The 288,358-nt window shown below is 38.2% G+C and overlaps 1 protein-coding gene and 3 long non-coding RNA genes across 9 annotated transcripts; 3 read left to right on the top strand and 1 right to left on the bottom strand.

The window, feature by feature from the left end:
• The first annotated feature begins 70,218 nt into the window (after positions 1 to 70,218).
• Positions 70,219 to 76,901, top strand: LOC138066784 (uncharacterized). Its single transcript, XR_011140283.1, has 2 exons — positions 70,219 to 73,177; positions 75,180 to 76,901. It is a non-coding gene; the product is annotated as an uncharacterized lncRNA (long non-coding RNA).
• Positions 76,902 to 78,233: 1,332 nt separating this feature from the next.
• On the bottom strand, positions 78,234 to 250,331 carry QKI (QKI, KH domain containing RNA binding). Of its 6 annotated transcripts, none has more exons than XR_011140282.1 (8): positions 249,506 to 250,330; positions 208,019 to 208,161; positions 180,521 to 180,637; positions 130,652 to 130,795; positions 91,151 to 91,238; positions 88,738 to 89,031; positions 86,012 to 86,853; positions 78,234 to 81,360 (listed from the first exon to the last, which is right to left on the bottom strand). XR_011140282.1 is itself a non-coding variant. In XM_068938926.1 (8 exons), exons 1-8 carry the CDS (start codon positions 249,645 to 249,647, stop codon positions 81,344 to 81,346), a joined length of 1,020 nt encoding a protein of 339 aa, XP_068795027.1. In that variant the 5' UTR covers positions 249,648 to 250,331; the 3' UTR covers positions 78,234 to 81,343. The 6 variants fall into 6 exon arrangements, 4 of the variants coding, with proteins under 4 accessions (XP_068795027.1, XP_068795028.1, XP_068795025.1 ...); XR_011140281.1 differs by having other exon boundaries at positions 88,738 to 89,034; positions 249,506 to 250,325; XM_068938926.1 differs by having other exon boundaries at positions 86,012 to 86,086; positions 249,506 to 250,331.
• On the top strand, positions 91,843 to 103,934 carry LOC138066785 (uncharacterized). The gene is made up of 3 exons (XR_011140284.1): positions 91,843 to 92,178; positions 98,822 to 99,001; positions 102,373 to 103,934. It is a non-coding gene; the product is annotated as an uncharacterized lncRNA (long non-coding RNA).
• Positions 250,332 to 256,047: 5,716 nt separating the features above from the next.
• LOC138066782 (uncharacterized) lies at positions 256,048 to 259,218 on the top strand. The gene is made up of 2 exons (XR_011140279.1): positions 256,048 to 256,129; positions 258,482 to 259,218. It is a non-coding gene; the product is annotated as an uncharacterized lncRNA (long non-coding RNA).
• The last annotated feature ends 29,140 nt before the right edge of the window (positions 259,219 to 288,358 follow it).

Below are 288,358 nucleotides of genomic sequence, written 5' to 3'. Positions count from 1 at the left end.
GAGTAGCTCCACGTCCAGCCCCATGGCGGGGACAGCTGGCGAGGCCGCAGCTCTGCATCAAGGCGCTGGGCAGAGAGGTACAACAGCTCTCAGGCACAGCACAGGCCAATAACGCCACGCTGCTGCAGAGGAGAGATAAATGTTGTTGTGAGATGAAAGGTAGGCTATATCAGAAATAAGCAAGAAACAGTCCTGCGGAGCCAGATCCAGTCATGGTGTCCTCTCTGAAGGAATAGGGTGTCCATTTCTGGGTCCCATAAGGACATGTGCCAAATGAAAGGCGAGTAGCACAGACGCTCAGAGATCTAGAAATCACGGCCCTTGAGACAAGAGTGAAGGGTGGTGGTTGTTTAGTCTGGAGAAGAGAGGGCTGAGGGAGGACATGATAACACTCTACTAAAAGGCTGCTGCAAAGAACAAGCAAATAAACGTTCTTCATCTCCACTGAGGATAGGATAAGAAATAATGAGCTTAGACTCCAGCAAGAGAGGTTTCGTTTAGACATTAGAAAAACTTTCTAGTGATAAGGATAGTTAAGCACTGAAATAGATTATCTAGAGAAGCTGCAGAAACTCTGTCTCTGGAGGAGGTTTAAGGCCAGGTTAGACAAATGACACAGGAATCCTATTTCAGAAAGGAGGATGAGGTCCTCTCCAGACCTACTTTTTGCTGATTCTCTATGCTAAGCATAAAAGCCAGCTGTGATTCTTTGGAACAGTCCGTATGAAGTACAGCATGCTTAGATCCTTCCTAAATGAGTTTTCTGAAAACACAACAAAACAAACCAAAAGAAGTCATCCCAGTGCTGCCAGCTCTTATGATTTTCTCTTCAGTATCAACATACTTGACCCATTTCTTAAAACCCTGACTGCTGGAGTCAAGCAGATTCGTAATATCTAAACTTAGACAAGCAAAAAACTGTCTAAGTTTATCAAGCCAGGAAAAAATAAGATAAAATAGATTAAAAGCATGACAGAGAAAATACTTCCAGCGATTATATATCCACAAGAGAAGTAAAATACATTATTTAGCTTAAAAATAAAAAAAGTAAGTCATTAAAAAAATATATTTTAACCAGGACTGACTCCATTTTTTAATGTTTGGGGTTACTCATTGTCTATCCTAAATGTCAAGGCTAGGCCTGAAGACAGTAAAGGAAGTAAATTAGGTTGCTGAATGAAAGGTTCAAAGACCAAAAGTCCCTCTCAGTGAGTGGCATAGTGAGAGGGACATAAGTACCGTTATTTGTCTCCTTTCCAGTCCAAAACTTGGGGGCACCAAAAATGCAGTGAAAATGTGGAACTCCTTGCCACGGGATGCTGTGATCCTAAGTGTGTGCCTAGAGTCATGAGCAGCTGAGCAGAGGCGTAGAAGGAAAAGCCCTTCTGCAGGCATGTAAGCGCAAAACATGCCCTCCAGTCCAGGAAGTCTCTTGGCTGCAAATTGTTGGTGACAAGGTGAATGTCTGGGGGAAAGTATCAGTATGTGTTTCCTCTCGTTGCATGTTCCTTGCCCTAGGCAGCTGTTTTAGGTCACTGTCAGACACAGGCTACTGGGCTAGACTTTTAGTCTGACCTCAAAAAGCCGCTGTCGTGTTCTTTCATTCTTCTGTCGTAGTCTCGAAGAGCTGAGGCATACTGGCAGGGCAACATGGGGAAATTTTATATCTCTTCTCTGAATAGCAGACTTCTGTTTCCAAGGCTGTCAATCACACCCAGCCAATAAATTCATTAAATAAAAACTTTTAAAATAAACAAAACCCACACATAAAAGTGAGAGTGAAGAATTAGTTTAGCGCATGAATATAATGATACTTATCATAAAAATCTGTGCAGTGTGAGTTGTCATCTGACCCCGTCACTACTCTGCAGCCTCTTCCATTATCATAAATCAAAAGACATTGTTTGGTTTAAATCACTTGCTGTTAAAGACGAATCACCTTTGATTTCCTGAGTTTTGCTTATGGGGAAGAAAAAAATTCAAAACTGTACATCAGTAAAAATTCTTGATCTCACTTTGCATCACAAAAAAAAAATTCAGAGAGCTGTAAAACTTAATCTAGCAAGCAACATAAAAATGAAACAGAACGGCAATTTAAGAAAAAAAAATATTTCTCCATCCGCGGAGCTATTAATCTACTGTTTGGTCCAGGGAGTGCATATACAGCACTCCCTGAAAAAGGACCCCAAGCTCTAATGGCTTGAAGAAGATAGGTCCTCAAATATTTAATCTAACTACAGGTGCATATCTAAGCTTCTCTGTAACATCTGTCCCTGTGGATAAGAAACCACTAAGCATCCTGCACCGAACTGTGCAAACACCAGCTATGTCATCTAAAATGTATCCTATATAGAGGTGATTGATATGCAAATCCAGCAAGCCACTCCAACAGATTTGCCCACTGAGCTCTTCCCGTTCTCAGAAGCAGTGCCCTCCCCTGAAAAACGCAGACGACTGCTGGCTTTCCCCCTCTCCCCTTCCTCCCTCCCTCAGCCTTGACATTACACCCCATACCCACAAGTCCAATTAGATTCTTGCCACTTTTTCCAAAGTCAGGAAAAATGAGTCCGTTTAAAAAGTCAGTTGAATAAACTGATGAGCCCAATGGGCTGGAACAGCAAAGCAGATCACAACTTGGTATAAGTCATCCCCGGGGGGAAATGCAGAAGAAATATGTTGCATGCAGTTGTATCTAGGTTTGTTCTATGAACAAAACTCTCATAAGAAAAGAAACAAGCAAAAATAAAACAGGCTTCATTCTTTATGCCTCCCATTAGCTAGAACCCTCGTGGCAATTTCCATCAATTTAACTTTTGGATGTCTGGATGCTAGCCAGGGAGCACTCAGCTTCCATATGCTCTGCAAAGAGAACAACAGCAACGATGCAAAGCTGTTGTCAGGCGAGGCAGGTAAATCACGGCATATTTCTTCACAAGCCCAGTTTTCTGAAACTTGCTGCCCAACTTTAGGAACTTGAAATTAGCCAAGTTTGGTAATGAGCCCTTACTGTTCCACGAGCAACTTTAAATCTCAGAACCTGCCTGATGGAGCTGGCTGGGTTTGTCCACTAAGCCATATTTTTTGACCCTCCTTTACGACCATGAGGAGAGTTGAAAATAGCTTTCTGCACACAGACTAATTATTCACTGTCTTTGGGAGGCAGTATAATCAGAAAGAATAAGAAGGGGGCTGGAGTCAGATGTGTTTACACTGTAATCTCAGCTCTGTTGCTGACTGTCTTTGGAAAAGTGACTTGATCTCAGCCTCACTTTCCTCTCCTCTGTAAAATAGAGACATTATATACAATTGTAGGGAAAATGTGCAGTTTGTTAAACATACGAAACATTGAAAAAGCAATTCATCTTAATAATTTTAGCTGTCTATAAGTTAGTCTCTGGTCTAACTAGGCTCCCTCTACAGCCCAGGGAGATAGAGAGCGGTTGGATAAATCACCTCCTTTTTCCCTACTGATTTTGGAAGAAGTCCAGACATCTGGCTTTTATACAACTTTTAGGCAAAATTAATCCCATCCTACATGTCAAGTGTCGTAGTAAAGGCCAGGAGACCTGTGCTGTTGTCACATCCCAGGATCCTCTACTACAAAGCTGAAGGATGGTGTGCAGACTTTTGCATTTTCTTTCCAGAACCTGTGCAAATACAGAGATTGTATTTTTCTTTACTTAGTCCTTGAGTATTTATCTGAGACATTAGGAAAACATTACTCTCTGGCTTTGATCTACCACTGCTGCTAACTTGCCAGCTTGTTCCCTTCTGGCAGCAAATCAGGCCCTGTCAAGTACGCAGGCAGGTATTTCAACTGGGGGGTAGGATTTTGTGCATGAGCATCTCTCTTCTGCAGACTCAGATAAGATTATTGAGGTAATGTGCCCATATAATTTAACAAATACCTCTTCCTGTCACTGTACTGACAACCAGTACGGGAGACTGATGGTTGGATCCTACTTCTCACAATCTTTAACCAAAAACTGAATATGTCTTTTGGAAGGGGAACGAGGGAGAAGGAAAGAGAGGGATGGGCTGTGTACGCCTAAGGTCTCTCCTTGGGAGAGAAGACCTCTAAATCCTACACATCTACAGCAATAATGCAGGACACCCACAAATTTCACATATGCCAAATGAACATCAAAGAAGAAGGTCTTGTGGTCACTACTGCCTGGAATTGAATTCACATGCAAGTCACAAGGGACTTGTAGGTTTTGAAGTCTGACCCGTGTAGTCACAGGATCATAATCTTTGCTTCACTTTTGAGTGGTATCTTTGCCTTAAAGCTTCTCTTTCTACGAATCTCTCTACTTCAAAAAACAGCTTCTGGTGTGTCTGTGGTACCCTTCTCCTTCTGAGTCCCTTCACTGAGCTAAAATTTTCTAATGTATTATATTGCCACCATTAATGGTAACAAACAAGCTTTTCTATAGCAATTTCCATAATTAAAGTTCTCCACTCAAGAGTTCCTCTGGAACTATCAGCTGACTTTGCAGGAAGGAAACCAAGGCAAAAGAATTATGCAAAATGCTCAAAGCCACAAAGTGGGTTAGAATCCAAAGGGGGGAAAAAAAAAAACAAAAAACCCCAAACCTTTGGTTCCCCTATCTGTGCTTACACCCCAAGGCAATCTCTGTCTTTCACAGCTAGGGACCAATTCAGATCCCATTTACACAAAGATAATTCAACCGACACTTTCAGAGTTAGCCCTGATTTACAGCACCATCTGTGAGATCAGCATGCAGCACAAGGCACTCTCATAACTGGAAAATTCCTTACTGACAAGGAAAATATATACATATATTCCTCCTTGCTCTCTGTTGCTAATCTTTAATGGACACCTTTCTTCAAATGCTTGCATGCATATTCTGACTGAATCAAGAAGTTTTCGAATGTAGAAACGCTCGTTAATTGGGTTGGATGCAATGAGTCATACCGGACACACAAGTCATTTGGCATGCAGTTTGACCTGGTCACTTGTCTTAGTACTTCTTCTTTCCACTTGATACTATTCCCTGATTGTTTGTATCATAGCGATCATCCAGATTTTGCCATTTGCATAGTATCTCCCTTCTGTTCAGCAGTAATAACAACCTGCCTGTGGAAAAACATCCTGAAAACAAAACCCTGTATCCTCTGTCTACTGATTCGATTACGAGGAAGTGCCCAACTTAATGTCAAGAATTTTAACGAACCACTCACGCCTTGCACAACCATCGAGTGCTGTTCCTCTCTGGAAAGTGGGTGTGTACAGACAGCACCATCTAAGTGTTTAAGAAGATATAAAGCTGAACACTTTAAAACTGAAATAAAATATTTACTAACATACAAATAAAAAGAAGTAGTCTATGACTGTAGCATATTTCAAGTCCTTATCCACCTTAATAGTGTCATTCTCAAGGTACTCTTGCAAAGTCTTTGGAAGAAAGAAAGACTAACAGATTCTAACTAACAACATGAAATGAAGCCACTGAAATGAAATTGCTGCAGAGACTCTATAAAAGAATCAGTTATGCAGGCAAACCTACTCGCTGAGTTACAATTTAGATGAATTCACCATATCACAGTCTGCCAAAACTTCCAAGCCATCGCTGTTTTTCATCCCTTTGGCTCAGGTACCCAACTGCGATGTCCCTATTTCTGACGCTTCCCATGTTGCAAACTCTAAAGTAAAAAGAGAAAAAGGCCAAAACAAAAAAAAACACGCTTGCGCTGTTTTAAGTAACAACAAGCTGCGTCCTTTCACTCTGCTTTTCAGACAACAAAGGGAGTAAAATATTAACCATTTCACATGTGCTCTTCCTTAAGCTTTTGAAGTAACTTTGCAGCAGAAAACAGTCTCTGCGTCTCGTTCAGGCTGCTGCCCCCACCCTCAGTGCAGGAAGATAAGACTTTTTCGCCCCACAGAGAGCTGTGCAATGACAGCGGTTGTGTCGGGACTGTCAGTGCTGCCAATGGAGTCAGTCAGTACAGGTGTTGTCACAGCCGCATCTGGGTCTAAGACCCAAAGCATCTGTGTTGTCCTGTGTTGTTGGTTACTGACGTCAGTATCTGACTTAAACTAAAAATACGTGGCTATGGATATTTGTAACTATATCACATATAATTTGTTCACATAGGCATGAAACACTAAAAACACTGATTCTCATCTCAGGTGCTTTTGAGCACTAAAAGGACAGTGCTCAGAAACATTTAATTTGGGTAGTAAATTTAGGATAGTTGCTCAGATTTCTATGGTGTGGAACTGGTAGTGAGAACTGTGGTTTCTAAGAAGTGCAGTACGTTGTACTATGTATGCTAAGGCAGTCATTTTCCGGAGAAACGTCAGTTATGTTTCACACAGCATCTCCTTCTGCCTTGAGTGTGGCACCTGTGGTGTAAGGTCGGAAAACAAATCTCTTCTATCAGTCAGTCTGGGCAATTTATAAATTCTTGATAGTACCTAGATTTTTTACTAAGTACGGAATGATGTTAAAGGTATATATCTGGCATATAAGAAAAGCTTAAACATTGTAGGGTTCCTCAGTTTGAAAAAGGAGACGCTTGATTGAGGAAAATCATGAAGGATGTCAAGAATGGTTATCAGAAGTGCTTTTTAGAAAGACAGCAGGGAATATTACTCACTGTTCTTTGCAATGCGAAAAGTGGAGGTTGTCACAGAAATCAGTCTGCAGGTTAAAAAGGAGTAAAAGCAAGTACATTTTCACACTGTACAAAGATAAGCTGTGGAACTCATTACCATTGGATATTGCAAAGACCATAAGTCTAAGTAGATTCAGAAGCTAACTATAAAAATTAATAAGAAAGAGCCACAAATCAAGCTTAAACATCATGGATCTAACTTTAAGTTCAGGAAATTCCTAAGCTGCAGGTTGCTGGAAGCTGAGCGATATCCTGGGAGAAGAACAGATACAATCACTGAGCACACCTCCATCTATATGTGCTAACAACATATTTATCCTTCTCACTGGATGTGGCTGGAATGAAATGGTCAGGGCTAGGGGCAGATAGCAAAAGAGAGGTAGAGTCCTGACTGGGTTGCAATTCAGCTCCAGGTGCATTATCGCTCATTCAGGTAAGGAACTAGCCACCTGAGCAAATGATTACTTGGCATAAATTCTCAAATCAAAATCTGAAGTCTGCTTTAGCAGCCTTGGCTAATCTCCCCACCAAGAAAACAGGGACTGTCAAACTTTCTTCCGAGATAGGTTTTGAGAACTAACCAAATCAGCTCCCTGAATTGCTTCTAATTCTAGCAGCAGTCTCAACAAGCCAGTTGACACTTTCATGCCACCTTTGACCTCCACCTTAAGAAGAGAAACTATTAACAGTAAATCTATAAACCACGAGGTGGCCACTCTCGGTCAGGCTCCCAAAACATCCCCTACTTTATCAGCCCAGAGATAAAAGAAGTAGCAAGGGAGCTATTTCAGCCAGTGATATCCCATTTCTTATGAACGCAGAATGTCAAATTTTGTCTTGGATTTTAGAGTGAAAATAAAAAAACTCTAAAAAAATAGAAGACAAAGACAATCCCAGGCACATGTAGGAGAGGTTGCTGTAGGTACAAAAATATCAACTCTTTCAGGTTAAGTATAAAGGAAATCTGAAACTCGTACTTAATTATCCACCCTAATTACTGCCATTACTTGAATTAAGCTGTATCTTGATGGAGTGGAACCCTAGAAAGACATGACATCTACCTCCTGCCTCCCCCTTTCCCTCTCTGATTCTCGTCACCATACTACAGTCACACATGAAGACTACAGAAAGTAACTCTACTCATCTTTCAGTGTTTGTAGCTTTGACGTTTCTCCTACATTCTCATCTGCAAATGTACCAGCACTGGCAGATTTTATGAATATCTATATATTCCTTTTAACAGAAATGGTATTTAGATTGGTGTCACATCTGTCTCAGAAGTTTGAAGAAAACAATCCATTCACTTTTTAAGGAGAAGTCAAGAACACCAGAGTGCAATCATTTTTTCAAAAGCATCCACCCCAAACATGCTGCTTATTGCACATGCCACAGGAGCCCCTACACACTGGACCTGGTGCTAGTGTCCTAGTCTTGGTGCTCTCCTTCCCTGGGAGACAGAATAGCTACCTGCTACTTGGTACCACAAACATCAGCTCCTGGTGCCCATCCCACACTGCAAGCCCCAGCACTGGGGAACACAGGGAAGACTTCAAAACCTCCAGTGCACCTCAGGCAAGGTACAAGGAATGATGGGGGGACGTTATTGCTATGATTCACCATCAGTGAATACTTGTGCAATACTTAACTTTCTTTATTGCACTTTTACAGTGCAATACTTCACTTTCCTCTGCTGTTTTACTAAGTATTTTGGATTTTGAAATATGACTAATTGTTACTACAGGTCTACATGTAATGCTTAGCAACAGGGTCCAGAAGGCTCTTCTGTACCAGTGCCTGTACGAACCAGGTCTTTTTTGTGCGACTGTTACCACAAAAGACAACATGCAGCTGTGCAAGGGATTTTAATTAGTAAACTTTAGATTTAAAGTATTCTATGGACTATGGCTTTTTTATGCTAGATGCTCTATGAAAGGAGGCTAACCTTTTTTGGACAAGGAGAGTCATATCAGCTAGAATAGGGATTTATTGTCTTGGGTCACAGCATCTCCAGCAGGCTTATTGATGCCCAGGACAGTATTGTTTTTCCACTTTTGAACCAGCTTCTCCTCTTGCAGACATGCAAGAGGAAATGTTGAAATTAAGAGATGAAATTGACCTAAGCAAAGTAGACAAGACACAAAGGATCTCATGATACTCGGCCTGTCCCAAAATATTCTAGCATGTTACACACTAGGTGATGCTCACTTTCAACTTTGAAGTGGCTGGATTTGGACAGTACCCCCAAATATTTTCTAGCAGGATCCAATATCCTGCAACATGCCCACGTAGAAGCCTGGTCCCTTAGGAAGTGAGGTCTCAGCACTCATGTGCTTTTCATTTGACACAAGGCGAAGGTAGAGCCTGCAGGACAGCCTCACTGCTGAAAGCTGGAAAGGAGGCGAGTCACCGTGTTCATCTCCTGGCAGTATTTTCCAGTTTTCATTCTTTCCTCCTGTTCAGCCATTCCCGCGGGTGCATAGTCAGAGCTGGCATGCAAACTGAGCTTCCCACTGGCCCAGCCTCTATCGTTATACCCTTCAACGTACAAAGTTTGATGCGTTTTCCACTCTTCAGTAAGAGATGCAAGGGCTGGAAAAACTGGCAGCGGAAGCTGCATGTTCCCATTACCCTTGGCAGTTCCCCAAGTGACTACATTTACTGTCTCACATGGACGCAGGATGTTAACTAAACGGACAAGGAGTAGACATCAGAGAGAGGAAGGAAGGAAAACATGTGCCTTTCCAATCCAATGACTGCAGATAAAGTTTCTTTACTTTTAGGAGTCTCTGAAGCACAGCATATACAGAGTTTTGAGAAGCTAGGGGCTCCTGATAAAAGTGCTGTTCTGCTATTTTCAGTGCCATAGCCAGGGAGGGATTGAGTTTTGGTCCTCCAAGAACAGGAAAGCTGGTTACCATGTCTACTTGTGCTCTTCTGCAAGACTCTCAGTGCAGCTTCACTGTAAGGAATCACTGAGAGTTTACAAAGAGGGCAAAGGAGGATTGCTGCCACCTGAAAAACAGTTACTATCATCTCCTGCACAATTCATCCATGGCATTCATAAAGTCCTAAAAGACCCACACATCCTACCAGTGCAAAGCAACAGATAAAGAACTTTTATTTAAACTGTAAAACCAGTTTTTTTTAACCCTGTGAAAAGAGGCATATAGCAGCAGCCTGCTGTTAGCATGTCACGCGGTAATGAATCAGTGAGTGAGGAGATTTTGATGGCATTTTTTGTTCATGACTCAAAAACAGAAACTGGGTCTTGTACAGCACCTTCTGACATGCCAATATACCTGTCCCTTACCAGCTCATTTTGAAGCACTTCTCACAGGACCACTCTTCCACCTCAGGTTTCAGCAGCTGGTTGAACACAGCATCATTTTGTTGATTTCAGGGGCGTTGCACCACACAAGTGAATTTGTAGAGTGATTGGAAATCCCTTGAAATCGAAGGACTTGTGCACAAGAAGAATTTGTTCCACATTACTTCCTTTTAGCTGAAGTTTGGATTTGTAAATCCATCATTTCTCCACTTGACTCCACACTGTGGAAACGCACACTGTGACACAGAGGGATTTTGGCTGCAGAGAAGAAAAGGCTTCAAAAGCACTTCACTGAGCCCCGAAACATGCTAAAATACTGCGAAAACCTGCCTGAGAGAAGCATCTCCCTCCCAGGGAGGCTGTGCTCCCCGAAGAGGGAGCGGAGGAGCTCAGCTCGGAGGATGCCCCCAGCCTGCTCAGTGGAGCACATGACGGGTGTCTGTCGCAGGAGGCCGTGTTGCCCTTTCCACACCATGCAGCTCTTCCTCTGGCTTCCCAGTCTCCCAGCAGTGTTTGCAGTAGAAAGATAGCAGATCTTTTTCATTTCTGTGATAATATACAATTGTGGTAGTTTTCCTATCACACTGCATAATCGCTATAACAGGTTTTCATTATTCCTCAGTGTGGTATCCCATGCCTGTCCTCTTTTATTCACCTAGAGCCACAGGAAATGTTGAAGCTTGTCATTGTATCCCTCACTTTGCCCACACGATTGCTCACACACCTCCCATACTTTGTCTCTGTTTGTCTCACTCTCCTTTGCCCATTCCCTGCATCCTGGCTAAGGCTTTCATTTTTCCCTGACTAACACTGTTTTCTTTTGCACTGTTTTAAAATCCTGTGTCCTGGCTTCCCCAAAACTCCAGTACAAGATTAAGGCCTCCTTCCAGGCTTGCAAATGTGAGTTCCTCCTGACAAAGCTGGGCCCTGCTTTGGGGCTTGTGGTTATGCATCTAAAACTCCTCAAAGCTGACAAACACCCAGAGCACTGCTTAACGCAGAATTTCTCCTTACCTAACGCTACAATGCAAACGGCCAGTCGGCACATTTTGTAATCAAACTAAAATGAAGGGATAAAGCCGCCACGGAGGGCTTCAGAGGAGGTGGCAAGAAGGGAGACACTAACTACAGCTCTACTGGAGCAGCCATGTGGGGAGAAGAGGATAGTTTGAGGAAGGACAGGGCAGAGCTAAGAAGAGATGCCCTGACCTGACTTGGAGGATCTGTGTGTGCTGCCCCTTGGCACGTGCAGCCACCCTCCAAGCACGTAGCCTCAGCTATTTTTAATTCCACCCACTAGCACCACTGCACTCAAAGCAACTGTTTTGCTGACAGTACTTCCAGCACTGTACCTTAAATAGTCTTTGGGCTAAAAGTGTAATTTAGATTAAGCAGGAAAGTCTTTATAGGTTAATTAAATACCAATTGCTAAACCTTAGCCTACCAATCATTGTCTATGTTTTGATATGGACTTATTACATAACTGCTAAACTTGGTATTTAGCAGATAACTTCCTTATTAGAAAGATTAAACATCTACTTGAGAGGCTTCATTTTTCAAATGTCACCATTTCGGTTTACTAGACTTCTTGCTGTGCTTAACACAAACAGTGTGTATTTAAAGTAATAACAAATAAGCTGTCAGCTGGGAGCGTTGAGCAGCAGGTAGGACCTGCCCCTTGACAGCCTCTGCCTGTGCTGCTGGGGGGCCACCCCAGGCAAGGGTCGCAGGCCCTCCCGCGCTGCTCCGAACCTGCAGGTTGACAGGGGAGAAATATCGCCGCTTCCTTTGAAAAGCCATTTCTCAACTCCGGCAGCATCAACCTAATTCTACTGATCTGTCCCTGGCTTTGTCCTCTCCCTGGCAGCGTTTCGCTAGCAAGACAGAGGAGCAGGAACCACCGACTGGTATCGCAGCATAACAGATGTGGGGGTACGTCCGCACCTCCAGCCCAGCAATTCACGTGTGTGACAAACATCGGCCCCTCGGGGAAGAAATATGCCCGTGATACTTTGTGCGCAAAAACAAAGGCAATCCCCAACTGCACCTCAGTGAGACATCTGCAAAAATTACCCGGGCGGAGGGAGGTTTTGCTGCTGCCCAACTTCTGCTTTCATAATTCTCACATTAACAAGTCAGAAACACTGAAATAACAACCAGTCCAAATAATAGTGGTTTGGAAAGGGAAGGCGCAAAGAGGGAGGACCGTTGGCAAAAGTTCGTCCTGGAGCCTGAAGACAGGATTTCAGTGGAAACAGGGCATCGGATGCTCACCGGTACCCAGCGGAGGAAACACCTGCGACTTAGCTGACGCACCTGTAGTAGTGGCAGTGAAACAATGTCACGCTGGAGGACGACTGCAGGAGTGTTTTGAAAGCTGGGTCTCGGTTACAAAGCCATGGTCCAGTTTTCTCCCCGGGCTGTGGCTCTGAATCCAGTTTCTCTGAAAATCAGCATTTAAGAGCCAGAGTTGAGTCACCCACCAATCTGGATGCTGGTACCTACACAGGGCCCAGGTCTGGTGCCAGGGCATTACAGCTACGCAGCCCCACGGCCAAACTAAGTCCCCCCTCATCCAACTTTCTGTAAAGGTGCTTTTATCACGTTCAGAAACATGGATGTCCAACTTCTCCAGCAAGCCCTCAGGAGGAGTGGTTGGCCAGGTGCTGGCAGTCACCTCGGAAAACATGGGCTTATGCCTTCAGCAAGAGCTGGCAGTGAAGTGGTTAAACATTAGCGAGCCTAAAAGGCCATTTTTTGAGGGGGTGGGATTGGGGGAACCTGACGAACAATATAAGAAAAGGAAGTGCTGGTCGTTGGTTTGTTTGTTTATTGTTTCAGCAGTTTGTACCGTGTGTCTCGTGTGCTATCTTCATTCCTCAGTCTCGCAGCCGGTTAATTATCCAAGGGAAGCGGCGCTTCCTGCCAGCGCCCTCCCGGGTCCCCTCCCATTGTTAGCGGGGCCGACACAGAGCGCCGGGGACTGCGAAAAGGGCTGCTCATTTGTGAGCCTGTGAGAAACACTCCAGAGACTGCAGTTAGTTAATAAAACAGATGGTTTTATTGGCACAGGCAAATTTCAGCACTAGTGATGCGTTTAATAGGGTTCATCCAAAGAAAATCCCGATAAAAATAGATCAAGGAGTTCGGATCGCTGGGCACAGGGGGATAAGTGCAGGTGAGACGATGAGGTTATCGGTACCTTCTGCACGCTGGGGGCACTGCCCGTGTCTCCACGGCCCCCAGGGGTCTGTGCAGGGGTTGCTCCGTGTCTCCCTCCTCATTACTCAGCACCAGAAGAGGTCCCTGCCGCTGACGGCCAAACTCAGCTGGCCCAAATCTCACCTAAATCCCCATGCCAGGTGGGGTCTTTAAGTTCACTTATTCAGGACATCTGAATGCTCCTCAATGGCCTATCTCACTCGCTACTTTTGGTACAGGGGCTTACACAGAAATGAGGCTAAGGCCAGGCCCATAATACTGCAAAAGTCTTTTTTCCGAGACTCCAGTGCCCTACACACCCTCAGGTTTCCTTTCCGTGCTCCTGTAACACTAAGGCTGTAACACCTTACAGCAGGAACGCCCAGTGTGGGTCTCTCAGAGGCTCTGTAGATACTTCAATATTTATTTTGTAAAAGGAACACTTTGTACAATCCCTGGAGCAACGCAAACAATAGCAACCAGCAGCGGACTGGCGCTATGGAGCTGGGGTCCAGATGTGCCTGTGAGCTTTCCTAGAGTTTGGGGGTGTTTAAGTCTGGCATGGGTTAATCTCCATGGAAAATCAAAAATGAGGAGGGAGAAGAAAAAAAGCATAAGCAGAACTTAGTCAAAAAAAACCTCAGAGGGACAGGTCTGCATCTCTGTGTTTTTAATAAAGTTAATTTCTTGAAAGATGTGCCCCACCCTCTGAAGAGCCAGTAACAGTGATTAGCTGAGAGCAAAAAGGATCTTTGCTCATTGACACCCACAGAGGTAAAACAAGCTGTTTTGAAGAACTGTTTTAAAGCATGTAACATCACTCTGCTTAGGAAGATCTCGGGGGAAAGTGGACTTTGCTTTAAGTCACATTTGTTCATTTTCTCTCTATATTTTTACTCTCATGCGAACGTCATCCTATTTAAGGCCAGTGCCACACATGCCTTAAAAATCCTCTCAGTAATTCTGCCCCACGTGTGCCACTCTGATGGCATTTGGGGATCAAAATTCACTCAACCGAAATTTTAGAGGAAAAATATCACACAGTTCCTAGGTTTTCTCCTCAGAAGGAGATGCTGTTTCCAGGGAAAAGCTGATCCCTCCCCTCTGAGACAGGAAGTGGCCAGAAGAGTGCTGTCATCACTGGAAGTTTTCTGTCATGAGGAAATATTATTTACACATGCCGCATCCAAATGACAACAGAGGCAAAGAGGACTGGCAATTGATCCTGCTTTAGGTAATTATTTTCTAATGCAGGGAGGAGCGTTTTTCGTGGCCGTTTCCGTAACAAAATGTTCCACTCGCTGCTGGCCTAGCTATGCAGCATCTTGCTCTTGCATTCCTGATAGCAGCTTCTCTTCCCTGCCCGCCTTTTGTCAACAAATATGTAAGAAAGAATTTCACCGTGTCAGGAGTTTTATGCTTTTGAAACAGAGCTCGTACACTTGACACGACCCAGCCCCAGGACAGAGCTGACCTGTTGCCCAGATGGGAGGTCAGTCGTGATTTTTTACAGATGTGTTGGATCAAATCATGCTGCTTAAAAGAAATAGACTCTCCAGACAGTTCAGAGCCATGATAAAAAATTTAGAGAGTGATTAGACAAATCATGTGAAAGAGCTTTAAGACTGGATCTTTTGGTTCCCTGATGGGCATACATTTAAATTAAACAGCCAGTAAATAACAAGCCAAAGACCATCTTGCCACCGGACTACAAAAGCATTTAAAGAGCTGGATTGAGAAGATGAGTGGATATTGAGTGCCTGCAGTCTTTTCCCTCCTCCATCTTTTGGTGATGAGGAAAAAAAGGAGAAAAGTAGAGTGAGCGTTGTTCATCTCCTCTTTCCCAGTGAAGAAACGAGCAGAGATGAAGAAACAAAAGGAAAGCAGAAATTATTCATTCTCTCCCACGAAAAAGACGGAGTAACACAGTCACACAGACAGGATGCAAGTCTCTACCTTGGGGAATGCAAAGCTGGTCTGTTAGAGTAAGAACCTGCATGAGTAGAGGGACAGCAGAGGGGCATCCCCCCTCACCCATAAATTATGTATTTTGCCTTGTTTCTGTTAGTTTGCATTATTTAATACTTTAAATTATTACAAAAAGCCCTAACACCAACTCTTTCAAATGTGTTGTGGCAAATGAACAGCTTAAAGACCTGTTGCTCCTCCAAAATTCCTCTGCGGCAGAAATTAAGGCACTGCAAATTTTCAAATACTCTCCTTCCACGCCAAGACTAGGGAGGGGGAAGAGGCCACTCATTCTCTAAAGAACTAAGGAAAGGGATCTCCAGCTTATGCGGAGTAAATTAAAAGCTGAAAGCAACCTAGATTTAATGGATGGGAAGGCTAATCGACAAACACTCTGAACTCATTAATATTACCTACCTTGGCAACATTTCTAGTACTGCTATTTAAATTTCAGCCCTGTGTATAATTGCCTGTACACTTTTGACATCCGACAGGCAGATAAGTGGCAGAGGAGTGTATTCCCCACCCTCTTTCAGGGAGGGAAGAAGACAATCTGCTTCTTGAGGGACACATTACTACTCTGCCCCATGAAGCAAATCTGCTGCTAAAATCAGCAGGAAGTGTGCGTGATTAAAGACACTGGGTTCTGCTCAATGTGTTAGAAATTTCCTGCTGCCGCTGCAAAGATGAATGCACACTGATAAGGGTAGGTGATGTTCAATAACGGCGAAAAACTCGGTCTCTGTGACTATGTAGAAGTTATTGAGTGGTGACTCAATACAATGGCTCGTACCTGGGCCACCAGCTGCCTGCTGGTGGCTACAGCTAATTTTGGCAATGGGGCAGGAGAGCCCTGTCTGTGGAACTTGAGCCAGGATATAGATTATAAACACTGTTTCCCTCAGATCTTGCTGTGCATTGCTCAAATTGTTTTCAAAGACAGCTCAAACTAATCATCCACCCACTCTCCAAGGAGGTTAGATCCAGCGATGTTTAACATAAAAATAACAGTCTTTCTTTGTACTAGAGACCAGGGCCCAGACTCCTCTCCCTGACTCCATGATTATTTCTTTAACTACATAACTATGCTGGGGCCTTTCCCAGGCCAAAGTGTAATAACCACACTTTTATAATGCCCATTGGCTGTGTACATCTGTCACACAGGACAGAATCTGGTTAATTAAGAAATGCTCTCAGACTGTCTGTTACACCAGGTAAGCAGCCAGCAAATAAAGAAAAGCAACGTCCATTCAACCCCTGCCAGTTCACGTGCTCCTAACTTTGATTGCTTGTGATTGCTTTGGGGGCTAGAAGGGAACATATCAGATCTCTGCCAATGGCAATTCTAAGTTATTTGCAGACGGAGAGCTGCACTTTTTCTCCTTTGATAACAGCTAGTAACACCAGCAGCAGCAGAAGCTGTAAAGCTTTGTTTCCTATGAACTGTGTCCCACAACTGAGCTCCCACGTGGAGTCTCTAATTAAGGGTGAACTTGCAGTCCAGCCTCTTCCTTACAGAAGCGTGAAAAAGGTCTCTCGCTGCCTATTTTCACAGAACCAGTGAATTGCACTGTCTTTGAGACCTGTACCTTTCTGCCACGTTGGGAGGAAATTAGCTCGTGGGGACAAACTGGAAGGGGGTCTGACGCACACAGAGACCACTTGCATAAGACTCATTTTGAAGGAAAACAGAGCAGAAAGTTCTGACTACTTTCTTTTTGCCACGACTAATTGCAAGACTGGAGGATTCAAATCACAGACTACAGAGATCGGAAAACCTCAGCACCTTTTGAGCATTTCAATAGCGTCTATGCTCCCAGTGCTGCTTTGCTTCAGGAAATTACACTCATTTTATACATAGGGAAACTGAGGCACAACTTTTCCAAGAGACTTTTCACATCATGCAGGAGGCCTGAGTCACAGCCCAAAATAAAACTGCTGCAAACACGCTCCTCCTCCAGTGTGTAAAGCACAGCTTGTTGACAAACCGAAGGCTTACCTAACCATGCGTCACGTCACAGAGCTGGGGAGAGAGCACAGCATGGGGCACTGGCGCACCCGACACGTGGTGCTGGGCAGCCAGCTGTGGGGAGCTTTCTGCTCTGCATGCAACACTTGTCAGGGCTGGATCAAGTCCTGATGCAGCAGCTTACCAGACAACCTCTCCTCTCTGCCCAGACGAGCCGTATGGCCTGTGCTAATGCTGAAACAATTGTTTTTGCAGCGCCAAAGTTAGTTACGTTTAAAAGGGTACCACTGAGCAAAGCGAAGGATGTCATTAGGCTGCTAGCTGGGCACTGGAAGATGGATGAGTTGTTCACTTCCGTGCAGGCAGTTAACTGTGCAGCTATTTGGTTGCATGAATTTACAAGCTTAGATGCCAAATAAAGGAGACTATAGGTTAACAGCGAGAGGTGAAGGTGCTTGTAAAGGTGCAAGCAGAGCCCTGAACCGAGGTGATTACAGCACACTGGTAGCTCCTGAAGCCCATTAGTGCCAGAGCAAGGAACTGTCAAGATTCACAGATGAGCAGCAAAGTCTGCAGGCTAGGAGAGCGGTGCGTGCAGGAAGGGAATTTGCTTTGCTCTCACATAGTCTTTCTCTTGTCGCTCTCCCTCGCCAAACAGCCACCTGCAAATCAGCCCTTAGCCTCCCCCTGCTAGGGACGAGGGACTCACAGCCTGTCCCCCTCTTGAATGCCACATTTCTTCCCCAGCTCCCGGCGGCTCTCCGGCTCTGTAAGCAGTGTCTGATTATTGGCCAGCAGCTCTAGGGAGTCCTCTCACCGGAAAGTACTGCTGGCCCCTTTGACTTGGACCAAGTCCTGCGTACATGCGTGCAGTGCCTCTACGCGCATCTGAAAGCAACAGAAAATAGTTTTTCCTAATAGGCATCTTATTTCCTCACACTGTCCTCTGCCCCAGAATAAATAAAGGTACTTCAAGGTGTCAGGCAAGCAGTCGCACTTTAATTTCTCCCTTTGGCAAGCCTAGGCACTAATTCAGTCTTGTTATGGTTTTCCCACTAGGGACAAAATATATACTGAGCTTTGAAAACCCATTGTGTAGCAGCAATTGTTGCTGTAAGCCAGTGGCTGTTTTGCTTTGTTCAGCACTGTGTGCTTGTGTCTCTTGTGAGATATTGTTTTGTTAAGACCTGTTATTGATTAACAGAGAGAGGAATTGAATTCCAAATGGAAGTAACTGAAACGTTCCAAAACGCTGCATTAAAAATGTGAACATTTGAAATCATCACAAAGACAGGTAGCTCTGTTAAACCAGATCCATTTTTCCCTCAAGCTGTACCAACAGCAGCGTTTTGCCTAAGGGGAGCCTTGCAATTCAGGTTCAGGATAAGGGCCTCACCCTCGCACTCAACTTTGGGGCTGATCAACCTGGTAAGCAAATTAGGGGACTGAATCGTGGTGGATGGAGCTCTCCTGGAGCTGGAGGTGACATGAGGCTCATGAGAGCTCCATGGGGAGAGGCGCAGAAGAGGCTCCTACCAGCCCCAGCCACACACATCCTGGTGGCACCGCAGCTGAGCGCGTGCAGCAAGTGGCTTCAGGACTCCAGGCTTCTGCCCTGACTCCTAATACCAGTTCAGAAGCCCCACAGTGCCCTGTGTGGAGCAAGTAATAGTGGGTAAAAGTGTCCTAGGCCCTACAGTCTCATCTTCTACCCTATACCAAGAGACAGAGTATTCCCTACCTGAGCACCAAATAGATTATTTGCAACAACAGAGGCTTTCTATTGCTGTAACTACCCAGCTACCATGAGAGCAACACAAAGCGGGTGAACAGAGACAGTTCATGCAGAGCAGGCAGCCCTGAGCGCTGCTGTCCCAGGAATGGGGGGCTAAGCCCAAACACTGCCAGATCCACAATGAGGGAAGAGGTGAGAGAAGGGCACCGCCAGCGCAACGCAGAACTCGCTGTTCCTGGGGGCTGCAAGGGTCCAGCGCCCAAACCGTGGACACTTACTGCTGACATGGTTTGACCCTTCTTCTGATGGCACCAGCAGGACATTCAGCTTCAGCACTGGCAGGCTCATGGTGATTTTACAATTCTGTGAGAGGTCTTCTGCCCTAGGCACTTGCATATATTTTGTTTCAGCCCTGCCTGTGCGGAAACCTGCAGGAAGCGGGAGATGCTGTGACACTGCTTTTCATCTGTCTGGGCAAAATTTATTTCACGGACCTGTGAAGTAGTTTGTGGGGAGCAGGGGGAACTGAGGAGAGGCAGAGTAGGTTTCTCAATCTTCTTCAAGCAGTTTCAGGATTTGCACAAGAGTAGTAATTGTAGAGTTGCAACGTCTCTTGCACAACCAGCTGGGGTACTGAATCTGCTGCTTGGAAAAGTTTGATGTTGTTGAATAGGAGGGCAATGTGTGTAGGAGACAGCCAAAGAGAATTTGATAGGAAACGATATAATTCCTATAGTATTTTCTAACTACGCCATGGAAATAATACAGAAGACTGGAAAAACCCTGAATCAAGTTCACTGTAAGGTTTAATAGAAACCAAGTTCTTTATTACAGCTGACATGCAGTCTGCTGCTGCCAGTCTTCAGTCACAAAAAGTCTATTTGTGCCACTGTGTTGGAGGCAACTTCTGAGAAGATGCAGCTGTAGAGGCACCGTGGAGGAAGCAAATCTCTTCTCCAATCTGCTGCTGAAAGAATGGCCACAAGTAAATGGAACAGAGAAGCACAAGGTGATGCAGCTCACACCTCCATCACTGATTCACATCCACTTTACCTTATAACCAATTAGCCTTTGTCCTCAAGTTTCGGCTCATTTTGTACGTTACCATGTCAACATTTAAGTATAAATGAAAGTAGTAAAACTGTAGGAACTAGCGTTCACCTCAAGAGTTCTAAATAAGCCACTAAGCCCAGCACTAAAATCCCTATTAAAAGAATATGGAGCTAAAATACCACCCTAAAGCAGGGGTTCTGGAGGATATGCTTCCACAAGTAAGATCCTAGAAGTGCTCTTGCATGAACAGCACCGTCCCAAGCTCACTTCGGCTGGCAGGGGAGCAGCTCTCGAGCAGCCTCTTCAGAAAGACATGAACTCTGTGCCCTGCTTAGCACTATTTTACCTGCAGTCTTAGATTTCAGCATCAAATAGAAATGCACCTGGAAAAAGTAGAATAATTGTTGTGAAATGTAGGTACACATGTCCTAAATGTTGTCGTCAGACAGATTTCTGGAAAAGGGAGCTATGTTTGCAAGTGACAGTTCAGTGTTTCAGCTGAAGGAGTATAAGCAGAGATGACCCCCCCCACCCCCAATGACGTGCAGCAGTGTTTATGGAAATAAGTGTACAGGGTGGATCAGGAGTGTACAACAGCCTCCACCCATGTATATATCCCTGGACCAAGCCCAGACTACCATGTCAGCGTGCACTGGACAATGATCAAAGGGTTCAGGGCAACTGAGAAGGTCATTCGGGGAGCAGAGGCTGCAGCAATTTCCAGCTTCCAGCCTGGTCTTTGTTAAGTTCATTTGCCAGCTTCTCCGTTATGTCTGAACTCCTGTCTCACACTCACCAGCATTTAGCCACTGCCAGTGGTTTCAGGGAGAAGAGCAATCAACCTTGACTTCACATTAACTTCATCCGAATTACATTCAAGTCATTTCCAGAAGAGCATTTTAAAGCTTTTTTGTTCAAGCGAGGGTGTAGACAGGCGAGAAAAAAGAGAAAAAGAGACTGCAAATATGGGGGAGGGAATTAGATTTAAAAAGAGCCCTTTGGAGTTATTTCAATTAATCTGGGTACCAGAGACCTCTGGAGAAAGGCTTCTCTTGAAATTACTGAAGTAGAACAGAGCATTTCAGGGTCTCACTTTCATATTAAAATAGCAGCAGCACAGCAAAAGTGCTTTTCCTCCTGATTCATTTATCTTCACAAATGCATAGCGCTGCACTTGATGCCTTGCAGCTCTCAACAGCAGCTTAAATCTGACAAGTTTTATAGAAACGTATGCCCATGCCCTGGCAGAGAGGACACACACAGGCGCAGCGTCGATTTGAACTCTCAGGCACAGCAGTTCAAGCTGCCGAAACAAACGTTTAATCTTAGTGCTAGTGAAGAGGTGCTCTGTTAATCATTCTTCGCCTTGTTGGTTGTTGGTGCTAGCTGGGTGGTCAATACTTTGAAGCTTATGGGTATGAAATATCATTTGAGTCATAGGATCAGTTCGCACAAGCAGAGCTTTCATAAGGTGATTTCTTGATAAGGTAAGCCTCTTTACCCTGCTGTAATAGTGGTATATTTGCTTTCAGTATTCCAAACCCTGGAAAAAAAAAACAAAAAAGAACCTAAAAGCCAACCACAGGGAAGGTCCTCGCTCAAAAGTCTCACTGCATCAGTGGTGATCTAAGAGGATCCAGCCTAAGCAGCGTTGTCTCTCAGCTATAAATTTTCCAGGCTTTCCTCAATCTTGACAATGACAAGTAGATCCCTAAACCATCAGGCCAAGACTCAGAGAAACTCACCAACTGGTTTGCTTAACAAGTCTCTTGCCAGTTTTGTCTCAGGTACTTTGATCATTTTAGCAGGAGAAACTGACTAATTGTGTGCTTTGCCCTAAATATTTATTCACAAGAGCAAAAACAAAGTAGAGAAGTAAGAGCAACAAGGCAGGCTAGGCTGAAAAGTGTTTCATAGAGGAGGTTGTAGAGGTAATTCTTTGAACGTGCCTGTCCCTGTGCTCTCTTTGCTGCAAGCTAAGAGGCCAGCTTTTTTGAGCAGAAGTCCCTAATTGACAAGAGTATGTCCTGAAAGTTGGAAACAGATTGATTACTGACAAAAAGCCCATTTCCTTTTGGCTCACAAAAGTTTGGCACTGTTGCTTATACCACAAATGTCTGAGCCCAGTATCAGTGCATATGTAGTAGAGCGAGTACCGGTTAGAAACAGCCTAAATTATTCATGGAGGCTTAACAATCTTGAATCCTTTAATTCCTTCATGTCTCGAGTACAAAAGGAAAAAATAGTGTTCCTTGGTTATAGATTTTGTAAAGCAAAATTGGCCAGCAAAACTTGACAGATGAAACAAAAAAAAGAAGATCATTAAGCATTAGTTACTGTATCCCCTTGCATAAATTAACAGAGCCACCACCCGAAACAAAAGCTGAGACAGAACTTTCAAGAAAGCAGTGCAGGTCACTTGTAATCATCTATTCCAGCAATATTTGCATCTTCCTCCAAGTACTCATACTCTGAAGACAAGTTTCAAGGCCAGATGGGCTACAGGTTGGATCTAGTTACTTGGCAATTCCCATCAATGCATCTTTGTTTTCCAGCTATTCATTCCAGACAAGGAATCTGAGGCAAATACTTGTTGTAACAATACTTGTTCAGAAAGAGAGATTTGAGTCCTATTGAGTTCTGCTTTTCAGACTCCAAGTTCAGTATCAAAATACTTCACAATTACTAATCAAGCAGTGTCTATGCAGATCCTGCAGCCGTGGAGTTTGCAGTAGGATCTCAGACAAATCGTTGAATGTTAGAATGAGCTTTATCACAGGCGAGACAATTCACTGCCAGGCTGCTGGAGTTGTGCTTTATCTTCTCAGGGTGTTGTAGGAACTTTAAGCTGGACAATTGGCACACAGAGCAAGGAAATCTTACTTTGGACCCAAACGCCCTCCGCCTGAAAACCCCTCTCATGTCTTTCTTTAGAATGCAACAGGCTACAGGAAGAAAATGTGTCCTTTGTCAAGAGCAATGTTTAGGGCTTTCACCCCGCACTGAATCTTACTGCTGATTTTTGCATATTATTTTTCATTCTTCTGTTTGGACAATTCCCTCTCTGTCTCCTGTCCCCAAAGGGGAACTGACTGCCTGGTAAGAGAGGGTCACACAAATGCACTATGTGAAATGTTGTCCAGTACGCAGAGCAAACAAAGGGAAGAAGGAAAAATTTCTCCAGTGACAAGTAATCTTATGTATTCCTTGTAACAATAGAGAGTAAACAATATTCAGGCAGAAACCTGATTCTTCAAGCTGACAGAATTCCTTTCAAGCTTAGTGCATAGCAAGCTCCCATCCAAGCACACAATGGGTGCTTGCGAGGCCTTTTCACTTACAGGAGAATAGATCAAGCCAGACAGTCTGGCAGTCTCACAAAGGTACAATGAGCGGGAACCCTCCTTCTCTGTATGCGTATAAACACTCACACTCTACAATCTTTCACAGCAATGTGCCAAAGCAAACACCAAATTGACTGTAGTATTTCGGAGAGATAGCCAAAGCTCACAGAACTCGGTAGAACATTTTCCATACTATCCCCTGGAACAATCTGGTATTTTCACTAACAGAAAAGTGGAAATATGCATAGTAAAGAAAAAAATAGTTTTAGAAAGGAACATCAACAGAAGTTGGTATTGGATTGGCCAGGACTTACTTTGATCCTACCAGACTCAATGGCAAGGCTGAGGTCTAAGGCGCAGGATCAGGCCCATCTCATACAAGGCATCACACATCGTTTCCAGGCGAGGTTAGTTAACAGGTGCAGTTCCTCAAAATCTTGTCCTTTCAGGCTCAAACAGCCTTTCTTGAAAGTGAGCGGCCGATACAGTCACTTCCTTCTATTCAGACATGTTCTCCAGTTATAAAATGGTGACTAGGCTAAGGCATTCAGATGACAGGATGTCCATCTGGCTAATCAGTCTATATGCAGTTGATGTAAAATAGGAGCAGAAATTGAAGAGCTACAAGTTCCCATTCAGAGCAGGTCAGAAAACATTGATGATCTTGTAGGTTTAAAATGAATCTCAGTATCTTGCAGCAATGTGTGATAGGGCTAATTAACAGGTTGTTTGATTGCAACCTAAAAAATGGCAAAACAGCATAAGTGAAGTACAACGTATCGGCGTGTAGTTTGGTTTTCTTGTTCTTTGTTAGTCCTTCTTCGCCAAAAACTTGGCAAACAGTCCGGTTTCCTAAATAGTCATCTTCCTCTGGCGACTCATGGAACCCAAGAGTCTGGGAGCTATTTCTAGAGGGCCCTCAAAAACTGACTGCAAAGCCACAGTGTGAAAAGCATCTCTTGGAAAAAACAGCAAGGACTGCTTCACCTGATGTTGTATTTCATACTATTGCACGATGCTTCAGTTGCACCTGGATGAATTTTCATGGAATGACACAAAGAATCAGTTTAAAAACAGGTAAAAACAAAAGGAAAAAAAGGTTACTTTTAATCTGAACTGGTTTCCCTAATGATTTGCAGTGCAGCTATACCAGACCTTTACTGGCCCAAATGAGGGGAAAATACAGGAAGGCAAGGCTGTCACTGCCACAACAGAAATGCTCATCAAATTGCATCCTAAAGAAACTAAGGCTGCTGTCAACAGTCTGCTGTTGTTCCTTTTCCCTTGGGAAGTGTCTGCCAGCTAATTCTGTGGTTTAAAACATCCAAGCCATTCAGCACACTGAAACTAGTGATATTCAAGCTAAGTGAAGGGCTTCAGCATTGCCATGAATCTGGAAACTTCATACTAATACAAGCCATTTTGTTACCGGTGCAAATACTTACTTAAATCTCTCTTCCAGAGTTACAAGGCATGGAAATTTCTTACTGAAGAAATAGATCATAGGATCACAAGAAAATTCAGGTTGGAAAGAACCTCAGGGGATCTCTAATCCAACCTCCTGCTCAAAGTATGGTTAGCTATGAGATTAGATCAGGTTGCTCAGGGCTTTTCCAGTTGGGTCTTGAAAATCTCGAAGGACGGAAGCTGCACAGACTCTCTGGGCAACCTGTTCCAGTGCTTGACCATCTTGAGGAAGCTTGCATGTTAGACCTTCCCAAAGCTTCCTCTTCTCCAGGATCAACAAGCCCAGGTCTCCCAGGCTCTTCTCACAGGGCAAGTCCTCCAGCCCTGACCATCTGTACAGGATCTGAAGATTTCCTAACTGAAATTTTATTTACTGATCTAAACTCTAACTGAAAAACCTGCATTCACAAGACTCACAAGACTCTCATACCATTATAATGTGAAATTCTGGACAAGCTTCCCAGAAGACTTGTGACTCTCACATGAATCTCACATAAAGAAGATTTAAAGGCTGTTGCAATAGGAATCTTACATAACAAGGAAAACTGCACCAGGCTCTGCCTCCAGCACACTAGAGCCATGGATAGATAGCATTTCACATGAAGGTCATGGGAAGTGTCAAATATTCCAAAGTTTCAGAAGAGATATCACAAGAGAGAAGCAAAACCACAGGCATTTTGCATGTGCCTCTTAATTCAAAGAAATCTGACATCCAGGTACAGATTCATTCAGCAAAATCTAAGCACACAACATCATCTTTTTGAAGGCCTCTTACATTGAAAGCGGGGTAAAAGCAAGACAGACTGGGAAACAGAAGGCAGGAGGCATGCCGTTCACTCTCACTTTCCCAAAGTTAGTTCCAAAAGTTATCTCGAAAAAGATCATCTCCAGCAACGTTCAGCATTTTGGGCTGACTAGCAAACCACACCTGACCAGAGGGATTCAATGCAAATCATCTTCTCCCCAAAGGAATCAAAATGCAGAAGAGCAATGTCATTTTTAAATTAACATAGGTAGAAAAGTGCCTCTGATATCCTGTTAATGCTATTCTACTTTATCTGCACCAATATTTAATGACCTAATTCATTTGTCATTATGTAGGTTCCGTTTACTTTTGGTGTTTCTCCCCAGCTGAGTAATTAAGATCAGATGAGTCATTTAAACTTTATTTTTCACTTTCTGATTTTGAGAGATCATTCAACTATGGCCAACGGAAGTCAGTCTTGCTCTCTATTCCATGGGGAAACACTGAAGAAACCATTTAGAGAACTGACGCTAGCCACCTGCAGCCGAAGTTAGCTTTTGTAAACACCTCCGATTTTAGGCTTAAGTGTCCCGAGTCCTTTGTGGAAGATATGACAGAGGGAAGTTTTTTGTTGTTGTTGTTGTTTAATAAACATATTTATTAATTTATTTTCCTAATAATTTTTAGAGGAAAAAGTCGTACTATGTTTATGGAGTTTCCACTTTTATATTTTAAATCAACTTCAGACAAATTTTTGACCTAACAATATTTCACATAGCTCTAATTTTTTAAAATTCTTTCTTTATTTGTATCCCTGTCTTCAGAATTGCATGAATCCACGGTGCTTCTAATGTGGGTAATAAGTATAAAAGGAAAGGAAGATGATCTTCCTAAAAAAGGAAGATGTAATAGGCATGTAGAAGCTCCCATCTTATCGTACTGTATGAAAAATTCTGGTTACTCCATCTCAAAAAGCACAAGCGGAATGAGGATGGGGACAGAGTCAGAGATGACAAGGATGGTAAGAGCCTGGGTCTCGGTCAACTTCAGAAAAGGGAGAGACTAATTAAACAAAGTCTTGGAAAACACAGAGGCAGTTGAACAGGATGAGGCAGAGGTCTCTATGTTACGAATGGTACAGAAAAGATGAGGGCTGTAACACAAGAACAAGAAGGTGCTAAAACACCATCAGGCAGAAAGTTTAAAAACAAGAACAAATAAAGTTCTATTTTACAAAGCCACATGACAGAACTGTGTGATGCGCTGCCACAGGATGTTTTGAAGGCCAAGACTATACAAAAGTTCAAGAGGTGATTAAACAAAGTAATGGAAAAAAGGTCCATCTAGAGGTATTAGACACAAAAAGGCATGGATATATCCTACAGTTCAGAATGTCCTGAAAGCAGAGATGGCCAGAAGCAGAAAGGATGGTAATTTGGCCACCATCATTATATCTTTGCTGTGTTTCTTGGACTCCTTCTGCAAGCACTTGCTATCGGCCACAGCTAGATAGTGGAAAGAGAAGACACCTGCAAGCTCTTAGGGTTTTCCCTTCAGGATTACGCTGCCTGAGCTGGCACACTCTGTCACTTTGCCATGCTCCCAAAGTGACAGCATCAGGAAGGCTGAAAAGAAGTACCGCAACACTTCTAAGCGCTTCCAAGAAAAACGACTTTATTATGCTATAGCTTGTCATATAATAGCAATAATCACAATTGCTTTGTAATATACTCACAGCAGCTTTTGAGATTGATTAAATGCTTCTGCTTCCCTTCAGCTTTAATCAAACCCAGCAGCTGTTTATCGCTCTGAATACTATAGATCAATACAGCTTATGCTTTACATATACCTTTAAAATAGTGTGCTCTATACCACCTCCCTTGAAGCTGCAAGCAGCAATTACAACACATGATCGTACTCTGCAGAGCTAAAAGTAAGTAGTTATTATAAAATTGATAAAATCACTGCAGTCAGTAGCTGAAGATACTTGTGAAAGGTGACCTTCCTAGTTGCAAATTTGTCAAAAGTTCTTTGATAAAGAAGGGACTAGACTGTTGTTATTTTATATGTGCAAAGAACATCAAATTCTGGGCTCCTTGAAACATTGTGAATTTTGCTATTGACTTCAGTAGGGTAAGGTATTCACTAGAAAAGCCGTGAGCAAAATTCTGCTCAAACTCCGCCATCAACTTGAGCATAAAGACCATTGAAGGACAGACCATTGTCAGAGAAGGACATCTGTCCCATCAGCCACTTCCTATCCTCCAGGAGCCCAGTAGCAGAGGAAAAGTGAGACTTCTCACATTGGATAAGGTATCCAGGAATTCCTAAATACTAATTAGGATATACCAACTGAAACAGTAAACTAATTTAAAATATCTAATTTTATTAATTCTCTGAGATACACTTATGTCTTACGGTCAAGTTCCACCAACAGTTTAGTTCAATTAAACTAAGAGTGTGTTTTGGTTAGGTAAAAATAAGCCAAGTCAGTGTGAAAACTTCTACAGACTTCCACGAGTCCAGGATTTCACTCCTTGTGTTAACCGTGGCAAGTTCAGTGAATGAAACTTGAACTCCAGGCAAAAAATCATCAGATCTGGATGAAACATACTGGAAAAGTCCATTTCATCATGCTGCTAGACAAGGCAAGACAAACTCTTGGCTGGTGCCTTGAAAAGACAAATATTTGCATAAGAAAAGAAAGAGCAAGTAAAGTCACTGCTTCTAAAATGATATGTTATGGAAAATCATTGCCTCACTTTTACTAGCAGTTCACCATTACTCATTAATTTTGCAAAATTGCATCAGCTGCTACTCTCTGAGGTCTTCAAGAGCAGCAGAGTTTCTTGACTGTTCATAAGGGGACAAAAAGCTATACTCAAGTGTACAGCCACATGAAAAATAATGTTTACATGGAAGGTGACAAGAGTCAGTTCACTGTATACACAGTCAGGGCATGTGTTTGAAAGATACAACATTAGAACTGTTTTTTTCAGCCACAAATACACAACAATATCAGTAATTTTCTGCAGCAAGAAAGACTGGGCAAAGTGGTATTAATGTCATTTTGTGTCAACAGATATATAGCAAATAGCAGTTACCAGGACAGGTGGGCTAACCTTAGAAATATAATCAAATTGCTGCATATAAAAAGGGGAGTGAGAAAACTATCAAATCACTTACAGAAGCACTGAAAAATATGACACATACTACATTTGCTTTGTTAGACATTGAGGCATGTTAAGTTAAAGATCATTAAAATCCAATTAAGAACAGGAAAAAAAAAAATGTCTGAATGTTTAAAAAGTCCCAACCTTTCAGTCAATCAGCCAAGATAAGGAGAAAGTAGATAAAACGAGATAAAGACAGACTGCCACCATTATTACCATTCAGGGAGGAAGAATGCTAGATAATCTAGAGCTTTGTCACTTTATTTTGTTTTGCTGTTTTTCTTAGACCTGTCTGGGATTTCGACTGTTAAAAGGGAGCTGAGGGAAAGAGAGGCTCTTCACGTTATTTTATGAATCCAGCTAACGCTTTATACTTTGCAATTTCTGCCACTGTGTGTTCCTTTTCACAGTGCTAACCACTTGAAAGCATCTTGCAGGGGAGAAGCTACCAGGGAAGATAGTTTTGGATGCTCTTTGTTTATTATATGCAGATCAAGCAGTTCTTATTAACTCAGTTTCTGTTCTTCCTTCATAGGTAGCAGTGCTGTGATATTATTTGCAAGCAGCCAAGGTAATTACCATCCAGCAGGGTCCAATTGTTTTCAATTAAAAGCTTGACTGAAGTCTTTAGTTTTTAATACCATTGTGACCATCTGCTTTCACTGAAGTTCATCAGCAAAAGCACAGGCCTCATTCTAATGCTGCGTAATTAGATGGAAGTACTTTTTTTTTTTTTGGTCAGAGATTCATTTTTTCCTGCTAAAGAAATGGCCAGCAAAGGGGCTATGGGGCTTCACTAACAGCCCACAGCAAGATGGAGTTTCCAGGAAGATCATTTCCTTCCCAGGAGATCCAGCTGTTATTGCACTGACTAGGAGATCCAGGGGACCAACAGGAGAAAACAGTTAACCTTAGCTGCCCTCCTCTCCATTCATTCGCTTGCCTACTCTTTCTTCCAGCACATCTGAAAAGGCCACAAGGAAGAGGAGTTCATCTACAAACACGCAGTACAAACCTCCCCTGCTGATTACACTTTCAAATGTTTTTCCAGGCCAGGAATGCCTTCAGAGTTGCACATGTGGGCACACGCTCGCTCCCGCTTTCTTGCACGCATGATGAATACTTTGCAGTCCTCTGTCTTCTCAGATCTGAGGATCTCCAAATCCCTTACAGGCATTCATTAAGCCCTGCACAATCCCCAGGAGAAGTGAGTAAATATAATTTTTCTGGACAGGGAAATTAGGGCTGCAAGAGGTTAAGTGACTAGCCTGAGGCCAAACAATAAATAAGTGGCAGAGCCAGTGTGAGGATCTAAGAAATCCCAAGTTTAATGCAAGTCTCTTGAGTGCTCAGCTCCAGAAAAGGAAAAATAACGCTCCCCCACCCCTAAATGCTCGAAGTACTTAGCTCATCTATTGCAGCTCTGTTTATACCTGCCAATGCTGTTATATATGGCTCTTAACATTTCCAACCGTACTGTGCCAAGAAAGGGGTGCTGTAGATTTAACATGGGAGATGCTGTCTCAGGGCTGGGAAGCACACTTGGTACTGCTTCATGCCATCGGCCCAGCCAGGCACGCAGCTTCCTTGCAGGTGTCTGCTGCCACTTTGGCTACGCACAGCCATTTCCAAGGATCAGCCCCCTCAGATACTGGTATTTTGCCAAGTACTAGTTAAAGAGGAAGAATATGTGGCACTACGTCATAATACAGCAGCGAGAGCTGGGGGGGGGGGGATGAACAACGCTGCTTTAGTGGTAGTTCAAATCCCTAAAAAAAGAAGCCAGAGACCTCTCCATGTTCTTGGCCACCATATAGGCAAGGCACACCCTTCTCTCAGATAAATCCCACAGCAATTCATCCCTGTCTAATATCTCTGCTCCTCACTAATCCTGGAACATCATATAGGAGCCCTAAATCGATGTCAACGCTTCTATACAGTCAAGCTTCAGGCTTTCATGCTGTATTGAGACCTGTATGGCTCCTTTTTTCTTTTTCTTTGCTAAATAGCAAAAGCATTGAAGTAGGAATCCGAGGCATGGGAGATAATTGCTCCAGAAAATGGTCTAACTGACTTCAGTATTTTGAAAGGCTTGAGGTGTTGCTGTTCAACACATTTTCAGCAATTGCAAATGTAATGCCATTTGTTTCCATACAGATTTTTTTTAAAACAGCATGTAGCATGTGTCCTAAATACATAATTACATGCCAGAATATAATGGCTCATTCAGGTTTATTTTGTAACCAATATGCATTTTAAAAACAAATTCCAAAGGAATATTTAACAAACACCCATTACACAGTTTCCAGAAGATGATTTTGTTACACTTTCACTCCTAAGAAGCTCCCAAAGATCTGTTCCTGCCCGAGAAACAGACAAGAAGAAGTGGGAAGAAATAAACCCTTTCTTTAAGAATTACCTTGAAGGAAACAGAATGACCCTGTTAAGAAAATAGTCCAGTAAACACACTTTTGACCTGTGTGTCCTGTGAATTGGATGGCCTAGGAAATTGATAATAAGATTTTGAATCTTTTCTGTGTTTAAAACTAATCTGTGCTCAGAGCAAGTCAGCTATTTCAGAGAGTTTTTCAGTTACCTCTGCAAAATAATTTGGCACTGTCAGTTTGGGCAGCTCCTATGCCTGCACTGCAAGAATTACATAGAAATTTCTGTTCTTTTCCAAAATACTCTCTATAATCCCCCAAAAAGCCAGTCTCTGGTGAAAAATCCTGCAGTGACAAGGGCAATACATCAACACCTGCAGCTGAAAGATTTAAACAACACTAGGACTGTTGGGACTCACCTGGGGTTGATCTCAAAGAATATTCCAGACAACCACTCTCACTAAAGTTGTTAGGAGTTCAGCATGCTTCCCTATTCACAGTTTCTAGCCAAAAATACTTGGACTGTTTTCCTTCTGTTGTAGCTACGTGAGTTGCCACAAAATAAGGAGCTCCCCATTTTGACAGGCCTGCGTGACCAGCAGTACCTTCTCTAGCATCTCCTTGGCAAGCTCCTGACACTGTGAGGAGTAGTTGGTTCATCCTTCTTAACCGGAAACATTTAAAATGGTGAGATGCTCAAATCGGGAACTGCCTGCATCTGGAAACAGGCACTCCCAAAGGGCAGCTGAGGTCTAAATCTCTATTCAGAAGCCCTTCTCTCTCTCCCTCTCTCCCTCTCTCCCTCTCTCCCTCTCTCCCTCTCTCCCTCTCTCCCTCTCAAGTATAAAGGCAATTTAGCACAACCAGTCCTAATTTTGGTACTGCAGTTAATTGCTTAAAGATAAATAAAAATTAATCAGTTCTGCCTCTAGATAAATAAAAATTAATCAGTTCTGCCTCTTTGAAACTGCCTCTTTAGCTATATTTAAGCGAAGGAGCTACTGCATGTGAGAAGATCCCTATTTTGAAGATGAAGGGAAGGGAATTACTTTGCCTTTGCCCTCACGGTCATTGTGTGTGTGAGGATGTGAGGAGGTGAGGCAATGCAGGGACAATATTTCAGGGACTAGGATTCTGACGCTTTAAGTTTTAATGGGAGCTGTGGTTTTAGGCCATGACCATGGGTCTGGAACCAGTGAGCAGAGCCAGTGGTGTCATCCATGGGAATCTAGTTAGGCAAGGGGTAGGGAGCTGTAGGTCAAGTCACATATCAGAGCTTGTGAGAATGATGAGGGCTTGTTCATCTCTGGCATCTGCCAACACCCCTGCAGCGTTCTACATGGCAATAAATAAATTCTCCCTGTGAAGGGAGATTTTGCCCGTCTTTGTAGAGGGGGTTAGGACAAGGCACACAGACAAGTTTCACAGAGGCAGAAGGAAGACCTTGAATTGCGTTCTGGCCTAAGAGTGACACTAAAATACCAAATTTCACAGACTAAATCTATGGCTCATCCCATTTACTCCTTCTTTATTGGCTTATAGCCTATGCATCAGTACTGCACAGAAATGCTATTTCCTGCTATTTCCTCATTTACACCCCTATTTTTCCTACTATTTTTCAGTCATCTAATACGGTTAATGTCAAAAATCCAAATGTCATATTCTATCTTTTCACTATTTTGCTTAGTTCAATAAAAAATAGTAGAGAATTTCTATGTTAAAGTATACGGAAAGATATACATGTCCAGAACGTCAGCAGCATTTGCCTGGATCCTGGAGCGCTTCACTTATTTTCCTCCTTCCAAGTTTCACATTCATTTGAATCCAGTGGGTTCTGAATATTCAATGTCTGTATTGAGGTCAAAGATCTGTAACATTAGTGTTCAGATTTTCCTTACATTTTCAGATTTTTGGGGGAAAAAGAGATCTGCAAGAACATCTGCATCATAACAACTGTAGTGTAGCTTGTAGTCTATTTTTTTTTAGAAAGTTGGAGATAGACTGCTTCAGCCTCCCCTTCTCATATGACACAAGTTGTGTGCCACACCATTCAGTGCTAAGAGGAAGGTTGATTGCTGCTTTGGGTCTTCCCGGATGATCTCTACATTTTTGTTTGCGGAGCTACAGACTTCTCCTTCTTCCATCCATCCGGGATCCCCCCTGCACACTTCTTTAGAAATATGTATGGGGAGGCAAAATGCTTCAGACTCGGCTGAGGGCAGAGGGAAAGGAAACTAGTATCTCTCACTTTGTACATTTTCTTCTGCATAAAAGGAAAATCTCCTTCCTTTTCTCCACTGCCCTTATCTTATCTTAAAGCACCCAATAGCTTCAAATCGAGGCATAGAGTCTCAGTATTAAGAATCTATGTGAAAAACAGTATCATCAGAGGATCACAATGAACACTTCTGTTTCAGTGAGCTTTGTGTCTTTTCCTGAATAACACCCTCAGATCTCATGTACTGTCTTATAATTACAAAAAATATAACTTGATATAGCATGCACTATGTCAGCTTAGATTATACCAGCAGAGAAAGACATGGGATAGAGAGAGAGAATAAAAGAAGAATGATAGCTGTCTACTGGCTTATCAATTTACATCTCTCTACAGTAAATTTAAATCCTTTGTGCTGTCAGTCATGTACTCCTACAGTAGTGATTGCAGGGATACAAAAATCATGTCTTTGAGATTCATTTGTACATTCACATATTCATACAGCCTTTCTGGGTTCATTACTTCAGCAGCTGCAACGTCCCCCATCAGAAGGGGACCCATGATTTCAGCCTTGACATTTTTTCCCTACTATGCAGCGTATGTTCAACAGTTCATACTAACGCTCTCTTAATCACCACTTTGCTGGTTAAAATTATGAAGGGAAACGGAAAAAACCCTCAGGAAATAGTAATCGTAACAAACGATCGTGTGTTAGATGCCATATTTCAAGCCTATAAATCCCCATAATATATTATGACTATGGCTAAAAATAACACCCCTCATAATCAAATATTTACTGTGACATAAATAGCCATCTAGCCAGCATCACCCTTTTGAATACATTAACAGCAACTACATATTTTCAGCTGAAATGACACACTGGAAATTAATAAAGACAACAAGACAAGGAAAAAAAAAAACAATCTCAGTGCTATGATCGCCTCTGTAGCAACCGTCAGCAGCAGAGAGCAGCTTCCTGGAAATTTAAGAGGTGTGGCATTCAGAAAACAAAATCATACTTGCTACCTGCACAACACACGGATATACACACATATCCTACAATTAACCTTCCTATGAGCTGAGCGGTTACTTAGGACTTCATCTTTCCTTTCCCAAACTTTCTCCTACCAGGGCCCACAGCCAGGAGAGGGTCAGTGAGGCTTCTTCCTCTTGTAAAAATAAATAGGGACAGAACGAGTTTTTAAGAACTTTTATGCATCCAATAAGGGCAAACACTACACTGCACAAAATTTCCCACTGAACCTCAGGTAACCAACACAGAGAGAAAGAATAGTCAAAAACCATCCTGGCCCTAAGAACTGCACTCAGCTATTCCTCTAATACAAAGTAATCATTAAACTCCATATCAGAGTCCCACCTTCATTTAAATATTTGAATACAATTGAGTTAAGAATTGTGATGCAAAGAAAACGTTGCAAAATATGGCAGAATAATAAATTATTGCTGGTTTCTTGAACTTATGTAAGTTGATCAGAATCCCTTAGAAAACTTGCCAAACAATGTTTCTGTCTTAAAATTCTCTGCATTAAAAAGCAAAAAACTGTCATATTCACGCACTCAGCTTTTGAACTTCATTCTGTAGGGCAAGTGCAATTCTTCCAGATCAGCAAATCTGTACAATATGGCAGTGTTTGGTTCCCACACTGAATAAAACATGGCCTGTCCTATTTGATCCATTTATTAGACTCACAATTATTTTCTCACTCTAAACATTCCTGATACCTTTGAACCATTTTTATCATGAGGAGCCCAAAATCACTTCTGTCTTTAACATAAACATATACCTTTTGTTTTATTTTGTTTTGTTTTCCTTCTGTGTTGAGGCTGAAGTTTCCTAATGCTTCTGATCTTCTATTTGCTTTGCAAAAGCAAATTGTGGGGCTTTTACTGAAGAATGTGATATCTTCCTTGCCATCACTTAACCCCCCTCAAATTCCTGAGTCCGAGAGGTGAGGAAGTTACAAGCAAATGAACGACAACAGAGATTGCAGAAGATTATATTTTCAGAATTTTCCCCTTATTTTAGCTGGAAAGGAGATCTGAGACTTGGAGTTTAATTTGAAGCAGTAAGGACCTTCATTTGGGCGGCACAAAGTTGCCAGCTAGAAATACCCCAAAAGGATGTTGCTGTTATTGCAGCTCCTTAGACATCCCCATTACCTCCCCTCAAAGTGAGTCACCTGCATGGCAAGCCCCCTCCCTACCTTCTGCACCATCTGGAAGAACAGCACTGCGATTAACCTGAGGCCATCTAAGTAAGTGGCCACAGAGGATGCCCAGGAAAGAGTGTAAGAACAAAGCCCACAGTGAGCCACATGTTATATCATCATGTTTCTCTTCGTCTCCATTTGTCATTTGAAGCAGCCTGAATTTTAATTTTAAGCTGCTGCCTACTAATACTGCCCTAGTGAGTCAGAGACAGCTCAGAACATAACAGGGAGTCTGAATGTCCAGTCCTGAGTTTTAACTACCAGGTCCTGACAATCTTGTCAAAAACCTGAAAATATATCTATTCCCATAACAGCAAACACCAGAGAATCCACTAAAATATTATTCAGCCTTTCACTTACCCCGTGTTCTTTCACCCTTGAGACACATTTTGGTGTTAGAAGTAGCTGAATGACAGCCCTAGCGTGGCCCATCACACTAGAATAATAAAGGATTAATTACCTCCATCACCAGCGCTCTATTATTATTTGTAGCATCACACACTTGCTCTTTTTCATGAGCTACAAATGCCTGAAAAGAAGACACTGTACATTAATTCAATAAGTCTTCTAGCCTGCACCTGTGTTTAATTAGCTACTCTCAAATCAACCCTGCAGAGCCAGAAGCTGCAAGTGAGAATACTGCTGACTGCTGGACTGGCTGGGCTGCAGAGGTAATTAGTTGCATTCTTACCGAGGCACTTGTCTGCACTCAAGCAAAAGTTAAACATTGATGGGGAAAGTCTGAGCGGATGCTTCGCAGCTGTTTGAGCCAGAGCATGCAACATTTCAATAACATCATCCCCCTTCCTATTGCTTGCCTCCCAAAAGGGCATGTCGGCCAGTTCAGCATTGCTGGGGGCCTACTGCTCAGAGGTGGCAGGGGAAAAGGTAGAAAGGAAGAGAAAATCTGAGCTATAGAAGAGGTGAAAACAGAAAGCCAACACACAGCAACTATCCAGAAAAAAAAGCTTACTTGGGCAAAGGACTGGCAAAATGACAGTTAATAACCTGACTGCATTGGTGTTTCTCTAGCCCTCATCATTAAGTCTTCAAGCTATTTATAAGTATTAATGACTGCATCTTCAAAACACCCATTTGGAAGGAGGAAAGCATCATCACTGCTATTTAATATATGACAAACAGCGTGGTTAATGGTCTTGTCCAAAGTTTCCACGGAAATCGGCAGAAAGCAAGGTGTACTTAGTCTTGGTGTGGTCACAGTCTTCACCACAAGAAGACCCTCCTGTGTCAGGCGACCACAGGCCACCCTGAGAAGCAGTGCTACTGGGAGACACCTCACCAGAGGGCTATCAGGCAGACAATGGAGAAACAGAGATTTAGGCATGGAGCAATTGTATTACATGGACTGAGAGGTACCTGTGGAGTATGTCTGAACAAAAAGGACGGGCTAGAGGCATGAACAGGAACCTTGTACTTTCACTGTCTGCAGGCTGCAAAGAAGTGGGTAGGTTATTGCTCGCAGCTCTGTATCTTCTGCTCCTTCCCCCAAGGAAGCTCAGCATGCCTGTATTTATGTGGCTGGAGCAAGGATCGAAAAGAGAGGGGTGGCAAAACTCAGCAAGCCTGGGAACAGGGCTCAGTTTCCTTTCCCTGCTTGCTGGAATGACCCTCTGGGATAATGTGAACTTTCTTCCATATGAATAAGCTGCGAGCGGACTGTTTGTTTGTGAAGGGGGGAGAGGGAATCAACCACCAACAACCTTCAAAGCTTTTGAAATGGGCAGCTTAGAAATTACGGACTTTTTTTTTTTATTTTTTTTTATTTCACTTTTTGAGAGCAGGCTGGTACATACATCTCTTTTTAAAATTAATGGCGTCTACTTGATCAAAAATGCTTAAAATGCTGGTTCCAGCAAATTACACAGATAATTAAGCCTAATTTCAATAATGCTCTGAAACACTGCTAATAAATCTTTGAGCTCTTGCATTCCTTGTATATACATACACAAGCTACTTCAAGAACACAAGTTTTGCCCTCACAGCTCCTTTTCTATCAAGCTTTGGCAACCCAGAACTAAATTCCTCTGTCAGTTATATCCCTGTAAGTCCGGGGCAATTCCTTGTTCTCAGTGGCATAACTCAAGATTACAGCTGTGCAAATGAGCACAGAACGTAGCTTGAAACATTGTAAATCTGATCTTCAGCTTACTTCCACGAAAGGGAAAAAGCCAGGAATTTGTTTTCACAACCAGTATGTTTCTTGAAAAACCACCCTGCATAAATATCATGATTTCAGTCATAGATACAACAGTATTAAAAAGAAGTTTAAAACGCACACTATTTAGGTCTACTGGGAGGGTGGAAGATGCTAAGATGTTATATTTATGAGCTACCACAAGCAGTGCCTCCTTTCTAATCACTGACTTGCACTCTGACCCCCTACTAAGGCAAATCAAGACCTTCAGCTTGTTCTTAGTTGATAGATGACTGTCTGGCTGCAAGATACTGTAGCATTTCACTGCCTGCAGCGCTTGACTGTTGGTCATCCAACAGTCCGTAGGTGGACTCGGTCCATTATTCTGGAGGGGGTTCAAGGAGGGTGCATGCCTCTCAGACCCCTGCTTCCAGCATCTGAGACCCCATGGACTTGCTTGTCACCGCTGGGGGGGATGTGGAGCTCACAGTCCTCCTGAAAAGCTGACCCAAGGCAGCGCTGGTGAAACAACCAAAAACTACCTCCCAAATCAACAGCCGCGTCTTCCCGTGGGATGGACAGATTCAGTCCGACTGCCTCTGCATGCAGTGGGAGTTTTGCACTGGCTCAGCAGCACTTCTTCCATCTGCAGCTTCAAAATATACGTAAGCAGAAGAGGACCAGGGAAGTGAAACGTCCTTTGTTTCCCTGACTCCTAGTGATAAACAGGCCGAGTGAATTCCAAAAATACTCTCACAGCCCTGATTACATTCCCAGCCTCCTTTTAGCCACCATTTCTTTGAAGGGTATTGTAAAACACTTATCAAACTGGGTGAGAAGGAAGAATATTACAAACAAAACAGCCTTTTAAACAAAACAACACCAAGAAAAAGAGAAAATCCTAATTTCAATGATGTCTTTTGTTTGTAGAAATACAAGTTAAATAATTCATGATTTTTCTAAACAACTGTTTTTGGAGAAAACATAATTTGTCAAAAGTGCAGTACAGTCCATACATGGTTGCAATTTGCAGTTATGAAGGCAAATCTTAGTTATTACTTATTTACACTTCTGAAATATTAGCTAGACTCAGGGTGGAAAAAATCCAAAATGCTGCTCATGAAGTGCACCTATACGTGCTGATTTTGTTCATCAGACTATCCGAACTTTTGCCTTGTCCTGATACGTAAATGTAACACTCAGATAACTGTATCGGGTCACTAAGTATGATAAGTTATTGGCCTATACATTCAGGACCTTCATCTGCCTAAAACGCAGAATTGCACTGTTCTACAGCACACATCTGGACAAAGCTGGACAAAGATGCACATTTTTGTGGTAGCGAGGATATTTATTAACAAAAGGAAAGCTTGCAGAGGATATACCAACATTTGATTTCCTTCTAGACTGCTTTATCAATCTCTGGCATTACCCCAAATTAAAAGGCACTGCATTTATGCAAAATACTTTTAAATAAGCAGCATCTCTTGTCTTCATCTCTAACGTTCTTAAAGCATGATTTGATGCATTACCATAAATGAACGGAAGAGCGATGAAATCTCATCAAAATGCAAAGAGAGACTGCATCCAAGTATGAAGGTCCATAATTTACCTGCCATTGGGGAACTGCTAGTTTTAAAAAATGGACCAAACTCAGTTTGTGCTAATTGCTATTTTAACCTCTTTAACTGTTTTAAAGTAACATTTCCATGTTTCTTTCTGTATTAAAGAGTGAATGTGCTTTCCATTTCAATTCCCAGACCGAAAAAATAATAAAATAATGTCTGAAGAAGCCGTTTCACATACATGTCAAAACACACATGTACCTGGAGATATAAGGGGAAGGGAATACTCTTGACAAGTGCCATCATCAGAGCAACAGACCTCTGAGAAGTTATGCCAGCTAAGGACCTGTATCAATGATGAGAAATAGGGGAGATTTTCTTCCTTTATTCAAATGTGAAAACAGTTTCCACAATAAAATCTTCCTAGTACCTGTTTCATTTTGGAAAATCTGTGCGATCCGGAAATCTTTCTGCAAAAGGGTGCTACTTCTACAGAATCAAAGAAAATTATCCACAGGTTTTTATATTAAAAATCATTTAAAACTTACCTAGATTTAACTTATTCTTTTATATCTTTTACATTCTTTGTATGTGCCTGCTTTCTACCAGCTCAGAAATGCTTATAATTTCTTCAGAGTTTGTCTTGAGCTAAATGTCACTGCAAACTGATGTGACGGGGACAGAATAATAAATTTCACCCAAGATCTTTTGAGTTGCAGGTCATTTAATATAGTAACTGTGGGCAACTGGGCCCCCATTGTGCTCCCACTAATGTCAATGAGCATTTCTTGCCAGTGAGTTCAGAACTGGATACCACCCCAGCTGTGACAGATTGCTCTTAATCTAAATTTGTCACAGACTGCCACTGCCTGTACCTCATTTTCTGGGTTCCTATCTTCAGGCATCCAAAGATTAATTTGCAGAATAGCCAAGTGCTATTGGAGCTGAAGGCAAGAGGATCCCCACTCTGAGCGCGGTCTCGCTCACCGTTCAGCCACAAACCGTTCAGTCCTTCAAACACAGCTCTTGTGACGAACTTCCCAGTGGAAGAGCTTGCGTCTCAAATGCAGGCATGTGTCACACTTAAGTAAATGGAGGTGGAAAGGTGCAGAGCTTATTAGGTTATTGCTTTGTGGCTGCAGCAGAGCGGTGATAATCTAGGGAAAGAGAGAGCGAAAAAGAGAAATAAAACTGGGAAATATTCCCAGGACAAACAAAGCAAGCCATTTTGTGTTAGTGCTAGCTGAAAGATGGGTGCAAAGGCACTGTCGCTTGCTGTTTGCTTCCAGCTGTGGTCAGGATTTGTTTGTTTTGTAAATAAATCCATCCTGCATTCTCCTCCCCCCCACAAAGCATTTTCTCCTTTCAGTAAAACCTAACCATGACCTCCTGTATCTGACTAACTTATCAGGTGGAAAAGATTAACATTATGAAGAGCCAAGCAGTTTTAACAAAAACAAGGTCCTTGAGTTCCCGCATGGAGACGCCCTGTTAGCTGACCGCCTTTTCTGATTTTTGTCTCTATAGCTAAGTTTTTCAAGAAATAGAAGGAATAAGAATGCACCCGGCCAGCTGTGGATAGGCACAGGATGAAGATGCTCTGCCGAGAACACAGGCAGAAAATGACTGATCCTGTGCAGAGCCTGGGAAACCTGAAACCCCCCACTGAATAGTCAGAGTGAAAAATAAAGAGATAAAATAAACCCAAGTCAACCACAAAGGATGTTTATTCAGTCAGGGAACACCATCCATCCGTAGCCCGATGTTTCACTTCACAATCCTGATATGTTTTTAATACTTTTTTTTTTTTGAGATGTAACATATCATTCATTAGATATATGCATTCATATATATTAGTCCTAAAAGAATGAACGGTTTCCCTTTACCAGGTCTTCCATATCAGATTTTCCCCTGTTTATAATATATTTCTCTCTGTTGCTGTAAGCTAGACCTATACAAACAAAAAGCAATCCCTGCCTGACTGCACAGGGGGAACACTGACCCTGAATAACCACCATGTGCAAACAGTGTGGACAGCCTAGATTTCACTCCTTTAACCTGTTCAACTATTGGAAGTGAAAAGCAGCTCAGTATTTTTGCAATTGAACTTTGATTTTTCAGCAGACTCTTTCTCCCAAGGTCTTCACAGCACTGTTGGACGACAGGAATTGATGGCTGAAAACAAGAACCCCTGGCATATCACGAGTCAGTAAGATGTAGACGCTGCAGACACTTAGGTTTGTGTTTATGGTAGGTGAAATTCTGTCTCCAACGACATCCACGGCAGTTTTGCTGTCAACATCAGCAGGAGCAAGATTTTATCCAGTGGGATTAATTTATGAGATTAATGTTAAGGATCAGGACTTAAATTGTTCTTTACTTGTCAGAAATGAGTAATACCAAATTTGAAGTAATGCCAGCTAACCAAATTACATATGCAAATAAACATAAACACATTATGATGGGCTGCAGCAGGGTAAGTGAAAACTATAATTCACCTTCCAGGAGAAAAGAAATAGTTTTTAAATGAACCTTTAATTCTATCCCTTTAGAATATTAGTTTAAGAGAAAAACTTATTACCCTTTAGAAAATATACACTTAATGAAGGCATCCCAGGCTGCTTTCATGAAAATATTCAAAATAGATGTAAACATACACTCTACGTTTCAATAAATGTCAGCATTAATTTCAGGTAAATATCGTCCTTTGCTTTATGCCTGCCAATGGTATCCCCTCAGACCGATAAATCTATACAGGAGTCCATACCTACTTATTACTCTCACTGGATTAATAATGATTATAATTGACTACGACATAGATGCACCACTGAATGGAGTCTGAACTCATCCCTTGTGGGACACAGATCTCACACCACTGACCTGCGGTAGAGATTTTCCTGTGCCCAGGTGACAAGGGCTTCTACTACTGGAGCGGAAAAAAATGAGTTCTGTCCCTGCACTCAGGTCTAAGTGACCATCGAGCATTTGTTAATGATTACTTGTCACACAGCTAGCCCAGCTAAAGAAGTGCTATCTCAGTCTCGTATACTGTTTGCTACATAAATCCATCAGGTTCACATGCAGTATTCACATATGCTAATCATAGAGATCAGAGGTCAAGATAATTAATGGTGTTTTCCTTCAGAAAACCTCTGTGAGACATGAAAGAATCATCATGCCCAGTTTCCAAATGAGAAACAGTCTATACGTACCAACACAGGCCTTCAGCTACAATTGTGGCAAACTACGACGGTAGCCAAAAAAAGTGGGACAGCATGGAGAAAAGACTGTGCTAAAAAGGAAAGGACTTAATTCACTCCTGGACTGAGCTAAGCATACAGGGTCCTGAAAAGCAGATAATACAAGTGCAGAGAAGCAGAGGGTAATGCAAAGCAATTCTCTGGTTTCCCAAAGAAGACAATACTGGCTGTGGAGGGCTCGTGGCCAAGATAAATAGAGATGTGCTGATTGTACATCTGCCCACAGGCTAATTTTGTTGTGGGATAAGGGAGCCTCGGAAACCTTGAACTTTTTCCCTTTACAGGAAGCTCTTGGTGATCATGGGAATGTACAAATTGCCCATTCTTTCCTTGGGAGTGAATTCTCCCCGGATTGCAACAGGTGTGAAAAGGTCTGCTGGCTTGAGGTCAGTTTGAACGATGACCAAAAACACAAGGGAGGCAGGAGGAAAAAATGGATGCAGGAACAACTTAGCAGGAATGTGGAGAAAGGCCTTTAGTCTTTAGCTAAAGGCAAAAGAGGAACAAAAACCACTGGACATGATCTCCAGTGTGCCTGAATGAAAACTCATCCTTACCTCAGGAGGCTGATAAATCAAGCGATGAAAAAGTAGCTGTGACAACATATAGCAGTCAGAATCAGTGTGTACTTTTATTTTATTGACCATAAGCAAGAAACACTCAAGGGAATCCAAGGGAATCCAAGGGAATCCAAGGGAAATACATCTGGTGCTACTGATGAAGAACAAATAATTTTTCTATGGTAAAGTAGCAACTTGGAAACAAAAGAAATAATGAGAAGCCACTGTGGTAACTGAGCCTAAATAGCAATTGCAATGACATGGCTGGGAACTATGCCTAATTACAAGTAACAATATGTTCAGTGCTCCTGAAGTTGTTCTTAGAACACGCTCCAAGAGTGATGTATTTGTCCTGTTTCAGATTTGCGGCTGTTAATTCATATAGATGGAGAACGCCAGATGCGTGGCTTGACCTTGGAATTTGGCCTGGAAGGTATTCTTAGACTGAGCAAGAAAAGTGCCATTCATTTTGGATAGCAAAGCCTGAGAAGAGAGCATGAGAAACCCAGGGGTGTGCTAGTGACCTACTTGGGTTCTCTGTTCACCTCAGGCTTTGAATGGAATTGTTTCTCAATTTGCTAAAAAAAACATTCCCTAAGCCCCACAGGGGCATGACAGCTGACCCTGTGTTCTTTCCAACAAGTTGCTGTACAGACCAAGAGGTCAACAAAGATGGAACAAGCTTCAGGTCAAACCTTCTTTCCTGGTTTGGTGGTGGCTAAGACTGAGCCGTGCAGAACCCTCCCACCCCAAGGCCCTTTCACCTCCAGGAAAGCTCACCTGGAGCAAGGAGCACCTGTCCTCATATGCCAGCAAAACCTGCTCATTCCTTCCTCCAGGGTGCAGCATTCCCTGCAGTGCAGCTCGTGTGTCCACAATAACAATAGCAGGCTTGTCTTATGAAAGCTGGGAAGTAGCTGTCATCTAGATTACTGTTACTGCAGCTACCCCCACAGAGGGTGCTGACATAGATATGCAAGATATCAAGGGGCAATGATTCCTTGTCTTTCACTTTGTACGCTTGTTTGTTGAATAACCTGCTTCAGTCTATAAAGTTAAGCCTAAACTGAGACACCAGGTAGATATCTTCACTACAGCTAGCCACATTCAGATGCTGCCTTGAACTCTTTTTCACACCCACACAAAATCCTCAGATTTGAACTTGGGTGGCTTTTTATTTATAAGTGGTGCTTTAAATGCTGATGCTGGAACGCCTCTATCTCTTGGTTGTCAGCCTATTTGCTTTCCAGCAAGGATTCAGGTTAAATCCCTGGAGCGCTGTGGTCTTGTATGCTAGGGTAGCCAAGCTCTCCAAAGTGAAATGGAAAAGAGGCACCAGGCACCTCAACATACTGCAGCATAAAAGTTGCTGTGGGAAGTCTGAGCAAAATCGCAGGAATGTGGCACCAGCAGCAGTTTTGTGATGTGGCAGCTCGCACAGGCTACGCTAATGCTTTCTCAATCCTCACTGCTTTGCTGCCCCATCCGGGGGTGATGGAGTCATTCTCATCTGCTGGAGACCCACCTCCTCCCTGGGGCGCTCCTGTGTCCGCTCCCTCTCAGGGTGAGAGCGACTGATCCCAGAGCTAGGGCTGACTCCCAGAGGATACACACCTGTGCCATGGTGGATGGCTCAAGAGGAGAACCACTCCAGGTGGACATCAGCTGAACTCATGTCCACCCCAAGCAACAGTCCTGCGGCCTGATGATAAATGAAGCGCAGGTAAGAGCAGGCACCTTCTGCTGCCGCCTTCCCCCCGCCAACCCAGTATGCATCATAAAAAAAGGTAGAAGCCAATTAGTTTTTCACCCTTGCTCACTCACTCACACCTCTGCCTGGGTCCCTCACCAGGACAGGAAGCCGCAGCTTCAAAAGACACGGAGAGCTGCCCTTCAGTTTCTTCCAGCCTGACTGGAGGCAGAAGGTCCCAATGCAAGTGCCATGAGATCTGGTCTTGTGAGAGCTCATCCTGGAAGTGCAAATAGAGAGTTTGAGACCTGGTTTGAATTTGGCAGCTCTCCTCCACATTTCATTTCCTGGGCATGACAATGAGCTGTGACATGTCAGAGCTGGGGCTAGGGATCCACTCACCTGATCGCATGGCCCTGAAAACAAAGTGGCAGAGCTGAAGTTTCAGAAAGCCTCCTCCTGATGTCTCCGAGAGTCAAAAAAAACCTAGTTCATTGGAAATATAAGCCCAAATATTTTTTTCAGATTTCCATGCTATGCCATATACCCTCCCTAAGTGCATTTTAACAATGTCTCTGTTGATCCTGCCTTGTGCCTGCTCTGGTTTTTATTTGACTTTCTAGAGCAGACCAGACTCAGCTTTTGGCACAATAAAACAAATAGCTTCCTTGTGTTGTTTCCTTTTTATCTGTGCATGTCATTAATGCTAAACACATGATGTTGCAATGACAATGGAATTGATGGCTTAATGGGATGAATTTTAATTTAAGTAATATTTCCATTAATCTAAAAGCTCCCCCTTAAAACTCTGTAAAATTTATTTATTGGAAAAATTCCAGCATAATTCTACTGAAAAATCCTCCTCCAAATGATAATATGTCACACTTTTAAGGCTCTTTCCTGGCAGGTTTTCTTTTTTTTTCTTTTCCCCTTTGAATGTTACTGACACAAGAATGCATTTCTCACAAGTCTTTTGTGTAACCAAAAAAAAAAAAAAAAACTGCTGCAGAACTGCAGAATCCGCAACAAGTGTAAAATACCACAGCCCCAATAAGGATGTGTCTGTCCCCTTGGCCGGACAAGCGCATCCCAGATTTGTTACTGGTTTATTTTAAGTTATGGAAAATGCAGAGGATTAAAAAGGCAGAGGGAAGCAGATGCCATGCAGACAGAGGTAGCTACAGCAAATCTCCATCAGAGCAAGCAGAGGCACTACACCCAGCACAGGAATGTGTTTGGAGGCAAAGCTAAGCTGTGGCAGCTGGGGCTGGGACAGAAAGGTGCAGCTGCGCTGGTGGACGTGAATGAGCAGAGAGCGTTCCTGCCCTCAGAATCCAGCAAAACCCACTGTGCAAACAAAATAAAAGCTGGCCCACGCCTGGTGTCCTCTCAGCCCCCGTGTCTGTGCTCTCAGGCTGCAGAACACACACGAGGAGCAGAAAAATCTTCACAGAAGTGGGATGGGGATGGAGCTTCCTCGGAACATGTGGCACAATGGGGACCGTTCTGATTTTGCCTCTTTTAAGTGTGTGTTGTCAAGGGTACATGTACACCTGTCTGCCCGTGTCTTTCTGTGGGACAAGAACCTCAGGTACTCTTCTGTCCAGACTTCTCCTTTTGGGGAGAAAAGGAAAGAACAAAGGCATGTGACAGTTGTTTGTCATGTCACTTAATGCTCTGCTGGAAGACACATGCAATCCACAGCAGTGACCGTGATGGAAAGTGCCTAAATAGGACAGCACAGAGCAACTCCACTGGGAACACAGCCCTGAGGCCTGGATGTCATAGCTCAGCCCAGGCATATTTGGCCAGCCTTCACCTTCCTCAGACTGGAGAGGACGCAGTTCTGCAAACATCAGGGCGGTGCGGGAAGCATGAGGATGACTATCTCTCCCCTAAATGGCAGCAGACTCCTCGCCAGATGTCCGAAGGCTGCTGAGAGACAGCCTTCAGTGCAAGTGAGAAGCCCATTCAGGCAGACTCCCTGAGCTTCCTCTTCTCCCTACTTCTCACATAAAACCTAGCCAGCCTGGAGGCACAGCCGAGCCTTTGTGCGCAAGAAAAAGAGGAGCAGCAGCCGAGCACTGCCCCAGCATCAGGCCAGTGCAGCCAGATCCTCCACACCATTGTGGCTGCTTGGAAGAGTTTCAATCCAACACCAACGCGCAGAGAAGCCGCCACACCTGCTCCTCCCCATTCTGGTGGGTGTCCACAGGCCCTGGCAAGTCCTTGCCTCCCAGACAGACTCCTGGGATGCAGAGGGGCTGGAGCCACGGCACTCTGGCTCAAGGGGGCCCTCCTTCTGAGACCCCAAGGGCATTCACAGTGGTGCTCATGGCCAGCAAGTCCCACCTTCCTTCCTGCTGCAGTGGTGAAAACAGCATGAGTCAGGCCAGCGCTCAGGACATAACATCTCTCTCCCTTCCTCCCCACCATCCACCACTAAAGCACCCTTAGCTGTACTGAGCAACAACTGTACAACTGTACTTAGCTTGTTTCAGCCAGTGGCCTATTTATTTTCATTTCGGATATTTGCCAATGAGAGCTCAGAAATTAATCATTAAAAAGCAGCAACACTGCAGCACAGCAGAAGCTGCTTACATTTTAGAAGCACTTTCAGCCCACAAGAGACCACTTGTACCTGTGGGAGGTACCTCAGAGATGTATTGGTTTCTTGAAAACAGGTGGCAGAAATGCTCCAACAGTTCATTTCATGTGGCTGTGAGACTTTGCACCCCTGCCCCTGCCTCCTGTAGGATGATTTGGCTCAGCAGTAGGAACATGGCAACTTGGGTATCCACTTCTCTGCCTTGCCAACAAGAGATATCTTCTGGAAGAGGTCAACAACCCCATAGTTTAACGATACTAGCACATGCATATGAGAGGAAGATCATGCTGCCTTCCAGCCGAGCACTTTCCAAGGTCTGTCTTTCTCCACGGTTAAAGAGAGTCAGCAAGGGCAGCCCTTCGTGTGTAGCCTGAGCATGTTCAGCATCTTTCACTCTTCATCACTCAGCCATGCCTCCTACTTACACTAGCTATGGCCGTATTTCTTTCTCCCTTCCTTTCCCTACTTCTGCTTGCATAGACAGATTTTATGATACATCCAAAAAAGAGAATAAATAATAGATTAATATTAATTCCTAACTGGCCACTACATAATGTTCCCACTTCTATCCACCCAAATGGCTAGGTAAATCCTCCTGCTTTCTATTATACAAAGCATACTAATGCTGAACTTCTCTCTGCGGTCTTGTGCTATCACTGGGATACACATCACTAAAGTATAACCACACCAAAAACCTGATAAAGAATGCATTAAAGGACGTTGCACTTGCTAATAGTCATTCACTTAGAGGTCAAAAGGCCTCTGGAGACAGATTAAGACTTTGCCTTCGCCTGCCACATTCTTTTCCTTCATGAATTTCCTTCTTCCTTCATCCCTTGTCTCCCCACCCCGCTCCTAGCACTGTCCCAGGCTCCCTCCAGATTTCAGCAGGGGTCTAGTGGACTGAGCACAGGGCTGGCTGGCTGCTGTTATACCTGGGGAGCCAACTCACATCTCTGCCCCTAGCTTGCTGCAGGACTCAGCCCACTGAAGCCCTCAGTGGCTCGTTTTCCCCACCTACAACATGGGGAGCAATTATGCTTATTTCCTTTGGGAAATATACTACTTCTACTTAATATACCTAAGTGCATGGAGTGTTGCTAAACTGGCAATCTAAGGTGAGAGAGCATGCGTACAGACCACATTGCACAACCATCCACAGCTTGAGGAGAGCTATCCAGGATCCAGAGTCTGTGTGTCCCCTGGGGCTGAACTAAAACAAAAAAGGGCACCAAGATGGCATCTGGAGGAGCCCATTCATCTTCCTCCCGGCAGGGAATTAAGCAGATACACTAACAGCAGTTGACAGTGGGAGAGTTAATGGGTGCGTGCATTAACCTACATGTGCATGTTCAAGACTGGAGAACTGTGCAGAAATCAAATGGGTTGAACCTTCTGCTCCTGAGATCATGAAACTAGCTCTAAGGATTTGAGTTCTGCCCTATGACGGTAGAAAAGCAACTTTACATGATCACATCTTTTACCTCAGACTCATCAGTGCAAACCTCTGTGTTTGTGTGCATGTGTCTGTGTATGCTGCTCAAACTGATTTTTTTAAATTTCTCCCCACTGCCCCTCAGTTTAACACTGGATTTATTAAACATCAGAGAAAGCGGGGGCGGGGGAGGAGGAGGGCGAGGGGAAGTAATTTGACTTGGAAATCTTCAAATTTAAATGTATCCCTGCTGCGTTCACTGGTCCAGGTGAGAGCCAGCAGGCTGCTCACCACGGCTTGCACCAGGCACCAGCCACCTAATAGATCTGTACCATAGCACCAAAAGGTTATGTTAAAATTTTATTTCCTTGGCATAAACAATAGACATTATTGTTGGTCTTAACAGCAGATGCAGAGCCTAGAAGTAAATATTTCATGACAAACAAGAAACCTGTGTAAACACTGAGTACAGATATATAATTGATGATTGTTGCACTTGGGACCAGAGCAAGATCTAGAGCACTTGACTTTAGCCAGCATGTCCAGAGAAGTTATTCTCCCTCCAGGTCTGACCCCTGACATGTCCTACAGGGCCTCCTTGGTCGCTCCCAGTCCTGCTTCACGTAGGAGCACAAGCTGCCCTAGAAAACTTCAGCCACACAGGCTGATAAGAAAATAGGAACGAAGCCAGATTTGGCGAGCGAAAATCTCTCCCATAAAAGCTTCCTAGACCTTTAAGGATCATCATAATGGCTTTTTGTGGTTGTAGTTGCAGGGCTCATTTTTAAAAACAAAGAGATAACATTTCATTCATTTCTTTCATTTTGGAAAAGGGCAGTTCTTAAGCCCTTATCGTTAAGAAATAAGAGCAGTGTTACATGTTCAAACAATTTATGTGAGGATCCTGCCGTTCGTTATGGGAACAGCAAGTACAACTGCAAGTCCATTATCATCTCTCCCTGCCTCTGCATGCACAGCATGAGCAAGTGAGGAAGATCAGGGGAAAGAGCAATGAAGCCTGCAAAGTCAGTGACAAATATGCTGTACTTAAAACCCATTCTGAAGCTTCCCACACCAAAGTGAGGCTTTGATTTGGTCAGCAGCCAGACAGGGACCCACCGATTTTTCTCCAGTTTATTCCAAGTCTCAAAAAATAGCAGCTTCTATTCCTGATCTGATGGCTGAGAAACAAGCAACCCGCAACAGCTGCAGCACTGTCCTAATGCCCTGATGAGCAGCGATGATGAGAAGTGGGTGGCAGAGCTGATACAGATAAGTTACTAGTGTTGGAAGTAGTTTCTGGACACTTGCCCATGTTAAAACCTGCCAGTTTTATCTGCCTTTTTACTTTAAAAAAAAAAACCCACCGAGAAAGAGCATTACATTCGGATGTTGTTTTCAAACTCACGCTTCCTCTGACCTCCACTCCCCATATCTTCACCCTCCCACTCACAGCTAATCTCTCCCTGCCTCCCATCGCTTCTCTGTTGTTTCTGCAGACAACACGTTTATGTTGCTGCGAGTCTGCAGCAGCCGACAGACCATTTCTCATAATAAAACACTCCGAGCTGCACAGCCAATCCAGGGCCCCACAATGTGAGCAGTTGTGAGTTTATGGGTTTTGAAAAGAAGGAGCTTTGAACAAAAGGAAAAAAACATCTCTCCTGTAGCAACAGGCCATGCCAGTGCAAGCACAGCAGGCAGGAGGAGAACAGGGACCAGGAGATTTTGTTACAGCCCATTGTGGCATTCTGCATATTAAGTTCTTGGCACAGAGCGCATCACAGAAAGGGAAAAAAGAAAGTTAGTTACGAACACGTAGCAAGGAATTGCAAGGCACCCGCTGGATTTATTTAACGAAAGCTTAACTCCCATTAAACAAAGGGAAGGTTTCTGAGGAGTGATAGAGATCAAAATAGCAATTTAAGCAGCTTTCAGAGAGCACAGTCTAGCTGTTCAGATACATTCTTCTGTTCTGCAGCTCTGCCTGCAGACTTAATTAAGCACAGGTGCAAACGGAGGACCCCAGGAAAAAAGGCGGCTGCATTCTCTGCTGGGGTACGTACTTGTGCAGAGAGCTGTGACATTCCTGTCACAGTGACCTTTCAGTGCAAGTTTCAATGCAGGGCCTCGTCTGGGGGGCAATTTACAGTGGTAGGTATCCATAAATAAAAGGTTAAGTCATATGCAGGAGTAGATTGAACCAGGAGAGGTGACTGATGACGCTGTGCCTTTCTGCCTCCTCCCTCCCACAGACCCTGCTGTGGCCCCAGCAAAGGCACTGGGCAGGGGCAGTCACAGCCAGCGCACCCAAATCCCCTCAGGAGATGCCAGCTTCTTCCAAGCTGTGAAGCGCTGCTGCTCCAGTGCAGGCTCACCCAGCCCCGAAGGGCCGTGGCTGGAGGTGATATCGATCTCCATGGCCATGGCCGTCACCACTGGAGGTGCCGCCAGACCGGTCAGCACCTTACGTCGCTGCAGTGCCACTCCTGGCCATCAGCACTTTTGCTTTATCACAAATTAAAATTGGAAAAGGGGGGGAAAAGCCTTCCCCGGGCAGAAGACTAAATAAAGCAATGAGACTCAGAGCTAATGAGGTGCCAGGGAACTGACAGGGCCCCTCAAACTAAGGGCATCCCACCCTTGTAGACTTAATGCTTTTGGAAAGATTGGAGTGTCAAAGGAAGTCAAGCTGGGGAAAAGCCATGCAGTGAACAGAGTGCCTATCCAGGGGAGGAGAGGAAGAAGCAGAGGATGTCACCATAATTGTTTCACCCTAATTGCAATCGTGTTCTCCTCAGCCTCTCAAGCAGCGCTCCTATACCTATTGAGTCTTCCTTTCCCTTCAGAGGGAAACAGATTTACAGACTCTCCTGACATTATTCATTTCACCGGAAATTTGAGAGGGAGCCACTTGTAAAAGTCTGTGTAAAACAACAGAAGAAAAATGGCAGAGGGACCGGGCTGTTAGATATTGACAGTTACAGATGTCTTTATCTGCCTAAAACAGAAGAGCAGCACAAAATGCTCAAGACACCTGCACTAGCAAACAGGAAAGGGGAAAAAAAAAAAAAACCCACAGTTAAAGGATGAATGGACCCCCTGGGCCTGGAGAAACCTGTGTGTTCCTATACCAGGGCCAAACTGATCAGCTGCAAGTTTGTGCAACCAGCCCCTGTGCCAGAACAGACCTATCATAAGGGGGTCAATAAAGCTGCTGTTCTGAGTCCAAAGTACTACACTGCCATTTCTTAAGAAGTTAAGTAGATAGAAAGAAGGGAATGACAACCTTGCTCTCACCTAGATCTGTTGGAGCCTCAGATGCTTTGCACTGTGATCAATGGAAGAAAAAAAATAGAATTCTCTGCCTGTACTTTTGTGAACAGACACACTGGCACAAGCAGCTACTGTAACCAGGGCATCCCACTGGCATCCTCTGCCCATGAATCTGTGCCTGGAACATGATAACTCCTACTACAGAGTCTTGGAAAATGCATATGGTTATTGAATAAGAGGTTTTATACCAATGAGAGAAGAATCAAACTGCTGCTCCCAGGAAAAAACACTTTTAGTATCAAAACTCTGGTGTCAAAGCATGAAGAGTAGGCTGCCAAAGGGCACAGCCAAATGTGATAAAGCAGTGAGGATTCAAGTAAAAGATTCAAGGCCAGATACCCAGAGAGCCCAAAAGCCCTGGCTCTCAGAGCAAAAGGATTCACACCTCAAAGTGAAGCTACCAAAGCTTTCTGGAACAAAAGAGCCAATGTAGAGGTGGTAGATCATCATCTTATGGGAGCAAGCAGCAAATCAAGACCTTGAAACAGAGGTCAAAATGCAGATGTGAGCCCTTGGGAACAGAGATCCATGAGATGCAGGGGTGCAGAAGAGGGCGTGAGGTTTAACTTCCTTGCCCACTTGGGTCCTGAAGAGACCCAGCAGTGTGAATGGTACTTGCTACCCAGTAACTGAAATAATAACCTAATTTTAAGCTGTGCTGAGTACCTAGCGGGTTGCCGCTGAAAACTGAGTCTGTGTTTCAGTTCTAAAAAAAAATGGCCTAAAACCTTCACTTTAAGTGGCTCTTCTAGAGCATGTTCACCCCAATAAGCACACCGAAAGCTTTTCTTGTGCAAAATATACAAGGAGGTGATGACTTTAATTGTAAAGCACAAATTAGTAAGGGAGCACTGTATTACTAGGGAGCATTCCAGGCAGCAGTCTCCACATTTTTCTTCTAAGGTTGTTCACTATTATCAGGTATCCTAGCAGGATCACACATGCTACTGCCCCCTCAGAGTGCTCCAACTCACCCAGTCATGGCTCCTGTATTTCTACAGTCCCAAAGCACATGAAAGCAGAGAAGAGGAAAATAGCAATGGTCTCATCTCAGTTCTCTGCAGATCCAAAACATTATGGAGAGCTGGGAGGGAGGAGGAGGGATTCACTAGTCCTACACTAATAAAGCTTGTAGGCCTTTTACTTTATTTTCATAATGCAAATTCAGCAGGAACGTACAGCTCACCCATCAGCAGCAAGAGCTGCTTTATCTTATTCCCCAGATTACGAATCGTGGCAGAGACTGCACTTTCCCTGCATGATGAGAGAAGATTGTGCCAACCTACTTGGCCACCTCAGGACCCACACAGAAACAGAGACACTCTGAAACTCCCCTTTCTGGCGTCTCAGCCCACAAAATTCACGCACATGCACCAAGTACAGCCTCACCTTCAGCCTTTCCTCTCCTAGGTAAACCTGGTCCCTGAGCACATCATCTTCTCCCTGTTATCTCTCTCTCAACCTTTACTCCTCTGACACCATACAAAGTCTTTACAACAAGGCTCGGTGCAGCTGGGCGGGTTGTGCTCAGAGCACTGCTGCCTGGCTCCTGAGCGCAGGATGTGACTTATCAGGGACTGGTTTCTTTAAGACTTGTTTCCCTTCTGCTGCCTCTGGCTCATTTTCATGAGCGCTAACAGTGGTTTCCAACGTGTGTTGGCAGGGATGAGTCTCCCAGGAGCAGGTAGCAAAGGAGGGGGAGAACTGGCCCTTCAGTAACAGAGGCTGGATGAAAGTGTGAGCGTAAGAGCAAGAAGAATTGTGTTGGCGTGAAATCATTCCTCTGCTGAACACTAGGCCCAGTGGAGAAGCATATGTCTCCATTCACCCGAGTGCTGGGGCTGCTGCAGGAGGGTTGACACTGTTTTGGTAATGTTTGCACCCAGAGCTGCAGTGAAGCCAGCACTAGCAACACAGATCTGCTCTTTGGGGATCTGTGCCCAGGCCCCTGCCTCCACCGCTCAGCACTGCAGGCGCTTGACTGTGTCACTGCCATTTGTGAAATGTGGCCTTTAGACTGTGGCAGGTGCAGATGCTTGGTGTGTTCATCACTAGCTCCCCCAGGTGCCTTACCAAACAGATCTTGCAAATACTCCCTCAGAAGGGGTGTCTGCAGTTCCTGCCGTGTATGTACGCTCTTTCCTCCTGGTTACTAATCACACTAACGATGCAGGGGTCCCTTCGTGGCTCACCGTCATGGCTCTCCACTGACCCATATCTGTTCTCTTTTTCTAGTCCATGGTCCCCACGGCTGGGGGATCTCTGCCCACAGGGTCTGAAATGTATCAACTCATTCAGGATCCTGGTAGCAGCATGCAGGGAAACCACAAGCTTTAGCACCATCCCTATGGACAAGAACCCAGTACTCCGCTATCTCACAATGCTCCCTGACCAGCTGTCCCTCGCACAGAATTTAATGCATAGAAGTCTTAATTCTAACGAGGGAAACCGGCCTGTGTTAGCTCAGAAGAAAGAAGGGCTAAGAGAGTGCCTTTCTTAGAATTCACCATAATTCCCCAATTTCTGGAGTCCTGTAATTGAATGGAGAGGAATATCAGCATAATTTTTTATCGCTTGTGGTTACGGAGGACAAAAGATTTAAAAGTTTACCCCGAGTGATCTCTGAAGACTCAAAAAACAAACCAATAAAATACAAGGTAGAGAAGAAGAAGATCCAGTTTGTTTGGCTTTTTCATGAGCATTTTTCATCTAGCCTTATAATTCAGGAGATGGGGAGATCTGACTCACAATTTTGGATGGTTTGGGGTTGGCAAAAGCTGCCCTGTGTGTGTTTGTACCTCACTGTCTTTGAAAAGGTCAACAATACTCATTAAGTGGTGTGTCAATGTTCTCACAGATAAAGCACCCGTGCAACTGGACAAGAGATGCACAGTGAAGTTGTGCTGTGTATTATGTTTTATAGGGTAGGATGCTATTTCATCGAGGGGCTGACCTGAATAGGCAGCTTGGCCTCCTTCTGTCCTTGTAATTTCCTGAGATCCTGTGATGTCAGACAAAGTTTGTGGATAAAAGCAAAGAAAATCTTACAATATCCAGAATATTCATGCATCCAGCAGACAGTAGAGCTGTAAATATACAAGATTTATTTCAGTGCAATTCACCTTCACCTCTCTATTCTAGTCTGTAACATCCTTTTGCACAGCTCAGGCGAATTTCTGCATCAAGCTAGAGAGTTCACCAAATGAGCAGATTTTGTTACAATTTAATCTTTGGGATTAAAATCCCTAGTTACTGTTCATCTGTTTCTAAACAGTCATGGAACATATAGACGAGCAAACCTGCAAAAGAAAAATACAAGAAAAACCCCATGCACACACACATACTCTTGGTATTGTAATACCAAGACTTCCTACAAAATGAAAGCTTTATCTTTGCTCTTCTTAAAAATAAATATTTAACTCAAATAATGAGAATATAAAGATGGATTTGTTTCTATTTCATACCAAGTAGGATGCAGCCCACACTACGGAAAGGTAGTGGCTATTCAAAGCTATTCAGGCCTAAAAGAGTTTATCTCAGAAACATGTGTGAAAATAAATACTGTGCTATACAAATCTGGGGTGGTTTGCTATGCCCCAGTCTTATTATCTAAGCAAATGATGTTACCATGTCACAGCAAGATACCCATGCCAGCCGGCTTTGTAGCAGTACTATTTCACCACCTCAAAGCTGATGCAGAGCAACTTGGCCTCAACGGGGCTGCCTGGGGGTGCTGGCAGGTGCCATTTCTTACCTGGGGAGGTGGATTGGACCTGGGTAGGCAGCCAGGGTGGTGGTGGTGGATGCCTGGCAACCTCGATCACAGCTCTGGTGGCCAGAGAGGCGGGAGGGGAAGGGCGAAGCAGCTTAAATGTGATGAGCACCGAGAAGGGCAACTCGTTTCTCCCAGCAGCAGCCACCACTCTGCATGCCCCATGCCCTCTGTTGGCAGTGACTCCCGGGTTGGCTTTTCAGGGCTGTAGTATGGGCAAAGTAAACAATGGGACCATGGCCATCTTTCTGCCACAGACTTACTTTGTCTCTACCTAGAACCAGCCTTGAATGCTAGACTCCCTGTTTGGTTATAGCTTTGTGATTTTATTTTAAGCATAAATCCCAGGTTAAGACCCTACATTGACTGAAGTTCCATGCATGGATCAGAGATATCTAAGAAAACAGTTAGCTTGGTAATAACAACCCTTGTTTTCTAGCTATTGATAGAAGTTGTGCCTTTTAACATAAATTTGGATTTTCTGTTGTGTCATACATCTAAAGACTGTTTAAGTCAGTGACGACTTGGTCGTCATTACACTACTTTTACCAGGTACAGTTTTTGGAAATTCATCATCTCCTTTCTGGATCTACATCACCCATTTTCCCATCTCCTCCCTGGATTCTGTGCCTGTTGACAGAGCAAGAGAGAAGAGGAGTTTACAGTCAGCTCTCGGGACCCTGGTATGGCAGATGAGAGCTTAGGACTCAACTCACAGGACCTGGCTTGGCACCGCTTTCAGTTTTTCTCTGTATGTGGCACCAATTTGTAGGCGCAGGTTCAACAAAATCACAGCAGCGTAAAGCTAGTGTCACCTTGCAATGTATCAGACCACTGATGTCCAGGTGAAAGTTTCTGAGCGTCAAATACATGTTTCTTCTTCTGCTAAGGGCTGCCGATGAAGAAAGGCTTTTCTGCATGAATTTCAAAGGGGTTTTCTCCTCTAATTTCCTCAAGAGAACCCGAAAGCAGAAAGCAAGACCAGGATTGCACTGGTATATTGGCTGATGGGTACAAAATCTTGCGACAAGTCATTTGCTCGGCCCTGATTGGAAAATATCTTTAATTAAAACACCACATCAGAATCCTGAACCAATTTCATCCCAGCTCTGCTAAGTGCTTTGTACAAAACATTAACTCTAAAATCTCATTACACATTAGCAATCCCTGTGACAAACATAAATGATAATTTAGCTCTAATGCATTCTGGAGCAAGCCGTTTTTAAGAGAGGCACATGGTATCAGCTTGCTAGGAGAAGGGGAAGAATTGACTCTATCTGTCTCTTTATTTTTTAAATAAATGACTCTAGCTGGTTCAGCAATGGGCTACACAAATCATTGTAGTGTGTAGATCTGACAGTACACAGCAGCTGTTTAGCTAGAATCTGGCACTTGCACTTAGGCTGGGTTTTGAAATCCCACCAGAAGTGCTAAGTTCCCAGGTCTTTAAGCATTCAGAGGGAAACGGGGATGGGGAAGGTGGGGATGTTTGTTGATTTTACAGGACAGCAGGGAAGGAGATATATCTGAAGATTCCTGGCAATCTGAGCTTGCTCCAAAACATAGAAAGAGCCAGGGACGGGGAATGAGAAAGGGGGCCTGGCTGTGCATGCAGTCATTTCAGCTGGCTTCATAAACAAGAAGTGTGAGTGAAAAAAGGCAAGACTTACTTAAAGCAGTGTTGTGGAAATTTTGTACTGCTAACCACGGCACAACCCACCCAAGAAAACAGAAAATAGTACAGTGGACAATATTTATATTAAGCAGAAGTGGTATCTTAACAATGCTTCTCAGCTACAGGGATGACAGCAGAATTAATGTTATTTGTATTGTTTATTATCAGGAAGATGTTAAATACCCTTTCTGCAATTAACAGCAACACCCTTAACCTCTCCCCAGTCTGAAAATGATCTTTCTAAACTCCACAGGCTGTCGGAATCCCAACTGTACCTGGGTCCATTTTTCTGTATGCAAGTGGGCATGTGGGCATTTAACTTTGTGAAATGGGAAAATTACGGTATTTACTGTGGGACTATGAAGCATATACATGAAGAATATTACACGTGGATTTTAGAAACAGGCCAAACCCAACTCCCCTGTGTTCCCTCACATTTCCTCCAGATATCACCTACCAGATTTGACCATAGTCTTGAAATCCAGAACTGGAATTAGTTTTTATACTGACTGATCTAAAGCCACTTTGAGTTTGCCCCTCCTCTGCCACTTTCTGGCTGCGCCTAGGAATCAGTCAGAATATTTCTGACCAAATGTTGCTTGGGGTTTGTTCTTGGGTGGGAGGAGGAGGACAGATTGCCTTTATTCACTGTTTTGTTAAAGCTGAAACATTTCCCAGTGTCTTTAAGGCATGTGACCACATTTCCAACAGAGAGATGTCCAAGATTGACTCTCTGTTGCACCTAGAGAAAAAAAAAAAGGTACAAATAGAAAAAACTTTGACTTTGCCAATGCATATCTCTCTCCCATAGAAGTTCTTGAAAACATTTATACTTGCTCAAGAAAGAAACAAGCCCCCTTACAACTTGATGCAAGATGGATGCAATTTGCAACCAACTCTCATTCCACTACTTATGACTGCACTGAAAACCCTTGACTCAAGCTGGTGAGTGCAGATTCTCATAGCTGGTCTCCGTGTGCGGCTTGACATCGCAGCAAGACCAATCCAGTGCCTAGATAACCCCAAGGGGAGCCTCTGCTCTCCCCTAGGTCGTGGCTGCCCATCTTCTCTCCGTCTTTTATGTCAGACCTAGCAACAGTGCAGCCACAGGATGAGCTGGTTCAGCAGGACACTACTTCTTGGTTTTCTCACAGTTAGTTTTCTGTCAGGACAGCCAGCCAAATAAGCTTGCCTGGCAGCCAGTGGAGCACTGGCTGTGGTTGTGGGCGGGGGGGGAAGCACACAGCCACCACCAATACCATGCATTTACCTTGGCTGTTCCGCACACGTGGTGGCATGGTGTGCTACAGCTACGCCAAATCACAGGCAGGCTTCCTTGCTCCCCTGGGAATACAGGAGCTGTGTAAGTGAGCCACTGCTTGCAGAAGAAGGAAAGCCAGCCAGCAGCAAGTCTTGACACTGTCATTGCTGAATCTTCCTGCAGTTCAACTGCATGCCTGCACGGGGTCACAGCTGAGAGAGACCCCGGGGAGCTACTGTCCTCCCCTGCCCATCGGTTCCTCCCACAGCCTTGCTCCCCTCAGCCCTAGGCAGGGTGCAGAACGCATCTGGGGACTTTCAGCATACCTGTCCTTGGGGCTTGGAGGGTAGAGAAGGTCTCTCTCTATTTGTAAATCTACTGTGACATTGCCACAGAAAAGATGTTGAAGGCAACCAGCAGAACTAGACGCTTATGGAGTGGACCTGCTCTGCCACATGAAGTTGTGCAGTTTTGACCTGAGCAAACACCTCTTGAAAACAGACTAAGATATAAAACTGATGAGTATAACGTTTCAAAATACAAAGAGATGGGAATAAACTGGAAGAAAGTATAGGAAGAACTCATTAAGTGCATCGTTATTCACACAGTATGAAAATAGGAAACAAATTTCTCAGTAAAAAAAGGCAAAAATCATACTTGTATAAGTTTGCTTAATCAAATACAGTTTTATAAAAGAGAAGAAAAAGAAAAGATTAGCTCTCCACTAGAAACTTACGCTCATTCAATAATATTAAGTAAAGAGGTTACTAGTCTAGTAACATTCTCATATTGATTAAGTGAAAATAAAAAGAAATAAATTAAGCAGTATGAATAAAATTACACATTTCTGTGCAGTCAGCAGGTCAGGAACTCTTTAGGTAGTATGAACTACATCATCAATACTCAGTCTACCAGCTGGAGCAGCAAGCTTAGTGCATCAAACCCCTTCTAGTACAATTAGAGCCTCAGATGCTTTCAGAAGCAGCTATGCTCTAGCTAGATATGCTCCACAGAAGTCAAGCGGTGTTTACCACCAGCTTCAGTGAATGCCAAGGTAGGTTAGTTCTAAGTGCTTTTGAAATCCTTTTCTTCTACACAAGGAGGAAAATGACTACTTTAGACTGAAAAGTGCTTCATTTTTTTTTCTTCCAGCTGAAATGTCATTCTGTGTTTTTCCATAACTCCAGTCCTGGAGATGCTGTCTGCTTATAATGAGGCAACAGAGCTCTGAACTGGGAAAGGGGACTACTTCCTGCCCTCTCCTAGAGTTCTGCATCTGGTGTGAAATTTAGAAGACTTCATATAGGGATCTACTAAATAAGTGTGGTTTTACTTATACCTCCATCCATAACATTTAAGAACTATATCACAGGATCAGACAAGAAATCTCTGCTTGAGATTCAGGAAATAATGAGAAGCTCCATGAGACTTTTGCAAAAAGGCAATAAGCTTTCCTGTAGGTAGGCTAACGGCATTCACATGCCAGCTGGGTTTTGCCCTGGAGGATCTATCTATTATCTTGTTACCTCAAGCCCCATAGTTCCTCAGTTTTTACTGCTTGAAAATAGTAGCTTAGGATTATATCTCTCTCTGACTTAGTCTGCAGTGAAGACCAACACCCTGAAATCAATCAGCTTCTTGAGAAGACCTTTTCTTCAAGGGTTCTCCTTTTCTACCCTGGCCACTCAACAGATCCACTGCTTCTCATGAAAGCTTCTCCCCTACACAGTTTCCTGTTATCTACTGTTACCTCTTCACCTATTAGCCCTTCAAAGTCTCGCAAAAATCAAGGGGTAAGGCGACTGCTGTTTTACCTGCTGTAGTTAATTTTCCTTCCTCTTAGCCTCACTAAGCTCAGATTTCTGTTTTTTTGAAAAAGACACAAGATTTGCTCAAATAATCTTTGCTACTTGATTATGTTGGGTTTTTCTCTTGCCTTGCTGCTTAGAGCTGCAAATGCTTTCTCTGGCTTACATTCAGATATGATCACTGGCAGCCTCTCTGGCGAGCCCACAAATCTTCATTTCTCAAATTAGAATAAAGCTTTTCTGAATAACTTCCTCTCTTCTAGAGGATTTGTCTTCCAAAATACCCTACCATACTGCTAGATTTCATCATGTTTCGCTTTCTCCCTCATTGCCACATTTGTCGAGATATTGAACGGCTCTATCATATACTATTAAAAATCTTATTTAGTAAAAATTTCTGTAACAAGTAACATGATGTGAAGGTATCTCTACTGCCATACCTGCATCTGTGTTACTGTTTCTATCCTTCAGGTTGAGCCTCAGTCCTTTAAACACAGTTAATTCATAAACCACTGTGCATTACCTGTATTAGGGGCAGGGATTAATTTGGGCTGATACTATTCTTCCCTCCTCTGCATGCCCTTTGCCTAATTGCTAAGTCATGCGTACTGGCTCTGCAGAGGTGAGCCCATTTTGGAGGGGACCATCATGATAAACACTGCAGAGTAGAAAGGGAAACTGTGCTTAAATTTGTCTTTGGCAGTGATGATCAGCATTATTGACTCATGCTTCATTAGTAATGTGAAGGACTGGATTATGCTAAGTTCATTTATTTTACCTAGCCTTCTGCCTCCCAGTTCCAAATTCATATCCTGTCCCTGGCCCATATAACTCAACCCATAACATTGTCCTGCTATGGCATATCTAACAAATAGTCATTATGATCACTCTTGACTTCCGTCACAGCTCTGCCCACATCCCTGTATAGCTGTATACCACACCTGCCCAGGACCTATCCTGCCATTGTACAAAGGTAACGACCTAGCCAATGAAGCTTAAAAAAAATGGTTCCACTTGCCCCAGTCCATAGTTTAGGTCATCCTTGCAGAAAGTCACTCTCTATATACCTCGGGGCAATCATAAGGTCAACAATTACATTCCATTCACATCAGGAGGAATCTACTTCTCAAGACCATGCTCTAGCAGAAAGTGCAAGTTTCACTCTCTCAGTGGGATACAAACACACTGCATCACTCCAAAAATAGTGTGATACCTCTTCAGCTTTTAAGAACAACTGAGCTACCTGTCGGAGAGAAGGAAGGAAGCATGCAGGAGCAAGGCAGAAGACAGGTTGGCTCCTGGGGGGACAGACTCGTGCAAAACAGCAGCAGGAGAAGCAGGGGAAAATAAATCAGAATGGGAAGTCTGGAGAACAGAAGTCGAACGGACGTAATGAAGGATGAGAGAGAAGCACTGGATGGCGCCTATGTTTCCAGACACTGTGAATCAGGTATGCCTGGATGTGAATCAATTTGTTAGAAGGGTCAAATACAAATAAGCCTGGGTTTGCGAAAGATGAGTCAATCTTAAACTGAAAATGCTGCCATAATGACAGCCAATTCAGATCTGTATCTAAGATTAGATGCTCTTGTTTCCCCTAGCTATTAGTTCACTCTGGCAGCAGCCCAAAGGAAATCATCACCTTACACTCTCTACCCATGTTGACCTGCAGCTCTTTGTGCTACCAACGTGGCTCACCTGCAGTTTTCCTACAAGAAGCACATCAATAGACCTACTGCCTTCTCCTGGCAAAGTACCCAATGCTGTTTGCTCAGTCTTCATAGACACTTTCTCTTGAGGCACCTGTACCACTTCAGCACTTCCTCTGCACCATGGCCTGTCCTGTTAGGCTGTAGCTTCTCCAATTTGACAGCGCCTGGGGAAAGAAAGAGCAAGACATGGGCCCATTGCAATCTGCCGATGGCCATGCCTCCTCTCCCAGGACTAGCCCACTCAGGCCACCTCCCCCACCACCCAGACAGCAGCTTCCCTCAGCCCCGCTGAGTCTCTTTATGTTGCACTGAATGAGCGAGGCTTGAACGCATCAGCCTTTGCTACTTTGGCAGAAATCATCCACTGAGAACAGGATAACCATTCCCGTTCTGTGTCATTTGCTAACTCTGTAGCCCTCATCATTACTGTGGCAACCTTACGTAGTCTCTTGTTCCTGGTTCTGCTACAAGGAATAAATTCCCCATCCCATCATACCAGCTATATCCACATAGCACCTCTTCTTGGGAGCTCCTGCTCCAGAGCCCCAGCTCTTGGTGGTCATGATGTCCTTTTAGGTAACCTGTTTGCCTGATGTTGATGCTGTAAGGGAGGCTGGGACGAAAGGAAGATGCACTGTACACTCTGTCACTTGTCAGGGTCCTAAAGCACAGAGTGTAGCCATCTAGAAAAGTATCACCTAGGCTGGTTCACAGCAGAGTATCCAGGTTGATCTCCAAGCCCAGCAGGCAAGCAGTATAATAGGTTTTGCTTACACAGCACAGTAAAGGTACAGCCAAACGAATGCAGACTGACTATTTTATACAGGCTGAGAGGATGACAAACATAAGGGGTGTATACCAGCTCCTGGTGGGATCAGAAGCAGTGCTCTTTCCACATAGATTTTACTTAGCATAAAGGCTCTTCTGATTTTCACAGCTATCAAAGGCTTTGAAGTTCACTTGTAGGAAGGCAGAAGTTCATCTGAAATGAGAAAAAGATTACATCTTCCCTCCCACCAGGTTTCCAGCTTCCCAAGTATTTTCCTTTGAAGACTTCACTGCTCCCAGAAACATCTTTATGACGTTTCTTAAATCACATTCCATACAGGATCTGTGCTGCACAGAATAAGCAAACAGTAGATATTCAAAAAAACAAAGTACAGAGGTAAGAAGTGAGGCTGTTAGTGAACTTTAGTTTCTAAACAAAACCAAAATATCCCACTAAGTAGTAGAGTAGTTAGGAAGCAAGCCTGCCAGTTATCTGATCTTGGAGAGAAAGTTTCTAAAGGCTGAGTTTGACAGAGTAGTGTCTTACAGCCTTGAGGCTGACTGGAGAAAGAATGCAGATTTGTGCCAAGGGAAAAGTTCTACTTTTCAAACTTTTTCCTCAAATCGGTGTATGGGCAACTCCCATGCTGGGGAAAGGAAGTACCAGTAAACCTCTCTCAGGGAGGAGGAAGGGACAGGGGTATCGTAGTGAGACATTTTGCTTTCCAGCCCCTGGAAGAGGAACTCCACTAATTGGTCTGCTCTGGTATCTGGCCACCAGGGAGTAGATAACCGTGGGGCAGACTGCAGAAACTATGAGATGAAACTGCTCTTTTCCCTCTGATAAGGGGAAGCTGGTGTTGAACTTATTACTCAGATTATGGTGGATCTGAGTTGGCTTCCCCTTGAGCTGCTACAGAGACAGATCAGTCGGATTAAATTTCAGTTTCTCATGTAAAACAGCTTAACTGGGGTAGATAAAACTTGATATATTTGTGAAGCCTCATGTGTTTCCCTGAGACTTGATCACAATAATGACTTATGAATGCCTTGCTGATCGTTCAATGAATTTTTTTCTCTCTCTCAAGCTGTTAATAATAAATTTTAAGTACAGGGAATGTACAGATCGCTTGAAATAGTTCCACTAATGTGTGTTCAACCTCAGAACTCATACTATATTGCCTCCTGCTACCTCTGCGCAACCGCTTTTTGATGAGGATCTCTGGGCAGAGGAGTTCCCTCTGTTCTTGCAAGAACAGGAAACCCCAGGGCTCTGAAGGACAATGAGGGAGGTGCACTGGGAGAGATCAGCCTCACAGATACATGTGGTGGGCTCCAGAGGTTTCAGTGGAAATCAGCTAGCTTTGTGGGCTCACAGCTCTTCCAGATTGGCTTCTGTTCTTCAAAGCAGATGCAAAAGGGAGACAGAACTGCCTAAAACAGACGGTCTTGTTTCAAGACTGAGGTACGGAAAAAATATTTGAGAGATCTTGCCCTCTACCTTGCCTGCTGGGAACTTTGCATGAGGTTCTGTACGAGTCACATTCATCTCATGTAGATTTTGTTATCTGAAAGGTTCGTTTCCAGCTAAGCTAACCAGAGAGAGCTTGGGTGGGTAACAGAGACAGGCACCTCTAGAGGACAATTCCTTCTGTTCATATTAGGCATTTCTCCTAATCTAGGATGAACTGCCCTTAGAGCTGCCCATGTCTCTCAGCTGAAAAGAGAGGGAGCGTAGGTGAGAAGCCCAGACCAGAACTAGAATTCGGTAGCCTGCTGCTGGGTGCCAACGATACCCACCCACATAGGAGTGCTATGTGTATGGATCTCTATTCAGGGTTACAAAGCTCTAGAAAAGTGTCAGAAATCATTTTCAATAAAATCCATAGACTATGAAGAGTTCCGCCTTAGCAGGGTTCACTGTGTATGCTTCATGTATCACTTCACTTGCAAGTTTAGAACAGCAGCCCATATTGTACCCAGAGATATGTAAACTAACCAAACTCAGCTACCCCCATTATTCTCAGCATGCTCTATGCTTTTACGTAAACTAACCAAACTCAGCTACCCCCATTATTCTCAGCATGCTCTATGCTTTACAGAGGAAGAAAAACAAGAAAGAACTGAAAGAGAAAGAGAAGGAGTAAGGAGAGTAAATGAAGGATGGCATGAAAGACGCTATGTACTAGAATGCCAGCTGCATTTACAACCTTCCATTATTAGCCTTCACTTTCACCCTTTTAACTTCCAAACCAAGTGCTTTCACTTTAAACAGAGTGCCATGCACGCAAGGGAAGCTGCTGAAAACACGCACTGCATGTTTTCTGCATGCTGCCAACCCAGTCCCCAGCTTGCATTCAAACCAGAGCCAGACAGTTTCCATAACTCCTGAAGGGCCACAGGTAGAGCTTAAACACATCGGAGGACATAGTGCTCAGAGGGGTGGAAGGCGGCAGAACGGCCTATAGACTGGAAGGAGGAGAATCGACTGTTCATGCAACATGGGCATAGCCGAGAGCAGAGAGGACAGCGGAGGCTGGCGTGTTTCGTACCGTCCTCCAGAAACATGGGGCTGTTGACTTACCACTGTCCCAGGGTCTTCTCTGCCTAAGACTTTGTACTGAGACACATAAAGGTTAACCTGGAGTCTCAAGAAAGCATGAGATGGGTAGTTTGGATTTTTTGGTCTTGCTCATTAGAAATGAATCCCAGCTCAGAGCTACAAAGCCAGGTAGATGGGGATTACTCACTGCTCCTTTCAGCTGATCAGAGCTTGTCTCTTTTCAAAAACAGAGCTAGTAATTGTCACCTTTGCGAGCTAAGGGAGGGCTGCATCTGCAGCCGCACTCATTAACGTTGTTTACACACATATAAGTCATCCTATGCAGCGAGACACCCCGACATCACGCTGGTGCGAGATAACACGAAGAGGGAAGTATCGCCTTTTTCTAGAAGGATTCCTCCAGTCTTTTGCCTTGTGGCTCATATAGCACTGATTGGGCCAGCTTTCCATTGCACAGTTAAGGGTCTCTTTTCTCTGCAAAGGGCGCAGGGGGTCCTCAGAGGTCAGAGGCTGTTAGTTTTTAATCATTGATTAGCTTTCCTTCATAGCTATCATTTGTGTGAGTCAAGCTGTGAGTCAGCCTTTTTCACAGGCCAGAAAGTCAGTGAGGTCATTTAAAAAGAAAAAAACTCCAAGAAAAGTGTGAAAGAAAGAAAATGGTAAAGAACAGGTTTGGGCAGGTAGAAAGGAAATAGAGGCAAGTACTGGAAAAAATGACACCAGAAGTCCAAAAAGTGCTTGCTGGCAGACACATATGTCCTTAAAGACGTGTAGGCACCTAACTCTAGACTGAGATCAAGGGTAGGTCGATTTCATCACACCTTTAAAATTCAGGGTGAGCATTCCTCCTAGCTTGACACCTGATTCTTAGAAATGGCATATATTGAGCAAATAACGAAAAGTAGAGGCTGAGATAGGTGCTTCTGTATCATCCTAGATATCACAGAGTGGGCGTCTGAAACTTTCTAGTTTTTTTTTCTCTGCTTAATAATGAATGTTTTAACCTTTGCTAGTCTCTCCCACCTCCCTATTTATATGAAACTGTAATTTAAAAAAGTGTTGATTTTGGTGCTGCACTGCTGATTTCCATACTTTGGCAAAATTGCTCTAGAAATCAGAAATCATTTTTGTAGGTCAATATTTAATAACCTTGTATTAAACTGTCCAGTCACTCTTGTCCTTGTTACACTATACTTTTGGCAGTCACTAAACACTCACTTTTTAAAATACCTGCTCATGACTATACTTTCATCATGCTGACTTACTAAAATAGCTCCCATATGGCAAATACTCTTCCATAGTTACTTCTCTTTCTCTAGCCATATTACCTGGACAGCTGATTCTCCTTTGGTTGTCAGATCTGCATGCATCATATCACTGCCCTCTCCTATGTTTGGCAGGGAGCTGGGAAGCACTTAACATACTTCCCCACAACGGTAACACCATTGTATTTAGTGTTTGGAATGTTAGAGAATGGACAGACAAAGGAAGGGAGGTTTATGCCAAAAATATATGCCTCACTTCTTAAAGAACTTCATGTTTCAGGCATTAATTCAGCCTCTAATTATGAGGAAGAAGGGCAAGTTAGCCCTAGAACCAATATGCACTGCAGCTGCTTACTGGAGGCTTTTTGGACCTTCCTGCAACAAACTGCAGTCAAACTTCCAGTGGATGGAACTGTAGCTTATTTATAAGGATACCCTATGAAAAATTAGTAGAGGAGGGAGAGGAGGAGAGAAAACATCTGATTAGAAATCGTATCTATGGAGGAGAAGATGATGACTTAAGAGATGCAAAAATGCTGATTTTAAAGTCATCAAAGAAACAGTAAGAAGTAGCAGAGTAGATCTGCATTCAGGCCACCAAAAGAAAAATCTTGGGAAGCAGGCAAGGGGGATTGATTTCAGTGCAAGGAGGAAGTCTCTCTCTTAAGTTATCCATTTTCTTTTCAAAAAGATTCTTGCAGCAGGCAGGGATCAAGTAATTACTTTGCCCCTATTCACAAGATATCTCAGAATAGTAACAGACCACACACCTAGGAGATGATTAAAGGAAGTCAGGGGTCAGGAACACAGCGGAGCTTGTGATATAGAAGAACAGATTTGCACGGCCATTAATATTTCATGACTTACCAGCCATGTGGTTCAGACCAAGTATGCGCACAATGAAGTAGAATTGTCTGCCATCAGGTTGCATATTGAAATACATACCTAAGTCATAAAGCTATTATTTATATGTCTTTACCCATGAATGGAATGTAAAAATCCCTGGATTCTTATACCTATCAGAAGGGAATCTGGAAGGCCCACACAAGGGCTTAGCAGGATTTAAGTGGCCTCTGTCTTGTGCTGAACCTCTGTACAGGGCTTACGCTTTCAGCCTAAAAGCAAAGCATAAGCGGCATTTTTCTTACTGTAGGCATATTAGATCTGATCCAAGGGAAAAGAATTACTGCACTATTGGTATGTCTATTCAGCCATTATCCCAACCCAAGAAATGAAAGTGCTATTTATATGCAGGTGTATAGGTAACCGTATGGACAGAATACCTTGCATTCTCTGCCCATTTTAGGCACATCAAAGCTGGTACTTATATTCGAAATAAGTGTAAATGATGAGTTTTCCCTCAGTGAAAAGAGCAAGATACCTCAGGAATCAAATGAAATGTTTTCGTCCCAGGATTTTGGCAATTACACTAAGATTTTTATTCCAAGCAAACAGAGTTTACTGTTACAGCATAAGCAAGTCCTTTTCCCACAAAAATCACAAAGCTAGGAATTTCCTTTGCCTGCACAGGGTTCCATATGGCTGGAATAAGCAAATGGAGCATGTGGTACAGCTGACTCACTGGCAATCAGACTCTGCTGCTGCTGCCAGTCACTGATGTAACTTTCCTCCTGCCTTCGCAAGTGCGCTCTCCTTTCCAAACCTGCTAGCAAGTGTTGAGACTCCTGACTCAAGAGAAACCTTGAGAACCAAAATGACATTGCTAAATGGCCAAAAGGAGTCCCTTACAAGAGCAAAGCGTGTTAGTATCGCTTGTCAGAAGCTGCCACTACTGTTACTCTCTTAGTAGCAAGTGCATGAGTACAAAGGTGAGAAAAATGAGGAGAAGGAGCTGTAGAAAGGCAGAGAAAATAGTACAGCACTGTAAGTGCCCCTCACATTTTACTGGCAAGGAAAATAAGAAGTCCTTCCGCAGAGAAGTTACAGCTTAAATGAGTTTAATAGCACCAGGCCTGATTGCCCAGTCTGTGTGCATTGCAGATTACTCACATGAGCAGTCCGATTGACTCCATCTGAAGGATTCTTAGAAGTGCACAGTCTGGCCCGTGGTCAGTAGTGACAGCAAACTGTAAGGCGAAAAGGGAGGACAAGGGAGAAATTGCTCTAAGGCAACATTATTTCATCCTTCCCTCCCTCCCTCTTAAAGAGAGTTAGATGTTCGACTTTATTTCATTCACTGATTTCACTTTTGCTTTAGATCGGCCCCTCGCCAGTGTGGAAATCCTTTATTTCAAGGTTCCCTGGCACAGGGAAGTCACAAAATGAGTCTAGAGCAGGTGAAAGTCCTAATCCTATACATTATTGTGACTGTGATGTACATGATAACTAACAAAAAGCAGATGTTTAGTTTAATAAGTTAAAATCTTAAATAGAAAAAAGAGACTTGGCTGAGGAACTAAACCCCCACTTCTCCACCTACCACTATGTTGGGGCTGGCCAAAAGGAAGAGCGCTTGGTTGCTAGCTGGCTTGTTGTGGAATGTGACCAAGGATAAATCAGCTAATAGGGGGCTTTGCTGGGTAGACCTGGGACTAGTAGTATTACTGCTTAGATGATTTTGCTTTTGCTTTATACCTACTTGCTAATGCTAACTCTTCTTCAAAGACTCCAAAGTTCTGTCTCTCACAAACAGTGTATTTTTCCTTCGGAAGCAAATAGAAAGCTCACTGCAAAACTGGCATCCCAGATGTAACCATTCACAGCTCTAAGCCTGAGGCTACAAGTATGGTTGTTCTTGCATCAAAGTTAATTATTTTAAGGCATTTCAGTTTCAAGAATCATATAGTAGTCTGAGAGTTGATCAGGACCTCTCCTAACTGTATAGGAGATCAGGTGTTTTTTTGCCAACTTTCGTCTCCAAACACAGCCAAGGAAGCCCAGTACTAACAAATAAAATACAATATCCAGCACCTAAATGTGAATTTTAAAAAGTCATCTTTTTAATTTACAGTCTCAAAGGGAGATGGTGTACATAATGAATGTCCTCTCCTACACAATACTTGCACATCTTTGTTAAACAGTAACATAGGATGCTGCCTCACTCCATCTTTTTCTTGCCCCCTACATTTATTATAAATTATAATAAATCTATAGATTTACAAAGTCCATCAAACCATTACGGTATTATAACTGTACTGGGCTAGCTACAGTTAGCCAAAAGCTCAAAGCTGTACAACCTCAGCACAAAAAAAATCAGTGGGAAAATCTATGTGCTGTACTCTTCAACAGACTCTGTGAAGAACAGAGTTTTTGGAGCAGCCATACATTTTCCTGAAAAGCAGTAGAAAATTTAAGTAATCTTGGTATTTTTCTTTTTGATGAGATTAACAGTTCTGCAGGTAAAAAGCAGTGCATTATCTACTCTAGTGCTATCATGGCTGTCACTTCGGTGGTACTACAAAATTCTGGCTCCACCAACAAGGTTTGCACTACAACCCAATTTTCCCTATCTTGCTGGTTCTCACAAGTGCAGCTGCTGCTCACTGCTTTTACGTTCCACTGGTTAAGAGATACAAAGAAATGCTGCTCCCTGCAGCTGCATTTCCTCTGTCCCTTCACCTCTCCTCAAACGTGCTGACTGTGAAAAACTGAAACGCAGCTCAGTCCATCTATAATGAGCCTGCAGTATGGAGGTTATAAACATAAATGAAGCTAAAGCAAGAGACAGCCATCTCTGGCTCTGCTGATGCCCACCGAGGTAATTTGATCTGAGATAAGGACTGAGCTGGCCTAGAAAAATTGTACCATGGATTTGACTATGCAAGAATTCAAAGGTATTTTGTTTTACTTATATGCTTTTTAAAAATACATTCAAGATCATAAGATACTTTGACACTGCAATGATACTAGAGAGCACTCATCACTGTACCATCTGAGCACTTCAGTCCTGAATGTAGTTATCCACACCTGCCACTCTGCTAGGGCATTCCTGTTAACCTTATTTCACAGGTGGGTAACTGAAGCACAAAGATTCAGAGCAAGGTCCACAAAGGTCCTTCAGTGAAACAGTAGTGAGCTTCTTCATGGATAACTGTGGAGGGAAACTGAAAAGGCTAAGTTAGGCCCATTCACACAATACACATGACATGGGGAGAGAGCTGAGCAGCTAAACTAGCTAATACAGGTGCATTTCAGAGACAGGGATTTATTAACCAGCACTTCCTCTTCCGCACTGGAGCAGGTAAATTGTCTTTTTGTGGATCAGGGATTTTCTTTTTTGTTGCTGTTGTTGCTACATACCGGCAAAAAAAGATAAGGTGATTGTGTCTTCTTTTATGGAATAACATTAAAGAACTTTGCTTTTGAAAACCTAGGTAATTACACTTTCCTTATTGATACTTGAATAATGTCTAATTTCAACTATGTATTTTTGTGGATTTGGCTGTAAGGGACTTGCGTAAAATTGCACAAACCATCAGTAAGGAAAGAAGCATTTCAAATTCAGGTGTTCCAAGTGTTAGATACAGGCCCTAATCATTGAGACATTCCTCTTCCTTCTGTTTGGACAGAGTCACATACGCTTAAAACAGGCTTTCTAAATAGTCTCACGTGTACATATTCTAATTTAGACCTGAAGTCCTGCTGTAGCCGTTCTACACTAAGAATGAATTGTACTGCCTGGCCATCCAAATGAAGGTAAACTTTGCCCAGCAAATGTAAGATGCTACAGAAGGGGGCAGGGCAGAACTTTAAAAGAAGAAAACATGATATTCGGAGTAGACTAAAGAGGGGAAAGATGTACAATAGAGAAATTATCAACAAATTTGACTAAGATAACCAGGAGATATTGCAAACCAACTCTTTAGGGATCGATATATTTGAATTTTCTTCACTTAAAATCCCAACACACAGTCTCTGATAAACTTGTCAATGTAGTATGGGCTTCTTGACAATACTGCTCTTGTTTAGATTTGTCTCCTCCTCTTGCCATATATAAAGTTCAAATCAAATTTATTCATCTGTTTAGGACAGGATTCAAAGTTCTGACATTATTATTTTTTTATCTTCCTTTAATTCATGTAAGTACACATTTCTCATTTTCTCAGAAATAAAGCACAGTGCCACAGAAGATCTGCCTCATTCATTGACTTTCAGGGAAAGAATCAAAGTTGTCTCATCATTGAGAATAAGGTTACCTGGGAAAAGTCATATAAGAGCATGCAAGTAACAGCCCTGTGACCTCCTTTACTCTGTAGTACTAGATCCACTCTCTAAGAAACAATCCAGAGAGTTACTAGAGTAGTAGGCATGCACAGGTTTTCAGATTAAACCTATGTTAGAAATAAGACATGGATTTTGCCACATTGGTTAACATCTCAGAATTGCTAAGGGATGTTTTAATTCTTGGAGATTAACAGGTTGGTCTAACCATTAAACTATGTTACCTGCATCCGGATTTTACCATATATTAGCTAACATCTGAGGCCAAGATGACAAAACATTCACTTTGTCTTCCTTTGAAAAAACATACATATAATAGTGATTTGCAATATGTTGTTACAGAATCACAGAATCGTTTAGGTTGGAAGGGACCTCTGGAGATCATCTAGTCCAACCCTCCTGCTTAAGCAGGGTCATAAGTTGTTCTCTAAGTATCTATGAACAAAGGGGCATTCTTCTTCCCAAGATTTCCTGACCCATTATTAGAAGTTATTGAACAACAGAAATTCTGGAAACAATAGACAAAAGGTGACTGCTAACAAGATTTACGTTACACTCTTACTACTTTGTATATTCCTAATGCACCTAATACAATGAGACTCCAAAATTAAGTGATCCTAATATCTTTATTGTACTGTAATAAATTTCCCATAATACACTTGTTCATTCAACCTGCCTTTTTATTGCAATAACTTCAATTAAAAAAATACCTCTTTAAAACACTACCCTTCAAGGCAGAGATTGAAATATCTTTCATGATACAAACATTCTTGTATACAAAAGACAGGGTTTCATTTTCATAATTTAAGAGACTATAAAAACAAACCAGAAGCCATAAGACAGAGTCAATTGCTTGTTAAACGACTGACCTATGGTAAGAGGAAGTGGGATCTTCTTAGCTTCAGGAAGAGGAAGTACCACCTATTTCAGAAAGGCCACCCTCAGTGAACTGAAAAATCAACAGAATTTGTTCTAAAAAGATCCAGTAGCAAAAGCCATTGCTCTGCTCAGTTTCTTGTCTGCATAGGAGATTTACATATATATAAAATTTAGAGAAAGCATCTTCACTTATTGATGAGCTGCTGAGGTGACACCGTGTTGAGAGGTATGTCATAATTTTTTTTCCCTCGAGCTTCACCTCTGAGCTATCCAGCTTGCTGCTCACAGTAGTCAACATTGTTTGTCATTAAACACTGAAAATGCAATGACACAAATTCAAGACGACAAATATAAACTGTATTGTTTTATAACAATATTTATTTCTAATCTATATTGCTTTTATAACAATATTTATTTCTAATCTATATTGCTTTAAAGACTTAGTTTATAAGAAAGATGTATCATTTGGGGAGTGACTGGCTTATCGTGGTTGATTATTTTTAGGAGAAATCGGTTCAACAGGAATTGGCTGTCAATAGTCTATCTTTGACTGTCTGAGATCTTGATAGGCTAAGTGTGGTGTATTTCTTCAGGGGAAGTACAGTAACTGTATTAAAAGTATGGGCCATCAGCTATAAACATACCAAAACCACTCATGCAGAAAGCATTGGTATAAACAACAGTAAAGTCTGTAGATAGAAAATTTCCAGTCATTAATTTCCACATCTACCTCTAATTTGTAGAATAATAAATTCAATACCTAGCACAAATATAACTACATATAGATATTACTAAGTAAATTCTCTTTCTGTAAGAGAAGAGGAAAATGGTCATAATTCTATTTGCTAAGGATCTGAATGGAGTAAGGAGTGGGTATGCACAGTGCACGTATGCTAGACAGCCTGAAAAAGTGCAGCTAGTTTGCTAGTGCAGCTGAAAAAGTACACCAGGTTTGACTGCAGTGTGCAGGCATACTTGAGTTTGCATCCAGAGTAACAGAGATGTCGAGGGCTGTTTTACTTCCTCGAGTAGCACACCCTCAGTAATGGCTCTATGTTTTTACTGCTATGAACTACCAAGATTAAAGCTAGCTCAGATATGGCTAGCTGGCACACTCTGCAGAGATTGATCATGAAAGAAAACTTCAAATCCTAATTTTTCTTTCCTTCCCAGAACAATGCAGAAAAAGAAGGGTACCCAAACACTGCTATTTAGCCTCCCCTCTCATATTTTCCCAGGTTTCTACAGATACCTCATTCAACCTTATGTACTGTGTTCTTACTTGTGAAGCTCACAAATTTTCATTTAAAGAATGAGGGGTTTTTTTAAGCAAAAAAGAACGTTTCTAAATAAATTTCCTCAAACTACAAGCAGATGTTATCACATAAATATTACATCAATTGAAATGTTAAAACACAGTAATCTATTTCCTCTCTGATGTGTGTTTCTCACTAAATTCATACTAGCTAGGGTGGCAAATTACTACCTTCGTTTTCTATAGTAAACAGAAAAAAACACAGTATGTTAGCTCTACTGTATTTTTTCCCCTCATTTGCTCTAACAATAGTAACAGTGATGCTTACAGAACTATAACAACATCGTAATCACTTGGTCATCTCCAAGAACTTTATAAAATAAATTTGTGCATCTACATATCTATATACAAAATTTGCATTGCATGTTTATGGCATGTAATGCATACTTGATTCATTTCCAATTATAGACAACACAGCATAGGCAATAAGCAACTGTTAAGGAAAAAAAAAAAAATCCTAGCAATTAGCTGACTATAAAAATTTAAATCTCTTAAACAAGTAAAAACTTTCATAACAGTGCTAAAAGCATTAATAAAAGTTGAAGGGTGAAAAACATACAGTCTTTATTCTGTTGTTTCTATACAGAATAAAATTTAACTTTTCAGAAAATAACACTATAGCTGCAGCATTGAGAGGTGTCAATTGGCTTTTGAGGATAAAGTACATGCACTTTTTCCAGTTATTTTATTGCACATAATGTACAGTCAATTGGTGTTCTATTTACATGTGTTTTGGCAATGTCCATGTTTTTTTCCTCAGAATACATTATTTTGCACAAACAAAACCTTAAATGTTTCAAACAAACTGCCATAATACAAGTCAAAGGATATATATGTGTGTGCGTGTGTGTGTGTGTGTATATATATATGTATATATATATATATTTTTTTTTCTTCTATTAATTCTTCTAAGAGTTTCAGATCTCAGTTCAACTTTGCTTTGGGAGTCAAGATTCCCCCCAAGTTAGTCTGCTGTCAAAGATGGACATCAGAACTGCTGGCATCAGGACGTTATTACTGCAAGTAACCATCTGCTGTGCTTAACACCCACCTCCTATTCAGAATCATACCACCTGCAATTAGTGAGCAGGCACATAGAAAGAGGAGCACTGTACTTTTCTTAACCAGTTTGATTCAACATTGATTACCATGTGCTAATGTTATAATACATATGTTGTATGAGCAGTATTTGATTAACAGTTTTAGAAAAATATATAACATATATTAAAAACAAAATAGAAATTCCAATAATGACAATTATGTACTTGCACCCTACAGCTGTGTTGCTTGGACTTCATTTTGTACAACGTACTACTTATGATGTTATTTTGTTATCCAGATACAAAGGAAAGTTTCATATATTTTTAAGTATCTTTCCCTCAAGTTAAAATAATTACTTAGTGGATAGCAACACATTTCAATGTTTCCCTGCATGTTCAAATATAGAAAACCTTTTAGTGGTCCCCATTAATTACTGAGTACAATCCGGGAATAAATTATTAGTTATATGCAGATTTTTTACATACTTTTAAAATATCTGTTCAAATAGAATGCCAATATAGTAAGTACACACTGAACACAAGTTCACTAAAAATATTTCAAAACCCTCCCTGAACACTCTTTGTGAGATATACCCCAGAGTGATACACAGAAAAACTGCTCTCTGAGAAACCATATTCATTGTATTCATTTGGTACAATCGTTTACTTTTAAGAACTGAATAGCGTTGCTCAGATTTTATTTGAAAAGCTCTGTGGTGTTTCTGTTTATATTCTGACCTACTAGAAAAAAAAAAAAAAAAAAGGTTTACCTAAGATAGGAACAGCAACTCTTTAGTTGACTTGAATGTTTGATCTTTCAAACATTAAGATAATTAAATCCCGTAAAAGTAATAAAGAACAACCTATCTTTAATGATGCAGCAATGTTTAAGCCACCCTCAAATTGAGTTGTAAAAATAGGCTGTTTCTTTACTATAAGCAAAGTAGGAAATAGTCAAATATTCAGATAGCTGCTTAGGTAAACTGAGAAATACATTTAATAGTCAACAGTAATCAGTATAAAATTTTGATGTTAGGGTTTTCAGTTTTTTTGCTTTCCTTTAGCTTTAAAGTATTTCAAAGTTTAGGGCAACTTTCACTACTTTAAATGAAGAATGAGATGAAAATGCACTGTGGACAAAGTATGACAGTAGTTCATGCTTAATAAAAATGTAACAAATAAAAATATTATAAAAATATTACAAAAAGGAGTAGTTCTGGGAATAGAAGTGTTTTTTTCAATATAAAAACACTAACAATTTCTGTCCCATCCAGAAAGTCTCACTTAGAGTACCTCACAGAGCTTAAACACATGCCTCTTCAAAAAATATTCTACGCATTAAATTATTAGCTCTAAAATAATGATTGTGCCTTAATCTAATCAAAAGGTCCTGATGTTATCCATTTTAACTCATGTAATATTTTTTATCACCTACCCACCATTGACTTTTAGAATAGTAACACTTTCGTTATATAAGTGTTAAATTAAAAAATATTTCTGTAAATCGAAGCCATTCTAAATGGATATTTCAACTGTACCTATACATTTTTGTAAAACAAACTAATATGCAAATATTATTAAAAAACTAACAAATATTTTCATCACTGATAGCCTATTTTTCTTCCATAAAATAAAGATGTGTTTTACTGTAATTACTATCAATATTGTGAGAACTTTTTTAAAATTAAAATTTTATATTACAAGTTATTTCAAGGTACGTACTTTGAAACATTATAAATTAAAGAAGGGCTTTGAACAGATGCAAAGACTCCTTATCTGAATTTTTAATACCTAGGAGAAAAAATTAGGGTTTCACAAAAAGTTAATCATTGATATCTGAAAAAGTGATATACATCATGGATCTCCCTGGACGTTAGCTGTACCTATCGTCCACTTAAGATCATAAATCTAGGGGGACAAACCAGCCTACGTACAGAAGCCTCAGAAAAGAGAAGCTTTAAGAAACAGAAGTGTTTCTGTAAAAATAATTTGTGTAGATGTACACTCAAAACATACCTAATGTATTCCAGCATTTTCACCATTTTGATTCCCTGCATTCATGTTGATCCACAAGGATAATTCAAGGATGATTTAGTGGTTCACAAGGATAAAGATCTCACAAAGGCAGCCCTGGAATTTGAAATGGCTACTGCTTGGTAATTTAGTGAAAGGTGTATTTTTTTTAATTTCCACAGTCATTAGGAAATGATCCAGTTTGACCTTTGGCTTGCAAAAACTGTACTCCCCTGAACTAGGCAATACTGGTAGTACAGTATAGCAGAAGTACAAAAAAATGACATAGGAATAGCATTGCATGAAGGAAATAGGGCATTTAGCAGGGCAAAAAACCCCCAGATTTTGTATTTCAAATATACTGTAATTATATCTAGAAGTATTTTGTGCTTAAAAATGTCACATGATGCAACAGTGAATCAGGTGCCAAAATCAACAAATCATAAATTACTATGAGATTAACTGCAACCTCTAAATGGTTCAACAAAGAATCAAACTGGTTTTTTCTGTACACCATCACATGATTTACCAATACACTGGCATCTTTGCTCTTTTGCTGTGAGCCGACAGTAATTATTTCAGAGAAAGAAAAAGAAAGTGTGGAATTAGTAATGCAGATGCTGAAAAGGCAAGTGGCAAGACTGTACAAGAAGAATGCCTCAAAAAATGCTATTTTGTTCCCATTTCTACTGGCACCTACTCCCCAAGGTAAAAGGCCAGAATGACCAAAGCCATCTTAATAGTAGTGTGCAGAATGTCAGCCGACAAACAACATAAAAACAAGTCACGTTATGTTATCTGTGGTCACGTTCTTCAGGGTTAGTCCAGTAACTCAAGACTACATTCTTCTGTCTTTATTTGTTTGTTTTAATTAAACATGTAATGGTTAATAAACAGACATAGTCCAGAGTTAGTAGGTTGGTATTATAACATTTATTAAAATAATGCTATGGGTTAATAGAAACAGCAAAGAACCAAAGAATTAAAATGCAAGCTATGTAAAAACCCAACTAAAACCCAAATATGTCTAATGTATTCATCCAGTAGCTAACTAAAAGCCCAAGAAAGACAACACTCCCAATATAATAAAGTACTGCAAAACAATTGGCAATTTTTCAGTTATCAAAATTGTGGGTTTTGCATTTTTGTATCCTTTTTTCTCAATCAGGAAAAAAATTCTTTTGAATGTTATATAACATACATATAAAACAAGATAGAAAAATACATTATAAACTTGTAACAATGGCTGTAAATACATTATCTTACATGTTTCTCATAGGCAATAGGTTGGTTATGGTACATACATAGCATGAAACTACTAAGATAATAAAGAATAGACAAATACATGTCATCTGTACGGTTACATACAAGCGACACTCCCATCTACCCACTCTAAAAAAATTACATAATACTGTCAGAAAGAAGTCTTAAAACTACTTATTTTAATAAAGAAAAAGTCATTAAAGAATGATAATACTGAGAACCAAGGCATTCAGAGATTTCAAAAGTCATGCTTTTTTTTCAGTTGATCCAAAATTTTGTCAACTAAGTTTTCAGAAGTTTGTTCAGAGCAAACATTACTTTCACATGTCACACATCTATTTCATACACTTCCCCCCCCCCCCCAATAAAAGACCTTTGATAAACATCTAAAATGTCCAGGTTTTATCATAGCTGAGATGAAACTGGATCAAATACTGGTATTGTTTTAGCAAATCTCTCTTCAAATGTTCGAGTGTCGCAAGTTTATTAAACCAACCAACCAAAAAAAATTCAAAATGGCACAGCATATACGCTAAGTAAAATCAACACAACTGTATGTGTAACAGGAAGACAAAGCCGGTGGCACAATAAACAAAAAGCTAGCTGAATATGAAAGGATGAATGTCTATTGCATAGTAAATAAACTGATAATTATTTCCAGGTGAGACAAGATGTTAGATGAGGTCACCATGCAGGTGCTTAAAATGTAAGCCCTCTTAGCCTACTGTTGACCTTTCATTTGGAAGCTGTGAAGATCTGCAGGAGGAGAGTAAGTTGACAAGAAGGGGAATAAAATTATCACCTGATATTTGCCAAGTTTAGTAGAGCCCCACACAAACTAATACTTAATGTTCTTGGAATTAAACACTGTGCGTTCAACAGCTTCAACTCTTGCAACTACCCAGCTGTATGAAGATCATGTGGAAATAAAGATTTAAAATCTCCATATAGCTGGACCTCAAACAATTAACTGATACGCGCCTCCTGCTTATATAATTGTGAAGCAAAAGCCAGTAGGCAGATCTAACAAGAGCTGAAAAACAAATAACCTGCATATTGTCTGACACTGCAGGAGCTGCTTATGAAAACTCGGGGGGGACATGCTCAGACTGCAACTGAAAACCAGATAAGCGCTTTCAGTTTCATTTTTATGGGCTATTTTTGTGGGCGCCTCTGAAGTCTACTCGATGTAAACCTATTCCAACCAAAGTCAAGAAAATTCCCCTCCATCCCTGAACAGCAACGAAATACTTCCATCTCGACAAACGTTTCCCAGCCAAAACTCTATTTTAGAATGAGCCAGTCGGTATCACAGAACCCTTTGGTTTACGTTGCGCAAGTACTGTATTAGCTATGACGTAAAAGTAGAATTGTTGAAATAGCGATGGGCTGGTTTTGACCGAAAGTATAAAATGTTTTACATAGTAAGATTTTGGCAAAGTCACGTCACACTAATATGGCAAAAATCAGGTAATTAATATGGTCAACTCATCATCTGTCTTTCCTCACAGCTTCTTTTCACATACTGGGCGACTGAGTGGCATGCAGTAACTTGTCTGAGGGAGAAGCTGATTATACAAGACATTTGACTAAATGACCATGAAGAAAATAAGGCACTTCCTTTTCTTTAGACTTATTCCAATACTTAAAAAATAAAAAAGAAAGACTAAAAGGCTCTTTTGGTCTTTTGTTTCTTGACAACCACCAGAAAAAATCATTTAATGAAATAAAGGGTTTCTTTGTTCTTTTTTTCTTTTTTTTTTTATAACACTTCAAAGTATAAAATGCTACATTTCCAAAAATATATTTTTTCTGCACCAGCACCCTTGTATAGTAAAAGTATCTACTTTTTTGTTCATTTTGTTTCAATGCACTACACTTTATCTACAATTTCATTACATGTATACAGCAAATAGGCAAGCATGGCTTTTACATCCTTAATGAAATTTTTCTATACAGGGAGGTTTAAAAAAAATATTTGAACAGTTTGCCCAGTAATGTGACACATAATGCATGTACCTTGTTCTCATGTAATCTTCCGAGGAGATTAAAATATGGTTAAAATAATTTAAACTCAGATTTTGCTTTAATAGTGTTGCTGTTTTGTTCTCTGCATTAACATAGTTCTGAAAAGTCATTGCAATCTATATTTCATGGCACACACTCTTTTAAAACATCCAATTTGGCAGGCAATAGAAAAAAGGCTGCAACTTCTGCCCTTTGAGGGCACTGGTAGTGACTAAACAGCGTATCAAATTTTGAATACTTTTTGGAATCCCTTCACCAGTGACATCCCTGACCAAAGGTTCATGCATGATGCATCATCACACAGTACATTCAGAGAGAGCTTTGACTTCTTTTTGAGAAGAAAAATATTCCTAGAAGTCTCTCACAGTAACTGCCTCTGTCATCGGGTAGCTAAGGGACATCTGTCTCCGTCTCTCGCGAGGCCTTCTTACCGTTCGTTTCGGGTGGGACACTAAAGGATGGTCAGTGCTGAGGGATGAATTGGACCTTATTGCTTTACTACTATTCAGTGCAGGTTCTAGAACCACTTTCACCCAAACAGGAGAAAAAAAAAGCGGAGTTGGAGGACAACAATTTCTTTGTCTTTTTGTTAGATGGTAAGACGAACGGACAAGTGCCCCAGCTCGCTGCACTGAAGACAGGCAAGCAAAGGCGATTACCAGTTAACTGATCAGCAGGCAGGCATGGTCAGGTCATCATTGGGTGAAGAGTTCAGAGGTCAGAAGGTCATAGGTTAGTTGCCGGTGGCGGCTGGGTGGTTAGAAACAAAAAAAAAAACAAAACAAAAAAAAGAAAGAAAAGATAGAGAAGAGATTAGTTCCAGCTAGTGACGGCTTAATGACAACATGAAAACTAATCACAACTAATAAAAAACAAGCATGTTTAATTCTGACATACTGATCGACACCATCTACAGAATGCAATAAAATCATGACAGCCCTCTATCATGATTTGAACACGTGAAGGAGAAGCCCACTCCCACAAAACTGGTTAACAGGAGAAATAGAGATAAAATACAACTAACGACTAATGGTTAGTAGCAGTCGATGAAGGAAATTGGAAAACAAAAACAATGAACAGTTTTGGAACTCGGTAAAAAGAATTTGGAAACAACAGTCAGTGCACAGGATCAGTATCTGACTGCTATTAAGCATTAGTACTCTCCCAGGTGCAAGCATTAAAGCAACTATTAATGATGGATGTGATTATTAATAACTGGTTGTTAAAAGAAATGAACCTAAGGAATTCTGAACTTACAGAAACAATTTGGTTCAACAAACTATGGGCCAAACAAAGTTTTTTTGTTCAATAAATTTTTTATTGCCTTTCATTTATTCTATTTACAAACAACATGGAATTTCTTGGCCTCATGATACAAAGCAATACTAAACTGTAGTCTAGCAGTGTAGGCATCATCATGGGAACCAGGAAAACGCTACGCCTACTACTCGAGCCAGCATTTTCCTGTTCAAAATACTATTTTACACATATAGGACACTTATAAAATGCACTTGCATGTAAACACTGTAAAAGTCCTGCCATTTTAAATTCTATACTTAAAAAGCTCTAAGTACATCAAAAAATAGAGAAAATATCTAATTGATACTAATAAGGCATTTTAAAACTACAAACAGCTCTCTTTATTCATTTTCAAAGCTAATACTCTGCAAATACAATAAAATCTGACATTTCATATACATTCCTGCTTTATATTTTTATATTTTAAAAGAAGCCACCTGTAAATACTATTTTCTTTTGCAAAAAACAAAAACAAAACAAAAACAAAAAACAAAACCCAAAAACACAAACAAATTACAGTAAAACATAAAAAAGTTCTCAAGTGGAAAGTTATCATTCCCAATGTTCTTGAGCTGTTCCTTCTTTAATCATTCTCTCACATTCTCCTTCACCAAACTTGGTCCACTTAACAGTAGTATGTTTTTTATTTTCTTTTTTAAGACTCATTCAACAGCTTAATTATAGCTAATAAATTCTGAGGTTGATAAAGTTTTTGTACTGTTGCCATTTTGACTAAGGCAGAGGAGATGAAAGTGAGAAAGGTATTCAGTGCAAAGTCAGATTTGTGCCATTTCATAAAATGAAGTCCAGTAGCTGTAATACTCACAGATAGATTTAGCAATCTTTCTCATGGGTTGATTTACTTTCACATAATAAAAACGGCCTATCATTTAGGATACAGTTTATAAACACTCAAAAAAAAAAAAAATTACTACCGTAGCGTAAATGAGACCACATGTTCCCTGAATTTCTCCAAAATCATGCTAAAGTGGGATTTCTTTAAATTAAAACGGCTGTTTCAAAAATAAGCAAAAATAAAAATAAATATTTAATGTGGCACAATCTCACCACTTTACAGGTATACTAGAAACACAGACTCTTAAAGCATTTTTGATAGTGATTACAATTTTGATTAAATGGTATTAAAATTTATATATAAATTATGTGACAGTTGGTTTTGATAAAACATTCAAGAAAATCTTCAGCATTAATATTTCTTGTGGAGTTTATAATCAAAGCAAGCTACCTTTTAAAAATACCAGTACACCTGTGATACATCCTCTGCCAAGTCTCTGGCCTTCTACAGTACACACAGGTTTGTCAACTGTGCAACACCATTTACAGTTTATTACAAGTAAATCAGTCAGTCTCTCTGTTATATGAATCAAATTCAACTTTGTATTATTTATAAACTGGGGTTTTATTCTTAGTTAAAATGAGCTATATTTGTCAGCCCTTCACCAATTCTAAATGCTTAGTTGTAAGAGTAAAACATTTACACATCTGGGGATTCTTGCTTTAAATGCAGTGCTTATCTCTAAAAAAAAAACAAAAAAAACAAAAAAAAACCACCTATGCGAAGAATAAAAACCTACTTAAAAAGTGAATGCAGTAGTACTACAAAGTCATCTGAAAGTTAACTTAGAAGTTTTTTTTTAAACTTTAGACCCAATGAATGCATATATATATTTTTGTGACATTTAACTATACAAAAAAAGCCTTTTCCACATTGAAAAAAAATAGTATTTCGGTTTGCTGACATTGTCCTTCATGGCTATAGCATAGAAGTATCATTGACAAAATAACCCGATAGGTGAATATGGTAAATATTGATAGTATTTTAATTCTACAACAAAATTTTAACACATTAAAAAATCTGTTTTATTGCTGAACAATATTCTCTTTAAAACCTTTCATAAAACTGTTAAATATGTGCAGTGATAATCTAGGCTTTCAAAATTCAAAATATAATGAAGTACAATCTTAAAATTAACTCTGTGTAAGTTTCTTAATACACTCTGGTATAATTTAGATGATACTGTAAAATAATGTTCACCAGAAATAACTGGTGTGGTTTTCATGCAAAGAGAGAGAGAGTAATGCATGATTCATTCCTTAGGAGATAATTTATGTGCATTTTTTCTTGTTTTAAATACAGTGGACTTCTAGTATCGCTAGAGATGAACACTGTATCATCAGAAGATGGGAATGTTTTAAAAGAAGGTGAAATGGTACCAATAATTATTTTTCAGCGACTTGTAAGTCACAACCCCAGAAGAAACATCTAGGCCCTTTATAAAAAATAAAATAAAATAAAATGTGTTAAGTAAGTAAACATTACAATGATGATATGAAGCAAGAAATAAGTAAAACCCCTGTGCTTCATCACTGTATTTACTAGTCTCAGGCAAATATCTAACTAAAGAAATAGGTATTTTTACCTGCCCCCTGAAGCCTACTACACGCAGATCAAGAAAGATCGTTAACAAAAACTGAATTTGGCAACATGAGGTCAAACTTTTAAAGATAAACAAATCCTTAACATCCATTGCTGTTGACAAAAAACAGTTTTTATCTTTTGGAGGGGGGGCAGATATGGGCTATGAGCTTATTCTGATTATTCCCTGCTGCCCACTGAAGAGTTTTCAAGAAACAGGAACAAGCCTATGGGCTGTAATAGTGTGAGGCAATATAAAAGAAGCAAATTTCTAGAAAACTTAAGTAGTGTCTGTACATCAGCTTTACATTTTTTGTAAAGCATGAGATCCTTACATAGGAAAGGTAAAAGTGTTATATAAATACTGCAAGTATCCAGGAGGGCCATTTTTACTGTATTGACTAAAATCTGTACTGTTTCTCTTAGTTAATTTATATGAGGTTGGGAGAAGTGAAGTGAAGTCTATATTAGGAGATGTCAGATGTGTCACCTGAATTTGGTTTTTGAATACCACAATATCATGGAAGCCTGCACAACACTGAATCTGATGATAGCAGAATAATAATACTTGGCATTTACATTACGCTTCGCATCCTGAAAGCCCTATACAGACAAGAACCCCCACAACACCCCTGTGAGGTAGGGAAGTATTATTATCCTTATTTTACAGATGGGAAAACATACACAGAGAGATTAAATGACTTGCCAAAACCCACATAGAGAGTCAGCAGCAGAGCTGGGATAAGAATTCAGGAGTTCCTGTGCTCAGCTCCCACAGCTTCCTAGCCAATGTCAATAAACCGAAAATCACTTTTCTCAATAAGCTTAAATACTTCATTCAGGGGTCCAAAGGCTTGCATTTGAGGAACAGGAGAAAAATGAAGATTTATTTTCCATTCAACAGTTAGAGAGAGATGCCCAAATATTGGATGTCATCTCACCAACAGGACTTCAAAAGTTGCTTCTCCTTCAGGTTACACATTTTAGCAGCAAAAGACAAATACCAAGAAATCCATTTTGACAAAAAGCCAAAACACCCCCCCACCACTGCCCTTATTAATTCAAACTCAAACAACTTTTGAAGTATTATCTTCACAGCCCTTACCTTTCTGAATTCAGTCAGGTATCTGAGAACATGCATCCTCCTCAAAATATACAGTACAGTGGCTCAAAAGTTTATTGGAAAAAAGGAAAATCTAAATCTTCAGATTTCTCCAGACACAGACAGGAGGCATTTATTCCTTTACTTCTTTCTCATTAAGCAACCATCCATTCATTTTATTTTGCAACACCAATCTGATATTTCCACACCAATTAAAAGACTAAATTTTGGGGGGAAACAAATTAATTATTGCAGCATTGAATTCATAGTGTTTCCTGAAGCAGATGGATCTTTAAATAGTTTTAAAGAGGGACTTGGTTATAGCATTTATATTAAATATATCACAAAGTTTATATATCTTATTTAGCTGGGAAAGCTAAGTTTACAAAATGTTTATAAAACTGCAAGCATTCCCAAAGCTCTAAGTTATTAACTATTTAGATTTTTGAGGAAAAAATAACGAATGGGTCAAATATGGTATTTGGTTAACCAGCTGTGGTGTTGCAAATCTCATGTACACTCAAAGCATTTCTTACAAACAAGAACTGCAGAACTAAACTAACCTCGGTCTGCGGTCACAATCCTTTGGTAAGGATGGACACGCATATCGTGCCTTCGAACTTTAGTAGCCACCGCACCTAGTTAAATTGCAATTACCAAGACAAAGTTAGAAAACATTCAAAGAAAACATTAACAGCAGGTTTATCAAAATGGATTTAAATGATCATTAACTACAAAAGTTCATTTTAAGAAAAGCAACAAGTTAAGGCACAGTAGTTTCAAATCTTAACCTTAAGAAGTTTTTCTGTGCAGATTAATATTGCATTTATTTTAAACATCCTGGCCTTAACCTGTTTAATCCATTCATTTACAATCCCAAAATTACAGTATTTCATGAAATCTATTAGACCCAAGCACATTTAAGCTTTACTAGTCACATATTCACTGAAGTGCCTTTCTTGCAGCAGGACTATTTTAAATAATGCCATTTTTTTAATACTGACAATTATTTGCTAATTTTAAGATCACTTCCAGTTCTACCACAAATAAAGTTTTAAAGCAATTCTTCAAGCCTACAGATTGTGATTTTAAATTTTAAGTCAATAAGTATGAACTGCAATGAATTAGGTGATTAGTAAAGCAAACACTATATAAAACACTTAGCAGTCAGTATACTACTATACACTCATAAATTACAGCTACTCTGTAATAACAGGGGCTAATCCAAATTAATAGCACTAATTTATTTTATATCTATGTGCAAAAAAGTGCAAGTAAGTCACTGACTGCTAGGCCAAGCTTTTTTCAAGGCTGCTGAAACTAAGCATTTGTTAAAATTCAGATCTGATGAAGGATCGGTTTAGACCGTTCTTGAATTCTTAGCCTTTCGTTGGGAAAGCCATACCTAAAGATAAAAGGAAGGGAATTAAAAGTTAGTCACCAACTAAAATTTGATCTCAACACCAATATCCCAAAAGTACTAACAGGGACACATTGCTCTTATTTTTAATGGAATTATTTTAAGACATTGTAATAGTCCACCACCAAGTGGACCGAATTAAGTATATTATTAATGAGAATGAGTACATTACAAATTAAAACTCCGTGAAAGACTCATTTAATTCAATTAACTGCATACGATTGCTCAGATGATAGAGCAAGTGTATTAGAATAAATGATCCTATACTACCTAAATGGCAGGGTTTTTTGTGTGTAAGATTCTTTGGTGAAATCTACTCTGTGCAATTCACCTGTGCTCTCAGCTATGCCCTAAAGTACGTAACAGTAATTTTAGGAGCCATTCTCCCTCTTCTCCTTCTATATAAAATTTTGCAAGAGATCAGTGAAAGTTCCCTGCATCGTACTATGTTATTACTATACAATGAGGTATTTCTCTAATAGGTATCAAATGAATTGGGGGAGGGGGAAGGGGGGCTGCCACTAAGCAGCAACTGACAACTCTTGTTGACACCTGTAACTGCAACTTCATCACAGAAGGTGTTGTAGGTGCCACAGTGAGGACTCACAAGTCGGGCAGGTGGGGAAGCTGGGGAGAGCACGTATATGTTTGTGAGAGATTAATAAATGATGACGTTATCATACTGTCATTGAATTTTGGGTATGGCATAATGGACAACAACCTTAAGCTGCTCAAAGATAGCCCTGCTACATACTTCTGCCCTACTAAATTTTTATTAATGACTCTCACTAATCCTGAAAGGGAGAAGTCCGAAGGACATTTAATGCAGTAAAAAGGAAAACGTAACATGGAAACATGCACACATAAAAATAACACAGAACAACTATTCATCGCCGAAGTGAAACACTGGCTTTTTACATTTCTTTCAACAAAATACTGGCTTTGAAGCTCATTTTCTGATGTTCATCAGAGATGTTTAGAATTTGTGTAAATCAATAACTGCCACTGAACAAACTAAGAACAAAGTCCTATAAAATCAACAACATTATGCAGGACCAAGGTCATATGCAATTGCGAGCAAACTAAAGAGACAAGATTATTTATATTCTGTAAAGAGTAGGGATGGAAGAAACTCTATTGGAACAGCTTGTTCCATATTGATCAGCTAACTGAATTGTACCAGATGCTATATTATTCTCGCCTTGCTGTATCAAGTCAGTGGTCTGAAATATTACGAATGATGGACATTTCAATCCACTGTATATAAAAGAAGCCATCAGTAAAGTTGCTGAGTGTATCATCCTTTGGTCAGAACTTACGTTCTTTTATATTTATTCACTGAAAATATTTTCTGCTTACAAAATGATTTACAGCTTTGTGACGCTAGGGAGATTTATCCATTATGCACCATATAAAGCAGCAAAAAACAAACTGGGGGAGGGGGGACACACTTTTCAATTCTCTCCAATTTTGCTACCAAAAAGTTTTAGCAAAATCAAAAGTTACCTCTTTAAAGACTGCCGGAAATTAATTTATGTTTAAGAGAGCAACAAACAAATGTGGCATTTATGACAGTACAAATGATTTGTTTTTCTTTTTGTCTATGTATCCATCAACTAGCACCACACAAATGTCAAATGTTTTCTTTTCAGTAATCTTATTAATGTATTAAATGCACCTATTTAACAATGCAAACATATTAACAATGTTTAAGAGTTGCACCATTTGAGCAGTCTTCCTAGGCAATTTATTTTTATTTTTCAATACCTGAGGAAAGATTGGTGTCTCAAAGGTTTTTTTGAGCCCCACGATCTCTATCTTTAAAATACCAAAAAACCAGATACAGTCATCTGCATATGAAAATCTTACCTAATACACCACTAGGTTCAATAGGATACTCAAGGATTGACGTAGCTGGTGCCAGCGTGTAGGGGTATTCGTATGGTGTGTAAATTAAACCAGCTTCGGGTCCTGGTGGAACTATTGCAGCGGTCGGATGAGGAGTTCCGTTTGGCATGACAGCGGTTTGTATTTGTCTGATCAAAGGCATTATGGTAGGGCCAGCTGGCGTAGGGGTACGCAGGGCAGCTGGTGGGAGAACAGGCGCAGGCCCAGTAATAATCCTTGGAGCCTGGGCTGTTGCTGCAAGAGAAAAGGCAAGGGCTGCTACAGTAAGCAAAGAAATTCAGGAGAAAGTATAGAGACAGCAGTACAAAATGTGGAAAGAATGGGAAAAAAGGGGAAAAGTAGGAAAGAAGAAAAATAAAAGGAAATCATTAGTACATGCGCTGATCACACAGTGCCAAAGCACACCATTCAAATGCAAACAGCTTTCCATTTTCCAGTGTGATTAAGTATGAACATGCAAAATAAAAAAGCCATTGTAAAACAGTGAGGTAGATTTCTCAAACAGGTTACATAGCACAAAAGCTCCATTTAGACCACATTTCTTCACTTATGCTATCAAGACTGCATGAGACCGAGATGCATGCAGGAGATACAAGGAAAACACTGTCATAATCAAATACAGAGTACAAAATGTAGTGCAACTACAGAGTCCACAGATACTCAGTTATGCAGAGCTGCCATAAGAGTTCTACAGCTTTTGTGTGTCTTAAAATTGTATTTAAACATATCTACAACTCCAGTTTCTAGGATCAGTGAAGTTAAAGACCTGGAAACAGAATGCCTCTCCTCTCCCACTGTAGGATGAATAAAGCCATCTCCATACCAAATTCCCCCCCCCCAAAACATTTCCTTGCATATTAGAAATTCACTATGGCCTTGTTTATGTTAAAGGGAACAGGTCCTTTTCTTTTCTTTTGTTCTTGCTGTCTTATTTTGTGTTGTTCTACATTGATTTAACAGGTGGTCAGAAAATAGGAATGTGTGGAGGAAGACGTTCAGACTTGGACTTTTTTTTAAGTTCACGTCTAGTGTAGAGTTAAACCCCAAAACAATTTGTTCTTTTCCTTTTTTAAAGTGAAATAAACCACTACGGCTTCTGTATCTTTAGGTTTTCAGTTAAGTCAAAACATTAAAAGTGTTCTTTATCAAAAAGTGAGTATTAGTATGAAAACCTCTGGTTAAAAAGTGAAAAAATTCCCATCATCCCTACTTCTACTGATGCAATAGACCAGTGGAAATAAATCAGACAAAGAAATTGCTCAGATTGATATAAAAGTTTCTGTGCAACAGTTAGTTTCAAATTAGCTTAATAGGTGCAATTTTACTTATAAATTTGCATTAAATTAGGGACTAAAATAGGTTTGAACCTGATTTAGCTTTAAACACTATGGTGTTGATTAGCGGTGAAAGACAAAACCAACCATTGTAGTGACAAAAGCCCTTGCTTATTTCTCTTTTCAAATCAGAATAATTACACTAGTGTAAGCACTCTCAAATTGACATAACTGCATTCCAACCTTTAAACTTATCCAACATTGAAACAGTGACTATGTAGAGAAACAATTTTGTAAATACCAGTAGGCCCTTAGTGAAAAGACTGATTTAACTGTGCTTACATTTGACATCTGTATCATAGCTACAGTAAAAATTTACTTTGGAACAGTATCAGCAATTACATTTTCAGGAATAAAATTTAGGTTTAAAATCAGAGAAAAAATGTTTATCACATATAGCAGGCATACGCTGTCATTAACAGGTGAACATAATTAACTTTCAAGTGTAAAACTGTGCATACATGTGTTTGCAAAAGCATTCACACACCAAACTAATGGAAGAAATGGTAAAAACGGCTCATTACATCACTGATCTCTGTGAACTCATGTGTGAAATCAGTTGATGAATCATTGGAAAAACATATCATTGGGGTGACACATGCAAGTAAGATGAAAGGAAGGAATATAATACAGAAAAATGTATTCACAGTATCCTGAACATCTGTAACATTCTCAAATTAATCTCTAAAAAGTAAAATTGTAAAGGAGTCCATTGTCTTACACATATATATTAAGAAAAATATCATAAAATAGAAAAATCTGGCTTAAGGGTTGAATTTTGATTAAACTGCATGTTTGTAAATATTTCAACCCATACATACTGTTTGGGGGAAAAAAAAAAAAAAAAAAAAAAGAGAGTGGGGGAGTTACAGCCCATCTCCAGGAGATCCTCTGCAACTGTAAACTACTGTTCCGCGCTGGCTGTTTACTGCCTTCCAATCGTCAACGTTACTACTGTACGTTTGCCAAAAGGTAGCTTTGGAAAACAAAACATGTAAATACTACTGTTGCACTGACCCTCAAGATTATGACATGCTTACGTGATTTGATGTTGGCATCTCTGTAGGTGCCATTCAGAATTGCAAGCTCCATCAGCTGCATCTTTTTAAGGCTGTCTTCTCCTTCTGCCTGCATATGAAAAGATGGGAAGAAAGTTAGGCTTACTATTTCACTAGCACACAAGGTCTGAGGGACCTAGAATAAGCGTCTTCAAGTTTTAACCCCAGAAAATACCTGTTCACCATTAGTCACAAAAGCAGTAGGTCTTGTTAATGTTTCCTTAAAATGAAGTGCGAGTTGTCTGTTGTCTATCACAAACTGGTATTGATAAAACATTTTAGACGGGAAAGTGACCCATGCCATAAATTATAAAAATAGTGTTAAATATAATTGTGCTTGATAAAAGCTATATAAGTAAACTTTCTCTCTAAAGTTTTAGTAAAATAAATAAATGCATACATACTCCTAAAGGTTTTTTTTTGTTTTAATTGCTGTTATTAGCGGATTAGAAGAAGAATAAACACCATTAATTTCATGTCATTACAATCTGCTGTGACATGATCCACTGCAGTGGATACTGACTACTTTAGAAAAAAGTCGCTTTCCACACATGACTTTAAAAACTGCTTTCAGGTAAAATTCATAATTTTGGTACATGTGCTCTGATTAGGATACAACTATTATCTATAAAATATACACTACTATTAGTTTTTCATTCAATATAAATGGCCTCCTTGGAGCTATCTACTCTTTCAGTATCCTGCAGCTAGTATAAATATTATGCAATAATATTCAGTATTATGCAATTCAGAATATGCAGAATATTATATTCAGAACATTCAGAATATGCAATTCAGTAATAAAAAAAATTCCCCAAGAACTCAGTTACTAACCAAAAAAAATTTTATTTTGCACAACTTTCCAGTATTAAGACTAGATATTTTCTGAACTGCTTTTCCAGAAATACTGCCATTTGCTTAGTCTATATTCTATGAACAAGATAACAATACGAGATTCAGTAAAGATGTACGTATCATCCAATTGAAGGTCATCAGCGTCTACTTTAATGGTAAGTTACCATCTTGTATTCTCAGATTCTATGCCGTTACTGAAACTCTCACTTAGATGGAAAGGGGAGCAGCTTAAGTGTCAGCTTCATTGTATTTTTTTTCCCTTCCCTAATTAAAAATTTAAGAAATCTAGCTTATCTTATCTATTATTATAATATTTTCCAGATATTTCAAATAGGATTTTCCAAGGTAATGGGTGAACCTGGGTAATAAGATAGCGTGAAAATACTAGAAAGTCTGGCATCAAGGAGAGTTGTTCACCTGTCTTAAACTACAACTCCTGTAGATGGTTTGAATTAGGACTTCCAAGAGCACTAGTAATTATGAAAAATAGAATTAAAAGCCACAAAGAACAGTAATCACTACCAGTAAATACCCAAGTTTGCTTCTGTGACAGCATTGCAACAGTGAAACATGTCTCACAAATCACTTCAGTTGATAGGAATATCTACATCTAGTTGTTATGAAAGTTTAGGGAAATATTTTTTCAGACCAGTTTAAGGCAAAGAATTGTTATACAAACTTTATTCTCGAAACTTGAAGAAGTAATTTACTAAGTTACAAAATAAAAAGACACAAAAAAGTTTTAAACTATTTAAAAATACATCTAAGCAAATATACCGCACACCTAGTGTGAGGTATGTTCCAGTATTCCTCCCCTCCCCCCAACTGCTGGACACTTTCAACATCTTTTTTTTTTTTATTCCGCCTTTATCAAGCAGCAGGGAATGAACACCATAAGATCGGTCAAGATTGAATTACTTTCAGATGCGAGAGATGAATATCCTAACTGTAATACCGAGACGTTACATAACAGAGATTACACACTGTAACAATTCAGGCAATTCTGAAACGTGAGGTAGCAGACTGATTCCACACAATGACTTTAACATAAATAGTTAAAAAGTAAATACATATTCAATGATCATCTTAACTATAAACTAATTATACAATTAAGTTCTGTACTATCCACAGACCTCAAACTCTATAGTCTTTAAAATCAGACACTCTGGAATATAAAACGCACCGATTATAGCATGCTTAATATGGCATACTCAGAACAGACTTGCAATCTACACCCATAAGTTGCTTCGTTTTAGAAATGAACATTCCATTGCATCACTGCTGGCAAATTAGGCTATGAAGTCAATCATGAAGCAATAAACAAATTCCAAATCTATCTTTCTATCCAGAGCTCTCAAATTCTTGTCACTCTGTATATTAACTTCATTTCTCTAATTTATTTTAGTAATAAAGGTTTTTTTTTTTTTTTTTTTTTTTTTAAGACATAGATTTCCTTTTCCCTTCGTAACAGTTACACTTTTGCTACTGGCTTTTGCCCTCCTCCGCTCCCACTTCTTTTTCTTTTTTTAAACTGAAACAACGAAACAAAAACCTCTCAGTGTCAGCTGCATCTCCCATAAAGCTCCATTAATGTTACTAAACTTGTTCAGTCTCTCCCAAAAGAGTTCAGATGACTGATCTGACAGCCATTAATGAGTCTCAGTAAATGCTGAATCTTGCATTCCATTTGCTAGGATAATTTTAGTAACTCTGTAATCTCAGATTTCGGACCACAGTGAATATTTTGCAAACGGAATTATTTATAGGATAATAATTTTAAGATAGAAAAGATTCTTCCTTTCTGACATCCTCCAAAGGAAGAGCTATACAAACTTAAAAGCAACGGAAGACAAAGTAATTATCCTTACTCTGGATCTTTAACATTTTCCTATAGGTCACTACGCTTCCTGTGAGAAAAGGCGAGGCAATTATCTAGGCTTCACAAAGTACATTTATAACTATAACAGTGGACTTCAGCATCCAAAGCAGATTAAGGCCTTTATTATTTTGGAGATTTACTTGTCTGGAATACTACTCAGAGGTTGATAAACTTTCATTCTTTTAGAAAAGCTCCAAAGCATACTTTTTAAAAAGACTTCTGCAGAGTTAGTAACAGTGATACTTCACAGATATAAGAGGTGGATTTGCATAACCAGGCACATTAGCACCGTCTTTCAATTTTTGGCATTTTTTTTTTCAAGGTGTATATTGAAAGTGTGTGTGGAGGTGGGGGGGGGGGGCACGACGACACTTTACCACTTCTTTGCTGCTGCTCCCAAGGGCATGGTCCCGACTCCTCCCAGAAGATGGCACTGTTTGTTACACAATACTATCACCTCAGCACATGGGTGCTGCACACTCTTTGCACTCGCTCGGCTAGTGCTGCTGGTTCTGCTCCCCCGCTGCACCCTACACGCTTGCAGGAGCTGCTTGCCACCTCTTGTCAAGCTGTTAGTCACAGAAGTGGTGAGGACCCTTTTGCATATCCCATCACGTACGACGTGATACCAAGTTCTCTACTTGAGCATCATTTACCAACAGCCAAAACCTCATGACGCAGGAAAGAGAAATGGGCCCATGCTTTTGTCTGACCTAGCCTCTCTCTCTTCAAAACTGACAGATGATCAAATGAGGCACATGGATGCAATCTAGCTTCGCTTCAGGCGTTTCTGCAGGCACTCTGTTAAAGCAAAGAGAGGTTGCACCAGGGATACAAAGGCAGTCTCTAAAGGGACAATACATTACCTGTACAGTATCTACAAAAAAGCTCAGTCATTTGTACCAAGAGGAAGCTACTTTCAGCAAACATCAATAAGGTCACTGAGAGCCAGATTTGCATTGCTTAGCTGAAGCTTAAGCGATTGACTCAAACCTATCATCTTCTTAATTCTTCAGTGCTTTCCCTTGTATTTCTCATGTACAATATAACATGCAGATTAAGGGAAAAACCTTAAATGGTTATCTTGAAGTGTAACTCTGTAAATGTGAGCACTTGCAGCTGCTCACTGAATACAAACACGGAAGAGCTGTAAGGAAGAACTGCTATCAAAGCAGACTCTGCACAGGCAGCAGCAATTACCGCTTGCGAAGCAGCGGTCACTGTTCCTCGCAGTAGTTCAGCTATGCTTCTGCTAGCAATGAAGAGACCTGAAGGAGACCGAATGCCAGTGCCCACCCACGTTTCAAGTACCTGGTTTTTCAGTCATCATCAGAGTAGGATTAACAGCCACAAGGTTTAAAACGCTAGTAATAATTGGTAGCTCCATCAAGTCTCAGTGTTGTTAGTATAGCTGTATATGTTTATACTTACTTAGTATTAGAACTGATGGAGAATTTTTTGTTGTCATTATTTAGTTGCAATTACCCTATTTCTGAAAGAATCGGATGTCATGATGTTTTAAATCTTCCCGTTTCGCTTTTTTAATCCTTCCTAGAAAGATACAGAAACATCAAAAAGCGACCAACTTTGCCATCCTTTCCTGGAAAAGGCAGAAGACTAGTTTAAACCCCTGGGGTAGAGGGGAAATACCTGCTGTCTGCTTCTGAAAGCAGGTTTGAGGCACAGAAAGTGGAATAACAAGAGATCTAGGGAACACTTCCCAAAATAAATCAAAATAAAATGCTCAGTGCTGACCATACTGACACCCAAATAAAACCATGATTCTCTCTCCTATATTGGATAATACTAGCTGTTTCAAAGAAAGTTGAAGCTATTAAAAGTTATGCAATAAACTGCTATTAGCAAGAGCTCGTTTCACGTGCGGGAATAGGGAGCTTGGATAAAGCACTCCATTTCATCTCTTTTTCCCCCCAATGACTTCTTTTCAATATCAGTGTCCAAGCTTGTCTTGAATCCTGCTAAACTTCAGCTGTCCCCAGATCCTCAGAGGTATACTTGCACTTAACTAATACTTCTGAAATCATTATATTTTAGTCACCTAAATGCCTCAGATTTCCGGCTGTGGCATTAATTATACCTTGCTATGCAGCTAGCCTACGGAACTCACTCTCTCTCCTTATTTTAATATCTCCACTGCTAGTTTTCAAAAACTGTATCATTTGCTCATTTTATCAAAAAGTGTAAACAGCAGTAGTCAAGCTACCTTCTCTATGGAGTTTTATTTTATATTATGTTGTTTTGCAATGTGAATTTACTTTTTGCACTTACAGAATAAAGAAAGGATAGAAGATATTTTGTAAAATATAAAAATTCATTTGGGGTATATACCAGTCCTGAGAAATTCAACACAAAACAATTTTTTGAGAAAATTATGAAGGAGTGAAAATTATTGAAGTTATACGTAATACCATTAATAAGAGTAAAATAATATTATGATTCTCCTCTACTCCTTTTAATATTTCAAATAAAAAAAGAAAAAATACAATAATCGAGCTTCTTGTTTGGGCTATGGATACGTCTACCTATTTAAAACAGTAGCTTCAGCACCTGATTACCTAGGAACCATTCAAATAAAAGTAGCATCCAGTTTTGAGAAATAAGCTAAGTTTTACAAAATTTCATACACATATAATGCACAGATAGGAGTGCCAAACTTTATTTTTTATTTGTATATAACTATACACACACTTTTTAGAGAGATACATATAGTATCAAACTGGATGTGGCAAGCACACAGATTCCAAACAGAAGTACACGAAGTGTGTACTATTTCACTGAAGGACTTAAAAACAGGACAACCACATAGTATTGTAAATAAAAACATACCACTGTTTGAATTATATCAGCGAAACTAACTCACATATCTAATGTAAAGGCTTTCAAAATATATTTACTTCAAACGTATTTCATACGGGCTCCTGGAAGAGCTATATGCTCTGCCCTTTCTTGGTTCATGCAACACTATACTTTCCAAACCAATTTGCTAAAGGACAGAATTAACCCTTGGGAAGCTAGTGAGTGAGAAAGATCAAATAAATGCTTTTTGTATTATATTATTTTTAAGATATTGTACAGATATTTTAGAAAGCACATCATTTAAAATATTTTTAAAAATTATTCCAACCGTGGGATATTGGATGCCCTATCCTTCCCATGACATAGTAGATTTATAGTCCAAACCATTTCATATTTGCGACACAAGTCAAATAACATGAGAACTAATAAACTATCATTTTAAGGAACCTGAAGGAAAGACAGTATCATGAGGAAACCAAGTTTCAGACTTAAGTATCTGCTAACATAAACAAATCATTTTTTATACATACATACATACACACACACACGCACTTACGTGCTGTTTAATGTGTGTTTTCTAGTTAGATTCTCTATACAGTCAGCTCTGAAGAAAGTGGAGTAATGGGATGAGAAGTATACAATAAATTATAGCAGAGAAGGACAGAAAGGTGCCATCATGGAGAGAACGAAAGAAAAGGAGCTAGCAGTGATGTTTATTACGGAGCAGAGATCCACGAGCTAGCAAGCACACATGCTGCACTGCCATACTGCTCCTGGATCCAAACTGACCCACCGGACACTAGTTAGGTGACTGTAGCTCAGTTAATTCACAGACCTAACAATCCACACTCACCAATAGCATGACTACCTTATCCTGGTAAAATTCCTTTGACCTTGTGACTCTCAGCCAGTTAAGTCTCAAAATGTATTTTAATTCTCATTATCGCTAACTCTGTGAACAAAAATTGCTTTGAGCATTTGTATACATACACACACACACACTTTCCCCATACTATGTTCATTTTCCCTTTAAAGTAACCGCTTTGAAAAATGACAAATGTAATTTTTTCTACATTCGTAATAATACAGAAGCGCTTATTTAGGTGACACCAGGGACACTGACTGAGACAGTCACGCTTCCAAACGCCATCCATTTTGCATGACGTTTTTGCAACCCTGTCACACATGCCTGCACTTATCTGGATTCTCAGGAACTGAACTGACCCCAACCCTAACAAAGGCTGCAGGCACTTGTCTGCAGTTTTAGCTTATACCAAATGCAGCTGCTCTGGCTTCAGTTAAGCAAGCAGTCCGGTACCAGTTCTTTCATGGCTATCCTTTCAGGATCAGACAAGCAACAGCAGGTAGGAGTGCAAGTGATGGTGGAGCCATAAACGGTGGAGGCATAAATCAAGCTGCAAACATAGAGGCCAAACTCGATCTTGATCTTTCTCAGCCAAATGTAGTAGGCCTATTCCACCAGGCGCATGGAAACAATAACCAAGAGCGTCCAGTGACACAAGAGCACCAAAAAGCAGCACTTCCCTTTCAAGCGCCTCAGCAATTTCCCATGTGGACTGCTGCCTGCCCCAAACCACCTCTGCTTAAACAGAAATACTCAATGGCAGCGTGGTGCCTTTCCTGCCACCTGCAGAGAGACAAGAGCTACCTCTTCCAGCTAACATATTTTGTCAAAGCCCATATGCTTTTCTCTGCATCTACTTCAGGTTGAGAGTTTTGCCAATAACACAACGTATTTTTAAGTACACAGTTAAGACATTATTTTAAACACACTCCAAACAGAACTGAAGAAAACTTGGCAGTTACAGAAACAATGCTATGCTAATGAACAAATATACTTAAAACCTTTGCTCAAATAGAAAAAGCATTTACAGTTCACACACAAAATAAAAAACTTTTTTACCATCATATCTCTGGCAAGACATATACATGAAATAGGAGGACGTTCATTATTCTTCAAACCGCATATCGGCATCGTAGAAAACATCTGCAGCTTAGTAGTTTAAAATGAGATTTGGTAAAACGTAACAGCACCATGGAAGTATTTCACTGTTACTGATCTTATCTTTCTTATCCAATAGGCACTGCTGCCCCGAGGGGTCTGTCACCCTGCCTTCCTGCAGTCCCCAACTGCGGTGGCAGGCTCCCAGCAGCAGCTCCATAGGCTGGCACTGCAAAACCCTTTTTGACTCAACATGCTGTGGAATGCTTTTATCTCACGGACAAAGAGAAACGGTCCACTGCAATTCACTTGTAGATCAGTAAGTATTCCAAACATACTATGCGCCAGTCAAACATCCTTTACACATGAATGTCTCCATTCAGCGACAAAAGCCTTCCATTCATAATTTATAAAGAAAAAAATCTCACACAATATAGTACAGATTCCTAGACTTGCACATATTAAAAATAAAACACAGATACCAGAAGTAAAATATATAGAAAAAGATCATAAGCTAAAACAAATTGGAATCCTTGAAGCTAAAGGTATACGTGCTTCAAATCTATTCTGTCTGGAAGGTCTTCTCTTATATCCAAGTTGTCCTTATACTACCTAAACTAAGGCAATGAAATCCTACGAAAAGAGACAAGATGACAGTAACCAGATCTAAAAAAAGGAAAGAAAAAAAGCCTTTTTGAAGGATCTGAATTTGAGTAACCGAACTACTAACCAATTACTTTGTGTAAGACACTAGATTTCTCTTTTGAAAAGGCTTTTACTTCTGGCAAGCTACCCTATTACTTGATGTTAAAAGGATAAACATTCTGTCAACCCTTCCCCTCAAAAAACTTAGCAAAACTTTCAAAAAAAAAAAAAAAGCCCAGAACATAAACACTGATAGTTAAAATATTTAACAACTTTTATATAGAGTTTCACAGCCTTGATTCTTCTACGATTCTGATGGTGATGGAGCAGAAAGCCTAAAACATATCTTTGTATTAACGACAATTTACCAAGGAGCTCTAGTCTGGCATAAGTTAGCAGCTATTCTTATATTAGAGGAAGCTTCTCCAAACACTTTTGAGACAAAGTAAAATAAATCACTACCTGAAGACTGGTCATATTTCTAAGAAGTTTATATGCCATTAATGATATTGTGGTGTTGAATAGGTGGCAACCTATGGCTCAGTTATTTCTCTATTTTCTTTTCAACGCTGATGCACGCTGCTAGGTCTAAGTGGACAGGCAAAGATAAATTAGCACCATTATTTCTTCTGGGCAACACAGTCTGCTTATCTTCTTCAAAGCAGGCTCTCAGTTCAAGTGATATGCAAACAAGTCTGTGTTGTTTCACTTGACAAATTCATGGGTCATAATGTTAAAGACACACTGTGGGGAAAAGGCAGCATATCTTCTTACACTTCTCATCACCTTATCTGACATATTCTTGTTTAATCACGATACTTGGCTTACCAGCAATATTTTTGAGAATCCTTACACCCCCCCTCCTCCGCTTCGCATTTCAACAACAAGAAAATACAGATAAGGTACAGAAAAATACCATGAAGCACATTTTTATAAGCTAGACTGAAACACAGTCTCAGCGGAACCTACTGTTTCACCATATACCCTCTGGATACTAGGTGTTAATGTGCTGAAAAGAAACAAAAAAAAAAAATCACCTAAAGCATACTGTTTGACCTTAAGTAATTGCCACGTTTGTCCTGACATTTCTTTAGGATGGACATAGGGAGCTCATATTTAAATCACAGGGTTTGGGGCTAAAGTCCTTCAGATGAGTTACATTAGACATTCTACAGTACTTTATTCTAGAATTTATGCTTTAACACTTTTTGAACTTACATTATTTTCTCCCTCCCACCTCAACCTTTTAACAGTGCTAATAAAATCAGTGACGAGAACCTCCACGAGCCACACATAATAGCTTCAGCAAATCACAAAACTCCGGAACAGCAGCACATCTATCATAACATATATGAGCCAAAACAACAACAACAAAATCCTAGAAGAAAATATGTATACAAAATCTTCTGAAATGTTTTTATAAAAGGGCAAAATTAGACCAAAATAAATTTATTAAGATTTATTAAGATTTTTTTGGGTTCAAATGAAATAGCTATCAGTAATATAATCCTGAGCATTCAATCTATCTTTAGCAATGTGCAAGCCTAGTTTAAAATTTTCAGAGCCAAATACTTTATTTTTGGTATTTCTGGAGTTGGGAGGCCAGATATTCCAAATTCCTTTTCACTAGTTGGTTTAATTCTGAAAAATAAGCCAAGCCATGACCATGCTGAATGAGATACTACCAGACTGCATGCAAGCCTATGGTATAAATTTCCCACACAGGGCTCTGTCAGCACATTGCAAGTATTGTGAACATCCTAAGAATCTGAAGAGAACAGAAATCAAATATGACCTATATCATGCAGGTCTTAATTCCAGCTGTAGCCTTTGGAGCAGACTAAACCATGCCAAACCACTATGAGATTCTGTTGACAAACTCTGTTATATCAGGACAACGTTTTAATGTCTCCTGAATGAAGTAAACGATAAATTTAACTATCGTTATTAAGATAATGTCACCAATTTACGTTACATAACTACCTACAACCAAAGTGATTGTTCTAATAGATACAGATTAGAGGTAACTATTACAAAAATAACAATTTAATAGTTATCTAATTAAAACATGCACAGATAGGTCTATTCTGACCCAATTGTCATGTTTATCTGTCTTCTTTTTTCCCCTAGTTTTCTACTGAAGGGCTGGGTTTATACACTATGAATAGCTGCAAAGATCCCTTAGGTGAAGCAGTCACTGAACTCAGATATCAACCAAAAAAAAATATTTCTTTGTAAACTTAAGAGATTCCAATGCCAGCTGATTTATTGTTTCCAGCTACGCTAACATTTTAGTACATAAAGCCTTTGATTCTCAAAATGGTACTGAAATATGACCATGTTTTTATATGCAAAACACAGCCCTCATGTTTTCTAATCTCTGTTTCCACCTAGAAATAGAAAAAAGTAAGGAAAATGACACTGTATTTCAGAGCAGTGTTACTAACCTGGAAAGAAAGTGACAAGTCTGTCTCTTTACAACAACAAGACGAAAGTAACTGCTTGCCATGAAGAGTGGAAAGATTATTGCTATGAAGTAGTATACCGCTTTCAGGCGCCTTCCCTTATGTGTTTCATTATATACAGGATTGAGGGTTGAACACTGTATCACATGGGAAAGCAAGCTGTGATGGTAACTATTAAGACATTGTAATTTAAAGGTAGAGATGTCCTGAAAAGATAAAACTGACTAATTAAAATAAACTCATGTATTACAACACAGAGTAAAAACTTGAATGTTTAGGCTTATCCAATTATAAAATGTTAATATTTAGGGAGCAGCTATCTCGCAATAGCTTCTTATACTGTCTCTCACAGCTACTCCTGTAGTCACATTTTCAACGAAGACCTTCACAGGAAAATTATGAGGGGGGGAAAAAAAAATATATATATATGTATATAGGGCGGTGTGTGTGTGTGTGTGTGTGTGTGTGTATATATAGTGTGTGTGTGTGTATATACATATACATATAAATCTTTCTATATTTCACCTGCCCTCCCTTTTGTAAAATGTTCAATTAAATTCTTTTACTTCCAAAATAACAGACAGTGCAATGGCACAGTTTGGTTGACACTGCCTTCCTCCAATCCGCCTGCAGAATCTCAGATGGAGCACTCCAGCAACAAGCGACAGTACAATTTAGAACTCTGTATGAAACTATCAGAGAAGGAAAAAAAACCCAAGTAAAACGCACAAAAATACAACTGACAACAGTCTTAAATTTCTAGGCCAATTGAGGAAACAGAACTTTGAAAGTTTAAAAGCACCTCTGCTCTCAGTATATACTTCAAATAATTATCCAGCTGCTAAAATGTGAGTACTAAAAAAAAAATGTGTACTAAAAATGTGAGTACTTCCAGCTGCTTAAAAGTACATGAGCAGTCCATAGATCTGTTGAATACAATACGGCATGTGTGTCTTACATGCACTTTGCTGGTACTCTAATATAAACATTACTGTTTAAAAATCAGACTTAATTCTTCCATAAACACCACAGATGCCTGTCCTTATTTTCTTTAGCTCTCAGAGCCCACGGATTCCAGAGCGAGATGATAGTAGTATTCCAACTGGCTAGTCTCATCGCATCTGCGGCTGGCTAAAGCCTCCTTTCACACTGCTTAAAGATACAGACAACTGAGAAAAAGAAATGTGTGCGCTCTCTTCCGGGGACAAACATGTCAATCATATGACCTTCCGTTTGAAGGCTCAAGCTGCTCAAGGCAGTGTGTGGCTAGGGAGAAGGCTTTCTTTGCTATTTACTGAGCTTTCTTTTCAGCTTTTACAGACTAGCCAGTGGTTATTTTGCAGGGACAGTAGTGAGAACCCCGCACTGCCTCGCTGCAACTGCAAACAAAAGGCCTCTGAGGGGGGCTCCCCGCCGGAAGCAGGAGGTGCGACACGCTCACGTGAGCCAGGCGCCGCGCTCCCTTAGTTCCCAATAGAGCTGTAACCTGTGGCAAGTAAGCCTTGGTGCCCAGGGAAGGGCAAGGCGACTAGTCGTTCCTGCTGCTGAAGGCTGCTATTAGGAATGTGTAGCCGCCAAAGAACAGACACGAACACCGAACACCGTGAATTTTGTATCAGTTAGGAGAATTAGCTATCAAAACACTTACAAAAAAGGACAAAAGGTAGTTCAAAAATCAGGCTAACCCAGAAAATTTCTGCACGCTATCACACGAGAGGACCCCAAGTGAGACATCAAAGTTTTTTCTATCAGTTTGGGTGATGATTTAAAGATTATTCTTATAAATTTAGCGTTAAACAATTTTAAAAGCCTTATGAGGCAAAGTCTTGTACATTTAGCTAAGGCACTTTTGAAACTTATGTGTAGATTTTTCTGTAGTACCTATAGCAAATTTTCTTTTTTTGCCCTCTGATATAATTACTTTAATCTTGGGCATCGGCACTTAATAAATTTAGCTACTAAAGATTAGTTGATTCTTAATAAATCATTAAAAAAGTAGTAAGTATCTTTAAGCAGCAGTCATTCTCAAAATACTATATATATTCCAGTCACCTATAACTACTCCACAATAGCACAAGTGATAATCATTCGATTTCTTTCAGAAAGAAAGACTAATGTATTTTCCAGTGTACACCATTTAGACAAAATTACTTCAAACATATACAATAATTTTTGTTTAAACAATGTATTGCACTTGCAGAAGAAGTTTGGAACTTGAAACTGGAGTAAAACTTGTTGACTGTGTTAAAGCAAATAAAATCAACTTCTTTTAAGATGCCTCTGTGGATTTAGACATTTATCCCATACTTAAAGGTCAACATTTAACATCCAGATTTTGACAAACAAGATCATCTATTTTTCATAATCTGGTAGAGGACAGAAAAGATATTTCTTATAATATTCAGCTTTGTATATGAAACTGTTCTGTCGCATTTTTCAAATAAAAATTATAAACTGTTGAACAAGTTAAAAGCCTTAAAACTAACAACAATCATTTACTTCTAGAATTATTACTAAAGCTTTAAAACAACATGCATTCTGAAAAAATAACATACCTCAAATGTGATAAAAACACCTTCCCATTATTTACTAATTCCACAAGACCAAACTGCATAAGAAAATATGCCTGAGCAATTTGTGTACAGTATAGCTAGAAAACTTTCATAAAGGTGTTTTTTGATAAAGCAGGAGTTTCCATAAAAAGTGTCTTCTGGAGTCACAATCTAGACATTTTAATTTTTTTTTTTTTTTTAAGGCTGCTATGATGTCTTGCATGACCAGCAGACAACCTGCTATTTTTGTATGCAGGCCATGTTTCAAAACCCTAAAACACTGTAGGTAGAGACATCTCACATACAAAGAAGAGAGGCCCTAATACAACATTGATGATGTAGTCCTCCACCCATAGGAGACTAGGACCATGAGGTATGCAGGTATGAGAGTACCAATGAGATACTCACCATTTTGGTTAACCAAATGGAAAGCCCCAAAAGAAATAACTGACTAGAAATTTTTCTCCTCCTCTTTCCTAATATGCTACAGACCAGAAAACAGCAGAGCAGGTGCAGAGATGGGTAGAGAGCTCAGTATACTTATCCACCCACCCAAAACAAAATAAAACAAACAAACAACCAAACCAACAAGGCTCAGCCTGCCACTGCCAGTCCTGCGGGGCAACCAGGACTGGCAGGCCTCAGGAAATAGTCTAAATGTTTCTTAAATGGCGAATTGCTCTTTGCAGTCCATCTTACAATCATAGGAACTTACGTAGTCATGTCAGTCTTGAAAACAGAAGGAAAAGGCTTATGGAGATTCCCGGGGAACAAGCAGAAGCGAGGTAAGGGACTCTCTCTTTATGGAGAAAAGGGACATGAACAGGGATGTGATGTTTCTAGTCTTATCACAACAACACAGAAAAAATTGAGGAAGTGTTCATCTGGTAAAGTAGACAGTAGTATCTGGAGGAGCAGAATAGGTAAGTGAAAAAAGTACAGAAAACTAGCAAAGAACACTTAAGAATATAGCTTGAAAAAATGAACAGGATGAAATCCAGATCATTCAGATTGCCTCAGCTATGGCACCTGACTCTACCCGGACAATTTGCTGTGAATTGAAGAAGCAATTTCACTTTCTCTCTCAATAGCCCTCTCCCCCTGTAGCCCCCTCTGCTCCAAGCTGCCGTATCCTCGGCGAGTGGACAGAAAGCCCCCTGCCCTCCCCAAGGTCAGTCTGTGCACCCAGCACTTGGGAAGGGGTGAAATCCTAAGTTCCAGAGCAGAAAAAAAGGAAAGAAAACAGCCAGCTGTTAGTTTGGCCCTCCCTGACTTGTTTCACTGCAACTTTACTATATTTTTATCCAGCTAATAAATGCTATTTGCTACTATTTCATTTTTAAAAATCTTTATAGCCTTTATCTCTTTCCTAAGTGCTGGAAACTATGCCCTATAGAAACGAGTCTTCTGTATTTGAGACACAAAGTCCTCTATAAACTGAACTTCAGAGCAGGAGGTCTATGTTCTGAGTTCTGTAGAGAAAGCCCCTGTCTCTCTGGCATCTCTCAGCTCTTCAGCCATAAGGTGAAGTTAGTCTTTGCAATTGTCCCTTTTCTTCTTCTTCTTCCCCAAGCTGTATTTTTTAAAAAAAGTTTCCAGTAATGTCAGCACTAAGTAACAAAAAGTACTATATATATGCAAATATTAGGCTAGGGAGTTTAACTTTCTCAAAATAGGAAGTATTTACATACATCTTAAAAAAATGAATAAATTAACTAGCATTTTTAAATAGCATTTTTTAATCATGACTACATGAACCTATATGATAAAACAATTAAAGTTTTTTTAAGTCTAACTTTCTGCCTTAAAATGAGAGAAGTATATATCAGGTCTATCTTAATTCATTTTCCACTGTCCTTCCCTCCAGTTCTACACACCTCCAGTTCTACATACCAATTTAAAAACCTCCCTGCTCAGCAGAAACACAGACACAACACTTACGTGACCATTTAGCAAGTTTCACATTATAAATGTGATCAAATTTCACTGTAAGTTAAAAGCTTATCATTCCAGGACAGAAATAAATGATAATCAAGACTCCTGAACTTCTATTTGCTGCTGAACTTTGCATATTTTATACTGCTATATCTGAACAGCTTGCTAAAGCAAGCTGTAAAATCTGGATCATATTTTACACCAAAACTTCATTTAACAGTTTTTCTTTTCTATTTTTAAGCTGCTGTGTATCTGGACTCCTGCTGAAACAACCTGCAACCACTGAGCCACTGTGGATCGAGGTTGTTATGTCATGCTAAGGAAACTATTTTTGATAGGATAATCCTATGTAATATTTCTAAGAGGGATATCCCTTGTAACTTTCCGACTACTCTTAAATACCAAATGCATATTGTGTTATCTTTGCAGAGAAGGACAAGTAAAATTCTTACATTAAAAGAAAATTCATCCTAACAACCTAAAACTGTATTCAGTGGTAACTTCCTTTTTTCCCATGCATTCACGACCAGCATATTTCATATCACACTCGGTCCAAATTGTACCATCAATTTCTTCCTACTAACAAGACTTCCATGTGTCCATTTCCAATATTAAATTTCCACTCCTTTTCAGAACAGTCCTTGAAAGCTTGCCATACAAGTCAAAACTCTCCCATTTTCACATTTCTAGGTTTCATCCTCGATTTCTTTTTCAAGTCTTTCTCCATAAATATTTTAGTTATATTGAGAGACTCCAGGTCTCTAAACACTCATTGTTCCAATCCAACCATTCAGAGAAATCAGCTTTCCATTTAGAGATCTGAAATAAGCACAGTTAAACTGTCTTTCAAGAGCTGTAGAATTACCATTTCATATAGCAGTAGACGAGATGCACATCCAGAAATAAAAGCAGCTTAAAATATATTCTCTACAACAGGATAAATCACCTGAGCCCCTCTTAATCTCATGAACTCTGGAATCTCATGAATATTTCATATCAGTACCTAAATTCACATATTCTCTTTAACTGTATGGATTGCATACTTACACATAGTATTTTGTATTAAAAATACTCCTTTAATGTACGTAAAAATGATTTACAGAAAGAAAAAAAAAATCTTTAAAAGCTGGAAAAACTACAATCAAAGTTTTCAGTTACAAGATGTGGCATAAAAATTAAGCAGCAAATCTAAAAAGGCATACAAGTTTTTGGACACTAAATGACAGTAAATACAGAATATTCATTTTCTCATTATCAATGGGAAGAGACAGAGGATTGTGAAGTCAAGGAAAACAAAGACAACAAAGGTACAAAAGGACTGAAAGACTTGGGCAATTATGAAACAATTCAAATAAATGGAAAACTAAATGGAACTTTTTTCTGGAATGTGCAAAAATAAGCCGCAGCGTATCTGTATATACTTGAGTTCAGAAAGTGGAGACCTTAAAAAAGGAACAGGAATCAATCAAGTGGAGAGTTTATGGACAATAATCTAGGGGAAACACATTCAGACCAGTTTACCCAAAAAGTAAGCAAGTGATAGTAGGCAGCTAGGAGAAAAAAAATTAAAATGCTACCTTATAATTTTTTCCAGGCTACAAATTAGTTCTAGATGATTAGGTACAGTGTTACATTACTTTCAAAGGAGTCAAAAAACTAGTTTAACAGATGCAAAACTCAGCCTCACAGCGGACACTTCTGTAATACTTCAAGCCAGTCTAACGGCTGCTGGTCAAAATCCTACTCTTTCCTCGCTTTTGCCCTCCTGTGCAAAAGTGCAGGGCACGTTTCTAGCTCTACACTGAGCTGTGACATTTTGCTAATCTGGAAACATTTTTTTTTGGTCTGGATAAATTTCTGCCAGATGAAAGAGATCAGTGCAGGCTCAAATGAGTGCCAGTACAAGGGAGGAGAGATGGAGGGGAGCAGAGACCTCCCCTGAGTGGAGCTGTTGATTGAGTCAGCTGCATGTGAAGTAAGAGTCTTCATCTTGCTAATTCTAAGTAGCAGCAACCTAATTTCCAAACTGGGAGCATGCAATTTTCTTTTCCAACTGGGGATGAAGGTGGAAACTATTACCTGACAACTGACTGACTTATTTTCATATTAAAATATTTCTAGTCATCATTCTTATTCCTCTACCTTTCTCTTACGTTATTACATTTGAGTCTACCCAGTTTCTGCCCATTTCTCTTTACTTGCCATCATTTTGCTTTGTTTTTCTTCTCTTCACTGTGGTCTTTAATGAAGGAGTAGTATTACAGCCTTCTTTAGCAACTTTACTAATCACCCTTTTTTGACTACCTTAAACTGTGCAAAATACTCATTCCCTGTTTGTACAACGGTTCAGCAAAAGTAAAGACTATAGTAGGCGCAACCATTTACTTAGTAAATACCTAAATGCATTCACGTTTTGCTGAGACCTTTCAGCTTCTCCGATATTCAAAAGTTCTTTCAGCATACTTTGTTCTAGAAACACCAAAAAAGAATTCCATATTTTAAATTTATTTTAAAACATCATCACCTTAAACAGCTACATTTTTACACTTCAACCTAATCTACACCTTAAACTTTTAATTTACACCAGCTATGAAGTATATCAAGTATTTACAGACCTATACGTTAAAAAACTGAAAATTATGTGCCATTTGATATTTTGAGGACTCCACAAAAACCAATACATGCACTGATGTTATATTCTTCTACAGAATCATCCATTCTGATATGGAATTCAGATACCAGCAATATGTGTGCACACCCTCTACTCCCAAAAGTTTATGGGTTAGTGACTAGGCGAAAAAGACTATAAAAAGAAATAAACTGGTGGGACCTAGAGATCAAAGGCCAATGTAACAATACCTAGCAGTAGAAAAAATAAATGAAGACTAGAAAAAAATACTTGAAAAGAATACAGCACTGAAGAGGGGAGAGCCTTGAGAAAAAACAGCTGCTACTCTACTAGTCTAGTAGAAAGCACATTTCTTCAATTCTCTGGATTCCCGGACCAGCAGAAGCCAAAACCACTAGAAATATAATGAAATAAACACAGGGAATGAGTACTTTGCATAGCTTCCCACTTCTCCTCCACTACATTACTCTCATATTTTCTCTATGTCCTTCATACTCCTTTGCAAGCTCTGGTGCTTGTCAGACCTTCAGCAAGGTGTCTAACCTCTCAAAAATCATCACAAAATTTTGCAGGTTACTTTTCTACCATTTAGCAAATAAACTCAGCTTCTGGAAAGGCCTGCCAAGTGCTCAGGTATTTGTGCTGTCCACCCACAAAATAAGTAGAAGCTTGCAGTTGGGTTCAACAGTGAGGCAGAAAGTAGATCTTTACTACAATCTGAATCACAGATTCAAGTCTCAGTAGATCCATCTCAGTTTTGCTTAAGATAACATAATAGATTAAAAAAACTGTGCAGAACTCAGGTTATGTTACTCTTTTGGATGACTACACCATAGTTCCTAAAGAGGTCATGGCAATGTTTTACCAGAAAAGGTTTCTCTATGCACTGCTCATGAGTTAAAACAGAATATCCATCAAAGAAAATAAGGATCTTCTATCAGGTAACCTGACTGTTGCATGTCTTCTTTCACCCTGGAGAAAGATACACTTCTGATGCCACTGATTAATAATTTACAAGTTACAAAATGCCTTGGTAAGTGAAATATTACATGACAATTCCACTTTTTCCCTCACTTTCCACACTGGTAATGAAAAACTAAGATCATGCTATGAAGCCCAAATGGCTTCAGTTGTCAGTATTTACCAAATATCCCTATCCCAACATCTGTCTCCATAGACAAGCCAGTTTAAGCAGTTCCCATGCTCCCATTGCCACTTATTTCCACCTCACCTGCAGCAGAGCAGAGAAGAGGACAGGAAGACATCAATAAAGTTGAACTAAGGTAGGCCCCAAGAAAGCCCCCCAAAAGCAAAAACCTGAAATGCAGGTAAATCAGACAAAGAGCATGAAATTTGAAAAATATAGCGCTGAGAAACATCAACAAGCTCAGGTCTTTTGACTATTTGGGTTGTTTTACAGCATCAAGTTGGGGAGCCACTGTGAGCTATATGTACTATATATCTAAGTGATATGCTTGGTTCAATCTTGTATCCTGAACAGTTCTTTGTAGCACTTTCCTACACTAATTTGTAAAAAAATGCTGTTAATGTCCTCTAATCACTTAGCATCTCTCTTAAAATACAGAAGGCATCACCATTCAGAAAGTTTCATAAGCCACCTCACAAACACTTGGATAATATCTTTATTTCTTTAAATTATGCTGCCTTGTTCTACTAATTTATCTGAAAAATTATGGTGAGATCAAGTCTGATGAAATCAATTTACTAGAATTTTTAAGGATATACACTGTAGAACACATTTAATTAATAGGAGAAACCAATACTTTTTAAAAGGAGCTTTTTAAATGAACAGCTAAAATTATGAATATTAGCAATATTCATGTCCTCTTGTCTTCATCTGACTTCTTTGGAGATTCTCAAGTTTCATGGCAAACAGTACCCTGAGGCTACGAAACAGAATTCCAGCTGCATCTTTAGAAACAGTTTAGGAATGTGTCAAAACTTAGCGGCTGTTAAACTACTGATTCACCAGCACAAATTTACTCTTTTCCTCTGCTAATTATTTACAGGATCCCTACTAGTGATTTAAGATTGTGTCAGGGAGTTCTAAGTGTATTTTTACTGCTTTAAACAAAAATCTGAATTACCACCATTAGGGCAGTACTGCTCTCTTTTTATTTAGCTCATCCACAATACCTCAATACTTATGATGACTTTAGATTTGAGGCACGTAATAAGAATGATAAGAGATTTAAACCTTGATCTATATACCAAATCTAAGTTATTCTGGGGAATTACATACTATTCCAAGTATGCCATGTGCTAGAATATGTATTTTTACATCGAATATCAAAGTATTCAAGCTTGTATAAAACAGACTTCACCATTTCTTTAAGCTATCAGGTCTAAAAGACCAGGAGAATGCTAAATACCTGCTTCCAAAAGAACAGTGCAAAACACTGGTCATCAGTTCTTACCACTACAGCTGACTTCTTGAGCACAACTGAAGGTTAAACAAGCATAAGTGATATTCATCACTTTAGGCATTTGTGAAAGCACCAAGTCCATCTTCTCACATTTCAACAGCATTGGTGCTGACGAAGAAGTCAGGAGGTCAAAGCCCAACTCCCTTCAGAGAGAATGCAAGTCTGAGCTGGGAAAGTATTTACATGTGACCTGACAAAAACAGTTCAAAGGGCCACACCACCTTATTTGTTTTTGAAAGAAACCTTCAATGCCCTCCTCCCCTTTCAGAGGCAGATTTAAGAAGTGTTTTAATAAATATTACATACACAGAGGAAAGTTAAAATCAATAGCAGGTTAATGTTTATTGAAACAATACAGAGAACCATTTTTAATAGCATTACTTGAAAATAGATCTAATCTAGCAAAGGAAATTCAATTTATGTTTAGAGCAATAAGATTTTGTTTTTCACTCCAGGGATTTGTTGCAAACTCTGTCTCTCCAAATGTGCTTACTGTACTGTATTTAGCAGAAACAGTTTAGCCTTAATAAGCTGATAGTCTGCACAGGAGCACGGATCAACTTATTCTCATTAGGAATGTAAGCAGCTTTCCGGCAGCCGCCTTTGCTGTTCAGCCTATGTCAGAGAAAGCAGGGATCTCTCCTCTAAAACCCGTAATTTATGAGTTTATTCAAACCCGCGAAATTGCTTTAAGTAAACGCCTCTTATATTTGAAAATTCCCATGGCAACTCATTTAGTTTGGCAGGAAGGCAGACCCAAATTCAATCCTTTTATCCTCCAGCTAAACCATTACAATAGTAATTCAGCTCTGACACTCTGAAGAGACTGCTAATTACTGTACTCTGGTCCCTAGACAGATTTCCCATTCAGATTAAAATGGCTGTGCACAGTGGAAAACAGTAGCAACACCTTTGTGTACATGAAGGGATGTACTCTCACATCACAGCTTTTTACAGGAGGGGTTACATGACTGCAAAGAAAAAGAATCTTCCAATCAATTAAGTTTTGTAGGAGAAAAAATAAGGAAAAAAAGCAAAAAAAAAAAAAACAAACAAAAAAGAAGAAGCAGCACAACACCGTAGTAGACAATTCAACAACTAACTAAAACATTTTGACTCCTGAGGACATTTAGCCACCTCTTACTTTTGAGCAGAACTCATGTTCTGTTACCACTATTACATACGGTGCATAACCACTATTACATACTGTGCATAACAACCTAAAACACTACATAAAATGGTACTGAACATCCTTGTGTTGTATCATTATACTGAATGTTTAAGTGTCCGCTGTCTTGCAATGACTAGAGAGTCTTAATTTTTTTTTAAATCACTCATCTTATTTTATAGTGTTAGTTATTTTGAGAAGGGTTCGTTTTTTGTAGGAAACTCCTTGGTGTTATGGGACTATCTCTTGACAACCTTTTCTAACAATCTAACCCAGCTTGGCTACTGATTCGTAATGAATCTGTTCATCAGTGAAAAAAATAATAGGTGTGTGGTTAACCACAACATCACTTTAAAGAATTACAAAGTGGTATGGCCGTTGCTGCAAAACTATCTCATAATCTAGAAAAATATTGACCTGAAAATAGATTTTCTCTGAACTACCTGTTAATTATTTTCAGGAAAGTCCCCTTCCTCTTCCATGAGGAATTAGGATGAGACACGTTATAACATTAGCGGTACTGTACAGCCAGTATGCTGATAGTGCACGCACCAACAGGTCCTTAGTTTTAAGTAGCTGTCAAGCCTGGGAATATGTGGATACAAACGTCACAACAAAGCAGTAAATGAAAGGCAATAATGACCTTCCTTCTTCTTGATGCTAGATTTAATGACTGGCTGACCTAGAAAGAATTTTCCTTGCTTCTTTTTATTTGTATAAATTTAACATAAGATAGGGTAAATTCCTATGATTCTGAATGTTTATTAGATGTTACTTTCTTGTTTATAACCCACAAAAGAAACCCATCTCTTGACATGCCTTTGTTAAAGATTTAACTGCTTCTCCTGTGTTATCCAAAACAGGGTTGTGTCTAAATATTAAGTCAAGACAGACCTTTGTTTGAAAATAACACAGGATGAGAGAGGCTTAGAACAGAAATGCACTCTAGCAGGAAGTTAAGCATTTTGATAAGTTTTATAGAAAAAGATAGATAACTTAAGAAGAAAATATGCACTGCTTCTCATTTTAATTCAAAATCAAAATTGGTTCTGAGTTTTACCAATACTTTCATAAAACTAGGAGTTTAGTTAGTACAACACTGAACATGTAAAATGAGAGATGAAATATTAGTTTAGAAATCACAGAAATAACAAAGACGTGAAAAGAAGCGGATATAGGAAAATATTAAAAAACTTGACCGCGTAAGGCTCCAAATTATAAAAATCAAAGAATAAGGTGACAACTAGGAAACGAAGATGGACTAGTACTAAAGGCTAAACTAAAGCTTCTGAAGGGAAATATCATGTATCTTATTTTTTCTGTACTCCACCTCTTTATCAGGTTAGAGAAACAAAGAAAGAATGGCACAGACATATCAAGGATCTAATACACTTATACACTGGCCCATCACTTTATTTAAAATACATTAGAAATATTCATAACCAGGCATACTGCTGCACCCTACATAGAGTAATAGCATGCCCAGCATCATCTGCTACCAGGATATTACAGTCAGTCAATCCATTCAAAAATCAGATTGGTGCAGTTAGAAGACCTCATTATTGGAGGTTTTTTGTCAATTTTCCTGAATCCTAAAGATCCACTGAATTTAAGTAATTTATTTCAATGCTGTATTCTTACCATTTTTCCAATTTACACTTCTCTCGCTTTGCTTATGTGTTTGTTAAACTAAGCATTTAATTGACATTTCTAAAACGCACATCAGTTAGTTAGGAAAATGCATGCAGCCAAGGAAGTACCTGCAAGACACGACTATGAGGTATCCTCTTGCACCCCTCCTGGGAAACTGGCATGCTCAAATACCTTTCTGAAGTGCCTGTACACCAACGCACACAGCATGGGGAATACACAGGAAGAGTTAGAGATCTGTGTGCCATCGTAGGGCTTTGATTTCATTGCAATTACAGAGAGTTGGTGGGATAGCTCACATGACTGGAACGTTGTCATGAATGACTACATGCTTTTTAGGAAAGACAGACCAGGAAGGTGAGGTGGTGGAGCTGCCCTTTATGTGAGAGAACATCTGGAATATATGGAGCTCTGCCTCAGGGTAGATGATGAGCAGGTCAAGAGCTTATGGGTAAGGATTAAAGGGCAGACTAATACAGGTGACACTGTTGTGGGTGTTTGGTACAGGCCACCTGACTGGGAGGAGGAAGTTAATGAGGCCTTTTTACAGACAGCTGGAAGCAGCCCTACTTACCTCATGGGGACTTCAGCCACCTTGTTATCTGCTGGAGGAACAACACAGCAAGGCACAAACAATCCAGGAAGTTTCTGGAAAGCATTGAGGATAATTTTCCGACACAGGTGATGGAGAAGCCAATGAGGAGAGGTGTGCTACTAACAAACAAAGAAGGTCTGGTTGGAAATGGAGACTGACTGGGGGCAGCCTTGGCTACAGCGACCACAATACAGTGGAGTTCAGCATCCTGTGAGGAGGAAGCAGGGCAATAAGTAGGATCGCAGCCCTGGGCTTCAGGAGAGCTAACTTTGGTCTCTTCAGTGACCTTCTTGGAAGAATCCCATGGGATCGGGCCCTAGAAGGAAGAGGGGTCCAAGAGAGCTCGTTAATATTCAAGGATCACTTCCTCCAGGCTCAAGAGCAGTGCATCCCTATGAGGAAGAAATCAAGCAAAGGACACAGGAGACCTGTATGGATGAAGAACAAGGAACTCCTGACAAAAACTCAAATATAAGCAGGACGTGTACAGGAGGTGGAAGCAGAGATAGGCCACTTAGGATGAATACAGGGTTATTGTCAGAGTATGCGAAAATATAACTGAGGAAGGCCGAGGCCCATTTGGAATTAAATCTGGCTAGGGATGTCAAGGACAACAAGAAGGGTAACACAGGACACAGAGAAGACAGAGATACTGAATTCCATCTTTGCTTCAGTCTTTACTGCTAAGACCAGCCCTCAGGAATTCCTGGCCCAGGAGACCAGGGAGAAAGTCTACAGAGAGGAAGACTTTCCTTTGGTGGAAGAGGATCGGGTTAGAGATCATTCAGGCAAAGTTGACACCCAAAAGTCCATGGGCCCTGAGAGGATGCACCCATGAGTGCTGAGGGAGCTGGTGGACATCATTGCTAGGCCACTCTCCATCATCTTGGAAAGGTCACGACAATCAGGAGAGGTGTCTGACGACTGGAAGAAAGCCAACCTCACTCCAGTCTTCAAAAAGGGCAAGAAGGAAGAGCCAGGAAACTACAGGCCTGTCAGCCTCACCTCCATCCCGGGAAAGGTGATGGAACAGCTCCTCCTGGAGGTCATCACTAAGCATCTGGAGGACAAGAAGGTGATCAGGAGTAGTCAGCATGGATTCACCAAAGGGAAATCATGCTTGACCAACCTGATAGCCTTCTCTGATGGAATGACTGGCTGGGTAGATGAGGGCAGAGCAGTGGATGTTGTCTCCCTGGACTTGAGCAAGGCTTTTGACACTGTCTCCCATCACATCCTCCTAGGTAAGCTCAGGAAGTATGGGCTAGATGAATGGACGGTGAGGTGGATTGAGAACTGGCTGGATGGCAGAGCTCAGAGGCTTGTGGTCAGCGGCGCAGAGTTTAGGTGGAGGCCTGCAGCTAGCAGTGTCCCACAGCGGTCAATGCTGGGTCCAGTACTGTTTAACTGATTCATCAGTGACTTGGATGAAAGGACAGATGTGGCCCTAACATGCTAGCTTAATAACAATACATGTTAATACAGGAGTAAATGTAGTACGATCACAAAAGATGTAAACAAATTCTTCTAGAGATGAACTAGCAACACTTCCGTCCTCCCTAAAACAGCTCAACTTTATCATACTTCAGCTATAGAGATATCTCTTGCCTTTATTTAAACTAATTAAGAATGAGTGCTTGGTGTTATTATCTAGTATTTTAGAGGCTGCAATTTAATTTTATTTTGCAGTTTCTGACCGTTCTCTAGGCTGAAGGCTATGAGCTTATACTTGACAAATGGCGAACAGAACGCTCTATTTACCTTCCTAGGAAGTTAAGAGACACATTAACACTAACACTCACATTCTGTTGTACTGTTTTGTCATCTTAAAGTATTCTTAACAAACTAATCAGCCCACATGGACAGTGCCTGACATCATATATGGCTTCATATTTTGTATTATAACAACTTTTTTCTTTCTGCATTGGTTACCCCATGAGTTACCAAAAAAATTCTGGTTTTGGTTTAATTTTCATGATGAAAAGATATTTGCTAAAAAAACAGGTCAGCTTTATTGTCATCCCTACACTCAGCTGAGACTAACTGGTGATCAGATCTAAGTGGTAACCTGGATGCAAGTGCAGGAACAGCCAGCCAGACTCTTTTCCAAACAAGTGAACAGAGAAACCCATAAGATCCACCACATTCGCCTGATGGTGCCATTGTTTGTTCCTCTGTGAGCTACATGACACATGGGAAAGATGTCATCTGTTGTTTCATAGAGGGAAACACAATATATGTATGTTCTTGAGAGGAAAATAATTTTTCACAAGAAATATAAGAATGTTTGTGAAAAAAATAAGGAATTGAAGCCATATGCCTAAGGTCAAACCCAGAAAAAGAACTGTCCTAGTTAGCAGGACATCTAAAGGACAAACCTCATAATAAGGTGTGCGTGTTTATTTAGGGAAGGAGAAAAAAAAAAAAAAACACATAGCGAGGACTGTATTATGCTTTGAAATACATGTACTTTAGAGGACTACCGACATGTTTACTGTTTTAAATTTACTTCTTTAGTTACAACTCACTACCTATTTACATTAACGTTTTGCTCTAAAATGATTTTTTTTAAACGTACGTAACACAGGCTGATGATAATCTAAAGACCTTGAAACACAAAACTTTGGTTTTCTACTATTTACATAAGCTTCCCTTGAAAGACAAGCTGTTCTTTGAGAAGTCACAGAGGGGAAATGCTTACAGCTCTTACGTCAGTTAAAGTTCCCTGTTAATTAACTGTTTTAATTGAACAGGATTGTACTTTGACACTTCTATGAAAGAAATTATTAAAGTAAGAAGCAAAACAAAGACAAAAAAACACGAAACGAAACAAAACAACTTTCCCTCCCCCACTGATCCCAGAATAACACTGAAAGCAATAAGTATTTTTTCCCCACGAGCTACTAGAGCCACCTGCATTGTAAAGACTGTATACTATATGTAGTAAAAGAAGCAATGCTTTAAGCTACAGGTGCCTTCCACTAAATGCCATTTAATAAGACATCTAGTTTCCCTGGCTGCCCTCCTCCACATACCCTGAAAGTAGGCTAAAAGTGTACTTGTATTTTAAAGGGCATTTGAATGATTCACATTCAAAGGAACTTGATTAAAGAGTAAAAGGCAGTGAAAAATAAACAAAAATAGCACCTAGACTAACTTGATGATGCAGCAGCAGTGGAGACTTACTCCTCATAAAAGTTGTCTGACACAGCAGACAAAGATTAGTTTCCAAATCAATTTCAACAATTTAGTAATAATCACTTCCTACATTTCAAACCAGAAAGTTGCTTATTACAGTCATTTCCCCACAATCCTTCAAGCTTACTATAAAGCTCATAAAAATAACCTAGATTAATATTTTCAGAAGCGCTTGTATACCTCAGACACATAAAATAATTTTAATTTTAAATGGCACCTGGATACTGGACTCATTTAGGATCTTTTAAAAAATCCCAGTCACAAAAAGTAGTGGAAAAAAATTATTTCATAATGATTAACATTTGTATGTTGAGACTGCTACAAACAGATTATTCCTAACAGCTGCAAAATATATAGAATGTAAAGCATGCTATAATAAGAATAGATTACACCATTTATCAGCTTTACTGCCTTACACACTACATTTTATTTTCCAAACACTGCAGTCTACCTGATTTATATAGGAACGACAGGTGACATTTTCTCAAAAGGTATTGTTAGAGTCCCTTTACGGCTGCCCAGGCAAGAGAGATTCCTAGGTGACTGTGTGCGCTAAGCCTCCCATTTGCTTTCTTAGGAAGAAAAGACATCATTTAACACCGGGTTTACTAAATTCTTAAAGCACAAAGGCTATGTAGCTGGATATATGTATTCATGGTTTAAAAAGTTCCTTCACAAGAATTTTTCAGTAGTAAATATCACTTATATGAAGGCCTATGCAAAAAGTTGAGATCTTCTTATTAGCACAGCTTTCTGCATTAACTGAAGAACCATTTAAAATTTCCCCCACAGTCTATATTTTTAAAAAATTACATAAACTTTATTCCTCCTTGTGTATTGTGTAAACTTATTCCTCCTTGTGTTTTCAGGACCATCTGCAAAACTACAGATTGCTATAGAGTTAATGTTGCAGTCATGACCCTTCCACAGAGTATATTCTTTAAACATTTACCCCTCAGAGCATTCTACAAACCAGCAAGCAGCTATCACATTTTAAAGATGAGGAAGTTAACATTTGTTTAGAAGCATCTCTTTGCATGGCATAGGGGAAAACACAGGTGTTTCTATGACCAGAGGAATTAACAAAGCTTGATTTCCTATGCATATATTTCTTGAAGCTAATTGACCTTAGGGTCTAAGAAAGTACCAGATTTCCCTGCAATTTTTCCCATCGCTGAGGTATAAAGCATCTCTTAGTAGATGCTGGAGAACTCAAAGGCAGGATCACTAGAGATCACTGGTGGAGGCTTCCTCTCCAGCCCAACTGCCTGTTTGGAAATCAACCTGTAGTCTGAAGGTGACAACTGAAAGACAAATACAGACGAGGTTATGCAGGTTTACAAAGAAACAGTATTCTGCTAATCACCACAGTGATAGTCTATCTGCTTCAAATGACAAGAGACACATACTATTAACTGAAAAATCAGATGAGCGCATTATTACCCTACATGCTACAATGGGTTAGTTAAAAACCTGGGAGAGATTCAGACGTTCTTCTTAGTTCTCCATTTGTCTCACATAGTTTATTTTTCCCGAAAGCAAAACAAGTGGTAATACTCTCACAAAGAGCACTCCTGTACAATAATACATGAAGATTTTACTATTCACCGTATTTGTATTGATAGCACAGATTTCGATGATAAACCCCAATTCTAGTAAAGTAAACAATTAAGTTCTTACTTTGAAACTTTTCTTGAAGACTTAAGAGTTACAGATTTATCTATTAAAATCTAAGAGCTGAGATCAGCAGCTGCAGAAAAACAGGGCCACTGCCTCACATAACTAGCTTAGCTTAAAGAACTTGAATTGCCAGCTTGAATGTTAGTGATAGATGTTATGTAAGCGCCCATGAGAACATACAACACTACTCTATTCCTTTTGCCAGTTTCATTTCAGCTTTCCAGATGCACCATTTTCTTGCATTAGTACAACAAAATCAGTATAACTAGTCTGGTTCCTAAGGAAGCTAGGGTAGTCAAAGTTTAATTTTTTTTTTTTTCCAGCTAAGACACATAAACTAAGACTAAGTTAGAGTGAGGAATTCCCTAAGAAGCTACTTCTAACGTGAGGTAACAGTGGTGTATGCATATATTACACTACTGAAATTAATTTTCATTAAAATTTACTACCAATGATGTTAAGACAGCTCCACTTTTTTTTTAGATCACCAAAAAAATTCAATTTACGATTCTGGAGACTGTAGGATAGTATTTGCATCAAATCATACAGTTATCTGCTTTAAGAGAGGCGTGGAATTTTATTTTATTTTATTTTTAACAAAATAACTGAAATTCTTAGTATCTAGAGCTGTGTTCGGTCAAGAAAATACTTCACATCTTCCAATATATGTGTAAAAGACTGCAATATACAAAAGACTGGAAGCAATACTATAGACACCTGAAACAATTTTAGCTCAACTTTTTACTAAGATTTGCTGGTGGTCAAGAATACAGGAACTGAGATCTGCCACATACATTAAATTGCTGTTTGATTTTCTTAAAAGTAAATGTAATCAGAATTCCTTCTGCTCAATAATTCTGAGTGATTTAGAATTTAAAAGAAACTTCACTGTCTAACAGAAGTTCAATGTGACGAACCAAGTAACTTATGTACAAAGTTATTGTAGAAATAATATTAAATATAAGTTAATAAAGGTGATACTCAAAATATAGGAGAAAGCTCTGTTTTCATTAAGCTATCCCTAGTAATAAACTATGTCTGAAAATAAAATAAATCTTTTAAAATGCTGATTCAGATATGTAAGACAGGAGAAAAAAACAGTAGAAAGCATACCATCTGCAACAGCACACAAGAAAAATGAATTACCTGATGGAGACTTAAATATTTATTATTAATAACTGTGTTCCAAGTAACATGGCTTTCCAATAACATTTCATCTAATCTTTTGCTTCCCATGACAGTTGGGCAATCTCAAGTTTAAAGTATGTTACTAATTGCCCACTCCAATGCAGTATAAGCCACTTGACATAGCCAGCTCCATCTCTTTTATCTCAACCACCAATGCTGCTTCTGATAACAGGGTCTAGAATGCTCCTGGTCATAAGCTACAACCAGCCTATCTGAGAAAAAGAAATCCCATGAGTTCTCTACTGCAATCTCAAAGCTTTCTATGCTCTTCAGGAAAGAGTCATTTAAGTTTTCTAATGAATCTTAGATGTAAAATTCTGGTCTCTCTTCCAAAAGTTAGAATTTTCTCACTGTTCTGAAGTCAAAATAGCAAAAGATACAGAAACTTGATGAACAGAAAATCATCAGCTAGCATTAAACCACAAATAAACCAAGCTTTATTTTTGTGTAACTAGAAATCTAAATTTCAAAACTAACACTGGTAATTTAGTATGTTTTAAGTAACTCGGAAAGTGAAATGCTCACTGGTTACCTTACTATTAATTAACACTAAAATCTTTGCAATCAGTAAGATCTCTCCACAAATTACTGCCTATAAGACTTGTACCTGAAGTGATTTGATCTCCTTAATACATTTAAAATATTAAAAAAAAAAAAGTACAAAGAAAAAAAACTGCAGAACAACAACATGACTACTCTTCGTACTGTGTCTCCCCAAGAACCATAACCCTACAATTAGCATTTCTTGCACTTAGGTATGAGGCTGTGATTTCCAAAAAAAGCTTTGGTACCCAAGATAAATAGAATTACACTAGATTTAAGACATTAATGTTAAATGTTAACTCAAAAAAACCTGTCCTAAATTAGATTCATAAAATTCACCAATAAGTGAAAAACACAACTATTCTGAGGAGCCTTTAAGGACAAAAATATGAAGTAGAATGGGAAACTAGAAGATCAACTGTTACGAGAATGGAGAGATAAGGACAATAATGTCCAAGTTTGCTGTAGCTTTTCTTTTGTCATCTTGATCAAGATGGATAGGTAAGAAGAACCATAGCTTCATCATATGCTCACTCCTTGCCCAAAGGGACAAGTTCCTCAACCAGAGTCTGTATAAAAGACCCCAGCCTACAAATCCTATTCCAGGGCCGTCAAGATAAAGAGAAGGAACATAAAGAAGAAGAGAGGAAGTATAGGAAAAATACCTGAAAAGAAAGGAAACAAGGAAGAAGGTGGGATAAAGAATGAGAAAAGATATAGATACAACAATAAGAACTGCCAGAATAGATCCATGTGATCTTTTCTTCCACAGCAATCTCTTTCAAAACCAAGTAGATGAAGCACATTTCTGAAATATAGATAAAACCTATGTAGAACTTTAAACTCCCAGTCAATGAATAATCTTGCTTTGGAAGGGCATGTCTGTTGAGTTTCAAGCAATGGAGCTTTTTCACTTCTCTTTGAGAAGGGCCTTTTTATTATAAACTGCTAAAGATCTTCTTCAGAAATTGCACTCTACATTTTCTTTCAATGTATCCGTCTGTAACACCTTAAAGAAATGGATACAGAGGAAGGTGACATACAGTTCCTAGAAATATTTTTGGGGAAGGAGGAAAATTGGGAAAAGAGGGTATTCAGAGACAAACATATTTAAGCACAATAAACTGATTTTCCTAGGTTCTATAAACCATCAGCAAAGATGGCTGCAGGATGATTCGGAGGAATAGCTAGATTAAGTTACTTAGGAAGTAACCATTAGAGAAGCTTCTTTCTCCTTTTAATATAAAAAAGCTTAAAGAGACAAGAATCCTGAGCATCAATTTGTACTGCGATTTTTAGATTTGATGACATAGCAATGACTCCACATCCAAATCCATAAGAAACATCAACCAAAATCTGTGCAATGCACAGATCTACTCTGTGCAAAGATGGAGCAAGCTGCTTCACACTTGCAGCTGGGCTGAGTTATTCTGCTCATAGTGTTAGCCAGCGCTCAAAAAAAACTGCAGTAACACATCAAGTATAACATATGAACGCTTCATATGTAATCTACTGTAATAGAGTCTTGCCCTCATCTTTAAAACTCAAGACTTGTGCAACACTGTACATTTTCAGAGGAAGACGACTATTAAAACGCATGCCAGAATTTACTTAAGGGCTGCTCAGCACAACGCATTTTTTACTACCTAATCTTGCGAACTATTGCAATTACCAGTACTGGAGACTGCAAGGCGTTCCTCTTTTGTTTTCCACTGTCATATTCTGACACACAAAGTATCTAATAATTTTGTTCTCATCTGATCTGCAGCTGACCATACTCAACGTGCAGTTCTACAACAGTATAAATACATTTTAAGGCTGGTCTGCTGCAATCCCATTCCTCCCTATTTCCATCTTTCCATTCCAGCATCTGTGCCAGCACTAAAACAAATCTGACTCCGCAGCAAGTCAGCTAATCCAAGGTTAAGCTCTCTAAATGGGCTGACTACAGTCAGATGAAGGCCAGTATTTACTAACGCAAAACAGGAAAGGAGCAACAAGTCATCAGGAATGGCAGGACTGTGACGGCCCTTAGTTCAAACTATCATGGAAACATTAACTTTGTTTATGTTACTAAAAGTAATACCTTATCATCTCTTGTCCACATCAAAAAGTTTACTACATCCTATTCAGCAGTCACTCCCAAGAAGTTTCGCTGCTTTATTATCTTAGCTACAGAGCTTTTCTTTTCATCTTTTACATAGTATTTGCTCTAAGAGGCTTGTACCTGAATTTATAAAACAGATGTAAGGCAGGATTTTCCTAAAAGCTTTTAAAGATAGCAGGGTCCTTTTTCTGCCACTACCTCACTTACTATTCATTTTTGTAACTTTAGTTGAACAAGCAGCAAACAATGGACTGCACAACATCACCAACATTTCAACAGGGAGACTGCAGAAGGCCATTGCAGAAGGCCATACTACACTTTCACTCGGGAAGTGGGAGGGGGAGCACACCATGCAGGAATGAGTTAGAAAGAGCTATTCAGGGAAGTCAAACTTACATGTGGACTTTACTGGGGGTTTTAAATAGCTAAGATGAATGAAATCTGTTTCTTATTCCTAATATCATTTACATTTCAAGCTGTTGCCCGTTATAGCTGCAGGACAACAAATAATGTGAGGCACTACTACAAAATCCACATTTTCTTACTGAAGTTAAAGTGCAATTAAAATGCTTTCTGCTATATCAGTTCAACCAGTTTTTAGTAAGAAATTTGGCACACAATATAGGTAAAAGGTAAAAATAGAAGACCCCTTTCTGTTTAATGTAAAAAGTTGAAAATAAGCCACAACTCAAATTTACACACTTATAAGTGAACTACTAGTAAATTACTATTTTTTTTTAAATCTAATCAAATTGGTTTAAAGGCAGTCTTTGGGGGGAAAAAAGGTGTTTTTAACTTATCAACCTGAAAAACAACAAATCCTGCCAATATTATTGCCCTTCATTATATTCTCTCCCATTATATAAATATTACTTAAAACACGCATTTTATCTATTTAGGAATGAATAAAAAGAGAAACAAAATCAAAAGTAACATGTCTAGAAGAGAATGAATAGAGGAAGGATAGTTAGCCTTACCTACCTAGTAGCTGCATACCAAGCATGACTATAATGAACGTTCCAAATTGTAAAAACGTTCAGTATACAACATCAAACTAGATGAAACACTCTGTAATATCATTTTCTGCTGCTGCTTTGATAAGAGTACGGCTAGCATTTGGAATGAGAAGGTCTAAAAGCAGAATACCTGCATGATAGAGGAGCTGCCACGGAAAAGCAAAATTTAGCACTTTAGCAAAACAAGCTGTTCAGCGTAACCGTGAAATGCTTGTACTGTGTTTCTCTAACATCTCTTCACAAAATTGATGCAAAAGAAATCACTGAAGAGACTGTTTCCCATTTAACATGAATATTTATGTTTAACAATTAGGCCACATCTGTTTATTTCAGTTGTGTCTGCGTTATATCTTCATACAAGCCTTTGCTGATATTTTTCTTGGCACACTACATTTCAAGACACTCCATGATCATAAGGAAGACTATCAAATGTTCTCAAAGTCTATGAAGATTACAGTGAATAGTTTATTTGAATTTTTTATTGAATGCTTTTTCTCCATAACAAAAAGATGGCTAACATTATCTTCAAGGAGAAAATCTAATCCTGCTCTTTTCTCCAGATTTCCTTCTACCACTTCCTTCATTCTTAATTCCTTCGCCTATTACTACACAGAATATGATACTCCATTTATAAATGGAGTAAATTTATAGACATTGAGTACATTATATATTTTAATCTTCTGATTTCAAAATAATTTTTAAAAAGTTCTTCTCCAGTCCTATCCTTTGTCAGAGCTTGCACTGAAGGCACCCATCATCAGCACAAGCTTTCCTCGTTTTCTATGATCTAGACTTCAGCTGCATTTCAACCAAAACTGAAATAAAAAAAATTGTACAATATTAAGTTGTTAATTTTCTCTGAAAATAGCCAATATTTCTTATTATACTGTCCTGGTTAACATTTCTTCAAGTACTCTGCTTGGCTGCTCCCATTTTTACTTTTCTACTAGTGCCTTTCTCTACTTAACAGTACTAGAACTCCTGGCTAAAGTAAACTCACCCAACAGAAAAACCCTAACTCAAGACAATTCTATTACTTTTTTCAGCAACTGCTTCAATCTCTTGGGTAATTTTATTCAGGTATTTCCACAGTTCTCATTCTGATTTTTACGACTCTATCATTTGTTAAGCATAGCTATTTTCCCTCTGCTGTTTATGAAGATGTTCAGAGGAGCTAGTTACGCTTTATTTCTTTTATTTCACTATTCCACAAATTCATACTTACCTACCCTTCAGAATGGCTTGTTAGAAATAACTAATTCACAGCAGCAACTATGATATGGTTAAAGGACAGTAACAACAGTTAATCCAACACTCTTCACTTCAGTTTGGTATTTCTGCTTTATATTTGAAGCTTTGTAGCTTTCTAAGGTTTTTTCTTCTTGAAATTTGACCCTATGATTGGCAAAGTTGAAGTTATTTGCAATTTCAGCTTTTCCATATGGGAAGAATTATCAAATTTTCCCTCTACTGTTAAATAGTTTATTAGTTTTTAAGAATTTGGAGCTGTACATGAATTTTTTATAGATCTTTTGTGTGGGAGCTGTGTTCTAGTAACTACTTAATTTTACATCCTTTCCTTACTCCACTGTTAAATTCCTCAACTAAAACACTGCTGTATCTATTACTAAGCAGGATGAAACGCTTGGGAATACTATCAAAGCCTGATGGCAATTGCTGTCTGATGCTTAAAACTGCTGTAAGATACACAAAACTGACAACATCAGTTGTTTGTTGATTCCCATTTACTTTTGAAGTCATAATTAATGTTCTGAAAGCAATAATCTTCTCACCATCTCCTGTGTATCACAGGGTTTTGTTTGAATGACTTCTTTTTAAATGAATCCTTGCTATTGACATTCCTCTACCCTAGGTGTTTGAGATTATGAAATTAACAGATTAGTACAACTCTGTGAAATTTTGTTATTGTAACAGTTATCTACAAATATATTTTCAATAATATTATATGATGAGAAATAGCCAGTGCTTTTGTCACATTATTTATTTTAATTAAGCACAATGAATTTTTCCTTTAAGTGATGGTATGTTTTCCCTACACCATATGGCTAAATTTAAAGATATCCACGATTGAAAAGTCTGGTATCACTTCTATGGGGAAGGACCAAGTGTCCAACAAAATTATACAATCTTCTACTGAAACATTATCCTGCCCATTACAATCATAATATACCATTATCATAGTAGGAAACGATGTATACAATTTAAGACGGAACATCACCTACTAATACTATTTTATCATTGTCTTCAAAACAGACAGAAGCAGCAACTACAGAATTACAGCTGCCCCTACAAACGATTTGAAAAACACTGTGATTCCAGACCAAATTAGTGTTGTTAAGAAGCAGCCACAAACGCAATCCTTTCCTCAGAGAGAAGGAATGTAGAGTCAAAGGGAAAAGAGGTAAAAAGCATTTGCGGGCAATTTACTTATGTCATATATCCCACAACCTATAGAAAGACAGTTAGTATAAAGGTGAAATAGTAACTAGAGACCTGGATATCTTATAACCTAGAATAGCTAGAAAACCGATTCAGCTAGCAAACCTCATTTAACACATCTTAGAACACGTAGAAGACTCTCACATTTCTACAGCAGAGTAACTCAGCCCTACTGCCCAGTACCTTGCAGAATAATTCCAAATCTTTAATAATAACATATCAGTGTAATTCAGGATGCTATATTTAATCATGTTAAATCCCCTTACACAGGCTCCGCACTTTTTATTACATTCTGCAATGTACATACAATCCAGAACCATTTTTGTCTGGAAAGAGAACTGCCGGTCTTTACTGAACTCTAGGGAATAACAAATAAAATGTTAAAACTCTAACAACGAATACAGGCTAGATCAATACCATGTAGGATTCACTTTAGAAAGAAGCATGAGAAAGGTGCAATTCAATGTGATCCTGAAAGCCTGCAGAGTGCTTTCTTCTTCCTGTTTTTCTTCGGAGAAAAACATGAAAGAAGCAGTATCATATGATCTTGCAGGTCCAGATAATGACCAATATCTCACCGAACTATGGGAAGAGAAAAGAATTAGTTTCATACAACTTGAAATAAAGCTGCAATAAATAACAAGTTTCATATCAAAGAAGTGTTAATTAAAAAATTCAGGAGTTCAGCCTTTCTCCTTAAGGAGAAAAACAGCTCGCTCCCCTAGTCTATCTCAAGCTGTCCTTTTTCTTTCTAAAGATAAACTGTGCAATCATACCATTATCGTGGTAAAAATCCTAGACCAAATGAAAGGAAAATTAATAAATTCACATCCACAAGGAAAAAGAAAAACTCCAAACTGCACACTAGTGATCCTGATCAGTGAAGATGAGAAGAAAAATATCATGCTACTGAAATAACCTCTCTCTCCACCTGTCTTCACATGGAAATCCATTTTAGAAATATGCCTATTTGAGCACTGCTGTTATAAAACGTAGCTAGATCCTTTACTATGTTGACCATAAAAATAACTGTCTGTTCCAATAAATTAGTAATTCATTTCTGTCTCTAGCACTAGCTTCCCTTTTCTGAAGTGTATCTAAGAAAACAAGTGTATTACCACTATATGGCAAGAATCAGACTGAATTTTATCTTATAGGCAATTCCAATTTCTTTTTTTTTTCCAGCTTGGATGGAAAGAACAGCAACAATGATGGAAATAATATCTTTTACGAATTTTAAACCTCTCACTTGTATTTGGAAAACAGTAATATAATAGTTGCAAATATTCTACCATGTAAAAGAGAATTTCTAACTTTCCATCTACACATGATAAAATATCTTGGAAATCTTCCAATATCCTCAATTTCTCCCAGCATAAGGTTACTAGGATTCTCCCCCGCCCCCACCTTTCCCTGATTACTTAAAGGTTTTCAGTTTCCTATATGAAACATTTTGAATTCACACTTTTACATGCTAAAGCAGATTTTTTCAACCCTCTAAATTGCCTGTAACTAGAATTTGATCAAACAGGTGCTTTTGATGCTAATTAAAGAGACACTGCTGGTAGTACAAAAACAAGCTTACCTATGTATTAATTAATCAGTATGTAACTACATATGCCTATCCCTATGAAATATGATTTTCAGAAATAAGAGCCAATAAACCTGTAACTGTTGCATATATACTAGACCCAGTGTGAATCCATTATGCCTACACAAAATATAGAAAGATGTTAACGAAATGAACTGACAGAAAAGTGTTTTTCAACAAATGCTATTTCTTAACAACAGTTAACCCTGATTTCTCTTCCCCCTAGAGGGGAAAAATACCTCATTCTGGGTTACAGAGCTGCAGAAGCAAACTACTCCTGTATTTTTTTTTGTTTTTGTTTTAAAAGAGGTGCAAACCATCTTACCACCTTACCCCTGACACCAGTTCCAGAAGTCAGACATAACACAAACCTACACAGTGTACAAACATCAGTACTTTGGACATATTGGGTTTTATGATCTATCAGATCATCTCCAGAATAACCTGTCAGTCACATTCAGCAACAAAAGTGAGGTTGCAAAAGAACCAAGGGAAGCTTGAAAACAAGTAATTGTGTATTGCAGGGTAGATGCATATAATTTTAATTTACTTTGCTACACAGGGACTAGGAAACTGAGCCTAAGGGTTTCACCTTTGCTCATAGGAAAAATATCCTTTTCTTCTTGAAAAAGATTCCTAATTTTGATTATAAGTCAACACTAATGTGCTTAGGATCTCTTTTATACGGATACATTTTGAAGATCTACTCTCCCTTGTAGTCTTCTCCTTTCACAGGGACTGACAAAGTGAAAAGGTCTACATTACATCTGGTTCCACCACATTTCGTTAATCCAAAAATTAAGCCTCTCTCCTCATCCCTGGTAACGTCTTAAAAAGTGCTGTATATTGCCACATTTCTTTGGCTCTCACGGTTCTGAATGATTTTGTTTATATCAGCATATGTCACCACAAGTTTCACTGCAGCCAGCCTCTACTAGCATTCACTAAGAAAGCACCCAAAATCACTAGCTCATTTTAATACCAACTGCTACTTTATTTCAGGAGATAAAATTTAATTTTTCCTCAGAATATAGAAAATACTTCCTCCACTAAGAAAGATGTAAATTTATTTTTATCCCTTTATAATGGCACAAAAGTGGTACAAATCACCACAAGATGCAAGTTAATGGCATGGAATGCAGCATAAAGCCACCCTGAGTCATTTTGCTTTGAGTGAGAATACAGAGCAGAGCAAAGAGACAAGCTCTCGTGGGGTAAAATTCTGGTCTCTGCAAAAGGCTTCTAAATTGGCTGGCTAGGCAGAAGTCAGCTTACGTTAGCAGGCAACAAGGAAGAAAATTTATCAACTTTTCATCCTCCCAAATATACATGCCAGACAGCAAGTCTTTAATAATGCCACTTAAGGCATCATCCTGCCAGTTCTAGCCAAGACCGGATTTCATCTCAGGATTTTTTCAGCTCTTAAGAGAAGATAATCAGTACACTCTTAAGACAAAGCATATTCCAAAAACTGAACCAAACAAGTAATCTTTTATATATAAAAGCATGTATGTATGCCTGCCTATATGCATACACACATCCCCCTACCTATAAATGAACTTATTGCTACTGCAAATACAAATATTTTTACAATGTTTATTTTTCCCCAACATAGTGATAGCAATGCTTTTTTGATATCATTCTCCTGAGAGGATTTGTTCTTTCTGGAAGGAGTTTAGTATGAGGACCTAAGAAAACATTCTTCCTTTCCTTAAAGTATCACGATCTCCTCAAAAAGAAACATGAAAGCATGTTGCTTTTCCCTACCCTTAAAGGGAAGCACCCTTTTACTGAAGAAGGTGAGAAAGCTCATGTTTGTAATGGATCAGCACTGCCTTTTAAAGGGGATGAGAACTCTCTTTATCTACACCTAAAACAGGCAGAAAAAAAAATCAACATTTATTAAAAATATTCTTCTATTCTGAGAAATACTACTACCAAGGATAACACACTTTAATGATCACCACAGTATTAGAAAATAATAACAACTTGAATTTCATGATGCTGCCATGCAGGCTTACTCTTACTGCTGCATTATTAATTATATTTCAGAAATAACTCCTGGAAACATAAACCAAAGACTTTCATACAAATACTTACTGCAGGGATCAGTAACTTTTTAACTTCTTCAACAGCCCTCTTCAGTTTTATTTCTGCTCTGTTTTGAGCATCCTCCACAGTGATAAGTACATGTAAATCTTCATTCAGGTGTTCCCAGTTGGGCTTGCCTCGGTTCTGTTCTTCCTAATAAACAAATAAACAAACATGGAAAATAAGAAGCATTGTTATATCCCATATAAAACAACTAAATAAACAGTACATAAACCCCATTCTATGAATTGCATGAACTGCATTTTCAGCAGGAGATGGGAAAAGTCTTCTTGATATGATGGAGATAAAAGAGTTATGTTTTACTGCGTTATTTAATGAGTACTCAGGTTTCAAAATATCTTTTATAAAAGGTTTTGGGGGTTTTGTGTGTGTCTTTTGGAATCTCATTCTTTTTTAGAGTAATCGCAAAACAAGTTTGATTTGTTAGAGTACCTTCTCCCAAAGAACAGAGAAACAAGAACAAGACCACCAAGTACTACGGAAACGCTGCTAGTATTTGCAGCCATTTAGGGATTTAGCAGATAAAACATTATTGGCTAAGTAACCTACTATTTTCAGGAAAAGTGAAATGGTCATCATACACAGAAACTCCACGTGAATCACTCCAAAGGATAGCAACAGAGAGCAACAATTCTTCAGTGTTTAAGAACTTCATTTCAAATACTCATTGGGAAAATCTTCAAAATCAACCATTAAAAAAAGGAACACTAGTTATAATTTTCAAAATAGAGACAGATATACTGCATGAAAGTTAGAGGAAGAGGTGACAAAGCTTTAATATTGGCCACAGTATACCATATAAAAATGACAGTCATCTTTACACAGGTACCCTCTTGCACCAAGGACACTAATAATATCAAAGATAGATCTTAGTACCACTTTCAGAGAAAGGGAGCAAACATTATTATTATTATTTTTTTTTTTTAAGTAAATGATCAAAATTCTAATTTTAATCAACAGATATAAGTACATTCAAGTTACACATTCAGATATCCATTCTTTCAAAAATGAGATGATGAACGCAAGATGGAAGACACTTTCTAACCTCATTTTTATTAAACTGTGAGTAAAGCTGGATAAGTTCCCGTAAGCATAATTAAAAAACAATTAAGGATGAAAGCTCAGGAAAAAAATAAAACCTCAGTAAAAAGTTTATTACTACAACCTTTGAATTCAAGTAAAGGTCCACATAAAGAGAAAAATCTCTTTAAAATCATTGAATTAAACTTAAAATACAGGACATAACAAAGGAGCCTCCTGCCTACAAGTCAGGTGGTTCTGGCTTACCACAATCCACATTTATAAACATTAAGACAAGCCAAGTTAACTGCAAGTGTGGCTCTTTCCCTGAATTTCATTGAAATTCTTTCAGGAAGTCACACACACAAACAGAGGAAATATTGAAAGATTTAATGCCAGCAAATACATGAAGAACCAGAGGGAACATTGTTTCTTAGAATGTTCCATCTTTAATTCAATGTTTTGTGGAATAGATAAGGATTAAAAAAAAAAAAAAGGAATCATGAAAAATATATGGAAAACGTATCTAAAGGAATCAGTACTTGGAAGGAAATTTCTTTTTACTGTGGTACATGCACACTAGTCCAAGAGCATAACCTGAAAATGAAAGCAATTATTTCTTCTGATGCACGCTATCAGCTACCGGAGTTTAAAGAACAGTGCCATTTAAGCCAGTTTTAAAGACGGTATCTCAGGTAACTTTCTAAACAATACTTGCTTTAAAAGTATCTCCCTGAATTTCAGAAGGTGAAAAAAAGAAAAAAAAAAAGATAACTTTCATTTATAAAACAGAACCTGACATAAAAGGTGTAGCTGAGTTATAACGTGCTCTCTGCTGCAATTTAATCATCACTAGAAATACCTACTACACGGTATCCGCAGCTTATTTCACTCAATTATGATCAAAATTGCACTATTACTATTTAAACAATTCAATCTTTTTTTTTTTAATCCTAAGCAGGAGTGAGTTACTTTCTTTAAGATAAAGACAAACTACAATAACATGAGGTAGTACAAAGTATTATTTTAAATGTATGATAAATCAGATCACATTCCTAAACCAACAGAAGGTAGTGCAAAGGACATGTTGCTGTTTCTTACACAGATTCAAGGCAAGCTGACGTTAAAAGCAGAATGGGAAAGGTATTGGTATCAGGATACACAATAACCTGTATCATAGTGCCATTAAAAGGTGTCAAAACAAGAGGTAAAAACGACAAGGAAAGCTGTCTCCAAATAAAACGGCCAATTCTGTTCCTGAAAAGGAGGGAACGTCTAAAAGCAGCTTTAGCTGCCGCCCCCAGCTCGGCCAGCAGAACGCTCATGTGCGCTGCAAACAAAGCCCCAGGTGCCTGCTCTGCTCCCTTCATCAAGCAGCAACAATATGTTGTATTTACAGAAGTTACTATCTATGAGTAAAGAAAAATATAATAAGCACTGGTAGAGCAGATGCACACCTGATTTGTAACTTTTACAATAAAGTTTTTCTTTTGCTGTATGAAATGAGGTAGCCTATCTCTCTGTAATTACATTAATCTCAAATTTTTAAATAATTTGACCTCAAATGCAGGTGTTTGTGGTTCAAACTATTCTGTAGCACCATGAGGTTTCTTTTTTTTTTTTTTTTTAAGTTGTATGGAAGAGAACACACACAGGATACTGTAGTTTTTTATTCACAAAAAATATATAGCCCTTTAGATTCTTTATTTGCAAAAAAATAATCACCCCTTCATTTTCAGGTGGCACACACTGCATGTAATATCACATGAACCACCTGTTCGGCCCTCACAAAGAGTCATGCAAATATTTATTTGTAAGATAATGGAATACATGACAGTTACTTCTCCTCTTCTATGATCGTAAAGTGTTCTAATATTTTAATTCTTTAATTCTTATTGCTATTGAGAGTATAATTTTTTAACTCAGATAAGATTGAAAGAAAGAGGAAGAATGGAAGTCCCATACAGTATATTTTGGGAAAAAAAAAAAAGGTCAAAAAAATACGAGAACACAGATGGGAACAAACCTCGAATTTCTTCTGTTCTATCTCAGTATACTTGGCCTTGGAGTTTCTTCAATGATTCCCTCCTGTCCCATAAGGTTGCTTTATTTGTGGGTAAATATTTTTTTTAAAGAAATTTCATATGGCTTATTAAAGAAGCTAGTGAAAAGTTATACCAATAGGTTTATTTTTACCAAAAGTAGACAATTCAAATATCCACTAGGTCATTTATTTCAACATAAAGTTGGATGCAAAATACATTATAAGGCTAGGCTCATGGGAGGAGAGATCAAATAACCTGCCACCTCTTGCAGTTAAGAACTGTAGTTTCTTTATGCTACCTCTCTCTCCTCCTAAATTCTAAGGATATGGTTTGGGAAACATATTTCCTTCTGACTAAAATCATTACTTAAGAGATGCTACTCCGCTTTGTGCAACAAGTCTTGAAAGTCTTTTCCTAGTCCTGCTTTACATAGAAAAGGCTGAAGAGGTCACAAATTAAATATATCTGGAATTCAACTTGGAAGGTGTCCTCCTTAAGGGTCGTGAAATAACGTACAGTCAAGTTTAAGGCTTTAAGATTTGGGGGGGTGTTTTTAAATTATTTTGGAGAACACATGGTGAAAAGGTGGGCAGAAGAGAATGACTAGGAACATCTTGCTTGTAGAAAGAAACTACAAACTGTGCTTACCTTGAAGACTTCACAACCCCTTTGGGTAACCCATTCCAGTGCTCTATCACTTTTATAGTTAAAAAAAAGGCTTTTCTTATGTTCAGAATTTTCAGATGTTTCAGAGTTTTTTTCCCCATACAGAATTTCTTGTATTTCAGTTTGTGCCCATTGCCTCTTGCCCTTCAGTATTACCGCATTCAGCCAGGTTGCTAGGTTTACTTAAAGAAAAATCTGTCAGGAGCACCAGTAATTGCCTTGTGAGTTACATTTGGACAGAACACATTGGCTAGCAGAGCAGGACACATACACAGGTAAAAGTAAGAAATGGCAAAAAAAGACCATGAAATCGAACAAAAGGCTCGAGAAAAATAAATTCAATCGGATATCTTCAAAAATACATAATATACACAAGAAGTAATTTACAGCATGATGTTTTGCTGTATCTCAGAGATTGTTTATGCAAGAATTATACAGGAAAAATGGATGCACTGAAGATGCAGGAAATTACTGAGTAAAATGATTTATGCACAACCTTGGGGAACAACAGTATTAGAAAAGCTTAATTACAACCAAACTATCTTGTCTGCTACATTAAAGAACATTAAGAGCAATATAACTGGCAGATGAAATTTCACTGTGCTACTTGTTTGGCAGAAATTTCAGCATCCTTAAATATGGCCTAATGCTGTAAACAGATTTTGCTTTCACTCAGTTGCCTGCGTACATACAGTCATTATCCTCAGGGTCTCTACACAAAATAATGAACTTGAAACTGTTCCACTTTTACCTCACCATTAAGGTCATTAGATCAAGTAGTAAAAATTAATTCTTTCTACAACTACTTGAAATCTAATTGCATAAAATATTATTATAAAAAATGCGTCAACTACTGACTTGACAAGAAAGAGACAGCAACTTACTATCTGTATATACAATAGATGACAGAAAACTCAGTACAGCCCTTGCCTCAACTATCGGTTTTATTTTATGCTTCTCCTCTATCCTTCCACTAATTTTCAAAGAACTTTAAACCCAAAGGAAAGAAGTGACTATCTGTCAAGCTTGATTTAAATTGTTCAAAAGATGCAAAACCTGAGAAGGTGAAACGGCAATATATTTTGAGGCTCATGATCACAGAATTATTTTACCACGAACTTCTTAAAAATCTCCTACTTATTCATTCTCACAACAAGACCTCAAGAACAGAAAAACTGCGTAAAATGGAAGAAAGTTTTTGTGTAATGTCAAGTTAAATGCTAAAATTAAATGGTGGCAGAATAGTTAAACCATGTAAGGATTTAATTCAAGAACTCTTTAATAACTTTAATTAAAATTATCCTAAGATATAAGAAACACTATAATCACTCCTAGCCACTTCTCACAGTCAAAATGGAGAATGTAAGATGGGGAGAAAAGAGATTTAGCTATTTAGTAAAATTACTAAGATATATATTGTATAAATTATGCTATAGGTACATTAATACTGATGGCAGTTCTAGAGGAAGGTTTCTGTTCCCCAGTCCACACAGATTCAAAGTTTTAAAAATACTTAATTGTGAGCAATTTAAAAGTTATAAGAATTTACAAAAATGTTAACATATTGGTTTAAAGAAATTTTGAAGTAAATGCTGAATTTAACTAAAAAGTGATAAATCAAAAAAACTACTCCAAGTAAATTATAGTCCTGCTCTAGTTTAAATATCTTTGAATAAGAGTTAATATATCATGACAATGCAACACTGAATGAGTTTGAATGAGTCATTTAGAGGATAAACTTTATTCAATCACTTTTTTTTTTTTTTTTTTAAATCAACACAACTCAACTGGCAATACCAAGCCAGAAGAATCCACAAATGCTATTTTCCTTAAATTATTACTCCCAACCTTCCATGGGCCACGCTGATCTTAAAATGTTGAACACTAACTGCTCTTTCTGCCAACCTGATCTATAGAACCTCGTTTTTAAGTTTCTGAAGCTTCTGTTTTGAGGATATCACCTACAACAAAATCTTTTAGAAGAGGGAGGTTTTCTAACACACTGTGCAAGAAAAAACCAATTAGTTGGAAATGTCAGACATACAAATAACTTCATGTCAGCTGATATTCGTGAGCCTACTTGCCCCCAGCAAAACAAAAGCTACTTTCATCTTCTTTCACCACTGTCTTACAGTGTCGCCAGTAGAGTGAACAATCTAACAGCCTCAAAAAGTTCTAGTTTCCCTGGCCATACAGCTTTTACACCTCCACTGGCACTGCCTCCAGCACATGATGCCAGACTTTCAGTGAGCCAAGTCAACTTGCTGATGCAGCAAAATCCATCCTTGTTTTTTTTCTTTTCTCTTTTCTGTTGGGCAAGTGAATGGAATAAGACTATGGAAGGGGAAGAGTGCCAACCCAAGGTCAATACTATAATGGCGGGAGGAGGTTGGTGAGGAACCAGCTTTTAACAGTTAACAGCCACTTAAAGATTGGCTTACAATGTCCTAGGAAACCTTATTCTAGTTCCTAGGGACAGAACATAGGTATTTTTATTAGCTGACATGAAACAACTTGTTCATACATGTAAGAACTAGGTATTAAATGCTAGTCTGCACAAATAATTATGAATGCAAACATGGGAGCTCACCAGATACAGTTTACTCTCAATTGTTGCTAGTGAAACTGAGTAAGCGCTATAGGATTGATTACAACAAAAAAAAACTCACACCACTGCATCTACGTGTTTATTCATGCGATATACTCCTGACATTAATATTTATAAAAGTTGTTACTTTAAAAGTAGCCTGCAAACAAAATAGATGCTTATCTAAGTAGCAAAATTACAGAGGTTTTTATCAGACAAAACTCCAAGACAGCCCTGTAAAAAAAAAAAAAAGTTTAAAGTGATGCACTAATTACAGTATCTGTTTTAACAACAGAAGTAATTTTATAACATGAAGCATTGGAACACACTGATTGTCCTAACCCCTGCTGATAAACTCCTTTAATTGTGCAGTTACAGTCAGGCAAATTAACACAGTCTTTTGCTCCTACTGAGCTTCTAATGGTGGCAGTTCACAAGTAGAAAGCTGCTGAAAAAATAATGAAACAAAAGAAATGCTGAAGGAGGAGCACCTGGTCAGGGAGAAGACTGCAACTTAGCTCACATTTAAACATTTTATTGAAGTTTTCTTCTAAAAAAGCAATAAATCAATTGTTTAAATTAATGCAGACAGGTACTTCCTCCTTACATGAATTTCAAATAGGTTAATGTGATTTAGTGTGTCTTTAATTATCCATTATTATTGTATACTAGCGCCCCTTCAAGACAATTCCGGATTAAAAAGCCATATCTTCTATTTCACAAAAAAACTAGCCATTTGCTGTCCAACACTGTCAGACAAACACAAAGCCCTGTACCTAGAAAGAGCTATTTTGAAAAACTAGATGGCATAAAACAATCTAATTTATAAATGCACAGAAAAAGATTCTGTACTAGGCCTCTTAGAGGCTCAGCACAGACATCACGCTCAGCAAACTTCAAACCAAGTGTACTGCCCTGAGTTGAGAGCTGTCCTGGGGTCAGAGCGGTTCCCTACCTACAAGAAACACCACATTGGATCTTTCTAAAGTTGTGGCTTCACAATATAATGGTGCTAACCCAACACAGTTGGTCTGCCGACAAAAGAGGAAGCCCCAGCCATGCCTGGGCTCCGACTTCCCCTGCGCTGCATTTTTACAGCTGTACACTGAACTGTTCCAGCTAGCAGATGCAGCAGAAAACCTCCCATTCCAAAGGATAAGTTTCTGTGAAATTATGCAACGCTAGTATATCCCAAGGATTTTCCTCTTGCAGATTTTTCTCAAAAGTTGAGCCAGGACAAAATGTTTTATGGGACAAGCTGTATTGTCAAGCGTTATGAAAACTCTTGACAGTACTGCAACCTGGTAAGATGACTGTTGCTGTACTTAGGGTAGAGTTTTACATTATAGCTCAGCCGATCTAAAGTCCAGCTGCCCCCGAAATAAGCAGGAATTTTGTTATCTTATTTCATAGATTTTGTCCTATGGATCTTCCATGCTGCTCTAGTATTTCACTTGCCTTAGGAGGCTGAAACGATCGTGAATGTCAGACCATACAAGGCCATTTTAATCCATTAACAATCTGGGGAAAAGAGGACCTGTCTGTCCATTTTTTAACTTCTGATTTTTCGCTTTGTTTCTTATGTTTGTGTAAGTGTTTCTTCCAAGTCTACACTGTGAGATGGATCATCTCCCTGGTCCACCTAACCATGCAGCTGCATAAATATTAGCAATAGCAACAGGTGGGAGGTGAAACACACAGACAGGGATTACTCCTTGTAGGACCTGCAAGCAAAACTGGCTTAATCATGTGGCCATATGCTTTTGTCAACATGAAGGAGGGATGGAAAGGTTTGAGTACAGCATAGTAATGAATATGTAGGAAATTTTTTTTTTTTTAGATGCAGCACAGCTTGATTAGTTTAAGCAGACTCTGAAACAACACCTTCAGTGAGGGAAAGTAGACACTCATCTTGTTACCAGTTAATTTAGGACACAATTGGTTATCGACAATGTCATTGCTATTCAGTAACTATGCAGTGTATAACCCCCTTTTCCACCCAAAGCCACCCACAACACTGCCACAACTAGCAGCGTGCCTAAAAAGTCTGTCTGCATGTCTATACTCTGACACTTCCCAGGTCTCATGAAGGCAGGACAGCAAACTAGTAAAAGGTTACCTCACTATAGCTTATAGCTGAAGCCAAAATGTTCTGGCTTGTTATTTGGATACTTTCCAGAACAAATAGTTCACTTAGGAGCTGAAAAAGTTGAAATGGGTATAAAGATTCTTCACAGAAGCTACAGCTAGTTTTAGTTGTACAGTTATTGACTATTTGCATATACAGTCTTATCTCATTAAAGAGGAGTCACTTAGCTCTTCGCTGTTTTATGGCCTTGCTAATAGACTTGGAAAACTGAATATATCATACAAATAACAGTTTAAAATTCAAACGACTACCATAGATCTGCAAAGTTTTGTCCAATCAGTAACGGTTACTGAACAGTTGGATGGTAACAAGGCTGTGGTTCTTTTTATTCATACGCAAGTCATTTAAAGCCAACGAAATATACTGCATTTCCTGAAGCTTATTATGAAAGCATTTCCTCTAATTGCTGCAAAGATTTTTGTGACTGTGCATAACAGGTAAACCTTTTTAACTACGGAGAGGAGGTGATCACCTTTTAAAGAATCTCAGAACTAAAATGACATCAACAGTGCAAGACCCTCACAAATTTATAAATACTAGTGGCACCAAATACTTACTGTGATACCAGCAATAAACTATCACCACAGAATTATGAGAATAAAATATGAATAGGTATTAGAGAACACAGCTAATAATAAAAGCACCAATCAGACAATAACATAACCTTTGACAGAGCCTTCATGCAAGAACAAGAGTCAGGGATCGTCATAAGGTCTGCTACAGACCTGACTACTGATAACTGCCATGGGAAACAGCACTTACAAGACGACAAAGCAGGGATAGAGACACCTCTGTATTACTGGCCGTTACCTCTGCGAACAAACACAAGCAGACTATTTTAAACTAACACCGCAAGCCAAGCAGAGTCCAACTTCCCTGGAAGGGGCTTATTACATTCAGATGAACATCCACAGTTTTGTTCTAGAAACGTAGTCTCCCTCCATGTACTTGTTCTACTTTCAATCTGCTTTTTAATACTTGTTATAGACTTCAATCAAATACAGTTTTAACTGAAGAATGAACATAAGTAGCCATTATCATTTTGATATTGTGCTGAATTATTTTACGTTGAGTCCACTTCATTTTTCTGATGAAAGTAAAAAGTTTTGTATGCATCTATATCCTCAGCAAATAAATAACAATTTAGCACATGAAACGCATAAGACTAAGAAAGGCATCAGACCATTTAAGGACTACAGCGTAAACACAATACCAGGATATATGTTTGAGAGATGAGTGCAATTGTTAATACTGATATTTAAAATTACCCTAAAGTGTCAAACTTTACCAACTCAGAGGAGTTGGCTATTCATTTCCCCTACTTTGGGCCACAGGCATGGGTTTTAACATTTTAACTTTGCCAATGTTCTTAAAGAAGTAAACTCAGAGGGGGACAGAATTACACTAATATCTAATTGTATTCCAATACAGAAAAGGGAATAAATAGTACAAAGTGCCTTGACAGTACCGTAACAATTTTCATATACTGACCATCATTAATGTAATGATATCCATAAAAGAATATCAAATTCCCTTAATGAGCATATTCTTCCAAGGATCCTGAATTCAGGAAATACAGAGATAGGCCATTTACTACAACTTGTGACTGAAATTCACTCATTAGCTGTCACTAATGAAATGAACAGTCCAGTTGCATAGAGCTTATCTTTAAAATAACCTGCATCTGCTCTAACATCACTTCTGCATAAGCCTAGATAGCTTAGGTTTCTGCATAGCCTAGATAGCATGATCAGCATGAAGCCAATGCTGCTATTCAGCTTTTAAATCAGAAAGGCAAACAAAAACAAGTACCTACGTTCATTTACCTTAATATCAAGCAACACCGTTATACCACACACTTTTGTACGCATATGAAGCAAATTACTCAGTTTACGGAGTCTCAATATATTTTAGAAATTTAATTTTACTAATCATTAACAGGATGTTAAAAACAGAGCACAAAATACATCCAGAATCACTAGATAAAATTGGTCTATGTCCCCCTCCCCCTAAGGTATTTGTAAGGTAGAATCAACATTAGTAACGCCAAGTTTTACTATATAATATTAGATATTAGATTTACTCTTTGAGTACATACAGATTCTTGTATCTCAGTTTTTACTAAGCGTTTCTCTAGTTATGCGTTAAATTTTTATTTACTATTGTATTTTGCTCAAGAGGAAGATTAGTACACCAGGCTACTAGCCTTGGTGAAGGAGATTTTCAGTAGAGCACTGTTACTTAGTTGCTCTGTCTTCATTTAAAGATGTATAACTTGGAGAATATCGCCACAACGTTCCTGAAAAAGATCATGAAAACGTCCTGGCCAATATTCATAAATGAAAGTGTTAAGCTTTGTTTTGATGCTTCTAAGCATCAAACTATGAGATTGATTGTAAGATCTCTGCTCAACTTACTAAGGTGCCTAAAACTGCCACAGTACATGCTGAAAGGCAAAACAGTCTCAATTAAGCTGAGTCTGATGACTATTTTTCATCTTGGATTCTTAAACTAAGAAAGTTGAAAGTAGCAATATCTAAAATGACCTAATACAATACAATTTCTAAAACTAATTCAAGGCATAGCAGCAAAAGTGGCAGCTTCAGAGAAGTGCAGCATAATAGTCCAGTGGTTAGAACACTTATCCAGGAAATTACAGTCACCATCCTAGTGCCTCCCTAGCCAAAAATGCATCAATATTGCCATTCTGGTGTTTTAGGAGTGCCCTAACACCAGGGCAAAGGCATACGTAACAAGCCACTTCCTACTTCTGTTAAGATGACAAATCATTGGCCAAGAGGTGGAGGGTGAAAGGGGAGGAAGAACCAACAGTGCACAGATTGTGGGAGGCATCTGTTGCCCAGTGATAAAGGAAGTCAGCAGGAGGTGGGTTCCTGTTCTTTCAGCCAGCACTGTGAGGCTTTTTGCAATACTGACTGATGAGTAAAACATAAATAGCACTTTGAACAGAACCTTTATCTCCAGCTCCAAACTGAGGCCCTTAGTTTTCTCTTCATCCACTCATATGAAACTTGTACTTCCGTCTGTGTAATGAAAACATAAGGCGGAGTGCCTCCCATCAGTGCCTATAGTTTAATGATTAGTGAACACACATGAACACCAGAGCAATGTTTTTGCTTCGTTTCTAAAGAACTACTCTGTCAAAGAAAAGTGCTACCACTATTTCTCACGTGTACTGAAGGGGCGGGGGAAGTCAGCTAGTTGTTTTCTCAGTTTTCTAGTCCATACAGTACAGCCTTCTGAATGTTTCTTCAGAGACTTTTGGATACTTTGAAAAAATTGGATCTCGACTGCAATTTGGACGCTATTATTTGCATTGAGTTAGAATACTGCAATCATCAACGTGGTACTGCTTCCTCGTACTTGTAAAAGTAAAAAACATAAATTCTATTTTTGTATTTAACAGAGAACATGATCAACTTTCACATCCTAGTTTCAAAAATTTTTTAGTTTTACTGTTTTTGCTTCTTCTTTTGAAATACCATCATTCAACATTCACTAACAACTACCCCAGATAACTGACATTTGCCTTCACTGAACTTCAACCATTTTTATTTCTCTCATTCATGCTGCATTTCCTCTTTGTCCTCCATTGTTGCTTTACGTAGCAAATCTGGCCATTGCATGATCATTTCCTCCTCAATAATTTGTATTCAATGCTAAATTGATCAGTTGCTCAGTTAAGTTCATTCTCAGAGAAACATGTTAGCTCCAACTCTTCTATGACAGCACCATGTACAAATGATGTTGATCAAACCACGTAATTGCACTTTCCTTCAGGACTGCTCATGCTCTGTCAAGCACGAATTCCAGCAACTTTTACACATTTATGTTAAAATTCTAAGAAATAGACCAAGCAACATTAATTACATTAATTCAGATATAATTTGTTAAATTGAATTTTTTGTTTAATTTAAAGTCAATACCTGACTTGTTTTGTTTTTCCTAAAAAAAAGAAAAAAATCACTCAGGCTTAATTTACAGAACTGTTAGAGAAGAAAAGGAGAAGAAAGAAATACAGAAGGAAAAACAAATTGCCAGGTGACCTTTTGGAGCCAGAACAGAGAGAGATGCATACACCCTGCACTTCATGCCAACGTAACATATCCACATTTTTTGCTTTCCTAATTTAAATTTGCCTATCACTTCCAGAGTCCAGTGACTAAGCCTCAGTTTTAAAAATCCAATAACTTTATTTTTGCTCTTTCCTTGAAGATGAGACATTGCAGAAAGAAAAAAGACAGCCATCGAGAAAGAAAACCATCATATTTAGCTACCATTATAGCAGCTTCTAAAGTCTCTTATATCAACAAAGATTCCTCCGTATAAATTGTGGTAAACAGCTTAAGGGAGTATATTACAAAGACAACTTTATAAAATGACAATATAGTCATGTCAATCCATCATTTGCTTTTAATAATAAAATAATAATAGGCTTTAAAAAAAGAGAACTATTTTCCCCCAGTTTAACATGCCGTTAACACTTGCAATCAATGCTGAGCATTTACTTCCTTAACATGGTCTTAGGAACCATCTTAACATTCAGTAAAAAAGGTGAAATTTCACCGACTCCAAATATTTGCACAAAAGTAAATGAAGATGTAACTATAGAAGACCCTCATTTTTAACAGAAACTCCAATTGGGCATGTTAACATAACCTCAGTGTGCCAAGGGAAATGAAAACATTTAACATGCAGTGCAATAGCCAAGTTTCAGACATGGTCATAAACCTCTGCACAGGACTAGTTTCAGAACTGCCAGCTAGACTTAGGAAATCAACAAGAAAACTCTTCTCTCCTCTTCCCCCCAAAAAATCAATGAAAACAAAAAAGAACAGGTTAGTAGCTTTCGGTATGCACACAAAAGTTTTAAGTGATCTCTGCCCAAGAACATAAACAGTTAGTACTGCTTCTTTAAGTCAGACTTGTAACAAATGATTTCATAGTAATTTGATTAGCTTTATTTTAGGACATTATGATCTTTAGTTTTTACTGTTTGTCACAATCCCCAGAATAAGAGAGACTTGAGGGGTCAAAAGAAAGATACCTATATAGTAATTAAGTTTCCAACAATTTCTTGATTCTATTTATCAAATTGTAATTAACATACATTGCTATCTCTATGTTTGAAGCCACAAAGCAATTGTTCTTGCTCAATAAAGTTTCAAAATTAAAAAAATAAAGATAAAACAAATGTTAATTCCCTTTGTTTCCTTCGATAGCTTGGGGGGGTTGGATTGGGAAAGGGTAGAGAAAGGAGAGTAACTTTAATACTTCGACTTGTGTCACTTTGCCAGTAATACTTTACTACTTAGCTACAAGAATGGCAGCCAAGCCCTGGAAAGAGTTATGTATTGAAAAAGTAAAGCCACTTTTACTGCCAGGACAAGGCTGACACAATTGCGATACTAGAGCTTTAGCCCAAAACCCGTATCTTACGCATTTATCCTGAACATAAAAAGCTATTTACAAGCAGTGTAAGTTGTCAAAACTCATACTTAACTTTAAGCACGTAAACAGTCAGACGGCGGGGCAGGGGGAGGGAAGGTGGTAGGGAAACAGACAGACAGACAAAAAAAAAGTTACCAAAGATTTCACGTATAAGCTGAAGTGCTGTGCAGAATCCAGACCTTAATTAAAAACAGGGTAACAGTATTGATATGATTACATCTGATATCTTTCTTATTTCAATCCCTGGGATGTATCTGCCTTGAAGAATCCCTCAAAGATGTATAATGAAGAACAAATGCCTGACTGACCCCTGCTTCCTTTAGATCTGCGGGGAGAGCAAGAACATTCTCAAGTATCAAGGCAGCTGAATGCTATCCTGAATAATTTCCTCTTATGGCAACAAGAAAACGTGGTGCAAACCATAAACCAAGCTTTTTCATAAGTGGTTGTCTAAATGAACACTGCCAGCTTTAAGCAGTTTCTGTGCTTAGAAGTCAGGAGACTGATCTTATACAGCAAATTAAGAGAAAGAAGCTCTTCCAAACAGCAGTTCAAAACAATTCTGAGTTTTCTTTTACAGAAGGGCTCCTGTAGAGCACTGCTCAACAACACAGCCAAACAATGGCTCCCTGCAACCAAAAGGAGCAGTTCCGTTTTTGTTCTCCTTCCTAACACATGCTTGCACCAGCTCCAGCTCTAACTAAACCCTTCAATGAACCAGTTCAACTGAGCAGACAGCTTCTGCTGCTGGATTAGGTTTCTGTTTAGCAAGCTGAACTGGCTCAGTGACACTTCCCACGAGTAGCAGACTAAGCACAAAGGAGGGCACAGGAACACCCCATGACCTGAAGGAAGCCGCCAGCCATCAAGCATGCCTTCAGCAGATGAAGCAGCCAGCTTAGGTGCTCTCCCGCAGCACAAAGTGCCAAACCACCCACAACGGGGGGTGTGGGGGATGAGCGAGTCCCATTCTCCGAGTGACTTACAGCTCTACGGCCTGCTCTGTAGACACGTTGGGCACTTCTCAGTATCACTAAAGTCAAATGTAATTTTCTAGTAATATATAAATTGCTTTATAAATGCAAAGTATCCTGCAAGCTCAGTTCCCAGTCATCTCAAGTTAGGCATATAAAGCAATCAACATTTTCAACTTCAAATGTTGAACCTCAGTTCCTCATCTGGGAAAAGAACATACTATTTCCCATTTACTTAAATAAGGGTGCCACAAAGAAAATGAAATTAGCCACCCACAGCATAGTGATAAGCTCCAAAGAAAATTACATTTATATAAAAAGGACATCATCAGCAATCTTAATTATGGCATCTTCTAATTTAAATTTACAACCTGAACATTCTTCTTAAAAATGTATAACTTCACTGAGGACATCAGATGGGTTTTGTGGTCCCTCTTTCCTTATTCATATTACAGTAGCATTAATAGCTGCCCTATTATGTAATTTTTTTTAATACCCCTTTCATAATCACGAGTACTTTCTCGTAATGGACTGCTATAATTAACATGCCACTTGTAGTTATTCACAGTCTCTCATTTCTTCACAGTAAGTGATTTCTTATAGAATAGTAAATTCTATAATTTTACAGATTTACAAAAAATTTAAAGTATGCCTTGTGTTTTGATTAGAAAGTGATGAGACCAGAGACAATACTCAAGAGTTAATTCTGCAGTCAGCTTCCCTCACAAAACTCCCTGTCTACCACAGAAGGGCTTTATCTTAGCGGCAAGGTACTGCTGAGCAGATTACTGGCTGTGGTTCTCATCCCTTTGCTTAAAGGATGAATGCTTTCAAAGCCCTTCTTCCTCCTGCCCTCTCTCCTTTTTTTAATCCTTTTTTCCCTCTACAAACCATTGTTTATATTCTTGAAAAGATCCAAACTCATGGACTAACGTAACAAACTCGAGTTCCACAGAATACTGTTGTTAAACAGACGCAATGCTACATCCTGCACAAGAATTCACCATCTGCTAACATGTATATTGTACTGTCCAGACACGTAAAAGAGGTTCTTTATCAATTGGCAACAACAGGAAAGCTACATTTCACTATGGCTTTAACCCATAAACCAACCAATTCGCTCTGCAGCTAAAAAGTTCTTCCATTAATTGCAACGTTCTCAACACAAGAATTGTTTTTATTCAGCCTAGGCCTTCAAGTTGTTGTTTATTTGTTCATTTTTAAAGGAACGGGCTGTGTCAGCTTTGTGTTGTCTGCTTTAAATTTATACTATGCTAATACTTCTAAGCAGTGGGTAAATGACAGATGAGTGGTATGTTGCTGTCCACATTTATTCTACTTCAACACTGAGCCATGTTCAGTGAAGTAGTGCAGTACTGAGTGGAACAAAGGAGAGCATTTCTAAATGCTAAATAATGAGCTTAACACTAAGACTGTCAGATTTTATTACTTTTTCTGGTAGCACTCTACCCTTGTATTTCATCTCTGTTCTCTTATTTTTTCACTAAGCTGCTAAACTATTAAACTAGCATGTTTAGTCTAAAAACTACAATAATCTTCTGGTGAATACACAACTATATATTTAAATATCTTTGTTTCCTAATCATTTTATTCCCTCCTCTATAAATATGGAAATAATGCAAGTATTTTCAGAGTTGCAACAGTTAAAAACTGAACGTACTGGTAAACAAATAACCTGGACAGCAGTACACGATAGCTGGAAAGTAATAGGCAAGACGTTGATACAATACAAATTAAATCAATCACAACTAATTTCCATTTTAAAAATAAAACAAAAATTCAACTTTTTATAGAGAATACAGAAAACAATCCCCGGATCTGGTCCTTGAGTACAGAATTAACAGTAATGTTAACTCTCTTATGAATAAAATTAAGACCAAGTCCTTCGAAAGATTCAGAATGGCCTCAAATGATCTCGACACACAAACACACACAAACTTCCCATGTATTCACAACTGAAACCTTGTGCATGTAGTTTGTAATTATACCATCTTAAAACAGCTGCTGCCTCTTAATTCTTGCTAAAATTATACAGGATTCAACGCACAAATTACCACCTCGATACCTCAACATGTGGCCGCTGTTCCACTCCTCCTTTACAACCAATTTCATGCAATAACTATTGATTATGACAACTGCAGAATGAGGGGTATCGAACATGTGTCGAGCATTCTTAAAGCCAGATTAAAATGTAGTGACAGTCATGACAGTTAAAGACTACGGCTGAACGCCAGCTTAGCTTTTTCATTAAAACACTCCCACAGCACTGCTGACAACATATTGGGGAAGCCTTTGCTTATAGCATGGAGATGATGAATCTTCAGGATATTAACCTCCCATGAACTCTCAAGTGAGATAAACCCAGTAACAAAACAATGCAAATCAGTAAGCCAATTGGTAGTTCCCTTCAGCAGGACTACTTTAATGATTCAAAGAAACAAGAATATCATAACCAATCAGTACTCCCTAGCTGTTTTCAGTGCTGTGGCCCATCAGTGAATCTGTCCTTAAGTTTTGGGTTTGGACTTTATTGTTTGCTTTCTACACTTAACGAGAGAAAGACTACATAATTTTCAGTTCATTTAAAAAAAAACATAAAGTACTATCAATCCTTTATTTAGTATTTGTGCAAGACTTTTAAAATAAAAACCTGACAGAAATATTCAATAGGTAAAAATAACCTTAAGTGGTATTATTGAAATGACATTTTGATAAAGGAATAAATGATAAATTATTTCCGGCCATTGTTTTTTATTTTTTAGTTTTTTTAAACTTGAAAGTAAAATGCAATAAAATCCATATTTGTCGCAAAAACATAACACAAGTGAAAATAATTCATAATTTGCATTCAAAGTCAAATATACACTAACATTTCTACTGCATACATGTACATCTGATCTTAGGAGAAAAACTCTAGAAGTTCATCCTTTAAGACCAAGGCCTGTATTGTTTGAAACCATATAACATTACATTTTACTTTTTTATTGCCAAATAGGAAGGAGCAGATCACAAAAACAACCATTTTCCTAACTGAATAGGTTTGAAGAAAGTTCTTTGCAAAGCATTCATAGAAATGAGATGAGAAATAAGAGCATCAGCATGCTACTTGTCATTAATATTCTCCATATGTTACAATTGTATGCTGCCAACAAAATTAATACATGCTTTAAGTGTTAGCTATTACATTTTCCTCTTTGCGCTGTATAACAGCTGTAAAAATTCATCCAAATCTCTAACAAATGAACTTAATTACTTCCAAATAGGAAAAAGAGGCCAAAAACATTAACAAATTCCAACTCTTCCCACAAAACAGCTCTGATATTTCAAAGAACTGAAACCCAAATCTATGGTTTCATCACTTTGCCTTCTAGTTCTTAATTAACATCCATTTAATATCATTTGTGGTCAGAAAGTTCTGGTTTCTTTCAAATGTCTGCATCTTTAAATAAGAAAATTAAATGCAGTAAAAAGTTCATCAGTAGCAGAGAGAACACTTATTTCAAGACTACGTTCTACATTTTATGTGTCTAATAAATGAGTTGGGGATCCCATAAAATTTATTATCTAAAGATGTAAGTAGTACATCATATCCACAGCACATGAATAAGGAATGGCTATCCAGTTGAACTAATTCAAGAGTAACTATTGCACTTTGTCTAGAGCCAGTAGGTCCACAATGGCTTAAGCTATTCTAGAGTCAGTGCTGCTGGTCCCACCTTGATTTACCCTGGTGCTTGTGGCCCAGTTCATGGTGCTCAAGAACAGAGAAAGTTTCAAGCTTTAGTTTTCTGCTGGTTTAGCGATGAAGCAGCTCACCACAGTCATTCAATTCACCAATCACCATCATAAGGAAGGGAGAAAGCATGTCTAGCCAAGGCTGCAGCAGGAGCAGTAATGAACACCAGCAGTATTGATTTGAATCATCCTAAGAACAGTCCTGGAACTGCAGCCTGAGATACTTCAAGGAGTTAAATTTCCTGATGAGCAGTAGCGCTCAGGGTCTCACTAATTTTTAAGACTTCAACAACACAGATGCATAGCTGCTTCCTGCATCTCCAACATAGTCTTCAGAAAAGAGCAGAACAACTGCTTTTTTAAGAACTCAAGTAGTACCTTTAGGAGACGCTCAGCATGAGCTCTCAGAAATGTCCCCAACAAAGAAATAATTACAAGTTTAGACCCAATACATAAGAGGTTGTTGAATTTCTCAAAGTGGCAATGCTGAAGAGCTGATTTGAAACACCAGTAGTTTGAGGTATGAAATACTAGCCACTGATTTTTAGAAAGAGGGAAATCAATAAGATGATTCACCCAAAACAACTTACATGTTAAAGATAAGTTCCAAAGAGAGCTTTAACAATAACTATCAAAACCCCTTACTAATATTAAGCTTGTACATTTTTACAGCAAGTAGGTATTGCATGATGTGCAACTGAAGTGAATCCAGTCAATTAGCAATAAATGCTTAAATATATCTTTTTTCACACCAGGCATACAAAGTAAATACACTGTATGGGAAGGGAGGGTTGAGGTTCTTTTTCAATCAGGGTCTCTTCAAATTGTAGGTGACTGCAAAAACTTACTGGAACGTTTACAAGAAGTAAAACATTTACTTGCCTCTACCTCCAAAACTGCTGGATCATGGATGTCTCTGCTCTTAAAGGAGACCTGAAAAGCAAAAAAAATATTGGGCTTGTGCCCTATTTTGCTTCTTTAAGATGTTTAAAAGAGCCATGAAGGGTTGGAATTAGGGGTTTTGTTCTGTTTTATTCTGTGGTGAACATAATTTATTCCTTCTTGTTCACACTTGAGATTCAAGTCCCAAGAAGACATGATATAAGATCTAGTTAAGCAAGAACAATGCAAAAATCAAGAAAGGCTAAGTCATAGAAAAAGAAACAACTTCAGCTTTCTTTGTTTTTTCTCAAGTCCTACTTCATTTGAATGACCAATAATTCTGGAAAGAGATGTTGTACTAATACTCCACTCTCCCCACTGGTGTTCTAAGCACAGTTTTAGGAATTAACATTACATAGCCTCTTAAAATAACAAAAAACAAAAAAAAAACCAGCTCGTCCCCTTGAATTTCTGAAGAGAACATATCCTAAATTTATAAGATAAAAAACAATCAGGAAAAAAGTCTCAAATCCTTTTCAGGCCCTCTCCTCAGGTAGCAAAACAGTAAAATGTACAAGCCCAAGTTTTAGAAATCCTTTGCAGATGATCTCAAAAATCTAATACTAGTTAAGAGGGAATAAACATGATCTGGCTAACTAAAAAAGGGAGCAAAGCATGATGCATCCACTACTAAACTGCTTTTAAAAAGACAGTATGTATATATGCTGTAATAACAGTCAATAGGACATAAAAGCTTTTTCAAAAGTTTTTCTAAAAAATAACACCTTTCATGTGGTAGCAAGATGCTAATTACAAAACTGGGTGTGTGTGGAGGTGGGGGTATTAACAGTCAAATCCATAGTAGAGGCAAAAGAGTAAAGAAGATCGTTTATTCAAACTAATACCTGTTCCTGTTGGGGCTTCCATAAAGGTGAGGAGGCAGAGGGAAGGGAAGAGAGCAAGTTGAGAAACGAATGCTTTCTTGATCAGCTTCAGCTACGTTAAAAAGCATGATGTTTTACCAGCTTGTATACAGTTACAAGTATTAGTATTCTTCAAAACTGACACATCCTGATTTTTCTTAAAAGAAGTTTTGCTAAGAAATAGAATATTAAATGGGTGTAGTTAACCTTTACACATTTCTGCTATTGATAACACAAGTTTACTTTAAGGAAGATCAGATGGTAACATCTAAGAATTCATTAGAAAAATGCTTTACGTCCCTTCTACCCCTTCCGCCCACACTTCACTGTTAATTACTACATATGAGAGAGGAAAGACATGAAACCCACTCCCCTGTTTTTTTTTTAAATATGGAAGTTTAAGAAGTTGCTTATGAAAAAAATATACAATCAAAGAAAAGAAAAGCAGGACGCCTAAAAAGATTAAAAATAGTAACCATTTCTTTCAGAGATAGCAGCATTGACTCAAGCAAGCCAACTTGCTCAGATAACCTGAATTACCCACAACAGCAGCCCAAAAAACAGTATCTTTACTCCAGCTTTGTTCCTCAGTTTAACTGCCTGTATAATACCAGCAACAATTGTAATGTTACTTCTCCAACTGCAACAAGCATTGAGTGAAACAATACCGGCACTAAACAAAATGCTCAGTGTCACAGCTCAAAGTAAATTTTTTTTTTTTAAGCAGAAAGATGAACTATAAACAGATGATGGAATTAAAAAAAAAACTTTCTTTATTAAAAAAATGTAGCCAATGAAATGTTAAAGTAATATAACGTTAAGAAAATGAAGCTTACTTCAGAACAGTTTAACTTGCATTCTACAGTGCATAAGATGCAATGATTCTACAAAAGGTTTTTGTTTCAAAGCTATGAATAAAAAAGCTCCACAAAACTATATCGTTTCTTCCTTTCCGGTGAACATCATCAAAACACCTCAATATATAGAAGTTGCGTGAAATTAATAGTGAAATAACAGACTAAGACAGAGGCTGAAGTCAGTATGTTTTGAAAATAGGCACTTACATATCAAATTGTGGAATCAGTTAGCTACCACTGAAAAGGGTGATCCTGATTCTGCCACTTCCCCTGTGCTGCTAGTGAAGCATGGACAACCAGGGAGCCGATTCAAAAAAATTCACAAAATCAATCAACTCAGGAGGACGTACAGGGAACAGTGGGAACAGAAGTCCTAAAACTTTTAATGGTAACTGGCCATTAGATCAATCCAAACATAATGCTGCACCACTCGCAGAAAATCTTCCATATTTTGTCCTTTCAGGACTACTGATATGACTAACTTACAGATTCAGGAATTATTTTGTTTAAGAGCAGGCAAGCTTCTTCAAATCTTACATAATTTAAGGAAAAATACAAGTAAGAAACTTTTGAATTCAACTCTGATTTAACAGCACCTGTGATTATTTCCATATCCATTATACCACCAGCTTCAAAAAAAATGTTTATACTTGTATTGTGTCAAGGTCACTTTAAGATTACTTACAAATCAATGATACCAAAATATCTTATGTTTTAAATAGCGTTTTTAATACCCCTTTCATAGTGCAAAACCCTCCTACCTCTGCCAACTATTTAACTTGATACCCCTCCTACCTGTGCAAATATTTCACATAGAAGAATTAAATGAGGAGGACTGTAAATCCTGAAGATGAACTACAGGAACTCTAAGGTAATTCTTGATTGAGGCCATGGCTTCATAGCCACTCATTCTGGATTTAAGTCTTCCCAGACCATTATAAAAATTAGACCTACATCAAGTAGATCACAAAAGTGCATTTCTGATGAAATGATCAACACTACAGAACACAAAGTGTTTATGATAGTGAAAGAACAAACATATTTGAACTTAACTCAGTATTGACAGATTTCATGCTAGCTTATTAGAATTCGGGGGCAGCGATGGGGAAGAAACAAGTACAGAGACTTTTATACCGGAGTAGACAAACAAACCTAACTGTCTTAAGGAATCCCAGAACAGTTTATCTTCAAATGAGAATCATCTTTTAAAGATGAAATACTGGTAGCTTACATACAAGAAGGTTTTACAAATACTCATTTAATATCTTAGAATGCTCCACATCTGAAGAAATCAAACTACCAGAGCAAGCACCCTTGCATGTATCATCCAAAGCCAATTTACATAGAAAACTAAAGGTGCACTCGTTCAGTTGCATGACACTTCGCAGTACAGAAGAATCACATTTAAAAGTTGGGGAACAGAGGAAAAGTGACTACAAGACTTGAAAGAAGAACTGAGAATTAAATCAAAGTAAATCAAACCAGTTTGTCTACTTTAACACACAGCTTTTCTCCACAGTTATACATAGTAATTCAAAAGAGATTCTTCTGCTGCTGTAATGTAACCTACAATAGCATACAAATCTTAGACCATACATTCAGAGTTCTATCGACAAACCACAGCCTCATAGCATCTTTACTAAGTGCTCTGAAAATTTTTATTTTCATATAGCAGACCAGAAGCCAAAGCTCATATATGACCTGTGTGAGACTACTAATACTCAAAAGAATGCTATATAAACTGAATTTAAATTACATAATAATGATATATAAATCTGTTTTGGGGAAAATAGGCATATCAAAAAGGTTCCTGTGCTTTATAGTCCTCCATTTCTCTTGCATGAGCCTAGTGAAAGGCGTAACAGAAATATACTGTAATAAACTGCCATTAAGTGTAGGCTGCTACAGAACGTCTACAGAACGTGGAAAAGGGGACAGGCCACTTGGGAGGAATACAGGGACGTTGTCAGAGCGTGCAGGGATGCAACAAGGAAGGCTAAGGCCCATTTGGAATTAAATCTGGCAAGAGATGTCAAGGACAACAAGAAGGGGTTCTTCAAATACATCAAGAGCAAAAGGAAGACTAGGGAAAACGTAGGCCCACTGCTGAATGGGGCGGGTGCCCTGGTGACAAAGGATACAGAGAAGGCAGAGTTATTGAATGCTGCCTTTGCTTCAGTCTTCACTGCTAAGGCCAGTCCTCAGGAACTGCAGACCCTGGGGACAAGAGAGAAAGTCTGGAGGAAGGAAGACTCTCCCTTGGTTGAGGAGGATCGCATTAGAGATCTTTTGTCCAAACTTGACATCCACAAATCCATGGGCCCCGATGGGATGCATCCACAAGTGCTGAGGGAGCTGGCGGATGTTATCGCTTGGCCACTCTCCATCATCTTGGAAAGGTCCTGGAGATCAGGGGAGGTGCCTGAGGCCTGGAAGAAAGCCAGTGTCACCCCAGTCTTCCAAAAGGGCAAGAAGGAGGAGCCAGGAAACTACAGGCCTGTCAGCCTCACCTCCAGCCCTGGAAAGGTGATGGAACAGCTCCTCCTGAAGGTCATCACTAAGCATCTGGAGGACAAGAAGGTGATGAGGAGTAGTCAGCATGGATTCACCAAAGGGAAATCATGCTTGACCAATCTGATAGCCTTCTATGACGGAATGACTGGCTGGGTAGATGAGGGCAGAGCAGTGGATGTTGTCTCCCTGGACCTGAGCAAGGCTTTTGACACTGTCTCCCATCACATCCTCCTAGGTAAGCTCAGGAAGCGTGGGCTAGATGAGCGGACGGTGAGGTGGATTGAGAACTGGCTGGATGGCAAAGCTCAGAGGGTTGTGGTGAATGGCGCAGAGTCTAGTTGGAGGCCTGTAGCTAGTGGTGTCCCCCAGGGGTCGGTCCTGGGTCCAGTCTTGTTCAATATATTCATCAATGACCTGGAGGGAGGGACAGAGTGCACCCTCAGCAAGTTTGCTGATGATACTAAACTGAGGGGAGAGGCTAACACACCAGAAGGCTGTGCTGCCATTCAGAGGGACCTGGACAGGCTGGAGAGCTGGGCGGAGAGGAACCTCCTGAAGTTCAACAAAGGCAAGTGCAGGGTCCTGCACCTAGGGAGAAATAATCCCAGGCACCAGGACAGGCTGGGGGCTGACCTCTTGTCATGGCAAGCGGTGCCTCTCTGGAGGGGCCTCTAAATGCTGTGCTCGCTTGTGCACATGCGTGTGAGGTGATGCTGGTGAATGGAGCTGGGGCAATGCATACGCTCCTGTTAGTAGCCCCGGCCTTGGCTCGTTTCTGCTGGGCGACCACTCGTAAGCACTTGTATTTTGTGCCTCCTTTGTGGCAGCTCTCTGTGTTCAATTGCTCCTCCAAGGGATGAGAACAAGAGGCTGCAGAGGGTTCAGGAGACGGGAGGAGGAGGTGAGCGGTGTATGCAGCGTGCCGTGAGGTGCAGGGCTGGGAGCAGGGCCCAGGGGTGTCTGCACAATGCCTGCTATGTTTGGGCTGAGCTTTGTGAGGGCCTGGTGCCCTTGCCCTGGATGGTGGGTGGGATGCAGAGCTGCACACTGCAGGCAGTCCTGCGGGCTCTGCCAGTCTTTCAGTGCTGGGTGCATTTCAGCTGCTGGAATGCCCTGACCTTGCCAACATGGATGAGGAGGTCCTTCCACTCGTCCAGAGTTATGTGCAGAGCGAGAGCCTGGAGATGCGCAGACTGGCGTTCAGAGGCCTCGTGGCCCTGTTGAAGAGACCCAAGATGGTGAGGAGGGGGGCAGGCGGGTGAAGCCATGCTGGCAGCCTGCGGCTTGACAGGAAACACTGGGTCAGAGAGTGGCTTGGACTTTGCTGGCAATCCGGAGGTGTGGTAGCTACTCCCAAGTCTCCGCTGCCCCATTCATCTGCCCCGAGTGTCATGCCGTGCTGCACAAGGAGAAAGGCACCAGTGCCCACTGGGAAGATCTGGGAGAGGGACAATGAGCTGGAGCACAGGGCCGGGCAAACGCAGCCAGGTGCTCCTGGGCCTTGAGGCAGCAGCTTTGCTCCGTACAGAGGCCAGTGCCTGCTGAGGGCCCCCTTGGAGATCTGTGCCCTGCACTGCAGCCTCTGTGCCCAAGGCCTGCGTGTGTGCAGAGCCCTGGCCCTGGCCACTGAGCCCTGATGGGAAAAGAGCACACAGAGCACTTTTGGGTGGGCTCTGGCCTTTCTTTCCTCCAACCCGATTGTTCTGCAGCTGGCCGAGAAGCTTCTGCCTTGCTTTGATGACGTAAGGCAGGTGGGAGAGCCGGGGCTCTGCTGGTGTGTCCGGGGTCCGTATGCGTGGTCTGGGTGCTGTGTGCCCCTCTGCATATGTGCCTGTTGGCACGTCGCCGCACAGGCCCTGCTGAGTGTCAGGAAACCTTTTGCCCTGTGGTTCTCAGCCCATGCCCTGTGCTGGCCTTGGTGTCCTGGGCTGTGGGAGTAGAGCAAACCAGCCCCCTGTCTGCTCTCGGCTGCTCCGTCTCGTGCTTGACTGCCTGCGGCTCTTGCTGTGGCCTGGGGCAGTGATGAGCAGAGAGGTAGGAGCAGGCTAGAGAGCGAGGGAGAGGCCGTGCCGCAGGGCTGTCCCTTTCTGTCATCTTCTGTGTGGGGGCCCTGATGGAGCCCTCGGGAAATCCAAGAAGCTCCCTCCAGAGGGAGGGGGAGACAGAGCCCAGGGAGGCTTGTCGTGCTGCTGCCGACAACCCTCATTGTCCAGGCTGCCTCAGCAGAGGCTTGTCCTCAGCTCCGACCTCTGGCTGGGCTGGGGGACAGTTGTGCCCAGAGAGGACGAGGCCTTACAACAGCAAACGCTCTTCTCGGGCCCTGTTCCTGGAGTCGTTGCTGAGGCCTCCCCTCCTCTCCTCCCTGCCCACAGGAAGACAGCAGAGTGCGAGCGCTCTCCATCCTCCTCTTCAAAGACCTGCTGGAGATTGTGGTGGGGAAGAACAAATGGAACCCGAAGCAGCATGCACAGAGGGGCTACAAAGATGATTAGAGGGCTGGAGCACCTCTCCTATGAAGAAAGACTGCAAGAGCTGGGCCTGTTCAGCCTGGAGAAGAGAAGATTGAGAGGCGATCTCATCAACGTGTACAAGTATCTGAAGGGAAGGTGTCAAGAGGATGAGGCCAGCCTCTTCTCCGTGGTGCCCAGCAACAGGACAAGAGGCAATGGGCAGAAACTGAACCACAGGAAGTTCCATCTGAACCTGAGAAAAAACTTCTTCACTGTGAGGGTGACAGAGCATTGGAACAGGTTGCCCAGAGGGGTAGTGGAGTCTCCTTCCCTGGAGATATTCAAAACCCATCTGGATGCGATCCAGGATGCAACGTGCTCTAGAAGTCCCTGCTTGAGCAGGGAGGTTGGACTAGATGATCTCCAGAGGTCCCTTCCAACCTAAACGATTCTGTGATTCTGTGCTACATATAGGCAAACTCATAAAATACCTAATTTTAATAAAGATCTAATTTTAATAAAGATCATACAGGAAACAATCAGGTCTTTACAGAACTGAAATTAATAGTCAGGTAAAGCACTCCCCCCCGCCCCAATCTTTATCAGCAAAATACATACAGCTCTTAATGCTAATCACTTTAAGTATCCGATATGCCTAACATTTGTTCTCTGCTGGTAGAATATGTATTAACTATTTTATCAATTATAGTAATACTCCATAAGAGTGAGGACAAAGTTTTAAGTGCAAGTCCCCCATTTTGGCAAGTGTATATACTGTTAGAATAGGACTCACCTTAATTTCCTTCCAGTTCCATTCCCTTCCCCTACCCTGCAGGGAGGGCTGAGATACATCCCACTTTCCTAAACAGAATGCTATGTTCTCTTAATGTATATGATCAGGTCTGAAACAAACTGCAATAAAATTTTAGGCATTAAACTGCCTTAGTAGACAACATACAACCATTTAATACACAAGCACTCATGCTCCAGCACAGAAGAAATGGAGGTACTGCAGTTCAGTGTACACCAAGCAAACAGGGGGCAAAGCCTGTCTTCCATAAAGAAGCTGAGGCAGATGAACAGGATAAACATATAGATAACTCAATGGATGAACAAAGTACTCAAAAACAAAAAAGCTGTCATCTTTGAGACATGTGATGTCTCAAAGAGCAATGAGAAAGGCCTGTTAAAGTACATTATCATATCAAGTACACATAAAATTGGATCACTTTTCCAACATGGGAAGGATGAAAGGAGCAGAATTTGAGCCACAGGACTATTAATTGTGATTTTTTCCCCCCAAATCACTGAAAAATAATACTGGATTATTGTCATGACAACATATACACACAACAACTTACGTTGTAAAGGCACGAAATAGTATGCCACAGATTTGCAAATTGGCTGGAGAAAAACATTTACCTATTCTTACTAGCATAATTCAGTATGAACGAACCTTGAAGGGAAGCATGGCCTCTAGGGGTCATTGCTGCTTGCTGAAGAGTCAGACATAACTTACCTTTTAACAAACCTTGGTGAAAAAGACGAAGAGAACATGCATGCAAACATACTATCTTGATTCCTCTGCATCTTTTAAATAACCTTTTCCATATCCAGATTTTTAGAGCATGTCTTAAAGAGGAGAGTGAGAGTACAGAAGATGTATTAGCTGAAAAGCTGATCCTGGAACAGCTGTGGCATCAACTACAAATACATTCAGACACATATGAACAATAATTTTGTGGAACTACAAAGTGCAGATCAGCAAATATGCTCTAGACCTCATCTGTACTGTAAATTGAAATCACTGCTGACAGAAAAAGGTGGAGAAAACCCTGACCTAACAAATTTACTGACAAATTGCATTTTAAAATGCAGTAAGCCTCCTGAAATGATCAAAGAATAATTGTAGTATCCCTGTTCTACTTGTATCCATAGACTGTAGAACATAAAGCAGCAAATCTCACAAAATATTAATTATTGACTGTGAAATGTATTTTTAGTTGGGCAGTTAAATGCATGTAAATTGTTTTAACAGCTTTCTCTAATAGCTTTAAAATATTGTCCCATCTTAGATGAGTACATGATGGAAATGTTATTCCAATTATTTGTCAACAAATAAACTACTAAATCTGATAATCAAATAGTAAAGACAAATACCATGCATATCAAATATTTGAAATCACAGGCATGCCAGCACTTTCTCCTTATATATATACACACATAGGCACAGACATACAATTTTAACATCTTTTTCTTAAACTAAGAAATGAGTTTGCGCTATATATATTCATTGATAATTCAAAAAGCAGCCAAATTAACTCTGAATAAGCACATCTGAAACTCCAGGCAACGAAATAACTAGTACACAGCTCCATACTGAGTTTTTCATTTGCACATTTTAAATGCTCCCCTTCCACAGGGAGATAAGCATTTTTTGTGTGATGTAGACATAACAAGACATGGTCCTACAAGCTACATCATTCCAGGATACTGAAATCCATCCATGTCGTAAGTTTTGTATGACCTAATATTCTCACCCCCAGAGTAATTACGCAGCTCTCAATATACCACTATAGCTGCTGGTAAGACGACAGAGAGAATGGACTGAAATTCTGAAGAACTGTAAAATACTTAGTTTAGTACATACGAAAATTACTCTTTTCAGGTGTAAAAAATAAAAAAATTTCTACCTTCACATAAAACTTATTTGTAAAAATCACAGATAAATAACCATTTATTAATGCATTTATGAAAAGCATATACTTGCTGCTCCCACTGCCACTATTTTGTAGAGAATGCTTTTAACACACTGTTCACAGACTGTTTTCATCTGATCTCTCAGGTCTGCTCTAGTTGATCTGATTTATGACTCAATCACACTTCCTGCAGGATTTTATTTCTTGTTGCCTATTACTGTGATCATGCTTTCCCTTTTCTTTAAAATCCACGAAGACAGACAAGCAGGCTTTTCTTCTCTTCTCTGCTTAAAAAAAGAAAACAAAAAACACTCCAAACACACTGTTAAGCCTGTTTAAAGCAAGAAGATTTTCTAAATTAAGTCATAAAAGCCAGAAACACGGTGCATAACAAAAAGGCCCAGCGCTCTAATCCTTAAAGCTTGTTTCTGAACACTGTTCTTGAATTCAGCATTAATGAAGCACCGACTTCAACGATAGTGCCTTATTCGGAATATGGCCAAAGCAAACAGAACTTAATGTACGAAACATTCTGCTTGACTGAAATTTGAGTTGTCTGAGATTCCAGGTGGTCAAACAACACCTGAGCCACACAGCCCCCAAACTTTAGCTTAATCCTCACCAATAAACTATTTTCATTTAAGCATATCTGAGTATATGAATGAAGTACATGACGCATAGAGCAGAGTAGGGCAAAAAAATTCCTGAAATCAACATTATTTGAGAATTATTAAACACTTTAGTAGTATATACTCCCATTACCTATAGGGAGAAAATGTTGGTTATTTATAGAAAAACCTGGGAAATCAAGTAATCCATTATACTACACTAAAGCTTCATTCAATATCTGTTACTGCTATCCCTCTCTTTATGCCTAAGCTTAACTACAATTTCAGAGAGTTTGGCCAGAAGAAATTATTAGCATGATCTAATCTGGCCTCCAATATATCATAGGCCATTACTTTTCAACAGAAAAAGAACTGCTCTGACAGTAATTGTCACAAATTGGTTTAAAGCATTTCCAAGGTCATCATAACTTGACTCAGCTAATACATGGAATTAAAGTTAGTTTCTGGGTAGATTCTTTGCATTTTTTGAGGATAATTCTGAATCATTCAAAAATCTGATTTAAAAAAATTCTTAGCTTGAGACACAGACACTCCAAGGGTAAAATGGTAATATCTTTTTACTCTCTCACAGCAAGTCTTGATTTTTTTTTTTGAACACCCCTTAGAGAAGCATACTCTTGTCTCAACTGCCCAAACTGCTGAGAAAATGGAGAGAGGGAACGAGGAGCATCAATACCGCCATCTACTTTAAAACTTTATGCAGTTGGGTTTAGAATAATCTCAGTACAGAGAATACTTCAAACACTGGATGCATGCAAAGGTATCGTTACACACCTAACAGGTGCAGATACAATGTGAGACATGTTCTGCAAGCCCAGAATTTCAGTGTCTCAGCTACCAATTTCACTGGCTACATCTGTGATGAAAGCCAATTTTATGGCACACTTTCTAAAAAAAAGTTATTTGATTTGTTTACTACAGCTGGCATTTTTCAACTGGAAAAAAAGCAAAAGAGCATTCATATTCAGCCTTAGATGCTTAGTATCTGTACCCCAGTATATTCTAGGCTTCTAGTTCATTCACAGCCTTCCTCGTCCACCAATGAGAAGACAATCCACTAAGTTTGCATCATAAGCGAAATTCTGAGTTCCAAGAGAATCAGCGTGTATAATGGACTTAAGAATTGACGAAGGGTAAGCCACTCTTATGATGCTATCAGATACAGTGAACTAGGGTTTCTTCTAGAAGGATTACTAAAGAATGCCTAAAAATGTGCCTGTAATTCCTACAGGAACAATAAAGAATTTAACTTAAAAGCATACTCAGGCCAAAAGGATCTAGGAAAGGCAACCACTAAAAAAACATTTTCTCCGTTAGTTTTTTCCATCTTAAAACTACAAATACTTTCATGACATAGAAATTATTTTCTTCTTTGTAAAGAAAAAAGCTGGATGTAGAGATTATATCACATTATGGTACATTAATAGTTATCCATATCCAAACTTAGACAAATTATTTTAAACTCTCTATAGCAACTTCATTTTGAAATTTTGTATATCAAAATTGGAAATTTCACCTAAGAAAACATGCAGTAGACAAATCCTCAAAACTATAATTTACATGCATAATCTCAATTCCAATATAAGCAAAGCACTATAAAAAAAATCAGTAGATTATTTTCAAATGACTGAAGTCAGTGAAATTTAATCATGATTAAATTTAATTTAAATAAAAGATCAGACACATTAACTTTCCTTGCTTTATGGAGAATAGAAAGCACAATATGTCAATTTTAAAAAATTAATTCTGAAAGAATATATTTCTCAACTGTATCTGAAGCTGGGAATTTATATGACATACATGAAAATTTAAGAAAGCGTCAAACAAGCTAGCTTACGTAGTAGAGAAACACTAGGTGTACTTGGACAGCATGGGCTGCAACACTCATCTGAAAAATGAAATTACCTTTCAGGGAGCATACTTGAACCCTAGAAGCTGCCTAATCATTGCAGAAACTAATCCTATGTAGGTCAACTAACTCAGGTATATTGATACTGTATTGCAACACAGGAATGCCATGAAATAGTTACCCTAATCTAAACGCACCTCAAATTCACTTTCCACAACTATTTTTACAGTCTAGAGGACAGAAAACTGGAAGAACAATTAAGAAAAGGACAGAGTTCACTCTCTTTCAAAATGTCAGATTATAAATACCTTATCAAATTTTTATTTAATGTTCACTGTTTAACCAGTTTAACTTTGTATAGAAGGGGAGTTGAGTGTGGGGCAGAAACAAGTTTATATTTATTGCCTTTATGAATTTTCTAAAGGGTATATTCAAAAGTCATGAAAATGTTTTACTGCTAGTTAAATTCCATGAAATGAAATAAATGGACATCACTTAATACAACCAGAAAAGCATTTTTCTTTAAAAGAAAAGCATTCTATTTCAAAAATGCATTTGTGAAATGTCATCTACCTAAACAAGGCTTTCCACAGTTTTCTTTCTGTAGACTATGAAGAAATTGCAAAATTAAATATATTTTTTGAAAATTGACTTTTCAATACAGTTTTGTTTGTTTTTTGTGAGATTACTCAGTTTCAATACCAAAGTAACAGATGCTTTTCTACTCTTAAACAATGATGCTCTGCTTAGGTTTAAAAAAAAAAAATCCTCTATTAAAGTTTTCCACACCTTAAAAAAACCTCTGAAAATATTGCTGTACCTCTGCTTTGAAATATTCTTTTCAATTTTAAGTTTACACCTAAGATTAGTTGAACGTGCTCCAGAGATATGCCTCTGGAACAAACTTCATTAATAATGCCTAATTATTGCAATCAACCAGTCTTACTTTCTGCATGAGATTTACCTAATTCCTCCAGCTCTGACATCCGATTTGAATTACAGTGTATTTCCATATTTGTTGAGAACTTCAAAGAATTTAGTTTACCCACTTTAAAGCTCTTCTAGTGTGTGCCTCTTCACATACTTTCACATTTTTGGCCTAACTTCAACATCAAGCCATTGAATAGCTTTATTATGGAGTGAAAAACCTATCAAGCTTTATACAGAAAGTAAAACTTCAAAACTGGTTAAGGAATGCAATCTAGCTTTTTTGGATGAAATAAATTTAAAAAAGGATTTAAGTGTTACTGTAAATTCTAGATCCATTGTTATTGTTTATTGATAAATTTTGCACACTTTCAATTTTACAGCATCTTTCTCGCAGCATCAATATCAGAAGGAAACAAGGAACCACACACGCAGATTATTAAGTCTTGCAGTTTCACTTTCCTGCCTTATTCCTCTTTGATATTTCTGATTTCATAAGGAAAAACAATAGCTCCTAAGAAGAGGATCAGAGTGACTGACGAGATCCCATCCAAAATACACTTTGGTCACCATTCCTAAGAAACATCCAAGAGGAAAATATGCTGTTCAAAGGAATTTTTGTTTCCTCTCCTCTCTCTAGAAAGGAGCAAACCTTAACAAAAGCTAAGAAAACGAACTATGTTAATTAGCTATGTCAAAAGAGCTCTGACATATTAACAAGATTTCAAAACACAGTGAAAGAAGGAAACCACGACAACAGATGCTTCACAAAGAGGAATGGCAGGAAACAGGATAGGATAAGCATCTTCCAAATTTATAACTTCCATATTACAGTTAAAGATTTTTTTTCAACTTCCATTGTAGCCAGAATTAATAAAATGCAACATTTAAGAGTTCTAAAGAATAAAAAAAACACCCTTGTACTAAATAGTTTTTTTACTGTCAGTAGGTTCATGAAAAAACAAAACAGCCTCCAAGCAGCTGAAAAAATGCTGTTTATTTTCTTCACCTCACGTCTCCTCCACCAGATAAATGAGAGCATTATCACTGTTTAATACAAGTTTTAATTGAGTACTGTCACTGGTGGGAAGAAAAGTGCGGAACCACTACTTTCCATATCAAACAAAGCAGGTAATTAACAGCTATTCTGGCACAATCCCTTATCACCAAAATACACAACACTGTTAAGTTCTCTCAATGCCAACGCTTTGCTACAACAAAGGAAAGCTGATGTTTCAGGGTCACATTCACTCCTTTAATACACAAGCATAAATTTACTGCTCAGTCAGACACCTATAATTAAACACAAGAAGAATATAATTCTAATATTCAGACAAGCTTGCATATGAGTGGGATATTTCCCCTGTAAAGATGATTGCCTTTCACTTTTTTGGTTTCAAGTAGCTACAGTTCACTTAGTTTTGATTACATTGCAATTAGATATGCAAATACCAGAGATCTAAAAAAAAAAATGCTTTTTCAAATGTCAGATTGTAAGCAATCAAGCTTATTCTTTTCTCCTGTACATACAAGCCATTCATTAAATAGCTATTGTCTTAAAAGCATTACAACAGATTGCATTTATCAGGGTTTTAGAGATAAATATGTGAACACACATTACGCAGAACATGACTCGTCAGGGAAGGAAAATGATCTTACAATTAATATACATATATATGTGATAGTGGTTAACTAACTTGGAAGTAAATATCATGTTCATTGAGACACTGTTAACCCTATCATAAATATCAATACCTAAGCTCATTACGCCTTCAAATTAACAAAAATTCTTTAGCTTGTATTTTTAATGATATTGTATATATGGTGTTAAATTACACAGCCAAAAAAAGGCAGAATTACTGAAAATAATTTATTTTTAATTATGCTTTAAAGATATCATGAAAAATCTCACTGTCAAACCACACTATCATTAGCTTATCATTTGATTTGTCACTTTGCCAAGAATAGCAGGGGTTTTTTTGTTTTTTGTTTTAATTTGTGGGCCCACAGATATCCTCTCTTGGAAGCATAAGCTCTTAGAATTGCATGCACCCAGATCACAATATGAACTTTCTTTGCTGTGACACTTTCACAGAGGCTTTAGAAGTAGCCTACAGTTTCAAAGAACTGCAGACCACAGGTTAAAGAAAGTGGGAAAAAATATCTGGCAGTAATGCTGAACAAGCCTGGTCCGCCACTGATAGCTTGAAAGATTGCTCTTGCAAAACTCAAATCAAGAAAGAATAGCATGTGATTTTGGGAGGAATACCTTTTTTTTTTTTTTTTTTTTTTAAATTAAGCATAAACCACTTTGAAGCTAATAGGAGAAAAAAACCCACCACACTTCTAAACAAGCTAGTGTTTTCTTTAACTGACTCAACTGTAAGTAAGTGTACGCTATGAAAGGAAGTTGAAACAGTTCTCTTCCTAAAGGCTTAGCTTAAATCAAATTAAGCAAGTAAATTACATACTTTCCTAGCTGATTCCATGATTGCCAACCACCATTCAGCCAACCACTAACTCAGGACCTCAGGCCCTTTTTCAAAATTAGACAAAATTAGCAGAGATATCTAATTCAGAGACCTGTTTAACGTTTGAACTATTAAGTTTAACTCTGGAGCCCAGCACAGATAAAGTGCTATAGCCTCAAAGTGTTCTGGAAATTCAAATCCAAACAAAAACTACAAAGGCTTTTTACAGTAACTAATATTTACAACTGTGAGCTTGTACAGGAAAGTGTGTGACCCAAATTATTTGGCATTTTGTAGGTCTTCAAATTTGCTTTATTTTTCCTTTACACATTCAACTTCATTTTATTTTCTTTTCTTCTTACCATAAAGTAGCTTCAATTTAGTTAGCAGCCAGCAAGGCAAAACTCATTGACCATCAACTCACTGCTGCCCATGCAATATTTACGTTCCTTCCGTTGCTTTGTCCATATGAGCCATTCCTTGACTAGCAAATACAACCTGAATATTTGAACTCCAACCCGCTACAGCCCAACAAAGAATTAGATCACTGACAGAGGAAGCTGAATATTCCCTCCAAGGAGATGCCCCTGCAAATGTGGTTCTCTGTTGAAGACACTAGCAAAGTCCAATATCTACCACTGTGGAAGAAAAGGCCAGGATCCCAAAACTTAGATTCAAAACACTAAGACCTTGAAAGTTTCTGCAGCTGGCAAGATTGGTGGTGTAGCATTATCTAGTCAAGCTTAGTATATTTACAACCCCAACTAAGAAAGTTATTTTGCTTGCAAAAAAAGTCAAATGAAAGTGCATTTAATAGGAACACCAGTAATAGGTCAAATGATTCATCCTAACTTGTTATGCTTCATCCAGTTTGACTTCTATAATAGAAGAATCTCTCAAAAAACACAAAAGCACTTAAATGGCAAATGACAGATCTGGAGCTACCAGTTACCAAATAAAATCAGACTACGCTAAGAGAACTGAAAAACAATTAATAGGAAATGTGTTTTACTCTTCAAAATATTTGATTCTTCATATGTATACAAAAGACATCACAAATTCAAAAAATCTCATTCTTCTCAGAAAAGGAGGTTTCTTAGAAGAATGTTAATTTTACTACTGAGTTAACTCTTCCAAAAAGGTAAATTTCAAGTTGAATTGAATTTTTCATATAAAAGACTGGATACTGAGTAATTCCACTACTTGGGCTGCCACAATCTATGTCCTTGCAATACCCTCATTTCCCTGCCACATTTGACTGCTTTCCAGATCAGCTAGAGTATTTCAAACTGCATTAATAACTATTACACTTATTCCTTAATTTGGCTCGTAATACAGCTCATCTTAAGACCTTTTTGTTGAATGCTATATGAGACAATGTGAATCCACAGATTTAAGTTCTTTTCATCAGTCAAAATAGATGGGAACATTCACTTTTAAACATAAATGATTGCTCCAAAGCCACCTCAAAGACTTCTTGGTCATTTAAAGCTCATTTAGTCACTAGATGGACAGTGAATACAATACTTACTTTCAACACAAAATAGCCTACACTTTTCTCTATAAAAAATCATTCTAAATCTTAAATTTGTCAACAATTTTTCATTTGTCAATACTTAACTTTTAGTTCTTGAAATTATATGATACTATATGCTTTGTCAGTTCAGCATGCTAGTTGAACTAAAAATCTCAGTAACCTAAAAATAATATCCTCTTGAATACTACTGCAATTTCAAAAGTGTGAGGCACCAGAAACAATACTACTGCATCTTAAAGTGGATCCAATATAATTTAGTTAAATGGATCAGTTAAATCAACAGCCAGGTAGTTCAAGTGGATTCAGATAGTGGGCTGAATGCGCTTTGTCATTCTAGTCCTTTAGCAATGTCTGAGGCCAGAAAAGCATTAATCATTTCTGCATGCTAGCAAGGCTAAGCATCCCAGGTAACCATTTACTCAAACAGTCCAAATAGTGCACAAGTGGTGACAGCGTTGGTATTAACGTGTTTGGGGCAGCACTCTTCAAACAATGGCTTATTCCTTACTCAACACAAATGTGCAATTGCTAAAGCGGACAATAACTTGCCACAGAATGGGCCAAGTAGCGTCAGTGTTTCCTTTGTTACAATTCCAAGTACCAGCACAGCAGCAAGCACTAAGGACCACTACAGTAAGGTGCAGGATCACACTTAATCCAACAAAACGCGTCCATCCAGGCCAAAACCTCAATATCTGCCCTCCAGAGTCCAACGACCCTATGGATAGAACAAGAACTAGCATGCTGACATAAGGAAGAGTAGTACCTAAATGCAAAAAATCCTAACTCTAAAACAGGCAAACAAAGGCAAGTGACGTCTGTGCTTTGAACAGGATTTCAGGAACTCTTCTGAGAGTGCCAAGATGCACAGCAGATAGATGTACAGCACTTGATCTATAGCAAGTGGGGACATGGAGAGCAGAAACACCAGTTTGCAGTTTTTCATTCATAGTCCTGAGGTCTGATTTTGCTGATTACTGGACTGGAGGAAGTTTTCATAATCAACTGCTATCAACAGTATTAAAAAAAATAAATACATAAATAAAAAGGATGCGATTTCAAAAAAAAAAGGAAAAAAAACCCACACTCCCACCTCTCTCTAACCTTTCTCTGTAGGCAACAGATGAGCACCTGTTAGAACAGCTACCTCCTTTTGGGTTCCATGAAGTGCCATCCTCACTGGAGACAGCATACCCAATTTACCGTGTCATGACACAGAGTAGTAGGAAAGGAGATGAGGGAGGAAAACAGCAACGGCATTAACAAAACCAAACACCTCCAGCAGACCTACTAACCACAGAAAACTTTATAGTATGTTAAACAGTAAGCCTGACACGCAAACATTTAGATTATATGCATATGCTGTCCACACGACAGATCAAGGTGTTCAGTTAACAGACTGCTCTTATCTTCTTTTTGGTAACAATTAATTTCTACTTATACATGGGAATACTTGAGCAAACTGGTTTATAGCAATAAAAATAACTATTAACTGGTTTATACAGTACTGAGTATACTTGGCAAATTGATGCATAAAGCCAGGAGAGCTTGGCTTATAATTACATTGCCTATTCTACTTCTGTCAGGAATCAAAAGATATTTCAAGAATTTTAACAGAGATGCCAATTAGTCTTAACCTTTAATTTTTACCCATTTCTCACATCACACCTACAAATTACCAACAGAGACCTCTTACTTGCAATCAAGTCTGAAGGCAACACCTTCACCTACTCTATACAGAGAACTTTAAAGCTCCTCCATTCAGAGCTAGTGTTCCAATAACTTCTATGCAAGTAAAAAGTGCAAATTCAAGCACCCTGATTCTTGGAAAATTTGATTTTGGATGTTTTTTGTCTCCCCACAACACACACATTTTCAGATGCTCTTCTGCATGTTAAATATCTCTTTAAATATCTCTTAAGTATCTCTTTTTTAGTAGCACAAGAGGTCTACTGTCACTGAGCTTCATCTCATCTTTCTTACTCAAACTATTCAATTCTCCCACTTGCAACACTAGTTTAACTCCAGTGTTAATATCATTTTCTACCTTAATACTAACATGTGAAGTCTTGCTAGAATTCAAAACTCAGTTTAGTTACTTTCATGGCATCTCATTACATTTGCAGAGGACACATGAAGCACCATGGAAATTAACCCTCTTTTTATTATAATGGTCAATAAAGCACATGACCAGTCAAAGAGGTTAGCAGAGACCAAGACTACCATACCGGTGAAAAAGAGCCGCAGAAGAAGATCTCCCTAGAGAAAACAAGAGGAACTGTATGTCAAAGCAAGGACGATGAAGACAACTTATGAAATACGGGAGAACTTTATGAAAGAGTACAAAGAGTTTATGCTGACTTAGTAGTTCAAAAAAGAACAGCAGAGAGTGAACGCTTAATGATCCTACAAAGACTTAAAGAAAAGAAATCTCTTCTAGCTCTTGCTAGGAAAATATAACTGCTCTAAAAATTATTTTCTACTGCTCTCATACACGCTATGCATGTAAGTTCATTCCCGAGGAATATTATTACTTCACTCATAAAGACATCCTGGCACTTCCCACCAACTTGGTAGCAAATACATTGCACTTTTGTACCAACTAGACATCTCCCTCCTATGCTAATTCAACCCATTCTCATCAGGTTTTCTACACATTTCTGTAACGTTTTCTAAAGAAGCAACCAAGAACTTGATATTCTCATCATTTTGTTAGAGCCAGAGTTTTCCAGCTACTTCAGCTGCCAGTTATTCCATTCTGTTACGCACATGCAAGCTATTGACAACTGACTGAATGGAGTCAGTATTTTGCAGATTCCATTTTCAATAGTCAAAAATAGCTTACTGTTTTCTCCAGTTTACGCTATTAAAGGTTAGAGGACAAGATTACATTCTCAGTTGTCCTGCAGGAACACAGAACTGTAAATTGATTTATGACCCAAATTACATTCAAGAGTTACTCATCATAATAAAGTCATCAAGCAACCATGAATATTGTGCGTTGTGTGTGTTCCATAACTAGTTTGTGGCACTTAACAATCAAATCGGACAATTTACATGGAATGTCATATTCTTTTAATGAAGTTAAACAGTCTACAAGCAAGTTCCGGAAAAGTCACTGCCAAGTTTTACTAAGTGTTCTACATCGCTACAAGAATAACATGTTTTCTTTAACAAGAAAACAGATTTGTGTATTTGGCCTTAAATGTCTGAGTAAATTTTAATTCTTTCATGCAGGTACCTAATACAGACTTTATACTGAGTTGTTATGAGTTTTAACACGTGTATATTTCTAAGGTATATTCACAGTGTGCACAAATTTTAGTGAGTCCTACATCTGTCAATGCATTTTCCATTTACTGTCTACCAAAAAAGATACAGCAAGCATATAAAATTAGGGGGAATAAGCTGTTGATGACTCTCAGAAAAGTCTAATCATCAATAAAACTAAATTCTCCTCTATATCTGAAAAGTGTAAAGACTACCCATAACATCTTGGAAATACAGCTGGAAAAACTGTAAAGTAAGGGTACTGTCCCACTGCATGTCCACTAGTATCTGCAAAGCTACTTGAACTTTATTCATGTCCTTAATATACTCTAATATAGGACATGTATATCAAAAGGGTAACCCATGTTTAATAATATCAATTTTAAGCCAAGTCTAGGCAAGGTAAGGGCTAACACAGAGCCAGCTAACCTGAGCAAAAGGGAAAATTGTTACTATCTAAAAATAAGCTTGAATGGGAAACTATTCAGAAGTCTATTACAAGTTACAAATTGTAATTGTTATCATACTCTATGATTTTTCATAGTATTCCATAGTACCCTAGTATCTTGCCACAATAAAACAATACAGATTATTTCCCTATCCAGAAAACAATAAAGACGACAGAAATATTTGACTTTCTGCTCCTAAACGCTCGGTTAGTAATTTAACTACCTAGTTTCATCAATAGTAGTATCTCATTTTGTGCTTTTGCATGAAGCAAAAGAGCTTTCCTATCAGTTTCAGCGAACCCGCTAAATCTGATCCTAAGGAGCCATATGCAGGATGGCAAACAACTGTTTGTGTTCATTCTGCTGGCCTGCAGCCCAAAAATTCCTATTGAAAACTGCAAAGCACTAATACACATTCAGGAAACACACAGACATGGTGCTTTTCTCCTTGAATCAACAAAGTTCAGCATGCTTTCTTGGACTCAAGCACACTCACCCTTCATGCAGTTCAGGTAAATCCAGATGAGTCTCAAGCAAAGTCCAGAGTCTCTTCCAGATGGAAATTCAAGCACAGTTTCATGCGACTCAGCAAAATTACTCAAAACCCACCCCTGAATACAATCATTGCTGGTAAGCAAGCTCATAAAGTCACACCATTAGCTTTTAAGCAATTTCAAAAAAATCCCAGCCAGATACCAAACAGTATCATCCATTTAAGGACAGTCTTTTGTAACCTAGTAAAATCTACAGTCCAGACAAGGACATAAGAAGAGTTTAGTGGTGCTGATAAATGTGACAGGTGGTTAAAGGTCCACTAAACCACTAGCTCAGCCATTTATACTGCAGCACGAAGAAGGGAGGAAAATACCACCAAATCTATCGCTTGTGGAATCTCACAAAAATCAGCTCCTCCTGTTTTACTGTTATTAGCTAACACTCAGTTGTATTATCTCTGCAAGAGAGCTAAGGTTTTAAGAAATTATATGATCCTACATAAAAAAAGGCCATATCTGAGTGTAGCAAAGTCTCACTAGTTCAATTTGTCTTTCATTTAACAATCTCTAGAAAATAGACAATCCTTTGCAAGAACACCTCACTTTTATCGCTAATTCATAAGCAAGAACGCACATAAGTATAACTTTGATTATAGATACTTTCATTATAGGTTAAACAACATTAACAACATTATAGGTTAAAACATTATATACAACATTACAGGTTAAAATCTCATACAATAACAAGGTTTAAATTTGCCTCAATAAGATACAATATTCTTTAATACAAATATAATTGAGTCTATGTTGAAAAAGTCGTTTGGGTAATACAATTAAGTATAAAAACTTTGCTCTAATTTGCATTATTACAATTTTTAAACTTGTAATAATGTAGCAAAAAATAGATTGTGAATCACAACTGTCTACTGTATCGTAAAGTGAACTAAAAAAGCAACAATCATTTCATTTTTTTGTGTAGTAGTTCAACTAGAATCGCAAAACACAGGAAAACACTAAGTATTTCCACTCCACAGACTTAGTCAAATGAAGCCTGTGTTAAATATTTTAAAAGTTTACTAATTTACAAAGTTTCTTTAGAAATCAAAAATCCTTGCCTTAGGATTAAAAATAATCATCATCATCTAGGTACCTTCTTTAAAAAAAAAAAAGGAAACAATTTATCTTTTTAGATATGGATGATTAACTGACAGCAATAATATCCATGCCATTGACTAACCTGTAACATTAAGGATAATTTCAAAATAACTTATTTCATTGATTAAAAAAAAAAAATACGGCTAATCCTCTCAAAATATGTTCTCTTAGTCTTGTGCCATGATAAAACTTTTAGGATACAGTAAATGCTTTTCATTGTTTAAACTATTCCCTCCTTTCAGTTAGACAGAAGTAAAAATGTAAGTATGTTTGTAAATGATTTTTTAAATACCGCAAAATAATTCAGCAGGAACTGACCTGCAAGCCTTTTAAAACTTCTGTTCAAATAGCAGGTACTAACAGTTCTGAGCTGCAGCCTAGTCAACTTTTTATAAATTAACACACTCTGTACTTCTCACCTAACAAAAGCTTAGGAGTACTTTTTCAGAAAGGCAATTCCTGTCATGATACAGATTAAGACAAGTCAATTACTGTTCACAGATATATAATTTAAATTTATAATTTAAATTTATAAAGAGAGACTTTTTTAATACACAAATGTTCAAACAGTAATTCAAAATTTCCTTGATATATACTTTTCCCACTATACTCCATGCTACTTTTTTCCCAATTTCAGGATAATCTTGGTGCTCTTGCCTCTTGATAATATTTTTGCTCATAGGGAACTGACAAAAAAGAAAGATAAAAGGAGAGCGAAGTGCAGAAGCTGGTTTGTACTAGAGTGGCTGAGATTACACTGCTCCACATACTCTACAGCTTGCAGCGTCTTTAACAGCACTTCTTTATTGCCATTAGCTCACTTATTTTCATGTCTAATTAAGTCAATAACCGGAACATTAACTACTCCCAGCTTCACTGTTTTTAGAACAAAATGGTATATCAACTAAGTTCTGATATCAAAGTTAATCATAGTCAGAGGCTTATGCTGCTTTTCACATCACAAAGTACAGCATACATCTTTTTAATGATGTTAAAAACCGCTCAAAGCTGCAACTTTATATTAAGCATGTTGCAAAAGCAACCAATTAAAAAAAAAATCAAAAGCACACAAAAAATTATCTAAAAGTTACCTAAATTATTTAAAGATACATTGCATCAGATACATGTGAGTGATATTTCCTGAAAGACTAATATTGGTTTACAAGAATTCTTACGGCCCTCAGCCACTTAATTTTATAAAAAGCTTGACAAATACTGCCTATTTGAAATAATTTATTGCACAAGTCTTTTTACTTAAACTGAGGAATGTTCTCCCCTTCAAGGGCAGAATGGTTTTGTTTTGAAGGACGGAAAAATTTAAGGAAAACATTCCCTTCTTGTAAAATTCATACTCCCATAAATAAGCAAGATAACTGTGCCAACACTTGACTACTATCTATATAAACTGAATATAGTAAGGAAAAGAAATTGCTCCAAAAGTAGAAAGATAGGCAAACAAAGATGATATAGTCTAAAAGAGACGCTGGACTATAAAGGGACCTATAAAGGGTCCCCTATAAAGGGACTTAAAAACTTGGCCCTCAGCTAGGGGTAATTCAAGAAATGTTTAAATATTAGGTTCAACACAACCTCCTTTTGAATTTCCTGAAGTGTGTTTCCTACTATTCTGCCTTTAACATTTAATTATAATCTTATGTAATTAAATCAGTAACTTGTGAAGAGTAATAACCTTTCTCTGGTGATGACCCCCTCCCCTAAATCCAACGCTATAAGTTAATATCTACTGTAAACTCACATCTCTTCACAGAGGGTCACCACTCGCAGACTAACAGGGATATAATTCAAGAACTTATGCTCTATGAGTGAGAAGGGAAACAGGCTACGCTTCAGTGAAGCTGAAATAGAAATATTTTACTGAAGTTATTAGTTTAATTGTTCTCAGAGCAATAACTTAAATGCTGCACTCCGGATGCCAGAAGTATTTTTCTACTAAGAAGAAATGTAAATAAGATTTATTTACTTGAACTTATCAGATCCAGGAATCTACTGTATAGATAATACCTTAAATTAGCTGTACAGTCTTGCTCATACAATTAACTTTAAAGTATAGTCACAAAAGTTGATATCAACAACAAGCGAACATAACCATCAATCTGGCACTGTCTTATACAGAGAAGTTGCAGCATTCACATGCAGCAAAACAGTTAAAGTCTAGTCCATAAAATTCAACATGCTGGATTGCCAGTCCATACTGCCTCTAATAGGGAGTTTCTGGTAAGCAGAACTTGAGGCATTTTCACAAACAAGTAAACTTCATGATGGACGTTTATGAGGGATTCTGACAGTTGTTGTTACAAAAGTAAAAGTAAGCACCTGAAGCTCCCCTGACATTGTCAGAAAGGGATTTTTATAAAAGGACAGTAATTTTAGTGATTATGTACATTGGTTTGCTTTTCACTTTAATCATATGCCAGTATCATCAAGCACTTAAAGCAGGCTTTTTTTCCTCATACCTCACCATACTGACAAGTACTCAAAACTCCAAAACACAGATATTTGCAATTGTCATATAGCAGCAGCATACTTGTGTACAAGGCTGATTTTACAGGTAAAGGGTCTGAACCATGCAGTTTTCTCCCAGAAGACAAGAATATCAGTGACAGATCAACATTTCATTCTGAAATACAGACCTTTACAATTTGCTAAATATATTCTATTTCAATGGATGTGCCAGCATCATAGCTTTATTATTTGTCCACACATACAGTATTTTTCACAGAATATAAACGTTGAGCATCCTATAATTAGAACTGCCATTAATAGGACTTAACACCACATTCAGTAAGTATGCTGAGCTATCATTTAATGACAGCTACTTCACTTTATAAATTAAATTGCATGTATGTTAAGATATTCATAAGTATTAAAATATTACAAATATATAGCATTCCTACACAGCACGTAAATGTAGTAAAACAATCTGATGAAAGGACAGTTAAATTCTCCTACTTTTCTCAAATGCTTGAGCAACTTATGACCTCCCTGCAGGAGAACTTTATACTTTACTGAAGAGGGAACTTACGCCTTCTGCAAAAGAGCATTAAGCTTCAAAAAGAGAAAAGTGTTTTTAATGCATGGAATTACAAGCTAAAAACAACTTTCAAATATTGACATGTAAAACTTCTAACACTCTAGTCTGTCAAAACCTCAAGAAATAAGCAGATGAGTAACCACCCTTATTTGGGTTGCTATTTTAAGAAATACTCTCTCATATAACTTGATTCTGATTTCAAGTCCTGGTCACCTAGGAAACTTTTAACCTTTGGGGAAAAAAAAGCAACCAGGAAGCTACCTAACACACCCAGGTGGAAATACAAGACAATAAAATGTTGATGCTTAAAAGAGTTGGCGCCCCATAATCTTAACAGGGCTGATCATGTTAGAGAAAATAGAATCACCTCCCTGTGAGCTTGCCAATGTTTGAAAGTAGTTGCAAAGATGAAAGGTAGAAACTTAACATTCTTGTTTATTTATCAGAAGCTAGTCTTCCCTTTTATAAAATAGTATTCTTTGATTGGTGTGAAAATTGCTATTTTCCACTCTACCTAGTGACAGGTACATTTATCAGATTAAGCAAAGAATGGCTTCAGAGTCTTAAAAGCTACAGATTCATTAGCCTTTGAAGAATGCTTGGAGCCCCCACCACCTACTCATAATACCTCCAGGTTCTAATCACGATATTCTCAGTAATTAAAGTTTTGATTTTAAATTTGTTCTGATTATCAGGTGAGCCTCAGACACAAATGAGTTGAGGATTTCCCTTGTTTACTGGGGGAAAGCTGTCAGTAAGTTTCAAGATCTGATGCCAGTTCAAGTCACTTGACCATGTGAAGATTTGGTCATAAGATTGCTAATTCATTATTTCTGTTCACAGGCTGGCACAGTAGGGGAAAATTTTCTGCAGAGTAAATCAAGATAACTTATTTTCCTACATTTAGTTTCACTTTCAGTCTTTCTATATTTTTTCTTGCATTCTGCAACCACTAGCAAGGTAGGAAGAGAGAAGGATATGGATAGTTAACAGTAGAAGGTGGTATTTGGTGTCATTTAAATGTCACATTAGTGAATGACACAGGTCTGCTAACTGATTCTTTAGCACCTCCAGTAAAGCTTCTTTTATTACTAGCACTGGGCAACCAGGTTTGCAGATATCAAATATACTTATGAAGCATACATAGGAATTAACCTTTACCTACAATCTCCTCAAAATTTCAAAGCAATTCAAGCAAACGCAAAAAAAAACCACCCCGAAAAATATCCTTATTTCTTTATTTGGAGCATTGCCTCTAGATGGGATGACAGGGCTTTCCAAAATAAAGCATAACCTAACCTTCCATGAGAGAATACAATACTTCTGCCTGCCAAAGAAAGTTAGCTGTCTTGTGCTGCAAGACCGAGGAGTTCATCTGCAACTGTTAATTCATAAGGAAAAAGGGGCACAGGCCAATTAGCAAGAAGTGTATTTACTCCTGAAACTGGTAAGTGTCACTGGTTCTTAATTTATTTTGCTTGTGATCATCGTGTCTTGAATAAAGCTTCAAATTGTTCTTACATTTAAAAGAAAAACAGTCCAAAAGATCTATTCTAGTTGGGGTAGGAGATGCACCATAAATTGCATTGTAATCAGTGCTTAAGTGATGTTTGCTACTGCAGCAACAATGGTAGTTCACATAATATACCAGAGAACATTTTGTACCACTGACAAAAAGTCTACTGACTGAAAAAATATACCAAACAAGTGACTAATTCAAGTAACCTAAGAACAGTAAAAGAGCTATTGAAAGACTAGAAATAGATGGCATGAAGACTAGAAAGGGATGGCATTTCTATCAAGCAATTTTGTTGGTACATGTTCAATACTAATTGTAGTACTATCTCATGAAACTACTAATTGTTGAGTACCCTGTGCTCTAAAAATATCAGGCAACGGATGTTTCAGAAGAGGTAACGCGTTTCTGTTTTCTCCAGCTCTACATCAGAGCAATAGCTTTAAGACATCCTTACATCCTATTAATCTAAAATGTCTTAACACTTACTGTGCTAAAGTAAAGACTCACAGACATAAAAGCCACCAACTGGTTTAGTCAGTGACTGAAATGTGTACTACCTGCTATCTGATCCACTTGAAACTAAGACCTTGTTGCAGACAGTTTTCCTTTTCTTACTTCAAGTAAAGGTAAGCAGCAGACTCATACTCAGAAGGCTGCAGTTCCTACAAGCTTTTCCTCAAAGGCAAAACTCCAGTAGCTTTTGCAGCAGCTTACGCTCTTTGGAAAAGAGCTTTACAAAAAAGGAGAAAAAAGTGCAAAAAGTCCATTTTTATAGGATAAGATATTTTCCCCAGACAGTAAACTTGCCCATGCTAAATAGACAAACCCCTGCCCACAGAAAAGGGTGGATTGTGAAGTACAGTGGAAGGAGATCACGGGCTTTAAACACGATAGACTTTTTACAGTTAAAGAGCTAGCTGAATGTTGAATGGATAAAGTCACAATACAAGCAGATGACCAACAAGAGTGGAGAATGTTCTCATCTGAACTCAGGACATAATGTATGCACATATACTACACTGGCTTGTGGAACACAGATAGCACTGAAACAGAATGCCTTCAGTCTTAAGTACTTAGACCTATCTTCAGTGAGAACCTATTAAATGGAAAACCATTCAAAGAATGAAGGCTCTAACAAAATGCACAGTTAGTTACGTTTTGGAGAATGGCTCCCACAGCTGATCTGGAATTCACTGGACCACACTGGTTTCTGTTCAGGCTAGTCTGAATGGGAGGGGAAGGAAGGAGAAGAGAAAGAGCAGCTGGGGGCTAGGTGGGACCTGTGGGTGCAAGTCAAGGTCTCCAGGAAACACATGCAGCAGCTTCCAGAAATCTGAAGTAATCTTCACTCTTCTGGGTGCTTTTTAGAACAGGATCTGCAAATGGAACATTTATGGGGGAACGGGTCCCTGCATGAGAAAACGGAGGCAATTAATGGCTCACTTAGAAGCCTGCTGAAGAATAGATGCCTGAAATGTTTTAGCTTCTGATACCTATGAACATAAATGAACCAGAACTAACAATTTTATTCAGAGTAAAAGTTACATTACCTAACTCCTGAACTACCCCAGAACTAGAATTTTCATTCTTAAAATAAAACGGGGATGGTGATAAACAGATATTCATTTCTGGGTAGAATTGAAGAATTGTACTAGCTATAAAAATGCAATCTGTATTTTTTAAAACTATGGTTAAATAGCAAAGAGCTGAATGAACTTTATACTATTCTAATTTTTAAGGGATTAGTACTTCTCCTTTTAAGTTAGTAGTTTGATAATTCATCCTTTCTAATGTAAATTTTGGAATCTTCCACATTTTAAAGAATACTTGTTGGTGTTGATATTATGCATGTGTAATCAGAAGTTGTCATTTCTAATTAATCTATCAGCTAAAAAGTGGCAGCTTTCCAGTATAGCTGGAACACTCTTCTCTAATGAAAACTAAGTTAGGTCTGCAAACTGTAAAAGGCATGCAATATTTCCATTAAATCTTCTGCCCTAGAATAGCCTCTTTTTTACAATATAGTAGAATATATTAAAAATATGAATACTATTAAAAGTCGTAAGTAAAATTATGGAACTAAGACTGTTCACATATTGGAAACCACACGCTTTGCTTCAAGATACAGCATCAACACCCACACAGTTTGATAAGACAACTGAAGCATGCTGAAATTTTAATACTCACGAAAATTTTAATGTCTCACACCACCCCCACTTATAGGAACCTACATTTCAAAATCCTTTACAAAAATATCAACTCCAGAAGTTCGTTTTTTGCCAATTTAAAACTCCATAATAACAAGACTAGTCTATATGTTAAATGTTCATGCAAACTAGAACGTAGAAGGAATTTAGGATGTAAATTAGAATGATTTTAAAAAAGAAATGCCTCTAACTCCTTCATAAATCAAGCATCATTTAAGACAACATCACCCTCTTACTTCTATAGAGCCTAGACAACCACAACATCCTCCACAGTTCAGAACAGAGCTTTATTCACAAGTCAGCAACCTAAATACCAGAAATAGCTATAGGTAGGATAAGAAAGAGGGCCGTGACAAAACATGAAGTTCAATGAACGTTCATTAGCTTTGTAAAGTCTGGGATTTTTAACTGGGTAGGCATTAGCTTTCTATTTTAATTGCTATGTGCTATATACATACCAACAGAACGCATTATGTGACAGATCAGATAAGGAAAAAAAAGGGATTTTCTAAAGAAAGAACCAAAAGAAGAAACACAGTAACAAAAAGGAAAAGAGTACTATTAAGTGAACATTTCAAACTGAAGTGCAGATGTAGGTACAAGTTTAGCAAGCAGTAACCAAAGAGAAAAAAATGGCTAGAAAGTAAAATTGCAAAAAAACAATGATTTCCAGGAGATACCATCATGCCGACTTGACGTTCAGGATGATGCTATCCTGAAAACAAAAGTCTTCCTATTTATATGGACAGAGCATATGTATTGCAGTAAAGAGCAAGGGATAGCCTTAATTACATTTCAACTGCCCTCCAACTTAAAATAAAAGCAGAATGTGGCAGTTGTTGGTTCACTCATTGGTTCACTCTGGTTCACAGACAGAATTCATTGCCACAAATACATTAATCCATTTTCTAATCTGCATTACTCATATTGAAATACCAAAGTAGTGGCTTTTGCAAGAAAGCTCTTAAGAACACCTGTAAGGTTAACAATCCTTTCTTATAAAACATATTTAACTTCAGCTTCACCTTTACTTTGTGAAACGTGATACAATTAGAAGTTAGTTTACTACTGAAAAATACTTTATAATTGCTAGTTAGACTCCCAATTGCTCCATTATAGGCCATGAACATTTACTTTCTTTAAGACAGGCTGCAAGTGTTAGCCAGTAAATCTGTAAATACCAATACTGAAGAAGCTTATAATGAGAACACTAGTGGTGGGGAGGCAGGGGGAACATTCCCTTTTCCTTTGCATTAGGAAAGATGACTATGCATCTGAAACTATACTACCTTTCAAGAGCTTACCTTCTTTTTGTCCCTCATTGAGCCCTTCCCTCGGACCATTATCTTGCATCCTGTTTCTGCCTCAAGCTGTTTAGCTGTTAGTCCTCTGGGTCCAAGGATTCTTCCAACAAAGTTAAACTGGAAAAAAAAAAAATTCTATAAAACAAAGGTAAACAAAATGGATTTAAAATCCAACAAAATGCATTTTCATCTCTAAAACGTTACCAAGGGTTTACCAATTTAAAACACTACACTAAACACCTGAGGTGAAAGAACGAGAGGAGACAAGTAACAATTTCAGATTTAGTACAGTAGGTAACTATGGAAGCCCTACTCTGGAAGGCACTGATTACAGGTGAACACAGCCTTTAAATTTATCATCTGGTAGTCTAAGGTAGTGGTATTACTAATTTTTTGCAGGTTAAGTCACCTCACCTCTTACAGAAGCACTATAAGGCACGTGAGAAAATCCGTCCCCTTTCTTCCTCACCACTAACATGGCCAACAAGGTGCATTACATCATGGAAATCCGCAGTTTCTTGCTGCGTGACCAAACACAGCACAAATTCCATGTGGTAGGATCGATCAGGTGACACATGTAGGTCCAGCCTTATGATGACAGGGGGCCACGAACCCTTCTGGGAAGCCCTCTAGATCTCCTGCTCAACTGATCTCAGCCTACATGTAAGAAGCCTTCAGAAAAAATTCTTTCTTGCCCTTGCATATTGTTCTGGTGGACTCTACCTGGTCAGCAAGCTGCTGGTCCACAACCCATCTCCCACAGAAACTCAATCCTGATCATCTCATCATCTCACTCTATAAAGGTACTTTCCACCAAAAAAAAAAAAAAAAGGATTGTTATGTATACATTGTTAGGTTTTATAGCAAAAATTTATGGAAAATGTTTGAGTTTACATTTATACACTTAAATGGATATAAGTGACAAACACAGATGCAATTCTTCATAATCTATTATAACCAGTTGAGTATACACACAGAACAAGCCTTCCATTTTAGCTGGCTAACATCAATAACATGAGACAACCCCCTGCCTATCAGAACACAATAATCCTGGCATTTAGCCATTACTGAACTGTTTCTGCAATATGAAATATTATTTTATAGTTATTTTCAGGGTTTTGTTTTCTTTCATTATTTTCACACACCCTGGAAATTATAACTACAAAATTTTTTTTTAAAAATATTACAAGCAGATAGCATTAAGACTATATAGTAGCATTCTGACAACTATAGTGCAAACATATAGCATTGGGTTTAAAATTTATATAAACCCAGAAAATTCAGACTGAAGACTGAATTGTAATATACATATTGAAAGAAAAGAAACTGCACAGTAAAGATCGAAGGCTGATTATTTTGGATCCTTATAAACAAAGCTATATAATGGAATTATGACAAAGTTGTTGGCTTTCATTTCCTCAACTAATTAAAATTGGTTTCAAGTACTATAATTCAACATATTTGAAATCCTTATAAAATTGCAAAGACCAAAGATGATTTAGGAGCAAGCAGAAATTATGAAAACAAGCAAATCAAAGTTCTTTAACAAAAATGTTTATGTTTCATTGTGGCTAAACTGTTTGGAAGAAAGATATATTCCTAAAGTAATTTAGTATTTCAAGCTCAAAAAAACAAAGATATATCATGAAGCCTGACTCAATCCTTGGGGAGAAAAAATAAAGATGAAAGGTACTTGTGAATGCATACACAAATTGTGAATCACAGGAAATTAAAAATTAAGCAACATTCACTAAGACTGGACTAGGCTACAAAGCAGTTAGAAGTGATAAGAGTTCACTCTTGAATCATTATGAAATCTTGTGTTTCTTCCACATTTTGTGCTTAATATCAAAAATCTCAGCAGTCTTATACATACAGCATCTAACTTGCTTTTCTCCCCAACTACACTTCCCACATGCTACTCAATCTTTACATGTGCATCCCATTCCACTGAAAAGGCAAAAGCACAATACAGTGCACCTGACTTGAAAGCTCTCTTTCTACCGATACAAGACGACTACAACTACATTATCTGTCTTCCAAGAAAGACAGCAGCCTTAAATATTTTATTAACTACCAGCTCTGACATCACTTCATTATTCATATGATGTTGGATCACTATAATTTGAGTCAATTCTCTTTTAATAAGACATAGGATAATTTGGATAAAGATGAAAACAAAATAACTCATGACTCCAAGAAAATAGAAGGAGAAATCTTTATTACTCTCAAGCTTGCAACCATATTAATATTGTCAGGACTCCATTTAGAAGTGTGGCTTCTAGCTGAGATACTGCTGACCTAACCACAATGCATTCTATTAAAAATTAAGCCAATTTTTTTTGAGCTATTCCCAGAAGATTCTCTTCTTATAAAGAGCCCTTATAAATTTTTCCAAGGTAACACCTTCCCTCACAGTCTTTACTTTTCAAACCATATGTATTAATGCCTTCAATCTTCTTGCATAGGTATGCTTTCCAAAACTCTTGACTATTCTTGTTATCTCTCTTGGACAATCCAATTTCCACTTCTTAAAGCAGGATGCCTAGACAAGGCAGTATGCCAACCGAGACCCCACCAAGGATAAGCTACTCAGAACAATTATCTTACAAACCACATTCCTATTAACACATTCTAGCTTTTTCTTCCCCTAAAATAATTTCAATTCTTATACTTCAATGTTCATTAACCTTAGATAATTTTCTCCCATGCCTCTGTCTAGTCAATTTTGCCCAGTTTTGTACTTATATGCAATTATGATCTTCCCTCATCAACATAATTCTACATTTGTCTAACAAATTTCACATTGTTGACTTCAGAAACTCAAATTTTTCAAGATCACTTTGCATTTTAATTGTCTTTTAAAGTAGTTGGTATGACTTAAGTGTTTTCTAAATGTACCTTCTATTCCACTGAGCAAGTTATTCTTGAACATATTGGCGATCCAAGCCAAGGGAGACCTCTGCAGGACCTCATTTGAGGTGCAGTCTTAGTTTATTCTATAGTCATCAGTAATCCATTATCACTACTAAAGCCACTTACTGTTATTTCAACAAGTGATTCCCATACTTTCTGCACCAATGGATCATTGTTAACATTCAGTTTCTCAGGCTGCTACCTCAAAGCTCTGCTGAAAACTGCGTAAGAAAAACAACATTTATGATTCTCTTCTGAAGAAGCCACATACAGACCAGTGGTCAGCAGACCACAATTCAGGAAACACAGGGGTAGGGCAAGACTTCTCGTAGGGCAGAGTCCAAAATTTTACCGGAATCCAGTTGCATCAACATCTATTGCTTCTCTTATCTGCCAGGCCAGATATCTTGTCAAATACGATTACTGGAACCAGATACATCTGACAATTTGGAAGATCATTTTTATCACATTCTCATTCAATATTTCTAATGTTCTTTGTCCTATGTCCTCACCCAATTACAATCTTCATCACCATGAGTTCCCCTACAAATAGCATATCTGTGTTTAGGAATACTGTTTGTTCTAACACTTTCAAGGAATCAAACCCAGGAATACTTATCTATAATTTCTCAGGACTGCTTTTCCACTTTGGACTTTTCTAGTACTCTAGGATTCACTTTACCCCTAGTGAACTGCTAAAAAATAAAATCACATGGTTCACAAATTGGTTTGACAAATTTAATCTGTATCATATTGAATACAAGCTCATATAAGTTAAAATGGAAGAATGCATTAAAAATAAAGCAAATGTCCCATGTTAAGATTAACAGTCTCTACAACCACAATAAGCAAACAATAAACAATCAAATACTCTTTGTTTTACTTCATTGTGTTAGCCTCTACTTCCCTAGTCAGTAATGGACCTCTGTACTTAATAGATTTTGTATGACTCACACTTTCATTTGCAGTATTCCATAATAATTTTTCCTGTTTATTAGAAGAGTTAAACTAAGTTTTTTTCTGTGTTCTTACATCTTCCTACAGAAGCTCAAAATTAGAAGTTAAGAAATAGTTTCTAGAAGAAATGAATTTGATTCACAAAAAGCCAAGAACTACATCTAGCAGAGCTCAATTGCTGCTCTTAACCTCCATTTGATAAACTTTCAGCCACTTATGCCATGTTGCTACCCACCTCTGCGCCTGCTTTTTTGCATCTTCATTCCCATTCCCTCAGCTCATGAGTTTTCTCAAGTCCCTAGCACATACAAAATATATGCCAGCAAGATCCTATAAGCAGGCCATTTGTTGCGTTTCTTTGAGTTGATGCCCAAAATACATGCTAACACAACAAGTAGTATGTTAGAGACTGTACACGAGGTTCTCTGTTACTGAAGGAGTCTTGGCAGAATCAAATACATTAGGAGAAGCATAAGAGCACCTCTGACTTTTAGTGTTTGCACCCACTGTGGGATGTTAATGATTGCTCTATAGCAACAACACTCTTAAAAGCTGACTGAATTTCTGTCCTGCCCAATATGCCCTCTGTGTTAGAAATCCTCCAAAAAAAAAAAAAAACCAGCTTGTATTCCCTGTGCTGAGAGCAATTATACCCCAGGCAGACCAGGTGTTTTTACAGTCCTGCAACAGCACACCAGCCCCTGTACCCAGAATAAAAGAAATGAAGAAAAAAAGAATGAAGTATGCTAAAGGCTCACAGCTGCTGACGTATATAAGGTTACAGAGAAGCCTGTCTGTTTTTTTTTTTTTTCATATGGATATGGCAAACAGTATTTAAGGAATTGCATGCAAGTTAAAATCATGAGGGACCTGAGGAAAGTTAGTAGTGTTATGTTTCACGTTCTTATTGTGTCTCTTGTATTTTGTGTTTTCTCTTGAAACCCAAAAGTAAAATATGGGAAAGACGAATTTATCCAACCAGTAATTTTTTTCCCTCACCTTTATTGCTGGAGAAGAATTTGAAAAAAAATTTGATTTGATTAAAATATCCAAATCTAGCATAAGAGAAAGCATGAACATATGAATTTGGTTAAAAAGTTATTTTGCTCAATTAAAAACTAATTCATTCTATTGTCCTATTAGCAAATGTTCCAATGATTTACTGTACACTGAATTTGCAGAGCTTGGAAAGAAGCCCAAATGAGCTATTCTTAAAGATCTATTTAAATTTAAACAAATAGAGAAAAGCTTCAGAAAGCTTGTTCCTTCCTCAGATATAATACATGTTTGAAGATGCGATGTTTTATTCACAGAGTACACATTATTTAAAGTAAAATCTCAGGAAAATATCAGTAGTTCCTCATAATTAAAAAACAACAAAAAAAAAGATGCTCTACCATCTGGACTTTAACTAAAAGTACTCTAAGACATAATAACCACCATATAAATACAGTAAAAATTAAAAAAAAAAAACCACCACAAATTACAGACACAGAAATAAAATACCTAAAAAAAAACCTAAAACACCTTAAAAAAAAAGCCTTTCAGAATACTCTCTGAAGTAGAAGTTATATAAGAGCCTTTTCTTTGATAATAATCCACAAAGGATGCCTCAGAGGAAAACATACTATTGCAGCATGTGCAGATTTCTAATAATCTGACATAACTCACATTAGGTCTTACCTTTCTCCTCACCCTCATTAGGGTTTAAGTTCTGGGAACTGCCCAACACTGTAATGACTGAAACTGAGTACTTGTAGGCATAAACTTACTGAATATTAGTTAATTCTTAACTTCCTGTAGAAATCAGTTTCAGTATAATTATGCCATACTGGACACACTTCACTGTTTTGAGATTGCTACATTTACATACAATTAATTCTTTTTCTTTTTTAAATCAGAACAGGCGACAAAAACTTCAGATCTTCTCAATATTATAGAAGCAACTTAGCCCTCTCCTTATTTATATATTTTTTTCAATCACAATCTTGTTCTCTCCAGTTCAGTCAATTGTTAAGACATAATTCTGCCACCTTTAAGTGCATTTTTATTAGGACAGAAAACTGTACCTCACGTGCACCCTTCCCATATTCAAGTCATTTTTCAGATTGTACACTAAAACATGAATTAACTCAGACTTCCCAAAAAGAAGGTTCAAAATATTTTGGTCACTTAGTTTGCTTTAAAAAGGAAAAGACACGGGCAGCAGCTGCTCACTTCACTCTCTGAAACCTTCTCCCTCTTCACTCCTCCAAAAAAAGGCAGCTGCAGACCACAACTTTGCATGGGTTAGTGCTTAAAATATGGCAAAGTTAAAAAGCAACTGAAACTGAATGTTATAATGAAGAACATCTGGCAATTTTATCTCAAGTAAGTCGCAATGCTGATAGTAAGTTCAGCCATTTTGGAGGAAACCTTCTATGTCTTCAGATGATAAAGGCCCTATTTTATGAACATCTGGGAGATCACTTAATCTCACAACTGTTCTCAAGTGTTACTGTAACCAAATGTTTCAGGTTAAAATGCTAAGTGTAGTAATGAAGGAATGAAAAAGTAGAAGGGAACAGCAGCAAGAATAGAAAGGCATTCTGAAGAAAGTGTGACAAATGCGTATGACACTCAAGGTATTGTTTGGTAAATGTGAATACCCTTTTCATAAGCTTTCAGCAACTTTAGCATTAAGTATTGGTAAATTTCTTAAAATTGGATCATTCTGGAGTACTTATTTTCGTGTATGTTTTTACAAAAGAAAAGCAGCTTGTGTATTTAATTGAAACAGCTTTATAATGTAAAATATTTAAATTAGAAACACTACAGTAGAAGAATTAGAAGCAGTAGAAGAATTAGACAGCATTATGCTGATGAAACAGACTATAAATGGAAGAAAGAGGTCTTTGCAGCAGTCAGAAGAGGATTCTCTAAACCCACAAACCACTTTAACTGACCTGCCACAACTAACAGGTTTGGGAACTGTTCTCTTCTTGTTTTTAAAGGAACATTTGTTTATGGTACTGCTAACATGCCTATTTCTCCATAAAATATTTCCACACTTATCACTCTTTAAGCTAATTTTTAAATAATCATAAAAATTGCCAGATTCTTGCTTTCACAAAAATCTAATTACATTATATGACTTGAAATAAGAATAAAATCAGCTGAGCGACTAGAAAACACAGCACAAAAAAGTACAGCACATTAAACTTTGAGAAATTAATATCATCCTTTCAGTTAGGTAGTGTTTAATAAAGCAAAAACTTCTAGCATAACATTATAGATAGCTTTGAGATTACTTTAAGCATTAGAAATTGAATGCCCAACAGTTCACAGAAGAGTAAAATTATTTTGAAACAGACAATTTAGTCCACCTTACACTGAAAATGCTTTCTAGCTTACGTTTGTTCACTTAACATTATGATAATCAAATAGCCATCTTTGCAATGACTACAACTTTATCATAAAGCTTTATTTACAGTAGCAGCAGTAGCAATATTTTATACATATACACACACACACACACACACTTTCAAGAAAACTAACACATTTAAGAAATCTTTTCTTTTTATTCATAATTACCATGAATAACTTTTGCTATCAATGGTAAGATACCAGTAGGGCTTTACAGAAGACACAGCCTTTTAGTATACATTTACAGTCCCTTTTGTTCAATCAAGACATTTTGTTGAAATACTTCAAACTATGGCCAGTGTCTCATCCAGTACAAAACATATTGGTAGATTTTTGATGTGTAGTTATTTAAGGAAATATAAAGTCTTTTAATTTTTTTCTGGATAGAAAATCTCTATTATATTTGATGCATTAATATTTCTAGTGATTCAACAGCATACACGTAAACAGTAAACCGCTACACGGCTACACAGTTCTGTGTTCAAGAAAAGCAGTAATGAGAACTACTACCAAATAAAAGCAAGCGTATCTCACACACAGCTTATTCAGTGACCACACAGTAGATTCACTGAAAATAAAGAATGAATAGCTTACATACATATCTGTGACACTTACTCACATCTAACAAATTAAGAGGAAAACGTATAATGTTTCAGGAATAAAATTTTGAAATTGCAAAAATCTTTCATTAACTGCATTAGCATGTACTTTGAGCATTAAAAATATGTTCCAGGGGAATCTGGCAACTGCTTTGCATAGTTGAGAAAACCAGACTATCTGATGAGATTTTACAAGGGGAGGAGGCTGAAAAAATAGATGGTATTATCATTGCCAAAATAGTAAATACAGATAATAGTAACCACATACAGCAGTTAATTTTTATTACCCAAACTAACTTAGGATACTTGTTAAGATTACTGGCAACAGTAGTGAAGTTGTTTCTTAAAGTCCTACTGGTAATTAAAAGTTAAGCTGCAGACAACAGTGCCAGAGAAACATTCACTCCATCACTTTATACAGCATGTTTTCTAAGTGAAATAACCAATAAATGCCTAAGTACATATGTAGTGAATACCAGCACAACATGTATAATCTGCTTATGTCAGACAGACCCACTTGTATCTGCTGGATATATCTGACACACACCATTCTAATACTATAATCAGAGCTAAACAAGAATTATTGAAGCATATAAGCAATGCAGTTAACAGTAAATTAGAAATACTGTGCTCTAAGAAACTTAGGCATATAATGCAGTTATTTTAAAAAGCTTATTTCATGAAATAACCACTTCAGCACTTAAGTATACAAATCAAAATCATTTAAGATATTGGAGAACAAGACACAGCAACTAGGTACTTACCTAACTTAGTAACTTCCCTAACTTACCCAACTTAGTACCTAATCAATGGTTAGGTAATAAGCAAAACCAAACCCCTTAGCACACCATGTCAAACACCTCTGAGATTACTTCAAGCATGAGAAACTTAATCCCCAACATTTAATCGAAGGGTAGTTACAGTAGAGAGAATATACTTGAAATAGCTCAAATTCTCTGAAAATACAAGTTGTCATACTAAAAACAGCAAAAACTTTATCACTGAAACAAAGATGACAAAAGAGTTTTTCTTAATTCAGTAAACAGCCCGGAGTGATGTCTAATGTACTTTGCAATTTACTAAAACTTTTTCCATCTTTTAGTTCATTATATACTTCAATTTCAACATAGATTTGGGTATTTTTTTATTTTAGTTGTTAATTCAGTTATCACAATCACAGTAAAATATTTGTTAATGCAAAACCAAAGGATATGAACAGAATTAAAATATATATTACTAGAACATATGTAGCAGGAGAATAGAGAGAGCATCCAGTGATTTGACATCTGTGATACATCGTACAGATTTCAGCATGCAAAGGATGTTTGTACAAGCAGAGTATTTGCATACTGCATATTGTAGAGGGGACAACGAAAAATCTCTGCTAGCAATGGAGAGTAAATGAGTTCTCTTCATACAAATACTTACATCTATTACTCTTTTTAGACTACCTTTAACCTAGCTATCACATAATACAGTTATTATAGCAGTAGTTTTGGTAATATTTTAAGATCATTCAAATTTTTTTTTTTTTTTTTTTAAACAGAGCTTTCTAAATCAACTGCAACAGTACAGATTCCACAGGATCTCCAGAAAGCCAATCTTTCAAGTACACCGTAACAAGGGAGTGCAGACTGGGGAGACAATTTAAATCTCAGTTCAAAGTACGAAGGTATTTGACCTTGCACGAAACACCTTCTGTGTTCTTTAAGCCGTTAACTCACATCACCTAGGGAACTACCAAAAGTGGCTCCAGTACAAGTCAGATACTGAATGGTTATGTTACGCTCACAACTAAAACCTCTTGAATGAGCATGCACGTGCTACAATCCAGCTGTCTGACCAAAGCTGAGGATAATTTTTAGTATCTATTGGCTCTTTAGTAAGACCTTGGTTATGCAGAGAGTACACATAGTCTACTGTTAAGAAATGTCAAATACAGACTCACAAAATTCAATATGTCATCTTTTCTTCTAAAGCTTTAATCATAAGCCTATAAAGATTTCACGATGAACAATAACACCCATTCTTCCCTAAGAGATTTGAAAATCACAGCCTTTCCACTTGCACATCAGTAATACATGCTCTTGTGACTTCAGGAATGGATTACTATAATGAATATGTTGGTCTACCTTAAAATTTATTACTGCTTCACACTAGTGAAGTTCTCTGAGCAACATATTAAAGCAGGTGGTAAATAAATAGGTACTCTTGGGGATTTTTATACCAAAATCAGGACTTCTAAGCTCAGATTTTCATTTTCATTTTTCCAAAAACAATCTGTAGACACGATTAAAACTCTACTAATTACAATAATCATGTAAGAAAATATTACATCTTCCAGAGGGTAACTCGAAGTACTACTCAACAATAAAGTACTCTTTGCTAGTACCTATGTTGCTGCTATTTATTGGAAGGTTAACAAGCTTACATCTAGCATGAAAGAAGAGCTTCAAACCAGATATGAGGCATTTCCTATTTCAATTAGGAGGTTTTTTTGTTTTTTTTTTTTGTTTTTTTTTTAAAGATCCACTCTCTTAAGATCTGATATTTACTACTTCTGAAATCAACTTATAGTCAAAATTTATTGGATCTATTTATAGTCAAAACCAATAGCTATGGAGGACAACTATTTCAAATACACTTATAGGAAAAGTCAAATACCAGAATCTCTATTTGCAAAATATCATACAATAAATTAAAATTATGTTCTGGAAGGTAGGTGAAAATATGTCAAAATAAACAGCACAACCTGTAATTCTAGATAGAAAGCTGAGTGAGTTTGTATTTTTAATTGGGTGATGGATTTTAATAAACATATTCCTTGCTAAAATAGAAACAAAATTGTTTTTATGAAGCAGTACAATACCATTAAAGCATCAAGACAGCACAGCAACATAAGAAAACAGAATCATCTTAAAAGAAAAATATCAAGATATTCTATTTAAAGATACCACAAGTCTACAAGGTTAATTTTACTGCTAGATTTGACCTCTCAGTTACCAGATTATTTACATTCATTTCTGGCAGAGTGGACTAACATCCACGGGCAATCATTCAAAAAGCTCTGAATCTTTTTTCTGATCACTGCAGCTGTAATCTAGACAAACCAGATTATCCATGCGATTTCAATAAAATACAGATTATATTCAGAAGGCATCCTAATGCTTAAAATGCTTCCTTTAAAAAAGTAAAAAATAAAAATGCATTTAAAAGTATAGCAGGGATTTAGAATGGATTGCTAAATCCTTTAAATCCATATTATTCACCTCCAATAACCTCTGCACTGAGCGCTTTGAGAGCTTGTTTAACTGACAAATAGCTTAGAAACCCCATGTAAATACAATGGATCAGATCTATAAAAATTAGGCTAGCTTTCCAGGTCAGTTTAATAATGTTAATACAGACTTTTTGTTTTTTAAATAAAAAAGATTTTGCCAGAACATGAGAGACAAGGACAGACGCATACTGTAGTATAAAAACTTTTCTCTCTGAAATCTTAACTTGTGTTTTTAAGAAAACCTTTGAGCAAGCTACCAAGTAAACGGATCAGATGTACTTAAAGATATTTTATTAAAATGTTATCATAATAGCTAGAAATATTTCAAAATAATACTTTTACAAAAATTTGTTTATTTTTAGCAGTGAAACTCTAATGCACGTGACAAAGCCTCAGTAGTAACTAAGCCTAGTTAATGAATGTATTAAAACTAGTTAGCCAACAGAGTTTGCTGTGTTATCTGTTTGATCTAGGTATTTGTCAGGACCCATTATCAAAATACAACTGTAAGTATTTAAAATGTTATAATTCCTATACACATAAAAATCTTCAAAATATATGCATTGTATCATCTAGTGTACCATCATTTGCACTCATATATTCGATCACAATATGCAGTATAGCCTTCTCTGAAATTCTGTTTCCAGCTCTTCTGGGTAGAAGATTCCACCATGTTTTGCAATGCAATGAAAGCATATGTTGCTTGGGGAGGTGGAGAAGATGGGGGGGGAGGGAAAAGAAGAAGTTTCTATATGTTAAGAGAAAGATTAATGTTATTAACTTCAAAGGTATTACTTTGCCAGAGCATAGGTGGTGGAAGAGATTAATATCTTTTTTTTCCTACAAATTCTGTTGCTAATTTTAAGGCTATTCTAACCAAGTATCAAACAAATTATACCAAATCTACTTGACTAGCTTCTAAAATTACCACAACTAACTGATATTCAATTTTTTTTTTTCTAAAAATTAACCCAAGATGTAATTATTAAGCCCATGAAATTCTCTACAATTATTAATTCAAACTAAGGGTCTAAGAGTTTCTACTGGCAAAGGATTATACACAGGGGATCTTCATGATTTTACATTTTTCTGTATCAAAATCCCACTTATATCATTTGATCGTATAATTTTGGCATTAGATAATACACCATTCACATGGAAGCTAAAAAGCAATATACTTTTTCAAAGAAGAAGAAAAAAAGGAGAGCTGTGGTTTTTTTGAAAATAAATATAAGATACTGCTGCCATAAAGACCTTATGTTATATTGCGCAAGAGATGAGAAATTTTAGAACGCTGCAGATGTTGCACTGGTCGAGTTACTTTTAACAGAAGCAGCAGAAGTCAGATAAATAGACTATGAAAATTGACAGAAATAATTTAAGAATAATTTCTTTAAATTATTTACTTTAACATAAAACTATAAAAGCTCTGTGCTTGTGGTTTTATTGTAAAAAAAAATCTCATGGGAAAATTTAGTATTATAAAATAGTAGCATAGAGATAGATAGGAAAAATAAATTCAAGTTTATTACTTGTAATTTTTAGTTATCCAGTACACACAAGCATGCACATGCAAATACAGTAAAATTTCTTTCTACATTTTATTATACCCAAGTTATTGCTGAAATAGTGAATTTAAAATTAATTTATTTGATAATTTAGAAAACTGTAAGTATTGTTTCATTACAGGACTACCTAAGTGATATTTGCATTGATCTAAAAAATTTACAGAATTAACTGAGATCCAAAGGGCTGTCATGCTAATTCAAAAGGTAACCAGCACATCATGAATAGTATCATGTACTAATGCAACAGAAGATTTTGAAATGACTCTATAGCTCCATATCGATAAATCTCTTTATATAGAGGTATATAAACAGTAATCTGACTAAATGCAATACATCAAATTCTCAGAGCAAAGAAGCTCAAAATCTCTCTAATCTCTTTTATTCAAGGCCTGAAAAATGTATCTGGTGTGTTTTCTAGCTACATACAGTCAACCTGAACTTTCAAATACCTACTCTAATAATCCCTGTATTAAGAGAATAACTTATTGCAGGAGTACCTCAAATTGGTAGAAAAACACTCTGGTGCTACCACACAATTAGGAGAAGTTGTTTCTATTATGGGGAAAAATAGCTCACAACATTAAGATAAATGAGACTCATCTCTTACTGTTGCAGTTTTCTAAAACCTGCCACTCAGCTCCTCAACCACACCTCCCTTCTCCAAAAATTCCAGTAGGATTAAAGGAAAGGAAAATGCCTGCTCTTTCTAAGAGGAAAGGATCTGGAATTTCGTGTTCTCTTGCCTCCATTACAGATTACGCTGCTGGACAAGGGGTCTGTCCACACTTAAGGACAACTAATGGCATGGAAAGCTATACAGAAGAGCTCACTCCACAGAAACCTTTTAAGCTGGAGAACAGTTTCAGTCTTTTTAGTCTGCAGCTGCTTCTTTTCAGAAAAGCTACAGGCCTCCCTTTCAGCTGTTAAACTCAGCAAGGGACTGCCCCTGGAGCACACGCCCCACTAGTACAAACACATTTCAGATATGAAACAGGGGAAGAGAAAGGCTTGTTCATAGGCTTGTTTTACCTGTTGAGGAAGCAAAAAAGAGATCTCGCTCTTCACTTCGCTTTGAGTCAGCTGATAGATCAACTTTGGATTCAAGAACTAAACAAGTTCTCGAGGAAAAAAAAAAAAAAAAGAGTAGAAACTCAAGTAGCAAGGAGGAGCAAAACACACCAAGCAGGATTAATCTTCCAATTAAAGTGCTGAACGTATTACCAGTTTGCATTCTAACAGACTTCACTGCATATAAAAGTAGTAGGTGTAGTTACTGTTTCATTTCAAACAGGAAGCTTTTACACAGTTAACCACCAATTTTTCCAAACATTAACCTTCATTTTGAAAAAGCATCCAAAATAATGCACATTACGATACTTTTCTACATCACTGATCAATAAAGGGGGATTAAGAATTATATAAAGATTGCACCATTTAAGAGCATTCATGTTTTCTTCTATTAGAAGAACAAATATAATATTAAACTGCAAGATATAAGTATCAAAATGTTTCCAAAGTCACCTTAAAGCAGGAGAAAACATCAAAAGAATGTTACTGTAAAGTCATCCAAAAAACCCTCCCTGAATCAGAAGCAAAATAATGTAATTCTTAAAACAACTTTCTTTGGATGGCAAGTTGGTGGGGTATTTTTTTTTTTCTCTGAAAGAACAACGGAAAATTGAAAAGTTTTAAATTATTTCATAGATCTATTTATATAAAATTAATAATTTATATAACTGATAAAAGTACTGTCTTTCAAAGCTCGTCCTTCCAAACTCTTTAACCTTCCCTGTCATTAGCCTGAGTGATAAGCCACCAGCTGTTTTTTATCTTCCCAGTGCTACAATGCATTCTCTTCCTTTTTAAGGCTAGTATATCCAAGCTACAAACAGCAGGGCTTAAGCCAGCTGCTAGAATGTCACAAACCTATATATTTAGCTCCCATCTCATTTATTGCCATTGCTCAGTGTCAGCCACTTAATGTCCTTTTTGCTTCAGTCTACTGACATTCCTCATTGAGCTGACAACACTGTTGGCTGGATCAGCAGTTAGGAGACACAAGAACACACAACAACAAAGCAAAGACCTTATCAGTTTTCAGAGACAAAAAGCATGCCTTGTCAAACATACACAGGGCAAAAAAACGTTTTGAATTTTTTCTTCAACTCCTAATCTCATTTTCACCGTTTATAAATTGTATACTTGTTTATATAAAATATTAACGTCAGTTCTCCAGTGAAACAGCAATTTATTCTTTAAACATGTTTAATTAGCATTATACTATTATCAGCTAATAAATAACGCAGAAGTCCTCACAGTACCAGAAACCACTAAGATGTTAACTATCAAGAAAGTAACGTCCAAAAATTCATTTTATCAGAAGTTTCTTACCTAAGTAAGTAAAATACTGTGGTTTCGTTCTAAAAAAGAAACTGGAATCCCTAAACAGTAAGTTAAAATACAGGCTAAAAATTGATACTTTGAAATTTCAGTCTTAACACATGAAATTCAACATAAAAATCTGAAGTATTTCAGAAACTCTTGATTGTATTTGGATAGCCTCATGTTACTAAGCCACATCACAGGGGAACTATTAACCTTTTCCTTTCTTCAGGCTGTCCTATTCTCCACCAAAAGCCATGCAAAACAAGAACTGATGACGTTTTCCCACAGAAAACAAAAGTGGTTTCACTTTTTTTTTTGGCCCAGTCTACTAAGCTAAATATGGAGGAAATTCTGCCATAAAACTGTTCACATATTGCTCACAATTCTCCTTAAAATCATTACTAATATATATAAAGTAATATTCCTCTAATTGTTTTCAAATCATGACCAAGGAAGATAAAGTCTCCTCCTCTCATTCACCATCAGAAATACATTAATGCTCTAGAGCTAAAAAGTAGGCTTACTGCTTGTGAATGCCACAGAAGTGCTGCATCTGAATCTCAGTATTTTTGCTGCCTCCATGTTGGGAAAATTACAGTCTGGTTGCTTGAATTTTTACTTTGTTGGGGAGGAGGGGAAACAAAACAAAACAAAAACAACTAAAAGGAAAAAGGAAATGGAGGTTAAGAATTTGGCAATGCAACATTTTCAGAAAGTAGCTTTGCACGTAGATAGTGTGGTGACTTTGGCACAAGGAGACTGATCCCATAGACAAACACTTCTGACAAAGGGCAGTGGACTGCAAATCACATCTCAAGATAGTCATTACAATTACTCTGCATACTGAGGGGGTTTCACCTGTGCCTCAAGTATTTAACTAAACGTTCTTATTTTCAAAATAATATATCTACACTGACTGAAATGGTTGAACACATCAGAATAGACAGAATTACAGGAGGATTTCCATCATCTTGAATTTTTCTATCCATGCTAGCACTTCGGGTTACCAGTCCTTCTCTTCCCTTCTCGATATGAATAACTTTGTCTAAATGATTAAAAATTAAATTGAAAATTTAACATTGGGATTTAATCAATATATCTAATCTAAAAGAATTTTTTGATTCTGTGAAACTGTTTGATGAGACTTCCTTTCCCCATATCATATTTCCAACTAACATACCATTAAAATATCTTCCAGAGAATACTAAGTTCATTAATGAATTTAGATAAACATAGATCTGTCTCAAATCACAGTTCTGCTACAAGCATCCTAGTGTAGAAACTCTCACATTAGGTTTATTGCTGCAAAATAATTCAACTGTCTTCAGCGACTCACTTCCCTAACACAGCTTTATCTAATTTTTTTAAAAGATAAATACTAGGCATGTCTAAAGTTAGCTAAAACCATGACTAGTTTCTTAAGGGTTGGAGGATGGGTTATTTCAAAATGGTTTCTGTGCTGAACTCATTGGTTACTGTTAACATAATCTGAAAAAACAACATCAAAAGATGATAAGAAGGGTATATGAACAGACTGAAAGGATACAAAAGGAGCATAAAGATGAATTTCACAACACAGGAGAGAAGAAATTCTGAACAAGTCAGACAGTACCCTTAGCATTTTTATTTTCACTGAGTTTACTTGCTTTAAGTTCCTTAGTAGTAACCAGAATATGTAAGCTCATAACAGAAAGAATTCACTCACGTAACTTCTGCCTGTGCTACATTTGTTTGCGTTATTTGCTTTAACTTTGTTTTCTCAATGTTTTTGTACATATGAATACAAACTGTGCATTAGACTATAAAATTACACTTGCTTGCCATTTAAAATTATCTTAAAAGGTTAACCCTTCAGGCCACTGAAAAAAAATCTTAACCATGTAGTTTCAACTTCACTTCAAATATGTATAAAATAATATCCCGCAAAAAGAATTTTATCCTACATGGTCTGTTCATGTAAAAACATGAATCTAATTACTGTCATATTTTGGAAATAACTGGATTTGAAATTGCTTAGAATTATCAACATAAGCGAGAAAGCTGTAAAGATAGAAAAATTAACAATTTCATGGTTTTAAAATAGGAGTCTCTGTTATCTTTAGAGGCCCATTTGCAATGATTTAAAGGCCCACAGTACCGTTTGGTAGTTCCCTCCTTTAAGTGGTCATAAAAACCTTTAAATAGTAATTGAAAGATTTCTTAACAGAAACTCAGGAAATCAGATTCCATGAACAATCTAATAGCAGGCATGCTTAAATGAGACATAGTGAATAATCTTTTCTATTCTGTTTACTAAGGTGAGGTTTTCAGAACAGTAGCAAGATATCAGTAACACTAGAAGATGCGTAAAATTTGTCCAATTCTGTGCCGTACCTAGGAATTACAACTCATTTATCTGGAAAATTAACAAGTTGTGCTGTGGGTAAATCCATCTGCAAAGCCTAAGTGTAGGTTCCAACACTGCCCTCTAAGAATCACAGTTTACATCATTAAACTCATATTCCAATAACAAAGGATCCTCAGGATATACAGTCTAACAACTAATTCCCTTTTTTTTCCTTTTTAAAATTATCAAAGAAATGCTGTCACTTTTCCTTCTCTCAAAATAACGAGTTAATCAAACAGGAAAAGATTCTGAGGTTATACTTCAGTTTATGCTAGAGGAGAGGTGCTCTGCAGTCACTTCATTTTGTTGTATTAGTTACCGGAACTTTACAGATGTCAAGTTCTGCATAACTTTTAGGCAGGTCATTTATGCTAGAATTATAAAACATTGAATAATTTAAGTTCCAAAAATGAATTTATTAGACACTTTCAAAGGTGGGAGGAAGCACAGACGTTACATGCTTTCCAATCAGAAGACCTTAAATGCTGTATTTATATAAATAATACTTACTATTTTTTTCCTCCCAGAGAGCACTCTTCTCAACAACCATAAAATAAAAAATGGTTAAGTACCATACTAAGCTGCAGAGAAACGATCCAATCCACAATAAAGAGGCACAGTATTATTTTGAGGAAGAACTTAGGCATTACTAGCAGCAGTTGTGATGAAAGCATCTATATTCAATCAAAGCATTTGAAAAAAGTAAAAAATCATTCTATAAAGTTATTAATATTTTACACTTTTTGTGCCTACAACATCATCCTATGTTAAGAGATCTGAAAATGCAGTTTCGAAAGTGAATGACAAAATGAAAGTATTTAATCTTCCTAAACACAAATATGTATTCCATTCACATGACTGTGTTAATTACCCAAATTAGCTGATTTAACTGTATAATAACCAAATCAATACTAGGTAATTGTTACTGCTTTACCTGTACACACATATTACAGTATTTGTAACAATACTGCAATGTGATTGGTAGAATTAAAGCTTACAGTAAAAATTTTTTCTAGTTTATATGAATTTATAGTAGAAATCAGAATTCTTAGTTAGGTTGAGATAAATTAACTCATGCTGCCTGAAATAGCTATTTAGATCCTTAAATATATTGAAAAGGCTCCAAATATTTATCCTTCAGAACTATGAAAACTTCCCTAGCTGCTTTAAATAGAGAATGAAAACATTTAACTATAGGAGCTGTTCTGTACATAACAACCAGTTTCCAAGTCAGTAGTTTGCTCTGCATTAGATTCGTTCTCTGTTGATTTACCAAACCAGATCTAGAATTTCACGCAATGAAAACACTAAAGCACTTCACACAAAGTAATTTTAAATTACTTGATCAAAGCAACTATAAAAGTGAATCCCTTCTCAAAAGCTTTTTTTTTTTTTTAAAAAAAGAGGAGGTTATAATTAGCAGTCCTTGTGATTCTACTACAGACAAGTATACATACCATCACTACATTATAGCCAAGTGTTTAAAAAAAAAATGCTGTTTGTCTAGTGTTTTAATAAAAAATTACATAAATGAGTTTCTCACTGTTGGCCATTTTTAATGTCAGAAATTGAACAGTTCCATTCACCTTCTAAAAACTGTTACAAACATGGGCAGTAACCTGCAAAATCTTAGCCAAGAACTGTAGAAGCACATGTCAAAAATGCAAAAGATTTCAAATTATAACCCTTTGAATATTTCCTTTATTGCTTTAAGACCCAATCCACCTTCTTTTTTTGAATAACTTTTGCTAAAAGCTATTACATTACTAAACCTTAACTCTTTGCTCTATCTTCAAGAAGTAATACATAAAAGACAAAAGAGATGAAACTGAAAAAAGCCTGAAACACCTTGGAAACTCAAATTGATCAGCAGCTTTTTAAGGGTAAAAGTCTCACTACATATGCACTATATAATCGTGAACACTTATATCAAGTTCGCCCAACTTAGTCACATCTTGGTGTAATTCAGCCAGCGTGAAGTGGCACAGAGCAGCATGTTAAGACTAGTATCACAATTACGATGGCATCCTTGCCTACCAAATCATATTGAAACTCTTATCTCAAATATTCACAGTTACAGTACTACCAAGATCTCAGCATACTACATTTGGATTTCCCTTCTGACTAGCTCTTGGCTTTTCCAAGAGCTTTTAACAGTAAGGAGACAAAGAGACATTACAATAATCAACAGTTCTGTGATGACCACCCTCGCAGTTTATCACTGGAGACAAGCACATCTCACATTCATTGCAACAAAAGAGCAGCTACCTCATATCAAACACTGAAAAAGACGTAAGAAAGGCAGTTAACCATAAAAGTTTGGTGCGCTTTAGGATCACAAGCTCGTTTACCTGTCTCACCTAACAGGTATCTCCATATTCTAAAGTTCTTCCAGCCCTGTTGGAATTACAAAGCCATATTTCCAGGTCTGTCTTTTAAGTTTTCTGGAGGGAAGCAGCAGTGTCTGGAAAGGAAATCCTTCAGAAAGACTTTCATAGTCCCCTTTACAAGCTTCACAGTCTTAAGGACAACAGGTATTTGAACTTGCGGAAAAAAAGATAGATAGGAGGTATTATTTGGGCCTGACTAGCTGGTGTTAAAGATTTGAATAGATCAAAGTCCAAGAAATATCGCTTTAGTATGTGTGTTGTGTGACAGTAATTTTATTTAACTTTTCATACCAGTTACATTCACTTTAAAAATAATAGCAATCAAATACAATAAGTCAAACTCAAACAATTAGGATAAACTGTAAGATCAAAAGTTTAATACGCTGATCTGAGTAACAAATACATCCTTGTCAGGACTTAAGATACATTAACAGCAGAACAGTGTGTTATTTACACTACTCACTATATCACGTTTGTATTGCTGCTGCAAATGTATCTACTTCATGCATCATTCACTTGTTTGAGACCGTCTGGATTCGGTACGAAAAAAAATTGTCTGAGGAACTGTTGCATATTTAAAACAATTTTCAAACATAACTCAGCTGACTATCTTCCCAGACCAAGCAGTCCCTGCACCACTGACAGCAAGGTAAAGCCCTCAGTGTCCTTAAACTCGACACATATTGATGTTTGTAATTAAGATAAAGTTGAATATTTAGGTCAGCATGTTCTGTTTAAAACCATATTCCTAAGGTACAGTTGTCGAGTTTATGCCTGTACTCCAGCAAAATAGATGCCCCTTTGAAAATGTATCTATCAACCTAAACAAAATTAAGTGTTAGGTGGATAAGCGTACAAAATTAGGATAGGCAAATGAGCCTTCTCTGAAGGACAGAGGACACTATGCTATATAATAACAGACAATTAAAATGAGTGCAGTGAAGCTGCAAAAAGGAACAGAGTGCTCATGAACCAACATTATCTTCCCTGAAATACTGAATGTACATTAAAAAAATACACATTTTGTTTCAAATAAGTTTAATTTCAAAAGGAATCCAAACCTTCATGTAATAATTGAACTATGTTAAACTGCTCTTTTAGAGGGAAAATATTCATACACAAACTTAGAATTGTATACGAACACTATGCCAAAGTGACTGAAATGAAATAACTATGTCAAAATCCTCTTCTAACTGTCTCTCTAAAAATTAGTAGAAACTAACTGAATAAACTGAATAGGTCCATACAATGGATGAACACTTACTAGCCATACAAACTCAGAATCTCCCATACAGAGATCTCTATTGAGATAGCATATATCTTTTATTGTATATCCAAATGTTCAAGTTAAAGTAATAAGAAAAAAAAAAAAAATCAAACAGTTCCTAAGCTATAAAACAAAATACAGAAGAGGAAAACAAAGGTCTAAGCAGAAAGTTTACTATGTTAGATTTTTGCATACAATGTCTCTCAACAAGAATGACGGCGAAAGAATAAGTAAACGACCAACCTGAGGAGATATAAGTACAGAAAAGGACAATCCTGTTCTCCTGAATTATGGATAAAATTCAAATAAGAGATGAATGATATAAACGCAACATTACATTGAAGACTTTTCCTTGGCAAGTCATATACACCTTTTAAACGTATTAATGTGCTTTCTTAAAAGGTAAAGTGCTTTTTATTAAAGTGCACCACAAAGGCTTGCAGATAGACTTATTCCAGTAATAACCAGCAGACCTTTTAATATTGAGGATATGCAATCTCATTTTTACCAGAGTGTATGATTTAAGAGAGATGCAAGAAAAATACCAGACTGATATTTAAATAGCACTCAAAACCACTTTTAGAAGCAATTCAGGATGCAGACTCAGTGCTTCTTGTCCTGGTGAAACATGGCGAAAACATTATTAAGGAAAACTTGAATTTCCCTGACCTTCATAGGTGAAGCTATGCAACTCACACTGTTCTCTAACAGGAAGGTATTGAATGACTTCTGCAAAGGCAACTTCATAAATCTGAGTGTACAAACCGTAATTCCTAAGACTATGGCGCTACTAAAAAGGAGGAAATATCTAATACGACTTTTAAAAGCTTACTGACCACTAAACATGCAAAAAAACTGGAGAAGAAAGAGAGTATGGTATTATAGTTGCCAGATTAAGTTTCTGGGGAAATTACAGCAGCTTAGTGTTAAAGGTCTCTCTTGTCAACTGAAAACTACCAAAGAAAAAAGTTTTTAAAAGTTAAAAACAACTTGGCATTCTCAAGAAAAGGATTTTCTCTGTACTTCCTACTGTCTAAAAGAATACTGTACTACTTAACTACAGACTTCATTCTTCCAGACTCATCTTTAGCTCTCTGAAGAAAATAGAAGATCTGTTCTTGACTTTGCACAATTAAGTGCATCTTCAGAAGATTCTGGTGCCTAAACAAGAATCTGCAAATACACATATATTTTAAGCAGAGCTCTATCTTCAAAATTAGAAGTGAGAAATAGAGGCATCTGGTAAGCAGCTCCATAGAATCAAGGCATAAATAGCCATTACTCAAAACTAGGCTGGCCAAAACAAGATTTCATAAAAGGTAGATAGTTTTACCTTTCAACATTTCCATCTAATTTCTAAGGCAAAGAGAGAGCAAAGAAGGTCAGCCTACTTTTCACTACTTTTTAATAAGCCTGCAATACAGTGAGTAAAACACATCTCCCCTTTTTCAGTGCTGGTAGATAAGTGCTGTATTTAAGTTATTTAAACTGCCTATTGCACTGAAAGCAAATGTATTGGCACATTCAAATATGAATCATAGATTTTGTTAATAGGAACAGTGAATGCGCATCCCATCCCACGTGAGTCATGTGCTGACATTAAAATATGTTCTATTAACAGGCATAGTTTTAGCCTTTAGTAGCGTACTTCCATGTTTATCCCATTCCCCAGTCGTAGTTAAAGTGCACAAGATGTCAATTCACAAAAAACTGCCCTGCAGTTCAGCAGGTGTACATGAACATGTATACTCAACACATACATAAAATTTTCCTGGCAAAAACATCACGCTGAAGTACTTTCTCCTCTCAATATAAACCATTCTTTACTGTGACAGACATCTGAACGAACAGACGGAGGAAAAAAAAAAGAAAAAAAAAAATCACTGAAAACCAAAATCCACATTCCACAAATTTCTCTGCCCCACAACACACGCCAGCCTTCCACTATGGGTCTGAACTAAGATATTTGCACACAACTTTTCTGTGTTTCTTAACTCTTGCAAGAGCTAGTACACAAAACACTCAAGTAGAAGAACTGTGGGAAAATATTTCAAATAAAAGGAAGCATAGACAAAATGACAAAACAGTTACAGTTGTACTACATGTTCAACTGTAGTCACAGAATTCTAGAACACTCAAATAAAAGAGGGTATTAAGATGACAGCGCTGATGAAATAAATTTTCTGTTGAAAGCCTAACTACACAGACAGTTACTACGTTTATGCACCAGTGAGAGACCAGCATTATGAAAGGCACCATGTGCTAAAACAAGCATTACAGATGTCGACTACCAGGTTTTAAGCTGCTCTTCCAAAAGTTCAGCTGGACACAAGCTTTGCCACCTCAAATTTATTAAATGTCAAAGTTAACCATTTTGAGCAGGATTAATTTATTCTAAATAGATAAAATCTTAGCTATTTTATCTACAGAAAAACATAGGTATCTATGAACTGTCTAGACTACTTCTCTAGATGAACAACCTCCTCCAGCATTTGAGTTCCTCCCCGCACCACCGCCTTCCTCCTCCACGGGTACAGCAGGCACTCAAATGTCCAGCACTAGCTGTCTATGTTAGATTAGAGAGCTTTTACCTTTAGGAGCTGGAACTGGATAATTACTAAACAACAAAAACACTACTTTCTAGAAGAAGTGTCATATACACGCAAACAATATGCTGGACATCACCAAAAGTGTAATCCTACGATGCTAATCTGATGAATTTATTAATATGAGTATCACCATAACAAGCATTAATCCTAACAAATAAGTTCAACTTGCATATTGTTATAGGATGCAACTTATTTCTTCTCTCAGATTTATGAACTTACTTTGAAAAATATTAAGGGAAATACTGTTCCTAGCCAAAGTGGACGCTATTACCTAGCCTTCACTTTTCTTATCCTTACCTTCTATACTTTCAGGAATATGGAATTTCTGCAAAAAGCCAAAGGAGAGAAATTCAAAAGGAAGAATGAAACTGGAATGCTAGCAGATAAATGGCTAGGTAATCAGTTTTTTAGCTTAATTTCACTCAGTGCTTGAAAAGTTCAATGACGAGAAAGTAATTCTGTCACATGGACTTGATATGGACTAAGTTTGTCAATATTGCTGATCTGATGCTGAACCTGCAAGATTACTATCAGAGACTGAAGAACAGGATTATCTCCAATGTTTTCTAGACTCTCTTCCATCCTTTTGTCTCCTTGGATAAAGCATGCTCTGGATATTCGACAGGCTTATTTCTGAACAAAACTATTATGACATCTGTCATCTTTCAGCAAGATGCTACCAAAAAAAGAAAAAGGACACAAAAAAACAAAACCACCACAAGTTCTTGACTGTGAATTAGAATTCAAAAGAAACTTCTCTTTCAAAGGTTGAATCAGATGGTCAGTAATGGAAGCACGTCTAATAAAGCATAAGATACAAGGAGAAAAAAAAAAGCTTCATACAATTATTAAGACAGGTCTTCATTTTACTGTGACCTTTTTAATCATATCCATTCCCCTACCATTTGCAACCAGAGCACATAAAACCTCTCAAATATGTAAAGTTCCAACTCAAAATTAACTTCATTTTTTACTCTCACTACTTCTACTGGAGCGCTGTTCCAAATACCTCCTTCAGACTGGAAGTTAGTTAGTAAACTATTTTAGTTGTTTCTCACTCGTTTGTTCTTGTATCAGTAGTTGACCTTTTCACCAAATATTCCTCCAACCCTGCTGGTTACTTTCTAGCCCAAATTTATTTACAGAGAAGAGTTATATTCCCTCTTGGCCTTCCTATTGCAAAGGAAAACAAAATCAGCTCTTTTAGCCTCCTTTCATAAGCCTGTTTACCACTAGGGAATGAAGAGCCTAAGTGAAAGAATCAGAACAATAAATAAAGAGGATGTTATCATTTTCCTAATCCATATTAGGGATGCTATTAAATTTTGATATTGCCAAATTGAAAAAGGATTTAAATGTTTTGTCAGTAAGTTCCCCACAGTAAAATGAATCCCTGTGTTCATCATTCTGTTCTACTAATTAAACAGTTTTAACTAAAATGGTCAGAAAGTATGCACAAGCTGTTTATTGCTGCTGGCCTTTGAGCTGCAGTATACTCAAAGGACATGGTACTTTAAGATGCAATAATTACCGAGTTCTTACATTTTTACTGAAGAGGCACAGAAGAGTTCCAACAGAGATTTTCACATTAATCAGAGCTAACAGGGCACTTATTAATAATAAAGTCATGATTATAATAGAAAAAACATTTATTCAGTCCAACATTTGTTTCCAGGAATTGCTTAAATTGATATCAGACAAAGTTTAGTCTCAGCTCTTTTGGGAAATTCAAGAAAATTAATCATTTATTTGAAGCATAAGAAATGCTAAAGAGCATTAACTATTCACCAACAAACAGTGCAAGAGTGAGTGAGTGAGTGAGTGAGTGTGTAAGTAAAAGCTGGATTAAACTTATGGTGGACCATTTTTGTGCCTCGTGATTAATTTAGGATTCCGTGCATAAAATTATGCCATAGTACTATTTCGTATCCACAACACTCAGGTAACCTACATGCTTAAAACTATAAATTAAAAGCATTTACCAGAATAAAAGTTTATTAGAAGATCATAAAAGCTTAATGATGTTTATTTTTGCTTTTGTCATAAAAAAAGATCTACATCAGAAAATAATCTCTGGATATTTTTCTCCTAACAATCTTTAAGTCTTATCAAAGACTGTCAGTTAGAATGAACAAAAGTGACAGAGTTAACTGGATCTATTTGATACAAACTCTCTCTGATAATCTGTACAGTATGTCTCCCTATATCTGAACACAATTAAAATCAGTGTTGGATATGAGTAAGAAGTTTCATGCAACATTATGTAATTACAATTGCTGTCAGTGAAACAGTTAATTTTACTAGTGAATTTATGAGTGAACATCCAGACCAACTGGCCTGGATTCAAGGTGGGATATTCTTTTTGCAACTTTCAGAAAAGATACTAAACAAAGGAAAAAAAGAAAGCTGAACACAACTGTTACTGCACCTAATGGCTTGTTCTAGTTACTTAACTAATTATTTAGACTGCATAGGTGCCATGCTGAGTAGCTAAGAACAATACAGACAGGTGGGAGTGCACAGGGAACACTGGGCTTGGCCCCTATGAAGTCAGAATTGCAAAATACCACCACACTCAAATCTGTCCAAAAACCATATTCATCTCCTAAGAGCTGAAAGTGAATCTAAAAGCATCTAATAATACACCTAGCACAGCTGTAAATCATCTCTGTGAGAAGTGAAAAGGGAGAGGAGATATTTGTCTAAACATGCACTTCTAATAATGACTTGCATTTAATATTTTCAGTAGAGTATGACATAATGAGTTTATACTTAGAGACCTGTATGTTCTAAGTAGCATTAAAATAATACATCCCGATTTGGAGAACTTGATCTAATAACCAAACAGAAAAAGCCATAGGAAACCAGACACCATATACAAACGTTAGTTCCTTTTTTGTTGTTTTGTCATTTCTTCCATTTTATACCACTTCAACGTGCAACTATCTCATGTGAAACCTGCATCCCTTTACTGCAACAGGACCTCTAAATTCTGTTACGGAGTAGTAATGTAGTTCCTTATTTTGTCAGTGAACAATGAAAAGCGTTGGGGTACATTCTGACAGGACATATTTTTCTGAGTCGTTTCAAGAAACCAGTCAGAGTAGAGTTCTAAATATTTCTTCTAGTTAAATGAAACAACTCTCCCTCAAAAAGGCAGGTGTACAACAGATCAGATCACCTACGGAACCCATAACTGTGGCAAGCAAGCAAGGAGCTTAACTTAAGGGGGGTTGGGGGGAGAACACAAATAAACACATTTGTATACAGAACAGAAGCGATTACACAGGTATACGACAGACAACACTAAAGATTTTAAGTACAGACTAAAGGGTCTAAAAGCGTGCTACTACTGAACCTTAGAGATATATTTTTTAAGAGGAAAGTACATTGTCCTACCAACTACTTCCTCCATAAAATGCACTCCACAGTGATTCAACACTGACAGTACTGAATGAACAAGATAAACATATTTTAAGCAGAAATTCTGATCTTAGAGCTTCTGAATTATAATCCATACTGGTTTGTTATTTAACATGACCTTCTCCCACTCACCTTTTGCTTTACTACATATTAAGCCACCATGTACATACACTGCTTCCTAAAGAAATGTCTTACCTTGTTAAAAGCAATTCAGTGTGATCCAAGGGTAGCATCACATGAAATTTACATTCAGAGGACCACAGGATTAAAAAAAAAAAAAATTACACATTTAGGAAATGAAAGAGATACTTACATCTGGATATTCTTTTACAGGCACATATAGTTTCTCTTGTAACTGTACAATAGGTCCCACAGCATCTGGTAATTCTGCACTTCTCTTCTCCGTACTACCATTTAATGTGTCATTATACATGTCTTTCCGTACTCTGCTAATTTCTGTGGGGGGAAAAAATGTATGTTAGATATTCAACAAAGCACAGTTTATAATCTTGTATGACAGTTATTTCTCTCTAATCTTTCCCAAAACTTAATGCTGTTTTCTTCCCTTCATGAGCATTATGGCAACTTGAAACAAAAAACATACTCTGTTTATTACATTGCAGGACCATCCTAAGTGTCTTCTCCATGTCTGGAATCTTGCTGCCTACTCATCCTGTTTATGGAAGTCCACTATTCAAGTAAAAATTATCACCTGCAACACCTGTGAACACTCAAAAAAGTTGTTTGTGTGGTTTAAAAGGTAAAATAATTAACTGTAATTTTATATAAGTACAGTAAAGTTGCTAGAAAAATAACAAAACATAAAAATCTGTATCTAACATTAAAAAACACAAAAATGCACATATATAGTAATATTTGCTATGAAATCAACTATAGCATCTGGAAATGAAATGGTGCATTCCTCGACAATGAGGAATCTGATAGCTCAAGGGAGCAGTTATTGACTGCACAGACTGACAACAAAACCGTAAATATTGTTTTATTGACTGACTGTACTCTGATGATGAAAAAAGCACAAGAATGATATCAGAGATCTAAGTCAGTGTGTGTAAGCATATATGTAGTACCTAAAAACAGTTTATAATGCATGCATACATGTATATATATGTATATACACACATATACACACACACAAATATTTACACATACACCCCAATAATATTAAGTCCACTGCAACTAGAAACACAGCGCTGAAAAATATGAGTAGTAAGAGCCAGTTCAGATCCAGAAGGGTTTTATTAGCTACAAATAGTCACCATCAGCACCGGATCTGGATTCTTTCACGTGGACTAAGACTAAGGGAAACCAAACCAGTTCTACATACAGCTACTACACATGCTGAGATTTGTCAGCCAAGACTTGATACTGCATTGAAATAGATGACTAGACCTTACACAGCAAGGTCTTACACAGCAATATTCATGTGAAAGTGTGTATGATAAACTGATCAGCTTGTGTCCACTAGTCCCCAAAAAGTCAGATAGGAATGACAGTAGTCTAATCCCAATCAAGATTACTATTTTTCCAAAGTTATACCACCTGTAAAGAAGTAGGGACAAGTACGAACTATACAATTCTGTTTCATTCCATCTCTTTCCATTACATCGGTCTGATGGGTCATGACACTGAAATTGCAATCAGCATATCAGTGCTTTATCTCTGTACACCTTGAGTTGAAAAGATGACTGGAATTACTGAACTAATTGAAATAACAGTTCTCAAGGAAGGGTCTGTGGTTGCCCCAGATTAGAAAGACAAAATTACGCTTGCTACTAAACGTGTTGACGGAACTTCAAGAACAAAGCACAGATGCATATGATTTTCCTGCAAGGAAAATTTTCACTCCCATCACCCCAGATCCATCACTAGAATCACCAAGGACTTCCATCATTACATAGGAGCATCATATAATATGATTTTTGAGATGCAAAGATGAATGTTAAAGTAGCTAAAAGGCCAAATTTGCCACAGTCTTCCAAGTTTGCTGCAATAACCAAATAATTTACAATGTAAGGAAGAAATAAAGAATAGATACTAACGCAAGACAAAAAAAATCCACACACGATCAAAAGGCTACAAAAATGATGAAAACATAATTAAAAACTAGTGAAAATAAAAACTTATAATGTTACAAGCTTTGTGAGCAAACATGGCTGGATCTAATGAACCTTTTAATAAATTAAAAATCTGAAGGTTAAGTCTAAAACCAAGATTACTATATAGACTTTATTCTCCAGTCAAATATAGGCTAGGGACCTCTCATTCCTCAGCTTTCTGTCCTTGCTGAGGAGTTCAAAGGATCAATGAGACTTGAGAAAATTTTATTTTTACAGGAAAGCTATGGACTTAACTTCCAAAATAATTACACAGTACAATTTCTTTTTCTTTAGGGAAGGTTCACTTAATTATCTTAAAAAAAAGTTCTCACCAATACTGTCAACTTACCATACATTTTCCACTAGTCCACAGATTTTCCTACTACTTTATTATAAATTAATGAATAATTCCTCTGCATTACCAGGGAATGTCATAAGCAGATTTATAAACACGGTTTCTACCAATTACACACGTATTGCACATCTTGAGATATTACTTTTGATTGCAAAATGCCTCTAGTAGTTATAAACAAAGTAATTTAAAAGAGATTAGATAATACAAACCCAGATAAATTTCACCACACTCCAACTTAATATGAGAATGGACAAAGTTTTCTCTTATTTAACCAAAAACTCTATCAAGACATTACACTTCATTTCTAGAACTGTTAAAGGAGTATTTAAATCACCGTTATAATCTGGGGGGAAACCACAGTTCATAACTTACAAAATCCCAGCTAGTATAAAAATCTCTCAACAAGTTTATTCCACTATCACTGAAAAATTACTTAGAAATAACGTATGAACAAAGTTCCAAACTGAAAACTTTAACATTTACAAAGGCATTGTTATCAAAACACCAACTTTAACTGTATGAAAGCATGGGCTGTAAATTCAAAACAGAAACCAATTCAGTCTTTTATTCAGAATCATTACAGTTACTTTCAAAATGTTCAGAATTAAAATGAAACTGAAAATAGAAATTTTATGTTTTCATCTGACCACAGGAAGTCACACAAATGAGAAGTCACTTTAAACTCCAGCAGCAAACAAGAGAACCTCCTGTTTCATAATCACTGTTGTTTTCTGTCAAATGATTTATACTTGAGATTCCACCACTTGGAAAGCTGGAGGACAAGGAGACCTCAAATCTGATGAATGAGTTTATGCAATGGAGCAGTTTTGGCTTTCAACTGAGTTCTTCTAAATCATTCTAACAAATTTATTCTGCATATTCAAGAAGAAGTTGTTGCTCCACTGGGATCTAACGTACACATTCATGTAGGCTACAGAATAACTTGGTGGTTAACACCTGCTTAGAACGAAGAACACAGGTTTTTGTCATCCTGTAAACATTGTCCAAGATAATAAAAAATCCACAGCTTCTTCCATCCTGACAGTTTTGGCAACAGGCACAAAATTCTGTGAACTGCAAGCAGTATGTATACTGGCTTCAATATCTAAAGAAATTCTTTAGTACATCTTTTTGAACAAATATTATTATATTTTGGCGAGCTTTGTTTTCTTTTCACTCTCTTCAGATTTTCCATTAACTTACAATACACTGAAACACAGGCTAGGCAGTCTGCTGGAGTACTGAAGCATAAATAGTATACAGTCACTGTTATTTATATTTGGCAGCTACAAGAGTGGTTGCATTAAGAGTTTCAGTCTCAATTTCATCATTCATATATAATATAAACACTAATATTAGATGCCTTTGATTTTATAGAAAAAAGTCTCTTTTAATATTTCCCTTGCAAATACTCATACGTCACATTTGTGACGCTGTAGAGCCACACAGGCAGTGCACACATAGGTAGTATAAGTTGATTTGAGGACTACCACTGAATTCTCGTCTTTGTGAAATCCATTCTAAAACATCTATCACTCCTCAAACGTTATATGAAGCTAAGACAACTACTAAGTCAGGACTTCATACTCCACTACGAGCCAGACACGTGAAATTTATTTCTCTTTGCTAGGTTTTAGTCCTCACTCCTACATTCAAGCCACTATACCCACTAACAGACATCAGTATAGGGATAGTCCAACTACTTCAACTCAACATTATCAGTAACTTCCCTTGAAGTACTATGGTTTCTTCTGCTCCTTGACACTTTTCACTCTCTTTGCTCCTAGAGATTTCAGAAGACAGATTCGGAAGTGACAGATGAAATAAAAAGGGTGTGTTTATTCTATTTATTCTTCAATTGCTCATGAGGCCTCCAAAATCTTTTTGCAGAATATACACTCTAGGAGCTTCTCATTTCACTCATCTTCTGTTTAGAAGAACTGAAGGACTATTGCTTAAACTATAAAACAGAGAGGTCAAACCTCAAATTTAGTCATTCACTCTCGTCTGCTGATTTCCTTAATTGTCCATACTATTAGCCTTAACTATGGACAAAGCACAAGCCATCTTCCTTCCCATCTTGTGAGCCCAGTCTATCACAAGCACTCTCCCAAATATTCAACTTGGTAACTTATTCAGTTGTATCATACACGTGCCGGTCATTTCCAAATTCTGCTGAATCTTTTTTCACATCTTCAAGATCTTTTTTCTTTTTATGACTAACAGCAGCTTTCTCAGACACTTGCTTCTTTAATCACACCTCTTCTCTCAATAGCCTTCAAGTCCATACAAAAATACGGAATTTTGATGATGTAATCTTTCCTTCTGGTGTCTCCATTAAACCAATTTCAAGCTTCTAGTCTTTTGAGTATCTTGTAACTTTGCCAATCATTTTAAGTATTTACATGCATCTATTGAAGTATCTACTTTTGTATTTTCTGCAACTCCAACAACAGTTTATCAGGAGTGCAGGAAAATTCCAGAGAGCCAATTCAGTACCATATCAGAAAAATCTAAAAGCGCTACTCTCATTACCTCTAGCAAGTATCAGTCTTAACTCTGTTTTGAAATACTCAAAATCTGAGGATAGACATAGTACAGAAGTAGGAACATCACATCCTGAGAACATACCTTTTTATCTTCATTATTTCATCTCCTTAGCAAAACAAAAATAGAGGAACTTAAGTAAACAGCCTTTCACATTGCTTGTTACACTCTACCATTTATAAACGTCTTGTCTTCTTTGGCATGCCTCTCCTGAAATAACTCTTTCAGAGTTTGTACACAAGACTTTAGCCTCTCTCTCCACTTTCATGTTTCCTTACTAATTCTTCCACACTGATAACTCACAAGAAGCAAACTGATTTAAAAATAAGGCAGGCTTTACTTTCAAAGTGAATGTCTAAGCACAGTTCTAACCACTTTACATCTATCTTAACGCTGTAGTGGTAATTATGTTCTATAACACTCCAGGGATTTAAAAGAGAGTCACTAAAGAGAGATACTTAATTATAATAGCTGATATGGCGAAAAGAAAAAAAAAGAAAAAAAACCACAGAGCAGCTTCACCATACCTCCAGCCTGCGAGCTCTGCAGATTCAGTAATAGGCCTCTTTTTGAAAAGTCTTAACTACCCACCTCTACCGTAGGTAGCAACAGGAATGTGCAAAAATAACCTTTAACAATAGTGTGGTCTGTACTTATAAAGTTTAGCAGTAAATCACATATTGGTTTTGCTCAGAGGAGAGTGAGGGAGGAACAAACTCAAAAAGACAACAAATGAGTTTCAATATAATTATCTTCTTCCATCTTAAAATTACATGAGGTAGTCATTTATGATGGTGAGGGAATGTATTCTGATCCAGGTGAACGTTTTTCTTCCTGTGTCCGTGGAAACTATGCAAGTAATCTTCTGTTTTCTTCATCTACCAATAGCCCTTTCAATTTCTAATACATTTCTAAGACATAATCTGAAGCAGGGCACACTGGTTATACTGACTGCATTTGTCTACAGATATGTACCTTCTGGACTTCTTCACGACACTTATGACAGACTGTTCTTCCGTCTTGAGTACATGAAGGACGGTGTTCAGGTGAATGTTTGCGATCATAATAAAAACCATCAAAAGTTTATTGCCTCTTGGTTGTCAATTGTCATTCTCTTAGAAGAAGTAACAATCTGCACATGTCTTTAGGACTGCTAGATTGCAAGGTAAAATGAGTTTACATAAACCTCTTAGCAAGCATACTCAAAGTAGGAAACCACTGAAAAGATTCAAATTCTTCCTCTGAAATCACTTCCAAACTTGTAAAACATCTTATCTGCAGTGCCTACAGCTAGACAGCTTCTCAGTAGGAAGGCTTCTACACTGGAAAGTTTTATCTGTTGAAAAAAGCTCAGATTTGGACACTGTATTTCAACCAACAGATTCCTCATTGCAGTTTAAACCAGAACTAAGAATCTGAAGAAATTAAACTGCAACAATCTTCTGAGGTTAACAGTTTGCTCCAATCACAATTTAAATAGAGCTAATAAAATGATGCAACTCAGCCCATGACCCTTTTCTGAGGCCTAATATAGCAAAAGCCATTAATATACAGCATTTAACTCTTTATACTGATGAAAAGAGCCACTGTCTGTCATAAGAGCCATTTATCTATCGTTCTTGATTACGATACACAGTAAATGGGGTGGGGAATGAAACAACCCAATAGTCACAGTTAGTAATAGATTCAGAACGGAAAAAACACCAACCACCTTATAACACTAGTCACTGTGCTTCCTTAAAAAGCAAAGCCCCATACACTGGAAGATGCTCAGTCATAAGCTAGTTCCCATGAAAAATTAAATAAATAAGCAATCTTTTTTAATTCAAGGAGGTACCTTTAAGAGGTATGGTAAAAAAAAAAAAAACAGTAATGTTCACATAGATAGAAATCTTTAAGGTGCCTGTATATCAGTGATGCATAGAATATTCAGTTTCAGTTTTCTACTTCCTCACACAAATCAAGTTATGCTTGAAATACCAAAGGCAACAAACTTTTACATACAACGTAAAATTTTACGCAGTTTGATAGGAAAAGTTCTTTCAAGTAATTTGGTTCCTATAGATCATGACACTAAAAAACAAGCTTAAATAATGCTTTCAATATTTCCACAACAATTTCTGGGAAAAATGAAGACTTCTGAAAGTTATCAGAGAAGACTTGAATAGTTCCACTCAAAATCACAAATTCACTGAGCTAGGGGAGAGGGAACAACTGACTCAAATCCTTTCTTATTTTTTGTCATTAAGTTTGAATTTTAATGTTACATGCAGCAAAATGTGCAGGAAAAGTTAATATTATAAAGCATTTTTACTGCACACAACACTTGCTGCTGGACCATCAATTCAAGAATTTAAGTGGTGTTCTTGAACAACTAAATACATTTTTTCTAATTCTTTTGCATTCAGATAGGTCCCCAAACTGGTAAATGAACATTACAACATTCAGATATAGACTACCAGTTTGGAGAATCCAAATCCATTAAGCTTGTGTCCAGGATTTATCCTGGCAGAACCCATTCCCAGGCTAAGTTACCAAAAAATTTAAAAGATAAACAAAAACTATTAGCACCAGACAACACTGCCTGAATCCTCTCAACACTTTTAAAGCCAAAAGAATTCTATCCCTAACATATTCAGCAATTCCAAGGAATTTCGTATACTGACTGTATCTTTCCTCCAGTCTTCAAGCGTGCTGCTTTAGAGCAAAGCTGGTAAAAGACGCAAGTCTTCCTAAGAGAAGTGTTTGGAGAAAATAGAGAAACAAACACAAAACTCTAAACAGAGTTCAACATAGGGGCAACTGTCCAATCACTGCAACCAAGCAGTAGTGGGAAAACAGGTTAGTTTGGTTCTATCAGGTTTCAAAAGAGATGTCCTTAAAAACAAACATAAACAAAGAAAAACCCTACTGCTAAACACTATAAAAGAAAGTCATATAAACAAGAACTCATATTTCTTACATTTCTATAGATACTCTGCCCTTTAATGAGCACCCCCCCACAGTCCTCAAAATAGTGGTGTTTCAGACTTAAACTGTCAAAGAATTTCATGGCCCACAACCCAGTTCCCCTCCTGGCCCCTTTGGTAAGGGAAATTTGATTGGGCTGGATGGCTTTTACTAATGGTAGAGGCAACCATGCTTACTAATTATACATTAGACATCAGGCCAAAATGATAATGAAGAAGCAGGAGCATGCAGTGTTTTCTCGAGACAGAAACAGGTTAAACAGCTCATTCAGCAAAAAGGATTTGACCCCAATGCCCTAAAACACTGTTGTTCAAGGAAAACTGAATTATCTAATCTACTCCTTTCACATACTAAATTGATCAGCACTTTCTCACAGATTCTTATTCATTGCTTTTGAGAGTTCTGAACATGGCCGTTGAGAATATGGAATACAACAGTCACGCAGCAGTCTCACCAGAAGAAGTGTTTGCATTTGAGATTTCAATTTATCTTTTACTGCCTTGGTAAAATTCTGGTGTCTTCTCTTTTGTTCCTCTGGGCCTAATCAAAGCAGTACTTTAGATGATTAAACTGTCAGTCCAATGATTAGTGGACAGCACTTTCAGTGACTTGTCAGCGCTCTTAATATCAAAATTCAATCACTTCCTTTGGAAGAGCCTGCAGAACTCCTTATGTTTTGGGCAGTTTAAGGTTTGCATCAAACTGACTTCAAAAACAAATAGGACATACTCAGTCTGTTCTCTTCCTATAAATGTCAACAGAAAGCTTTCAAGTGCTTTATTATTCGTGGAACATTGTAATTCTTGCTTTTTCTAATCTAGCACTGTTAGCATGTTTACTTGGCAAAGAAATAGTTGTTTTTATTCATCACAATTTTAACAGTCTTCACCATTAACGCCACTGCTCCCTGCTGCTATTGCTGATACAGCAGCAATAGCAGCATTAGCAAGGAAGTAAGCCACATCATTTTTAATATTGTGCCACATGGACCTGTAGCCTGCATGCACCATCACTATCCAGACTAAAATGATGGCAACCATCTACTCTACCCACTCCTCTGCTATTAATCAGTGAAATGCCTGAGCATTAGGCAAATAAGATTCCTATAATCTTTCCTTCACAAAACAATGCAGACTGAAAATTGAGATTTAGACAAACAGGATTAAGCACCAAAGCTGTGAAAACCATGTTGCAGAAAACGGACACTACAGTTCTGGGAAATTTTCAAACATCTGCAGCTTTGGTTCATAGCGTGACACTGAACTTTGACACAGCTAGCTGGTAAAGTTAAAACAGCCTTATGCATTTGCTTCTACTTACTAAAACTTGTATTCATGTTATTTAATATGATGGAATATAAGAACAGTCACAACAGGTCTGATAGAAACTCCCTCAACCCCATCTTATCTCTGATAGTGACAAGCTATAAACATTTAAGAAAACAATATACAAAGAAGATTAAGTATAATCTCCTTTCCTTGACAAACTCTAAAAGCTATATACGTGCAATGAAGTGCTGTGTCTCCTCATAACCCAGTATTATGCTCCACAAAAATTAAAAATATCTTTAATAACATCAAAATCTGTTTAAAAGCTTCTAAAAGAATAGTTAAAAGAGCCCTCCAGTTGTCTAGTAGTCATCCTCAACTAACATCATAGCAATGGATGCAACACTATCCATTCACATTTAAACGCATGTCTTTGTAAAACTGAAAGCTTCTTGATGTGAATAATTAGCTGGTAGATAGAAAATAGCAAGTCTAAACTAAACTTTCAAGGGTCAAGGAAATTCAGTGTTTTACAAGTCAGTATTAAAAGCAGGAAAATAAAACCAGTATATTCCCCTTTGCTTATTTAGATATGTTAGCATTAGATCAAGCTTATATGATAACTCATTAAAGCACGTGAACATATACTATTTCCCTTGTTATGAAATTTCCTGACAACATGGGTTAGATTACCACTGGAAAATTTTTGGGAGTGTTTGAAACTGTTAGAGTCCATCAACACAACAGCATGATCACTGAAGTGGATTTGGATGAGCACATTTGTAACAGGCTAAAGCACAACACTCAAAAATCTTCCTCATCAGCTCCTTTTGCAACAAAGTTGTCAAAATACTTGGTTACAAGTAGCATGGTTACATGCTCATCAAGCTGCTAAAATTATTCTAGATTTTTTAATACCCTGTAACTGGAATCACCTGTTTGGCAGCTAACCATAATAATTGACCTGAATGTCTTTGGTACAGGACAGCTGCCAGTAATACATTTCTGTCCGTACTACTAATGGACTAACTTCTGAGAAAGATGACAGACAGGAGCCATCTATTCCAAGATACTTATACACAGCACAACAATACTAGCTCAAATGAACTTAAGTTTATGTTTTTAATTCTTCAGATGCATATCTTTAGCCAAAAAATCCTTTTCTCTTGGTTTACCGTCTTTGTTTTTCAAACTACTCTTCGTGAACAATTTAGATTGACTGGATTTTAATGGGCTTTCTCTACCTAGAGACTAACTGAACATCTATATCCCTGGAAACACCATTCTCTTCCCCCATCCATTCATAACAAAGCCAATTGTTGTCCAGTTTCTACGAGTGTCTTCAGCACATGAAGTAAATTCTTCTTATATTGAACAACAGCTAATGAAATCATGCAATAGGAAGCTCTCTGGTTAAAGCCAGAACTGCATTAATTAAGTATACTAAACACTTCAGGAAACAATAGCCTAATCCACATCATACTTCATTCTATATCAGTTAAGAAATCCCATACACTACGCTATTCATGGATATGGGTAAGGAATGGTTATAAGGCAAGATGCTATTTCACAACCTTTTAAATTAGAGCCTGTCGGATTTTTAACAAAGCCCCAGTTGAGGCCCTCAAAAATAACCAGTTTTGAAATTTAATGAAGAATGGTGCCTTCTAAACTTCAGTTTTCCTTGGTCTTGAGCTGAGAAGAAAATAAATAGTGAAAACTACTTACAAAAACTACTTCAAAGAATTAAATACAAGCATAAGATTCCTTCCTGCTTGATGGGTCTTAAAGCTAACCATTTAAAAAGGGCCACATAAAGCACATGCAGGTTATTTCTTCAACCTTTTGGAAGCTATCCACAACAGTGATCAAAAGAGTTAGAAAACATAAAAAAAAAAAATCCAATAAGTAATGCACTCTTTCTTTTTTGTATGAAAGGAATGGGGTTTTTTTTTCTTCCATGATCATCCAAAAATAATTAATTATTTTCCACTAACGCAGCAATGTTGTGGGAGTCTTCTTTCCAATTAACAATTGTTTTTATTCAGGCCAAAGAAAATTTCCCATGTCTTCCACATGCAAAGGCAATCTAAGGGAGCACAAAAGCTATTATAAAGTATTTCTGGAATTGCAGGGAAAAATTGAGATGCCTATCCTATGTTGTCTACCAACTGCTCCACAGAACTTGGCCTCAGTCTTCTTGTCAGAAAATGGATCCTGCTATAGTATATGTACACAGTGAGCACCTGACACATTCAAAAAAAAAAAAGTTGCATACATGGACCATAGATCTTTGGTAGTGAATAAAACTTGATTAATCAACATTAACTCATCAGTCATGAAGCATGAGCATTATATAGTCTTTAGAAGATAATTATACTACACTTGTATTGAGATGTTGATAAAGAGACTTTATCATTGCAATAGTCTCAGTAAATATATCATACAAAGCTGGATTTTAGCATTCACTTTCTGTTTCTAAGACAAAAGCTGCAAGCATCAGTTAACAAATGAGAAGTTGACCTTACGCTGCAATATAACAAGCACCCCCCCCAAAAGAGAGAGAGAGAGAGAGAGAGAGAGAGAGAACACACAAACATGTCTATCATGAGAAAATGATTTAGTTATAAAATGAACATCTCTAATTCTAAACTGCCAGCATATAAAAACAAAGCCTTTCCAGTATTTATAAAAGCAATCATATTCTACATATGTGCTTCATCCAAAATCTAATCTATTTGAATAGAATGGACTTGCTTCTCTCATTCCCCGTTGATAACACACTGACAGTAATACAATCCCACTTTTAAAAACGCTGCTACCTATTACATGGTTTTGCTTTATGCTGCCCTACCCCAGGATAAAAATGTGGTGTTTTCAGCACCTTGTTCACCAGACAGAAATTAACAAGTTTTGGCTGCCAATTACCAACACTGACATCGACAAGACAGTCACCCACAACTGTTGCATCTTGATGATGTCTTTAGTGTCAGAAAAATGCATCAAGTAACTTCAAACAAACTTTGGTACTGTAAGATTTCCCAGTTCAGCAGTATATATACAACATCTCTGCTGAACCACAAGAAAGCCTTTACTAACCAAACACAGGCAACATCATAGCTTAAGAAATTTGATAAGGCAGCTGACCAAACGACAGCCCAAGTATTACTCATCTGTAGTAAAAAAGACTATGTATGTCCAAAACATATTTTAGCTTATATTTAACAAATCACAAATCTTAATTCAGACAGCTATCTAGTAATAACCAATTCTCAGTATAGCAGCAGTCAGATATTCCTGGGTGTGATAAGCTGACCGAGATTTAGCCATCCTGTTGCTAATGAACCAACATACAAAACTGTTTTAAGGTTCGGTTTTAGTAAATGGAGAATACTTTTTAAGAGGGGAGAGCCATTAAATCAAGTCATAAGCTTTGCTCAAAGAGAAGAATAACAAATTTTTTTTAAGATTAGATTTCAAAATAGCTGACTTTGGTGAAGTCGGTGAACTTGATAGCAAAATCATCCCAATGGCAGAGGTCAAAGACAAATGTTAGAAACAGAAAAAAAATTTGAAACTCTCAATTTTAAGTGCAGTAACCAAACACATACTTGTGCAATATAAGACTCCAAAATTTATTTTGACAAAAAATATTCCAACCAGGCTCACTAGTCCAATTTCATTACTATGCTGAATTTCAGAAATTCTGAAGAGCTACTTAAAACACAGGAGTGAAAAAATCTATAAAACATAATAAAGATTAACCAAAATTATGTTGTGCTAGACTAACCCAATCACTTTAAGAGAGTACTGAATAAAAGAGAGCAGTGCTAACATGGGCTTCATATGCAATACTCCCCATGGAATTTAACTAGAAAAATGGGTATTCCTAGAAAGGGTATATAAAGAATAAGCTAAAATACAGCGTAAACAGCTCTGCCAAAAGTAGAACTATCTAAAAAGAGATTGATCAGAGGTGAAGAAAAACCTCATACAGGATGAGCTAAATGATCTCTAAAAATGAATCAGTGGAATATTCAGTATTCTTTTTGAAAATGACAGGACCAAAATCCTGTGTCAATCACACATCAACTAGGAAGGATCAATCTGAGACAGCAGTGGAACAGTAAATATCTTAACTGAATCAGCTGTCTAAGGCACTTTCAACAATAAATAATTGCATGAAGAACTCAGCTAGAACGTTATATACAATTTTGGTCAGCCACTTTCAGAAAGCAATACTCAGATTATGGAAGGGTATTAGAATCACGTAGAAATGGACAGTCACCCACAAGAGAAAAATAAGAGACTGGCTTTAAAAGAGATATGTATAGGACAGGATTGCTCACTGTCAACACATTGACAACAACCACGTGAGGAAGAAGAGTTAGGAGGGCAACATTTCCTCTAAAATGAAACAGATGGAAACTGGTAACATTAGGAGAGAGAAACTTTCTAAATTTCTGAGAAACAAGATTCTGAAAGAGTCCACCATTGAAGGATATGAGGTAGGAAAAAATTATTAAAAATCACAGCTTGATTAGTTTTCAAACAATATGTATAATATATAGCTTGAGTTACAAATTCATGAGCAAGACAGTCTTCAAATTATGCCAAATTAGACAGGTAAAAAAAAAAAAAACCAACTCTCTATACAAATGCTTTAATCAAACTGCTGTGCAACCCATGCTCATCGTATGTACATCAAACTTCAGTTACTCCACAACTTTTTATTTCAAATATCAGTCTTAAAAAATGCATTAAAAAAATCTATATATGCTAGTAAGTACAGATTTTTCCTTTATCATAAATCATGGTTTATTATACAAGCACAATCAGTGACAGACCTTCACATGTGAGAAATTTAACCACTAAAAATGTTAGTAACATCATTACTGCAGGACTAAATACTTTAAAACAAGGTGTTAAAAAGAGAGGGAAAAGAAATGCCTGTATTTATGCCAGGTAATGCAGACAGAAAATAGCATTAGCTAAAAACTATCTTCGAGTTCTTCTACTACAACTGTTAAACAATTTGAATGTCATGTTGAGTGATTAAGATACCCAGTCAGCATTGAAATACTGCTCATTTTTCATTGAGCTAGAGAAAAAAAGGAAAAAAGTGTACATCAATTCATTGCAAACATATACACCTGAATAGTTTTCCAAAACACAAAAATACCTACGTAAACACAGTTCTCCAGGGAACTGAGACCTGGAAACAAACTACATCTTACATTCAATGACTATGGTCTAACTTCAAGTTTGGGGGGGGGGGGGGGAGGGGGAGAGGGGGAAGGATAGGCTAATGCGTGCAATTGTGTTATTTAACTAAACTTGAGTATTTTTCCAGACATGAACATGGGTTAAACTGAAGAGACATTACTATAGTAATCTTACTGTTATCCATCCTTTTGTACTGTGCATTAGTTCAGCCATCTGACTCAACATAATACCAGGAGGCAGGAAATTAGCAAGGCAACTAGCTCTTTCTAACCGTGCACACTCAGCAAAATTTTAATGAAGAGAATGAATTACCACTAAAACATCAACATCTGATAATGTGAAAAAACAAGAACACTGCTACCTAGGTTTCACTAGCTTTTATTTGCCCCTTTTTACTTGTTTTTATTCCACATGGTGGATGGAACGTTCAGTCTAGTTTGCAGCTGGATGTTAAGCATATCAAACTCTTAATTTTCAATAATAAAGCTCTTCAATCACAGAGAAAATAACAACCCATATATACACACACACACATCATGAAATCCCACTGGCTGTTAGACATATGTGTAGATTAAGAAACTGTCTTCCCCTTATGTGAAAAATAGCTACTCCTCATTTTACAAGGGCTACATTGTTATCTGGTCCGTTACTAAATACATTCTTATTTGAATGAATATAAGACAGAACCATGCTCATTCCCTTCAATCAATTTACTCTGTAAATAGAAATAAGAATAATATCACTAACCAAATATTTATTTACATCCATAACTACTCAGAACAAACTAGACTAGGCTGGGCCTACCAGTCATCCTTCTTTTGCCTTTTACATACAGTACTTGATTTGCACATAGCATCAGACCAACATCAGGCAGATTTGCAAGTTGAAATCTTGCCTTAGTAAGTGAGGAAGTCCTTTTCAAAACTACCCTCAGAGTATTTCAGGCAGTACAAGTCAAAACTACCCTGAAGGTATTTTCATAAAGATACATCACTTACAGGTACATCAGAGGTAGCTTATGCACTTCTTTGCCACTAGACTGGCATGGTTATTTAGGCTGTGACAAGAGCAATCAAGCAAAAACTAATGAAACAAAACCCAAAATCTTTCCTCAAAGACATTCAACTGCAATCTCCTCAGGAATATGAAGAGATTAAAATATTAATTAATATTAATTTCTCTTCTTGAGAAATTACTGATGACTTTTTATATTCAAGCAATTTAACCATCCTTAGAACTATTACAATAGAATAATATGACCTTGATTCCAAAATACACAGCAAGGATACCATTATTTATTGAAGGGAAATTAATCTTCAAAATTCTTAGATTCAATTATTTTTATTACTAATTAGTAATAATAATTATTGTTAGATATTTAAATCCTGCCTTGAGACAAAGCATCAACAACAGATGTCATTTTCAAGAATAAGCACAATGTTTCTTTCCATGTAAACAAATATACACTATCTTGGTCAATATCTGACCATTTCACTAAGTAATACTGCCTTGCTCAGCACCAACAGCTGCTTTCTAAAAAGTCTAAAAAGAATCTCACTTTGTTCATAAAGTTCTACTTCTTCCCAATCTCATGAAATAGTATCAAGAATACAGAGTGTGCTTGCAAGTATGGTAGGTTTTTTTGTTTGGTTGGTTGGTTGGTTTTTTTTTTTTTTTTTTTTACAGATACTCAAGACAATTGATCCTAGAATGCACATTCCAAGCTTCAGTATTGGTTAAAAATGCTCAGTGCACACATTTATCTTAGAAGCTGAAAAGTGAATACACTTACAGCATACTTTGGTATACTTTACCAGTAAAAAGAAATGTAAGATTTCATGATGCAGTTGAGGGCACAAGACTGTTTCAAATACATTCAGTTCCTTTAGGGAATAAATCTACTCCAGTTAAAGGCACATTGCGGGGGGGGGGCGGGGGGAACGGGACCTTTTTGTTTGTTTCGGTGGATTCTTTTTTGTTTTGTTTTCTACAACAATTTTACTTCGAGATAGCAAAATCCAGCACAATATACATCCACAGCATAACACAGACACAGATGTGTTAAGCAATATATTTACCATAATTGATAAGTTTCCAGGTAATTGTGAATAATCATCAAGCAAGATGAGATCATTTTTTATCCTCCTTATCTCTTTCTTACTTCTATTGTAAGCTCATCACTGTTCAGTAAGTTACCTGTCAGATAAATTCACCTACGTTCTGTAGCAAGACATTAGGATACTGTATCTTTCACAAAGAGAGATCTAGTGCTCATTCCTTTGTAAATAAAAGCAACTAGGAGAACTGCTACCTGAGATCGCTGCATCAGAAAAATCATTCTTCATGTGAGGAAAAACAAGCAAGTCCTTACCTGTGAGCATCTTATGGATCAGTTTTACAGCCACAAAACAACTGTATTCATATCTTGCAACTTCTTAAATTCAGCCAGCTAGATCTAGCTGGCATCTTTAGATTCAAAGACCTCTGCCACATGAAATAAGGTATTAACTGACAGCAGAAAAAAATACTGTCCACCAGCACAGGAAGAATGAGACAATTTGCCTCTGCGTTTCAGAGATGCTTACTGACAGCAAAGACATGGCAAGACTCCAAAACTCTGGCTTTACTCCAGGCTCTGGAAAGCAGTTTCCTCTAGTAGACATATGCTTTTGCCTGATTTCCTCCTCCAGAACTATCTCCTACCCCAGAACTGTCTGTTGTCCATATTCAAATCCCACTTTTCATCTATGCAGGGTATGAACTCCTCCCTCCTCCAGTTTTTCAGCCAGTTCTAGTTGCCACCCAACACTCCCTTATACCTCCAAGCTGTTTGAAAACCATGAGGGATGGCTACATCATCAGACATTTTGTCCAAAAACAGCCCTTTCACTCTTCCTGGCTTTCTTTTTAAATTGAAATTCAAATTTTCCTTCTCAAAGCTAGAGTTTCAGTAGAAAGAAAAGCAATTATTTACACCATAGTAAAGTGACTCTGCTCTCTCAGGTCCATTCCCCTGTTCCACAGAAAAAAATTGCTGCAATTACACAGCCTCCGAGTTTGAGTAAAGCTCACCTCACTAGGACAGGAGAGCTCATTACTAGAAACTGGATGGAGGTACAACATATGCTCAGCAGGACAGACTCTTCAGACATTTCAGTGCTAAAATACAAACATGCAAACTATCTCATCCAAATCTAGCCTAATTTTCAAACCAAAATGATGAAAGCACTTGCATTACCAAGCTCTCAGAGCTTGTAAAGGGGGGGAAAAAAGGGAGAGGGGCTGGAGGGCTTTTGTTTGTTTGAAAGCACTTTCTCCTGTGTTCATTCTTGAAAACTCTCTTTACTCTCTTGATTGTAGCTTTCAATGTAGTTCAGCCTAAGCCACACACTTGGCATGAAAAGTTTTAGGCAAAAATGGTTAACATTCTGCAAAGTTGCACACAGTAAAAAAAGTCATTTAGTAGGACATATAATATAACCACAATCACAAGCTGCATTAGAGCTACTTATAAGCCTGTGCAATAAGACTTCTGCCATTGTGCTCAACTTAACAGACAAGACATTCCCAACCCAATGTTAGTTTAGAGAAAGCAACCTAAAAATGTCAGATAAGGAAAAAAAGATATATGACATCATGACATACTCCACACGTCATTTCTGTTGCTTTAATTTACATATTTCAGTCATTCAGAATATGGTTATGTTTCTTAGAAGTATACGAATTAAGTATATGAATTAAAACTACTAGGATTACTGGTATCATATTGACAACATTATTCTCAGTGTGACAGTGGTCAGTACCAATGAAAGTTATAACATCTCAACTACTAGCCTGCCTGTAAAGTTATTACCTGAACTCTGCTTCACGGTTTGCCGTATGCAACTTGAGAGAGGGAGAAGGAAGAAAAAAAAAAAAAAAAAAAAAGAGAGGAAAAAAAGCTATTCTAAGATTTAATTCAGCTTTTAATACAAGGTATTAAAATGGAATCCAGATGAGGCCTCAACAACTTATACAACTGCTTCCAACATTAATTGCCCCAAAATATACTCCACCTGAATAGATGAACTATTGTTCATTAAATCATAGCCGAGCACAACTCCTAATGGTATATAGCTTAGGCTACGTTACCAGAAGGGAAATAAACTTTTAATGCCTACTATGCCAAATAGGAATGGGAAAGTTTTCTTTTCTTCCTTCATTTAACATTCCAGACTTGTCTTATAAGCTTTGATTACAAAAGCAATCAAAAACTGAAAATAGCCTTTCACATCTGTATTCTCTCCTAGTCTCTCTCACCTCCACTCTAACTCTTCTCTTTCACCTACGTTTGCCCCACATATTGGCTGCAGGGGGAAACGATACTCTCTTGAAATCACCTTTGAAGAAGTAAAGAAAAAAGCATAGGCAAATAATGAATCCCCTCCTGCCACTAGAGGTGCAGAGCATCTAATAAGAGTTTGATTGCTTTCTATGAAATTGTACTGTGAAAAACAGGATAGAAGAAAGAAGGGATACTTTGGGTCCTCTGTCTACTGCTCAACGCTACTTTAAAAAAAATTATTTCAGCATGATTTTCTCATAGAAAATGGGACCAGAAAGTGTCACACCATGAAAGAACAAATGCTGCAGGTAAAGTTTATAAAACTCTATACAGTGTAGCAAAGAATTAGGGATAAAACAGATAATGCTCATTACAATTACTATTCAAAATAGCCTGCATGCATGTTGAACACAATACGGCTTGACAGGAAAATCTTACATGAGTAAATTTTATTAGTTCCCCTCATTAATATGATGAGTATTGGATGAAATGACCTTGACTGGCATACTTTTCAAACTTTGACAGGCAGCATTATAACTGGTATCAAACATCATGCTTCCTCTTAAATATTAAAAAAATCCAAAAAATAAAGGTGATTTGTAAAGCATTATTTTTTGAGTTGTACCAGTGCACTTTAAATGTTTGGGCCTTTGCACTCCATGCACATAAGTGAATTTTGCTAATTTTTATCATGTTACATTGACTTCTGTTTAAAAAGATTTTCTGCGTAAGACTAACCAGAACTTTAGAAGTACATTTTCATACTCCTTATAGTTCATTCTGACTGTAAGAACATTTACTTGCTATGATAGACTAAGTCAAGAGGATCAGGTAAACAGTTACTGAAAAAGAATGTTAAAAAATGAGCTCAAGTCTAATTTTAAACAGAAGATGGCTGCCATGACTCACCACCTCCTCAAAGAACAAGTCAAGAAAAGGGAGTGGGGAGGAAACAGGGGGAACTATATTTTATCAATTTTATGTTTCCCTCTTTAGGGCAGTAATGTGATTTAAGTGAAGCACGGAGATGTGCTCATTAAATGATCGAGGAAGAAATGTAAGTTCTTTAGATACCCAGGAGATCTCTCGAGAGCTTCCAATACTGGAAAAGAGATCCTAAGTCAGTTTTCAGTTGGAATCGATACAGAAGCACATTCTATAGTAGATTAAGTGACCAGTGTAGTTAAGCAACCTCCTACTTATATTTACCAAGACTCTACCAAAGTATTTCAAACTATTTTGATTATAAATCATTTAGCTTCCACCTGAGAAATTTTTTTTTCCTCCTTTTTGCCTACCTCTCTAAGCTGTAGCAATTAGTAAAAATGGGAGGTAAACCAGGTTTCTTATCTCCTTCCCTTAATCTCCCATTCTTGCAAGAAAAGTAGCTAAAAGGTAGGTCTAATTTTATAGACCCATATCATCACCTCAGTGTTTTAGTCCTTTCCCTTATTTAAGTAAACAGTACCAAATAGAGAGTCTCCTCTTTTTGCAATAACCTGCTCCTAACACAACTTTCAAGTATGGGGCAGAATATGAACGATGGAGAGTTTAAAACAGAAGTTTTTCAACAGTTCAACAAAATACTGAAAATAACAACAAAAATTGGACTTCCAAGAAGTCCTTCATAGAAGTTTCTCAAATGAGATTATTTCTCAAAATATAACAGATTTTGGGTCACTGATGCACAGATCAATTCCTATACTCATAAAAGATTAAACTACTTAAAAACCTTCCTTAAGGACAAACACCAGGATATATTTTTATTTACTAGAGACAAATTGAAAATAGGGCTTTACAAATTCAGTCAACAAAGCAAAGCAGAGTTAAACTATGAATGGTAAGGCTGCAGTAAATAATACTTGTGAAAGCTATGAAATGTCAGAATAGATTGAGACTACTCAGGAATATAAACAGTGGCAGATTGAATTCAGTTCTTTATACCAAGTAAATTACATGAGATTAATTATGTGCTCCCTTATACATTATAGTAAGGTTCAACAGTAACAATTTAGAAAAAAAATCACATAATTCTGAGTAACTTAACACATACTAGACATTAAAAAAATGAATTCTGGAACTTGTAAAAAAACATAGTGGAAAATACCAAAAACAGCATTATGAAAATAAAGCAATGTTTACATTTACAGAGTAGGTGATCAGCACAGATCACATATCAAAATCAAAAAAAAAAGTCAAAAAGGACAGAATATCTTCATATTTTAACAGTGTCTAAAGGCCTCAGTCATAGACCTGGACCGAGCACTGTACACAGAATCTCTTACTTAATCTCAAGGAAAAAAGCTCCCGCTGAAAGCTTATGATGTAAGTATCAATATGGGGAAGTGTTTAAAAAAAAATAAAATAAAATAAACCCTACACACAACACCACCACATACCCAAAAAAACAAAAAAAGAACTAGCAGTAGTCAGTGTAATATATCTGGTTATAAGGAGAGACCTAAAAGAAAAAAGAAACAGTTTAGATAGAAAATAAAGAAGATGAGATAGGATGAATAGCCTAAACCAAGTTTTTTGCCTTGTTAAAATATGGGCAAAAGGTAACAGCAGATGAAAAAAAGGCAGCAAAAGAAAATCCATTTTGATACAATATGGATCAGTTTGTTGAATTCACTTCCAAAAATGTATGAGGATTAAGTCATAGGAAATAAGAACATAAGTAATTCAATAAATTATCAAAAGACAGACTGGAAAGAGGTCTTAACTACTATGCTGTAAACATGCACACATTTCCACAAACAGCATTAGGAAGAAGCCATATCACAGAATTCGGTTGAACCCATTTTTCCAACAATTTGGTTTTCTAAAGGAAAGAGATGGCATATCCCAGATTACACTTAGAAGTCCAGAAGAAATAAGAAATATGGACTATCAGAAGAGCATCATTCCAAGAAGTCAGGTTGGCCATACTACTTCTCCTTTCCATACAGGGTTAAAAAGAGAGCTACGTTAAGTTACATAGGACAGTTGAACCAATCTTAACAGCATACTGCTGTTGAAAAAGGAAGGACGTCTTCCCACTCTCAGCTGCATAGCTCCCCAGTATCTCTCATACCAGCTCTGCTTTAGTGAGTCATTTCAACTCACTAAACAAGCAAAACATTCTTCATATGTTTTCCCTTTTTGCTTGGTTACCTTTCTTCCAGGTTACCGAGATGAAATAGTTCATAGAAGGATCCACTGAATATCAAAGCTAGCAGAAAGGAACCAACAGCGTCACCTTCCCAGACTTCAAGAATCTCCTTTTGGCAGCATCAAGCTACTACGTTTGTTTAAACCCATCTTCCATAACTTCCCTCCAAGGCTTTCCAGTCATTTAAAACAAATAAACAGATCCTACTCTTTTTTGAGGTAAGCAGATTAGACAAACTTTCTTTTCTTTTAACTCAACATACACTTTCCAGCTTCAACTCAAGACCTGCACTTGGTCTTTCCTACCTGAATGGGCACCTCTGAACACTTAGAGTAAGAAGGCAGTAAAAAGTACAGAAATGTGAAGGAAATTTATATCAGCTAACTCTGGATGTCTGTGTACATTAGAACCTGTCCACTTGAGGTGAAAAGGGAATTTTAAGGAAGAGTTGGTCCTGCTTACAGTGAAGCATGGAAGGAAAGTTAATTTGTTTATTGAAACTAACGATCTCTCAGAAGATTAGCACAGTGTAAAATGAGATTATAAATGTTACTGTCTTCTTTCTGAAGCAGCTTAGGCAATGATTTTCCTGTAACATCAAATTTCAAAATAGAAATGATATAAGCTAAAATGGCGAAACACATTCAAAAGAACTCATTAGCCATTCGTTTTATTTTGCTGCAAACCCATACTCCAGGCAAAGGAATATGGAGAAGGCACTCTAACTACAGAAATGAGGCCTTCTAAACTTCTGACAACTATCAGTAACAACACTCATCTGTGCACCACACAACTATTTAACAATCCTAATAACTTCTGGTAAAGGGCACCATCTCTTCAGAATTTTTTTTTTTAAATCTAAAAATCTATAAGGATTGCTTAACACAGTTGTGGTTTTCCAGAGGGCAGAACTAAGTTAAACAGAGAACAAGAAAGGGGTATCTCCTCCAGTATGTACTTGTTAAAGAGATTTTTCATGCTGGCACAAAAAAATTAGGACATATTTTACCGTAGAGGATTTTTTGGTTTCGGTGGGGGTTTCCCAGGTTACTTACAACCGAGGATTATTGCTTGGTCAATGAATCCAGGGAACACGTAATCAAGAATCATTCCGGTACAGACCATACTTCTGATTAAAGAGAGGAAACTGAATCAATGACATCTCCAAAAGAAATTGCTTACCACGTTGTTCTGAACACCACACAATGTTTTCTCCATAAGTGTTCCTATTCTCTTGACCTTAAAGAAAGTGACAAAATCCAAAGCTATACACACTTTATTCTGCTTGAATGATGATCTGTTCAAAAGTGTTGTAGGGAAGCTCAGTAAGTGTACAACAAAAACAATTATTTCTAAATTAACCTAGTTGCAAGCATTTCAATATATAGAAGTCCTATATCACCTTTTAGTAAGTGTAAAGGATGTTTTGCTTTTTTAGATAATACTTTCCATAAATGGAAATTATATTTGTAAATTCAGTTCCTAGTTATCATATCTGAAGAATGCCAGCATATATTACTATTAAAACTAACATAATAGATTAAGCAGTTAATTTGCTGAATTTTTTCAGTATCAACACATTTTACAAAATCCTGTGCCTCTATCACAAAATGCTACATACTATTAGAGAAAATATTCTACTTACACAACTACTAGTGACATTTTAAGATCAGTTATATCATTTATGACACTGCTTCTCACATCAGTGTAACTCTACAACCAATCTTCAAATATTCATATATATTTTTTACATCTCTCTCAAATCACATTAGAGCTTACTCCCCTATATCGGGGAAAACTGTGAAGTAAAGTTTACATTCATGATGCATACTAGGTTCTACTTTATAATAGGAGTAAATATTTCTGGAAAATAAAGGAATAGATTTTCCAGAAGCCTTATCATGTAAAGTTTAAGCAACAAGGTCATTCTTTTAACAAACTGTATCTAGTTCTTAAATAAAGAAAGACTGAAGTGTCATCCATCTGAACTAAACAGGCCAAGCAAAATACCCAGCAATTCCTATGTTCTTCTCAATGTCGAAATGGGTGGATAAATTTAAAGCCTGCTCTCTCAGGAGTTGCTTTATAGGCAATTTTCTCCCAGTATCAAGGTCTGCAATTTCCATTTGGCTGCCAGTTTGCGATTAAATTCATCACCTTTATTATAAAAATGTGCTGCATTCCACGGCCTGCTGCACACGAACTGTAAGGAAGACATTTTTCACTCCTAACAGCAGCATCATTCTAGAGCAGCCATCACATCCATTCAGACATTAGCATCTCCAATGTAATGCACGGATCTATCACTCACAGAAAAAAGCCCTAACATCAGGTATACCTCAGAGAAAGTTCTTCACAGGTAGTACCAACAGTTCAACTTTTTGAATAAACAACACCATTACATCCTACTTTAACTGATTTTATAAGACAAGAGTGTAAAAGTAAATACATTGATATTAATGTTGTTTGCTTGCATTAATCAAAATATTTCTGAAAATAAAGTTAATCCTCAAACTGACTACACCTTAGCTGACATCTTGCACTCCTTACTGATGAATGAATGCTTCAAGACAATTTTAGAAACTCCAGAAAATAAGACTTCAAGCACACTTCCTTTTTAATATTAAGCATTCTGCATCTCTTTCACTCTTAATTTGTTTTCAACTTTATACTGATTCTCCCCCCCAAATTAACCTACTTTTTCTTACAAGTTTTTAGATAGCCCTGAAAAACACTCAGAACACCAAATCTTTGCTGTTTCTTGATACTGAACTAACATATGAACTAACAAAATTCAAGCAAACACGATGTTCTCTGCTATATATTTTAATGTCCTCCTCCCCAAAGGATCAAAACAAATGTTCTATCCTAATTGTATTTCTTCTTATAAGTGTTACCTAAGGTAAGTAACACATATACTTAAAAAACAAAAACCTACTGAAAACAGAGAAATGAGAACTATTTGTAATTCTGAAGCAGCAAAATCATAGTGGTCAACAGAAGTAAGAACCAACTAAAAGCCAGGTACCAAAGCTTCATGAAGCACAGGAATTAAAATTCATATTGGCTTGTGCTTCATGGAATGTAAGAAACTTTAAATTATTGTATGACAATGAAAACATCAAAACAGAATAAAAAACATCCTTAATATCCTACTAAAAAAGTAAAGGAATATAATTTTAGCCTGTGAAATAGTTCACTATATTAGTAAAACTAAGAGGTAATCAAACTATATTTACTATGAAGTGCACAGTACTTTTTAATTTCACAGGTTAACTTATTTAAGTATTACTCACTTGTATCAACCAATGCTGCATCTCAGATTGCTCTCAGACCTTTTTTTTTTTTTTTTTAATACTTAGTTAACAGTTGAACAACCAATATCTAGTGTAAAGCTAATATATTTGAACAGCCAGTCTCTCCTGTGATGTCCTCTTAATTCATTTCACTATTTGGCCTCCTAAATGAAGATAACAACACTGGATATAGTAGTACTGCTGTCCTAGTCAATTCTTACACGTCTTGAGACATACAAAACTGTTATACAATAATTATTTAATATCAACTGGTAGAAGTTCAAAAATTAAGCAAACCCAGGGCACGTACAAGATTTAAATTTTACATGATTGAGGTGTTTTATACCACATCAGATGGCATTTTCATTTTATCTCATGTGGCCCACCTAGACTAATAAAAAGGCACTAGCAGCATGGCATGGCATTAGCAGCAGTGCAAATTAGAGAAATAATCTTAGAAGCCCTTTCATAAATGTGGACTCTAAAATCAAAGATAAACAACCAGAGGCTCTTTAGCCTATATGACTATGAAATTAATTTAAATTTCAACCAAAAGTGCCAAATATTTGTTCATATTGCAGAATATCATCAGAAACTTTTGCTTGTCCGAAAAAAATAATGGCACCTTGTCAAACTATAATTAATTGGCTTCCACTGCAATGCAGCATAGAAAGCTGATTTCAACTCAGCTTCATTGAAAACAATAGCTTGGTATTTGCAAGCTGAAGTTCCAATTACTTCACAGCCTAGTGCATTTAAAATTGGCACATCAAGTTCCCGGACTATTAGATGAAATTATCAACTAGATAAGATAATACAGCATCAGTGTTTACCTCTTGCCATTAAAGCAGGAGCTGATATCAGAGCTTTTCTAACAGAAATCATGATGAGAAGACTACCGTTTTGTCAAAATCTGCAGAATTAACCAAGATACAGTTTATTACAAAGGAAAGTGCTCTGCAGCACACCAAGAGATACCAGAAAACAGGCATCAGCCTGTAGCATAAAAAACATTCCATACGCAAGCTTGTAGGATGATTTTGCTAACAATCAAATTCAAAATGTTTTATTTACCTTAATGATTAAAAAAATAGAAAAATTAATGAAAAATATTTTGAAATATCAGTATTATAAATTTCAGCCTATAATCTAGATGAAAATACTCCTCCCTCAATAATATATCTTTTCAGCTAAAGTGAAGCACCCCAACAGCACACTGAGAACAGAGAATTAAACCATATTAAAAACTGCCAGATATGCAAAGTCTTAAGCACTTTTTTCCCCCTCCATTAGTTTTACAACTAATGCAATCTTATGTATAGCTTGTAATTATATCAAGACAAATATGATTTTAAATCCTATCAAATCCTGTCCATGACAATAATTCATAACTCTAACTCCTCCCTTAATAAGGGGAGAGAGAAGGGGAGAAAGACAGTATTAACGCAAAACTAATATTTATTTTACCAGTCTGGTAGCCAAGACCTCTGCTACTTACAGAATTAAACTGTTCAAGATGCTGTAAGTTTTTATGAAGTAGTTACATAATCAATTTTTAATTCAGCTGACAAATTTCAGTTAGATTAGAACAAATTTTTCAGGAACAACAACAAAAAAAAAGTGGCAAAAGTGTAAACCAATGTATAGGTTACACAACCAAGATTTAAATTAAATACTAACTGTAAATCACACAATTCCCTAATACACAATTGTATAAACTTCTAAAACAACATTGAGTCTTTTTAACTTAAGGAATTACAGTAGTTTCAACTATTTCTTAAATCTATCAGGAAGGACCTTCCAAATTAAGACTTTGTACTCAGAATAGCTTTAAAAAAAATGGATTAACTACATAGGGAGGATCCATATGTAGATCACTAAGCATTCAAGCTAATATTATAATTATTTGTAAATAACATTCTTATTGTTTACTGGTTCATCTATCACTAACACCAAACAACAGGACCTACCTTCTCACAAAACTGTCCATAGGCAAAAAAAGAGAGTCTTGGAAGAAAAAAAGTTAGTTCTGAAATATTTACACCTAAAAGTACCTGAACATATGGAACTCGTTTTACTGCCCTTGTTCATGAACGATAACATCTTGTTTATTATTTCCACATTTTTTATTTTAATGGAAAAGAAAGAGAAAGTCACAGATGCCTCTAAATCTAGTCTCCTAAAGTTATTGCATAATACTAGCAAACTAGACACAATTGAGTAGGCTACACCCCTTCACACCTACTCCTGGACATTAACAGCAGAAAAAAAAATGTTCTGGAACACTGCAAACTGGATTCTATTTTACTACACTTTTGATAAATATATATATATTTTTTTTTATATCTCCTGGGGGGAAAATATTCACTAGTTCAGTAAATACATAAGAGCAGCAAGTACTAAAAAAGAATAAGTGCAAATAGCCAAAATAAGTTTCTCTTAACAGAACTGTGAACACAACGAGTTTTCACTATCTCCTTGGAGTTTCTTGTTTCAACATATTACCTCAGCCCATGGACAAGGACAATAACTATGATGAAAATGACTTCAAATTAGTGGTCTTTGACCTTTTCCACCTATAGACTAACAAAAAGTTTCCAAAAAGAGGTGAAGGCTCAGTATAGCCAACTTAAATCTCCTGATAACAGAACTCCTTTTTCTGTGTTTCTTCAGCAACTCTTTACATGTAGTGGGTCTGCAAAATACAGATGGAAAATCACCATTCTGGTAATTCATATTGCTTTCCACTTAGCTCCATTAACTTGGGAAGGGGGGCAGGAGAGATGCTTGCTACTTCAGAGAGAACGTGGTCTCAGAGGTCTCACAACAAACACTATTTTGTTTTCATCCAATTGCAAAGTATAATCCTTTAAAAGCTAAGTTCAAGGGAAAAAAAAAACTTTCGATGCTACATTTTACACAACCGATTGCAGAGTTTCAGTGATGCTGCTAGATTATGCAAAGAATTAAAAGGAAGTATGTTTCAATCCCAGAAAAAGACAGGAAAAGGAGAGATAAGAGTAGCTCAGTGTGACAAAGGGAAGGAGAAAAGGTATAAAGTTGTAAAGAACTCAGCAGCTGCAAAGGAAATGCCGATTAGATTGTTCAAGTATAAATAAAAAGTACCTCTACCTCTCATTCTAAGAAAAGGTTCTTAGCAAGTTTGCTGATGATACTAAACTGGGGGGAGTGGCTGACACACCACAAGGCTGTGCTGCCCTTCAGAGGGACCTGGACAGGCTGGAGAGCTGGGCGGAGAGGAATCTCCTGAAGTTCAACAAAGGCAAGTGCAGGGTCCTGCACCTAGGCAGGAATAATCCCATTCCCCAGGACAGGCTGGGGGCTGACCTGCTGGAAAATAGCTCTGCCGAGAAGGACCTGGGAGTGCTGGTGGACAACAAGTTAAACATGAGCCAGCAGTGTGCCCTTGTGGCCAAGAAGGCCAATGGTCTCCTGGGGTGCATTAGGCAGTGTGTTGCCAGCAGGTGGAGGGAGGTGATGCTGCCCCTCTCCTCAGCCCTGGGGAGGCCTCACCTGGAGTACTGTGTCCAGCTGTGGGCTCCCCAGTACAAGGGAGACATGGCACTCCTGGAGAGAGTCCAGCGGAGGGCTACAAAGAGGAAGAGGGGACTGGAGCATCTCTCCTGTGAAGAAAGGCTGCGAGAGCTGGGCCTGTTCAGCCTGGAGAAGAGAAGATTGAGAGGCGATCTCATCAACGTGTACAAGTATCTGAAGGGAAGGTGTCAAGAGGATGAGGCCAGCCTCTTCTCCGTGGTGCCCAGCAACAGGACAAGAGGCAATGGGCAGAAACTGAACCGCAGGAAGTTCCACCTGAACCTGAGAAAAAACTTCCTCACTGTGAGGGTGACAGAGCATTGGACCAGGTTGCCCAGAGGGGTAGTGGAGTCTCCTTCCCTGGAGATATTCAAAACCCATCTGGATGCGATCCAGGATGCAATGTGCTCTAGAGGTCCCTGCTTGAGCAGGGAGGTTGGACTAGATGATCTCCAGAGGTCCCTTCCAACCTAAATGATTCTGTGATTCTGTCAAACAGATTACCTGAAAGCATGCAATAAACTGCTACACTATGCTACTACTGAAGAATCCTAGGGAAATTAACTGGAAACTAACTAATCTAGATCATTATTTAAGATAAGCAAACTAGAAGCAAACTGCAAACAGCTCATTAATGACTTCATTAACTATTAAGTTGATTTAATGTGCAACCTACAACATTTTAAACCACTTAACATGAAAATGTTGCTAAGTAACATTACATTTTGATGGTTTATATATAAAGAATACAACCTATAAAAAAACACTATAGGGCAGAAAACATTTTAAGAGTAAGATTGGTCCCCTCCAACGCTACCCAGGATCTTTAAATATTTTAGTATTAAAGAAATAGATGACAAGCTACTTCTCACACTACTACAGTTACTTACACCTTTCTACTTCAAAGCCATTTTATGCTTGCTGTCAAGATTTAGGAAGGTAGATCATAATCCCAATATTTGCAGGCTAACTTAGAACTGTTAAACTAGTTTTGTAAACTGAAACCATTTTTGGAGCAAGAACAGCCTTCAGTTCAAAATACCAAGCACTGCGAGAAAAAGTATTCTGACTTTTCTGCTTCTTCCATGTAGTTTCTTAACAGTTTCAAAAACAACATATAATACATTCTTGTAGTTATTTATACAGTTTTTAAATGCATAACATTATATCCTTTCTCCTAATTTTTTCATGATACTAATATTAGTAGGTGCCTAGTATTTACTTTCATATTTGTGGTATTAAGTTTCACCAATTAGCTTAATAGCCTGGAAATTATCCAGGTTTCATTACGAGCTATATTCATTCCTTCACCTTCCATGCAAAGGATGGTTTACAGCAACATTAAGCTGTCAACTACATATTACATGCTATGAGAAACTACTAATCCATAACTAAACTAGAAGAAAAAAAACTCTTTAAATGTTATTACTATATTAGTATCTTTCCTTTGTACGTGAAACCTAACACAAAGACCACGCAGTAGAAGTTTGAAGAAAGAGAGAACTGCTTTTAATGCACTATACTTCTGATTATTCTGCAACATATTTTAGATATTAACTGGCATTCAAAAATTTCAGCAGCCAAGCTGCTTAATCCAGAAAAAAGAAAGGGAAAAAAAGAAAGTAGATATTTTTAAACATAACCTCATTCAATTTTACCAGTACAAGAGAAACTCTTTTGAACACTTAAATTATGAAAGTAATTGGAGCAGCAGACCTAACCATTAACAATGATTATATGACTAAAAAGGAACGTAGTTTAATCTGTGCGGCTTTTTTTTTTTTTTTTTTTTTTACAATAATATACCATCATGCTATACTAGTTATGCTTACTGTACGTACTGACATACTCGTCTTCGCTGCTTATTTCATTACTGAGTTCTGAAGAAAGAAAAGCCTGCACATACAGAACTGAGGGTACCTGCAGCACCTCAATAGTCCAAAGAACAAAAAAAACCCAGTACACAAACAGCACGCACGCACACACAAAGAGAGAGTAAAGCACTAACTTTAATATGATCATTTGAAACTGCTCTCCATGTATCAAGTGTTCAACAATTTGATATTACATGGAAAAAAATATTCTTCTAAATACAAACCATATTAAACAGGATTAGAAGGACCTGTGCACATGACAAAAAAAAAAAACACATAGCCATCCTATTACATTGAAAGAATGCCAAAAAAAGCAAAAAGCAAAGGCAATTTTATTTGTTTTGATCTTCTTAAAGTCACAATTGTATCCTTTCTGCAAAAAACAATACATAATTCAAAACTGAATAACTGAAGCTGTAAAATCTAAGCAAGTCGAGCACACAACTTGCATCAGCTTTAAGTTCAGAACATATTCACTCCACCCCAAAGCTAATTTACACAAATTTTTACTGCCAAGCAAGTTTGCTGAGATTGCAAACAAGAGACGTTCAGGAGTCCATCTTCAAAACATAACTCTCACTTGTCAATCCTGAAGAGTGATGCAGACCTTTCTCATTCAGTTGTCCGTCTGATAGTTTAAGTTGTTGTATTTGCTAAACTTCCTGAAGTGTAGAGGTACATGTTTCTTTTCTACTCAGCCAAGCACAGGAGTGCAGTTCCTCCTCACTTAATTATCCTGCATTCACCTAAATATCAGCTGCCATCTCTCAAGACTCCAGCCATAGCCATAGTGGCTGTCTACTGCAGCATCCTTTTCTCTCCAATTCATCATCGTCAGCTTTCTTGCTGACACTCTTCAGAGCTGCCTAGTTGATAAATTGCTCTGTTATTCATCCTATGTTAATCTGAGGCTGACGCAAGAGTACCTTTCTGAAGGCACTTAGTGGTATTAAAACTCTGTGCTACCAAGCACCCTCGGTGTGCATTAAACCTTCCATGTGGAACCAACAAGTTTCCTTATTAATAGTTATAAATAGCTTCTAAATCAACGAGCCCTTGGTACCCCATCACCAATACAGCTTAGACACCACTCTTCGGTTGCCTTGGAACTACATCTGAATTATCAGAATTTGAAACTACTGCAATACATACAGAATTTAACCTCAGTTAACCCTATATTAAGCTGATACAGCAAGCATCTTCTCCTCTTGCTCCTCAAGACATCAATAGACATTTTTTAAATGTGACAGGTCTTTTAAAAGAAAGTTCTTTAAATTCTGTAAACTTAAATGGCTTATCTTAAGAAAGTCAGTCATACATTTTTCAGTTCCTTCCAACTAAGGTGAATTTGATTTTTAGATTAAGTATTTTGTTAACTTTTTCTCCGGTTTCCTCAAAAGCATTATGTTTGGCTGGTCACAGAAAGAAAAAACTTATCCACAGAGAATGAACACAAAAATGCTGCAACAAATTCCAAAAAAAAAAAAAAAAAAAAAAAAGAGAATCAACAAATCTCCCTAAACACACTATTACAACAGCTAACCATCCTTCTCTCTAAAAGCAACTGCAAAGTTGTTAATTACATACCTAAAAAAAAGAGATATCAAAATATCATTCTTGGTCCTAAGATGTTTTAATACACATACAATCAGTCTTCCTGATGGAATCTGGGTTAAAATTCATTCCTAATCCTTGTACATAACCTGTACCCAGATTTTGCTTAACTGGTAATAATAGGCTTGAACCAAAAAAAAAAAAAAAAAAAAAAAAGCAAAACTATGTGAAAAGTACAAAAGAATCCACACAAGTAGTCTTCTTAGCTTCAGGTTGATTCAGAGACAACACTAGATTTCCAAAAAAGCTTCAAGTAGCTTAAAGAAACTGTAATCCCATTATATTGACTGATATGACCCTCTATCTCTGATTATATGCATCTTTATTTGATATGATATTTAAATAATGAAATAAAAAACTAACAACTCATCTCTACCATCATTTAACACATACTATTTTCTCATAGTGCACACAGAATTTTCAGAGTACAAATCTCATAATTTAAATACGAAAGCTGAGCCTATTATAGCATTTTAACCTTAAACTTTTGCACATAAACCACAGTGAATACTCTTGTCCGTGGGTTATGCATGTAGTATGCATGTAGTAAAGTTAGTTTGGGAGATTGGGGGGGCGGGGAGGAGGAGAACTTGTTGAAAGAATTAACATGTTAATTTCTGGGGTTTATGGGTACGGCTCACGCTCATTCATAAATGAGGACAAATCAAAACTTATTAAAAGCAGTACATATAAGAGAGCAACAGGATGCAAAAGTAAACAGCATAAGGCCATACAATTTTTCCTTGTGTTCTCCTCCTCCCGCTTCCTAACAAATAAATCTACAGCAAACAGAAATAGATTTGGTTTATTCTGCATCTAAAAATTGCATTAGCTTTTGATATAACTATTTACAGGTTGTTAGATTAAGCCGCAATTTTGAGAATATTAACAGATTTCCTGCCACTTTGAAATCTAATAGATAAATAGAAGCACTATGTAACATCAGTTAATTGTTCTAGTTGAGCTGCCACTTAAAAATAAAAACAAAAATATTAAGTATACTTTTAACACCTGTGCTGGAGATCTGTCACTTATTTCTTTAGATTTTAAGCATATTCTGGCTCCTAGACATTAATGAAGAAAACAGTGATGAGGATAAGTAACACTTCCACCAACCAAAGGCTACAGATATTTCCTAAATGCTTCTTTAATCTGATTTAGACAATTAAAAATAAGGTTCATTATTTCTATGCCTGAAAGATTTAAAAAACATAATTCAGCTAAGTGAAGCTTCCACAGCAAGTGTCCGCTAGTCTGAAAATAGTCAGCTCTTTAAAATTTTGAATGGACCAGATGCACAATCAGTTGACATCAATTAGGAGTTTCAGACTAAAGTAAATGTTTAAACAAATGTACTTCCCTCCCCAAGCCCTACTGTTTATCCTCACCATTGAGTCACCCCAGCCATTTTGCCAGCACAACTATTCTGAGATCACATATGGAGAGCTTGATCACAGAACTGATCTGGCTGAAAAGTAACCCAGCAACACACAGAAACAAACTCAGAAAAAAAAAAAAAAAACACCTTCAACATAACTTCCTCAAGAAGCAACCAGAATTTAAATGCCTGTCACACTGTTTTTCCCTCCCTTTCCAAATCAAGATTTAAAGAAGTGTTAACACTTACATGGTTATATGCCATTAAGAGTGTTAACCACCCTGCTACTAATACGCTCATATGTCCACCATTCATTATACAAATTGCTTCATGGATTATCCCCTTTAAAAACTGGTATCCTCAGGACACTTTAAGCTAATGCACTTCCTGTAACATTACTATGAAGTTACAATGTATCAGATTATTCTACAGTATATCATTATGCTGGAAACACAGAAAAATCTACCCTAACCTGTTACAAATTGAATAAAATGTAAGTATTCAGGTTCAGCAGCAAAACAGTCAAAATATTTTTCTTAATGGACCAAAAATTGACTTCTAATGTGCTATTCAGTCATCTATAAATCACTGAAAATGCAACAGACAAAACCCATTAATACCTACCTACTGTCATTTCCCTTGACTAGAATGATTTTTCCCAATGAACTGGAAGTAAAATTTGTCATTCTGACACTCAAAAATATAAATAGATATGTAATCAATCCTGAAACAACTGGTATTTGCTTAGAACTTTTAAGATAGCACAATAAAATAATAAAAAACTATTAGCTTGTTACAATTTTAATTCCGAACACTAACAACTGCTAAAACATTGCAGAGTATCAAAAAAATTGAAACTCCCAGTTCTAGATTCAAACAAGAGAAGTTTTAGTAATGTTAACTACATAAATAGAAGTCAAAATGCTTTAACTTGTAGCTCTGTTGTTAGATACTCAAGCAACGAGCACTGGACAAGTTTCTGATGGAAACAAAAGCACAGCAGCTCTGCTAATGAAGTTGAATGTCATTTTTATTGAAAGTTGTCATGTTGCTTTGCCCATTCAAGAAGGTTGCCTCAAAATGTAAGCTTCACTATTTTAAAAAAGCTAACTTCACTTCCATTAAATGTTTCCAATAAAAATACCCAAAGAATCCCAAACCTCGAATTTACCTAACTGCACTAAACAAAGTAACATTGGATATTTTCCCAAATCAAGAGTAGAAATAAAACATTACCTAACTTCCAGCTATCCATCTCTTTGCCACATCAGAGCAAAGGGATCTAATGCAGATTATAAAAATCATGCCTATCATCTGTTTCAAGCTTAAAAGAACTGCTCAAATGTGCTTAGCAGACCTAAACCTTCCTGCTACAAAACTGCAGACATATCTTATATGGTACTTGCACAGATCTAACCAACTGCATTAAGCATCTTGAGACTAAAAGCATAGGCAGTGTTACTGTTTCTACTGGTTTTCTTAGCATTGGGTAATTAAAACTTCAATAAAATGTCAAAATCAACTGAAAGTTTTCATAATGGGCATTTTGATTAAAATCAATGCAGAAAAATTCACACTACCTGAATGAGAAGTTGTGAATTATGTCTCAATAAAGATAAGGGTCAGGGAGTGAGGGCATTTCATTACTTCACAGAATTCTTGGCAAGACCTCTCTTCTACCCCCTGCCCCGCCCCTCACATTCCATATAAGTAGCAGCACATAACCCATCAGTTTCCATGGTAGACTCCTGCTGTACTTTACCAGCCCATCCTGACAGCTCAGGCTGATTGATTAGCATAACACAGGTCTCTCCTGTCAGCCATGGAGTATATACCAGATCAGCATGTAATAACACGTCTAATTAATAGGATTTTTGTATCGTAACGTACTCTTCAACAAGGAGAGAACTGTAAGATTACAGAAAGTAATTCAAGATAATTCATAACATGCCTTTAACTGAACTTTACATAATTTAAAGCAGTTAAAGTAAGTATCCCATTTCCAATTTGCCATTGTTTCAGGTACTCAGAAAAAGAAAGTTCTAACTTAAGAAGAAGTGGTACAGATAAGCTGGTCAAAAAAAAGTTACTGAACTACAAAAGGAACCATTTCATACCTAATCTCTTCTTCACGTATGCAGCGTTCATGGAACATCAGGAACTTTTTTTTTTTTTTAAACTTTTCTGAAGACATTTCTAAGATATTTTGAGAGCGCTCTTAAGTGTTTCTCAAGGTTTTTTTTTTCCTCCACTTTACTATAAAATTAACCAACACCTTCAATTTTTTTCCTTTTTGAGCAATGAAAACACCATCTGCAACTCCTTAATTTACACTTGGCCATTTGTTTCTAACTATGGCAAGAGACTTTTTTATTACACTAGCTACTAGGAAAACATTTGCGTACAATTTCAGATGAGGAAAATGTTAACTCAGAATTCCAACCCTAAGAAACAAGTAATACTGAACAAAAATGATAAAAGGAATTCAAATAGGTTTCTCGTGTTTTAAAAACAAGTGAATCAGTAGCTCTTATACAGAAATAAATGTAGCAAGCTCACTCTTATCCCTTTTCATTTATTAAAAAGCAACTCTTGATTTCAAAGTTGTTAAATAATCAATTACTGGTAAGCAACACTGAATAAACTGCTTTCAAAACATGAGCTTAAAGTAATTGCTTTATTAACTTTACATTCTTATCAGACAAAAAAAAAAATCCATCTTTTAAAGTTATATGCCCGGTGATCACAATCCTGTAAGTGCTGCAATGGCTACATCCCCCAAAATAACTCTTTCAAAAAAAAGAACTATTGCTAGAAGAGAAAAAAAATAAAAAGAGAGTTTTGAATATTTTTCCCCTAAGTGAAAGAACTAAGGTCTTTTTTCCTAAGACGTGCAATGCAGCTTTTGATGTCCTAAAACAGGCTGTGAAATTACAAAAAAAAAAAAGTAAAAACAAAAAAAAAAACAAAAACCACACCACAGAACAACCTTATGAAGCTTTTGAAAACAGAAGTGGAAGAGGCTCTATAATCTGGTTATTACTACACAATTGTGAATCAGGAAATGCCTCAGAATGCTATTCTAAGACTTAAAGATAATCAAAGAACAAAATTCAAAAGAGCGCTATCGATAAACAGTAAAAAAAAAGAATGCTTTTGCTGCATGCTTTTTATTGTACAATTTTAATATTACTATTCAAAGTTTAAAAATTAATCCGAGAGAATCTGGGCAAAAACAAATCATAAGGCCTTTATCCTAACAGTGTTTGTCTCCTTAATTTTGCACGAAGAGGCACAGTTTGTAATGACATAATGTATTTTTACTGGACCATCTGATACAACTGGAGAAGGGTTGGGGGCGGGGGGAGAAGATTTTCCAGCGTGCCTGAAAGGACACCCCTTCATCGAACACTACAAGTTAGCAAAACCCTAGCTAAATACAGGCTAACTTTACATAATCACAAACAATAAGGTCACGTACAAAAGTAGTTAGATTACTTCTGAGGGAGAAGTTATTTACAATACCGGAACATAGTTCTTCAGTCCTTACTTAGGCAGACAGTTTAGCTGAAGTCAGTGAGACTGACATGAAAACTGCAGTTTTGGGCACTGGGCTCCGCAAGTTCAATGCTCTGTAATCCTTGCTAAATGTTTCAATAGTTACATTTATTATAATTGCTATTCCAAAGGAGACAGCCTATTCGACACTAAATTGGACTTATCTTCAAATCCTAGATGCATGGCTTAATTTACATGTAAAGGTATGCATACATAATGCATACAAAAGTTTGTACGTTGCCTTCAATACAAGTTCAGTTGACATGAAGGCTGAAGTTTGAGGTAGTTCATAGAGAAAGAATGAATTCTTGATAAAGTTTACATGAATGTCTTCTAAAAAAAGAACAGGACTGCACCACAGATTCTCTCTGTGTACATTCCAACCAAGTACAAAATTTTGGTTAGCTATAGGTTTAAAAGGACAAAACACTTAAATATAAATATTTAAAAATATGACAACAAATATTTTTGATGCTTGTGGGCAATGCACCACAGTGAGCGATTTCAAGTCAGTATATTACTAAAATGATTGATTACATTTCTGTGTTCTTTACAGCCTAAATTTTTTAAAATTTTGCTTACTTGGGGGTGGGCTGCTGTTTGTTATTTTTCCAGAAGAAAACATTATTCAGATCTCCTTGAATAATTTAGGAATATTTGTTTACAACCTGCAAAAAGACTAAAACTAGACAAAATATTGTATTAATTTAAAAGGTTGGAATGTGATTAAAGTTTGAAATGTCTGATTTCTAGGAAAAAAGAATCAGTGCAGTGCAAAAAGAAAAAAAAGGTATAATTTATTCATTTTGCACAATGGGGACCAGCAAAATATACAAGTTGTCAAAAAACAATCTAGGTTAGAATCATGAAAGTTAGTATCTGAGAAGCTGCAGCACAAAAAATTCAGGTCACATTTGATGGTGCAAACAATTACAGGAAATACAGCCTATTCCACATTCAGGAAGAGCCCTCTCTTCCCAAAGGCTTGCACTAGTCTGATAAAAACAATCCAGCTTCCTAGTTATTATGATGTGCACTTTAAACATCCTTGTTAATCCACAAAAGCCTTATTTACATATAAGAAGTTAAAAGTACACATATACAAAGGTATCTAATCTAAACAAAATTAACTTTCATATTTTATTATAAAGTAGTTCTTGGAAAAAAGAAAAGTTTCTTCCATATACCTCTCGTATTCAAGATGATCTTCAAAATCAAATGCTGTAAGGAAGAGAGTATCTACTAAATTAAGCGCTATGATTTTCAAAGATCAAATGTTAGGAAAAAGTTCAAAAGGAAAAATGTGTTTTGGATAACAGACAGGAGAGTAAAAGGCCAAATAATGAGATATACATTCTGAAGTCTAAACAGATTACATAAATTGTTCTTCATCTAAGCTGACAGACGCATTTCTTACTTTTTGCTGTATACAATTACAAGAAGTAATAAAAAACACAAGCCCATTAGATTTTTGTTTTTAATACTGACGCATACTTAAAAAGTAGCACTGCATTAGAGAAAGTAACCTCATGTTTTGTTTGAATTCTTCCAGTTGTGACTACTTCTTCAATTAGACCAGTAGAAAATAAAAGATAAAGGCAGATAGTTGTCTAGGAATATTATTCTTCTCAAGCATAATCAATCTTCAGGGAAACTGTTTTGTAGCAACTAAAAGAAACCCTACTCAAAACATAATACTGTGTACTAGAAGTGAATTAATTTGAGGGGAATCTTGTAATTTTTTATATACATACATCAATACCCACACCCTGCACCCCCTAATATTTTGCATTCTTAAAGGCACCACAAAACAACTGCTGAAAAATATTAAATGTAGTTCTTTTGTGTTCTAAATCTTGAAGATACTTCTAGCAAGCTATAAAACACTACCAAAGAATGTCAATGTAGCATTGAGTTAAAGACATTCAACATGGTATCTCTTTGATAACCAGGAGAGATGTTTTAAAGAACATCCTCTCACACTGTTGTGATTTGTGTCAGCTGTTGCTCTAACTTCTCAGCTGTAAATCACTATATTTCACCTATGTAATGCTGCATATAAACAGACAATATACGGAAGTGCATACAAGTATAGATACCTGAATGAATCCACAAATATTTTGTCACTCTTCATTATCTTCTATTAGATTTTTTAATTTCACTATTGAGGTTAGTAATGGGCCTCGAAACCAGTTTCCTGGTCTCAGAAAAAAAAATAACTGGCGCCCCTTAGTGTTCACATTTTTAAGTCTTGAAGCAATTTACTAGATTTGCATGAAACATTTTTTTCAACATTCCAAAAAGTTTTCTGACTCCACAATACTTCCACCCAATTGCCAACGTAAACAGGAAAAGCAAAAAAGCTTAAAGGGATAGCAGAATTCTTTCTGAAGCTATTTAGAAATACAGATAATTTTTTTTTTTTAAGAAGGGGTGAAGAATAGCTTCAGCACTACTAACTCTTAAAAGAGCGTCTTCTGCAAGAGTCTCCACATCCCTCATTTTTGGATTCTAATACTTCACAAAACAGAGATTTCCAGAGCTTCCTGAATTTAAACAATCTCAAAAGATGCAAGGCTCTAGACATTCCTTTTTTCCCCTGTGTCCTTTCCTTATCTGGGACGTTTCTCTTCCTTTTGTTCTTTGACAAAATAAGTTTGAGGCCTTCTCTGGCTAAATACATAAACTTCAAGAGATTTAGGAATTAAAAAAAAATTAAAATGTATGAAAAGCTCATTTGTGCTAAAAAGTCTTCTTGGTCAAGTTTCTTCTTGATGTTTATTATAAACCTTGCTAATTATTCCAAATATGTCATGTTCTCCATCACCATAGAAAACATGTTCTAAATAGCAGAACACACAGATTTGAAAAGTAAAATTTATAGTGAATTTACAGCTTATCAAATTCTTTAAAAGACGGACTACGGGAAGCTATATATGGGGAGATTCTATTTTTATGTTAATATTCTCTACTTGTTTTTTTTTTTTAAAAAAAACTCCTCTATCATTTATTTCAGAAAGTCGAGTTTTCTCAATATGCTATTTTCTGTTGTACTCCAGTTGCTATCTCATTTTTACAGTCTTTGGAGAGGGCGGGGAGTTGTTCTATCAAATATAACCAGCTCTTTCATCTTCCGAGGTCAACAACTTCCCAAAGTTCGTTTAACCAGGAGGAATACGGCTACAAGCAAAAATCCTAACTCAAAATCTCGAAACTCAGTATTTCATGCTAAGATTCTCAAGAAGTTGAAGCTGCATAAGTAACTTCTGTTTTTATTCGGTAGCTTTATAAAATTTGTAGAGTTAAACAGTTCTCACTTTCCGGAAAGCCAAGGTTTAGATGGTAGGGAAGGAAAATCTTTTAAAAAGAAAGGCAAATCTGTGAACCCAAACAAAGCTAATCCAATATACCAAGAAGAAATGGGTCGCCTTATTTTCAACACAGTAGTCTGCCACTGTAGGGGAAAACGTATGGGACGCATGAAGTTTCTAGCTTTTAACGTATTTCAAAACGTAGCCATATATTTGTAAAGACGCACCCTTAAAAGAAGCTATTAAAAAAAAAGTGGGGGGGGGGGCGCCAACCCACATGAGCGGCCTCTCATCACTTCGAAGCAGGAATTGGGTGCGGGGCTGCAGACGGCGCCGGGGTTAGAGGCAGCAGTGGACGTTTGGCAGCAGCAGAGGAGGCAATTTCGTAATTTCTTTTTTTCACTAAAGTCATACGTAGGAGTCTTTCAAGTTAGTTTCTTTAAAAGGTAAGAATAGCCGACAGTCGAATTCGCTCGCTTCTCTTGCAATATAGGAAAATTGTAATTAGTTTGTGGCCAGTTTGGGGTGGGGTAGTGCTGGAGCTGAAGAAAGAGCTCGGCCCCCTCGGCCTTAGTCATTCAAGTTCAAGCAGCTTCCAGAACAGCCAAATCTCGAAACCAAACACCCTCCCAACCCCCTTGCTCCAGGCCCTCCGAGCGAGTCGGCTAACACTCCCACAAAACGCACCGCACAGGACCCTTCTCTTCTCCCAATACTTTCCGCCGTGAACGGGGAGCCACGCAGCGTTGCAAACAACGCTTTCCCCTCCTCCCCTACCTTCCCCCAAAGCACATTCCTGAGCTCCTCTCCTCGTCTCTACTCGCTCCCTCCCCTCCATGTGGTAGTCACCCTTCCCCCGGTTTTAGGAGACAGCGCGGAAAAAAAAACAACCAACAACAACAACAAAAAAAAAAAAACAGGGACCTGTACACTCAGGGCTCCCTCTTCCCCTCCCACTCTCTCGCCAAGTCCCCCAATACCACAAGCCAGGAATCAGGGCGGGGAGATCCCACACTTCCCCTTTGTTTTAAGGGCTCAGGCGAGGGCCGAGAACGAGCGATGAACACCAGCGAGAGAAAGAGAGAGGGAGAGGCAAACAGGCCCCAAACTCCCCACGGCCACCCCGGGCCTGTCGGGGCAGGGGCGAGGGGGCAGAGCGGGAGCCCGAGAGCAGCCTGGAGGCCCAGGCAAGGGGTGGGGGAGGCAAGGCAGGGCGGCGGAGCGGGAGAGAGGGGGCAGGGAAGCGCTTTTACCTTCGTCCAGCAGCCTCTCGAGGTGGTTGAAGATCCCACAGAAGTTGGGGAGGCTGCTCATCAGCTTCTTGTCGTTCATGAGCTGCATCAGGTAATCGGGGCTCGGCTTCGGCTTCTCCTTGGTTTCCATTTCCCCAACCATATTCCAAACGCGCGCAGAGACGGCGAGCGCCCGCACCAGCTCCGCCGAGCAACGCGACCGCGGCACGGGGCGCCCGGCTGGATCCGAGCGGGCAGGGAGGTGGTGGGGGAGGGGAGGGGGCGGGGAGGGGAGCTTCCCCGAGGAAGGAGGAGAAGGAGGAGGATTCAAATCCGGAGACAAACGCAAACCGGCCGCCGAGTCCAAGGGACCGAAAAAAAGAGGAAACTCGACAGAAACCCCCTCGCGGGCTGCGCCCTCCTCCCCGGGCACAAGGACCCGCCGCCGCCTCTTCTCGGTGCTGCTGCCGCCGCCGGGGCCGCTTCCCTGCTCCGTGCGCCCTCGGCCGGCGCAGTCCTCGATGTGTTCCCCCCCTCCTCCTCCTCCTCCCGCGCACACACACACGCTGAGCCCGGCTTCTCTCCTCGGCGCTGCCCGCTGTCTCCGCGGCGGGGGAGGGAGGAGGGGGGCCGAGCGGGGCGGGCGGGCGCTGCTGGCGAGGCTGCCGCTTCCGAGGAGCCGCCGCCGGTGTTTCTTCGCTGCTGCTGCTGTTGCCGCCGCCGCTGCTGCTGTTGCCGCCGCGCTGCGCCTGGTGTGTCCTCTCCGCCTCCCGCCGGCCCGCCCGCCCTCCCGCCGCCGCCGCCGCCGCCGCCTGTGGCTGGTGAGTGTCAGCCCCGCCGCCGCCTCCTCACTTCTCCTCAGTTCGCTCCGGAGTTCGCTTCAGTTCAGGCTGCGCTGGCAGCGGCAGCAGCAGCGGCGGCAGGAGGAGGGGAGGGGGCAGGGCCCGCGGGGGTGGGCACACGCCGAGGGGCGGGCGCAGGGGCGGGGCGGCCGTTAAGCGGCGGTGGCAGCGCCGCTTGGCGGAGCCAACCGTCGCTCCCTTTCCGCTCCGAGCCCCTTGGGCGGCGGCGGCGGCCGCAGCTCGGCGGGGGGAGGGGCGGCGAGCCGCGGGCCCGATGCGGAGGAGGGGGGGTATCTCTCCCCCGGCCCCGCCCCTCCGAGCGTGTGCGCGCGGATAGGTGGCGCAAGCGCGCGGGCGCGGCGCGGAGCGTCGCGTGCGGCTCCCGCGCCCCTCCCCTCCCCCCCCGCCTCCCGGCTGGCTCCGTAGAAACACGCGCGCGCACAGAAACTCTTCTAAACAAAGTCCTGTTACTTCACCGATTCCGCGCGGGGGGGGGGGGGGGGGGGGGGGGAACTGGGTCACGTGGGTACCCAAGGGGCGGGGACGGGCCGCGCCGAGACGCGCGTGCGCCTTTCGTTTACAACGCGGCTGCCGCCTCGCGCGGCAGAGGGGAAACGAGCTGGGCGGGGGCGGGGAGGGGCGGCTGACTGCGTCGCGCATGCGCCCGCGGGCTGTGGGCGGTGCGCGTGGCTGCGCGGCACGAGGAGCAATTTCTAATCCTTAAAGCGGCCGTGGGGGCAGGAGGAGAAAGCGGCGCGGGGCTGAGGTACTGGGGGCCGCGGCCGGGTTGGAGGGAGCTCCCTGGCAGTAGGCCTTGCGGGACGGCGCTGTGACCAGCCCCCGGGGGAAGGCAGAGGAGAAGGGGGGGGGTGTAGCGCGCCCCCTCCCCCCAGCCACCCCGCTGGGACAGGTGGCGTGTGCCGCTCTCCGCGCGCTGCGGGAGCGGTTTAACGGCCCCGTTCGAACGGCGCGGAGCGGACCGTTGCGGGAGGCGCTGGCTGGCTGGCTGCGCTGGCGCGGGGCGAAGGAGGAAGACAGGCGGTGCCGGTCTAGCCTTCCAGACGCACGCCCCCTCCCCCCCCCCCCGCGAGCCCGACCGACGCCGGAGAAGCGGCGGCCCCCGCACCCGGCGGGTGCTGCTGCGTTGTGCCGCGTGCCAACGGCACCATCCGCCCGCCTCGGCGCTCCGCGGCCGCCAGCAGCGCCCGCGGAGGCTGGGCCCGGCTCGGTCCTCGGCAGCGCGGACCACCGTGCAGGTCCCCGGCGCGGCACTGCCCCGGCGCCCGAGCCTTACCGGCAGGGAGTTGGACGCGAATCACTCGAAGCTTGTTTGGGGGGTTTGGGTGGGAGACGTGATGGGAGAAGCAGAGTCTGGCAGCCAGAATCAAAATTAACGTGCTCCACTGTAGCCGCAGAGGCAAAGCAGCTTGACGCGATTGTTTGTATGTGTTCCTGGTCGTCGTCGCCTTCCCCATGCTGCTACTTGATGTTCTTGTTTGATTTTTATTATTTAGGATATCATCAGAAGACCTTGATGCAATTATAAGTAATTTGGAAGAACTTATATTATAAAACTGGATAAAATATTTTCCTTTCACACTTCTTCTAGTTCACTGAAATCACGCAGTCATTGTTCATGTGCCTTGCCGTGCAGTGGCCCCTGCTGTACGCGTATATATGTCTAGATACTGCTTGTTGTAGGAGTATATGAGTCTAGATATTGCTTGAAGTTGATACAGAATTCATATGTAATGTCATATGTACCGCACAGTATTTGAAGAAAATTGAAAAACTGAGTTCATCATAAGTACTTCTTCCAAAACTAAAAAGAAGCACAACCGCATTGTCTTCTTGACAAGTGTGCAGTTTTATTGGGTGTTGTCAAGCACTGCTGTTGTACTTTTTCTAAAAGATACGCATTGACAAAAATTTAGAGAAAGTGTAGCTCTCGTATTAGTAAAACTGCCTTAGATTATTGCGTCCTTTCTGTTGCATGTTGGATTCTTCTGTTGTAAACATTTAGAACTCTTTAAAACAAGAGAATTTTTTGGATTTATGCTATGTAATATTTATTTACTTATATAAGATAAGTCATATTTATTGGTTGCATCATTCAAAAAACACAACCCCTGTATACTCAAGTAAAAACACCTACTAGTTTTATTACCAAGGAGAGAGTAACAATGTTATGAGCTGGTTTTTTCTTCAGTTTAGATTCTTAGTCCATGAACAGCATGCCTGAAGTACGCTGCAGTATGGCTATGGATCACGAAACAATACCCCATTTAATAATGAAGATACAATTGCTTTTTTTCCCCCCCTCTTGCTTTAAAGTTGTGCCTAAAGCCAGAACACACCTTATAGGCCTAACAAAACTGTCATCCCTGCATGTCATCATTGCAGATCAGTCTGAAAGATGATGCATTTGCTTGTAGCCATTTATTTACTTGTTTTTCACCCAGTGAGTGAAAGCTCTTTATAACCCTAAGAAAACTTGTTATTAAATCCTTCAATTTGATTAAGGATATCACTCAGCCAGCAGTCCTTCATGATAAAATGAGATGAACTTAGATAATATCAGAATAATTGTTCTGGAGTGCCAATTCTCATAGTAAAAATAGCAAATGGAGACTTTTTTCCAGCAGATTTAGTGCAGCTGTTCCCAGTGCTCCCTGCACATAAGGTGCTTACAGTGTGTGAATATGCACAGAGAAAACAAGCACATAATTTAAGGTAAGAAATGCTAGCAAAAGTTATTGAATGGTAACTGCCAGTTGTTTTACTTACCAATAGAAACAAAACAGCTCATCCCTAAGCTATGTTACATTATTTAGCGGGGAATAAGATGATGCACACCAGCAGTTACTGAGGAATAGCTATTGCCTTGCAAAATTCAAGCTCTAGTTTACTCTGTGTTAATCTGATTTGTCTTCTCGGTCTAAATAGTGCAAAAATTGAGTCAAATCTATGTGCTGAAACTGCCAATATAATTAGGCATAACTGACTTAGGAAAAATTCTCATCCTTCATCTTTCCACAAATATTTTTAAGACTGTGAATTTTTAATTCATTGGGAAGATACCTTCAGAGAAGCTAAATGTTTTGGCAATAAGTATTGCAGATAGCTCACCATTAGTTTTAAATAAGCACATCAGTGTGACATCTTACTTTATCACGTATACAGTAAAAACAAAGTTATCTAAAAGTCTTTCCAAGCATACCTTCTCATGTTCCTCTCTGTCTCTTCGTTCCTGCACTTCCATGCCCCAGAAAGGGGATTTTAAGAGTGCGTGGAAGACGCAGGTAGAAGTAGTTCTGGTTAAAGGGCTGTGAAACTCAGAGCTCCCATGAAGACTGACGTGCCTGGAGCCTGATCTACAGAGGAGCTAGAAATGCTGTTGCACTGTACTGGATTTTGTTACTTTCCCATGAGGGGAAAAATATGTGGACTTTTTTTGTTTTTGTAACCAGATCCTATTTATAGTTCTGTAGATAACAACCCAAAACTTTAAATTCTGTGGGGACACAAGCAGAAATACAGATCTTTAACCCCTGTGCTTTCATCTAGGTAGCCCTTCCTGTACCATTCAAGCTGCAGTATTCTCCAGCAGTTTCTCTTTTAAGGGGTGAAGTTTTATTGCGTTAATCTAATCTTGAAATAAGAAAAACTGTGATAATTCCAGCAGCAGCCTCTGCGTATTACAGTAAAGCCCTTGCACTGATCATAAAAAGCAAACTCAATTACTGTTATAACATTCATATCTGATAGCAGCTTGGGAAATAGGAGAGCTGAAGGCTGATGACTACTGGGAAACATACTCTTTCAGTTAATGTTGGCTGTTGCTTCCACTGTTTCTGTTGGTTGTGTCTTCCAGCCTATAAGCCTACTAGTCTGTAATCTCTTCTACGTGCTAACAGAGGCACTAGACCAAGTCATAGGCATTTGCAGCTGGACATCATCAGCTTTCTGCAAATACTATCTGAAACAGTAAGGTAACAGTACCTCCCTTCTTTAGGGAAAGAAGCAATTCTTCAATTACCCCTTACGGTCACTTAAGGAAAAAGACCACTTTAGGTGCGTTTGTCATCCAGTATTGACTTGTTTGTGGTATATAAAACACTGCATTTGGGATGCAGCAGTTAGACATGGCCACTACCAGGTGGACATTGAATCTTCATTGATCTCTGGAAGGTGATTAACATGTGAATGGAGTAAGATCTAGAGCCAGACTAAAAAGCTCAAGAAATCGACTGTAGTGATACTGTGATGCGTCCGAAAGTCTCTTTAAAAAACTCTTTCATTTGCCTGTGTTATTAAGATGTCAGATAACGTCTCAAACAAAAGCCATAGTACTGCATGGTTCAAAGTAATAAGCAAAGGGCCTAGTATTCATAGCCAAAAAAGGGGAAGAGTTTAAAAAACAAAACAAAAACACCTGAAAGTCTGTGTTGCAGTCCTCGAGTTCATTACATATTAATGTTAAAGCTTACCTGTCTATTCCGCATGCCTGGTGTATCCTGGCTGTAGAAATGGGCGCTTAATCCAGCTGGAGTGGTGTCTTTAAACAGCAGAGAGTTGAAGAGATGTCTGAGTTCTGTTTAAATCTCAAGATAAGCTTGATCCATTAAACATAGCCTGGTTGTAACAGGTAGACCTAGGTTCCATTGCTGCATGTAGTCCCGGAAAAGATAATGCGTCATTTTTGCTCACCAGCAAAGTGGTCACTGAAGATATGGAAGATCTGGGATTTAAGCATACTTTAGTCTGGAAGGATTCAGATCTGCATCTTCTATACCTAAGGCACTGTAATCTGTACAGCAGCTGGGAAGAGAAGGGTAGTATGCCTGAAAATCTCTGCTGTTGGAACTGAGCCATTCCACAGGTTGGAGTAAAGGTGCCAGAAGAAGACTGTGATTAGCCTACTTATGCAAGAGTAGAAAGACCTATATTCTGCTCTCTCCTCCTCAGGTTATTTAGTGATTATGAAGTCATTAGGTTGGGGAGAAAAGAAAATGCTAGATCAAAGAAAGTATTCTCTACACTTCACCTAAATTTTGTACCTGGTAATTTTCTCAGGAAGAAAGATATCTTGTGAAAGGAAGGTACCTGGGGTAATACCGTTCATGCAGTTAGGGTGAAGGCCTGTTTCATAAATATTTTATTTAACTCTCAGTAGTGAGTGAAGGCATGAGTATCCTTTGTCAGGCTGCACCTTACCTAAGTGCCATATGCATGGTTATGTGTGTAAATAAAATACATAGTAGAAGGTCTTAAATCAGTGCTCAAGACAGAGCACAGAGTCTAGTCTCACCTAGCAATTTTTCTTCAGGTATATTATTTCCATAAATATGTAACATCTGTAAATGCTGTTCCTTTATACAGGAAACTTTGGAGTTTCCTGTAGAAAAGATGGCATTGTAGTGAGGAAAAAAAAGTCTCTGTCTGGGGAGGGTGGCAGTTCTGCTAGGCTTCTGAAGAATATCTGTGCACTAAAACCAAAGTTTAGGTTGATTTAATTTCACACTCTATTTAAGTCTCATATATGCCAGTTTTTCCTTAAGCTACTGAGAAAAGCAGAAAGCAGTAAGAAAGAGGGAAAGAAAAGTACTCTTGGAAAGGATGGAAAAGGAAAAATTACCAGCAATTACACAGAGAAAAATGAACTGAGATATTATATTGTAAACACAAAATTTACCTACTTTATCATCTCTTTCATAACAGCAATTAAATTTAGGAGCCGGGGAAAACAACAAAGTTATTCACAAAACAAATTGAAAAAGTTTAAATCACCGATATTTTGAAGGTATGTCTTATCCCTAAGCTCATAGAGGCCCCCACATCTCTTAATTTATACAATTTATATTTTTGGGTATTATGCTTCTGGATAATGAGTAAGCAATATTCTTCCCAGTTCACTAAAATAAGCCAAATAATCTCTTGAAATATAAGCTACGCGCATGTTCCCACCATTTCCAGTCCTGTGCACAGTCCTATAGCTTCAGTCCGTACACTGGGCGTTCTGCTTTCCATCAGTGCAGTTACAAAATTACTACCTTGGCTATATGGCTTCTGGCTTGCATAGGGAAGCGGGCTTGCATATTGCTCTGGGCCCATCCCTTTTGTAGAATGCATGTAGGGAAACACTTCGAAAGCTAGCCTGCGCTATGGATTGCAGAAGCAGCAGTAGCGGTGAACACGTACTACCAAATGTGCTGCCTAGCTCTGTGGAGGCACTGAATTGACCATTGCTAAATATAATAGTGAACTATATGCCATTAGAGGCCCGTTATTACACATTCTAGTTTAAAAGACTGAACTATTACAATATATGGAAATGAAAAATTAAGAGATCATAACCGTTAGTTATTTCAGACATACTTGTTTGTCTTTCGTCCTCTGTCTGATTTCCACTAGCTGTCTAACCTTAAGCCTGTCCAGGAGAACATTCTGCATTTTAATTAAGTGATGTAGCAATCTCAACTACACTAGTACTGTCAGCAGCTTTCTTACTTAGTGTAAAAAACTAAAAATTAATGTTGAAAGGCATATTTCTTTATAAGATTTTATGCAATCAAAAGTATTTTTACATTCATTATAGGATTAAAAATAAAATATGCCTTAGAAAAGACAACGTGCATGGGGAAATTTGCAGATTTAGTTTAGTGACCACAGAGGCAAAGAATTAACAACTAAAGAAACTGGCAAGTCTTTTTTTTTTTTTTTTTACACCAGGTTGGTATAAAATGCAATACCATATTGGTTATTACATACTCATGTAATGCTTTCAGCTTTAACTTTGTAAATAGATTCAAATTAACCATTTGTTGGAATTACTACTAAAAGGAAATAGAGCCTAAAATGTAATTGATGCATTAATTTATTTTTTCCTTTTGTCTGAAATGTGAGTGTATATGTATATTGACTTGCACTGAGGGGTTGTTGTTGATGTGTTGCTTAGAGCAGCAGTCCTTACCCTAGGAGCTTATATTTAACTGGACAAAAAACTTCTACATGAGTTATAAGAAAACTTTGCATTTATAAATATTTTGATAATGAGCAGACATCATTTTTCTCATAAATAAAATAAAATAAAATCTAATAAATTCTAATAAAATACAATTTGTGCATCTGGGAGATCCAGAATGTTTTTTCAGGTGTTATATTTGTCTAGAAATATTTTTCCACTCAGAAAATCTATTATTAATTCCAAATCTCCATTAAATACATATCATTTATTACATATTTATTGGTGATTGAATAGGAGAAGAGAAGTATCAGGACTTATAAAGCAGTGAGGAAAGAAAGGGACCAAGCAGTGTAAGTCTTAAAAGCTTTTGGAGATGGGACAGACTTGCTCAACAGTGTTTCTCCAAAGCAACAGACAGAGTCAGTGCTACTGTGGTCATTGATTTCCCACACAAAGACCATTATACTTCATGCTACAATATGTTCAGAAGCCTGCTCTCTGCTTTATCTGTTCGTGGGCATTTGTGCCCTATCTCTAAAAGGAAACAGCAAAAACTATCCAGTCTCATAATATTTTTATGGTCTTTTTTTTTTCTTTTTTTTGCTTTAGGAAGCCTAAATTTTGTTTTGTTCACAGATGACTTATTCCCTCCCTTTTTTTCCTCCTACCACAAACTTTTAATTTGAGTGTAGGGGTTCTTCCCTGGGATGTATTAGTCACATACATTGTAGTTATGATATACCCTCGAGTCCTTTTCACCCTTTTTTGCTCTTCAGAGTCTATGAAACATTTTGTACTGAAGTACTTCAAGATGCTTGGATGAAAGCCACTATATAAGTGCAAAGAATTATTACTTAAGCACTGGGATAGATCCAGGATCTCATCATAGAAACAGGAAGCATTCCAAAGCTCGTGCGTGGTTACTGGCGTTTATAGACTGGTGCATCCTAGGTCCCTTTTCAACTGTCACTGAAGCTCAAAGCACGAGTCATAACGATCAGTAAAATGAAGGACCTTGGGCTCAAAGCCAAAAGGTGAAAGCTTCTGGGTTGTTATTTAATCTGGCTGACTCATTTAGAATTACGCTAACTTAATACAACCATCATGTGGTACTATTTAGACGATACTGTATTTGATTATTATTTAAAAAAGAGTTCACTATTTAATTACAGTAATTCTCTTTGTTAGAATTAGAAAAATGGAGTAAAGGATGGGATTCACTTGCCTTATGGTATCCCACTTGGTGTCCATCTAAATCTGCAGAAGATCATTCTTCTCCCATGGTTCCTGTATCACATTTGCTACCTTTGTGCAGATGTCTCTTACACCTTAGGACGTCTGAAGTGGCACTTCAAGTTGTATAGACATCTGAATCTCACTCTACAGAAAGGCACTCTACACACGTGCTACTTTTCTCTTAGCGTGAGCATCAGCCTGGAATCAGAATTTTGACAAGAACTAAATTACTCGTTTGAATGTCATGTGGTCATTCCTTAGTTTTGGCTTTCAGAAATGTAGTAATTATTTTACATTCAGAAATTCATTGTGTTGGATAGACCACAGAATGAAAGGGAAGGGCAGCTATATTTGAAGGTTTTGGAAATGATAGTTTATCATGCTGACCATCTCTCAGTTCTCATAACTTTTTATTGTTCCTTTTAATTTGAAGCGTTTCTTCTTTGAGCTGTTTGTGACTGAAATACAAGGGGAAATATACTTCCTGTACATTCAAAGGACTTTTGCCCACATCCAGTTCAAGTCTAGATTTTTGTATTCACTTATAGCACGAGAAGATTCCATGTACACATATTACAACTTTTCTTACAACTTACAGATACGTTTTAAAGCTATTTTATCTAGTAGGTAGTTCCATATCAGGGAACTTATTGCATCATTCCTAAATAAAAGATGACTACTGAAATATTGATACTATCACTTGTCATTGTATTTGTTAAAAAAACTGTGTCTGAAAGCTTCATGGGCAGTTTTCTTTACCTTTCAGGTGTTCACATAATCTGTCAAACTAGTAAAGAAAGGTTATTGCAATTCTAATACTGATTACAGGTTTTTGTTTTTACAAAACAAGTGCGATCGGTTTTCTGTTTCCCACCTCTGCTTCCTGATACAATTGAAGAACTGTTATCCTATCAGCTTAAGGGGCAGAGAGCTGCAGAAATTGGTTTCCTAGATCGTATGCTCCACTATCCAGTTTGCATAACAGTGCTGTCTTGTTATGTATTAACATGTTAATTTTTAGCCTCATATGGCAATATGCTCAAAAAACAGGAAGTTAAAGCAGGGTCTGTAACACTACTTGGGGCAAGGCAGGAAAAAAAGTTCTCTTGAATTTTTGTAATTCTGTTTTGATTAGAAAAGGTCAACATGAAACCAGGTATTAATGAGTCCAAATTAGGCAACCTTCCCTCTACCCACCCCAGAAAGATCTGGAAAGTCCCTGTCATTTGGGAAGCTTGCAAACCACTTCCCTGTTACAGAGAGGAGAGGAGGCACTGCTAGGCTTAAGGCATTTCCTCATCTCCAGAAATTTTCTGCCTGCTTTCAAGAAGACATGATTTATCCAATTAGCCAATTTTCTTACCTTTTGCAAATCAAGTCAAACTTATAAATTTCTACCTTAGTTTTCCCTTCAGGTAGTCTATTTATAGCTCTCTCTGATTTTCATTAATAAAGCCATAATTGATCTTTTGTCCCATTGTTGAGTTTGTACACACCTGTCTTACAGGTTGTTTGTGAAATCAATTATCCCTCTAGCTACAGATGTATCTTGGAACTTCATTAGAAGTTTATCAGGGTAGGTGGACTTCTTCATGGCAGATTGACAACAGTTGAAGTGATTAGTAAAGGAGTCGTGGCACTATATGCTGAGGCTTGTACCTAAAATGTTGCGTTGATAAGTCCACTGTTCTGCCCCAGTGATGGAGTTTTGGGAGGTCTCTATTAACTACCTAAAAAACAAAACAAAACAAACAAGCAAAACAAAAAAGAGAACTTAGCTTAATGGGGAGACCGAATTACAGACATTTGAGAAAAACATAATTGAACTCTTCCGTTATCACAAGCTCAAGATAGTAGATTAGCCAAGTAGTAAGGTAAGGTAACATTAAAAGTAGATTATGTGACTAAAATTACCCTGTTACATATAGTATTGATTTAATTCTATTTCATCTTAATATGATAGATGTGGTTGTCTGCTGAAAGACAGCTACTTTTGTTATTTCTTTCTGGCATTGTCCTTACAGCAACGAAAAAAAGCTGCTGTCATTTGGCTGTTTCTGATCAAGAATTAAGTCATGTATGAAATCATTATTTTTGTCTTTTTAGTGATCCTTGTATCCTTTGACTGAAAAGGACATCTAAACACAGCAGTCATAGGTCCCAAATCATTATATCTGATGTGATGTAATCCTTCAAAATTAATTTGGTCTCAGTTCATGAAGTAAAAAAAAAAATGGTGGGTATTGCATACGCCCTCAGTTCTTAAAACAAATACAAAATTCTTTTGCAGAATTCTATTTATGGCATAGTTATGAAAATATATTAAATACAGAATTTATTGACTTTAAGATTTTGGACTTTTTGACAGTGTTGTCTAAGTTAGAAATAGTGGGGTTTGTATAGAAATAAATATACACACAATTAAATAGGCAATTCCAAACTGTGCAGTTTCGCAGCTGTATGGCAGTTAATCATAATTTGCTTTAAGGTAAATTGTGATCTTAGTATTTTCTCTCATTAATTATCAAATTACCTGAAATTACTTTGCATACAATCTACATGTCCTTTTATGTAAGTTTGTAAGTTCAGATGTCAGTGGGTGGACAACAGGTACAGGAGCCTTTAGGGAAACCAGTTGCTCCCAAAACATGAATTATTTGGCTTCTCTCCTAGAAAAATTACACAATGGGGCTGGGTGGGGGGGAACCTAGGAACAAAACATGCACATCCTTTGCAACATTGTCTTTGCAAAGCTAGTCTGTTGGGTCATGCGCAGAAAGCAGCCAAGTAGTGAGGCTGAGGTTGTATTGACAAGAACAAGATGAATGACCCCCTGGAGACTATGGGGTTTGCAGGCTAGTTTCCACCACCTTTTCATCCTTTTGTACCCCCTTTCAGTTCATATGCAGATGAACTCAAACCAAGTCCTTACTAAATACTCTTTTTCACTTTAGTTTTGGAAGGTAGACAGCAGGATCTAAATATTTATGAGGCCTTTTTTCCTCTGGTTTATGATGCACTCTTGTTGAATGTTGAGGAATTACGTTAATGAATGCATGCCTGCACACACAGACACAGAAACTAGGCAAAGGGAGATGGGGGGGGGGGGGGAACCAAAGCGTTGTCAGCTCTAATGTCGGCACTTACTAAACAGTTCCCATGAAAGGAGGGGGGGGAAAAAAGGGAAAAGAAAAGAAAAGGCAAAGAGATTTAAAATCTGTTGCCAGGAGAAAAATAAAGTACAGCTGAGTACAAAAGAAAGAGCAAAGTTCCATCTTTGCTTTCCTCAGCTGCAAATGTAATTCTTTTTTCAAGTCAGAACAAATTTGAAATAAAACATGTTATTTGAAAAATGAAAGCCTATCTAAGAAGCGTATTAACTAGATTTGTGCTTTCAGTAATGAAGTAAAGATGAAGCTTCAGTGTCGTACATAGTTTTCCTTAACATCAGCAGTAATAACCACAATCCAGAGTGTGTGTGATTTTTTTTTTTTTAAAAGATACACGGTGCAGGTAGGTATCATCACTTAGTTTGAGTTATAAATCATATGATTAAATGAAACCGTTTCTGCTATGATTTTGATGACTTTTCAGTAAATTTATTTGGGAAGGTTAAATATTTTGAGACTTAAGGGCTTTCTGGAAACTAAACTTTTTAATTAACTGCATACAAGTATACTGAGATTAGAGCTAGCTGTAATAAAATATAAGTTTCCTCTAAGTATGGGTAGTTCAAAACTGCAAATTAAAGAATATGCTTTTTATAGATGGAAGAATATTTTGCATTAAAATATTAGAGCTGAAATACGGATATATTAATTCTTTTAATGTTGTGTTGTCAAAAAGAGTCTTATTTTCAACGTTTAATCATCTTTACCCTCCCCCTACCTACTCCTTTCAATTCTCTAATGCACATCTAGCTGTGTCAGACAAGGCCCTGCTCGTAGAAGTGGGACAATAATTCTACAGTTTTGTCTCATAGTCATGAATCAGGACGTGAGATTTTAAAGTGTGTTTTTGTGCTGTCATTTAAAACTTGCTGAAGCAATGGCAGAATGTTAACTTTTAGCTCTTAAAATGTAGTAGTATTTCACTGTCTGTTGCCCTGTATTGACAGTATTGCCGCCTTGTTATTCATATTTATAATACGCATATCTGAATTTCACAAAACATTACCCCTAATAAATATGTTCATGTTTTTATTGTACTTTTTTTTGAAGATGTTCAGTTTCATATGTAATTGAATCCAATAAAACCATCTACATTTATTCTAAAGCTGTTGTTTATGTGAGCTCCAAATATTGGCTTTGCTATTTTCAGTGACTTCGCCTGCGATACCCAAGGGCTGATTGACACAAAAGTTTTCCTTGGTGCATCCCAAGACACAACGCTTCTATACAACCTAATAAAGAGTGTTTGAGAACTGAAATTGCATCACTTTGGTTGATTTTTTTCCATCCTTTGACCTATATCCTTTTCCCCTAGCTTTTTTGTTTCTGCAAACCTATGTTGCCAGTCATGACCATAGATACAATTTTGGTGGTGTTGAAGTACTTAAATCCCCTTTAAGTCAGGGAGCAGTTACGTCAGAGCCACATACCCCCTCCCCCCCAAAAATCCGCAAAACAAAGAGGTAATAGCCTATAAAGTGCCAGATTAAAGATGAGGAAAGCAGTTATATGTATTTTTCCCAAAGGGGAGTGGCACAGAAAGATACAAGAATTTACAAAAATAACTTAAGGCGTTATAGCCTGAGCTAGACCTAATACACATGCAGCCAGCAACTGAATATCAGTTCACCACCTTGATAGGAAGAACAAGCCTCTTTCCTAAGTTTCAGAACTTTATATAGAAAGGGACTGTTTATGAGGAGCCAGAAAGTCATGTGTAGACCAACAGGATTTCCAATCTATGCAGTAGCTAGCTCACGTTCTTTAAATAGAATATAGGACATAAGCTAGTTACCTGAGCTGAGCATTTATTCCTCTAAAAGCTATTTGCATCCACAGATTTCTAACCTATCAGAACAACCTCTGCTTCCAGAAGAGAACAATGCACAAATGCAATTGCACAAGTAAACCAGTAGTGCATTCAGAGCATTCTTAAAGGCAGGACCAAAAACCTACCTAGTTCGTCTTCTGTCGTGTGCAGCTCTGCATCAAAATAGTAAGAGGGATAGGAGCACATTCCTCACTCTCCTGAACCAGAAGTCCCACAGTGGATTTAGACTTTAGGTCCCAGTGCAAATTTGTTAAGTAAGGGAGCAAAAAATAGGTCACAGAATTGATTGTTTATAAGAATGCAAATCACAGTGCTGTCAGGATTACCAAACTGACAAGATTTAAAATAGCAGGAGCTTCCCCTTAGTTGTTTCCCAGGTGAACTCTTTGACTATTTTCCATTGCCCAGGGAACTCTAATCAAATTCAGAAATCGGAATACACCTAAAGGATGGGGGGGGGGGGAGGGGGGAGGGGATCACACACCACAGGAAGTTACAGGTAAGTTCTCCCAACATTCAGTTTTTTAAGGCTAACATACAAACGAGCAATCTTCCCTTTTCCCTAATGTTTATTCTAACATGTCATCACATTTTATCTGAAAGCAGTGGGGTACAGCCTTGTTTTTCTCCCTGGAGTTTCCACAGCCTGCTTAATAGGCATAGATTTTTTTCCAAATGGATTCATGCATCAATTTACTTTTTTTCTTCCCAAAAGGAAGAGATTTCCTACAACTAAATCACAGGACTCTAAAGGGAGTATGCCATCCTATCTGAAGTGAGGAGTCAATTTGTTTCCATACTAATGGGAATCATTTCACAGATTGTAATGGATTCTCACAGGAAGTTTTCTCCATGGGTACCACTGAACTGAAAGGGAACCTGATCAACAGAAATGCACTTCCCAGTGTGTTTGTGTTGGGGGGCGGGGGGCAAGTTTGATGTACATCCTTACTGTATTCCTCTCTAATACTTAAAAAGTTGATTTAGGTGTATGCCATGAAAATCAGTTGTCACTCAGTCTCCTTCTGTGTTCACAAACGCCCACATTTCTGCTGATAGGTAGACAGAGAGCTCCTAGAGAAAGCCTACAAAGTGCTGAAGCTACAGTTACCAAATTGCTTGGTGGTCTAGCACCAGATATGTTAAAACAAGTTAAATCAAAAGACACATTCTCTTCTAATACTAAATGAAGAAAATTGGTGGTTTTGTGCATCACCCAAGAATTATCAATCTATGCTCTACAAATTCTGTTGGGACCCCCTGCAAATACAGTTTCTGAATATGTTCAGAGATAACTAGCCTTTGGTGAAGGAACCTGAGCCCAATTCTAGCCATGAAGATATATTACTCTAGGTACAGAATTCCCCTACAAGTTGAATGTTGTGCCACCAAGGTAACAAGATACTACTGCAGTAAAACCATCATTTCTCCCTCTTACACAAACCAACTCCAGATTTCTTCACAAATCCTCGAGAGTCAGCGAGTCTTCTAGGCAAGCAGCTTCCAATATCAACAGTGGCCACTTAGGAAGAATGAAAGTGAGTTTGGGAGAGTTTTCCTCTCGAAGCATAGTATTTTTCTTATTCTGCTTACTCCTGTTTGTATTTCTCCATGGGGCAGAGAGGGCAGATTCTATTTGAGAATTTTTTTTTATTACCTGTTATTTTTGCATACTTTATAAATACGAAGTGATTATGTGAACGATGAAAAAATTACAGACAAAACAGGCAGACTTATTTGAAAAGGAATATACAACAAACTAATATTCTTGAAATAGACACTACAGGCCCCAAATATATTACTTATACAACACAATTAATTTAGCACCATTCTATTTGTACCATTTTTTAAACAGTAACCATGGCTAACTTATTTGTCAAGGGTTTTGCATTGTAAATTGTGAGAATTTTTCTTTTAAGAACTATTGAATATCAGGAAGTAAATCTATGGAGGAAGCTTACATAAGCCTCAAGCATTGTTCCTTCCTAAAGATCATTTAGTGTTTCTAAACTGCATGAACTGAATTTGTTTGCATAAACGTAATTCCACCAAATGTCGATGCTCATAAGCTGAGTACTAATTACATGATCTAATTTTGGAACTTTTAAGAAGTTTATTTCTGAATCAGTTATCTTTTACTTTCTTTAGTCTTTCTTCTTGATTTTCACAAGGTGTTAGAAGTATAAAGAAAGCTGAAAACAAGAGAGATTAACATTTTGTGAAGTTTATCTATCTGAGGGAAAAAAAGTGTTTTTTATATAACCATAGCCATTTTATCACGGTGATTTTAAGAATAATGTCAAATAAAAGAGGGGAAAGACTAGAAAGGCACTGTAATGAGACAGACGGTATCTGGATTTAATGTCAAATTTTGCTACAGCCTTTCTGGCTGCATCTATTCTTATAAATTAAATAGGATCAGAACCCAAATCTGAACGTAAGGCCAGCCAGCCAGCATTCAAACTGTTAAACTTTTGTCAAACACGGTGGGGTTGCATGCAGTCTATTTATTGGGAATGATTTTTCATCCATGCTAAACATCAAACTGTGCCCAGGAAGTCTTTGGAAAAGCACTAGTTGGCCTTGCACAAAAACTTTCCTGGGGCTGTTCTGACCCTTGAACAGTACAGGCACCTGGATGCAATCCCTCGCACTGCTTAATTTATTAGTGCAGATGTAGTCCCTGTGCGAGTTCGAGCAGAGCAGAGAATTGTTCTGTCCTTAAGTCCCCCATTAGTGGGGAATAAGTATGTTTCCTTTCTTCCACTTCTTATCTGCTATTTCCATTTGGATTATACTATCAGTGCATAAAAATTGTCTCTTTCTGTTATGTGTAAGCCACCTGTTACACACAATAAGATTATAGATTTAATCTGGTGTTATTATATAGTACAAGAATTAGAGTAACAGTAACAAAAAGATTGCCAACATTTAGAAAAGTCTGATAAAGGAAATTCTTAGACTACCCATGCAAATATATGTTTGTGTATGTATGAATATACTAAAATATGTAGATTTATATATACGCTAAAATACAATAAAGTAGGGCTCTTATGCACAGTGTATCTCCCTCCAGCAGAATTAGGATAAGAATGTATTGCAAGGCTACTTGACAGAAATATTATAAACAAACTTGTTCTTGCTCATAAATGATTTTTCTAAAAAATCTCAGCACATCTCCACATAGGTGTATGTCAGTTTTGAGTAAAAAGTCTGCAATGTTTTACAGAGAAAAAGGTAGTTTTTTTTTCCCCCCTGCTAGTGTCTGGTAGTCTTCTTGAATACATTTAAGATCAGCTTACATATCATACCATTTAAATTACCACATGGAAAAAATATTTATCAAGGATGAAATTAACTACCAAGCTGAGGGAGAGCACAAGAACAGAACACGAGCAGAGAACAGGTCTTCCATTGCCTGCGTGCTCAAGACTGAATTTCCTTCCAGCAGTAATAGCTGTAGATGAAACAAGAAAGGTGGTAAAGAACAACAGTAAAAGACAGCAGTAACTGCACAAAGAGGGAGCAACAATGACAACAACGCAGCCTTGTAAAATGGCAACTTTAAACTAGGAATTTAGAAACCTGTACATTTTTTCTTTTTTTCCTAGTGATTACAGTTCCAAGTAAAATTGGGTAAAGTAGCCAAGAAATAACTAAAATAACCATCCAATCACACTTCAGAAATGGAAGCTACAAATATTCCACGCTTTCTCTGGATTATCAGAGCTTGCAGCTTCCATCTATAATGCCCATTGGAACCAGCTGTCAACATTTGGAGAAAAAGCATAGGGAATAAATACTGTTTTGAGCAGAACTCAAGTGATAGTAAGGGAGGAAACTTAACCAACTGATACCTTACATCTTTCCTTAGTCTGGAGGAAATAAATAAGCTGAACACTTATTCAGGCCTTTCAGACCTGATTAAAGTCCAAAGTTCCATTACAGGAAATGTTTGTGTTACTGTGCATACTTTACATTAATCTTAATTACACATCTCTCAAGATATCAATAAATGTTTCCTTTATGATAAAGCTGATTTAATAGACGGTAATAACAGGAGAATATTTTTGAAATATAGTTTAGAGGAGAGGGAGAAATAAACAGACTCAAATATTTAAACCTCAACACCAGTTAACAGACCATTCTTTTAAAGGAAATATTTGAATTTCAAGGTTTTTTTTTTTTAGCTTCAGCCAAACAGGACAAAAGCTTAGTTTTCAAAATAATTGGTTCTGAAACTTGAAAAACTGCTTTTGGGTGTTATTATCTTAGTTCACAGAAGGCAGCAAAAAGTGTTAGGTGATTTAGGTCTTAGCAGTGGATTAGAAAATAAATTTGAAGACTGACCTCCACATATGAAGGGGTTTTTTCTATGTAATTTTTTTTTTAAATGCATTTGAGAAGTAGAAATAGAGAGGTCAAAAAATATATAGTCATCCCATATGTTGTATAGCTTTCTGGTAATAGCGTAGTATGCATTTCAACTGTGAGCAGTTCTCAGCTTGGGCTATCACCTTGTGAAAACTTAAGCAAACAGTATAGGGCATACCTTCTCAGAAATTTCAAATAAGGCTTTGTGTTAGCTAGAGCTTCATTCACAGAAGTACTTGTACTCCCTTTATGGCTGTTTTCACCAGAAAAGGGCATGAAGGCACCTTAAAATTGCAAAGAATGAAGCTCCCGTTTCTCTTCCCAGAAAGATTTCTATTCTAATTTAAGCATGGAACATTTGATTTGTATATTGAACAATGGCTTACTGGCTATATTTAAGAGGCAATGACAGAAGAGAAAAAACCTTCAGGAACAGAGGGGTCCTAGAAGGACTAGGGAGAATGTAATTCCCCAAGCACAGGAAAAGTTAGAGGAGACGTTTGCCTCTAGAGCCAGTAATGGATGTGAAATAAAATAGTGACTTGATCCTTAAAGCTCACATTAGGCCATAGTTATTCTGTGAACAAGCCCGAGACTGTAGGACAAGAAGATCTCTACTCTGAGACTATTTTCTTTGGCAACAAGGAAAAGGAGAATGAGTAGTCCCACATGAGTGCAACCTGTGCAAATACTTATCTGAACCTGTACCAATATTGGTTGCTTTTCCTCAAAATGGTTTCCCGAGTGTTGGTGGACTCGCCTCATTTTTTCCTGTATGAGAGTGAAATTACTCTCTTTTCACAGGATGCAAAGCATACAATTACATTTTTCCAGTTCTTGTAATTCAGAAGCAAGACTATTTTAATATAAATTAAGTCAATAATGGATTTACCCTACAGTCAGCTCATTAAACCAAGTAACAGGTTTTTAGTTTGGGGGGTGTTTATTTTTTTTAAGCTAGAGTGAATTTTCAGGCCACCTGAAGTCAGTGGATGTTTTCTTACTGATTCAATGATGTTAGGTTTACACCCCTACTTTTCCAGAATAAAGAGTAAAATGACAATATCTCTTTTTAAAGAGGCTGTATCTTATTTCTCAAGAAAGAAGCAATACTTTAAAATCAAAACACAGTAATCGAAAGGCATTCAAACTGTATCTCAATAAATGTCATATAAATGGAGGCTGACCTGCACAGTAAAAATATGTCAGGCATTTCATCTGCATTATTTTTTCTATTATATCAGGTATTTAAACATGGTGAAATAGAAGACTCTAGAAAAAGCATTAATGGAAAACAGTACTTAAAACACAAGGAAACTTCACAGTATCAATAACTGCAAATAAACCAACTCTTAAGCTCAGCATTTTGTATTTCTTCATGACACAATTAGCTTTTTAAAGAGACAAAATCAAAAGCAAAAAACATTTTTAAAAACGCACATACATGCAGTTACAAACTGAAACATGCAAGCTTATTATAAAATAAGTGATTAGAAATTTTTGTAAGTTACTTTATTACTGGCTATGCCACACTGAAAAAAATTCTACACTTCAGCAGTATTTTTTGTATTTAAAAAAAAAAAAAATCTGTGGAACTCTCCAGGCTGCTGTTATACAGTCCTTAGTGGACAAGGATGAATACGGCATGATGTCTTATTAAGGACATCATATTAACCTCTTTTACAACATTTGGATGTGGTGCTGGACTACGTGCGTATTTCCCTTCAATCCACTGTAGTACAGAGAAGCAGTCAATGCCTCAAGGGTCTTTGGAGGGGAACCAGGGTAGGGGGTAGGTAGAATCCTAACTTAGGAACTTCGGCAATCCTGATCTCTCTTCTTCAAATACATGTGTATATTTATGACAATTTTATTTATAAATTCAATAACCCTTTCAGTCTTTGGAGGAAAGACACTGCTGCTTGATACACTGATTTCTCAGAGGTAAATGAAAAATAACATAAACAGAGGACATTCCCAGGTTCAAAATATAGAGCTAGGCTTTTCTGGGTTGTTTGTTTGTTTGCCAGGAGCTAGTCAGGGCTTCCAAAATATAAAAAGCACTGAGATGACTTTACCACCTTTCAGAGAAAGTCTGTCTCAGCAGATGGGAAGTAGGCCTTTTTTTCTTGCTGCCAGAAAATACAACTATTCATCAGAAGCTGTGATACATCTAAGGAAAAGGAGAGGGAAGTGTAAACAGCAGACAGAGAAGGCAAGCAGCAAACTTTGCTGCGGTGGATGCCAAATCACCTGCAGAAGAAAGCATTTTCTGGAACAAGGAGAAAAACATTCATCAGCCTATACAGGGGTCAGGAGCTAAGGAAAGAGGGAGTGGATTTCATATACAACATTAAGTGCAAGCCAGACTCGACAGCAGCAAAAATCTAGTATGGAAGTAGAGAAATTCAAAAAACTCTACCAAGTAACAAAATGAACCCAAGAGGAATTCAGAGGGTGGTGGTGAAGGACATTAATCATAAATGGGATAGAGTGGCTACAGTAAGCATGCAATAAACAGAATGCCAGAAGCATGACAGCATGTGCTATGGAAAAGAAAATTTGTAACTACAGACATTTTAAGAATTTATTCATTCATTGAAAATAGCACAAAGCTCATGATGCCCACAACTCTAGAGAACCATTTGTCCCTAAAAAGTTAACCCCCTTTTTCCTTAAAAGTTACTTTTTTCTGATGGAAGACCACATGCTGGTTTGTGTCACCGAAACTTTCTTCCTGTTCTCCCTCTGTCATGCCTAGCATATCACGCCTATAACTTTTTAACTAAATGTTTTTCTTGTGTTTCCATTTACTACTAAGGTCTTAAATCAGCTTTACTCTATTAGACTATGTGCTGTATAGATTAGGATATACCATTAAATGCAATGGTAGCCCTCTATTCCTTACTACTACTTTGCTTATCATATCAAATAGATAATCCACTACGTGCAGTGTTTCCTATTTTCTTGCCTACAGCAGACATTTTTCTTCCCTTTTCTAGTGCTTCTGTTCCATCTCCTGTCTGCACACTCTTCTCCCATTTTCTTCAATTTTTCTGTTTTCCTTACCCTAACCCTCCACTTACCCACTGTCTTCCAAAGCCCTACCGCCACACTTAACTCCAGAATACATATACCTCATTTTTAACTTTCCTCGACTTCCTTTTGCTTCCTTCAGTTGAACAGTTTGCTTCCTAAAATTGAAACTTCTCACCTTCCTTCTACCACCAATCTCCAGATGTTCCCTATAAAGCTTCTCAGCCCGCTAGATCTTCCTTATTCCTTTCACCTGTAATTCACACTTGCAACTGAGCGGTAATGCCTCTTATTTCTATATTCTAATGTTGTTAGAGACACCCTTTTGATCTGAATTCTCTTCCCTTTTCCTATACTGCACATTGAACACTGTTTCCAAATGCGTCAAGGATTTTCCTCAAGGCTTTCTTTTTTTTTCTTGTCATCAGCCATGATCTTTCCACAATGTTTGATATGATCATATACTTTTTGATACTGGCTACCGTGCTACACTTAAGAACTGCCTCTGCAATTATCCAGCTTTCCATTTCTAACTACACTCACTTCATCCAAATCTCTATCTCCATTTGTTTTACTAGCATCTCTTCCTGGATATTTCTCCTTCACATTAAGTTTTGGTGAGGTAAAATATAAGTCACTGCTGTTCTCTTAAAACTTCTCCGTGCTTTCTAATGATTAATTAAAAAAAAAAAAAAACTCGTAATACTGAAGCCTATAACTATGTACCAGCATATCCTCCCTGTATTTGCTCCCTTTAAGCTGTGTCTTATTTTGTTATTTTTGACTTTACGTCTCTAAAAATCTAATCCTTTTTCTCCATCTGGGGAGCTATAACTCTATGCATTCTTTTCTTAACTGTGAGTCAACACAAAACTGAGCTGTTGAAACTATCTAATCGGTTTCTTGGTGTGCTATGTCTCTTTTTGTTTATCTCATAACTCCTGACTTTCCACTGCTAAAGTCAAGCCTTTTAGGCCTTACATGAGTTCTTTCTTGCCTAATTATTCAGGTTTCTCTCTTAACGCCACTGTCCCTAAGCTGTGCTGCTCTAACCAGCTTTTCTAACAGCTTTCCTACTCCACATGTCCCCTTGTCCCACAGTAATTTCCACCTTTATTTTTTCTCATGGCTGATACCTTTGGAATGTGTATTTTGACCTGAACAATGCCACAATATTTCCATTGTTACCCTTTCTCCAGCTCTCCATTTTCCTATGTATTAAACACACAAATACAAAGGTTTAAATTAGCTTGTAAGCTTGCCAGAACAAGGAACTTTCTTGCCTGAACTATGGAAGACCTTTTAGGCATGTAACAACAAAGGTAGTGATTTTGACACCATTTTATTTCCAAAGGTCTTATTTTGTGGAAAGTAGAGCTTATTGCTTGCCTTCCTCCCCTCTCCTTCCTTTACTGTTCCTCAGGTCTATTCGAATCTCCTGGCACATACATGATTTCACCAGAGTTGTTCTGCAATTCTGTAAAATTGAATCTAACCCCCAAAAAGATGGAGGTTTCTTCAGTGACTATTAGACTCTTTATCATTCCTACAGTTAAAATTATGCTTTATTATCTTAGCTCATATTTTTGATGTTTTCCAACTAAATCTTATTACAGAATTGCTGTGTCTATGCATCACAGAACAGAAGAACAATTAATCTGAGTTATGTCAGTCACATTATGAAACAACACATCACACTGCGTTTTGTTCTACTATTCAGTAAAGCCTGTATTTTGCTCTACTGAATACTGAGAGAAGCATTTTGATGCAACATCTGCATAGGCAAGAGCTAGAGGTGTAGTTTGTATAATCAAATTACACAGCATTGTAAAATGGAGGCATAACTTAAACAGCTTACAAAATTGCTTCCAAGGCATTAGACGTTGTATTTAAAGGATCCGTTGCTTCTAACAATATTCTGGCTAAATATTCAATACTGATTATTGTAGCCTACTGTATATTCTGAAATAGAATTCTGATTCCATATTCAGTTTCTTTGTTTTTTCAGTAACATTACTCAAATATCTCTTTAAATATTCCTCCTAACCACATACATATTACTGTATAACAACAGATGGAGTTTTATGCACAACTGGCGCTTTTTTTTTTTCTATAACCAATCAAAATGAGCAGCCAGACAGGACAGAAATTTGCTTAAATTCTGATTTTTTTTTCTGTAACTTTAAAGATATTATGAGTTATCATTCATTGATTATGCAACATCCATGGTCACAAGCATCTGTTGATTGGATATGGAAGTTAGACAAACTCCTTTTTGTGCTACTACACAGAATAAGACACAAGTGCATAACTTAATAAAAAATAGGAGCACCACAGCAGCTTTGTTTTCAGGATGAGCTCCCTGCCTCCTCTGAACTAGTGCTGGGCAGATGGAATCAGTAAGAGAGGATATACTGTACCATGCACTTGGAGTGCTCAGGGACAGATATGATAAAGCCAAATTTTCCCAGCTGGGCAGATACAAGGGGAGCTGTGGCTGAGATTCAGCCCTGGCAACTTACAGGAAGATTATGAACAGTTCATAATAAGCAGAAGTCTTTGCAGCAATTCTGTCATATGTTCATTCAGATAATCTATCCATTTGAAAAAAAATGCAGACCATGTATATTTAAGGCTCCTGAAAGTCATGGACTTATTCCTAATAAGCTTCATTATTAGAACTCTAGCTTTCATATTTCTTTCTTAAACCTCAGCTGTTTGTTTCAGTCTACTCAACTCTATGAACACTAGAGAAGATTAACAAATCCTACTTTATACTCTTCCCCTCCCCTGGCTATCAAAAATCCAACCATTACAAATGCAGCATTCACTTAATGTAATGCTTTGTTAAGTAATGCTGTTCAGTCCTCCTAAATATGCCAGGAGCCTAGGAAAACAACTTCCTTAAAAAACTGAGGAAAATTATTCTCTCTACTTCATTCGGTTTAATCCTTTTTTCAACCACGATGCAACGCTGAGCTGCTAGAATGGAGGCTTCCAGGGAGCACTAGGGAATTCATTTCATTGCTGAATATGAGTTACAGATGCCACTATGCTGCGCTATTTTTTTCCCCCACACTGAGAAATATCAGTTTTTTAGGTAGGTTGCTTTTTCTAAAGGTACAAGATCACAGCAAAAGGTAATAGCAGAGTTAAGACAGTGTCTATCACTTAAAAAAAAAAAACTCAAACCCCAAAACAGCAAAGAAGGACGACAATGAACTTCGATCTGAAAAGAAGGTGGCTTGTCTCATTTTTACTCCTTTTATGAATTTTCAATCCTGAATTAAGATCAAGTTCCTTCATTTCAAAACTCTGCACATATTCCCCTTCCTATTCCACTTTCTCTCAAACACTTTCTCCTTTATGTCTCTTCTCCTTTCTGTTCTCTTTGTCTGACTCAAGTCCTGGCTTTCAACTTTCTTTCAATATATCCTATCTTTGTTTTTTAAGAAAAACTTTTCTTCTCTGGATTTGAAGCCTTTTAATCAATTAACACAATAAAGTTAAACTCACAGAGATTGATTTTCAACCAGTACTTAACCCAAAGATCACTATTTCTGTTTCAGACTTGCAATCCAGAAATGTTTTTCCAAAAAGTATCAATTCGTCTAGTAAAAAAGATTTATTTTCTCTCTTCAAAGGAGCTTTTCTTTTGTGAACACTACCAGAAATGAGCTCTTGGATCCTGGTTTTGTATACTGCTGTCCTGCGTTGTGAATTGTGTTTCTCTGGCTTACATTGTAAGTTACTCAAAACCGACACCTTGCTTACGGTAAGAATTTTTGTCAAGGGTGCTCTACAAATAATAGCAGCGTTGGAGACATCTTTATCATTGCTTTACGAAAGTTCAGTACAGCTGTTTACCTACTCGTTTTATAGTACTAGATTGTTTAGGCCTAGTCTGACTGAAAACTACATTCTGCAAAGATAATGTCCGGATTCCAGATAAACCCCAAAGTTCAACGGCAGCTCCAAAATTTGGATATAGGTTTGTATTCTCACAGCTGCCCCTCTCTAACACACTGTAGCTCCCATAGTGCATTATGCTACGATTAATGGTTTAGCTTCCGAACAATATATTTTCTAATTTCACCTGGTTTTGTTTTATATTTTCACAATCCAGTGAGTCTGTTGACACTGCAGGATGGGAATAAGTCTCATAAAGAATGCCATGTTTAGAGGCTGCAGTGTATTGCAGGACGCAGAGAGACAGAAATAGAAAATGTCAAAGCATGTGCAAAAGTAATCTCGTAAATTTTGCCAAGGTATTCCAATCGTTCTTGGGCTGGGTAGTATTTTATTCAAACTCTGGCAGAATATGCATCAATATTTTTTTGTTTTACCTAATAAACATAATCTGTTTGAAATCATGTTTGTCTTTCTATACAAACAAACCACAACCACTCTATACCTCCTATATTTAATCCACTTTAGCAAGTTAGGGGGAAAAAAGAGATTACAAAAATATTGCCTAGCTTCTCTTTCCTGACTTCCAAGAAGTACTGGTCATTTGCAAACCAAAGGAAAAAAAATGTCTTTGTATCTAGAATTTGCTGGGTGCTAATTTGACATGGCAATGAGATGAAAGTTGGATTCATGCTAGTTTCAACATCAGAGGATTGGAATGCAGCCTACTTAGCACAGAAGTCAAACAATTCACTGGCAATAGATTGCTTTCCACTTCTAGATCTGCTAAATAAATAGAAAACTAATTAACAGTGTGGTATGGCAGATGTAGCAGGTTTGAATTTCATTACAGCACGGGCTAAGAACTGAAAGAATCAAGAAGTCATTATATGTCCTAGTGTCTAATGAATCTTTCATACCGTCTTTTCCATGGGACAGACAAAATATTATTTACGTGCCCTCTGTGTAAGCATTTCCTGATATAGTTCCACTTAAAGAAAGAATGAAAGTGTACGCACCTGAAATTAGTGCAAATATTCTTCTCATTTTCCATCTTCTTTTCTTTGGTTCTGAAATAGCAGAATTGTGTTTCACTGCCTAGCGCATTTCTGCTCAGCTAGTTAAAGCTTTGTTAAATGTTTTTCACAGGGCACTATTCTGTTTCATTGTCTGTTTTTCTTTCCCTTTGATGAAAAGTGATAATAGGTTATATCACACACTTTCCTGTAGTAAAGAACAGAGAACACACGAATACCTATACTCATAGTCTGAAAGAAAGAAAAAAAAAAGATATTTAAGGCATTTATTTTTAGCCTATTTCCCCCTAAACACACATTAAACTGAACTTCCTATATCCAAAATTGCATAACCAGATTTGGCAGTATTAATTAACAATAAATGTAGTGTTTTGCCCCATAAGAATCAATAAGATAATTATGTTACCTAGGAAATGGTAGTCATATGATTTTGCTTTCAGTGCATAATGAATAATATTAAGTTCTGTGCAACAAAAAGGTTTTACAAAACAAACCAAGCCATATAACCTGTCTGAAATTCTTCCAGAAAAGCCTGATTAATGTCTTGTAGCAAATACCTAATTTTACTAACACTTATGCGTATGTATACACATTTGCAAATACATACACATTCAATCAAAAAGTATATAAATTCTCGAACCATATACTCCCTGAAGGTAGTTTTGGCTAGCGTACAGGAGACACCAGGATCATTTCTGTATTTTAATATGTGGACCTTTGAACATTTTTTTCACACTCTACATAGCTTCATTCCTAAGCAAAAAAGAATTAAATGTCTTTCAAGTGGCCATTATAAAGCTAAGTGCTGTACATAAATATGCATGAGAGGTCATTATTGGCAAGAGATGATGCTTAAAAGGTTCAAGTGACTCTTACTAAGATTTTTCTGCTTGCTCTATGACAGCAGAGTGAGTCAAATGAGTAGTTCAAATGAGTAGTTGCATCTCCAGGAACGGATTTCTACTTGTCCGCTTTTATCTCTTCAGTTTTGCGATGGGGACTCCCAATGGTCAAACATTAGCTCCCAGGTATCCCAGGCAATGCTAAGACTATTCTGTACACTAAATATGCTGGAAATAATCTTTGTAAATAGCTGTACTACCTTACAGATTATCTGCAACAGGGGCCTCGCCAAGATCCCTGTCGGTCCCCAGGAAACAGTAGTCACGACTAGAAGACTGGCAGATCACCTGTGCGCTGCAGTCTTTGCTTTCAGTCTCTACAGTAGCCAGCTTCAGAGTCTAGCGAATGTCTCAGCTCCTCCTTCCCACAATACGCTGCCTCCAGCCTACTGTGTGTTGAAGTTCCTGCTCAGAAGCATCTGCCCCCATTCACAAGCTGCCGTCCCGCGCTGGGCTACTCCAACCGCAGGCTCCCGCGCTGGGCTACTCCAACCGCAGGCAGCAGAGAACAGCGGCAATATAGCAACCTTCTGGCTTATTTGGGATTGTTTTTTCAAGAACATCATACAAAAACACAGCACAATGAGCAAGACATTTAAATTAAGACAGCAATCATAGTGTGAGATCAGGGCAAAGCAAAGCAAACATACACTCCCAATAACTTTAGATTCATTCTATTCTTTGACAAAGAAAGGAAAGACCCAGAAAAGATCGTGAAATGAGTGTATTGAGACATAAGTCTAAGGTGGCTGGATTTTTTCCAGCAGTTCTAGGCAGAGCACATCTCCCAGAGATTACATTGGGAGCTGCAGATAGATAGCTAGCAGCTCTCTCCAAATCTTGGGGTGGTGACCTATGAAACAGTGTTTCAGCAATCCCATCATGCATGGAATACCTGTAATACCAACAATTGCACTTGTCAGATGCCACATTTACTGTGGCATTTCCCCTCGACTTTTTTTTTGCAGTTATTTCAGTGGGCCTTTTGGCTCTCTTCTTTATGCACATACTAGTTTGGTGTTATGTCACTCTTCCAACCACACAAACCTCTCAAAAAGGCTTGTTGAACCTACTACAATTTTTTTCTAAAAACAGGGGGGTAGAAGTGTGAAATTCAGATTCTCAATCTTTACTCAGATCAACAGGAAAGCTTGCTCTATCCTTTATTCTTTCTCAACACAGGGCACCCTGGAGAAGGTGACTAGGCAGTCCCCAGCTGATGTTGCTCCTTTTCCATCAAGTCAGTTAGTCACATCCTTTGTTACAGATGACTGACTTGTAGATAAAGGAGGAGCAAACAGGTCCTTCACTCCTGATCATGAAGCTAATTTATTCTGGTAGCTCCTGGAAAATCCTAGCTCCTACCATAGTAAATGGTTGAGATGAAACTATAATTATTTTATGTTTTGGTTTTTTGTTTCTGGTTTTGTTTTCTGGTTTCAAACACAATTAGTGACATGGTCTGTATTCCCTCAGGATCTCTAATTCCAGGGCCATGGCTTAACCCGGGAGTATATTGGTTCTTACTCTCTGGTTAATGCACCCATTTCTTGACTTATTGCCTTTGCATCGATCTCTATTGATTCAGTTAAAAGACACGTTATCTTTGTCTCCATTTCTCAGAAAGAGATGTGCTTGCATCATGGGACCTTTGATGGCAAGGTTGTCTCTGGAGTCATAGCCTTCATCTGTAACATGTTTTACTGATTATTTTTTATGTCTAACCCTCAAGAGATGGAACAATCTACATGTCTGACACTGTGCGGTATTTTTCACTGAGCTAATGAACACACCCATACAGCAAGGGTCACTGCTGGCTCAAACCTATTTTTCAGTGGTAAGGAAGGATGTCGTCAAACCAGTAAATCCATCCAGGGTATAGAAGCAACAATACTCAAAAGTATGCATGTTAATCTAGCAAAATTAAAGCTGCAGTGAAGATTTGATAACATCAGCTGGGAGCAGCTAGCAAAAGAGCAGAGGAAGAGCTGACAGAAACTTCCTTGCTCTTTTACAGCCAGATGTTAGGTGACTGAAGTGGAGGCTATATACTCAGACAAAAAATTATGTGGAAACAAAGGAAATGACATAACCATCAGGAGGTTCACTTCCTCTACAAAAAGGCAGCCAAGTTTCCAAAAATAACCTTTGCTAATGAAAATGTTGCATATACAGCAAAAGTAGCAAAAGTAGCAATGGATGTTTTTTTTGCTGGCTCTGTAAAAGAAAAAAAAAAGAGGATTTGTTTTTCCTCCCTTCTTGGTTAGAATCACTTATATGACTCATACGTGAAGACTGCAGCGCTCACCTGGCAACCTCCTGGCTACCTGTTACAGCAGAAGACAAACCACAGCATGTTCATGGCAGCTGCTCAGTTACCGCACTGAGTTCAGGACAGTCCGGGAGCTCATGTCTGAATACTTATTGCATTTTAGGGAAATGAAATTCTGGATCTCAAAAATAAAAAAGGGGAAATGAATCTGACCAGCTTTACATCGATTTAGTTTTCTGCTGCTGTGTGGAATGTTTCAAATACCAGCTCAGCTGCCTTAAAAAGAAAAAAAAAAAAAAAAAAAGAGCTGGGGCTAGTGGTGTCTCAGCAGACTGGTTTTGCCTGATAAATACTAGTTAGAAGCTTCAGACTCTGAGAACAAACGTGAACTTTGGAATTTTAAGCTTCCTTTTCATCACCACTTTCCATCCCCCCAGACAAACTATTAATTTTAAAACAATATGTCCCTAATCCTATTGCTGTTCTATATGGCCACCAAATCACCAGACAAGACAGATCCTCATGGGAAAACTCATGTCCCTACATTGTCAGTAATGAATGGAATTATTTCGTGCTTCACAATGCCCTTGAGGGAGAGTCATATCAATTAACATAACTGGGCTTTTTTTTTTTTTACATGATTGAAATTAATGAGAGAAAAAATAAAGGAAAAAGAGAAAAGATGTAGAGAGCGGTATTTTGTAACGCATTTTCATCAATATGATGAAGACGCATTATTACATTAGCAAATCCCAGCCTCTCAGGGAAAAAATTGCCTCAGTATTGAGGAATGTGGGCTGTTTTCGCCCATATAAGTCCACTAGGACTGAATCCTATTTCAAAATAAGGTTTCTGTAAGGTTTAAGTAGTACAGGCCTTGTGTATACACCTGACATCTTACTGCCAAATTTCACTACTGGTAAACATCTCCTATGTCAGTAAGAGAAGTCCACCTCTGCTGATGGAAGTATAAGTTCTTGACTGTAAATGTCTAGACTGCACGGAAGACTTCAACTCCCAAGGAGGCTTCACAACCATAACAACAGCTATATGCAGCTCTAGCATCTCTTCATTTCTCCCTGTCTACACGCAAAAGTGTGAAAAAATGCTTTGAAGATAGGTGAATGCCAGCAGCAGTTAGATTAGAAGTATAGAATCCCTTATTGGCCTTGTCACAGTTGGGAGTTAATAGAGATTTTGACATCTTGTTTGGACTAGATACACAAAAATATGCATGGGGATTATAGGCATGACAGTTGGCATCTCAAGGGTTTCCGTTGCACCTTGGTCTACAAGTCAATTATGCTAACAGCTTAACAATAACAACTTGAGCTACACAGGGACATTGATAAAATACCATTCATTTATTAAGGGAAAAATTTCTTCAAGGGGAAAGAAAGCTATTCATGGTAGCAAACTGTAGGCATTTAGTTGTAGTGTTTAACTAGTAACATCAGGCTGCCTCTATAGACACCAAAGCATTTAGTGATCTGCACGTGGCACCTGGGTTACGAGCCTTCCCTCTGAACTGACACCATAGCAGCAGAAAATGTCATCAGTACCTCCCTATTGCACCATGGGGTCATGGGGTCCCGGGGTCCCAAAACTGATGCTTGAGGAGATCCACTATTAACTGCTTTCCGCTATCTACCTTTTCAAATTTACTCACTCCCCCTTTAGTCAAATCTTTGCCTATCTCAAAATTACCCCTTTAATCCTCAGGTCCCCCAACTTCACCAGTCACCTGCATTTTCTAAGCAATAGGACTAAATATTTCCTTTGTCGAGGAAATAATTTAATTTTATCAAAGAAAGATATCTGTAGATCTGGCACAATCTATTGCAGTAACCTCAAAGGTAGCATTTTACGTCATTTTCTGCTTTCCTTCACATAGCTGAGTACCTTTCTTTCAAAATTTAAACTAGAGCTCTACGTATAGTTGAGGTTGCTCATTTTCCCTGATTTACCCCCCTTCAGCCTCACACATACTGCAGATGAATGTTGTAACCCTGGAGATTTCTACGTTTGGGCACAACTTTAACATTACCTGTTGAATCTATCCCACTTTTCATGTAATACTGAAATATGAACAGCAGTCAGGTGGGGAACCTGGGCCACGTGGCCCTCCCTGACTGGGTCGTAGGCTCCCTTGATCTCTCTGTGGACTATGTAAAATACATACAAATTAGAACATCTTTCCTCAGTAGAAATTCAAAAAGCCACATCCGAGAAGGCAGAATGAACATAGGAGAGTTATAGGCTGAAATACCTTCAGGCAGAGAGGGAAGGCTTTGAACTCGCTTTTCCCACGTCCTAGCTACATGTTTTAACTACTGTCATAATAGGAGACTGCAAGAAGGCTTTTGAAAGGAGTACAAATGACCATGCTCCAGAAGGGCTCCAGTTTTGCAGCCACGAGCACCAAGCAGAAATAGGCACTGTACTGCATGATGTCACTAGGTAGTTACATCCCTTAGAGGGACTCAGATACCCTCGAAGGCCGTCTAAGCCATACCCTCCTCTCAGCACTCCTTGTAGGTTAATTGCCCACTTAGCATGAAACAAGCTTTGAATCCCACTCGTAGGAGCCTGACTCTCCTTATGCATTGTACATGTGCATGTCAAGGTTATGAACTTCATTAAAGTATATAAAAATTGCAATGTTCACACCTACTTCTTTAATTTCCTGAACCTTAAAATAGAATGCCAACACAAACTTGGCTACTATCCCCAGATACATTTCCGATGCTGACTTTCCCCAGCTTTCTCTTTAAGGGACCTTTACTATGACTTTTTTTGCCCAGCTTCACATTCTTTCTAGTTAAATTCCACGTATCATTGCAACATCCTCTGCTTCCAGAAGACTTCATTCTCTTTGCTGTCAGTTATGTGTGCTTGCTTCCTTTTGTTCCTCCTTCCAAGTGAGTGCTGTATGGTGTTAAGAGAGTTCAGTACAAAAGCATGTGTCATGCCATTATCCATCTCTATCCTAAACAATCTCTGCGTACTTTTTATCACCACCAGGATTCAATAATCAAGCCAAGCACTTACTGACTCAGTTCCATACCTCTAATCTTACACAGAAATGTCTCATTGAGTATTGGATCCCCTGCACGTCTGAAGTCTGAGGATGCCACGATTCTTTTTTTTTTTTAATTCCTCCTAACTCTTTTTTTCCTTATTTTATTTAATAAAGTAAAAAAAAAATTGTTTTCCCACTGTATGGGTCTTTCTGGTAAGGATAATCAGCTGTCTAGAGCTGTCCCTGGAGCTCATAAATGCTTCTTCCCCCATTATTATCCTTTTAAAGTCTGGGATGCAATGATGTCTCCTCTTAATTTCCCAGGTATCTCTCCCACAGCCCACTGAAATTTCCCTGCTCATTTCATCCCTTTGGCATGTATTTTAAAAAGTAAATTTGGGGAGTAAACATCCCTCTTTTGGAATAGTTTGTGATTTTACTGTTTTTGGTTAACTGCTTGGTTTCCTGGTAGACTTTAGAGTTAATAATCATGTATTTTCTGTCCCTGGAAAAGGTATAGAGACTGTGACAGACTTTCCACCGCTCCCCGCTGAATACTGAGGCACAAGCAGTAATTCACTTTCCCAGCAATATCCCCCTTTTGTCAAAGTGTACTTGTTGCTCAGGAAGGTGATAGCTGTCTTCCCGAGTGACCTTTGGCTTCCTATACACCAAATTTATAAAATCTTTTATTGTGTTCACATCTTTTCCCATCTTCTTTTCCTATCTCAGCTTTTTGGATCATTTTCTTGCATTCTTCTTTCACAATAGGCTCTTGTACCAATTCCTGCAGTGCTGACCCTGCTGATTTATAGGTCTCATATTCCTCTCTTTTATTGCTCTTTGTATTTCCCTGGTCATATACAGTGGTCATTTCTACTCCAGGTATATTTATTTCTCAATGGTATACAGATTTCTTGAACTCTGTGGACTATAGCTTGGAGTATTTCCCCACTGTAGCCTACCTCTTCACTGTCTTTTGCAATTTATTTAAGAATACATACAACTCTGCTAGTGTATTCCATGAGTTTAATGTTCTCGCACTTCTAATTTGGGGGGGTCACCAGCTGCTGATTTCAGAACTCATTAAATTTCATCCTGAATTTTTATGTCTTCTTCTGTTAGTCCTTCTGCATGATGCATAGCAAATCTGCGTAGATGCCAAGTGCCACAATGCAAGCCCACTGCTTTAATTATGTATTCATAATCTTTGCTATAGTTCCCATCTAGTGTGTGAGTGCTTCCCAGATATGAATGAGCTTCTTTTCACACTACCCTGTGAGAATAGCAAGTATTATTACTCACACTTTATGGAGAGGGAGACAAGGTACAGAAATTAAGATCCACCTTTGTGAAGGCACTTAAATGCCTAATTCTAGTTCAGCTACAATAAAAAATGCTCTCTGATTCTTTGTTTGTGTGAGTTATTGCTTTTTTTCAAAGCCTGGCTGCTTTCCTCTAAGAAGTTTCCCCATTTTCTAACTCTTTCTGGTGCCTTTGTCCCACACGCAGATCCTGCCTCCACCAATGCTGCCTTGTTCATTCCTCATGCACATGTATTTCTCTCTCATCTTCCCCTCTGCTCTCAAAAAGAGCCTTAATTTATACATATTTAATTAAGATGGACTGAAGGCCTGGCCAGCGTGCAAACTGCATTGCTGCCTCAGAGACAGCAGGTTTTTTCCAGCCTTTTTTGTTTTCCCACGCCACCTAAAGCACACAGGACATGGATATGACCTCTTTGCTTTGTAGTGGTTTGAAGTATTTAATTCCTCAGTGGTAGGAATTTGCTTCTTACACATCTAGAAAAAACAGCAAGATGAACACCCTGGATGCACCATCCCCAATGGACGTAAGAGCCTACTGCTGCTGTAAGTCTTCAAGTCCCAAACAGAGCGCTGCTGAGTAACCCAGCCCTGTTGCCAGCTCATTCTGGAAGACTGTGCAACCTGCATCTCCTCACATTTCTGCTGAAACCCTGCAGAGCCATTCTTGCCCACAGCAGACAGACACAAAACTCCTGCTGATGCCAGGATGTTTGCTTATGAAGCCGAGGTCTCCCCTACCCCTCCACTGTGTCCTCTGCCAGCTTACTGTTACAATAAGATGTTGATATTTTAAATAATCAGGTATGGCCACTTATACAATATCCACCACTATAAAATAAAGCAAAACATTTGAGATCCTGCTTAACAATCCTGCTGATGTACTACTGAAATCAATGACATATCTGAACAGTAAGAACCACCCTCAAACTTTTTAAAACATACTGTCTCTATTTCTCAGTTTGGGAGCACAAGTGATCCTTCCACGAGGGCATGTTCTGTTTGAAAAGCAACTGCAGCAAAGCACGAGGAAAAGAAATTAAATTGATAACGGGTGACAGCAAATAGCTTCCAACAAGTCACTTTATCTTTTCCTATCTCAGTTTCTTCAGCTTACAGACAGGCAGATATAAAACACAAATGGTCTCCTCCAGCACTTGATCCACAAAGCCAGCCGAAAATCATGGATGGATGGAAATACCGTATTAAAGGTCACAGAGAATTATTCTTAAATGAGCTCAAATGATGTTTGTTTTCACAATGTGGCTTCGATATAGCAATTGCAGATAAAGCATATATCAAAAATGTTTAAGCAAGAATGTCTGTCACAACCTAAAATACAGAGTTCCAAGAGAGGAAGAAAAAAGAAAATGGGAAACACAAAATCACAGATAGAAAAGGACAATGGGGAAATAGTGACAAATCAAGTAAAGTAACTTTTTTCTCTCTCAAATGACATTTCTCATCAGCTAGTTTACGTTGAAGGGAAAAAAATCTCTTGTGACTTTTATCTATTAGATTTTGCTCTGAATACCTGCCATGCTCTGGAGCTGTGGCTGTGAGTAGGTACAGCTCTGCCACTCTCAACTAATAGACGTGATTGTTCGCTCTGAAATTATACTCACAGATATTGGCCTGCAAGTCCACATGACACTCAGCTTCAAACTAATAAGGAAGACCCCCAAATCAGACAGCATGTGAGCGACTGGTACAGATTGACGCTCTGGAGTGGAGTCTGCCCTTCCGCCACTGCATCTCCGCTTGCATAAGTTAAGTTGTTGATGGTGAGATAAGTCATTGCCATCCACAAAGTGCTGGTATTTAGTATACAGTATTTATATTTTATGAATGTTAACAAGCAAGAAGCCCTGCACAACTGAGCAGTTATGAGCTCAAAAGGCTTTGTGAGATATTTTCTCTCAGGGCTCATTAATGTGGTCTTTTAATGGAGTACTTGCATATCTGAATCTTTAACTGTAGCTATAAATAGGGTTTATAAGTACTTGACAGTGTGTGGCAAAGCTGTGTTAGCAATGCTTGCCCTGCTTTTTGCAAGTTCCATTTGCAGAGGATGTTTAAGGGCTGGAATTTAAATGTTTCCTAAAATGCAAACATGCATATATCCTAATAACACTGCTTTCCAAGTACCATTTTCACTAGATTTAATGCATTTGGCATGTTCCCTCCATTAACTGAGCATCATAACACCACAGCAAAACAGCTAGTATTTTCATGCTATTGAAGGGGAAATTAGGGCATAAAGAGGTCAAATTACAACCCAAATGTCCCACAGCAAGTCAATAGCACAGTAGGGGTGGGAACCAAACACCTCTCACTGCCTTCCCTAAGTATTTAACCGAGAAAGACAAATTTTGCCATTATCTTCACTTGCGCTGAAGCAGAGTAACACCAGCCATGTAAAGGTACTCACTTTGCATTAAGACTGATGTAACTGACAGCTGGAATTTCCCTTCTATGCCCAGGTTCTCCTTGCCCTGTGAAATGCCCATGCTGTGCTGACCAGATGGCTTTTTCTCCCTCTTGATGATCTGTTTAGAGTAACAATATTTTCATCTCACCAGCCAACATGAAGCAACCTTAAATACACTTTTGCCAGCCCTGACAAAGAACCAACAGAATTACCTAGCTTAATGTACTATATAGGAGTGTTGTTTTATGATGATGTCATAGAAACTGTTGGAGGATCACAGCCTTTAATAAATCACCAAATATTATCTATAAAATTGCCATTTCTGTGCACTACAGAACTCATGAAAGCTCTCTTATTCTGTCTGGCCACCGGGGGTGGGGTATCCATGTAACACACCTGCAGGGCATCAGCACTTCTGCCCCTTGCGAAGGAGCCATCTCAGGTTGCGAGTGACAGATCTGAAGGGCCGGTTTTCAAAATGCCAACAGCTGGAAGCATCTACCACAGCACCACGAGGTGCAAATAGGCCTTTCTTCATCTATCTTGCATCTTTAATACAATTTCAAAAAATGGACTTCCAAATTATTTCCTTTGCCCTTGTTTGAAAGGGAAGCCTTGATGGCCTCAGTAGAGGAACGCAGGCTGGCGCATCCGCCTTCTTTTGCCACCAGACTCTTCTTACATGGTACATGCATTGGCGTACATCTCCAGTACCACAGCAGGGACTGAAGCCCAAACATGTGCAGAAAGGGAAACATGCAGCTCTTGTAGTCTCACTGGGACAGTCTTTCCTATTCTTATCTAGTGTCACCACTCAGTTATATAGTATACCTATTTGGAAAGAATTACATGTATTTGCTGAGGTGGCCGGCCTGAACACATTGACAAAGTCCCTTTAAGATGATTCTAGGTGATGTGTTGTCCTCTCAGACTGACATCTATTATAGGTCATTATTTGAATTTTATGCTAGTAATTCTGAATGCTTCCATTTTTGGCTCGTCCCTGATGTGACTGCAGTCGAATTTTCTGCATGCATACACCCTGAATTTATTTTAACTGTGCTCAGTGTTTGGAAGGCAAGTGAAGATGCTATTAGCCACCAGTCTGCATCTATGAATGATCACTTATTACTTTTTTGGTGGTTTGGTTCAGATGTGTGACAGAATATGTTAGTTTGTAATGAGAGTGTCGTAGGTTGAATTGTTTGAGGGAGCCTTTCATCGAATGGTTACTTTTATCTAGAAGGGAAAAAGAAAAAATCAACTAGAATAATTTATAGATATAAAATGCTGGGTTTTTTGTGAGCGTGTATTAGATGTTTTAGCACCAACAAACTATTGCAAAACAAAACATGATCAAATGTTTAAGCAATCTTCTCTCTTTCCTATGCAGGGAAAAGTACCTATTTGTCTTGTATCACAATTTTTTGCACTTAACATTCTTCAGCACCCTGATGTCCTTCAGTATGAGCTCAGGATTGTTACTTCGTGCAGGGGTGGGCAGGCAACTCCAAGGATATTGCTTCAACAAGAGATCTAGCAGCCACTTCCTACTGTAAGAGCAGAGAAAGCACGCTAAGAGTTTTGCCTTCTCTTCAGTAATCTGTGCCCACTGACCACAGGCATAAATATCTTTCTTCCCTCCTCTGTTAATTTGCGTTTTCCTCCTTCTTCCCCACCATCAATCTTCCTTGCCTTGACCTCTGCCTTGCTGCTTTTCTCCTACCATACGCTACTGGTCTCTTTTCCCTTCTCACAAAACACTTCCTCCTTTTCTCATTGTTTTTCACCTTCCTCTTAATGAGTAAAACCTCTCAATCCTTCCTCCCTCTGGTGTTGAGAACTTCCTCATATGCTCCCATACTGCCTCCTCGGGTCTTCCCTGCAAACTTTCATTTCAGGGGAGCTCAGCCCCATTTTTCCCGTTGGTAGCGCGACTCTATCCCTGCTCAAACGTGTTTCCAAACGTGCCTTAACGTGCTGAGCTAAACATCACAAAGAGAAGAGGAGGAGACAGACAAGGACGGGACAGCCTGATCTAAACAGCCTTCACTTCATTTCTACTGCCTCTCTGTGGCCTGCCTGGAAGACCATTACCGGAGAAATAATTTTATTCTGGTCCTGCTGCAGATCAGCTTGGATCCACCCCACTGGAACAGCAACTGTGTATTTCTCTTTCGGCAATATAGAGCTGACCATAAACGTTCCTTAAATGGGGCATCAAAGGGAGAAACAAATCCTAGCATATAGCATTTGCTTCCGCAGCAGCACTCACTCTTCTTTCCCTGTTCTGGTGTCCAAAAGGCTGCTTTAGTTATTGACTCAGGTGACAGCAGCAGCAAATCATTCAGTCCAAGAAGAACATGACCAAAAATCATATGCGCACAGGACTGAGCTAGAAAATTGCTGTGAAGAAGGCTGATTTTCTTCTTCCTTATGCAGGTATAACTCAGGGCAGTGGAGAAAACAGGATAGGCCTGCAACCCAGTATAGGCAAGAGAAGAGGGCTCCACATTTCCC

This window comes from Struthio camelus, chromosome 3, assembly GCF_040807025.1.
Source record: "Struthio camelus isolate bStrCam1 chromosome 3, bStrCam1.hap1, whole genome shotgun sequence".
Classification (NCBI taxonomy): Eukaryota; Metazoa; Chordata; class Aves; order Struthioniformes; family Struthionidae; genus Struthio; species Struthio camelus.
This window is presented reverse-complemented; position numbering and strand designations above follow the sequence as displayed.

What these genes read in the sequence shown, in the direction of transcription:
- QKI (XM_068938924.1), bottom strand. Translation starts at nt 249,647, where the DNA reads ATGGTTGGGGAAATGGAAACCAAGGAGAAGCCGAAGCCGAGCCCCGAT. An exon ending in AAAAGTTACTGATCCCTGCA is followed by an intron (nt 91,239 to 130,651) that starts GTAAGTATTTGT and finishes TTTCATATGCAG; the next exon opens with GCAGAAGGAGAAGACAGCCT. An exon ending in TGAACCTAGTGGTGTATTAG is followed by an intron (nt 86,087 to 88,737) that starts GTAAGATTTTCA and finishes CAATTTAACTAG; the next exon opens with GTGCGGTGGCTACTAAAGTT.